General features: G+C 42.5%; 2 protein-coding genes across 2 annotated transcripts; one reads left to right on the forward strand and one right to left on the reverse strand.

Moving 5' to 3' along the window:
* The first annotated feature begins 32,747 nt into the window (after positions 1 to 32,747).
* On the forward strand, positions 32,748 to 242,344 carry RP1 (RP1 axonemal microtubule associated). Its single transcript, XM_055124422.1, has 29 exons — positions 32,748 to 33,368; positions 35,518 to 35,677; positions 58,831 to 58,994; positions 60,467 to 60,553; positions 64,250 to 64,382; positions 65,872 to 66,023; positions 69,733 to 69,811; positions 71,545 to 71,620; positions 75,793 to 75,869; positions 75,971 to 76,002; positions 76,164 to 76,293; positions 87,453 to 87,556; positions 90,256 to 90,432; positions 92,566 to 92,778; positions 99,012 to 99,189; positions 107,671 to 107,799; positions 115,858 to 116,057; positions 118,119 to 118,205; positions 125,842 to 125,974; positions 127,637 to 127,788; positions 131,591 to 131,745; positions 147,797 to 147,855; positions 148,169 to 148,213; positions 160,993 to 161,156; positions 200,937 to 201,156; positions 220,362 to 220,516; positions 224,431 to 224,509; positions 237,055 to 237,136; positions 241,983 to 242,344. The coding sequence occupies exons 1-29, from the start codon at positions 32,748 to 32,750 to the stop codon at positions 242,086 to 242,088; spliced, it is 4,149 nt and encodes a 1,382-aa protein (XP_054980397.1). The 3' UTR covers positions 242,089 to 242,344.
* Positions 242,345 to 249,901: 7,557 nt separating this feature from the next.
* LOC101550299 (cytochrome c oxidase assembly protein COX20, mitochondrial-like) lies at positions 249,902 to 250,374 on the reverse strand. Its single transcript, XM_055128422.1, has one exon. The coding sequence runs from the start codon at positions 250,367 to 250,369 to the stop codon at positions 250,010 to 250,012; it is 360 nt and encodes a 119-aa protein (XP_054984397.1). The 5' UTR covers positions 250,370 to 250,374; the 3' UTR covers positions 249,902 to 250,009.
* Between the last annotated feature and the right edge of the window lie 37,984 nt (positions 250,375 to 288,358).

Here is a 288,358-nt window from a genome sequence, read left to right on the forward strand (position 1 = left end):
GTCTCCAACACTGTCTGCTCTGTGTTCCGGGGTCCCTGACGTGTGAGCCCCGCTCAGAGGACGGGCCTGGGGGTGCAGAAGGTCTGGAGAGCAGGAAGCCAAGGCTGCGTCCTCTGCTCCCCCTCCCTTTGCTGCCCTGTGAGGTGGGGCGGGGTCTTGCACACGTGTAGCAGAGGATCACACTTCACCCTTAGGGCTGCTTGGGTCCAGTGGCACAGAGTGACCTCACGGCTCGGGCTTGCTTTTCTCCAGACCCACGTCCCCGTGGCCCGGTCCATCTGACTTCAAAGGAGAAGAGCTTTCATAAGGGTTTTCAAAGAACACTTTAACTTTGCCCTTTGCTTTTTAAATGAGGTTGTTTTGCTAATCGGGCTGTAAGGCAGCAGCCGGAATTCTCTCTCAGGACTGAGTCGGTCTTGGTGCATTTTACGTGTTCGCTCCCGTGACCCTTATTCTCTTGGGTTTTTAGAGTTAGGGGGGAAATCGTGCATAATGACGGCTACTCGATTTCTCTCTCCTGAGGGGTTCTGTCTGGAAGGTGGGCGGGAGGGGGCCCCTTCCTGGGTCAGCAAGCAGGGGAGGGTTTCGGCTTGGAGGAGGCAGGACGCTAGTCTCGCTTCAAAGGGGTTTGAGAGAGTGACAAATCCCCGTCCAGCTGGGCCTGGAAACAGAACATCCCTCTACCTGCGCCTGCTGGCCTTGTGGGAAAGCCCCGGCCCCGACCTTCTGGGTGGACAGGAAACACTTACTCTGTCTAGGACCTCACTCCGCATGAGAGCCAGGAAGGAGGGAGTGGGAGCCGGAGGGTCCCTCCCGAGGTTCCCATCACAGCCGTGCAGGTACTGGAATTCCCCCGGCTGTGCTGGGCCGGGCATTATATGCGGGAACAAACAGCGGCAGATTTGTCGGTTTATTTCACTCAGGAAGGAAAGGGGAGAAAGGAATCGGGAGTGACTCAAAGGTGACGTGCTTGAGAAGTCTGGGAGCAGAACAGAGCTGTAAACTGTGAAAGGAGGACTTTCAGTGGTGCTGGGCTCGATTAAACTAATAATTGTTTTATTGAGTCATCGTGATGTTTCTGAGAGGTAATTCTTAGGAGACTTCTTGCCCAACCTTTCCGTGGGCTGGGACCTACAGAATCACAGTTACGAAGATGTTCATGATTGAGGGTTGGTCATACAGGGTCCCAGCACCCGTCCCTTCTCAGAGCACGTTTCCCGTGGCAAATAGTCATCTTGCTAGCCAGCTCTGCATGTCCACCATGTGTTCCATCGGCTTTGAGCCAGATCTGAACGCTGGTGAGAAGGAAGGACGTCTAAGGCGGCGGGAACTGGCGAAGGCCTCACAGCATTTCCACTCGCTCTCCACTGGTGTCTCAGCTGTTTCCTAGGAGGCTTCTCTGAGTCTCCCGGTGGGCTGATGGCTACACAGTGAAGGTTGCTAGGGATAAAAACACAAGTGTAGCTGGGAAGGACGACTGAGTAATTGAGTAATTGAGTAATTGAGCTCGGGGTGGGGAAAGAGCAGGTCTGAAATGTGTCCCCCTCCAGCGCCAGTGACGAGCAGTAACTGTGGTGATGGTGAGCGCAGCGCACGTCAGAGCTGGTCCTCCGACAGTCAGTGGCAAGCGGGACTCCGGCCAGGTGCCAGCTGAGTTATCACAGCGTTTAGGACAGCACAGCCAGCAACACTTGCTGCAGAAGGAGGTCGGGGATCAACCTACAGTCTAGGGTGAACAGTGGTGCTGAATTTTAAAGACTCTTTTATGTCGGGCTACGTACTCATGAGTGTACTTACATGTGATTCTGTAAGACTGTTACTATATTATTATTAATGTCAATATTTTGCTTTTTGGGTCACACTGGTGATGCACAGGGGTTCCTCCTGGCTCTGCACTCAGGAATTACCCCTGGCGGTGCTCAGGGGACCATATGGGATGCTGGGAATCGAACCCGGGTCAGCCACGTGCAAGGCAAACGCCCTACCTGCTGTGCTATCGCTTTGGCCCAAGACTGTTACTATTATCTTTACTATCATCATCATTATTATTATTGGTTTGGGGACCATACCCAGTGTTGCTCAGGGATTATTCCTGGCTCTTTGCTCAGGGATTGTGCCGGTGATGCTGTTAGGTGGGCCACAGGGAGGGAAGCTGGGCCTGCAGCCTGCTTGACAAGCACTTCACCCGTCTACTGTCTCTCTGGTCCCGAGAAGTGATCATTGTTAAAAGAGAGGTTTGCTGTTGCATTTATTTGGGGAATGTGGTTGAACACGTACCACAACACGACACCAGACATTCTTCACACAGATCCACAAGGGAACTTTCTCTTACATGTCAATGCAAGTAAACAAACTCGACTTACCCTTAGTTCCTGTTTATTAAACTCTTTTATGCAGCATAAATTCTGTAAACATTACTCTTTGGGCTGATTACTAAAAAAATCCAATGGCAAATGTGTGTGTCATGTAGAGCAACAAGAAAGAATTTTAAAATCTGGATCTAGAGCTCACCTTGTTATATTTTAATTTTATTTTTCTTTGCTGTTCTGATTTTACCAATTGATTCTCCTTTTTCTTATTTTAATCTTCTATCATATCTGTCTCTTTTTTTAAAGAATATTTTTATTTTATTGAGTCATGGTGAAAAAAATACAAAGCTTTCAGGTTTAAGTCTCAGTCATATAATGATTAAATCCCCATCCGTTCACCAGTGCACATGTTCCACCACCAAGAACCCCAATATACCCCCCTCCCCCCCCACCTAAGTAGCTAATGATCTTCACTTTGTTCTCTCTATACTTTGAATACATTCAACATTTCAATAGAGAACTCACTATTATTGTTTGGAAATTTCCCCCAACAATCAGCCCTGCTGAAAAGCCATCATTTAATAATTTCTTTTCATTGCTGAGATGTAGACTCTATGGCCGTGCGGTTTTGGGTTTCTGACATTTTAACTCAGTTCACAGTCTAGATGCATTTCTGTAAGCCCCTCTGGGTGCCAAAGTGGGTTAGAAGACCTCTCGGATCATAGTCCTTAGAAGCAGAGGGTCCGTCCGTCTCTTTTTTAATTCTTTTTGGGTCACGCCCGGCAATGCACAGGGGCTACTCCTGGCTCTGCACTCGGGAATTACTCCTGGTGGTGCTTAGGGGACCATATGGGATGCTGGGAATCGAACCTGGGTCGGCCTCGTGCAAGGCAAATGCCCTCCCTGCTGTGCTGTCACTCCAGCCCCCTCTTTTTCAATTCTTAACTTTCATGATGTACCTAACATTTACTCGGGCAGTTCCTCCAGTAGGCTTAAACCACCAGGTGAAAAGCAGCTTTCCGGAACAACGTTCGCATTTTATTTCTGACCACCCAGATGCATACATCTATAAGCCTCAGTTATTCTAGGTACTTTTTTGATATCAAGGATAGCAAGTCCCAATTTACTTGCGCTGCAGCTAAACCGAAGTATCCCCAAAAGGTAAATATTCCAAAGATCAACTTTGAAGCAAAATCTAAAAAAAAACCCAACCCCTGCCCCCCCCCCCCAAAGAAAAACCACCAACCCTCGTGATGAGAGGAAAGACGAGAATGCCTGATTAATTAATTGATCTAATGCCTGATTAATTGTGTGTGTGTGTGGGGGGGGGTAGTGTGGCCCTGGGAGACGGGGCGGCCAGTGGTGCTGTCTGCGCGCGGGCGGAAGGCGCTGCTCTCCGGCCCCACCCGGGCTGGCTCTGCGCGTGGCACAGGACGGCTGGCGCCTCACCAAGTGCCTGCTGTCGCCCGGGCAATGCGGGGACGCCACGGGGCCAGGAAGCCAGCTGCGCTGCCCGGGCGGGGCCACAGTCTCGGGCTGCACACAGCGTCACGCAGGGTGCGGGGTCGTCCTGTCTCCAGGCCTCTGGGATAGGACTTTCTGGAGCACTGGAGGAGTTCCTGCTGCGCTTTGGAAACTACAGGTGAAGTCTGGTTTCCTCTCCTTCCTTCCCTCTGTGTTGGAATGGAAACAGCTGTACTTGTGTCTTTTCAAATTAATGCTTTGTATTTGGGGGATTGATACCCAACAGTGAACTAGCTGGGTCACACCCGGTGATGCACAGGGGTTCCTCCTGGCTCTGCACTCAGGAATGACTCCTGGCGGTGCTCGGGGGACTATATGGGATGCTGGGAATCGAACCCCGGTCTGCCCGGTGCAAGGCAAACACCCTACCTGCTATGCTATCGCTCCATCCCTCAAGGAGGCTATTTTTAAAAATGCACCATCAGTCCTTTGACAATATTTCAAAATAATACTATTTGAAAATAATATTAAAGATAATATATTCATAAATAACAAAGCCATTTTATTTATAAATAATATTATTTATTTTTTGTTTAAATAAAAATGTTGATTAAAGAAATTTCTTGAAAACTTAAGTAATAATATTGTTTATAAATACTATTATTTAAAATTTTTATGTGGCATCCGGGTACTCTCAAAGAAGTTATTTAGATAATGCACCTCCAGCCCTGTAACAATAGGTAGCTTTGGTTTCTATTGACTTTGTTGAGTATCTTAGAATCATTTCATAGCAACCTAACATACAAACCAAACAATACCCTTAGAAACTTGTAAACGTAGTGAAGACCCAGGCATTGCCACAGCTGAAGAGTGTTTGCAGTACAAGGAAGTGCCAGAGGAGTTTGAGAGGTCTGAACTAACAGGTGAAATTATCTTCAAACAGCATCAGAGAGGGTCCGCTTATAAAAGCAGAGCAGCAGCTTTCAACCGATTCAGTTGACATACTGGGTAAGCTTTGGCCGGTGGATCACATTATTCCAATTTGATTCACTTATATCACTAAGTGAATGATATAAGATATAAGATATACTTAGATGATTCACTTATGTGGGGCTGGAGCAATAGTACAGTGATTAGGGCATTTGCCTTGTGCACGGCCACCCGGGTTCGATTCCTCCGTCCCTCTCGGAGAGCCTGGCAAGCTACCGAGAGTATCACGCCCGCATGGCAGAGCCTGGCAAGCTACCCGTGGAGTATTGATATGCCAAAAACTGTAATAACAAGTCTCACAATGGAGACATTACTGGTGCTGGCTCGAGCAAATCGATGAACAATGGGATGACAGTGACAGTGACAGTGACTCACTCAGACCCTCAGCAAAGAGAAGAGGACAAGTATTATCAGAACACTGGCCTGAGTAAGTACAAGGGTTGGTCAGGGCCCTGCCTTTGCACATGACTTTTGATTTTGGCCTAAAACTGAACAAAAGAACAACAAATGTTTTTAGAACATTCTGTAAATAAGCTTCTATTTAATGTAGTGAAAGTGTTATTTAAATAACTATACATCCCAATGACACGAATAATAATATGATATTCATAATAACTATGCACAAATAATGCAAATATACTAACATAGGAACTAAAATAATTTTTGCCTATTTTGATACGGCGTTTCACTTTTTAAATGACATGACTGGGGCATTGATCTGAACATCACCCGTCAGAAGAAAAGACTGCATGTACAGAAGGCCCCTGAGATTGGCAGTCAGGTGAATGCATGGTACTCTAACTTGTCTAGGGAAAGATGAGCGCCTAATAGCTAATTGTAAGAAAGTTAAAAGAAATCTTTCTAAAAATCTCAGCAGCCCCTCTGTTACCCACATAACTCAAAATTTGCTATTTTGAATTTCTACAGTTTATGTGTGAAATTAGTGAATATGTGTGTCACATTTTTGCACCCATGAAGACAACGGAGACACTTTAATGGCTGCTTTTTCTTAAACAGTTCTATTATTCACACCCGAGTTACGTGATAGTTCAGAGAGAAGATCCCCAAAGAGAATACTGAAATTACAACCTGTGCCTACTCTAAAGAAGCCAGTCAGTGGGATAAGTTAAAATAATCATTTCAAGTTAATCAGGGTTGCTGAAGTATCACTATACACATGTCAATGTTATCGGAAATATAATATTAAGAAAAGCCTGTAAAAGCACATTTATAGTAAATAAATGCTAGATGGATGGTATCTTCTCTAACTCAGGAAAGCAGATTTCCAAAGGCCTTTGGTGGTTCCCAAGAGAGTTTTGTGCAAGGAACGTGGGTCCCGTCTGGTGCATTTGCCCTGTGAGGCTGATGCTGGCCAACAGGGCAGGCCACGGTGAAGGCCCAAGTCCTCTGTCACACAGTGTGCCCCTGAGCAATTCAGGTCTCCTGCCCTTCTGTTTTTTTCCTTTTTGGGTCACACCCGGCGATGCACAGGGGTTACTCCTGGCTCTGCACTCAGGAATTACTCCTGGCGGTGCTCAGGGGACCGTATGGGATGCTGGGAATCGAACCCGGGTCGGCCTCGTGCAAGGCAAACCCCCTCCCCGCTGTGCTATCACTCCAGCCCTGGTCTCCTGCCCTTCTTAAGGCGTTACACCCTCATGTGAGTCCTTTAAGGCTTCCGAGAATGAAAGAGAAGAAAATGAAATCTACTGAAACACAAAAATTGGGTCTTCCTCTCAAGCTCCCGAGCAGAAGAGTTAGTTTTTGGGTTGGCTCTGGCTGCAATGCATCTCTCTCAGGCCGTGAGGGGATGGAACTCAACTAAGAGTAGGGTGGGGGGTAGGTTCTGGGCCCCATGCACTGGAAAGCTGGATTCTGGAAACAGTGTTCTGAGAAAGAGCTAGAGGGCATGCCAGCATCAGCTGCCTGTTTGGACCTCCAATTCCACAGATGAGATGCCAATAAAATGCTTCTTTGTAGGGTTGTATGCTATTAAGAGCCCAGCACTTTCTTTTTTCTTTTTTGGGTCACACGTGGCAATGCACAGGGGTTACTCCTGGCTCTACACTCAGGAATTACTCCTGGCGGTGCTCGGGGGACCATATGGCATGCTGGGAATTGAACCGGGTCAGCCTCGTGCAAGGCAAATGCCCTACCCGCTGTGCTATTGATCCACGCCCCCAGCACATTTTTAATGTACTGTAAGTGTCAGAATTTTGTTTATTATTATTGTTATTGACACTGCATCTTCATGGATGGTTTATAAGTCCACACATGGGTGTATGAAGTGGAAGAGACAGGGATGTACTAATACAGGCACTGCCTGTCAGCTGTTTCATTAGACATCTCCCTCTGACTTACGTCACTGACATGACACATGCCAATTCCATCCACATTGCAGCCAACTGGATGTCTTCACCTTTCCTTAGAGCCACGTAGCATTCCATATGTAGAATATATATGGAAGTTGTGTAGAAATACCACAAATTCTTTTTTTTTTTTCTTTCTTTTTTTTTTTTTAATTTATTTGTTTTTAATTAGAGAATCACCGTGAGGGTACAGTTACAGATTTATACACTTTTGTGCTTATACTTCCCTCACACAAAGTTTGGGAACCCATCCCTTCACCAGTGCCCATTCTCCACCACCCGTAAACCCAGTGTCCCTCCCACCCTCCCCAATCCCATCTCCCCCCCACCCCACCCTGCCACTGTGGCAAGGCATTCCCTTCTGTTTTCTCTCTCTAATTAGCTGTTGTGGTTTGCAATAAAGGTGTTGAGTGGCCGCTGTGCTCAGTCTCTAGCCCTCATTCAGCCCGCAACTCCCTTCCCCCACATGGCCTTCGACTACAATGTAGTTGGTGATCGCTTCTCTGAGTTGACCTTTCCCCGGAACGTGAGGCCAGCCTCGAAGCCATGGAGTCAACCTCCTGGTACTTATTTCTACAGTTCTTGGGTGTTAGTCTCCCACTCTGTTATTCTATATACCATAGATGAGTGCAATCTTTCTATGTCTGTCTCTCTCTTTCTGACTCATTTCACTCAGCATGAAACTTTTCATGCCCATCCACTTAACTACAAAATTCTTGACTTCCTTTTTTCTAACAGCTGCATAGTATTCCATTGTATAGATGTACCAAAGTTTCCTCAACCAGTCATCCGTTCTGGGGCATTCGGGTTTTTTCCAGATTCTGGCTATTGTAAACAGTGCTGCGATGAACATACATGTGCAGATGTTGTTTCGATTGTACTTTTTTGCCTCTCTGGGATATATTCCCAGCAGTGGTATTGCTGGGTCAAATGGGAATTCAATATCTAATTTTTTGAGAGTCGTCCAAATTGTTTTCCAGAAGGGCTGAACCAGTCGGCATTCCCACCAGCAGTGAAGAAGGGTCCCTTTCTCCCCACATCCTCTCCAACAGCGGTTGCTTTTGTTCTTTTGGATGTGTGCTAGTCTCTGTGGTGAAAATACCACAAATTCTTGACCCACTCATCTGTAGTTTGGCATTTGGTATATTTCTATATCCTGGATATTTCCATATACTTGGCTTTCTCAGTTGGGTCAGTTACTTTTCTCAGATTTAAGCTGTGATTTTATAATCTGAGGTTGACTCAGGAGAGCTGCAAAGGGCAAAAACTAAAAGAGCCACTTCCACCAAGTCTCAGAATTTAAATATGTCAAATCTGCCCTAGATTGCACATTGGCCACTTTTTGTTCGCTTTTATAGATTTTAAAAAATTGAGACCATAATAGTTCACAGGAGCACATGTGTGTTTTCCGGTTATGATATTACTAGTCCCACCACCAAAGTGTTCATATCCCTCCACAACTGTGCACTTTTGTTGTTATAGTTGTTTCGGGTCCACATCTAGTGGTACTCAGGACTTATTCCTGGCTCTCAGCTCTGGGAGCACTCCTGGAAGGCCTCAGGGGACCATATTCAGTGCTGGGATTCTAACCAGTATTGGCTGCATGCAAGGCAAGTGACTTACCTCTCTGGTTTATTTTTGTTTTTTAAAAATTAGAAATATACTCATCTGTTTTTCATATTTTAGTTTTGTGCAGACAAAATGTTCTGATAGCAGCACCTACCGTGTGCCAAATATTTGATTAAAAAAATCCCGCCCTTTCTCCATCTCCCCCAATGCTAACTCTCTCTCTCTCTCTCTCTCTCTCTCACACACACACACACACACACACACACATCACACAAACACACAAATGCACGCATGTATGCACTCACATGGTCACACATGTATGTACACAGAAGGGAAAAGATAGTTTGGCCTTTTGGACAATGACTGAACTAGTGAAGAAAATACAAACAGGTCATACTAACACAAATATCTCTTCAAATGACTTAACAGAAAGGTCATAGAGAAGGCTGAAATTCTGTGCAATGTTGTCAAATTCATGACTTTCCTGTGTATTCTTCTCCTACAGAGCGATTTCCCCCTTGAAGTAAGGGTTAGCTTCCCATTGACTACTGCTAAGATCATTATATTGAAAATAATTATCTCAAAATCCCTAGGAATATTTCTTTTCTCCATCTAATATGTGTCAAAAGTAAAATTCTGAATACCTGCGTACCTATATTTTACTTTACTTTCACACTGGGTGAAATGCTTGTGGCCTTAAGAAGCTCTGAATTCTCTTGTAAAAATAAAAACACTTGTATTTTCCCAACAGGCATTTAATTCAGAGACTGAAAAATCTTACTTAGATTTTAATGCCCATATTAAACTTGCCTTTTTACAAGAACATAATGAAAGTTCTGGGCACATTTTGCCACATTTCTTGATTAGAGGTTTTAGCTGATGAATAACAGTAGCACATTCTATGATGAAGAAAAGTTTGACAAATTATGTTCAATATGCATTTACATAGAAAGGGACAAAAATAATTACCTGTGTTGAAGAGATTTTCCTTTAAGTTTTTTTTTTTTTGGTCACACCTGGCGATGCACAGGGGTTACTCCTGGCTCTGCACTCAGGTATCACCTCTGGCGGTGCTCAGGGGACCCTATGGGATGCTGGGAATCGAACCCGGGTTGGCCACGTGCAAGGCAAATGCCCTACCCGCTGTGCTATTGCTCCAGCCCCAGAGATTTTCCTTTAATGTTGGTCTCTGGAGAATGAAAATCCGAGTGTCCCTTGAGCTCAGGGATTTAAGAATTCAAGTCCACCGTGAGAAGACCAGAGAGCATCAGGATGGGCCAACTGGCCGCAGGCATTACCCATGCACTGGCCAGCTCCGTCTCCCCACCCTTGTTGTGTTCACTCTGCTATGGCTGGGGACGTGACCGAGGGACCATGAGCCATTAAGCCACATCTCATGGCAGGAAAGAGAAAGAAGGGCGTGAAAAGGGACCCCCCTTTTTTTTATCCAGGAGTCTTTCTGGGAGAAACATGTGCCACACAACGGCTTCCACTTCCGTGGCCAGAGTTCTGTTAGCAGTGGCTGATGGCCAAAGCGGAGACGAGGACACGTAGGTGGCAGGAAAAAGGAAGCCAGAGGGGCCGGAGCGTCAGTACGTCGGGGAAGGTGTTTTCCTTGCCCGCTCCAATCTGGGCTCCATCTTCAGCATCCCATGTGGTCCCCCAAGTACACCAGGGGGGATTCCTGAGTGCAGAACCAGGAGTAACCCCTGAGCATCCCTGGGTGTGACCCCAAACAAGAACAAGAACAACAACAAGAACCCAGGTCCTTTTATTGAAAAGAAGGAAGGAATGGGCTTTGAAACACAGCTCTCGGTCTCTGCTCTTCTAAAATACTTGGATTGAAATAAATTGCCATTGCAGCTGTGTCGCCAGTTTCTATTTGTCACAGTGGGACTGGAGAGAGAGAGAACACGGGCCTGAGTTCGGTTCGGGTTCCCCTGGACTCACTGTGGATCAGAACAGGAAAACTCCTTTGACTTTTATTTCCCTCAGGAAGTAGCATATGGACATGAAAACTGTGACATAAATACTTTCAAGTTTCAAGACAAAATCCAGATATCCTGGCGGCTAATGAGAATGGTCTGGAAAACGCTCCCTTCCCGAGAGAGAGAGAGAGAGAGAGAGAGAGAGAGAGAGAGAGAGAGAGAGAGAGAGAGAGAGAGAGAGAGAGAGAGAGAGAGAGAGAGAGAGAGAGAGGAGCTGGGAGGGAAGCCGGTGGAGGTGTGTTTCTTCGTGCTCTAGAAATCACTGACATGCACCACGGCTCTGCTGCGTGGCCGAGGTGGGCAGTAGTGCAACACTCAACAGCCCTCAGCCCCGTCCCGTAGCCGGGAACACAGAGTCCATTCTTTCCCAGTGTGGGGAGTGAGGGGAAAGGCCAATATACAGGGCTTTCATTTGGTGACCAGCACAGATTAAATGACCAACAGATATTGAGTGAAATTATCACTGATGCAGGAAGCGGAACAGAAGTCTTAAGAGTGGTGTGGGAAATATGGTGCTTCCCGTACCTTGGTACTTGGGCCGCCCACTTCGGGGAGAGCACTGCAGCACAGTCTAGCACTGCCATCCCATTGCTCTTCGATTTGCTTGAGCGGGCGCCAGTAACGTCTCCATTGTGAGTCTTGTTACTGTTTTTGGCATATCGAATACGCCACAGGGAGCTTGTCAGGCTTTGCTGTGTGGGCGGGATACTCTCGGTAGCTTTCTGGGCTCTCCGAGAGGGACAGAGGAATCGAACCCAGGTTGGCTGTGTGCAAAGCAAATGCCCTACCCGCTGTGATATTGCTCCAGTCCAATAAAACAATAAAAAAAATTAAAAATAAAGTTTCACCGACTTAAGATGGTGAAGCTGAGGGGAGAGAGGGAAGCTAATATGACAATATTAACCTGGACTGAATATTGTCATGGTTCATCAGACCCAATGGTTATTCTGTGTTCTGGGCATGTCCCTCTTTCTGTAACATCTGGAGGAATCATCAAACTGTTCTTTGCTATTTCCAAATAAATATGGAACTCACAGAGCCTACCTTTTTTTTTTTTTGGGTCACACCTGGCGTTGCACAGGGGTCACTCCTGGCTCTGCACTCAGGAATCACTCCTGGGGTGCTCAGGGGACCCTATGGGATGCTGGGAATCGAACCCGGGTCACCCGCATGCAAGGCAAACACCCTCCCCGCTGTGCTATTGCTCCAGCCCCGAGCCTACCTTCTTGCAGGAACCTAGTGACCACAAGCGATCAATCGATGGGAAGGAAAGCTGGCTCTGGAGCCTAAATCAAACCATGCGTGTTTATTCATCATCTGTTCCCACTCTGCTGCATTCAGTAGAAAACCATGCGTGAGGACCACCCGCAACCTGCATACCACGGACGCCTGCAGGCGCCTCATGCTGTGAGTCTTACAGCAAAGGTGTTTTTTGGAGCTGGTGCTCCTCCCCTATGAACAGTGCTCCGGACAGTGTACGGGTGGCCAGTCATGCTCTCTGGGCTGGCATCGCTACACAAACAGGATCATGGGTCACGCTCTCTCCTTCATTTGCCAGCCCTGCGCCCGCCCCTCCTGCCTGTGTAGTGTCCGTCCTCCCTTCGGAGGGGAACCTCCCGTCTTGTGCTGGCCCTACCTGGAGACGCTTTGGCCGCCCTCACGGGTGCCTCTCTCTGCATGAGCCTCACCTGCTCGAGATGCCCCCCCAACCCATGGCCCAGTCTAAGCCACGAGTCTGGGTTCCCCGCATCCTCCCTGGGGGGATGGCTTCTTTGGCGCTGATCTTCCTTAGAGATTGTAAGTCTGGTCCCGGGGCTGTACCTGACCGCGGGTGGGTCTGTGCCGGTGTCTGCCACAGGGCCCGGCTGAAGCACTCCCTGGGTGCCTGCTGAGGATGGTGGCTCCTCCCTCTCACCCACAGCAGGAAGGTGCCAGGGCCAGGGCCTCTGAGCCTTCCACTTTCCCACGAGACCACGGGTGTCAGGCCAGAGGGTGGGGAGATCCCGTGACCGCCTGGCACTAGTTTCCTAGGTGAAGTTCTTAGGTACTTATTTCCTGAGGTTAAGTACCACCCATGGGATGCTTCAGACCAGTTTATGCTGCTTTATCGTTCTGGAGGAGGGAAGCCCAAGAGGAAGACCTCAGGAAGGAGGGTGTCTTCGAGGGCTCCAAGGGAGAAATCTGTTTCTTGCCTCTCCCATTTTCTGCTCTTTGCTGGGACTCTTGGTGTTGCTTGGCGTGTGGGAGCAGTAGCTAGATCTCTGGCCTTCCGGGTGGTATTTGAACACTGGAGCCATGTCAGCGTTCAAATCTCCCCCTTGATTATGAGGAGACCAGACAGACTGGATTAGGGTCCACCCTACTGGCTCATTTCAGCAGGGTCACCTGTGAATCTGCTGCTTCCAGATAAGACAGCAGGTCCGGTGTTAGCCCCCTCTCTCCGCCCGTCTTCCCTAGGTGCGTCCACAGCGTCATACACAGTGGCGAAGTTACTAATGAATTCTTTCTCAGTTGAAGGATGAGGCCACTTAGCATCATTTTGGGAACTTGAGAGTAGTGTTACTTCCCCAATTCTTGTCTTATTTGTTGGCGTTTGGGAGCAAGAACCAGAAGACAGAGGGAAGCGGGGGTTAGACATTTGAAGGATGACCTCCAGGAATAATGGAGCTGGTCTGCGACATTTGGAGAATTCTCTTCCCGTGGTATTTCAGACTGACACCGGCTGCATATCCACCGAGGAGCGCTGTCACAGGACTTCATTTATTCTCAAGGATCAATAAACAATTATTGAGAGAAAGTGACTTTGTCAACAATTTAATTAAAGGCACCCAACCTTTGAAAAGAGCAGAAATTCAACTTTTGCCTCGTCTGAGCTCTGCGGCCCCAGGCAAGTGGCTCAATTGCCCGGGCCTCCTTGCGCAATCTATCAAGCTGGGCATTAGTTAGGTAACCTCGAAAGACACTGCTGGCTGGAAACTCCTCGGGTTATGTGGAACTTACATACCGAAAGCAGGAACGCCTTCTCAGCAACTGGCTATGAAATACAAAAAGAAATAGGTTGTTGAGGCACCTTTCCTCTTCATTACCCTCAGCTGACAGCAAGGGTTCTTGCCCCAGGATGGAAGGAAGAGGCTTGGATCCCATTTCACTCATTTCCCTCTATTTAATGTTGACATCCACACGTGATATTCACACAGAGAGGCTCTTGCCTGCACGCCTGGCTGTATTCCCAGAGGCCCCTTGGAGGGGATGGGCTCCAGCTTCCCTCCCCACCCCGAGCAGAGCTCCCGGCAGCCGAAGACCACTGGAACCTAGCTATAGCCATGCTCGAGGCCCCTCTCCACACGTTCGGACAGCCCTCACGCATGAAGGTACGGGCAGAGGAACCCAAGTGTGTGTAATCTCATCAACGGCCAACATCCAGAGACTTAAAAGCAAGCTCCCAGAAGCTTTGGGAGGGCCGAGGCGAGAGAGACTTCTAAGATCTCAGGGAAAGGACAAATAAGAGGTTACTGAGCCCGCTCGAGAAATCGACGATTAACGGTATTTCGTGATCGTGATCGTGATTCACACGTGATGGACCCGAACACAGGACACGTATCACCTGGCAGACAGCAGGATGACCCACCTCGGGAGTTCCTGCTGGGCTGTGGGCGTCAGAATTTGCATGGGTTGGAAGTGTCACTTTCATCCTCAAAATAACCCCTTTTCCAAGGATTTATTTTTAGAGGTGTTTGATAACATATTTAAGAACTGAATCAGTTTTAGCTACTTGCAACCGGCACCACTAAGCCTCTAGGGCATACACACCCACTCTTTATAATTTGGGCACAAAATCTGCTGCTAATAATAGTGTCTTTACCATAGAGATTCGTAGGTGCCATGCCCTCCTATTGTACGGCCTGTTAAAGCACTCAGTGTATCTTGATTGCTTGTCTTTATTTTGTCCTAAAACTCTGACCCTTGATTGTGGGAAGGATATAAAATACACCAGATGTTTTAATCGTGTTTGGATAAGTCAGTCGTCACCTTCCTTTTATCCAAAGGGAGGGAGGCCCGGCATCAAGAGGGCAGGCATAGCCTTGATTTTCCAGCCCGTCTTTCCAAAGCAAACAGAAGAGATTTGTAAAAGGCAGTTCACGCAATTGGGTGAGCTGCATGGGCATTAAGGCTTAAGGACGCAATCTTCATCACCATGGAGAGAGAGGGCCAAGTGGCCAGTTTGCCGCCTTAAGAGAAAGAAAACTGATTAAAATGAGTTTCGGGTTTGAGAGGCGTGTGGATTTTAATGCAAAGCTAGGGGCACACAGGCTCCATGCCAGAAAACCTGCCCTCAACTGGAAGAAAACTTGCAGTGATGAGGGGATGATAAAAATCACATGGTGTGTGATTTGGATCACGAGGCAAGGAGTGGATTGGGAGAAACACGGTAAGAGGCATCGTCCAAAGCTTTCCTGACGTGTTGAAGTGTGTGCTATGTGTTCAGTAGGTGTTGTGCGTACGTGACATCACTGGCGGAAAGAAAAAGCTGTGAGATTGGAACATCTCTGCTCTATCAAGTTGAGGCAGGGAGGGGCTCGTCTGGTTCATCCACTTAGGAGACAGTTGATGCGGACTCCAGTGTCAAAGCAAACCCTGAGCTCATTCTGCGCACGCGGGTGCCTGTGATTGGGAATTTGACTTGGACAAACACTGCTTCCATGTCAGTTTTTTGGTCTGAGGAGGAGATGGATGCAAAGGCCTTCACCTGGCACTGATTCGTACAGCTCCAGGCATGGAGCTAGTTCGGTCGGGGTTGGGTTGCTGGGAGCAGCCCGCTGAGGACACAGCAAGCACACTCAAGGCTCAAGGGGAACAGAAGGGCCACAAGCCACTCTGGGCTCACAGGCTCTGTAGCCTCAGGAGGGACAGACGCTGCTCTGTAAAAACTCTCCCAACAGAATCCACAGCGTTGTTTCCAGGCTCAGTGTGAAGAGGAAGGAGGAGCCTAGAGGGCAGGGAGGGTTTCCAGGCAGACGCTTGGGTGGGGACAGGACTCCAAGCCAAGGGAAGGAGCAGCGGGGAAAGGCAGGAAGCAGGAACCCTTTCTGGAGGGAAGCCCAGGGCAGACAGCGGGAGTCACAGCCCTCAGTCTGGAGACTGAGTCCAGGGATTGAAACTTGGTCTCACAGCAACCTTAGACGCCTCCGGCTTCAACCAGTCTCTGAAGTTTGATTTGAAATTTGCGTCCATATGTAGGTTTCAGTAACCTATTGCTGCACAAGGAACCCTTCCAGAGACAAATTGGAAATGATTATTTTTTTTTCTAGTTTTCCATTGGGTACAGTTTTCCATTGTGTATATGCACAATATCTTGATCCATTCATTTGTTGTTGGACATTTAGACTGTTTCCATATCCTGGCCATTGTACTAAGAATTGCAATGACTCTAGCTATGCATGTATCCTTTTGAATTAATGTTTTTGTATTTGGGGGATAGATACCAAGAGGTAGGATAGCCTGGGCCGAATGGAATCCCCAGTCTTACGGTTTTTTGAAAAGTCTCAGTGTTCTTTTCCATAGAGACTGGGTCAGGTGGTAGTCCTACCAGCAAGGGGTGAGGTGGCAACAGAACTTTTATCTAGAACCGTATTTACTGTTTGGGGGTCTCATCTGGTATTGCTGGCCTCCTTCTTGGTTAAGCCTACTCATAGCTCAGAGGGGTAGGATGCATCCCTTGCATTTGTGAAGCAAAATTTGATCCCCAGGACAGTAGCGCCCCTGTCCTCAGCATGCTGGCTATGCCCTGTGGCTGCCCCACTGCCCGGCCACACAGCGCTGACTCACCAGGTCCAATCACCTAGCTATCAGGATGGCACTGCCAGGCCAACTGTTGCTGGGAGTGGCTCCCAGGGACCCAACCACTGTTGGGGAGACTCTCTCACAAAGTCTGCTTTCTGGGCAACAGCAGGATCTAGCAGCTCACCCATCAATAGTCACCCTGAAAGAGAACGTTTTCCACACATCTACCAGGAAACTCCCGTTGCTGTCAAATGCAGGACTAATGCAGACATGACAGCTGCCAGTTGGACTCTATGTAAATGAGACTTTTCTCATATGTGAAGTTGTCGAACTCTGGGCTCTGTTCAAGACCAATAAGTTCTCCAGTTTTGCATGAACCAAGGCAGTGCACACATAATGGTCACCGAGGGAATCTTGTGAGAGCAATTCCTTCACTCCAAGTCTTGCGGTGACTTGAATCTAAGCATCTTGAATGGGCTGTGCTCTAGCATAACAAAGTTCCTGAGACAGAGAAAAGCAAAAAAAGTGTCTGGAAAGAGCAATGCACTTGATATCTGGGAACAGGAATGGTCCGTGTCCATAGCACCAAGATGAATTGGTGAAACAGCAATTCTTTTTCACCCCGAGCATGGGGACCGAGAGAAAGAGATACCACTTTCTCCATCACTCTTCACTGCTTTGCACGTTTCTACGTGTGATTTTCCAAGTGAGTAATGCTGCTAATCAGCCTGCAGCAGCTGCTCACTTAACGACTTCACCAGCAGCCAGGAAGTATGACTTACTTCTGCATTACTTAATGGCCACTTAGCGACATTGGGTACTTTCTCTTGCTTTGAACTCATTCTTTAGAGATATGCTGGCTATCAGAAAACTCATAACAGCCACGGGTAAAAAATGATGCCATCTGGGTCACAATGAAGAGATTTGCACCTGCAGGGGCCCATGTTAATTTGAAGCTGGAGTTAATGGATGATCTTTGTGACAGACACTAAGCATTACGGTCAGATCCTAAACTTCAGGGTAGTGTTAGAAGTTTGGAAATAAAAACAAGAGGACGTTTTTATTTATTTATTTTAGGGCAAGCTTTGGTCTCTTTCCATTTCCATCCGGAAATCCATGGGCTTTGTTCCCGAGCTAAGACTCCCTACAGAAACGGTCAGATGGGTGTGTTTGAGGCCTCCCTACTACTGTCTCCCTGTCCTGGGTATGATACTGTTGGTGTTCTTACAGCCCAAGCCTACATGAGGTTGACATTTCTGAAAACTTGGCTTACTTAAATTGGGCAGAACATAATTTATGTTGTTTATCACAATGCTGTTAATTCTAGCTGCTCTATTTGCATTTCTATAATTTATAATATGAAACCAAGCTTCTTTAAATAAGAGAAAACTAGCTGAGTGTATGAGAAACATTATTTGCTTAATTTTGGTGTAAAAATGACTATTTTCTATGACCTTCATTTGAAGAGTGTCTTTTAAATAAAAGTATCTGATAGCATGGCTTCACAGAATGATTGTCTATGTTCTTTTGTCCTGATAATCAGAGGAAAGACACCAGCATTTGTTAGGCATAAGACACTCTGCTACAAAAGTTATTTCATCTCTTCTCAGCTAGTTTTCTCTGTGCAGATCTCTGCAACTTGGGTGGAGCTGGAGGTAGAATGTCAGGATATACAGTTAAGTGAGGAACAGAAGGACAAACACCAGGTGGCCTTATTTATTTACTGTATACAGAATACCAGAACATGGGAGTGCAAGGTATTAAGGGGGGCACGTTATCCTGGCCCTGTAGAATTTGGAATAGGAGGGAAAAAATAGGGAGAGACGGCCGGCAGGTACCAGGGCAGGGCCAGAGGCACAGCAGTGAGGTACAGGTGCGTGCTGACCACACAGAGTCCAGAGCACTGCAAACAGAAGAGCCAAATTATAACAGCTCAGAAGGAGACAGGCTGCTCAGCGGGACAGCGGTGGGGGGGAGGTCTCACCAGTAATGGAATTGGTGTCGGGCTTTTATACCCCTGAAACTCTACTATGAAAAACTTTGTAAGTGGTGGTGCCTTAAATGAAAAAAAAAAAAAAAGATGGGTGTGTGTAACTTCAAGGACTGCCGATCTAATCAACAGAACTTGTGTCTGGGGACTGAAATCAGAGCCCAAAGTGTCCAGATTCCCACTTTGCCTTGTCTCAGTAGAAACACAGCTGCAAATCAGTGCTCCAGACAAGCGTCTTTAGTGATTCTCCACACCTCCCTGCGAGAGAGCGAGAGAGCGGAGCACCCTGATGATGAGTCTGAGCGAGAAAGCCGAGCGCCCGGATGACGAGTCGACTCAGCATGTTAGCCCTGAAAGGCCCAGGAGCTGGAATGCGGGCTGGGCTCTGAGTCTGCAGAGCAGGGAGTGTAAGACTCTGCAGCTGCCACGACCCCAGTGGTGAGATCTGCTCCCCGCTCCCCTCGGCGGACGGAAGCTGCTGTGTGTTGTGGCATTTGTCAGCCTACATGTTGTGGCACTTAGGATTTACTGAGTCAGTTGCACCAATGAGTCTTTCTAAAATCGGGTTTGTCTGTTGGGGGAGCTACACCCAGCTCTGCTCAGGGCTCACTCCCGACACTGGGCTCAGGGCTCACTCCTGGTAGGACTCGGGGACAGACAGGGTGTCGGGGGTCATCCCTGGACGGACAGCATGCAAGCCCTTAGCCCCTGGATGGTCTCTTTACCCCCTCTCTCCTTACACCAGTGAGTCTTGGTATTCCTCTTCAGATGAGAACCAGGAAGACATTCTAAGTCCTTTTCCTTAAAAGACCTGGTCCTAGATACGTTTCTTTCCCCTCCAGATTCTGTCTGCTCACTTCCAAGTTAGAGCAGCTGGGGTTTCTCTCCTCTACCCCAAGTCCTGGTATTCCATGGCCTCTGGAGTGAGGACCCGGTTTTTGGGCTACATCTACCATTACTTCCCCTTAGACCTCACTTTCATGCATGAAATACAAATCTTGTTTCTAGGACCCTTAGAAATGGACTGTGAATCAGATTATGATGTTTTATCCAATTCACCCCCATTTCCTTTTGGGATTGGGGCTCACCTTCGATTTCAACTTTGAGGATTTAGACCAGGCTCTAAGACTCTTCAACAAAGGTGCTGTAGTAAAGGCAGAAAATGCAGGAGTTTGACCCAGAGGGACTCGACTGAAGTGTTGGTTCCAACAGGTATTCAACTGGCCCTGGACAGACTCAGTTTCTTCAACTGTGGGAGAGATGAGTGGCTGTAGCTGTTGTACAGCCATGGGAGAGCACAGTCGGTACATACAGGCGCCTGGTGTAATGCCCGGAGTGGACCAACCACTCAGAAACTGCTAATTATTGTTATGTCTTTTAACAATAGCTGGACTGTGAAGTAAAACACAGTGTAGACATTGACAGGCCTTCTGTGACATCTGGAATACCGCAGTCCAAGATACTAGCATCTGCGTTCTCATGAACCGTACAGAATACCCATCTTGGTTTTGATGAGATCTGACTTTAGTCATTTTATTCGTGTGTGTGTGTGTGTGTGTGTGTGTGTGTGTGTGTGTGTGTGTGTATGCAGGGGTGGCAATTGCCTTACAAGCAGTGCTCAGGGGATTTGGCGCCCACTCTCAGAGACAGCTGGTCGACCAGCCAAGTAGGTCAGTGCTAGAACTCGATGATGCAGAGTTGCCTGGGCCGTCTTAGCTACGTTAGAGGCAGGCCTTTCGAGGGTGGACACTTCTCCCTCCAGCGTTGCATCTGGACACCGGGCCTAGGAAGACTAAGAAACCCTTAGGGACCTATTAGAAAGCTGAAAATTTAGGTGGTGAACAACGTCTGTTTGATAGCAAACTGGGTTTACAGCCAATCAAGGTCCTGAGGTCCAGACTCTGGGATGATCTGAAACTGAACTGGACAAACCCTTGAGGATGGGCCACGAGCACCCGGGACATGAGCCAGTGGCCGGAGGACTCTTTCTGGGCCTAATTTCCAGCGTCTGTGGAAAGGTCTTTCTCTGTGTATTATGATCTAATATATTCTTTATTTCCTTTTCTGCCTTCGTGGCATTTGTTTCCTCAGATACATTTATAGATTCTCCTTAGAAGGCTTAAAATGACAACAGAAAAGCCATTTCAAAGACTAAGTTTAGTCCGTTTTAAATCCCGTCTTGCAAATTTCTCCTCCTACGAAGCGAAGCTGCCCCGGCACGCTGCTCCCTTATGTCGACTCCTATTTTTGAACCGCATTTATAGCAGAGTCCGGCCCCTTAGATAAGGAATTTAACATCCACTGACAGGTCAACTTGTGACTTTACGCTGCGAATTGAGATACATCTGCAAGTTTAATTAATGTTGTTTTGGTCTTGGGGCTTAGCTGTTCAGACCCCTCACCTCAGTACCGCCAGCACGGCTGACCTTGCCCCCACTTCCCCTCCAGACCGGGTCTTCTTGCTGCCCCCAAGTCCCACCCAGGACCCTCACCCAACCCCAGACACGCACTGCCACCACCACCCTTTTTCTCCTTCCCTGGCACTTGGGTTTCTGCAATCTAGGGTCAGTGTCTTGCCTACCTGTGGGCCTTTCATTCCCCTGTCACATTATTATTCTCCAGGGAGAATTTCGCTCGCTCAGCCCTAGGGTTTACTGTCTGGCTTTAGCTGTCATCTTCCCCTCCTCAGCAAGTTAACTGGTAAGCACTCACAAATCCAGCTAATCCCAAGGCCATCTGGTGCCCGCTGCCACCGCCTGCCTGTGCAGAGAGATTACAGCGGGTGGGTGGAGGGCGGAAAACTCAGCCTGGGGCTATGTCACACTTGCTGTCACCTCACTTTCAGTTCTCACTTTTTGGGTTTGCTTTTAGGCCTCATCTGGTGATGCTCAGGGGTTACTCCTGCTTCTGCACTCGGGAATTACTCCCGGCAGACTCTGGGGACCATATTGGATGCCTGGGATGAAACCCAGGTCGGCTGCTTGCAGGGCGCATGCTCTACCCACTTGGGCCCCTCGGTTTGCCTTTTTGTTGGCGGGACCATCTTCATGCAGGGAGTTAGCTCAGGTCAAGGGGTGTACGTATTTGTATTTGTGTATGTGTGTGTGCGCGCGCACATGGGTGTGGTGGGATGGGGTGTGAGAGTGCCTCAGCGGTCTTTCTCTCCCAGGAAGGGGAGAAGAAGCAGATCTACAGTCAAGCTGACAGGGTAGAGGTTTGGGAATACCTGCATGTAGACATGCAGAGTCATGCAGAGACACACAGAGACATGCAGAGATATGCTGAGGCATTCAGAGAGATGCAGAGGCATGCAGAGACATGCAGAGACATGCAGAGGCATGCAGAGACTTGCAGAGGCATGTGGGGACATGCAGAGACATGCAAAGAAATGCCAAGAGATGCAGAGACGTTCAGAGAGATGCAGAGGCATGTAGAGACATGTACAGCCATGCAGATACATGCATAGGCATGCAGAGACATACAGAGACATGCATAGGCATGCAGAGACATGCAGAGGCATGCAGGGACATGAAGAGACATGCAGAGGCATTCAAAGACATGTATAGGCATGCAGAGAAATGTAGAGGCATGCAGAGAAATGCAGAGACATGTAGAGACATGCAGAGACATGCATAGATAAACTGAGGCATTTAGAGAGATGCAGAGACATGCAGAGGCATGCAGAGAAATGCAGAGACATGCAGGGACATGCAGAGGTATGCAGAGACATGCACAGGCATGCAGAGGCATGCAGAGGCATGTATAGAGATGCAGAGAGATGCAGAGGCATGCAGAGAGATTCAGAGACATGTAGAGGCATAAAGAGGCATGTAGAGAGATGAAGAGAAATGCAGAGAGATTCATAGACATACAGAGGCATGCAGAGAGATGCAGAGGCATGCAGAGAGATGCAGAGGCATGCAGAGAGATGCAGAGGCATGCAGAGACATGCAGAGAGATGCAGAAGCATGCAGAGAGATGCAGAGAGATGCAGAGGCATGCAGAGAGATGCAGAGGCATGCAGAGACATGCAGAGGCATGCAGAGAGATGCAGAGGCATGCAGAGACATGCAGAGAGATGCAGAAGCATGCAGAGGCATGCAGAAGCATGCAGGCATGCAGGGATGGATGACTCATCGCAGCAGAGACCACTTCCAAGTAGCCACGGCCAGCGTGCCGGGGCTCTCTGGGTCTCAGCTGAGCGCAGGGCTGCGACCACTGGCAGGGCCTGGCCCGTTCGGGAAGGCCATCTGCTGCCTGTTGGTTTTTCTGCCCTCGCAGGTGTTCAGCCTTTTGCTAGAAACCTTTTCTTTGCTGGATTGCCCTCACTTGGGAAAGCCGAGCGAGATAATGATGATATTTCTCAATTTATTTAATGAGAAATGAGTCAAAGTGTTCACAAAAATAAAGATTAAGTATGCCTTTCAATCTTTTTTATTTTATGAATAAAATTCTTAAGTTTAAATTTGCTCCTTTCCTATAATTATGCCTGCCTAGTTCTTTTCTTTTTTCTTTTTGAATTTGGGCCACATCCAGTAGTGCCCAGGGCTTCCTCCTGACTCTGTGCTTGGGGTCACTCCTGGTGGGGCTCGGGAGACCGTCTGGGGTGCTGGGACCCAACCCAACCCCAGGGTCTGCTGTGCTCTACCCTCTGTGCTCTCTCCTCAAGAACGACCTTCTAAAAGGAAAACGAAGACTTCACTTAAGACCTTGACCAAAGCGCAATTCTATGTTTATATATTTATTATCCCTTTCCTCAGCTACAAAGAATTAAGAAATGCCAGAATTTCTAGACAAATAATAGGTTACTAAAAAAACTGCAATTATTATAGAAGTTGTTTGAGATACCCATGCTAAGAATTTTTAGTTTTGTTTTTAAATTATATGTTTTATAATGAGTTAACAGTGCCCTATTCAAGATTAAAGGTATTTTTTGATAGGAAAGTTCTGATGATAGCTTTAGTGGTAAAGAATAGAATAAAATTATGATTTGGAGACACTAAGTATCTTCTTTTTAAACGTGAAATTATCAAGTCAGTTTAAAAGTATTTCAGGGTCCCCCCCAGCCCCCACACATCAGTAACCTCTGTCTACCGTACGATAAACAGTCACTCCTGTACAGTGTACTTTTAGTTAAGAACGTCTTTTTCCTCTGGGCAAGAAGGATGCTACTTATAAACCCAGTTTTTGTTCTTAATTAAAAAATAAGTTGAAGCATCACAATTTACAACAGTATAAATCTTTTAGGCAAGCAACGCTCTGTACCATACCCAACACCTGAGTGCCAACACGTCTGTGCCAAGACCCTGCCATTATTGTCCCTAAGTCCCTTTCATCTGCACCCCTTAAACCCTCTTGGCAGACTCAACTCTCTGGCAGAATCCCAGGGTGGTTTGTTTTCATTGGCCAGAGTGTCTTCCCTTTTCTTTGTTTCTTTATATGTGACATAAGAGTGAGATCACCCAGTGTTTATCTTTCTCTTTGTCCCTGACTTCAATCACCATGACGTCCTCCAGTTCCATCCAAGTTGCAGCAAAATGCAAGATTTCATCCTTTCTCACAGCTGAGTACTATTCCATTGTGGATATATTACAATTGCTTTATTTCTCACCTGTTCATGCAAGGCAAATGCCCTGCTTTCTCACAGCTGAGTACTATTCCATTGTGGATATATTACAATTGCTTTATTTCTCACCTGTTCATGCAAGGCAAATGCCCTGCCCTCTGTACTATTGCTCCAGCTCCTTTCATAAGAATTTTTACCAGTAACTATATTACTATACTACTAATAGTAGTATAGTTATTGGTACAAGCGATAGCACAGCAGGTAGGGCGTTTGCCTTGTACGCGGCTGACCCGGGTTTGATTCCTCTGTCCTTCTCAGAGAGCCCAGCAAGCTATGGAGAGTATTCCGCCCACACGGCAGAGCCTGGCAAGTTACCCGTGGCGTATTCAATATTCAATATGCCAAAAACAGTAACAAGTCTCACAATGGAGACTTTACTGGTGCCCGCTTGAGAAAATCAATGAATAGTGGCACGACAGTGATACAGTGCTACTCACCTGTTTGTGGGAAAGGATTGTTTTTCCAGGTCTTGGCTACTGTTAATAGCTCTGCAATAAATATCGGTGTGCAAATAGTTTCACAAATTAATAGTTTTGTATTCTTGGGATGGATACTAAGGAGTGGAATAGTTGGTTAGTGAAGGTTTTAAATCCACAACTTCATCTAGTTGTGTGGACAGGATTAAATTTTCCAGTGCCACCTCTTCACATCAATTAAAAAAAGTATGCATCTAAATATTTCCTTGAAAAATAGGAGCCAAGAGGACTGGTCAGTGTTGGAATCTGCCACAAGTGTTTGGGTGACAGAGGGTAGGTAAGATAGAGGAGGGACCAGTATGACAGTAATAGTTGGAAATGATCACGCTGGACAAGAACTGAGTGTTGAAATCAGGTAAAGGATATACATGATAATCTTTCCATATTGCAAACTACAATGCCCAAATGTGGGGTGGGGGGAGCGGGAGAGAGAGAGACAGAGAGAGACACAGAGAGAGACAGAGAGAGACAGAGAGAAGGAAAGTTCTTGCCATAGAAGCAGTCTCAGGGGAGGGGGAGTTGGGGTGAGAGAAAAGCTGGGAAATGTACACTGGTGACTGGTGTAGGGCTGGGTGTTGGGAGACTGTGTGACTGAAACCCAATCATGACCAGCTTTGTAAGGGTCTATGTCAGGGTGATTCAATAAAAATATTAAAAAAATTTCCTCGAAGCAGTGTGCTAAGGACATACCATGAGACATTTACTTAAGTCACTCTTTCTACGGGATGTTTTCAATAATTGATTTGAAATTTTAAGAACCTTATCAATCGAGGGGAAAAACTTTAAATCTATTGTCTACTTATGTGATTATTCTAAGTGGAATCTTTGCTTTATTGTTAAGTCAAAATATTTAAGAATAATTATTTTGGGTATTGGTTTAATTGTATAATTAGCTTAATTATACAATTACAGAATTACTTCAATTTCTTTCACCAATAATGAAAGTATTGTTTTCTAAAACAGTGAAATCAAATATATTCCTTTATATTATTTTGAATCCCTCAAGGGAAGAGGTGAATTGTCCCTAATGGATTTGCTTGATTATCAATAACAGGATAGAGAAGTCCATTTCTTTGGCCAGGCCTGGGACTCTCAAGAGTCACTCCCAGTGGTGGGTGACACTCAGGTGACCAGAAGATCTGGCGATGGAAACTTGGGCTCCTGCAAGTCACGCTTATATTCAGCCCAGGAGCTATCTCTGCAGCTTAAGAAACCCACTTTTTGAGGATTCTTATTTTTGTAATTACGTATAGAAGTCTGACCAAGTCATTAGAACTTAAAAACTCTAACAACTTAATGCATGCATTCGTCAAACACTAAGAATGAAAACATAAATATTGTATGGCTTATGAAGTTTCCAGAATATACAGAATTCTCCTTCAATAGCACTTTTCTTCGTAAGACTGCAACGGAAAATCCAGAAGTTTATTATTATTCTCCTCTGCATTAATTAGTGTCATTTGAATTTTAATTCTATTTAGATCAGTTTCATCTGATCAGTGACTGTTAGAAATAGGCAATTGCATTGTGGTTGGAAGCCTATTTTTAGTCTGACTATAACCCAACTATATTTAGATCTGGACTATATTACAGCTAGAGATCTATGCTTTCTATTTTGTGCACTTAATTATATGAACAATAATATCCACTCTTTCATAGTTCAACTCAGTGATCCCAAGACACAAATTACCTTGTCTACTTGAATTTTTCTAATTTCTCTCTCTTGTTTTGATCTTCCATATTCATAATGACTTTTTGAATAGCACTATCAAAATATCTTTCTAGGATCTCAAACTAGGCATGCTAAAAATGGAAAGGACTTATCCAACTGCTGACTTGACATTCTCTTTTTTCACATTGTCTATTATTGTTCATGACACCACAATTTAGCCAGGCTTGAAAAATTTAGTTAACTGCTCAAATGAGGCATAGTAAGTGTTCAATAAAGGCAAAATTTTCTACAATCCTTCTTTGTCCCTCTTGCTTTATACAACTTTTGCCGAACTGTGTTCTATCCTGAATTCTGCTACTCCTCTCGTTGCTTTTCATAACCAACCACATTGCTAAGCCAATCTACCTCTGAAAATTTGGGGAAATAATTCCATTTTTTTTCTATTTCTGTTCTTATTACTCTAAGCCAGGCCTGATACCTCTGAGCCTATCTAGTTATAGAGTCAACAACACGATTTCTGTCACCTCTTATTTCTCTAAATCATCTGCCATAGCAGTGCCCGGGATATGTTTTATGCTTGGTGGCATCACTTCCTTGTCTCCATATCTTCAGCACGTTATTAGCTCTATAGAATGCACTTAAAAATCCTTAGTGTGGCATTTTTCATCCTCTACAATATGGTCTCATCGTGCGTCTTGGCGCCAACATGGAGAGCAGCATCCCACAGTGCTGAAGAGGCTTTACTGTAAACTAACTGTGTCCCTTGGTAACTTTTTATTTTCTCAGCCCTGTATTTCTATCCAAGAAGCAAGGATAACAACAGCATTTACTGCATAGAAAATGATAGGATTTTTATAACACATTATACACGAGGCCTAGCATAAAGAAATTCATCAGTCCATTAGCACTGTAGCACTGTAGCACTGTAGCACTGTCGTCCTGTTGTTTATCAATTTTCTCGAGCAGGCACTGTAGTACTGTCATCCCCTTGTTCATCAATTTGCTCGAGTAGGCCAGTAATGTCTCCATTGTGAGACTTGTTGTTATTGTTTTTGGCATATCGAATACGCCACAGGGAGCTTGCCAGGCTCTGCCGTGCGGGTGGGATACTCTTGGTAGCTTGCCGGGTTCTCCGAGAGGGAAGGAGAAATTGAACCCTGGTCGGCCACATGCAAGGCAAACACTCTACCCACTGTGCTATCGCTCCAGCCCATCAGTCCATTACTAATTATTAATCAGTACCATGGCCACCATGATGACAGCTTCTACTATTACTATCACCACCACCAGTACTACTGCTCCAACTACTACGGCACTTTGACATTGCTGATGAGTAGAGGAGTTGATGTTTATTCACAGAAGCTGGTTTCAGTTCAGTGTTACTTGGTAAGTTTTAGAAATGAAGGGCTGGAGTGATAGTACAGTGGGTAGGTGGCTGACCTGGATTCAATCCTCAGCATCCTATATAGTTCCCTAGGCCCTATCAAAGTGATCCCGGAGTGCAGAACCAGGAGTAAGCCCAGAACACAGCTCAAAGAGTGATAAAATTTCAGTCTCAGCCTTTGGAAGCATAGCAACACCCCTTTCTCTTTAGTAAGAGACTTGTGGCTATCTGGGAGAGAAGCTCTCTAGAATTGGAAAAGTACTTTCTCTGAGAATTATACCAGGAATGCAAGAAAATGTAAGGTCAACTCAAAATCTGGAAGATTCCAGAAGTGGGAGCATGTTGGGATCTGGTTTGTTTCTGGTTGTGGTCCTCGTAGGGTGAATTTAGACTGACGGCTAGCATCAGCTTGGATTAAATTAATTGGCTGTACTCAATCCCTCAGAGGATATACCAAGAATAAATTCTAAGATATTAGTTTGTCTGCACAGAACGAGCTGACTACTTATCCAGTGACATTTATGTGAATATCCAAACAATTAAAATATCTTTTTCTTTATGTGGAAGCTTTCAAGTTCTGGTGAGTACAAAACTATTGGAGACCTTTATTTGAAAATGATATGTCTAGCTAGTTGTACTTTCTGTCTACATTACCTATTTGTATCCTATCTTGTACCTCTGGAAAAAGAATATCGCTAGTAATTATATTTTACTTAGAATCACTAGAAACCCTCATAAGTTTATATTTAATTAGGAGGGAACTTTAGTATGAGGAAAGAAAAAATTATATGTATAAGATAACTTCTTTTTTGTTACAAAGACACAATTTACTCACTCAAGAAATTTGTGCAGTAAATTACAGAAGAAGGAATCTGTTTCAACAATTCAACAATATTTGAATTCAACAATAATTCCACTGCCACAGGAAATAATTTTGTCCTTTTTAATGAATCCCCTCATCCCACTCCAGAATCATGGATAATATTTGAGATAAAATAATTTTTCTTGCAACATCAAATCTGTTAGGTGCCACAGAATTAACATTGTGTGTATATAAGTTTTCTTATTTTATTCTCTACCTTATTCTTTCTTTGAATTGTGTGTATTGCTACTACGGGGTCAAAAATGAAAATATAATTAGTGAAATGGTGTGCCTATACATGATGGCTTGGAAATCTCACTTTTCTTTTTGTCAAACAAGAGATGGAGAGAAGGCTCAGTCCTTTAGCAGGGGCAACTGTCTGTTTAGTTCTAAGTAGCCCAGACTTCTAATGCTGGCGACCCACATAGGCAGAGACGGGTCGAACCACAGCAGAGACTAGGGAAGCCAAGGGTTCTGGAAACGCGCTTCCATGAGTGTCAGAGGGGGAAGGGCAGTGCCGGCTGACCTCACTCGAGTGGCACACAGAGACACAGAGCCAGGGAATAAGCAGCACTGAGAGATGCCAAACTCTTAATCCGGACGACGAGCCCGCGGCTTCCAGCAGTGGGGACCGTGTAGGGCAGTGCAGGGTGGGCAAGAAGGAATATGGGGATGCTGGCGGCTTTGGTGGTGGTGAGGCGTGTCACTGTCCATGGGGCCCCTAGAGATAACAGCACTCTAAAGTTGTGACCTGAACTGCAATAGGGATTTTCCTTCCTCGTTTCAATTTATTTATTTATTTGGTGTTTGGGGCGCATCCAGCAGGACTTAGGGCTTCCTCCTGGCCCTGTTCTCAGGGACCGCCTCTGGAGGGGCTGGGGGCTGCTGGGGATTGAACCCAGGCTGGCTGCAGGCAAGGCAAACACCCTGCCCGGGCTGCGATCACTTGGCGCTTCACTGTTCCTCGTCAGAGAATCTGCTTTGGTCCTGGGGCTTCTCACCACGGTCTCTCTGCTTCTGACGCCTCCCCTTGGAGGACTTTGGTCTCCAGATGAAGTCTCTTCCTGCCCTCCCCCGCCTCCATGTCGCCAGGCCCTGGGACACACCTTCCTCTCTATGATTCCTCAGTTGTGCTACTGAATGATTGTGATTTCCATGGAGGATACAGAGAGGCATATAGTGGAGTCAAGGCAAAGATCGACCCACTTCCCCTGGAAGGGATGTGGCCTGCACCCTCTTTCCTGATACAGTTACTGATCTTAGTGAGGCACAAACGTCCTTTTATTCAATGCTGAAACTGAATCTTTACCAACACACACACACACACACACACACACACCACACCACACACACACACACCACACAGACACACACACATACACACACACCACACCACACACACACACACCACACAGACACAGACACACACACACAGACACACACAGACACACACAGACAACTCAGCTTCCTCCAGGGCCTGTAAGGAGCATGCAGAGATCCTCACGAACTTCTCATATTGTTTTGTTGTCACAATCGCCTAATCGGGTGCATCTCCCAGAGGCAGGTAGTTGTTCTGCAGACGTTTCTCCACGGCTGGGCTCCAGCGTGTGACCCCTTCCTGCAGGAAGCTAGAAACTAGAGCTCAGTGGTGGCAGCGGTGAGGCCGGGACTATGAGGTCGCCTCTTCTCCTCAACCCTTCTTACCTCCCAGCTGCTTCCTCCTGGCTCAGCATCAAATCTTCCTCCTCCTTAGATCCCACCTTATCCCCTCCCAAAACAACTCCCTCAGCATAGCTGCTCACCGCCTCCCCATGTCTGTTCCAGAACAGCCGTCAGAGAGAGAGAGAGCAAGCACAGAACCACCGAAATAAAAAGCTTCACAATGCATTTACTTAGAGATGAATATAATTTCCCAAGTTAGGTAGAAAAATGTGTATTTAAAACTATTCAGGGGCTGGGAATTGTGTCTTTAAAACTATTCACAGGCTCAGCAACAGAGCACTTGCCCTACATAGGTGAGGCCCGGGGTTTGACCCCAGCACCTCAGCCAGACCAACCCCCCCACCAAACACAAAACAAAAAACCCAAAACCAACAGTAAAAGCTCAAAACCTAAGAACAAACAGAAAATCTATTCACACAAGATGTTTTCAAATAAATATGTGAGAGAGCCTGTTTTTAAACAGTAGGATCTGAAAGTTCTTTATTTAAATATCGAATTAACTCATCCCCCTTACGGTTGGAAAGGGCGTGGGGATTAAGCAGCTTTTCCAAGGTCAGACCATAGTTCCGGTCAGTGGCGGCTGAGCCGAGATGGCTGTCCTGCTTGCTCTGTTGCAGACGGGCTCCCAGCTCCTGGGGAGGCTTCAGTCCGGTAATTACTTTCAACCACTAGGGGAGGAAGAAGGGAAGACATACTTCCAGGGTGATCTCTGAATGCATTTTCCTAAGTTATACATAAAGACTTTCCACTCAGATAGGAGATAGATGAAGAATTTCAGCTAACAGCTTGCAGACAGCTAAGTGGGTGATTTGGGCTGGATTTATCGCTGACTTATGCTGACAAACGTGCCTTTTTCTCCTCTGTAATAGAAGGATGGCATCTCTCTAGTTTGCTCAGCCTTGTTCCAAGGCTGCAGGGCACTCTTAATCTGCCAACAGGCACTAATAACTACGTGGATTTAAAGCAATGGAGTAGCCACGATATACTCCACGGGCAGACGAGCCCACAGAAGCCTGCCACGGGCCACTCAGCTGTCCGTCTCCGGGAAATGAAAGAGGGAAACTCCGGGATTGCAGGAAATGGCTCTTAAAATCCCTTCCTGAAGATTTTGTTTAAATCAGGAGAAGAAGGACGGGGCCTAAAGCACATGCCACGTGTGTGGCTGACCCGGTGGTCCTTCAAGCAGTGCCGAGTGTGGCATCCTGAATACCACCGGGTGGCCACATTATCCACTGCCCCCATAGGGCACTCCTGCCCCGATTCCTCAGCCCCCTGCCTTAAACTACAGGGTCAGTGGGCCAAGAATCACCAGGAGGGCAGCTGAGGGCCCCCAGCCTCCACCCTCCTCTAAATCACTCTGGGAGAATGGCTCAGATGTCACCATTTTTGGCAGCTCAGAACAATGTCATTCATTCAGCTTTTGCATAAAGCAGCATTTCCCAAAGTAGTATGTGAAAAGATTTATCTGTGACGCAAACATCTTTCACTCTTAATACAGTCCTTATTTAAGGATCGATATGACACCATCCTTCTAGAATTAACACTGGGAAACTGTGAGAGATGAACTCTTTGGTACCATTCAAGAGACACTGAATTATAACTTTTTTCTTTTAATCTTTTTTGGGTCACACCCCGTGCTTTTCAGGAGTTACTCCTGGCTGTGCACTCAGGAAATACTCCTGGTGGTGCTTCAGGGACCATATATGGGATGCCAGAGATGGAACCTGGGCCAGCCACGTGCAAGGCAAACGCCTTCCCTACTGTCCTGTACCTCTGGCCCTGAGGTTTAACTTTTTGTATCCTCACCCCCCTACTCTGTGCTGGACAGTACCTGCAAAATGACACTCACTCATTGATAATCCTCCTTTCTTGTGAACTGATTTCTGATGGTTCCTTTTTGTTTGTTTTGTTTTGTGGCTGCTCTTAGTGGTGCTCAGGGCTTCCCCCTGGCAGTGCCCGGGATACGCCTTACCCTCTGCTCTCTCTCTGGCCTCTCAGGTTGGGCTTCTTTAGTTATGTCAATTTTGGCAATGAGAAAGGTCCACTAATTTAGTTCTGCTCCCAGAATGTCTCATACTGGGCGGTGTGTACCACAAGAATTCCTTTTGTCTGGATTGCAAGTGTGTCCGTGTGTAAACAGATGGCACAGTGAATCTGTTTCACAAATTGACTTTGAATGACCATTTTTCAATGATAAATACAGAACTATAAAACCCAGCGATAATGCTTGTGCAGTCTTCCAAGGCAAGTGTATATATGAATATACACATGAACTTATTGGTAGGGGCGCTTATTTGTGTCCTTTGAGTATCATCTCTGAATTGTAAGTAGCCTTACTGAACTTCTGCCTGTATTCTTCCCTGCAGTTCCCTTAAAACTAATTTTCCAAACAGGCCGTTATAAAGGAAGCATGAAATTCTGGGAGTCACTAGAACGTCACACTGGACTGACTTGCATAAACGTTTCCATTTTATTTTGAAAAAAAAAAAAGGATAATCAATGTTTTTAATTGAATCTAATTGTTTTTTGGGTGAGTTACCCGGAAATGAACGCTCTTCCTCCCTGCAGGTCCTGCAGAATGAGCGACGCCCCTCGCCGGGGCCGGTCTGTGCTCGGCCGCCTTCCCTCAGACGGGCCGGTCCCCGCCCTGCGCGCGCCTGGGGTCGCGCAGCCCGTGGTGGCCAAGCGGATCCGCGTCTACAAGAGCGGGGACCCGCACTTCGGCGGGGTCTGGGTGGTGGTCAATCCGCGCTCCGTGAAGACGTTCGACGCGCTGCTGGACAGCCTGTCCGGGAAAGTGCCGCTGGCCTTCGGGGTGCGCAGCGTCAGCACCCCGCGCGGCCGGCACGGCATCACGCGCCTGGACCAGCTGCGGGACGGCGCGTCCTACCTGTGCTCGCCCGGCCGCCAGGCGCGGCCCCCCGCCGCCCCCGGCCCCGCCGCCCCCGGCCCCGCGCGCCCCCCGCGCCCCCCGCCCCGCGCGCCCCCCGCCGGCCCGCCGCGCGCCCCGCCGCGCCTGCTGGTCTTCAGGAACGGGGACCCCCGCACCCGGCACGCCGTGCTCCTGTGCCGCAGGGCCACGCGGACCTTCGAGGCCCTGCTGCAGCACCTGACGGACGTCGTGCAGTACCCGGTGGCCAGGCTGTACGCCACGGACGGCAGGAAGGTCCGGCGGGGCGCAGGGGCGGGCGCTGGGCGCGGGAGGGGGCCCTGCTGCGTGCTGGGTGCAGGGGTGCCAGGCGGGGAGGGCCTGGGCGCAGGGGTGCCGGGCAGGGGAGGGCGTGTGTGTTTGTGCGTGCCAGGCAGCCTGTGTGCGCGTGTGCATGCGAGCTTGCTAAAGCACGTGTGTGTGCATGTGTGTCAAGGATGAGTGCGTGTGTGCCAGTGAGTGTGTGTGTGCCAGCGGTCATGTGTTCTACAGTGTGCGCATGTCACGGAGGTGAGAGCACGTGTGTGCATGTGTGGTAGCACGTATGTGTCACATGCACGCTGGTGGGTGTGTGCGCACACGTGTCAGTGGGTGTGCGTGTGCGCGCGTGTGCGTGCGTGCTCTGCTCCCTCTTGCTCAGGTGTGGGCCTTCCTGGTGGAGGCCAGGGCACTAGGACATGCCGGTTTCTTCCCCCTCCCAGTCTGAGCACTCAGCATCTCTGAGGAGAGGGGCAGGGCCAGGGTAGCTACTAGAAGGCGCACTTCTGCCGTGGTGTGTCTGTCACACCGGCACACCAGCACAGTCACAGGGTTCCCCTGTTGGCTCCAGGTGGACGTTAGCCACAGCTGAGCCCTGTGTGGGTTCAGGGCCTCCCCCCGAGCGTGCACGATAAGAAGAGGAAGTGTCTGCAGGGAGCTAGTGCTCAGTCCTCCAGGGTGCGAGGGAAGGGAGCTGGACCTGGACTGCAGCGTCCAGGGGCTGGGGAGGTAAGACTGACCCTCAGTGGGGGCAGAGAGAGAGAGAGAGAGAGAGAGAGAGAGAGAGAGAGAGAGACAGACAGACAGACAGACAGACAGAGACAGAGAGACAGACAGGGACAGACAGGGAAAGACAGGGAAAGAGACAAGAGAGAGAGACAGAGAGGGAGAGAGGGAGTCAGAGATATAGGGAGGGAGAGAAGGAGAAAGGGAGGGAGGGAAAAGGAGAGAAGGGAGGGATGGAGAGGGAGAGAGACAGACAGAGACAGACAGAGAAAGAGACAAGAGAGACAGAGGGGAGGGAGGAAGTGGGAGAGATAAACTGTCAGAGAGTGGGGGAGGGAGAGGGAGAGACAGAGAACAGAGAAAGACAGTGAGAGGGAGGGAGAGAGGGAGAGAGAGAGGGAGAAGGAGAGAGATGGAGGGAGGGAAGGAGGTGGAGAGGTAGGGGAGAGGGAGAGAAAAGAGACAAGAGAGACAGAGAGGGAGGGAAGGAGAGGAAGAGAGAGAAAGAGACAGAGAACAGAGAGAGACAGAGAAGGAGGGAGAGAGTGGGAGAGAGGGAGAGAGGAGGGAAGAAGAGGGAGAGAGAGAAAGAGACAGAGAACAGAGAGAGACAGAGAGGAGGGAGAGAGGGAGGGAGAGAGGGAGAGAGGGAGAGAGGAGGGAAGGAGAGAGAGAGACAGAGAACAGAGAGAGACAGAGAGAAGGAGGGAGAGAGTGGGAGAGGGAGAGAGGAGGGAAGGAGAGGGAGAGAGAGAAAAAGAGACAGAGAACAGAGAGACAGAGAGGAGGGAGGGAGAGAGGGAGAGGGGAGGGGAGAGGGGGGCAGGCCTGCTCAGGGTTGCCTCCGCTGCCTCGGAATGTGTCTCCCCGCCTCTCTGTGCTCTGCCTGAATCAGCTGGGTTAATCCTGGAGGCCCGGAGCAGGGGAGCAGTGGGGGAGCAGTGAGGCTCTGGGGAGGGAGTGAGCCCGAGACCAGCAGGGAGAGAGGTGTCCCTGAAAGAATCTGAGTCTCGGGGAAGAGCGGGCTGGGTCAGTTCCAGGAACCGCACAGCCGAGGGTCCTGGACACAGCAACTCTGACGTGGACAGTGGCAGGAGTCAAGCTGGGCGCCTCCTTAGGGCCTCTCAGGAGTGCTGGGGACGAGTCCATGGCACGGGGCCCACCCAGGGTTCTAAAGACTCTGCCTCCACCCCCTTGCGGGCTCTCCCGAGGGGTTGTTAGCTGGGAGGAAGTGGGACTCGGCCCAGTGCGGTGGACTCCAGGTGTCTGCCCAGCCCTGCTGCTGGCTCCCCTGTGCCTGTCGAGCCCAGAGTCCCCGAGGCGTCACCGAGTTCTGAAACTGTCCCTGGGAAGAGGCAGACTTCCCATTCCTTCCCTTCCTCCCGAACCCTGTTCTCTCCAGGTTCCCAGCCTGCAGGCCGTGCTCCTGAGCTCCGGGGCTGTGGTGGCAGCCGGCAGGGAACCCTTTAAACCAGCCAACTACGACGCCCAGAAGTACCTGCTCCCACTCGGGGTCGCGCCCCGGGCGTTTTCCAGGAGGAATGCCAGGCCCGAACAGAAGAGTAAGTCCCTTTGTCCCGGTTCACTTCTACAGAAAGAAAATGCCCTGCTCAAACGACCACTTTCTTCACCGTACAAGAGAAAACGGGGGTGGGGGGTGGGGTGGGGTGAGGTGGGGGGGATTTAAAGCATCCCCAACGGAAACTAGTCAGATTATAGCTGAGAAGAGTCTCACGCACGATCTGGTCACATCTAAAGCTCAGAGCACATGTTTCCATTGATGCGCTTTGAAAAAAAAAATCGCACATACTAATTGCTTTAAAAATAAAGGCGCCTCCATTTCTTGATTGGAGATGAATTTTATGAAATATGCAAAAGTGACATCGCTGGTAGCTGCAAGTACTATTTTCTCTAAATAGTACTTGCAGGAGTACAGCTGAGCTCAGCAGGTTTGTGGAAGGACTTGAAAAATAAAAGTATCTACATGAATACGCCTTTTTCCAAAGTTATTCCTATGAAAATCCCAGGTCCTTTGATTTATTTAGTTTTTTTTTTAGAAAAAACTACCTCACTACCCAGCCACTGCCACGCTCCAGGCCGCTTTCCGGACCTCGCGATACAGCATAGGACACTTAATACCCATTTTCCATAATTTTCACACCATATTTGATGGGCTTCAATTATGGTATGAACCATGGGAATACCTGTAAGGGCGATTAGAGGCTGCCCTAAAAGCCTCCATCCTGCTCGGAGAGCCCGGCAAGCTACCAAGAGTTCCCTGCCCGAGAGGCAGAGCCTGGCAAGCTTCGTGGCATATTAGATATGCCAAAAACAGTAACAACAATGGGCCTCATTCGCCTGACACCCAGGGAGCCCCCAGTAGGGCAGCATTTTCAGAAAGGGCTCACATGCTTTGCATGCAGGAGGCCCCGGGTGAGATTTCTGGCATTGCCTGGTTTTCCCCAAGCACTGCCCCGGCTGACCTCCAGGTGTGACCCAAACCTCAACTTCATGTAGCCAGTCATCTAAGCACATGACTTCTTGGGAAATGTTGCACAGTGAGTTGCAATCTTTTGGGTAGGAGGAGAATGCCGTGATGCCCAGGTTAGACGATACATTTCCTGGGAATTCAGGGGTCCCAGGAGGTGAGCTCTGTGATCAAGTATTGATTAGCATTTGTACCTGAATTTCAGTTTTTGTTCTATTTAGATAAAAAAATAATATGTTTTTTAGTGGTAATTCCTCTATTTAACGCAAAAGTGGGCAAAACTCATCTATTTATAGTTGTTGTTTATTCAATGATAATAGATAACGTTAATTTTTGTAACTTGTAGGCAGTTGTGTCAAATATCTACTACACATGCAGTGCAGTTCTACCGCAGTCACTGTTCTATAGTAATTTTGTTGGTTGTGTCTGACAGAAGATTCTGAGTATAATTTCCTTTTTATATCTTCAGAGAACTTTAGGGTTTTGTTTTGTGAGTAAAATTTAAAAAATTGTGAGTTTAAACTTGACATTTAGGTTACACTTTTGATAAAAGCACTTTTGATAAGATATAAAACTATTTCTAGGCTTATACATGAACATAAACTCCTCATAGGAATTTGATAGCGCTTAAGAAGTCCAAGTACTCTGATTATCTCTGGAAACACATTAGATATTGGACCTACATTAGCGCATTCTCTCTAGTGCCTTATCTTAAAGGGGCTGATTGTATAAGGTTGATGTTAATTATAATCATTTCTTGATTAAGCTAACATTTTAAATAATTAGAAGAATACTTTTGCTCCATGCTATTGATGTGTCTTTTGGCCATGCCTAGGAAAATAATAGTATAAATTTGCTTTGGGTGAGTAGCAATACTCATTTAGATTCCAAACAAAGTAAAACAACAAAAAGTCTTTTAATTTTTGTTGAAATTATTAGCCATTTCTACTGTATACCTTGCTTAGTAAATTGCCTAATAAACGCATAAATTAAAATTCCATGACTCTCCTCATTGAAGTAGATTTTTAAATTCTATTTTAAGAGTAATTTGTAGAAATGTATCAAGTCCTACACAGAATTCAATACAGAGTAGACAGAAATATATTAGTACATTTTATTACTAAGTGTAGAAAATAAGGAATTTGTATACTAATTATTTTTACTTTTTCTCTTTGCTGCATCTCCTATTGGATATTTATAATTTTCTATCTTCCACGCCGTGTTTCATTATGGGATATCTTTCATTCTTAAAATCTGAAAGTGAGCACATGTGTGTCCTCAAGCTCAAAGCCCCAGGCTTTCTCTGTTTCTTCCGACAAAATGAATAATAATGATGGCTGCTCAGATCATTCTTTTGCTTCCGAAAATTATTTGGCTTTACAAAAAGAAGATTCTCAGAATTTATTGATAGGTCCTTCTGAAGATGATATTGAGAAATCAGTTATTTTTAATCAAGATGGCACTATGACAGTTGAGATGAAAGTTCGATTCAAAATAAAAGAGGAAGAAACCATAAAATGGACAACCACTGTCAGTAGGGCCGGACTTGCTAATAATGATGAAAAGAGTGAGATAAATAGTTTTCCAGGAAGAGCAGGTGATGGATCGTCTGGTTTTGAGATTGCAGCCTGCTCCTTGTCTGCAGTTGTTTCGCCTCTGGAGAAAGGCGATAATCAAGCGAGCAGTTTGACAGAGGAGACGAAGATTCAGGTGGCCGATCAAGAGGCTGCCGTGTGCAATTCTGCTAGCTGGGAGAATGCTGCTGCAGATGCAGACGCGATCCAGGGAGCTGAGGACCCAGCAAAGTGCTTTTATAGGCCTCCTACTCCTGCGCCCAGGAGAGTGAAACCCAAGGAGCCTGTGATAGGGAGTGTGACCGTAGTCTCGGAAACGGAAGTTCAAGAGAAAATGATCAGACAGGGGCAAGGAGAAGAGAAATCGGAGTACCACATGTTCACACATTCTTGCAGCAAGATGTCATCAGTATCTAGCAAACCAGTGCTTGTTCAGATCCATGGCAATGAGCAGCTGCAGCCAACCTTCGGAAGGAAACGGAAAAGTGGCCGGCTCCAGTCACGCACGGTAAGTGCTGGAGTTATGGGAAGGAGCCAGGAGCTGTTAGAGCTGTCCCATTTGAAGCACTGTCCACTGGATATACCAGAAAACCCAGCAGCGGAGGAAGGCCTGGTTGCTGGTATGACATCAGACTACCCGAGTTGTCTCAAAGACTTCCAAACTTACGGTAATGGTGATGATATACTCAATCCTGTTTTGGCAGATGCAACTCATTCTTCAAGTGACAGTTCTGGAGTTGACAAAACAACTTCTGAAACCCCAGGTCCAGTAGGGTTCTCTGCCGTCACCTCAACAGTAGGCAGACTGATTCATGAATTTGAGCAGTGTAGTTTAACAACACTTCCAAAAAGTGAAAAGCAAATTTCATCCTCTGTTACCAAACAAACAAACATGAGACATCTGCAACAAATGAAAAGGTCCAACTACTGGAATAGGAAAATTGCATGCAAAGAAGTCCCCAGTAAAAGTGACAGAATAAACAAAGGAGGTAGAAACACTCAAGGTACGGCACTGACCGAGTCATATAGTGCCTTTAAAGGGGAGACACTTTGTGAAGAAGATTTTCATTCAAGTGATATGGTAATCGAATCGAATGGTTTTTGTTCCCAAAATAATCCCAATACTGTGAATTCCAAGAATTTTCATAAAAAAGTGTTAGATACTCTGCAAACCCCCAAGATGCAAGGACTTCTAGCCAAAAGGAAATCTAGGCAAGTCAATAAAATAAGCTTAAGAGGATCTCCAAAAATAGAAATTGGTCAAAAAGATAAAGTGTTTCCTTGTAAAGAATTGAGATATTGCAAAAATGCATTTGAAAATAAAAAATTATTTTGTGCTTTAAGCTTTCTTGAGCATAAACCAAATGTGTTTTGTGGGCCGCAGGCTCAAGCGGACGTGCCTCCTCGGTATTCTTGGGGAATGGCAAAGAAGAGCTTAGTTTCAAAAGTGAGTGACTCCCACATAACTCTTAAAAGCCAGAAAAAACAGAAAGGGGATAAGTTAAAATCAGCTACCACTGCAAAAAAACAATATGCTGCATCTAGGTCAAATTCTTTAGCTTCAGACCGAGCTCTTTATCCTGAGGATACGGCCCATCACTCAGTCCAAAATTATATACAGAGATGGTTGCAGAACATAGATCCACATTCATCCTTACAACTGCAAAACTCAGCTCCAGTGTACAGAAAGGAAAGGAGTGTAGCAACGTGTCGCAGTGGTTTCTCAGAAAATAATTCCCACACAAGTTCTAGGAAAGGAAAGCAATTTGTCATGGAAAGTAAAAGCCAGAGAACTAAAACTGCCAGGTTGGTACGAAGCAATCCAGGAGAAGAGATAGGTAGATCTTTGGATAAAGGTAACAGTGGAGAGCTTGCTCTTCTTGCTGAAGAGCTCTGTGCAAGCCAAGTTGGATCTCTGACGGAGGCTGACCTGCCTTCCCTGCGTCAACCCTGGCTTTGGTCACAGTCAGTTCTTGATGATCACAGTACGGGAAGTAAAGTGTCTGGTGCAAAGTCAAGACCAGTGGTGAACCTTTATCAAGAAACAAACCGAGCTACAAAAGGACCAAGTGTGGAGGCGGCTACCCAAGTTGATCTCCTTGAAGGAGGTGCTCCCAGAGAACTCAGATCAGCCCTACTGCCCCAACAACTGCAAGTTGCAGTTCCTGACGGTCACAGGACTCAAAGTGGAATTGTTCAACTGCTTGGTTCATTTGCAGACGTTTCCTTCCCTTCTCCACTGTGTAGTCCATCCACTAACGTCCTTCTAGCTTGGCTCCTGGTGCTAAAACTGAGGGGAAGTATGAACTGCGTCGGTAAAGGCAGTGCTCACCTGACTGCCGATAGGATGTCGGAAATACTGGCTCTGTTAGAGGTTCTCAAGCACATTGCTGTCACGGAGGAAGCCGATGACTTGAAGGCTGCTGTTGCCAAGTTAGTGGAGTCAACCACAGATCACTTGGGACTCACTGAGAAAGAACAGGACGTGGCTCAGACAGACCTTTCTGAAAATTGTTCAGCATCCAACATGTCGGAAGTTACAGAGTGCACTGGAAATGAAGAAGCACAGAACATCTCTCTAGATGACTATGACTCTGCCTGTGAGGGGTGTGCCCTTCAAGGCTATAATTCAGACGTAACTTGTTCTCCTGGTGTGATGGACAGTACTAACATAATTTCTTCTCCCAAAGAGACACAGCATCCTAGGGACATTTCCCCGCCTAATGATGGCTATACCACGCATCAGGCCTCCACAAACAAGGCTGATTTTGCAGGAGAGCTTTGTTTACTTCCTGATGCTGGGACTTCCCAGAAGGACTCTGAAGGAAGCCATAGTGCTAAGGCATTTTGCCCAGGGGGTGAGATCCATAGTCCCACCAAAGACTGCAACACCATCAACATTTTAAATTTTGGAGAAAACACATATCTAGATAATTTGGAACTGACTCAGGAGTTAGAAAGAGATGATGAGATTCAGAAAGATCTAAGTATCTTGGAAAACTGTCAGTGTAGACATGGCATTAGCACAGTGCTCTCCCATGAAAATACCAGTAATTTCAGTCGCTGTGACTTCTCCCTTAAGGCCACTGAGCCAGAATCTGATAAGGAATATAGTTTTGAAAGTGAATTTCAAAACTGTTCATTAAAGAAATTCTGGGATAAAAATGCATGTATGTCCTTTGATAAGGAACAGTCAACGAACTCTGAAGAACCAGGTTCCATAACTAACAGGCTGACATCAAGTGAAAGAAAGGACATTCCACAGTGGGACTCTTCTGAAGAATTAGAAAACCAGGATAGTGATATATTACACAATATAAGGGAATATGTAAGAGAGCAAGTCACCGAAGAATCAGCCCATCATGAGTTAGAGGCTGGTAAGAGTTTGGAATTGATGGAAATCCCTAGTAGGAACATGGCAGAAGAAATACGGAATGGTGCCATGTATGGAGCACTTAGCAGGAGGCTAGCAACACCACCATCCTTAATGTTTTGCTATGATTCTAAGCAAAATACCAAAAAACAGCTTATTGAAGGACGAACTAAAATGAAATTGAAAATGTTGGGGGGAACCATGGAAATTGGAAGCCATTCAGAGTCCTCTCTAGATTTTGCAACATGCTTCAAAACCCCAGTGAATCCTGATTGGTTAGTCTATAGACAAGACAACGAGAATGAACAGCCATATAAAACGTTCAGTGATGGCCCCAAAGACCTTAGTGGAGTGATTACTCAGGAGAAAGAATACAGCAAAGGATTTGTTAAAAAGACAATAGAAAAACTCTATGGTAAAGCAGATGTTATGAAACCATCTTTGTTTTCGGGGTCGCTACACAGAGCTCAGGTTTATCCATATAATTCTCTGGAATTTCCGTGTGCTGAGAAAGTCAGCCTTTATGATTCTGAAGGCCAGTCATTTGACTCTTCTTTACAGATACCAGGCAGTTCATCGATGTTGCAGAAATCCCAGAGAGAAAGACAAGTTACATGTGATTTTAACGATGAAAGAGCCAGTTGTGGGAGAGACATAGTAGAACATAGTGCAAAACAGGGTAATAATCACAGACGTTCACGTGGCACAGAAGAAGGGGTACTGATTGACAGAGGCAAGTGGCTCCTGAAAGAAAATCATTTGCTAAGACTATCGTCTGAAAATTCCGGCCTGTGTGGCAACGCAGATACGGCATCAATGGACACACTGGCTGATCATACCAGCAATGAGGCGCCCTACTCACATTTTGGAAATTTAATTCCAGGCCCAAGCATGGCTGAACAGTCTTCAGAACTGGAAGAGCTCATTCAACCTCGGGAATCAAAATGTCATTACTTTAACATGCCTCCTTACAGTGACTCCGAGACCTCTCACCAGGATTCGACCGGCATTCACAGTAAATCATTTGCTGAGGAGAGAATACCAAATGACTGTGTTGAGGGAAGGGGTGAGCACAGACCGGGAAGGGTGTGTACAACAGTGACTCATATCTTAACTTCTGGCAACAAGGTCCATCCAGTGTCTGATAACACTGTTAAAAACCAACCGGTACCTGGTAATAATGTACTTCCGGGTGCATTTCAGGAAGGCGATTCTTTGGATAAACTCTACGCTATTTGTGGTCAACATTGCCCAATATTAACTGTTATTATCCAACCTATAAATGAGGAAGAAAGGGGATTTGCCTATGGTAAAGTATCAGATATTGAAAATTCCCTGGGTTTCCACTTATGGATGAAAATAGGTCCATATTTATCAAAGTCAAATGAAAATATGTTTAGAGATGAGGATAATAAAGCAAGTAGGAGAAAATCATTTATTGATAATCATATTAGCAACATGTTTGATTGGCTTTATTTCAATAACACATTTAATTTGATGGCTAAAAGGAAGAAGTTCAAGAGAATTACCTTCTTGGAGTTAGAGGAAGAAAATAATTTGAAGAGATTTTGGTCATATTTAAAGAATAAGTTTTGTGTGAATTTCTTGGACACAACACTGTTTGCTGTGGATGACGTGAATTCAATGCACATCAACAAATCAGGCTCCAGTTGTCAGGGAAATGAAATATTTGAAGTGGTTGATGAGAATAACAACATATTAAATAACAAATTGCAGAGCTCTGGAACAAATCTCAACCAAGTTGTAAGGGGAAATATTAGCTATCATTTCTTCTTTGAGATGCTTGATCAAGGCTTCCTATTTTGTCAAGTTGAGATATCAGTGGATATGCGGAACACAAATATGTTAAAATATTTTATATATTTTAGGATGAAAATCTTTCATCTGGGAAGAGGAAAACCAATGAAACATCATCAGTCTTGAAAACATTATTGTGAAAGAAGATTTATAATCTCAATATTAGCACACTCTTTCTTTCTTTCTTTCTTTCTTTCTTTCTTTCTTTCTTTCTTTCTTTCTTTCTTTTTTTTTTTTGCTTTTTGGGTCACACCTGGCAATGCACAGGAGTTACTCCTGGCTCTGCACTCAGGAATTACTCCTGGCGGTGCTCAGGGGACCATATGGGATGCTGGGAATCGAACCCGGGTCAGCCGCATGCAAGGCAAATACCCTACCCACTGTGCTATCGCTCAAGCCCCTAGCACACTCTTTCTTATATCAGTACATTACAGCCCCCCCGTAATAGTACGATAAAGCACAAGGAATAGATATGGACCTGATAATTTGTGAGAATTTCCTACTTCTTCAAAATGAGATTACCCAGAGAGATTTCTCTTAGATTATTTAATTTGATATACGTAATTCTTCTGTTTTTAATTTTTCTAATTTACACAGTTTCCATTATTTCCCAGGTATGTTTGTATTTTGTTTTCTGAACATATATAGCATTCTGGATCAATAATTTTTCTCATGGGTCAACATAAATGTCCTAAGTACAAAAGTATATATATTATGTGCACATATATTTGTGTAATGAGTTCAGAGAAGAATGCATATTGACTACATTGTTGAACAAATGAGACAGACTCATGTGAACTTTATTAATTTGGTAAAGGTATAGATGTGACATGTCCATTGTACTCTTGTAAGTTTCCAGTGCCCAATATTGAATCTTATTTACTTAGAATATATGTGAAATGAATTTGAAAGTATCTTCACAGGACAGGATTCACCAGTTTCCTCATGATTAGAAATAGATACTCCATTACAAATACATCTACCTCTTTGATACTTTGCCTACAAATTGTAATTTTATAAGTATTAGTAAAATATCAGGAAATTTCAATAGGTCCAAAAATGTAATAATTTAGGGTATTCTCTGAGAATTACATCTATGGGAGCTTGAATTTTATAATTTGTAAAATTAAAGATAAAGGTGATTTTAAAATTCTCAAAATTGAAATAGTTTGGTGTGAAGAGTAACTTGACAGATATCTTTCTACTTTCACCTGCATAGTATAGGTTAGAATTAAATATGAGTAAAAACATTGTGCCTAGAATTATAAGTACATTTGGTTAAACCGTGAACTATAAATTGTGTATTTTGAATTTTCCTGGGGCACTTTGACTGGAATTAAGATACTTTGTATCATGGTATAGAATCAATTTTTATAAAACATTGAAATCTTGTATGTTGACTGGAACTGACTCAATGCATGGTGAAGAAGTCTTCTTGGAGTCCTTGTACATATGAGAGACTTTGTAAGACAAAATGGGTATTGAGGACCTATGTATAATCACTGTCACTGTCACTGTCATCCCGTTGCTCATCAATTTGCTTGAGTGGGCAGCAGTAACGTCTCCATTGTGAGAGTTGTTGTTCCTGTTTTTGGCATATCAAATATGCCACGGGTAGCTTGCAGGCTCTGCTGTGTGGGCGGGATACTCTTGATAGCTTGCTGGGCTCTCTGAGAGGAACAGAGGAAGCAAACCCGGGTCGACCGTATGCAAGGCAAATACCCTACCCACTGGGCCATTGCTCCAGTCCTAATGTAATTAATACATTAAAAATGATGAGCTGCTATTTATTTCACCGGATGAAGACTACCTCTATGTATAGAATGTTTGTTCATCCTGAGTAATGCGGTCTTCTAATTGAACTATGAAAATGATCAAGTTCACGTTAACGCCTGTGACTAGCAGTGACAAATTTTGGCAAAATGAAAGGGCTAAAACTGTGAAGAAACAGTAAAGAGAGTAGTTAGTGTGAATTAATGCTCATGTGAATTCATCCTGTGCCCCGTAGGACCAGGACTATGGTTGTTTGGGAGTTTTACTTGATCTTTGTTATTCACGGAGACTGGGTTACGGATCAGAGACCTCCAAGCAGGGAGGCAGAGTCCTTCGGCGGTGCAGAGCAGGTGCTGTGTGAAGATTTGGGCTGTATCCTTCGTGTCGATAATCAGTGCTGCAGGTGATGCTGGAGAAAAGAGATGGGGAGTAGCAGTGATGCAGGGCCCTGTAACAGACTTATTTAAAATGAATACAGAGGGGCCAGAGCGATAGCACAGCGGGGAGGGCGTTTGCCTTGCATGTGGCTGACCCAGGTTCAATCCCCGGCATCCCATATGGTACCCCAAGCACCGCCAGGAGTAATTCCTGAGTGCAGAGCCAGGAGTAGCCCCTGAGCATCGCTGGGTGTGACCCAAAAAGCAAAAAAAAAAAAAAAAAAAAAAGAGAAAAAAAAGTAAATAAATAAAATGAATATGTGATGAATATGTGTGCATTGAGTTCTGGGTCTGGGAACAATCTCCTGTTCATGTGTGTATACCATGTTACCTGGAACCTGGTAAATAAATACCTTGGGAATGTGTTCATTGATAAGAGCTGAAGGCCGTTGTTTTTACCTTGTTAACTTCAGACCTACAGATATGAAAATGCTTTCAAAGATATTCGGGATAGACCTGTTTCTGATGTTTACGGGTCAGTATTTTCATCGTCTATAAAAACGTCTGTGAAATGATTTTTTTCTTTCAAAGGACTTCTGCCTGCCCCCTAATGAGGCTTCCATCAAAAAAAAAAGTTAAACGAAACTTAGAAGAATAAACGAAACTTTAGAGTTTAGGATTTTTAGGAGTGTTATCCAGACCCTGACGTTTGCTTTAGGAATGACAGAGAAGCGCTGGACTGCCCTACTCAGGGACCTCTCCGAGGACCACGCAGACTTGGGGGGGGGGTCGGTGGTGGGGGGAGTCGGAGGCTGCAGTTCCTGTGTGCGCCACCAGATGTCAGCTGTGCCATGCCTTGTCAGAAGCTCGGCTGCCCTGGGAAAGGTGTGTCCAAAGACAGGGAACTGGACAGTGAGATCTGGGAGTGTCTCTGGGCTTCTTGCGGCAAGCTGAGGGCCCAGTTGCGTGGTTGTCTTACAAATCCCCAACCCAGAAGGAACTGCAGTGCTCAGAACGGAAGGACAGCTCTTGGGCTAGTTGGAGTTTGCAGTGTGTTGTTGAAAACCTGTGATGGACAATTGAGAAAATGAACAGCCAGCAGGAGAAGTGTGTGGACTCGGCACACGCAGACCTCAGCATGCGTTTTACCAAGCAAACTTAAAGGAGTGGAGGAGGCGGAAGCTTCTCGTCTGGACGCTGCTTTCCGAGTTTTGCATTGATCTTAACTCCTCACAAGCGTTTTGCCAGGTTCGTGTGAACCATGGAAATCAACAACTGTTTTGTCTGTTTCCTTCCAACCCTTTCCGTGACTATACTGCCTTGTCTTGGTTTATTAGAAAAACCTGGGAAGCGTGGAAAAAAAACAGTGTTGTGGTTTATCCAGGAACATTAAAACACTGCTGTTACTTTTGATCAATTATACATGGTTTATTTCAGCCTCAGTGTGAATTTTTGTAAGACAAAAAAATGTGAATTTTGTTTTAAAAATACATTGTTAGTAGCAAGGATCGACGGTTGAGAGAAGAGGAGGGGTATGACGAGAAATGACAACAGTCAGGAATCAGCAGTGATCCCAATATACAAAACTCAGTTTGGGGCAGGTGGCAGCAACTCATTATTCAGGGGGTGGGGGGGCTGGGGGGCTAGAGGCTTCCAAGCAGTTTTTAGGGGCCTTGGGGGCCATTCTTGGTGATTCTCAGCCAACCTGGCTGGATGGGTCCGTGCGTGGGCTACGGGCATCCTGTGCAGTGACAGGGAGGGCTTCCTTGCTGCCCGAGGCCGTGCACCAGTGAGCATGCACGCCCTCTGGAACCTGGGGTGAGACGTCTCTTCCTGACATGGAGCTAAACTGGGGAATTTGGACTACTACTTGTGGACTCTGTGCTGCATATTGGCCCCAGATAGTGCTTGGGGGATTAGCACAGGGTCAGCCACACGCCAGGCCAGTTCCTCAACCCCTTTCTTACCTAGCTGGGCACTGCCACCAACATATCTTGGATAGAAACGAAGTAAGTGAACCATGTGTTTCGCTTACACTCAGGTGTCAAAACCTTGGCACAGAACTCAGTTTCCTTGCCTCGGACGGGGGCCCTCACTTGAAGGTTTTTAGAGGAGCTAAAAGATTGTGACATGATCTGAGATGACAATTGTTAAGCTTTGGCATTTAGCTCGGTGTGTAGTGCTGGATATCTGCTTTGTTTGCTCTGGGGCCACACTCCGTGGTGCTCAGGGCTTACTCCTGGCTCTGCACTCAGGCATCAGTCCTGGTAGGATGCTGTGGAATGGTCTGTACAAAATGTTGTGATAAACCCGGGGTGACCACGTGCAAGGTAAGTACCCTACTGCCGTGTTACTGCTCCGGGCCAACAGTGCTGAATATCTTTCAGCTAATAATTCTTAAATGGGAAGTTTATTACATGCACTCCCATGAGGAAATGTGGAAAAGATGGTAGCCCCCAAAGTAATGACCACCTTTCCATAGGAGTTCTGTCTCCAAGTGTCAGCACCCAGCCCTGCACACTGAGGAGGTCGGGAATGGGTGGGGGCAGGAGGAAATGAGCTACTAGGCAGACGATGAAAAGTGCTTCAATCTCTCCCCACATGTCTGCTAAAAACTTAATCGGTTTAAATAACCAGCTACATTTACTACTCTTGAAGAAGTTGGTGTTTCCCCTCTGTGTTTGGTTCCCAGTACTGGGAAAAAACCCCCCCAAACCAACACCTCCAAACCCATCTCCTCCACAGGCAGGGAGGTAGCTGGAAGTTTGGGGTATGTACTTTGTGTGCATTTGTGGGAGCCCCCCAGGTCCAACTTTCCCTTTCTTCTGCCCCTCCTCTACCAAGCACCGTGGGGTGTGATCCCCAAATGAAAACGTCCCCCCAAAGTTGGTGTTCTTCTAATCAAGCAGGTAGATGTGTAGATTTATGGGATGCTCAGATACTCGAAAGAACTGTAATTTCAACCCTATTCTTAAGCTCCTTTGCCAAGATGACTAATACTTTGAATACTTTGAACCCTACTTAGCACCAACTACTTTGCTGGATGCTTTATAGGTGTCTTAGCGTTCAAAATACTCCCTTGGGTGGTTATTATTACAGCAGTATCTTCCCTGGTGGGAGGAGGCCAAAGCCTGGAACTGTGTTTTATAGCATTCAAGAATTTTCTTGGGTCGTTTCAAGGAGCTCCACTTTGAACATATAAAGGCTTTATTTTCCAAGGACTTATAATAGCACTGTAGCGCTGTCATCCCGTTGTTCACCAATTTGCTTGAGCGGGCACCAGTAATGTCTTCATTGTGAGAGTTGTTGTTACTGTATTTGGCATATCGAATACGCCATGGGGAGCTTGCCAGGCTCTGCCGTGAGGCCGGGATACTCTCGGTAGCTGAGAGGGATGGAGGAATTGGTCAGCCACGTGCAAGGCAAATGTCTTACCCACTGTGCTATCACTCCAGTCACTTATAAATGGAATATAAGTGATATGCATTCTCCAGAGGGATGGAGAAATCGAACCCAGATCGGCCGCATGCAAGGCAAATGCGCTACCTGCTGTGCTTAGCTATTATAAAATATTTGTAGATAGCAAAATACAATATTCCTAAAATAACTTTTAAAATTAAAAACAAACTCAACAAGGATAGTCTTAATATGTTTGATGGTTTAAGGTAGTCCTATTGTTCTGAATGTAAACAATATTCAACATAGATTTTTAACTGCACTATGGTGGCTGAGTTTAAGAAATGGAATTATTTATAAAGGACATTACATTTTCTTCACCAGCATTGGAGCTGCTTAGCATACCCTACTTTAAGTGAGCTCAGAAGCCTTATATTAGCCTACAAGTTAGGCAAAAATATTCTAACACAAAGATATTTGACAATAAAGTGTTGACCACCTTATAAAGTTATTGAATACTATATTGCATGTGAAGAAAACAGAATTGATGTATGGGTTCTCATTAACTTACTCAGTTAAAAGCACACTGGCCTTACAGAATGTCTGAAGTGTTGAACTGAAATTAATAGTGGGCTGGTGGCCATGCTGAAGTGATGGTGTTTTCTTGATCACCGTATGGCTGGTCGAGAGCTGAGACTTCCTGCCCTAGTTGTCCTGTGTATGTCAGCCTGGGGAAAGATCCAAGTGCAGAACTTGAAGCACAGTTCCACAGAATGCATATCACTTATATTCCATTTATAAGTGACTGGAGTGATAGCACAGTGGGTAGGGCATTTGCCTTGCACGTGGCTGACCAATTCCTCCACCCCTCTCAGCTACTGAGAGTATCCCGCCCGCGAGGCAGAGCCTGGCAAGCTACCTGTGGCGTATTCGATATGCCAAAAACAGGAACAAATCTCATAATGGAGACGTTATTGGTGCCCGCTCGAGCAAATCGATGAGCAACGGGACGACAGTGCAACAGTGCTATATTCCATTGTGATGTCCAAAAGCTGTTAAGAGGAACTAAGTTGTGTGTCTGTATAAATGTCACCTTTGTCCTTAGGTATATTTCTGACATATCTATCTATATTTCTATATATTTGTGTATACTGATGCTTACTTTTCAATTTGTGTGGAGGTTAGTATAATAGAAAAACAACAAAGATGGTGGCCTATAAATCACTGAATTGCTTTTCCTCTTGAGAATAATGTTAGCTTTTACAAGTCTTTTTATCTTATTGAGATACAATGACATATAACATTGTATAAGGCATACAATGTGGTGACTTGGTTCACCTGTATTTCGGAGTGTAAGGTTTATTAATTCTTCACCTCAGATAATTATTCTTTTGTTGTTATTGTATGAGAATGAAAGTGCAACTTGATTAGTGACTCCACATGTGCAAACCAGATAATTGTTGACTGTAGTCAACCATCCATTTATGAGATTCTTATACATACTCATTTTGCAACAGAAAATTGGTGTCCTTTGATTAACATATTCTTATTTTGGCTCATCTCTTAACCCCTGGCAACCATTTCTACTTTTTATTCTTATGAGCTTAATGATTTAATATTTCACATATAAGTAAAATCATAATACTTGTCTTTTTGATTTATTTTCCTTAACTCAATGCTCTCAAGATCCATCCAATTTTTCTCTATCTCTCATTTTTTGACTTTTTGGGTCACAATGCACCTCGGTCAAGGGATCACTTGGGTCATCTGGCTGGTGCTCAGTGACTATTAGGGCTACACTGATAAGCAGTTGGAGGACTCTGGGTTGTACCTCATCGTGAGGGAACATGCAGTGCTCCGGGTGAAGCTAGTTTGTGGTATGCAAGGCATGAGTCTTTAATTCCTACATCATCTCTTGGACTTTCTGTCAGTCTTTGAAATGTTAAAATTCTCCTGTGTATGTAGCGATAGTGCTCTATAGTTTTGATTTCCATTTCCCTAATAACTGTGATGTTTGCTATTCATAAGTTTTAGGATCTATTTTTTTGTTAGATGTTTGCAGTCCTGGGGTGGTAAGAATTCTTTAAGTATTTTAGGTATAAAATATTTGGATGTACGTTTTGCACATATTTTCTCCTGGTCTATGGCTTGTATCTTTATTTTCTTACTGGTGAAACTTTCATTGAGAAACTTTTTAATTAAGATAAACCTGAATTTATTTTTTTTAAAGTTATGTCTCTCAAGACATATCTAATTTATCTGCCTAGTTCAATGACATGTTTTTCTCTTACAATTTATCTGGCGAATTTCATCAATTTTGATTTTTGGGTGAAGTCTGTTTGATTCAATTAAAGTTAAATTTTTATACGATGGGAGCTAAGAATCTAGGTTAATTTTAGTTCATATGGGAATACATTTTTTTAACCGTTCTTTAAAAAATATTATTATTTCCCTATTAGATGACTTTGAATTTAGAAAGTCTGTTGAGGAAAATCAGTCAACCATGTATGTGTGGGAGCTCTGTTCTCTTTATTACATTGATCTTTCTGTCTATTTGTATGCCAAAACACACTGTATTGATTGCTGGACCTTTATAGTAAGCCTTGAAATCAGACAGTGTGAATTTTCCCAACTTTGTTCTCTTTCACAATTGGCTGGTCTATGTTCTGTTGTTTCCTTCTTCATTCGACTCTGTAGTGTTGGTGACGGCCCAACTACCTGCCTTGGAATTTCTCCCTTGTGGTAGGTGAAATAGCTTTAGGATTCACATTTCTTGGTGAAAACAGAGATCACCGGAAGAGGCAGGTGGCAGGGCTGTTTTGCTTAGAGGCAGCCTGTACAAGAGTCACCAAGAACCACACCTATGGGTCCTGCCTGTTGGTCAAGCAGTCTGAGACTCTCAAATTGGCACTTGGCTACTTCACAAGTCAGAGATCAGAAAAAAAAATCCAGGCTTTTCTGGCACGGTTTGAGAAATAGTTCTCTTCCATTAGTTGTTTATTTCCTATTACTCAGAAGTTATTTATTTTATGGCTACTTCTGATTTCATGCAATCAATCTTTCTCAAACAATAGGAGTTGAGATTGAGTATTATGCATGTTGCCATGCTTGGAACAGGATTTTCAATGGTTTTTATTTGTGATTCTCATGTCTGGTGAGCACCCACCAATATAAATGTCCTTATTGACACTGTCCTAAAGCAGTGGCCACATAATTCTTGGGAGGCTAATCTTTCTTTACTCTCATTTCTTTTCATTGCTGCATATGTGAATTGTGATCACTCAGGCATGCATAGAAACAGGTGCTATAAGTCTCATCTTGTGCTTCAAGAATGCTTAAGCACTTTATTCTTTGCAATTTACAAAGTTAGCATCAGCAGTTAACTTACGTTTCTTTTGAATGCTTGCCTATTAAAAATGAACACTTATTCCAAGACCAAAATGCATTCACCGCATTTCAATATTGTTCAAAGCTTTAAGCATCAAAACTTTTAGTCTGAGGTATAATCTACATATAATCATCTGAAAGATCACAAAATTTCTTTTTGTGATGTTTTCATATAATCTAAATCAGGTATGATCGAGCCACAGGCTATGATTCATCTTGAACCAAAATTTCTCTCCATCCATAAAGCTGTTAAACTGCAAACAGGTTTTCTGCTTCTAAAAGGCCGTGGTGAGACAGGCAAAGAATAGACATTTCCATCCCAAAAGGGAGAAATTAGAAGGAGAAAAGCAAAGCAAGCCCCATGCAATTCTGAAGCACTGCAGGGAGTCTTAGATTGCAGGGGCCGGAGAACAATCCTGGAGAACAATCCTGGGGACACTCTTGCTCTCTGTACCTTCCGGAGACAGCAACTTCTCGGGACAGGGCTGCCCGTCCTCTCTCCCAGGCTGCCAGGTGTGTGGACCCACACTTTTGACTTTCTGGTTGTTTCTTTACATTTTCTCCAGTATTAGACCCTTTCATCTGATGAATTCAAATTATTTGAAAGTGTTGGTGTTTTGTGAATGTCTGGGCATCCACAATTTTAAAGAAAATAATTCTCCAGAGATTCTTACTGAATAATATCTCGGCTCCTCTTGGCTTTTGCTGAGTGGGATGTTTGGATCCAGAGTTGTCTGTCTAAGCCATTTAGCAGAAACTACACATTCCTTCCACGCCATGGCCCTATTTCCAGGCCCTGAGAGATACATGGACAGCTTGAGAATTTTCTGAACTATCAAGTGCTGTTTTTTTTTCTTGTCTAACAACTCCTCCCTCAACTTACCTCTTTCCTCTTGAAATTTATCAAAAGCTCAAAAGATAAACCAGTTCACACCTTGACTTTGATTGGAAATCTCCCAATGAAACATCTGCTTCATCACTTACAAGTTCCTTTCCACACCGAGACACAGCAAGGTGTAATTCAGCCCAATTCCCTGTCATAAATGGGTAATTAATTTTGCCAAATGCTTTTTGGGGGGTATCTGCTTGAAATGATCACATGTTATTCTATTCAGTTAATATGATGCATCACATTGATTTTTTTTTAAATTTAAAAAATAACAAAAATGCTTGCCTGGCCTAAACCTAAAGCTGTATGTGGTTAGCCTGATTTCATAATATGTCATTGAAGATATTTTCATTGATGTTCATGAGGGTCATGACTCTTTAGTTTTCCTATTCTACCTTTGTATGATCTGTTGTCAGGATATTGATTATCTTATGCAGTGAGTTGGGAAGTATCCGAAAGGATTTATGTAAGGTTGAATTTTTTTTTTTTAAGTTTGGTAGACAATTCACCATTTGCGGCAACAATTATTGGTAAAAGAGTTTTAACTCTAATAAAAAATTTAAGAATATACATGATATTAAAACTTTCTATGTATTTTTACCAATTAGAGCCCGGCAAGCTACCAAGAGTATTCAGCCCGAATGGCAGAGCCTGGCAAAGTCCCCATGGTGTATTTGATATGCCAAAAACAGTAACAAGTCTCACAATGGAGACGTTACTGGTGCCCACTCAAGCAAATCAATGAACGACAGGATGACAGTGATAGTGACAGTGATGGAGATTTAAATCTTTTATCAAACTACTTGTCAACTTCTTGCAGCCTATTTTTTTTTAATAATTTATTTATTTTTAATTAGAGAATCACCGTGAGGGTACAGTTACAGATTTATACACTTTTGTGCTTATACTTCCCTCATACAAAGTTCGGGAACCCATTCCTTCACCAGTGCCCATTCTCCACCACCCGTAAACCCAGCGTCCCTCCCACCCTCCCCAATCCCATCTGCCCCCCAACCCACCCTGCCACTGTGGCAGGGCATTCCCTTCTGTTCTCTCTCTCTAATTAGCTGTTGTGGTTTGCAATAAAGGTGTTGAGTGGCCGCTGTGCTCAGTCTCTAGCCCTCATTCAGCCCGCAACTCCCTTCCCCCACATGGCCTTCGACTACAATGTAGTTGGTGATCGCTTCTCTGAGTTGCCCTTTCCCCGGAACGTGAGGCCAGCCTCGAAGCCATGGGGTCAACCTCCTGGTACTTATTTCTACAGTTCTTGGGTATTAGTCTCCCACTCTGATATTCTATATACCATAGATGAGTGCAGTCTTTCTATGTCTGTCTCTCTCTTTCTGACTCATTTCACTCAGCATGAAACTTTTCATGCCCATCCACTTAACTACAAAATTCTTGACTTCCTTTTTTCTAACAGCTGCATAGTATTCCATTGTATAGATGTACCAAAGTTTCCTCAACCAGTCATCCGTTTTGGGGCATTAGGGTTTTTTCCAGATTCTGGCTATTGTAAACAGTGCTTGCAGCCTATTTTTTTTCTCTAATCCTTTCACTCTCCCCTGCAGCCCAGCCTTTCTTTCATGTTCTGTTTAGATATTGAGAATGTTTAAATATTGAGAAGGTCTCAAACGTTGCTTACACCACGTTTTCCTACTTCCACGATATTGAACTAGCTGGGCTAAGTGCCTTAACAATTCCCAAAATCTAGCTCATTATTCCCTTTGTTTCTGTTTTATAACAATTATGTCACAAGGTATTGTACCTTTTTTGTTAAATTTCTACAGATTACTTTTTTGCTTGCTTTTTAAAAAAATAAACTTTGGGGGTAACAAGTTCTATTAGTTTTATTTGCCTGGCCTCATGTGATTAAAAAATTACATTAAAATATTTTAGATATGTTATTTAGATATATATTTTACTACCTTATCTATTGCTCTCTTAGATATATATTACTACTGTTTAAGATTGCAAATTAAAAGAGAACGAAGACAATTATTTTTCCATGACACTGGGTAGCTAGTAGTGACTGAATGACATATATTGACTGATTATAAGTTATAAACTAGAAGATGAATTTTAGTTCATATGTTAGATTTTTAAAGGAGTTTTTAAAACATCCCTTCCCAAGGTCAAGACTTTAATGATTTAAAGAGATGCGAAAACCAAAGGTATCATATTTCATTATTTTCATTTATTTCTACTCCTATACTTTTCATTATTCTCCATTTTACTTGTTGGAAAATGCAATTTCTTTTCCTATTGATTTGGTCCTTGTACATTTAGCAAATATTGATTTTCTCCTGGACTCTTCTACTTCATTTTGAAGAAAGCAAAAGTTGGGGTGCTTTATTTCATTTTATTCAAACAAGCAGTAATGTACTAGTAATTCTACAGAAAATCACCTGAGCTCTGTAGTTTGTGATGGCGACTTAACTGCTCTGCCTTTGTTAAAAACAGACTCTCATCCTTCTTTAATTCTCTAAAATGATTTATATTTACCGACAGTCAAACGAGGTGATTTGGTAGCCCCTCATAGATTTTTGCCATGTGAGACAAATAAGATAGAATTTCTTGCTTTAGTGCTAATTAAAAAACACACTAATTTAACTTGTATTTATTGAACAATAAGAAGACTTTAAATCTAAAATTTGCACAGTGAAGGTGAACTGGGAGTGATGTCATCCCTGGGCCACAGCAGGTGTTCCTGACTACACTTCCCATCTCAAGAAGAGGGAACAACTATTCAAACGAAGGAAGTGGCTAGAGAGAACAGTGCGGGGGCTGCAGTGCTCACTGCCTCAGAGAGAGGAAGACAGATGCGCTAGACTGGGAAGCAAACCTTCACCACCCTGGCGGGCCCTGGGTCCCTGTAAGAATTGGAAAAATCGGTGCTGGAGCGATAGTACAGTGGGTCGGGCGTCTGCCTTGCATGTGGCCAACCTGAGTTCAATAGGAACCCTATAGGGCACCCTGAGCCTACCAGGAGTGATCCCTGAGCACAAGACCAGGAGCACCCCCTGTGCACAGCTGGGGGTGGCCCCTCTAAGACAAACAAAAGAATGGGAGAAATATAAAACAATTTCAGTTTCAGATTGCATGAGTTCATAAACAAAAGAAAAGAATCATGAGAGACTCACCCGAAATCTAGGGATGGCACCGTAGCCAACAAGAATGTTTATTCAAACAAAAACGAGACCAACGCTGGCACGGATGTGAAGACAAAGGAGGGAGTAACTGTGAATTCTTGGGATCATAAACTGTGCAACCTGGAGGGTCGCCAAAAGTGTTAAAACTTCATCTACCTTGTGATCCAGAAATTCCACTTTTTAGGATCTATCCGGAAATGAAAACTGTAAATTGAAAAAAAAGCACCACATCTGCTCACCAGTGTTCAAAGCGGCGTTATTTATAACAGTCAAATAAGGAACAACTTAAGCATCCCACGGAGATGAGTGAGTAAAGAAGTGATAGTGTATATGAAAAATGGGAATTTAGGGATTGGTGAAGCAAGCAGGCTGCCAGCAGGCTGCCTCCCCCTCCCTGCGCCCCCAACCCCCATGACCTACCCTGGTTTGATCCCATCACCCCAGTCCTTGTGGGAGTGACCCTTGAGTGCAGAGCCCAAGGAAACCCCGAGCACAGCTAGATGTGAACACCCCCAAACCAAACAAAACCAAACAAAAAATGGATGTCATTCAGCTATTAAAAATAAAATTTCAGGGGGCTGGAGTGATAGCACAGTGGGTAGGGCGTTTGCCTTGCACGCAGCCGACCTGGGTTCGATTCCCAGCATCCCATATGGTCCCTCGAGCACCGCCAGGAGTAATTCCTGAGTGTAGAGCCAGGAGTAACCGCTGTGCATTGCCGGGTGTGACCCAAAAACCAAAAAAAAAAAAAAAAAATCCTACTTTTCAACAGCATGCATGATCTTTAAGGAATTATTCCACAAGTTGAATAAGAGAAGCACTGTCTGATCTTACAATACTGTAAAACAAAAACAAAAGCAAATCCACAGAAAAGAGATTAGTTTTGTGGTTGACTAACGGGAAGATTCTGGGACAGTAATTTAGCAAAGGGAGTCAGAAGGTGACAGATTTCAGCCATAGGGTCTATCAGTACTGGAAATTGAGCATAAACATGGTGACTGGCTAACACTGATGTCTAGTATATAAGAAAGTTAAAAAAATAAATCCCGAAAGTTCTCTCAAAATGATAATTTTCATTTCCCCAGCTCCTTTTCTCTATTTTTAGCAATGTAAGAAGATGAATAGTAACTGACTCTATGGTATAATCATTTCACAGAAGATGTATATCAAATAGGTATCCTGTATACATATGTATACATGCTGTATCTCTTCAACTGATAGATGTCAATTGTTTCTCAATAAAACTGAAAAAGAGGAGAATAATTTGTACTTCAAGTTTGTGCACATGAAAATCAGCTTTAAAAGTAGGAAATTCAACCTATAGTTCTGAATTGTACTGACTCATATTCTTAGTATGACTTTGAGTATGTTTCCTAATTGCTTAATACTTCACTTTTCTTATTGATCAGCTCTTGGGATCTAGTCCAAAGAAACCTGGCAAAACGATCCCCAGAGATCATATTATATGACTACCCCTGTGCTATAATGTTTAGTTTCCCTCTGTACATCATGAACCATATGCTTGCTAACAAGTCTTTAATTCTTCTGAGAGATACAAAACTTACTGAACATTTATGGAAGCTACTACATCTATTAATCAGTAATGATAGATAGTTCAGATTCTGGGGCTGGAGCTATAGTACAGTGGGCGGGGCACGTGCCGTGTATGCAGCCCACCTGTGTTAGGTCTCCAGCATACAGGAGTAATTCATCCAGCATCCCCCGAGCACCTCCGGGAGTAATTACTGAGTGTAGAGCCAGGAGTAACCTCTGAGCATTGCTGGGTGTGACCTAAAAAATAATAGATATGCCAGATTTCTTTAATATGTATGATTACAATTTGGAATACTTACATAAATCACCACATAATCTTTTATGTTGGAAAACACCTGAACTTGAAGAATCTTAAAATGTGTAATTCTGCAGGCACATATTATGTGGCATATATGAGTGCTGGAGATTTATCAAAATTCTTGATGTTTAAATGTAAGTATGTAGGAGATGCTTAGATGTAAGTATGTAGGAGATGCTTAGGTGTAAGTATGTAGGAGGTGCTTAGGTGTAAGTATGTAGGAAGTTTCTTGGAGTTCAGCAATGACAAGCCTTGAGAGGATGATGATATTACTTGAGCCTTATTATTAGAGCCCTTCTTAACGGCAGAGAGATAGCCAAGCACACGTGCTGAGCATATGCCTTGCATGTGGGGAGCCTGGGTGGGAACCCTACAACCTTGTGGCTTCGTACATCTCACCAGGAGAAACCTTTGAGCACTGCTGGTATGTCCCCAGAATAAATAAAACCCGTCTAAGAAATTCTCATAGTTAAAAAGAGCATAGTAATTTTGTGTTAAACAGCAAGTGCAAATTCTGTGTCACAGCATTTTTCTGGAGGAGTCGTGGAAGCTTTGTCTGTCGTGAACGCTGCCATCCTGATTGTCGGAGTTCGAGAAGTCAGTTGCTGATACCGTGTGTTACTTTTGCTTCTGCAGGTGGCGGCTGGAAAGTTACCATCCTCACTAGTGACTTGCCCAACGCAGGTACCAGCTCTCAGATTTATATTGTGCTGTACGGACAGCATAGGAGCTCGGCTCCCATATATCTCTACGGGACAGACGGGGTGCAGTTCCAGAGTGGCCGTGAAGACAGTTTCGCTGTAAGGAATAAAACCGAGTGACCTATGAATTTAAGTGAATTGTTGTAACAACAATGGGTTGTTCCTTAAGAAGGAAGATAGGAATATAACATACTGAACTAGGTATTTTTTAATACCACGTGTGCTGTGTGTGCATGTGTGTGTGGGTTTGTGTGATACACTCAGCAGTACTCAGGGATCATTCTTAGTGATGCACAGAAATCAGATCCAGGTTGGCTGCCTGCATTTGTGTGTGTGTGTGTGTGTGTGTGTGTGTGTGTGTTTCATAGTTTGCTTGATTTTATTTTGGTTTGGGGGCCACATATGGCATTGCTCAAGGATTACTGCTGGCGCTGTGCTTGGGAATGACCCCTGACAGTGTTTGGGGCACCATAGGCAGTGCTAGGGGTGAAATCAGGTTTGGTTGTGTTTACGGTAAGTGTCTTAACCCCTGGTTATCTCTGGTCCCATGTGATGGAAATGTACCTTGGTATATTCATTGGGAAAAGGACATTTCCCTTTTACTTCCCTTTTTGTTTAGTCTTTGGATTTATTAGGTCTGAATCTCTAAAGCATTTGTTCTCACAGTAATTTCAAGTGCAGTCGTTAGATGCCCAATTGAAACAATTTTCTCCTTTAAGTACATAGAAATTTTATGAAACTCCGGCTAAAATTCTTCTCTGTGCTCAGCTTTTATTGTATCCTCTCTGCTTTTGTATGTAATTTTTTTCTCATTGATTTTAGAGTTATGGTTTAATATTCCTAGCATTTTTTGACAAATAGGCTGCTTTAATAGATTGTTTAATTTACATGCATTTATGGATTTTGCAGTTTTTTTATTCAGTGTGATGTCTAGTTTTACTCTTGGTAGAAAATATTTGTTATATAATTTCATTAATTTCCAAAACTTGTTTTGTGACATAACATATGGTATATCTTGTAGAATGTTCCTTGTGCACTTGAGAAAAGTGTGCATTAGGCTGTTATTGAGTGGAATGTTCTAAAAATAGCTGCTGGATCTAGTTGGTATATAATGTTGTTAAGTCCTCTATTTCCTTATTGATCTTCGTCTCGTTGTTCTATGCATTATTCAAACTGAGGCATTAAAGTTTCCAACTATTATTGTAGACTGCCTATTTCTCTCTACTTGTTTCTATAAATTTTTGCATTGTGCATTTTTGTTATTTATTATTAGGTATATATATTTGTATAGTTCTTTTTAATGTATATTATTCATTTATGTTATTTCATTAATAACAAAAATCCATTAATGTTCAACTCCCTTAATATTGGGTCCGTGGGATGTGATGAACCTACTCACATCTCCTTTAGCAACATGGACTTGACTCTGCTTGATCTTCAGAAATAAATGTCTATAATTCTTCAATATTCTTGAATTGACCATCTTATTAATATATAGTAGCATAATGTGGGCTCTCTTAAGTGAACTTTGTAAAATTCCATTAAGACACACCCTCTTGGTTGCTTTCCAGATCACAGTGGGAGACCTTGGCACTCTTTCTAAGATTCGTATTGGTCATACCAACTCTGGGCCTTCCCCTTCGTGGCATTGTAAGGAGGTAAGACATGCCGATGTGCTCATCCTCTGCAGAACCATCTGCTAATTCTATTCAGAAACCAAACCTGGAGGGATAGTTTCATGTTTACTGTGAGTTAATGGAACACGCCGGGACCAGTTTTTTGTGTGTTTCTGAAATAAACAGTATTGTATTATCTTACTAATAGTTCAATTCTGATGAATTAAATGACGAGAATAAAATTAATTCCTAATTAACTGAGGGAAGCAATTTAATAAAATAATCTTGTCCCCTCTTTGCAAAGAAAAAAACACTTGGGGCTCTGGATAAACTCACATTCCTTCTTGATATGATGCCACTACTGATTGTTAAGGTGAGCAGATAGAAATCTGCTTCAGAGCGTGAACCAGTGAAATATTAATACACTTGGCTAGACTGCTGATCCCAAACTTAGGCTGCTCATGACAGCATGATAAAAACTCGGAGGGACTTTCAGGAATAATTTTCTTTCCTTTTTGGTTTGGACCACACCTGGCGTTGCTCAGGGATAGCTCCTGGCCCTGTGCTCAGGGAGCACCCCTTGTGGTGCTCAGGGGACTGTAGGCACTGCCATTGGTCTAACTGGGGCTGGTCCCATGCCAGGCAAGCGCCTTAGTGCCTGCATTATCACTCTTTCCCAGGAACAAAACATTTTACACTGATTAGAGTTAAAAATTTTACACTAGTTAGAATTTTTTTTCTTTTTGGGTCACACCCGGTGATGCACAGGGATTACTCCTGGCTCTGCGCTCAGGAATTATGCCTGGCGGTGCTCAGCGGACCATATGGGATCCTGGGAATCGAACCCGGGTTGTCTGCTGCAAGGCAAACGCCCTCCCCGCTGTGCTATCGCTCCAGCCCCTGATTAGAAGTCCTTACTTTGATTTAAAGATTCAATAGATGAAAATTTTTACTTCCTGCCATGGTTGTCCACAAATTGCAGATCTTTAGTGTTGGAAGTCACATAGGTTAACATCTGTTTTTGTGTATGGTGTCTTCTGATATTTTGATATAAAAAGCTGTTGGGTCTTTCAGCTGCTTTTCAAAAATGTGAATATTATCTATTTAAATGCCTCATTTTCTTCTCAAACCTGTCTTCAGTTTTATAATATGTCAGAAACAAAATCAATGAAAAATTTATGGAAGACAATTAATTCCTTAAGAATAAGTTTTTTTAGGGTCAAAGAAACAGTAGAGGAGAAAGATACTTGTTTGCACAGTGCTGACCCAGGTTTGATCTCTGGCACGGCATATGTTCAGGGGTGATCCCTTAGCACAGAGCCAAGAGCAAGCCCTGAGCACAGCCAGGTGGGGTACAGGAACCAAAGGAAAAACAAACAGAAAGAATTTTTTAATTCCATCAGCAGAAATGCATATTTGTCAGTAATGCTATATTTTTACATGAAAGTGGCAGAGGATACTGTTGCAAAACAGCAGACAAAACTTAGTTTATAAAAATGCAGAATGTAGAAGTGAGAAATAAAAATTCAGAGTAAACACCTGGATTCTGAAAGAAAGACTCTAATCTTTTATTTCTTATGGAGCTTTTGAAGTATGGTATCAGATTGATCCTGACGTGATCGTATATAATAACAGCTTTGATTTTTTTCTTAGGAAGATAAATGAATTTGCAAAAACCATTAATCCTTCTGCAATCGCATCTGATGGATAAACAATCACCAGCATTATATTTGTGTTAATGGTCAAGCAATTGGGTAGATTACATAATACTGAAAAGTAAAATTATGAAAGGAGGCTGAAGGTTCCTATTGCCTTTTTATCTGTGGCCCCATTCTCTTAGTGATAGGAATTGTCTGTGGAGGGCTGCCCTCACCTGTTGATGCCACGATTGGTGACGACATGCTGCTGAGTTCCACTGTGGCACAGCTCCCTGAACTGTTTGGGAACCACGCCACAGTGCTCAGAGAGTTACACCATGCCAGGGAATTGAACCCCGGGCCTGATGTGTGCAAGGCAAACACTCCAGTCCTCCCAGCTCTCGCCTTCACCACAGAAACCCCAGCTCAATTCAAAGCTTTTTTTTCCCTGAGCATCTTAAACACTTTCATAATTTACCCATTTGGCCAAATTGAGATGCTAGATAATGGGTTGGAAATTTTCTGTTCAACTCCCGTAATACAGTTTTGAAGTTGGAAATTTAAAACGATAACTAAGTCAATTTGTGACTCTAACATCAAGGGCATTGAATAAAAACACTTGAGTCCATTTTAGCAACATAATGCAACTTCCATTCAGCTCACAAAATGGTCACATTGTTTATAGGACCTTAATCTTCAGCCTTTCGGTTAATTTGGAGAAGATTACCAAAGCAAAAGTTCTTATGTTGATTTATTTTGTATATCTTAAATGATCTGCCTTGGGCTTTAATTAAAATAATCAAATCAAATAGTGATGGCAATAAAAGCAGTCTTGAAAAAAACATTTCTGTGTGTTTCTCAGAGAACCTTTCTAAAAGTGTTATTTCTTCAGAATCACATTTGATACACATTTATGAATGCAAATTTGTGTCCCATACAAGTCTTGCAAAAATCAGTAAGTTTAGGATCTGAAAATATGCCTTAATAATAGCATTATCTTCTCAAACTGATTCTAAAGTTTAAAGTTTAAATTAAATTGTTAAATTTAAATTGTGGCACTTTAAAGAGAATAATTTTATTTTTACTAGTAAAATAAGACTTCAATGAATACTGTTACTTTGAAAAGACTTATAGTAGCTTATTCATGAAAGACAAGTTTAGAATCTGAAATCATAACTTGAGCCTTTAAAAAAATTTTTTTTTTTGGGGGGGCGCCACCTGGCAGGATTGCTCAAGGCCTACTCCTGGCTCTGTGCTCAGGGATCACTCCTGGTGGGGCTTGGGGAAACTATATGTGGAGCCAGGGATCGAGCTGGGGTCAGCCAGGTGCAAGGCCCCTATACCACCTCTCTGGCCCAGAATGTCTACTTCTTACTGGTTATTTAAATTCATTTGCTCCTACCAGAATTTATTACCATCTTTTTTTTACATTAGGACAAATGGATTAGATATAATATCTTATAGCAGGTGCCCAAATACATAATTAATTGTTCAGATTTCATTCATCACTAAGGATCCAAGAAGGAAGTATGTCAGTTTGAATCTTAGTGAATGAAATATAAGCTCATTCTAATATTTTATAAAATCTCATTAGAGAAAAAAAGCACTTGGGGTTTGGAATCGGGAAGTAATTGATTAAAAATACAAACATCTTGGGGCTGGAGTGACAGCACAGCGGGGAGGGTGTTTGCCTTGCACAAGGCCAACCTGGGTTCGATTCCCAGCATCCCATAGTGTCCCCCAAGCACCATCAGGAGTAATTCCTGAGTGCAGAGCCAGTAGTAACTCATGTGCATCGCTGGGTGTGACCCAAAAAGCAACAAACAAACAAACAAAACAAACAAAAAAATCTCTAAGTATGAAAATAGTAACAACACTGAAAGTTTGGGAAGAAATTGTGTGTTTAGTAGTTAAAAACAGAAATAAGAGAAATAATTCAAATGAGGACATGGAAAAAACAATCATCACTTTTAAATAAAATTCAATGTCTGACTTTAAAAAGTAATTTTTTTCTGAGCTCCTTAAGTTTGCTGTAAAACTCATTTTATTCCTCGATAAGGCATTCTTATAACTGGTTCACGTAATTATTTCTGTCATGTAGATACAAATGTGCAACAAGAGTTCTGGAAAGCAGTTTTATATTCCTGTGCAGAGATGGTTTGCACGAGACCAGGAGGATGGAGAAACCTGCCGAGAATTTCCCATTTTAAATAAGGGAAAACCTGCCCTTCCAGGTACAAGCCCAGCTCCACATTTCACAGGCGAATGGTATTGCATTAAGCGCCAACTTACAGGGAACTTGACAAACTCGCATTGATGAAATTGATAAACGAATTGTGACTGATCACTTCTCTCTCGGGGGCGCCGCTGGCAGTGCTCAGGCCTTACTCCTGGTTCTGTACTCCAGAACCACTCCTGGCGCTGCTATGGGCCAGCACGGAGTGCCGGGGATTGACCCAGGTTGGTCATGTGCAAGGCAACGCCCTACTCACTGGACAATTTCTCTGCCCGGGGATGCTCTTTTCTTACCATGCTCTTATCTCTCGGGCATGACAGCTAAATCTAAATATTTTTTAGTTGTTCATGACATAAGGAATATGTAGTGTCAATAGTTAGTTTTTAGGAGGTTTGACTGAAATGCCTCAAAGTTGATTTCCCTTTATTATCTTTTCCTATGCGAGTTCATATTTTCCCTGGTCTTCCAATTATAAATAATTGGTCTTCCAATTATAAATAATTTTTGATGATGTTTTGGATAGGTTGAGATCCTCCACCCAGATTTTCCATTTCCCAGTAGCTAGGTGGTTAAACCCAGGGACTGCCCCCGGCACCGTGTAATCCCATCCACGGCCAGCATCCAGAGACTTAAAAGCAAGCCGGGAGTGCGAAGCTGCAAACCTTATATCTTATATCCTACTTCTCCTCTGGGAGAACCTGGCAAACTTCCGGGAGTTTCCTGCCCACATGGGAGAGCCTCGAAAGGTCCCCATGGTGTGTTAATATGCCCAAACCAGTAACAATGCTGGGTCTCATTCTCCTGACCCTGAAAGAGCCTCCAATGCAGCATCGTTGGGAAGGATGAGGAAAGAGAGGCTGCTAAAATCTCAGGGCTAGGACGAATGGAGACGTTACTAAGACCGCTCAAGAAATTCGACAATCAATGGGATGATGATGATGATGATATTCTGGATACTTTTATTTTTGAATTCTTGATAGTGTTTCCCTTTGATGTTCATGGATCTTGGTCTCTTTTTAAGCACCTTGTGTCTGAGCTCCTGTCAGGGTCAGACACATTGGGTCTAAATTGGAAAACACCAGAGGATGAAAGATAGTATTCTCACTGCAGTTCTTTCATTTGTACTTTTGGGGCCATACTCAGCAGTGCTCAGGGCTTACTCTGGGCTCTGTGCTCAGGGATCACTTCGGTCACATGCAAGATGCCTGATCTCCTGTCCAGCCTCTCTGGCCCTTACTGTCCTTTCTTTGTACTTTAGATTTTCATTTTCTTTCACAGCCCTAAGTTATGATTTACTTGTTAGCATCTTCATGTAGTTACTCCATTCATTCTTTCAAGATTTTAAAACTATATTTGGTGGGAGAGATTGGGTGAGGGAGGGTATTGTACATCTTACCTGGAACTGCAACTCTTGGTTAGACATGTATAGTTCCTCTATCATATTTATAAGGCAGGCACTATTAAACTTGTTTTCCTCTTGTTACCAGTGATAGTATATGAAGTGCGTGTGACAACTGGTGACCTTTGGAATGCTGGAATAGCAGCAAATGTGTATATTTCTGTCTATGGAGAAAAGGGAGATACAGGATGCAGACAACTGCTTAAATCAAAGAACTCCTTGAAATTTTTAAGGGGACAAGTAAGTAAAAGTCCTTTGTTTCTTTTAAAGTATGGTAAAAAAATAATACGTGAGGATTGCCATCTGAGTTTCTTAAGAGCATAGTTTAATAGTATTGAATTTATTCACATTGTTGTGCAGGGTTACTCCAGAAGATAATCATCTTTACAAAACTGAAACTCTGAAACAGAAGTTCCCAACCAAATTATCAGAAAAAGAAAAGTAACCTGCCTCTTGGCCCTGGAATCTTTCTCCTTCTCCTCCTTCTTCTTCCTCTTCTTCCTCCTCCTCCTCCTCTTCTTCTTCTTCTTCTTCTTCCTCTTCTTCCTCCTCCTCCTCTTCTTCTTCTTCTTCTTCCTCCTCCTCCTCTTCTTCTTCTATTCTTCTTCTTCTTCTTCTTCTTCTTCTTCTTCTTCTTCTTCTTCTTCTTCTTCTTCCTCTTCTTCCTCCTCCTCCTCCTCTTCTTCTTCTTCTTCTTCTTCCTCCTCCTCCTCCTCCTCCTCCTCCTCCTCCTCCTCCTCCTCCTCCTCTTCTTCTTCTTCTTCTTCTTCTTCTTCTTCTTCTTCTTCTTCTTCTTCTTCTTCTTCTTCTTCTTCTTCTTCTTCTTCTTCTTCTTCTTCTTCTTCTTCTTCTTCTTCTTCTTCTTCTTCTTCTTCTTCTTCTTTCTCCTCCTCCTCCTCCTTCTTTTCTTTTTAGGTCACACCCAGAGATGCTCAGGGATTACTCCTGGCTCTGCACTCAGGAATTATTCCTGGCGGTGCTCAGGGGACCATATGGGATGTCAGGAATTTTATCTGGGTCAGTCATGTACAGGCAAATGTCCTACCCGCTGTGCTATTGCTCCAGCCCTATTTCTCTCTATACATCTTTTTATTTTCCTATTCATCTGCTGATGGACACTCTAAAAAAATTCCTGGGTATTATGAATAATGTGGCTGTGAATATGGGTGTGCAAATGTTTCTTTGATTCCTTCCTTCAATTAAGTTGTCTTACTATTTAGTCACAAATGAGGTTGCTGTTTTTATGGCATACTGTGTTTTTTAATAGTGATTCTATCATTTTACAATGTCATTAACAATGTACAAGTCTTCTATTTTCTTCATGTCCTTGTCAACCTTTGTTACTTTTTGTTTCATGACAGTAATCATTCCTAAGGAGAGTGTGGTGGTATCTCATTGTGGTTTTGCTTTACGTATTTTTGTTTGTCTCAGAGTCACACCTGGTGGTGGTCAGGGCTTAACTTTGCTCTGCACTCAGGGATCATGCCCGGTGGGCTTCAGGGACCATATGTAGTTGTTGGGGATTGGATCCAGTGAACCCCCTTATCTTGATGGTGTGCAAGGCAAGTGCCCTACCGGCTCTGCTCTCTCTCTGGTCCTTAAAGTTCTAATTTTTGATACAGTACTCTTCGTTTCTCTTTCTGCTCTTGGTTTAATATCCAAGACATTATTGCCAAATCCAGTGTTCTTAAATCTTTTTCCCTGTGATTTCTGTTAGGACATTTAATTTTGAATGTTTAATGTATGCTGATATAATTTTTGTATGAACAATAAGAGTTCATTTTTATTTTATTTTATTTTGCATGTGGATGTTTGAAGACTGTCCTTTCCTGATTATTACCAATTAGCAAGTTGTTAATAATCTAACCAATTATGAGGATCTACTACTTAGTTCCCAATTTTAGAATATGTGATTTGGTTTTGTTTAGAATATCTGGTTTAGTTTAATTTAGAATATCTGGCTCCTTGATTTGTGCACTTAGTTTGTTTATTTGACTTTTTAAATTCATTTGAATTTTTAGTCAAAGCATTAGTAGACATACACATCTTTCTTAGCAATGCTTTTGTTATGTCCTGTTAATTTTTGGGTTGAATATTTTTGAATATTATCCTTTCAGGAAAATTTAGTAGCAATGAATCCCCTTATCTTTTTATTTTATTCTTATTAAAGTGTTGCTTTAGTTTTGGAGGGTAGTTACAGCTGATACATAATTTTTATTGATCGGATTTTCTTTTTTCACTCTGAATATAAGAATTCATTGCTTGCATGATGCCTACTCAGAAATCTCATAAATTTATAGAAGCTCACAAGGACATTGCAAGTTACTTTTCTCAACTTATATTGTCCAGTGCTGAAACTGAATATATTCTTTCACTCTGACTAATATTAATATGTAAATATAATTTTTTCAACTAAATGAAACAAAATCTCTATATTTTAGCAATGGCGGCTTTTTAATGAGACAAATATCTTTAAATGAATAAGTCAGGATATTTTTACCACACACACCCTTATTTTTCTTAGTCTTCTTTACATAAATTATAATAACCCATTTTTCCTGCCAGTCTTTTCTATATTTGCATAAGAACTCCATCCAATGACAATGGGATGACAATGCTACTTGTTATCTTGTCCCAAGCAGTATCTTTTGTTAGTGCTAATGTTTGTTATAGTTAATAAGATCTACTTATATAGAGAGGCAATGGTTATAAACAAACGTAATTTTGTCACATGTCTGAGGAATTTTAATCTTGCTTCAATGACTTAACCTTCTTCTTTGCATATGATACTTTTCTTGCAGAGTGACTTTTAAGGATAAAATAAAATATACTGGAAAATACTCAAAACGCATAAGATGTTATGCAAATACAAAGCTTTTTTAAGACTAATTTTGACTTTTATTCCACAACATATTATTACAGCATTTGAACTTGTAGCATTTAGTTTATGTTTTCCTAAGGGAATGCCATCTTTTCAATTTACCCATATTTTAAATATACAATGCTTTGGAGCAGAAAACAAACTAAAACAAAAGAGAAAATAAGTTTTTTTTTGCAGCCGTGCATTAGGACTTTAAAGAAATGTTTTAAGTTTCTGAAATTTTTGTATTAGTATATTTTTGTTCCTTTTTTTGTTGTTGTTGTTTTGCTCTTTTGCTCTACCTGGCAATGTTCAGGAGGTACTCCTGGCTCTGTACTCGGGAACTAGTCCTGGAGGTGCTCAGGGGACCATATAGGATGCTGCGGAACCAACTTGGGTCAGCCGCGTGTAAGGCGCCCTACCCACTATCCCATCTCTGCAGCCCCTTGCATTAGTATCTTAAAATTATTTTAAAACGTGTTTGTGAATGATTTATAAATATTGCTAAAACAGAGTCATCCCTAGGTACATAGGGGTTGGTCGCATTAAAATGAATTGAAAATTTGGTGTATTTTATTTTTTATAGGATTCTCTTAAAAATTGGATTACTGTGGGATACGCATCTACAAAGTCGTGCATGCTTGTGTTTCAGTCATACAATGTTCCAACGCCCATCCCATCACCAGTGCGCATTTCCTGCCACCAATGTCCACAGTTTCCCTTCGGCCTGCCCCCATCCCCTGTCCTCACTATGAAATCCACTATGGCAGATTTCTCCTTTCTTCCACCTCTCTATCTCATTTTACTTTTTGGTGTACATTTTCACCGTTAATTTATACTGTTATTATTTGAAAAAATTGCCCATTGAGCATCCCAAATTTATGTTTTGGTACTGAAAAATTAGCAACAAAAATGTAACATTTATTTTAATAATAATGTTATTAAAACAATAATATTATTGTTTTACTATACCTAATTTGCATAGGTTTTGTATTGATTGATAATTTTTTCACATTCATTCTTACTGTCTTAAAAATAAGACTTTCAGTTCAGAATAAGTGTACTTTTTTTTTTCTTTTTTTGCTATAGACTGACACCTTCTCCCTGGAAACTGTGTACCTTGGAACTTTGTATAAGATTGTCATAGGTCATGATGGACTTGGCCCAGGTAAGTGTCTGGGGCTTCAATCTGATTTCAGTCTACTCAGGGGACATCCAATGCAATCCTAGAAAACAATTTATTAAACATCATAGTAAATTCAACTTTAAGCACTGACTATTTAAAATTGAAATATTACATACTCCTTATATAGCATCTTTTTATTCTTTAGAATGACATAGACTCATCTGTTTGCTGTGACTAGAATACTAGGAAGAGTGATGCATAAAGAACACTAGAAAGAGTGATGCATAAAAAATTGTAGAAGTGTGGGGTTTGTCTGCTGAGATACAATGTAGCATTCCAACATTTGATTTTTCCTCTCAGTTGTCAGTTTATTTTATAGAGTCAGCTCCAATTCATGCAAAATTCCAAGCCAACTGTATTGTTATTCTAGAGAGAGCCAAGTGACTCTGATACATGTTTGTCAGAGCTCTGAAAGAATACTAAAAGGATGCACTAGCATCCTCTGGCCAGCTCTTATATCTGACACCAATCCCATCATGAATATGGACTTCCCTTCACCAATGGACATTGTTAATTTTCATTAAGTTGTTACATCCTCATAAAGTTTCTCTGTAAAAATTATATTTTCCCTTGAAGGAGACAATGAGACAAATGATTCTTATAGTCTATTTCTATTAGAATTTAAGAATTAAGTGAGGGAAAACAGCCTTAAGGGTGATATTCAGGCCAGATAGGACTGTGAGTGGAAAGACATAGGTTTTAATCTGGCAGTGATTATTCTCAGTGTAACTCTTGACTTATCAATATTGTGTAGGATCTTATTAACATTTTCATTCTTGGTGTATAGAGATAGCACAGTGGGTAGGCAATTGCCTTGCACACAGCCGGCCATGTCTTATGCCCAGCTCTCCATATGGTGCCCTGAACAGTGCAAGGAGTGACCCCTGAGTGCAGAGCCAGGAATTCACCCTGAGCACTACAAAGTGTGGCCATCCCGCCCCCAAATATTAAAACTAAAAAACAGTTTTTGAGGTGTTTTCTAGGATGACCAACCATTTTGGTTTGCTTGCTACTGATTTTAACACTAAAAATCCTGTATTCTGGGAAACCGTTTGTGCAGGTTCAACAGGAACATTTATCCTGTTAAGTTGCCTGTCCAGTGCCAATAAGATGCATATTTGATGCAAATTTGAATTTTAATAGTTTCCTACATGTATATTTTGGAAATAGAGTGTTGCTCATCCATGTGATTCTTTGGAAGATGCTAGGTTGGGGTTATAAGTACAGTTCATGAAATCAAAAGCAATTGCACTTCAGTTCTATTTTCAGCTATTTGGAAAATAATACTGAAGTAGATCTGGTAAAACAGACGCCTTCAAGGGAGCTGTGCTTTTACCACACATTTAAAATTCTTTCAAGGCTTCTTACGGTTTTCTTCTGTTCTTCCTTTTTATTTAAAAAATTTATCATTTTTATTGGTTTTGGGGCCCCCAGGGGGGTGCGCAGGACAAACTCCCAGCTCTGCTTTCAGACAGCACCCCTGCGGGTTGGGGGGACACCTGGGGTGCAAGGACCTGTGTCAACTGTGCAAGGCAAACACCCCACCCCACTGTCCCACTGTGCTGGTCCATCTCTTCTTATTTGGAGAATTAAAACTTAAAGAATCAAACATCCACAGGTGAATGTGGAAGGTCGTGCGTGCTTTTTGGAAGGCTAGTTAACACCTGAGTCATACGTGGTCACAGAGTGTTTTTCTTTCTGACATTCATGTCTAGGAAATGGCTGGTTTCTTGAGGATGTCGTGATTGTGGATCCCACAACAAACCATGAATATGCTTTCTTCTGTCACAGGTTTGTTGCCTTTTTGGCCACACAAATTCATTTTATATTCTTTATTTTTTCCTTTATTATTTATTTATTTTCTAAATTTTTTATTAGTGAATCACCGTGAGGTGAATACAGTTACAAGCTTATTACCTTTCCTGTTTGCATTTCAGTCATACAGTGATTGTTTACCCATCCCTCCACCAGTGCCCATTCTCCTCCACCAATGTTCCCAGTATCTCCTTTAATTTGAAACCTGGGCCTAGGCAGGAATTCTATGCTTGAGGATTTCTGTTCAGTTCTAGAGTTTCCATTAATCATATCCAAAAGTCCATAAATAGCTTTAACAATTAGTGATATATATATATATATATATTAAGTCTCAGTCATGTAATGATTAAACCCCCATCCCTTCACCAATGCACATGTTCTACCACCAAGAACCCCAATATACCCCCCTCCCACCTCCCCACCTGAGTAGCTAATGATCTTCACTTCATTCTCTCTATACTTTGAATACATTCAATATTTCAATAGAGAACTCACTATTATTATTTGGAACTTTCCCCCAACAATCAGGCCTGCTGAAAAGGCATCATTTAATAATTTGTTTTCCATTGCTGAGAATGAAGATTCTATGAGCTTCTGGATTTCTGATATTTTAGCTCAGTTCGCAGTCTAGATGCATTTCTGTAAGAAGCCGCTCTGGGTGCCAAAATGGGTTAGAAGACCTGTCGGATCATAGTCTTTAGGAGCAGAGGGTCCGTTACGCATGCGCGGCAGCTCCGGATCTTGTCTGGGCGGAGAGCGTGCCCGTAACCCCCCCCATCCCATGATTGCCTACGAGCCACGTCACTGCAAACTCACACCTCTGGGTTGGGAGTCTTAGGAGGTGGCTCTCTCCACGTGGGTGTTGCCGTCGCCGCCATCTTCCGTGCAGAAAGACAGGGTAGAGAGGGAAAATCCCTCCCCAGGCGGCACGGGGTTGTAGCACAGTTCACAGTCCAGATGCATTTCTGTAATATATTCTTTATTTAAAAAAATCAATTTATTGGGGCTGGAGCGATAGCACAGCGGGGAGGGCATTTGCCTTGCACGCAGCTGACCCGGGTTCGATTCCCAGTAACCCATATGTTCCCTGAGCACCACCAGGGGTGTTTCCTGAGTGCAGAGCCAGGAGTAACCCCTGTGCATTGCCAGGTGTGACCCAAAAACAAAACAAAAATTTATTTATTGAATCACCATGAGAACAGTTACAAAGCTTTCGGGTTTAAGTCTTAGTCATACAATGATGAAACACTCGTCCCTTCACCAGTGCACATTTTCCACTACCAAAAGCCCCAGTACTGCCCCATCTCACACCCTCCCCCCACCTGTGTGGCAGATGATTTCCACATTACTCTCTCTCTACTTTGACTGCATTCAATATTTCAGCATCAGACCCACCTACTGTTTGGGATTTCCTCCCAACTCTCAGACCTGCCGAAAAGGCAACATTAGACAATTTGTTTTCTATTGCTGATTATGAATAGTATACGATGTTGTGCAGCCGTTATTGCGGCCACACGATTTGGGGATTCTGAAATTTTAATAATTAAATCTGGAGGGATTTCTGCCAAAGACTGCTGGGTTCCGAGATTCGAGATTCGTTCTTGTGCCTCTGGGATCATGGCCGTTAAGCAGCTTAATCGGAAGCCAGAGGGGCAGTTCGTGGGTGGTGACTCGCGGTCTCAGTGGGGCTGGGGAGGACCAGGGCTGGCTCCACCCCCATCCCATGAGGCCCCATGTGTCTCATCACTGCTGACCCATACCTGACTGTCCAATGGCCTCTGGAAGATGGGGACCTGGGACACTAGGGGGAATGGGTGGAGGGACGGCACCTTTTCCCACCTGGGGCAGCCTGGCGCCAGTGACCTAATGCGAGGTCTGGATGCGTTTCTGCCAAAAGCCGCTGTGTTCTGAGATTTGTATGTGTGTCTCTGGGATCATGGCCGCTAAGTCTTGTGTTATATATATATATAACAGATTATATATAAAAGATTATATATAATCTTTTAGGAGCAGAGGTCCGTTACGCACGTGCAACAGCTCCGGATCTTGTCTGGGCGGAGAGCGTGCCGGTAACACCCCCCCCCCCATCCCGGGGCAAGGGGGAAAAAGAAAAGTTATATATATAACAGATTATATATAAAAGATTATATATATAATCTTTTTTGCTTTTTGGGTCACATTCAGCGATGCTCAGGGGTTCCTCCTGGCTCATGCACTCAGGAATTACTCCTGGTGGTGCCCAGGGGACCATATGGGATGCTGAAAATTGAACCCTGGTTGGCCACGTGCAAGGCAAACGACCTACCCGCTGTGCTATGTCTCCAGTTCCTCATGTTATATTCTTAATCAGCTCCAGATTCATGTATTTCAACAACAGCGTAGCTTCCTGAAATATTCCTATTATTTTATGTTTTTGTTGGTAAGTTTTGTAAACATTACTTTTACGGGTTGCTCGTATTTTGAAGAAACACAAACATTACTTTTAGGGGTTGCTCCTATTTTATCAACACACCTAGTGACATAATTTAAAGTTTTTTTTTTATTTTTTATTTTTTTATTTATTTTTAAAAAAATTTTATTGAATCATCATGTGGAGGGTTACATAGTTCTCAGGATTATGTCAGTTATACAATACTCAAACACCCTTCCCTTCACCAGTGCCCATCTTCCATCACCAACCCCCCCAGTATACCTGCCGCCCCCTCCCACCTCCCCAGTCCCCACCCTTGTAAGTGATAAGTTTCACTTCGTTTACGCCTTATCTCGATTACATTCCATGTTTCAACACACAACTCACTACCGTTGTTGGGGTTTCCCCCAAAAAAGAAAAAGACAGTCCTATTGCCAAGGAGGCATTTGATAGTTCTCCACTGCTAAGAATATAGAGATATTAAGTCCTGCTGTTTGTTACATAACTTTTCTTTTTCCCCCTTGCCCCGTGCCACCGAGTTCACGCCTGTTTAGTAATCGTCATGCTGCCTGACAAGGGAAAAAAACCCGAAAACCGAAAAGGATGGTTATTTCCCGTCATCAGCAGGCGTGGGGCTCTGGCTTAGTTGATAGACTAGTAGAGTGTCTGCAAGCAGTTTCTGGAACCGAAGGTCTTTCGCTGGTATCGGCTCCGGCTCAAGATTCCACCAGCGTCCCACTGTTCCATGTACATAATTTTTCCCCTTATATCCCATTCCCACGCCACCAGGTCTGTTTGCTTAATGGACATCACACTATGTTTGACACCACGCCGCGTTTCTTCCCGAGAAAGAAGGATATTTCTTCTCAGCTGGCGTGGGGATATAGCTTAGTTCAGTCTAGAGAGATGGCTACCACTTTGATTGCCTTCAATATTTCAGCAACAGACTTACTATTCTTGTTAGGATCTCCCACAAAAGTCCGACCCATTAAAATGGAACCATTACATATTGCTGATGCTAAGATGTTTTGGGTTTCTGTATAAAGTCCAGGGAAAGTACAACCAGAAATAACATCACTACAAACTTTTACCCTTTTATGGTGCTCATAAGATGGAGAAACCTAGAGAGAGGCTCGGTGTCTCCATTTTGCACTCAGAAAGCTGCGGCCCCTGCGCTGTGCTCGGGAGGAAGGAGTTGAGAGAGAGAGGTTAAAAGAATTGGGGGATGCCCGGTTCCCACTGTTTCAGCCCGCCGTGGGGTCTCCGATCACGTGCGGGAATTAGTTCAGTGGGCTGCTTGGAGTCCAAGGGCGCTTCCTTGGGCTCTTCCATCATGCTCTCTCCGCGGCAGGGTCCAAAAGATTTAAAGTTTTTTTAAAAACATGTTTTAGAGTATTTCATCTTGTTTGTTGATTTATTTATTTTTGCTTAATTTTGCCACAACCAGCTTACTCCTAGCTCTGTGCTCAGGGATTACTCCTGGCATTGCTTGGGCCACCAGCTGTGGTATCCTGGATCAAACTTGGGTTGTCCTCATGCTAGGCAAATGCCCTACCTACTGTATTTCCAGCCTCTTCTCATGGTTATTTCAAATCTTACCCTTTTCCCATTTTTTTTAAAATTCGGGTTACCTATGCCTTTCCCCAATTCCAGTTATCTATTACTTATGATTTGAGTAGTAAATTGCTAATTGTTTACACCAACCCAGAACATATTCCATGCGATTTTTCTCCCACAGATGGCTGGATCAGGGGGAAGATGATGGTAAAATCGCCAGAGAACTATATGCCAGGGACAACGGTATTATCTATGCAAGTGAGTGTCACGAATGGGGTACTTGGAAGTCCTATTTTATGATGATTAGGGAAAACATGGTATGAATGAAATTAATGTTTCCTTCTTCTCTATTTCCTCAGAGCAGAAGTTAGAAGTTAGTAGGAAAGAAACAGTAAGTTTTCACTTTTGTTCTACCATTGTTTCTTGCAGGGTAATGCATCAAATAGCTATTTGAAGTACTGAAACAAATACTGAAGTTTGGTAAGGGAGGGTGATTTTTCAAGTGACATTTCTCTGTCTCCTCTTATGGTTCTTGTTTGCTTTTCTGTGTAGTGGGCTGCAGAAGGCTGGAAGTTTGCAAAGGGAAACTCACTTCAGTTCTACAACAGACTCACCCGAGGCTTTGTCCGTCTGCATCCAGATGGCACGGTTGATGCGACTGGAGAAAAGACAGACAAATATGGTAAAAGTTTATGGGCAAAGTACATGGTGCTATGGCAGCTTTGGGAGTCGGAAGGAGACATGTTTACAGATCCAGTTTAATTTTCCGGCATTTTTGTTGTCGTGGTCTGGGAATCAAATCCAGGGCCTTACCTGTGCAAGGCAATGAGTTCTCCCTTATACCTGTGGCAGGTTAAGGTCTGTCCTTATATCAGTGGCAGTATAAAATTCTTCCTTATACCAGTGGTTGGTTAAGATTCTTCCTTATGCCAATCTAAAATATTGGTACCATGATACAATATGCTTTAAGTATAAGAAAGCTATCGATTTCAGAAACGTACCCCAAGGAAAGAATTTATGTTTAGTATTACTTAATTGGAGACTAAAATGTATAAAATTGTGATTGACTGCTTCTAAAAAGTTGTTGCTTTCAAAGTTAAGTTTTTCTTACTATCTACTGCCCATTCTGTTTATAATGCTGATCAATAATTTGAGGGCCTCAAAAACAGCCAAGTCCTCACTGATTATATTTATTATATTTCCAAATATGGTCATAAAAATATTCTTCCATTGTTAAATCAGATACTTTGAAATATCTAATGTTTACCCAACTTACACAAACCAGACAGCACTGAGTTGAAGACCAATACTGTTTCTTTCACACCAAAAATGAAGCAACTTCTTCCTTGGCTCCCCAAGGCCCAATAGTACAATATCATAAAGCAAAGACCCAGTGAAAATTGGTTTGCTAAAGAAAGAGGATGGGGGGGGAGAGAGAGAGAGACAGATAGACAGACAGACAGAGACAGAGAGAGAGACAGAGAAGGAGAGAGAGAGAGAACCCTTAGTATGGTAGAATTGGAATGCTTTTTTCAGATCAAGGAGTAAACGTATGGATAATTGTTTTCCAGCACCTAATCACAGTGAGGTTATAATGGGAGCTTGCCACTCCTGTATCAACAAGTGAAGTTGAGCTCTTGACCTCACCACACCAGCATTTTCTACATGTTTTGTCTACTAGAAAGCAGATGAAACCACATTACAACTTCCAAGATGTGCCATTTTACCTTTGCCCAGAGTGATCCTTGGGAGCTAGAACTCCATGCGGGAGGAAGTCCAGCGGGCTACTCCGAGGGCCACCAAATAGAAAGTCTCATCGACCAAGTTAACTGAAGAGTATAGAGAAAATCTTAGCCTCAGGTTTTTCTAGCACCTTAATATACTAGTCCTGTAATACATAAAGCAGAATGAGCAATTTTTAAAAAGATGTAAGATAGAATGAGTAATTCTCCTTACCATAATTGACATTTTTCAACAGGAGGTCTTTTATGTGTGATAATTACTTGCAGCATTATTTCCAATGTTATGCTCAGTGGCCCATAAATTCACACTCATGAATCAGTTTTCACATGCTTCGAAAGTGTTGTGATGAATAAATCTGACCTGTAGACTCCTTTTCAGGAAAATATTTCAAGAACATCTTTCTGAGCTATATTGGTTTTTAATTTTCACTCTGCAGAACAGTGTTGTTTTTTATTACCCTGTGCCAATCCTTCTAATTAGCTACCAAGCTGATGATAAATTTAGCTACTTCCATACTCAGAGAATTAGGAACCCTCATTTCTCTGAGAACTACTGAACCATTTCTTGAATATTGAACTTAAAAGCTGACTTGCAGCATGAGAAGATCTGAGAGGCTTGGGGGAACGTCATTTAATGATCAGAAGCCCTCAGCTATTAAAAATAATACTATTCCAACATTTACAATGACTTGCACAAACAAGTCCTCTTGTTCTAGGGTGGGAATCTAGCTGAAGCTACTCAGTTGTAAACACCAACCTTCTAGTGGCTATTTCACTTCGGGGTAAGCTTCACAAAATCTCCATTCCCCAAATTTTCACACAGCTGTCTTATTTTATATTAGTATTATTTAAGGGGACTGGAGCGATAGCACAGTGGGTAGGGCGTTTGCCTTGCACGCAGCCGACCTGGGTTCGATTCCTCCGTCCCTCTTGGAGAGCCTGGCAAGCTACCGAGAGTATCCTGCCCGAATAGCAGAGCCTGGCAAGCTACCTGTGGTATATTCGATATGCCAAAAACAGTAACAACAAGTCTCACGATGGAGACATACTAGTGCCCGCTCGAGCAAATCGATGAACAACAGAATGACAGTGCTACAGTGCATTATTTAAGGGGAGAAAATTGATGACCTCATTTCATGCTTACTTGGCTTATATTATCAAATGTGAATGTTTGTATTGAGTCCCTGACTGTCACGTAACATCTGTACCCGAGGGCAGGGCCAAGAGGGCCTACAGGATTAACACACAGAATGCAGAGAAACGGAACAAAGGATCACGCAGGGTCCTGGCTGAGAGAACTCTCAGGAGAAGTCAGCACTTCAGGGAGACTCAACTCTGGAAAGCAGCTGGTTCAAGATGCTGTAACCGTTCAGTTAAAGATGCTTCTCTAAGTGGGGGAAAGGGGAGAAACAGAGTTTGCTCTGAGAAGAGGGATGGCAGGTCTGGGACCTGAGAGAAAACTCCCACCTAATGTGGGAACCTCTCCAGTGCAGAAGACTCACAGGACATGGTTTGTATCAGGACTTGCTGACCTGACAGACTTGGTCCTAGCTGCACAGCATGGGCACACTCTGGCTTTGGGGAGCATCATTCCCAAGCTGAACACAGCCAGGATGTGGCCGAGCAGTTTGACTTCTCACAGAGTTCACTTCTGCTTAGGAGCTTACGAACTGTAGACTCTCAGGCCTTAAGTTCAACCACGACGGGTGCAAGCACACTGGCCCAGGCCTGGAGTAGTCACTGTGGAGTGAGCACTGCCCAGATTCATTTCCACCCAGCAGTGGGGTGGAGGGGGTGTCTCAGACACAGCACCACCCCTAGAGACTCACCGTCTCTCCCCCTGTCCCCCCAAGCTCACAGACTCAGCTCTGCCCAAACAGGCCCATTTGTCAGATAATCCACAGGATTGTACTGGCAGCTAGATAGAGCCGAAGACAGTTCTCCCAAAGTGTGATCACCAGATGTATGCTCCAACCTAAACTGGAGAAAACCCAGTTCAAAGGGTCTGACTAGGCGTATTTTGGTGCCTTTACCCGAAGCCACAGCGACTAGGAGCTGTCCGTAAATGACACGGAGAGCGCCCAGCTGAGCCAGGGCTGAGGCCGGCTGGGAGAAAACAAGGGAAAGCTGCCATCGTGGACGCGCATCTAGCAGCCGAGACTCAGAGGAGAGCCCTGTCCACCCGGCTGTGGCTCTGCGTGGACTTTCTGAAACTGGTTTCAAATATACTACAAAGCTACAGTGCTCAAAATTGTGATGAAGTGGAGTAAAGCCAGACTCCTGGACTGATGGAACAGAATGGAGAGGCCAGAGATAAACCTTCAGGTTTCAGACGGTTAATCTACGACAAAGGAGTTAGTGCGGCAAGGAAAGCCTCTGCCACAGGTGGAGGAGAACCAGTACCAGATGACCCAACTCATCCGTGGAATATGGAGAGAAAAGGGATCGACTTCAGGGAACAGTGACAATCCCTCTGGCTGGGTTATACGCTGAAGCAGTGAAGAGTGGTGGAAGATGCAGATGGGGCTGGAAGTGATGTAAGGACAGAGGTAAAAGGTCACAGGCACCTGTGGTGTGCAGTAATTTTGTACATGGACAGTCTAAACTTTGGCACAATGACAGTAAAGACAAAAGATGTTCTAGAATGACATTGATTTGAAAAGATATACGCACACCTGTGTTCATGACAGCACTCAGTAAATATCCAGGATATGCAAATGACCCAAATGTTCAATGCCAGGTGAATGGGCAAGCTAAGCTGTTGTGTACCTACACAATAAAGCACTGTGTCATACGAAGAGAGCGAATCTTGCAGTTTGCTGCATCTGGATGCAATGAAAGCATTATGTCAAGTGAAATAAGTCAGCGCGAGAAGGACAACTACTGGATGACCTCATTCTTTTGTGTTAGATAGAGAAACAATACAAGAGAATAGACTGTATCTAATGATGATAAGCCCTTAACCTTTGATCCCAAACTGAAATTACAAAGCAGTGGACAGGTGGTGGAGGTGGGGGGGTGGGGCAGGAAACTAGAAGTGACTTAAAGGAAGGTGAAAGGTCTTGGTCAATTTAGTGGTGGGAAAGATATTGTAACCATGTATATCAATATCATAAAAATAAACATTACTGCAACCATCTTATCTAATCACTGCATCACTGTTATCCCGTTGTTCATAGATTTACTCGAGTGGGTGCCAGTAATGTCTCTGTTCATCCCAGCCTTGAGAGTTTAGCAGCCTCTCCTTACTCATCTTTCCCTATGATTGGAGGCACTTTCAGGATCAGGGGAATGAGACCTGTCATTGTTACTGTTTTTGGCATATCGAATACGCCACGGGGAGCTTGCCAGGCTCTGCCATGTGGGCAGGATACTCTCAGTAGCTTGCCAGGCTCTCCTAGAGGTATATATCTATATATCTATATCTATATATTTCCCTCTATGATTTGTTGCCTACTGTCAGAAATCTTATCTAAACTATGATAAATATTAGAAAATTCTAGAATAAAAATGCACCCATATTAGCACCTGTTTTTGCAATCTGGAAAATATGGAGAGAATCTTAACTTTTGTAGGAAATGGTGAAGAAGGAAAATCACCACATTCCTTTGCATAATTTTGGCTGGCGTAGGCCACAGAGGAACGTCTCATTCCGCATCGCCCTTGTGGGCGAGGGCCCAGGAGGCTGTAAATCCACTCTGGTCCTCTGTGTGTCCTTCCTGCCTGGACTCACAGAAACCTGCCGGCTGAGCTGAAGCTGCTGTTGCTTAGGAACTGCACATCCGCAGGATGCACGGCGTCTTCTTCCAGTTGGCCCTGGGATGAATAACAGCTCTGAAGTCGCTGGGTCATCAGGAGGGACTGTAGGAAGGCATAGCAGAGTACCCGTGATCACCAGCGACTCAATCCCCTAATTTCTCTTGAACCTGGGGCATGGGTTCTCAGGTTTTCATAATTTCACTTCAAGCACAGATGGAAATTGTAAGCAGGTTCTCCATGGCCCCTCCATATGGCCGCCCGGGGAAAAGCCAGGCTTGCCCCTCTCAGGCGTTCCATGGCAGGGGCTGCTGACAGGCTGTCGTCGCAGGATGCTGTCCTAGCAGGCACATGCAGGACCCACTATTTCCGACCTCTCCGTGGTTGGATGGCAAGTGGCAATCCCAGCCAAGGCACGCCTCAGGTTTGGCCGTCAGAGCTCCTGGGACGTTTAAAATTTCAGACAGTGACCGAGAGAAACATTCGGGGTTTTGCTCTCAAATCAAATTCTGATTATTTCATAGGTTCAAAAGAAATCCAGGAGCGAATTTTTGATAAAATTGCATTAAATCCACATATTAACTTTGATCAATATCTTCATGGTATTTAACGTTTTTCTGGAGGACTTTGTTAGAAAAATGAACAGATAGGTCAGGAATCAGGGATATGATTTCAATATTTTTTTCTGTTGCTAAGGTAAAATGTTGGTAATTGGCGTTATCGATATTCTGATTTTGTAATTATTATTATTATTTTTTTGGCTTTGGGTCACACCCAGCGGTGCTTGGGGTTCACTGCTGTTTCGCACCCAGGGATCACTTCTGGTGATACTCAGGGGATCGACTCCATAGAGTGCCAGAGATGGGCCTTGGGTCAGCTGAAGGCAAGCACAGTATGTCACAGAGGAACAGATTGTAGTATTAATACCAACTGTACTGTCGCTCTGGCCCATGACTTTGCCAATTAATTCCAAAAGTAATTAATTTAATATCATGAATCTGTTGTTTAAGAGTTATATATTTGAATAGGTGTTTATAAATGCTACTTCTCATACCACATACAAAATTGATTAAGAAAAAAAGGTCTAGATCACTGATAAATGAAAAAATCTTTTTTTTTTTTTTTAACCTATGGAGTGAATTGGAAGTACTGGCTTTATACCTGAACTGAGAGCACGTGCTAAGTCTCCTGGCTGGGATGTTGATTGGGCTCTGTTCTGGGAACTGCCCCCGCACCAAGTAACAACAGAGGCTCAAGAGAAAGAACCTGACTGAATTTAGAGATGAGCTTAGCGGCACTGTGTCTCTACGGCTGGCTGGGTCAGAAGAGATGAGTAGACTCCTTAAAATCTCCTTTTAAAAAAAGTTAAGTATGAGTAGATACATGAATAGTAAGTTTTAAAATTTAGGTTACAATGGAACATGTTCCTTGTACATAATATTAAATGGAATGAATGATCGAACCCCTTTACTGACGGAATTGGAACCAGAAATCCTATATTTAAATTTTTGTAGGAGGAAATACTCTTCTGTTCTCTTGTGTTCCAGTATTGAAGGATTTCAAAGTAGCTGACAGTAAGGGGCTAGCCCGGATGAAGCTCCACGGTGAGGGAGGGGTTCAGTTTCTAGCACTGCAAGAAATAAATGAATAAACAAATTAGCTGTAGATTAATTTGTAGATAGTAGATTAACAGAGGGAATAGAAGGGTTTAAACAGATGTAGTCAGTGATAAGACCATGCATAGCCAGAGGTTAAAAAGTATGTTAATGTAACAACTACAGTATGTGAGGATTTGAGAGCTGCAGTGAGAAAGTGTGGAAATTTCTACGGAGTTTCCGGCAAAGCGGGGGCGGGGAAACAGCGGCTGGGGCCTGGGGAGTGTCCACTTAAATTTAGACAAAGTTCATGCGGTTATTGGTTGGCTGGATGTTTTCAGTTTAAAGTAAAACTCTCATTCTCTTGAGAGATCTCTTCCCCTTATGTTGAAATTTTTCTCCAAATTGTGCTTTGTGGAATTCCAATGGCACAAGGAAGCTTCTTTATAATGGCATGTTTTTCAGCACATGTTTCAGATTTAAATTTCCTGGAGATATCACTGACTTGATTATGATTTTAATTTTTATTTATTTATTTATTTACTTTAAATGTAGGCGTTAGCACTGTTGCATTGTCCTCCTGTTGTTCATCAATTTGAGAGAGGGCGCCAATAACGTCTCCGTTGTGAGAGTTGTTACTGTTTTTGGCATATCGAATACACCACGGGGAGCTTGCCAGGCTCTGCCGTGTGGGCAGGAGGCTCTCGGATGCTCTCTGGGCTCTCTGAGAGGGATGGAGGAATCGAACCTGGGTCTGCTATGTGCAAGGCAAACGTCCTATTGCTATTTATTCAGCCATTGATTAATCTGATTGAATTGGGCATGAACTCCACTTGATTATGATTTTAATAGGCAGATCTTGGAACAAAGACATACTATATTCCAGCACCAGTTCCACCACTGAGGTGTCCAGCAACCAAGAGTGGACAATGTGTGTATACAGATACGTGGACACAGAGGTGGTCCACTTATCTGTATATCACTGTCACTGTCATCCCATTGCTCATTGATTTGTTTGAGCGGGCACCAGTAACGTCTCTCATTGAGAGACTTATTGTTGCTGTTTTTGGCATATCCAATGCGCACGGGTAGCTTGCCAGGCTCTGCCGTGAGGGCTTGATACTCTTGGTAGCTTGCCGGGCTCTCTGAGAGGGGCAGAGGAATCGAACTTGGGTTGGCTGTGTGAAAGGCGAACGCCCAACCGCTGTGCTATCACTCCACAGTGAAATGCTAAGATTATTTTTAATTAAAGCTCACTATATTATGCTTCCAAATCAAGGATATGCTGTATGGTATCAAACTTCTCAAAGTAGAAACCTTCATTTTTTAATTTTAGTAATAAGAATTTATGCATTCAGCACGTATTTATAAAATGCTTACTGTCGATGAGACAATGCCTCAGGCATGGTACTAACAACTGCAAACAAATAAAGCGCCATCCCCTTATGGAATTATATTTGATATTCTTAGTAAACTTTAGAGAACTTATATACAAAATAAATATATGTTTATATAATTTTCTGACTATGATTGATTTCTTACCAAAAAACTGATAGAACAATGCATTTTCAAGTTTATGGATATAGATTTGATACTTAAGAAATAATTAAGTGAATGGGAAGATTAAAACAATGGTGACCATTAGTAAGTCTGCAAATTTTCCATCATTAACTCATTAGTTCACACAATTAGTGGATCAATGGAGTTGATGCAATCAATTAATGAACAACAGTCTTTTAAGAATTCTTGCATGGATTTTACTCTATTGAGGAAACAGAGACAAATTTATATAAAATAGTTTGCACAGGAACTGGAGAGATAGTACAGTGGGTAGAGCACTTGCCTTGCATGTGGCCTCCTGGATTCTATCTCTGTAACCACAAGCGTTTCCTTGAGGTCATCAGGAATGACCCCCAGCACAGAGCCAAGAGTGAGCCCTGAGCGCCACTAGGTGTAGCTCAAAAACAAAACAAAACAGCAATATAAAATAATAATGTGCACAAAGTTAGTTAATGAATCAATTTCAGAATCAATGATTCCTCCTTGATTTTTTTCTGATTTTAATAAACCACTCATATTTATAATTTCCAGGATTATTTGTAAGCACTCATCAACGTGATTTAATTTTATGAAGATTCTTAATTTTTTTCATGAGAATTGATTTTATTAAATACATAAAATTGAATTTGAGATTAGGCAGAATATCTTCTTTGTGAAGTAGCCTGCCAAATTAATACTAGGTCTTTCATCTTCGGAAATAGGAATGAAAGTTAATATAGCCATTTAAATATACAATGAAATCCTATTAAATTTTTGAGCAGTATAGTTAACCTCTTTAATAGACCTTATTTTTACTTCTAAGAATTGCCTTTGTGGTTAATAGGAATAAAAATGTAAAGGTACGATTTATTCACTGTCTGTTAACGCTCTATGGATGTAGTTATATGTAACCGTATGTAGTAGTCTTTGTGGCGCTATATAGCACAGCAGATAAGTCCTTGTCTTGCACTGACAGACCCTGCTTTCATCCCCAGGACTGCATATTGTTTCATGAGCAATGTCAGGAGTGATTCCAGAGCACAGAGCTAAGAATAACCCTGTATGGGTGTAGCCTAACAGCTAAAAAAAACCCCCCGAGTATTTTGAGCACTGTTGCACTGTCATCCCGTTGCTCATCGATTTGCTCGAGCAGGCACCAGTAACGTCTCGATTGTGAGACTTGTTACTGTTTTTGGCATATTGAATATGCCACGGGTAGCTTGCCAGGCTCTGCTGTGTGGGCGGGATACTCTCGGTAGCTTGCCAGGCTCTCTGAGAGGGGCGGAGGAATTGAACCTGGGTCGGCCACGTGCAAGGCAAATGTGCTTTTGCTTACCCTACCCGCTGTGCTATTGCTCCAGTCTCAATATTTTGAAAGTAAGACAAAGTGTTTTTAATGGCATAGTTATAATTTTTCTCTTTCATTATTGCTATTGTTATTAATCTCATATTAAGCCTCACTTATGAATTAGACTTGGGCATAGGTATATAGTAGATAGCATAGATATACAGTCACCTGTATATCTATATATAAATATATAGAGCCAGGAGTAAGTCGGGTGTGGCCAACAAAACAAAACAAGATAATGTGTATTTTTTATTATAGAAGCATTTATTTTAGGTTTTATGCATGTATAGGCACAACATACAGAAGCAAACCTCATCATCGCATCAGGAGAGGAAATAGCTGATGCTTAAAGAATAACCCAGTTTAAAATCATCTTATTTCAATATATTCCTTGGGATAAACAAAAATACTTCTTCCTTTACCCATCAAGATGATCCGGCTTGGGCTCTGTGAACTAAACTAATATAAAATCAATTGACAAAAAAAAAACCCAGCAAGGTTTTTAATTCATGCTTTGGGCTCTAGAAATACTCAAAGCGCTGGAGCACTTGCAAGCATGTGGAGGTCAGTGGTAGGATCCCACCATCACACGGTCTCGCCCGGCCCCAGTCCTGAGCACCTCATGGCTGGGAGTGACTCCTGGGAACTGTGAGCAGTGCTCTGTACACACACCAGGAGAGAACCCAGTGACGAATAAATTAGAGGGGATTCCAGTCGAAAGCTCACATGGCATTTCAACACGTATAACCTGGAAGAGAAGTGACAAGACAGAAGGGAAGGACCTAGAGGCTTTATGGGTGGCAAACTGTCGGGAGTAGCAAGGGGGGTGTGCTGGGTGAGTGCGAGTGAGGAGAAATGAGTGTGTAAGTGCGTTGTCAGGCTCTGGCGACCTGTCTCCAGGGGCATCTATCTTCTCCCGTTAGGTCTTCCTGCTGAGGAAGTGGCTGGGCTCTGCGCTTCCTGGAGAAATTCGAGCCTAGAAGGAGGGGAGAGTTAGGGACTTCATCCTCTCTCTGCTTTCTTCTCAGCTGCCTTCGGCAATGTAATCCTCCTGCCAGAAAACGGCACATTTAGTGGTAGTTAGGTCTGAACCCTGTCAATATTATGCATCTGCTCGAAGGGCACAACTGTGGTGTGGAGTTTCAGCAATAGCGCATCACCTGGCTTGGATTCAGAAGAAACGGTAGCATTGGCGTCTTCGCAATCACGTTCCCTGCAGCAACTACTTTGATTCCTAAAATGTTTATAATAGTTTTCCTCATTTGGGGGCCTCATATTAAATAATGCATACGAGATGTGTTTGTTATCTTTTGTCTTTGGTTCGACTCATCCTTGAGAATCACCTGTTTGTAGAAGGCAAAATGATCTTCATGTTTGGCTACACAAATAGATTCCTGAAAATTCATGGGTTGTCAGTGTTAGCTAGGAAATTTCTATGGTTGGTGGGTTCATGCTCTATGATGTAAAAAAAAAATACTACGAAGCAGAACAGGGTGTATGAAAGCAGTGTTTGTCCTCTAAGCCAAGGAGGAGGCAAACACCCAAATGAGAGATGTTGGAAAGAGGCAAGGCAGATTTTTCAAAATAACCCTTATTGAAAATCTTTTGGACCTACTCTTGGCTCTGTGCTTTAGGTGACGCCCAGTGGGGCTCAGGGATTTGGTGGGGGGGACAGCAGACAGGTCAACTGCTTTAACTTCTCTTCTCTCTCTCTGGCCCTGACATTTTACTTTCTGGCTAATTAAAAACATTTAACTGAGAGAAATCATGAAATATACTGTTAGGAGATTTGAGTGCATAATTGAATAAGAAGAGATGTTTTAAAAATGAATGACTTGTTAATACTTAACGTGTTTTCCAGGCCTCTTTGATGTTATTTTCCACAAGGGAGATATATGTATTTTTCAAAGTCATGAGATAAGGCACCTTTCACTTGCTCTTGACAATGGCTCTGTCACTGGAATGGTACGTAGTAACTTTTATAGTTGTCATACATGTGTGTATATATATACACCCTGGTATTGAGTTTTATGGGGGAATGCATTTTTTGCATTGGGTTTTTTTTTCGTACATAGGCAGTTTATTTAGCATTTTGTTTTGTCTTAACATCAGTCTGCAGAAGCAGAGGCAATATGATCCTAACACATTTATCCCCAAAAGTGTCTCTAATATGATTTTTTTTTTAGTGGAATCACCATGAGATCCAGTTACAAAACTTTCATGTTTCAGGGGCTGGAGTGATAGCACAACAGGTAGGGTGTTTGCCTTGCATGCGGCCGACCCGGGTTCAATTCCCAGCATCCCATATGGTCCCCTGAGCACAGCCAGGGGTAATTCCTGAGTGCAGAGCCAGGAGTTACCCCTGAGCATCGCTGGGTGTGACCCAAAAAGGAAAAAAAAACAAACAAAAAAACCCCCCAAAAAACCTTTCATGTTTCAGTTCCAGGCATACAAGGATCGCACACCCATCCCTCCCCCAGTGGGCACTTTCCACCACCATTGTCCCCAGTATCTCACCCCCGACTCCCTCCCCGGCCCTCCCTCTGCCTCTATGGCAGACATTTGCATCGGGTACTTTATCTGATTATTGTCGCTTTCTTTAGATTTTATTTTCACTTTTTTAGATTTAAGGTTTTGCTCACTATTTTTTGAAATCATAGTGCATAAATTGCCCTCGCTTTTTTGTTGGTTCTGGCCACTCCTGGTGGTGCCGGGGCTTACTCCTGACTCTTCAGGGATCACTCATGGCTGGTTTGAGGGGATGGCCTAGGGGGGTGCCAGGGATTGAACCCGGGTTGGCTTGTGCAAGCACCGCTCGCTGTATGCTCTGTTACTGCTCCATTCTCTGAGGTCTGAAAGTTAATAAGAAGAAGATAGGCCAAAAGTTAACAACAAACCACCCTTCTGGAGATGCTCAAACTTTAACGAGATTTTTATTTATTTATTTATTTCTGTGTCTGGGCCATACTTGGTGATGCGCAGGGCTTCCTCCTGGCTCTGAGATCAATGATCACTGCTGACAGGCTCAGAGGACCGTATGGGGTGCTGGGCACCCGGCCCGGGTTGGCTGCATGCCAGAGAGGCCCTTACCTGCTGAACTCTGGCTCTGACAGCTTCCCGAACCCTTAAGAGGAGGCACTCTGACTTCAGGAGCCATACTGTTAAAGGGAAAAAGCACACATTGCACCCAACTATGCTTTGTATTGCTTTCTCAGCTTAAAAGTTCCCTCCAGGTTGACTTCAGGCTTCCTGTAACTGTTATGAGACCTGAGGTTATTCAGAAGACTTGCACCCAGGGCCTGAGTCTCACTTAGTTGCCGATGGCCGGCTGATGGATTCATCAAATGTCATGGCTTCTGTCATGGCTTCGCAGAGTACAGAGCTTTGCTGTTTACCTGCTGTTGGCGACCTCCTGGCCTTGCCTAAATCATTCCAGAGGCTCCTGGTGTCCATTCACCTGGGCCCTAAGAGACAGGATGAGACTTGACACAGTACCTGGTCTCCAGGGAGTATTTGGGTTCTAGAAAACAGAACTAGTGAAACTTATAAGTAAATTTTAACCTTTAGTCTCAAATAATCCTGAATTGGGACGATCTGTCTGAAATGGAAAACAAACAGCAATTAAGCGCAGATTAGCAGTGCATTAAATTATCCTGCCCCCGGAAGAATTTTCCCCAGCGGTCTACCCTGGGTTCTATGAAATGCAGGAAAGAGTCCTTGGAACAGAACAGCGTAGATCAAGCCTGGGTATCAACGCAACCGAATTGTAAAGGTCTGGAATTGCGTGGGGCCACCCGGACACTTTTGGTCCATTATTCTCTATAACTATAAGAGCAGAGAGTCTCTTGCCCGCACGCCTGGCTGTCTTCCCCGGGGCCCCTCGGAGGGGATGGGCTCCAGCTTCCCTCCCCACCCCGAGCAGAGCTCACGGAGGCCGAAGACCACCGGAACCTAGATGCAGCAATGCTGGAGGCCCCTCTCCACACGTTTGGTCAGGCCTCACACATGAAGGTACCGGCAGAGGAACCCAGGTGTGTCTAATTCCATCAGTGGCCAACATCCAGAGAGAGACTTAAAAGCAAGCTCCCAGAAACGATATCTTTAGCCTACTTCTCCCTCTGGGAGAAACTGGCAATCTTCCGAGAGTTTCCTGCCCACATGGGACAGCCTTGCAAGCTCCCCATGGTGTATTCATATGCTAAATTCAGTAACAAGCTGGATCTCATTCCCCTGACCCTGAAGAGCCCCCAGTGCAACATCCTTAGGAGGGCCGAGTCAAGATAGACTTCTAAGATCTCAGGGAAAGGGCGAACGGAGAGGTTACTGAGCCCGCCCGAGAAATCGGTGATTAATGGGATTTTGTGATTTCTGTGATTGTGAATAGGGTCTAGAGAGACAGTCCAGTGGGGAGAGTGTTTGCCTTGAAGGTGGTAGTCGTGGGTTCTGCGCTTGCACCCCTATGGTCCTGCACCCCTTTCGGTCCTCTGGCACCCGCAGGGGTGACCCCAGAGTCAGTCATTGCCTGGGCACAGAGGGAACGGCCCCCAAGCAAACAAAAATCACTCCCTGTCGCTAATTGAGATGAGATGAGACGGGAGCTTTCGAGCGGCGTGGCGGTCGCTTCCTCGCTCAGTGCTGTGGTCTCTGCCCTGGTCCTGCCCTAGGCTGCCGGTGTACCCTGCACGGAGCTGCGCGTGCTGCACCAGCCCCACCGCGGGGCCATCCTGGAGTCTGCTCGGGCCCCTGGGCATGCCGTCATTTTCGATCGCCAGGGCAGAAGAGCTGGTGAATCTTCAGGGGGCTACGCAGACCTTTCCAAAGAATTTGTGGTTTTTGTCAAGGTAAGCAGGCGACAGTTGCGGAAGTTTTTCTTACTAAACAACTTCCTCCAGCTGTGCTGAGAAAAAATCACTTCCACCGACTGGTAATGAAGAATGCACCCTCTTCCCACTCGCTGGCTTTGGTGCCTCTTCTCATCTGTTCTTTGTTTTTTCTTTTCGGGTCACACCCGGCAATGCACAGGGATTACTCCTGGCTCTGCTCTCAGAAATTACTCCCAGTGGGATGCTGGGGATCGAACCCGGGTGGGCCACGTGCAAGGCAAATGCCCTCCCTGCTGTGCTATTGCTCCAACCCCAAGATGGGAATTTTCTTAATAAAGACGTAGAGAATTTTGGGTCAGAGAAATAGTACAGGTTAAGGCGTTAGTCTTGCAAGAAGCAGGCTGAGTCTTTGATCTCCCACAATGAATAACAACCCCCCACGCCCCCCCCAGTCCCCAAACCCAGCAGCGAGCCCTGAGCCCAGGGTAAGTCCTGAGCAGAGTGGGGTGTGGGTTCCCATCCCAATCAAACAAAAAGAAGGCAGGAGAACCTAACACTTGGATATCCAGGAGAGGTACATATTTAACTTTTCTAACAATTAGAATGCTTATACAACCTCGGTATGCACATCTAATTAATTCACATTGCTAATACTTCTTTTCTTGTTGTGTGGGTTTTTGGATTAATCTTTAAAAAATTATCACCAGATTATCAGATGAATGTAATGCTTATCATTATTAGTAAGAGTTTTACCATTAAAGCCTAAAATTAATGATCACAAGGTAAGTCAGATATTGTTTTCTAGAGTTTATATTTTTGACTTTGTAAGCCCCTTGTCCACTGTTCTGTCTCTCTGGCCCCCCTAATGTTTGGCTTTCAGACATGACTTATAGCTAAATTTGACTCTTCTTGGGGAGGGACTCCCAAATAGTGCTCAGGGGCCTAGAGGCCCCTCTCATTGTGCTTGGCTCATGGAGTGGGGGGGGCCAGTGCTGGAGTCTGAAGTGCCTGGGCGGGAGGGGTGTGTAAAGGACCAGGGGAGTCCTGTGCAGGCAGAGTGCAAACCTGTTTCTGTGCTCTCACCCCTGCTCCAAAAGCTGAGTCGACTGACAGCTTCCGAGTGTCAGCTTTCTGTTTTATATCCCCTCATGTCCTCTTCCTCCTCCCTGACCTAGTCTCTGATTGCCTCAGTTATGCTCTCTATGTCCATTGGTTTGCGTTTGAATTTTGTTCTTTCATCAGCTTATATGCTTTTATAGTGACCCTAGGGTCAAATCATCCAATAGCTAACTTTTTCCAAGTTCTGACTTTACTTCGCATTAATTCACTCAAGCTCTTTCCGTTTTGTTACAAATGACAAAATTTTTATCTTTTTTTTTTAAAAAAGTAGTAGAATTTATTTTATTGTATCTATTTATGTGTTTGTTTGGGGGCCACACCCAGAGATGTTCAGGGGTTACTGCTGGCTGTGCACTCAGGAATCACTCCTGGACGTGCTCAGAGACTATTTAGGATGCTGAGAATTGAACCTGGGTCAAGCTGATTGCAAGGCAAATGTACCCTCTCTGCTGTACTATCTCTGGAGCCCCCCAATTTTATCTTTTAAAAAAATGTGACCAACTAGTAATCCATTGTGTAAATGTACCACCTCTTTTTATCCAATTATCTTTCGATAGTCATTTCAGCGGCTTCCACATCCTATCGTGAATAGCAAACATTACACTTAGCTTAACATTGTATGCTATTGTTTGTATTTCTCGAGCATCCAGTGGTAATCAGGGTTTACTGTAGCCCGTGCTCCATTACCACTCCTGGTAGGACTTAGGGGACCGTAGGAAGTTCCGGGGAACAAACCTGGCTTGGCCCTACACCGTCCCTGCTATGCTGTCATTGCATTCCCCACTCATGCGTATATTTAACTAATGCTCTAGAGTGCCCAACAAGTTCATGAACTTTTAAAACACACTATTTTTATTCTGATTTTATTTGTATCAAAGTTATTGTAAATCTCTTAAGAGAAGTACTTGTATTTGTGTCTTAAAAATCTTGTTTAGCATCCAGTGTCAAGCATTGTACTTCAATAATAATGACTGACATAAATATGATGAACCAAAAATATCATTTAACTCTATTCTGTGTTTTCCTTTGAAGGGTATATTTCTCAACAGTGCAGTGATCCTACTGGCTACAAACCTAAGCCAGGCTCTGTGTCTTCAGTCTGATGGGTCCTGCACTGGAGTGGGAAGTCGATCTGAAAATTCATACTGGAAAGTGCATAAAATCAGCTCTGGGGTTTGCATGTTTGAAAGTCTGAAACAGGCACGGATGTACCTGAGGATTAAGGACGGCCAGTGTGACGGAAAGGTAAGCAGCTGCTCACAGCTGTGTGTTTATATTCATGACACATTTCCTGCTCTTCATGAGGCTGGTCCCCAAATCACACATCGAGGCGCTGTGAGGATCAAGACTCTAGAACAATCTTTCTCAAAGTGGGCAGAGCAGCTCCCCACCTTGTCGACGGGGCCTTGGGAATAATCCAGGAGAAGGTAGTAACTTCACATACTATTGAGGAGCGCTTTCTGTTTCTTCACTTAATGAATAGATTTCCAAAGGAGTTCCAAGTAATTTTTTTTCCTACAAAGGGGAAAATAGATCAAATATACATTTGGGAAACTTCTCTATATTTTTGAGTCCAGCTCAGTATTATTTCCTCAGTAATATTGCTTTTTTTGGTGTCTGAATTTCCACCATGAAATCCCTTAACTTTGAGTGTGAAACTCACTTAAAAAAAATCTAAATAGTAAGTGTCATAGACATAGTACAGGGGTTTACTGCTTATTTGGAAGGGAGGGTTTTGGGTCACACCCAGCAGTACTCAGGGCTTACTCCAGGATCAGTACTCAGGGAACACTGCTGGTGGTGCTTGGGGGACCACACGGGATGCTTGTGAAAGGTTGCCCTATCCGCTGTGCTATTAACTCCTTCCATGCAATTAGGCCTGATTCTCTCTCCAGAGCTCCCTGAGCCTTGCAGGTACAGCCCAGAGATGCCCACGCACTCCTGGGGATCCCTGGAACATGATTAGGATAGAGCAGGCTTTTTCTGGCACTGCACGCCCCAAGCAGGACGCACCCTTGGGCTCTACCGATGACACGTTCGTCTGGTGGCTGAGAGTCAGAAGGAGGTACCCTTGGTCTCCTGAGCACCAGTTACAATCCCCCACCACCAAAAATGGAAAAAAAATCTTCACGGTTCCATAATATACTGAGTGTTAGGAGAGGATGTGGAAGACAACTGACAACATCCTTTATGCATTTGTAATTATACTGATTGAGTGCGTAGAAGATCACACATTTAATTGCCTGTTAATACTCTGTTTCTTGTTGACTGAAACTGTTATTATACTGTAGCTCATTGGTAAGCTGAGAGGTGCTCCCTCTCTGCCGTTCATCCTCTCCAGTATGACCTCTGGCTCTAGGGAAAAGCCTGGTGAGTGTCTGGGGGTGGCTCAGACCCTCCGTGGCTCTCTGAGTCTCTGAATTTGCTGTAGACTAACGAGGCTGAGATTGGTGAGTTCCACTAATGTTTCGGTATAGGAAAGTTAAGCGTATTTTCACACGCATTTAATACACACTCATGACTTGAAGTCATGGCCCTGCAAAGATGCCTCGCTTAATTTCCGTATGTGAAAAGGCAGATACGGCTCCACACTGAGCTGTGCCCGGGAGACCCTCAATGCCCCATTGCTGCTCAGGTCTCTGTCCAGTTCCTAGAACTGAACCAGACACTGTCTCCTTGGGATAGGCTCAAGTCATTTTATATGCATCACACTCCTTGTTCATGACTGGCTCAGAGCATCTTACAGACATCTCACTCCCTTTCCAGAACTGGCTACCTATCTCCTCCTCACCCACTTTCCAGAATGAGCTCATCTGTAGAAAGCAGAAATATCCCCCCTAAATAATCCAGGGACACACAATAAAAGATTCCTCCAAAATGTGCTAAGAGGGTCTCTCTCATTGGTGGTCTCTACTGTGTTGTCTGAACAGTGTACTCGCTCCTAGTAAACTTTGCTTCCTTCCACCTAAACCATCCTGCTGTCCTGGAAAAATCTTTTATCACCCAGCGTTTGGGCCTATGTGGGTGCAGGATGAGTCCTGTCCCTTCATACCATCTTGAAGTGCTTGGTGAAGTGGATGATGTTAAGTCTCAAGGAAGGGGAGAAACATGCTTCAGAGACGTAACAAAATACTTTCGGTCTTTCAACTGTTAGGGGCATTGAGATGAAATATAAGCAACATAACTCCTCAGGCCAGGTAGAAAGTATGATGTATAATGCTCAGTCATTCCATAAAGTAAAAGTTTCATGCTCTCAACGCACACCAAAATACACAAATTTTTCTCCTCTGGCTTGTGTAGGAATAATCAGAGCTTTGAGAAGGATGGTGTGTTACCCTGTGGCACCTGGTTCGGGGTATGTGTGTTTGAAGTTTGTGAGAGTGGGGAGGCATAGATAAGTGTCATTGCAAATTGGGAGTCGCCCGATATTGGTAATTTGCCTCCAACAAATGTACTTATCGCTTTCTATTTAGCTGTTTCATGCTCAAGTTGAGCAGTCATTTTCATACTCTCTGCAGCCTTTTTTATCCCATGGCAATCTCTGAGGCTCTCTCTGTCTCTTCCATTTTCCATTCCACAATGTGCAGCTTAAAGATAAACTAAGCAAATTTTCTCTACAGATGTGTGGGAAAATCTTACATTTTTCTGCCCTATAGTAGATAATCTTGCTTTCTTCTTCCTATGTACTCTTGGGTCACCTAGTCGTGTATGATTAGATTGAGAGTAGCCATTGACATTCAAGTGAAAGAATTTGGTGAGCACAAGAAGATAGACAGAAATTTACCAAATACGAAAGAGGAGACTTATGCAGCCCCAGAAGAATTATTGGCATAATCAGTCTCTAGCAAAAGAGCTGAATGTAAACCCAGAAAAGGAATTTTCTCACTGTCCGATAGACAGAGCCAAACCTGAGTCAGCCCATGGCATGTGGTCAAAGGTTCCTGATAAGGAGGTGGGGACACTGGGCTGCTCCGTGAGGGGACAGAGTCTGCATAGCTGGGGAGTAGTCTTCTTCAGAATATCTCCTACAGCTGGTTTTCTGGTGGCGAGACAGTAGAGTGAATGTGCCTTGATCTAGAAGGGACCCAGGCGAAATGAGCTAATGGCTCCCCTTGGATAATTGTGGAAAGATTGGTCAGGGTTGAGGGATTTCTGAATTTAAAGCTTTTCTCCTTCAGCGTGGTCCAGATGGGTCCCTACGCTAGTTTTTCAACAGGATAGCGTCCTTGGCTGTGGTTTCCTACACCTGCTACCCAGTGAGGTCAGTGAAGACTTCCTTCATGCATCTGCTCTGTCGCTTGTTTTGTGCATATCGGACTGATGTAATTAGCCAGGGCTGGAGGACGCTGAGGGCACCTCCTCCTGGTGCCAACCATGAAAACAGTTGCCGTTTAATCTTGACTCTGATATGTTAGCTGCGACGAGCCTCCACAGGACTCAAAAGCGTCAGACTTTTACTACTTCCATTTTAGGGTTTTATTTTATTTTATTTTATTGTTTTATTTACCACGGGTTTAGAGGATGTGGTGATTTGGTTGTGTGATTGAAATTCTTCTGAAATTTGGTTAGTGTGTCTTTATAAATCAAAGTGCATCTGCTTTCATGACTTGGAAGAAATAGCACTGATACGTGGTGATCAAACATATCGTTTGCATTTTCACGGTCTGATCATGAAGTGCCAGACTGGATGAACATCTTGGAAGCAGAATGGTAGCAATCAACTCTTGTTGTCCTCTGGATTCTTAAGAGCGACACTCTGAAGAGCTGGGGAAGGACCGAGGGCGGCAGAACTACTGTTTGAATCACTTACCAGGCCCGAGAATGGTCTTAATTACCCTGGTTTGCATGTGTTAAGAGCTTTGGTGGGTCTCTTTACAACCTCCACAGGTATTTAAGACACATTGAAAGGTAAGTGGCAGCACTTGCTCACGTTACTATAGCTTAAAAGGCACAACAGTGCCTCAGTCCTGGTAGCTAGACAACAAATGCTTATTTTATAAATGGAATTGAGCGGAAGAACGCATTAATGTTTCTAATGTGCCTGCCATTGTATATTTGAAAATGTTTCTTATAAGCAAGTACATTTACATTTAAATCAAGTGATGCCGATCCGATAACAAATGTTTCTATTTCTGTTACCATAAAATTGTATGCTGTAGGAGTAAATCAGTTTAATAGATTTTGATGTTATAGAGATTTGAGTTAGCAACAAACAGCATGTAGTTCACTCGGGAGAATTGTAAGGTTGTTAATTTAAAGAAGAAAAATAAGCTTCAGAAAACAACATGGGTGGAACTCATCACGAACCAAGAATAAAAAGCAAAAACAAACATGCAGGATTTGTAGAAAACACAAACTAAAGCGTGATCAATAGCCATACAAGCAAGACTCTCATTTGTTGGTAGAAATTTAGTTTATAGAAACTAGAAAGGTGTATGGCAAAAGGAAAATTTCTCTTCTCCCTCTGGGTTCTTTAGCTGGTAGCACACACACACACACACACACACACACACACACACACACACACACACACAAAGTAGACATTGTGAAGGAGTGGCCCAGGACAGACCACAGAACTCTTTTTACAGGAGCCCGCATTGCAGAATAACTTGTTTTTCTGCCCCTGAGCAAGGAATTCAAATACAGGTGCCCCAGGTTGCAAGAAGGGTGGTGGTCAGACCAGATAACCAGATTCCTCACAAGACCCATGTCACAAGACCCATGACTGCCCCCAAAACCGGGACATTCCTGCACATTGACGCAAATGCTGATCTCTAAAACTACAGGCTAAGGAGTGATGTCCTTCTAAATGGATTGGTTAGGAAAATATGTATCATTGCAAATCTATTGGCTATGAAATGCGCGGGCTCTGCTGCAACGGCTGGTGAAGGCCTATATAAGATCTCCTTTGGAGAAGCTCGGGGCCTTGCCTCGCACATGGGACTTGCGTGTTGCTGTGTGCGTGTGCACGACCCTGGCTAGCCAGCTTAATAAACTACCCGCTTGCTGATTGCATTCCTGTGTGGTCCTTGTTGGTGGTCGGAGAGAGGGGGACAAGAAGAGGCATAGAACTCCAACAGTCTGGGGCTCTCTCCCTGACCACCCTAGTATAGATGACCCCCAAGTACCGCAACAACAGGAAATAAAAGTAAAGACAAAAATACATCAGATGCGCTGGAAGCATATGTGAGCCCTTTTGTGTAGATTTTCCCATGAACAGCTGTCTTTGGAGACTGCAGTGAGTGTGGCTGAGCTTTGTTCTCCTAGATAATTAAGAGAGCGCTTAAATGCCTAAAAGGTGACTGGCTTGCGATTGAAATTGAAAGAGCCCCATCTGGGCACTTGTTTCTGTGCATTGACTCATCATGTTGTGTGTTGTCCCTCAGCTTTCGTTTATGCTCATATCCCCCAACTTCCATTCCCATTTTGCAACTTTTAAAAAATTAATTCAGCTTTTTTCCCCCCCAGTAAGTTCTTTCCGATTCTCCTGAGCTTACTTATTGCCTTCTTTTCTTCCCAAATAGGAGGGACCTATTGGTCATAGAAATTATTTGTACATTGTTTATATATATTATTTTGCATTTTAATTTGTACATATTATTTGTACAAATATGAAGGATCCTATTGGTCATACATATTAATTTGTGTGTGATGGTATCCTCTATGTAGCCATATGCAAATCAAAGCCAGAGTTTTATTGTGACCGTAATAGAAGATAATAGTTTCTTAATTTCTTTATAGAGAAAGGGGAAGAGAGAAAGAGAGAGCAGACACTTGGTTCTTATCAACAAGGTCCTATTTAAGGGTAGATAATTATAAAATCAACCTGTACAAGTAAAATAATAGTTTTTGTTGGAAAATTTAATTTACTCTCATAGGAATTATTTTCTAGAAATACTAACTCTAATTAGGAAAATTTACAGCAACAAAATATGAAAAATTATATATTAGATGATAAGTTTTTTAAAAAAGAAATGATGTTGAACATCTGAGATGATATAGATCTCTCCTGGTACTTAATTCTACAATTATTTATTAGTCTGAATTATTTGTATGACCTCTATTTACTGGTGAAATTTTGCTATAAGAAAGGTGAATTGGTTTGACCATAAATAGGCATATGGTAAAAACAATTCCCTTTTTACCTGAATTTTAGGGTGTTTTTCTAAAGGAAGATTTCACATTTCAGTAGTCTTTATTCCCCAGTACAGGTAGAAAGCTTTGAAATGAAGTATAGCATGTTCTGTGTTCCCTTTCTTTCCACTGTTCTGTCTCCAAGGGTTTCATAAAGGCCTATACCCTTGTTTCAGCGAATCATAAAGTCTCTTCCTGGAACAGGGTTAAAATATGCAGTTTATAAAAAATGTTCTATATCTGTGGAAGGATTTGTAAACAAGCAAAAATAAGTTTTCTTGATGTGACTGGCTTTAAACTCTGCCCTTTGTTTACTCATATTAACAAACTCACTTTGGTTGTAGGGTACCGGAGATGCCGACTGCCACTTTAAAATTAAGAAGAATTTAGAAGATGCATCTGTAAGTCTGGAATCCGTGAGGAGCCCAGGGTTGTTTGTTGGACTTCAATCTGATGGAAAGACAAAGCCGGTTGTTTATACTAAGGACGGGAATGTTTTCTTTTTTCCACAAGTCATCAAATGTACGTTTACTTAGAAATACTTTCATTTTAGTTTGCTTTAGTGAAGGTTTGTGTGAAATGTCTGATCACTTCATGGCATTTTTAGCAGACCAATCTATGTTAATCTTTTTTTGCTATTGCTATTGTAGAGGCGATGGAACACAGGAATGGGACCCCCAACGTGACCACTTCTTTCCAATTCTCAGATATTTCATATTAGGTATAGAGTTATATCTGCAATTAGCTCCCTCCGTAGTGTTAAAAATGGTGTGTGTTCATTCATGTGTATGTGTACGCATTTGTGTGTAAATTTCTTGGTTGTGGATAGGTATAGATATATGTATTTTGTTAATTGAAGAAATATCCATTTACATGGGGAGCACTTGAGGCTGACACTCTCAATTTCAATGCCATTACTTTCTCCTCCTCCCCCAATTTTTCTTGAGGCATATTTACAATATTGTGAGTAGGTTTGTGTATGTAATATTGTAATATCACACCCTTCACCAGAGTGTCAGTGTCCCTCTCCCACTGTACCAAGGTCCCCTCCTGTCCATGGTCTGACTCCCAAATTCTGTAGCCCCTGGGCATGTGTTAGTCACTTACTGTGTTTCTTTACATCCCACCTGTAAGAGAGATTGTGCTGTGACGGTCCCTCTCCTGACTGACTGCATGGCACTCTCCAAATCCATCCATGCAGGAGCAAATTGCAGCATTTCACCTTTTCGGATAGCTAAGTAGTATTCCATTGTGCATATATACCATAATTTCTTTTAAAAATTAATGAACTTATTTAATAAAATTATCATTTTGTTATTGTTGTTGAGGTACAAAGTTTACAATAATTACAGTTGCTGCTTCATATTTGCTGAATAGCATACCCAACACTTCCCCATTGTTTCTTCCCCATTCCATCCCCTCAATGCTTATGATATAAAAGGATACTGAAAAAAATTAATACATATGGGATTTGAATTTAAAAAAGTAATTGGAATAAAAATGAATGGATAAGACAGAAATGTGTAGATTTTTGAATCTGGTTTCTCTTACATCTAAGTTCTAGCCTTTAGCAAACTTCAATAAGGATTCAAGGACTTTAACAGTTTAAGCTTAGAATACATTTTTCCCACACACAAAGTCAATGATACAACTCTATTATGTTCTTAAATCATCCCAAATTCAATTTACTATGCAATTTTTGCATGATAAAGTATCACAGATTTTTGGTTAATGAAAATCTACAAGATTTTCTTATTTAATAGATGAATAAAATATGTTGGACTCTTCTTTTATCTTCTTTATTAGTCTTTGCTTTATACTGATACAAATAGTATCCGATCGAATATCACATATATACAATGTCTAGTATATCATATTCTGCACAAGATCATTTAAAGTAAGAACCAAAGAACTTGTTTACCACGATGGTACACCTGATCCTGTTCTTTGTGCTATCTGCATTGATACCTTTCTAGCCTTTAGTTTCCACACTCAGAATTCTGTACTTGTTGGATGAGTCGACCTTAACTCCTTGCCACTATTCCCTCTACCCACTGTTTTTTCTCAGGCTGGCAAGTGACATCCAGCTCAACAAAATGGGTGTGCCATTTGTTTCTGGAGCTCTGAAGGGAAACAGCTGACTGAAAGAAAGCAGAAAGATCCAGGGTTGAGTAGATGAAAAGATCACAAGAAATAGTTATAGACAGAAATCATACTGGAAGGCAAAGGGATGGAGGAAGGCTAATACAAAGGAAGGAGGGATGAAGAGAAGGTGAGAAAAACGAGATAGCAATAATTAGAAAGGATCCATGTAGGAGAAAGAACAATCTGTGTCAATAATGACAGACGGATGATGGAAGGCCGTGTTTATTAACCTAGGGCACTAGTACCAGTAGAACTAGAGGACATTAGATCACTTTTTGGGGCTCTGTATGTGCTCTATTATAGAGCAGGAATGATTTGAATTTTTTCTCCATTTGTAAGCTGTAAGATTCTAGTTAAGACAACTGATACTGGACAGATTTGGTTTCTGTGTCTGGTGTAATCAGGATCATAAGGAATACCGTCCATATCTACCAATAAGACCTGAGTAGAGAGTAAATATAGGTGGAAATTCTTGATGCAGCAATAAAAACTAACTTTTGTGGAAAATTATTTCTTGCCAGAAACTATAAAGCATATGTTCTATCATTTAATTTTATTTGGAATAGATATTTTAAGTTTTAAGTATTTTAAGATTGTTTTAACCTTGATTATAGCACAGTGGGTAGGGCGTGTGCCTTGTACTTGGCTGACGCGGGTTCGATTCCTCTGCCCCTCTTGGAGACCCTGGCAAGCTACCGAGAGTATCCTGCCCACCTGGCAGAGCCTGGCAAGCTACCGGTGGCATATTCGATATGCCAAAAATAGTAACAACAAATCTCACAATGGAGACGTTACTGGTGCCTGCTCGAGCAAATCGATGAACAACGGGATGACAGTGCTACAGTGCTACCCTGATTATTTAACAGTGTTTTTTAAGAAAAGAATATTCCCAGGCTGAGGAAACAGTACATTGGGTAGGGCACTTGCCTTGCAAACACGTGGCAAACCCAGGTTCAATCCCAGACACTGTATCTGGTACTCTGGGCCCCATAAGGAATGAGCCCTGAGCACTGCCAGGTTTGGCCCCTAAACCAAAACTGAGCAAAACAGAACTGAAAAAGAATATCCCCAGTTATTATGAAGTAGCTCGTAGCCAATAGAGCTTGGGCTGATTTTTCTGATCCTAAGTTTGTTAAACTGTCAATTGACATTTATGATATATTTATATATATTTGATTTTATTGTGCAAAGAGCACATGTAATTCTAGAAAATTTTGAAGATATGCTCCTCCAGAAGGTTAAAAGTAGTGCAAAGCAAGTGCTGTGCCCACTATATTATTATTTTTGGCCCTGGACCTGTATCCATATATTTATATGTATAGAATTTATCCAATCCATAACTTCAATCACTTAGCAATACACATGTACTAACATAGTATTTTTATTATGTTAACAATATAAATATAATTATTTATACTATAATTTCTAGTAAACTGTATTGATGTATTTACCATAAATTATTTAACCAGTCCCTAATGTTGGATATTTTACTGTTTATTATTGAAAATAAAGGTTGGATGACAGTTCGTCTGTACACATACACCCACACACATATATTTCCTCACTGGATTGAAATTGCTTTTTGGCACAAAATACAGAAATGAAATTATTCTCCAATTAGATAATGATAGACTTTTAAATTTCAGTCTTCCATTATCATTCTATCAGTATCAGAAATAAGAAGTGTGTTTTTGCACTAGTCATCAGCCCTGTGGGAAATAACACAGAGTCCTTTTTGTCCTTGTTTTATAAAATTTTTTCTCACTCTGACTTTGTGCTATCAGGCATTATGCTTATATATTATGAGTCATCCTTAGGACTGTCAAATGCAAACTCCTGTGTTTAGCAAGCTCTTTCTACTTGGATTAATCCATGAAGACAATTATGGCATTATCTTCTGTAAGTTAAGCATTTTTGAAAATTCCAGTGAATACTAGACATTAATTGCAATGATCTCTATTTCGATTAAAAACAACAAATGAAATCATATGAGAACAATAGTTCTCAAATAGAAGTAAAAAAAATGAGGTCAACAGGCATTTCCAGTGCTTCCCAGAGCCTCAAAGCTAACTACACATGGATCATTCCTGAGAATAGACCACATGCTGTGACATAAAAGTGTCAATTAAGTCATGAATATAAAAAGCGTATCAAGCATCTTTTTAGATCACAATGGAATAACATTAGAAATTAAACACAAAGAGAGCTGGGAAAATGCAAATATATAGAAACTAAACAACATGTTATTGAGGAAATCAAAAGGAAATTAAAAAAATTCTGTAAAACAGATGAGAATGAAGGCATGAGTAATAAGAACATATGAAACACAACAAAAGCAATATCAAAAGGGTAGTTCATAGAAATATAGGCTTACAACAGGAAATAAGAAAAAGTTTAGACAAGCAATATAACCGCACACTTTAATGAATTGGAAAAAAAAATCAGATGAAACCCCAAATCAGAGAAAGGGAAAATAATAAAAATGAGAGCATAAATAAATAAGACAATGCAGAAGATCAATAGCCAAGTGCTTGTTCTTTGAGAAAATGAACAAGATTGACAAACCCTCAGCTAGATTCATAAAAAAAATAGAAACCTCAATAAACAGGATTAGAAATGAAAGGCAAGAAAGTACAAAAGATACCACAGAAATACAGATGATCATAAGTAACTACTTTTCTGAGGAACTTCATGTCACCAAATTAGAGAACTTAGGAAACTTTGGAGAATGTTTAGAATCATACAAAACTTGGAATTGGGAAATTGTAAGCACGATATTGAAACAATCAATGGTATGTCTCCAAATAAAGTCTCAGTGAGTTAACTAGTCAACCCTACCAAATGTCCAGAGATGATGAATCACCTCACACCTCTGAGCATGGCTTACATTAAAAAACATATATATTAAGAACAAATTCTAATGTGCGTGAAGAAAAAAAGAAGTCCTTATTCGCTGTTTGACTGAAAACTGGGTAGTCTCTATGGGAAATGGTCAGGAGATTTCTCAAAAATTAAATACAGAGAGATGGGTAGGGTTCTTGCTTTGCATTTTGTCATGATGGATTTGATCCTGAACATGGCAAATGGTTCTCTGAACACCACAAGGAATGACCCTGAGCACAGAGCCAGGGATTAGCCCTGAGCCAGCTTGGTATGATGTCAAAACCAAAAAAAAAATATAATACAATTTAGATATTGTAGCACTGCATTGTAGCACGGTCATCCCGTTGTTCATCGATTTGCTCGAGCGGGCACCCGTAACGTCTCCATTGTGAGACTTGTTGCTGCTGTTTTTGGCATATGGAATATACCACAGGGGGCTTGCCAGGCTCTACCGTGCGGGCGGAATTCTCTCGGTAGCTTACCGGGCTCTCCAAGAGGGATGGAGGAATCGAACCCGGGTCTGCCACATACAAGGCAAAACGTCCTACCCGCTGTGCTATTGCTCCAGTCCAGTCTAATTGCTAATTGAAAATTTAGATATTAATACATATAGTGCAGCAGGTCGGGTGCCTTGCATGCAGCTGACCCGGGTTCGAGCCCTCCATCTCTTTCGGAGAGCCCAGCAAACTACTGAGAGTATCCTGCCTGAATGGCAGAGCCTGGCAAGCTCACCGTGGCGTAATTTGATATGCCAAAAACAGTAACAACAAGTCTCACAATGGAGACGTTACTGGTGCCCACTCGAGGAGATGGATGAACAACGGGACGACAGTGCTACAATACAATTTAGATAAGTTGCAATCAGCTAACTAATTATGTTCACTATTAACAGTTATTCAATAAAAATAATTCTGTTATATTTTATAGTAAAATAAAAGGATACAAGTTACAAAAAATGCTATTATTAACAAAATACATATACACGTGTATGTATGTGTGTGTGTGTGTGTGTGTGTGTGTGTGTGTGAGTGTGTGTGTGTGTACACTCAGGAGACTTCTTTTGTGCTAAAAGGAAAAAAATGAGGTTGGAGGAACGGAATGGGGTTAAGGCCTTGCATGCGGCTGTCTCAGTTCAATCCCCAGTACTTCGTAAGGTCCCTGAGCACTGTCAGGAGTGGTTCCTGAGCCAAGAGCCAGGAGTTAGTGCTGAGCACTGCTGGTGTGGCCCAGGGTGGATCCACCAACCCTCCTCTGCACCCCAATCCAGCCAAAATAGAAATGAGACCTCAAGTTTTGCTGCGTGAATGGAATTAGAGTGTCATGTTGAGTAAAATTAATCAGAAGGATAAGGGTAATTACACTGGGTGATCTCATTCATATGTGGTTCCTAAGGAAATCAAGGAAGCGGCTTGGGATCTCCAACAAAAACGAACCCTTGACTGTGACCCAGACTGAGGTTACCAGATAGGGTATGTGTGGATGTGGCAGTAGAGTGGGGAGAGTATTGTATCTTTCGGAGGTGTGGTATTGGTAGCATTGTATCTCTGAAGTGTACAAACACTTGCACTCTTGACAATCAAAGTTAGCTAACTAAACACAAGTTTACAGAATAATGCAAGACTTTCAATATTTAAATTAAGAAATCATGTCTACAGGGATTGTTTCTTAAGAACATGTTTCAAAGAATTCTGTATCTTCAAATAAAGTGACACAATGTGTCTAAAAATGCTTATTATTATTTCCAATCTGTAGAAGTCACTATTGCCTCCTTGCATTGATGTACTGTTATAGCCCAATATGTTATGGAAGGCTCATTAGGTATCTTGTTAATGTATGAGAATTCAGCAAAACAGATGAGTTATAGACAGGAAGGGGTAAAAATGTCTTTCTTGTAGATTCAGTAGAAATGAATCTACAAGAATAGAGTTAAATTAATAATGGCAAAGCTCTCATGTTACAGGAAATGCTAAATCTAAACATATATTTAGGATCTATTTGAATTTAGTGTAGATTAGATCTATATTTGGTATATAATTTGTATATTTTTGTGTAACATATAATAACAAAGCTGTATCTTATGCATTGATTTATTCTTATGGCATGAAGACCATTTATTTTCTCTTTGTAAGTCTTGCATTTCTCTCTTACTTGTAAATATGTGGGCACATAATTATGGGTTACTTATTGAATCACAATAAAATGCACCATAAATTAGAGGTTTTTCCCTCTACCAGTTGTCTATTTACCCTCACTGGACATATTTCTAGTTATTTCTGATCTCCCCTTTAAAATTTTAAAGTGTCTTTTTTGGAATAAATTCCCAGTGTCTTTATTGGAATAATTTCCACATTGTGTGGAAAATAATAAACTGTATGGGGAAATGTTTTTTATAGAGTTTGCTTTTTAAAAACATATTGCTGACTGAAATTACATCTTATAATACTTGCAGGCTATTCATGGGACAGGCTATTCAGACACCAATATTGTATAGTTTTTCCTACCACACCATCTCCTTGGTACTGCTAATTCTATTATCTGCACTTGTATGGTCATAAAAAGTATGTTACCATGTTTTAAAAAGTATTGTTTGCAGTTGTGCTATGAAGAACTAGTTGTCATTTTATTTACTTTTAATTTTACTTAAATTTTTGTTTTGATTTTGGGGCCGTAGCCAGGGTGCTCAGGTCTAACTCCTGGCTCTGTGCCCAAGGATTACTCCCGGGCGCTTGAGGGACCATATGCAGTGGCAGGAATTGGATTTGGATTTACCATTGCCAAGGCAAGAGCTTTCTCTGCTGTATGATCTTCAGCCCAGCAGTTGATACTGTATCATGCATAATCAGAAATCTAGCGCTTAAAAGTTACTACTTGAGTCATGTTTTAGCAGTGTTAAAGTTGATGATATTAATATTCTATTTTACTGTAGCCCACCAACACCAAAATACCTATGGCCATCTGTAAAAAACACTAAGAAAGAAGCTACAAATAAACACAGAGGAATGGGAGCACTGTAATGGGAGTAACCCAATAAACCTAAACTACCTGAGGCTATGTAATCCTACAGCTATCCACCACTGTCCCTATGTCATTTTTTTTATAGAGTCCCTAAAATCTGACAATCACTGTAGCACTGTGGCACTGTCCTCCTGTTGTTCATTGATTTGCTCTAGCGGGCACCAGTAACGTCTCCATTGTGAGACTTGTTACTATTTTTGGCATGTTGAATACGCCACGGGGAGTTCACCAGGCTCTGCTGTGCAGGTGGGATACTCTCGGTAGCTTGCTGGGTCTCTGAGAGGGACGGAGGAATTGAATCTGGGTTGTCCGTGTGCAAGGCAAACACCCTACCCACTGACAATCGTAGTGAATAAATTATTATTTCTTTAAAAGGCTATACTGTATCTTATCCTTAATAACAAAATGCAAACTAATTAAAAATAGTTAAATAGCATTCATGAAAATACTGTAGAAACAGTCTACCAAGGTTGGAGACATCAGTTTCTGAATGACACCAGAACAGTTTTATGCTCAAGAAGAGACAGAAAAATAGTAAATGCTTTCTTCATTTTTAGGTCTTTTCCTTTTATTCTCATATTTCAGTAGGGCAACGTGTAGTGTTTCTTGATACTTTATTCAGTTCCCTTATTATGAAGAAAAAAATGAAAAATCAAATCCTATTTAAGATCTGCCAAAAACATTTTGGGTAAGTTGTTTGATTCATACTGTGGCATTAAATTACTGCTTATATTTACAAAGCAATGGACAGATTTTGTAGGAAGAGTACTCATGTGTGTTTAGTATGCTGCTAAGAATAAAACTTCACTTAGGCATTGAACTTAAAAAGAATTGATTTAGTCACTGAAATTAAAACAATAGCAAGGCATAAACTTGCATAACTGAGCATATGGCGAGTTTCTGAGAAGAAACAAATGACTTTTGAGAGGATGATTTCTTTAAAAGAAATCTTAATTTCAGTTGGCAGAGAAAACCCAATGGGTATGTCTGCATCAGCTAACCAAGAGCTAGAAAAGACCCACGAACTGAAAAACCAGCAAGAAATGCCACTAGAAGCAGAGACCAAAGACCCCGTGCTTTCAACTGCAAGTAAGCACCAACTTTTTGTCTTCTTTTGATGTCTGCCTCTACTGCTTCTTTCTATTATTTTTATGATAGAGGTTTCATGATGCCTTGTGAACTTGGGTTTAAGTGCTCATCTTACTTTATTTTAAGAAAATTCCAAAATAGAGATCGTACTATTAGTGCCAAGACTTATGACATATTCCTTAAATTCAATTTAGAACCTCATGGATCAAGGAATGTGATCGATTTCTTGACACAAACATGTACATGCGTGCATACATATATTGATGTCTTAGCATGTTATGGTTCAGCTTTATATGGTAAAGGACACATTTATTTTGAAATGCATTCTTTTTTTTTTTTTTGCTTTTTGGATCACACCCAGCAATGCTCAGGGGTTACTCCTGGCTTTGCACTCAGGAATTACTCCTGGCAGTGCTTGGGGGACCATATGGGATGCGGGGGATCGAACCCAGGTCGGGCCGCGTGCAAGGCAAACGCCCTACCTGCTGTGCTATCGCTCCGGCCCCTGAAATGCATTCTTAAATATTCTATTTAAGATCACTGTCATCCCGTTGCTCATTGATTTGTTTGAGTGGGCACCAGTAACGTCTCTCATTGAGAGACTTATTGTTACTGTTTTTGGCATATCCAAGATCCAATACGCACGGGTAGCTTGCCAGGCTCTGCCGTGCGGGCTTGATACTCTCAGTAGCTTGCCGGGCTCTCCGAGAGGGGCGGAGTAATCGAACTAGGGTCGGCCGCGTGAAAGGTGAAAGCCCTACCGCTGTGCTATCGCTCAGCCCTGTAATCTTAAATGTAATGTTTATTTCGGAACAATGATTATAAAAATATTAAATAATGGCTTTGTATTAGTCCATTGCTATAATATTTCATGAGGAACTGCAGAGTAGAACCATGGAGGTACTTGCTTTGCATGCAGCCGAACTGGGTAATCCCCAGTGCCATATCGGGCCCCCAAGTCTCTCAGGAGTGAGCCCTCAGCGCCAGGGGTATAGCCGGGTACTGCGGAGTCTGACTCAAAACCAAAAAAAGTTTATAATAAATTTATGAGTAGTAGCAAATTTGCATCAAAGCCCAAACAACAACAATAACAACAACAATTATCTCTGTTTCTACATTATAGTAATGGAGACATAAATTATGCTAGAGGCCAGAGGTTTCAAAGTTTAGTTTCTATATCTATAGGTCTCATCTTTCTCTTGCTCTAAGGTATAGTGCCTTCCATCTATCTGAGTGGGGAGGATAGTGAATGATATTTGACACATTTCATCATTTGGATTTAGTCATATTTGGGTAAATAAAATCGTGGGCCCATATCCAAACAATATCTTTAAAGAGCCATCTTGAGAGATAGATACATTGTAATGTTGCCTTTGAAAGGGCGTTACTGAAAATTAGTTTATTGAGCGTGCTCACTTTTCTTTCAGAGAGTAACAGAAAATAAATATCTCTTTCTGGCAACTCTATGAAACTGTCACATCAGCTAATGGGAAGGACAATTAGCCCTTCGTTTTGCTATACTAAATTAAGCCCAGTGTTGTCTTTCTGTGGCATGTCATGAATCCACAGAGGAGTGTGACAAATTACACTTCATGAGACATGAGAAATATACGCGTAGTTAAAGTTTTTCATGAAAGCATAATTTAATTTTGGTCAAGATGGCCTTTTCAAGCAAAATTTGACTAGCTGGAAATAGCATGCTAGCAGAAATCTCCAGCTTCCTTTATGAGTAGCAAAATGCATAAGAGAAGAGAACATAAAATGAAATTCTGTTGGTATAGAGTAAAGCATTTGAAAATGTTACCTAACATGTTTGCTTTCTCCTTTAACGCAGTGCATTGTGATCGCCATGTTACCATAGCAAGCACCTCTACATACACCGCCTAATTTTCATTTTTTTGTGATAGAGCTAATTTATATTTGTCCTCTCAGCAAATTTTATGTTTGATGCAGTATTGTCACCTACAGTCATTACACTGTGCATTACTTTTAATTAATTTTAACTTTTTTACTACTTGCAAGCTGGTATACCCTTAAACATCTCCCCTGCACCCCCTCACTTCTTATCCCCATGTTCTCCCCTTTGGCCCTTGGCAACAACTCTTTTCTATTTTTCACCATTTGGACTTCTAAAAATATTCCATATATAAATCCATATCATGTAATATATGTTTTTATCTGCATTATCTCATGCACCGTCCTCAAATTTCAATCCCATTGTACCAAATGTCAAGAGTTTTCATTTTCATGGCTGAATAAAATTTGCACTTTCTAATTCAAATTTGGTGGCTGATTATTCTGTTGTACACTTACATTAGGGTGGGGCAATAGCACAGTGGGTAGGACATTTGCTTGCATTTGGCAGACCTGGGTTCGATTCCTCTGTCCCTCTCAGAGAGCCTGGCAAGCTACCGAGAGTATCTCGCCTGAATGGTAGAGCCCGGCAAGCTCCCCATGGCGTATTCAGTATGACAAAAACAGGAACAAGTCTCACAATGGAGACGTCACTGGTGCCCGCTTGAGCAAATCGATGAGCAATGGGACAACAGTGCTACAGTGCTAACACTTACATTACACTGTCTGTATCCATTCATCTGTTGATGGCAATTCGTTTTTTTCATATCTTGACTATTGGGAATAAGGTTGCAGTAAATCCAAGAGTGAACAAATCTCACTGAAAGGCTGTCTTTATAGCCAGAAGGGGAAAGCTGGATCATATGGTGGCTCTATTTCTTTCTTCCTTTTTAGAAATTCTGCATTGCTTTCTTTGGTGGCTAACCCTATTTGCATGCCGTGTGCATCTCACAGAGATCCCTTTGCTCTGCCTCCTCTCCAGCTCTTGTCTTTTTTGTTGAGTATAATCATTTCTACAGCTGTGACTTGATAACTTACTGGTTGTGATTTGCATTTCTCCTGGTGGCGATTAGGAAGTTTGAGGACCTTCTCCTGTATTTGTATGTCGTCTGTATGTTTTATTTGGAATATTGTTTATTCAGCTTGCTTTTCTGTTTTTAAAATTAAATTACTTTGTTGTTATTTAATTGTATGAGCACTGGCCATTGAGTGGTAGGAGTATATCATTATTAACTTGAAGGAGTGTCTGAATACATGCATATATTTTGGATATTAACCCCTTTTGTGACTTTATTGTTTAATTTTGAGGGGTCAGAACCTAAGTTTTCAGTTAGGTAATAGCAGACTAAGTAATTTTTAAACATGACAAATTGGGCTTCAGAGTTGTTAGAGCAGGGTAAGGTGCTGGCCTTGCATGCGCCAGATCTGGGCTTGATTCCTGACGCCCCATATGGGCCTCGAGCTCCCAGGCCTGATCCTTGAGCACAGAGCCAGGAGTAAGCCCTGAGCACTGCTGACTGTGCCTGCACCTTAAATCAACAAACTAATACATTCATGAATAAAACAAGAATAGCCAAGTTAATTTTGCAGAAATAGATATTCTTATATTGCATGAGACACAGAAAACATATTTTAACGTATTTTTCATGGTTTTATAGTTTTTTAAATTAGGCTTAGATAATAACCATTGTCTACTGTGCTGTCAAATATGGGACATTTTACAGTCTTGCTTTATACTGAAACTTTTAAATTATAGTGATAAATCAGGTGATATGTTTATAGAAGTGCTATCTTGTGTGGTTCTAGGGTACAAAGTTACTGCACCTTCATTATCACCAAGTTCCTAGTCATTTGAGTAAATTTAGACACTATTGATTTTATTTAAGGAAACCCCCAAATTTTCTGCCAATTAATTCATGTTCTCTCAAATAATCTCCTCATTTAGAATATTTTAAACTGCAAATAAATAAAAAACAACTAGTTTGATGGCTCTCAAATTGATAAATTTATGATCTTAGGCTAATGGAGTGCGGTTCATTTCCAGAAGATCATTGCATTAGATGGAAGTCATATTTAATTGATAACAGCACAAACTTAAAAGTGTTCTGTCGTATGGATTAGACTATATTAAGCAATCAATAGTTGTAACATGAGGGCATCTGACAATGTGTTATGTTTATGTAAATGTTAGAGCAAAGAGAGGCTTTTGAAACTACAACTTATTTATGGAATAAATCGAACAAAAAATATAATATACCTGTTGTTGTCCTTTAAATTAAAACAAACTAACAATGGGCTCTTGACCTTATTCTAGACGTTTTGTTGTTGCCTATTGTCACTTTGTTAATTGTTCTGTGTTAATTGTTCCTGTTCCTCACAGTCCTGGCTGTTTCAGATCACGCTTCAGAATTTGGGTTGACTCGTATTCCCCTGCATGTGGCAGTTAGACCAGTTCTCTCCAGCTTGTCCAATGGCCTTCATGGTCCTACTGTGTCTCTCTGCTCATACAGACAGCACATCTTGTAGTTTCTTAGTTAACTGCTTATCCCCAGGTGCTTGCCATTCTTCCAGCCTGCCTGCTACTTCAGTCCTTTGTACATGCTAGACAAATGGGTTCCTTGTATTTGGAATGCAGTTCTCTTCCTCTCTCTGGAAAATTCTGTTGCATACTTGGACACTGAAAAGTATGAGGTTTCCTCTATGAAGCTTTATCTGTTCACAACTTAGCAATAGTACAGTTGGTAAGGCACATAGCTTACATGCCCCTGAAATGAGTTCACTGTCATCCCGTTGCTCATCGATTTGTTCGAGTGGGCACCAGTAACGTCTCTCACTGAGAGACATTGTTACTGTTTTTGGCATATCTAATACACCATGGGTAGCTTGCCAGGCTCTGCTATGCGGGTGAGATACTCTCGGTAGCTTGCTGGGCTCTCTGAGAGGGGCGGAGGAATAGAACACAGGTCGGCCGCGTCAAAGGCCAACGCCCTACCGCTGTGCTAATCATAGTTAATCACTTTTATAGTTAACTCCTCTGCTACATCTGAAGCTCACAGTATTTCATTTGTTTTCTCTGAATTTTTCTGCAGGTTTGAAAACCAAATAGGTTCATATAAATATATAAATTTGTCACTCTAAAGATACAGTGTGTCTTTGCAAAGTAAGACATCATTTATCACTGTATCACTTGTCATCCCGTTGATCTTTGATTTGCTCAAGCGGTGCCAGTAACGTCTTCATTCGTCCCTGTCTCGTGCTAGTGTAGCCCAATGATACCTGCCTGCTCCAGGAACAGGAAGAGCCTCAAACCGTTCGTTCAGGATTTTGACAAAGAAGTCTGACCATCTCGTAGGGGGCAGCCACCTGGTCTTTTGACGTCCCGTGGAACTCAGTCGGTAACAGCTCTAGTCCAGCGGTCGTCTCTGAATTGCATTACGTGTCCGGCCCATCTGATTTTTTTATGCCTTGGCAAACGAGACAGCGTCCCTGATTCTTGACTGTTGACGGAGGTCTGAACTCCGGATTCCTTCTCTCACTTGAGTGAAATGTGATACTCCAAGCATGGCTCTTTCGATTCCTCTTTGGGATACCCGAATATCGTTCTCATCCAGTTTGCCTAGGGCCCAGGTCTCTGAGGCGAAGACATCATTTATATTTAAAGATTTAGCTCTATACCATTATTATAGAGAGCTATGAACTTCATACCATGCCCATTAAACAGTTTTCTTAAATACTCTTTTAGATGACTGAAAGTTAGAAGATACTAACCAAATTGTTAGCATTCAGAAAGTATTTTCTGATCTTGCTCACTGGCAGTCACAGATGCGCTCCTGAGCTTCTCTGCAGTTTCCCTTCATGATTGTCCTCTTGCCTACCATCTAAAGAAATTTCTTTATGGTTTTCCTCTTGCCTATTGTTTGAAGAAATTCGAAGTGCATTTTTGAAATCCCTGACTATGGTTGGGTAGAAATGACATCAGATATTACCAAAAATACTCACTTTTTGCAAATTACATTGCTCATAAAATCTTATTGGGTCAATTTTGTGCTCTCCTTCTTATAACAAATATTGACATTATATCAAGAATGATGTGGGATTAAATCTTGCTGTGCTGGAGATTAAAAACATATTTTTACAGCTTGCAATATTGCTTAGCCTCCAAGTCTTTGCTAGTCCACGTGCTTCATAGGGGGTGATACTTCACGAGACCACAGTGGGGATGAGGTCCTGGTAACACAGTGGTGAGTATTAAGTACTTAGGAAGATGGGTAGCATGGTATGAGATCCTCTGTCTTGGTACACAGGACACCTCTCCATCCAGAGGATTTATAATGAAACATTCTATCATTTAATTATTCCACACATTGGTTTGCCGCTGCTTCTCCCCCATCTTAAGAAACACTGATTCGATTACTTTGTGGGATGACAAATGTACATGAAGTGTTCAACTGAGAGCCTAGCATATACAAGGGGCTTAATAGATAGTTATTATTGTCAACACATTTAAAAGAAAAAAATCTTGTTTCAATTACCCAAAACAGTAAAGCAGAAGCAACTTAAAAAAATAAATGTCAGGTGCCAAATAGTACAGAAAGCTTCCTTTGCAAGCATCTGACTCTGGTTTGATCCCTGGCACTGAATATAATCCCCAGAGCATCACCAGAAGTGATCCCTGAGCACAGAGCCAGGAGAGATCCCTGCCCTGAGCACTGCATGTTTGACCTAACAAAACAAAACAAAACAAAAAGCAAAAAGAGTGTCAGAGGCTGAAGAGATAATACAGTGGGTAGCGGCGTTCCAGGTAACATACTACAGCTTGGATGAGTGATAGAATGGGCGGTTCTGTGCTGAGGTTTCTCAGAAAGCTACCTGGCATATTAAGGAGAGAAGATTTTCTTAATTTGCCACTTTTCTATCATATTTAAAAAACCTGTTTTAATTCCACCTTTTCCCCATTATTTTGTTTAAGGAATGCAGGAAGGTTGCTTTCTGGAAAACCTCAGCACAGAACTGCATATTCCATCTTCTGTCCAACATATTCCATCTTCTGTCCAACATATTCCATCTTCTGTCCATCATGCGGTCTTGCCTTGCACAGAGCTGACAGGGAAACCCGACTGGTTTTCTGAACCTAACCGGAAGTGATCCCTGGATTCAGAGTCAGGAGCAAGCCCCAAGTTGGCCTGATGTGACCCAGAAACAAAAGCAAAACAAACAAAAGGAATGTTAATTCTTAGCATTTAATTATTTGCATTATATTTATTCTAAAAACTATTCTTTGTAGCAGAAAGTAACTCATTAAATGTGGGGTTTGTTGTCATCTTTGTTGAAGTTTTATTGAGCAAAACATAGATGTTACCTTAGGATTGCCTGTAGTTTCAAGTTGCAGAACTGAAGGTAGGACATGTCTCGATTTCCTTTAAACCATTTAGCATGAGAAAATTGATCTCATTACCCAAGACCGGAAACACTCCTGAAGAATCAATGAGTCACTGACAGCCAAGGCAGAGTGCTTTGGGACGCGCTCGTCACACACGCCCCAGTGGCTCAGAGGAGGCAGCTGACGGAAAGGAAAGCCGAGAAGACAGCAGCATAGGGAGGGAACTTACGTCACTTGCAACTCTTCTGAACAAGAAGGAATTAGTGGGGATTGCGTTTGATGGAAAGTGGCTGTCATAAAAACAATTGTGCTGTCATACACTAGTTTGCACCACAGGAACTTGTGACGCTGTAGCTTTAGTACCACAGCCTTTAGGTTGCCTTATCCCAGCTGGATCATTTCCAGAAATATTTCAGAAAATCTTCTCTCTTTAATTTGCCATTTTCCTATCCTATTTGAAGAACTTGTTTTCATTCCACTTTTCTTTGATTATCTGGGAGGCAGGTGGGTCACTTTCTGAACACCCTCGGCCAGCACTGCAAATTCCATCACCCATCCATCCTGTGGTATTGAGCGAGAGATTGCTCAGCATTTCAGAAGTGTATTGTTCTCCTTTAATTTACTTCAGGATTTCCTTTCCCTTGGCCAGAACCTTGCCGTGAGGAGACAAGCACAAATCAACTCCCCAGCGCTGTGGCAGGTTCAGCCTTCCCGCCTCGCCCTACCCCCCTGCTTTGATGCCCTTGAGCTGCATATGACAGAGATTTCTGTCAACTTGATGCTGCATCTGATCTGTCACGGAAGTCTTTTTTCTGGTTCCACAGAAGAAATCAGGATTTCACAGAACAGCGAGACTTTCCTGTCAGAAGATGAGTGGAAAGTGTTAGTGCTGACAGGGAACACAGGGACGAGAGCCAATGTCACCCTTTGGGTGTATGGAGATGAAGGTGTCGCTGGACCAATCAGTCTTAGCCAGGATGACCCCGAGAAGCTCTTCCTTGCGCAGCATCAGGATGAATTTCGGGTAAATAATATCGGCAGTTGTATTGTGCTTTGTGCATTTTCAAAGCAATTTTTATGAGTTTGTGAGTACATGTATGCATGCATCCAGGCATTGTACAAGATAAAAATAGGGTGTTTTAGAATCCCTATCAATTATCCTAGTGCTAATCAAAGGAAATATTTTTTCTCATCTTACATAAGCAAGAAATATTGTAGAAGAGAATTGCTTTCCATAAAGACAATTTGTTTTGGGTCATTGATCTGAAACTAGCTCCATAAACCATTCATCTCAGTTCAAATTATATCCAGATTATAAACCAGTTAGAAATTCATCTGGCAAAGAAAACCCTTCTAAATTTTTGCATAAAATTTTATATTTTAGCTGCTCAACTCAGTAGTATGGGTGTGAAATAATTTTCTTGGCATATTTAGAGGCTGTGTTCTGCCTGTGCCCATTCAAATCTCTCTCTTTCTCACCTAAAGAATATGCAGTAGTGTCATTCTGAGTATCACAAGTTCCATTTCCTGGGTCCTCCAGGCCTTGGACAAATTTTGATGAGACGAATTACATTTCATTTTACTAATTCACTCCACCCCACAGGATAAAAGCAATAGGGTTCTTGGTGCAATCGTAAATAGTAGTTATCCTCTCTGGAGAAAATTCCTGTGCACCCCAAGGCTAGGTAAAAAATAGAGCTATTGAGGCCAACATGAGTCATCAAGAAACTAAGGCTATTTACAGCTACAGACCAAGAAAGAAATCATGCCCACGTGGTTTCTAAAGCTTCAAACTTGAGACTCTTGTACTGTTTTTGTAGCAACTGAGCATTTAGTAAAGAAAAGCAGATACATAATCCTAAAGAAGTACCTCTACTTGATGCAGTCATGCTTTTAGAACTTCAAATGATTGTTTTGAATCTGATTGTTTAGAATTCAGAATGCTTTTTGATGAGGTTAGATCTAGGGGTCACTCCCACCAAAGTGTACTATTACCCCTACTGTGAGTTTCTGGTATGTGTGTTTGTGACTGGTAAAAGCTGTCAATAATTTCCTGGGAAAATTTATCCAGGTCCAATCTTGGAAAAAAATAATCTAGGTTCTCAGTCTTCATTGCACATCCCAATTGTCTGGGATGTTAAAAATGATGGGTGCCTAGTTCCATCTCCAGTGATTCTGGTTAGTCTTATCTTGGGTGGAGTGTGGGTATTGGCCTTTTAGACTTTCCCCCAGGTGGTATGCAAATGCGGCCAAGGTTGAAAATCACAGTGATAACAATAGACTGCAAAACAGGTAAGCAGGATGTAAGCTCTAGCTACCAGTTGGGATCAAAGTGAGTCCAAATGCCACCTGAACCAACACATAATTTTGGGTATTCCAAAACTAAGTTTACATACTCTGTGTGCACATTTATTTGTCTCCTTTCAGCTTTTTTTTCTTTTTTGGGTCACCATTAATATTCAGGGTTTACTCCTGGCTCTGCACTCAGGAATTACTCCTGGCAGAACTCAGAAGACCATATGGGATGCCAGGGATAGAACCCAGGTCAGCCACATGCAAGGCAAATATTCTGCCTGCTATACTATCGCACTGGCCCCTCCTTTATGTTTGGAATATCTATATTTTAGCCTATGAATCAAATAAGAAAATTTTCAGACTAGAAGGAAGGTCTGTACTTACCAACACTTTTCATCCTTAGGTTTGCAGAAAGAGCTATATTTAGTTTTGATGAAAATCTCTTTTCTTTCCCTTAAAATAAAACCTTGTCTTTCTGTCATTGGAATTTACCATAGAAGACCTTGGCTTCTCGTGCATAATGTGTGGCTGTTTGAAAACTGAACATATGTATGTTCTTTGTCCTACTCTGCATCTGACTTCTGCATCATTTTCGTCAGGACTTATGAGACTTCTGTCTCATCCTCTGTTTGTGGAGCCCGCCCATGGTGTGTTGAGAGGGTGGCACCTCTGGAGTTTCACAGATCCTTTCCACTACTCAGAGCACGAGAGAGTATTTCAGAAGATGGAAAATATTTTTAAACCTGCTTCATTGAAAATTTTCTAACTTTGTCCTTTGCGTTTTATTCAGGTTGAGCTAAGGAACATCGGAACAATATATAAGATAAGGATTGGACACGATGGATCTAGCGAACAGCCTGAATGGTGCTTACAGAGGGTAAAGCTTTTTATTTTGTACTGAATAGTTGTTCTATGATGGAAACAATTAAGCAGGTTTTTTAAAACAATGAGAAGAAGATTATTTTTCTAATTGCTTATTATAAATAAAGCTTACAGAAGTTTTGCACGTGTCTCTGAACAAGTAGGCTATATCCTTGTGAGGGTCTATGCTTTTCTGTGGCATCTTCATTGCCACATTCACAAAGCCAGTCTGCACTTGTGAGGAGATACTCTGTTCTCATAAATTTACCCACCAACTTCAGCACTCATTGGTAATTAACCGAATCAATTATTCCTATGCTGGATGCCAAACCATGATTTTCTAATTCTATCATTGCTTCTTAGACGTGACCTGCTCTAGGCAAGGTACAATTCTCCTCTTCCCTCTGTTTAGGATTATTGATTATAACAATATGAACTTGATAGATTTTGATTTTGTTTGATGCATTTAATTGGGGTTTACCATAACTTATCTTAATACTAAAATTATCCTAGATTTGGCCAATGGGAGCAGTTTATGTAACATTCTATGAAAATCATACCCCTCTAGTTTCTTTCTTCTTGGCACAAAAATATGTTTCCAGCATGGCAAATGCTCCTTTCCCCCAGTACCAGATTGGGCTGCTTTTTTTCTATTTTTTTAAAAATTTTATTGTTGCCAGACAACAGCAACAACAACAATACATCAAGATCCTCCGAGAACTGTATTGTGGATTCACCACCAGGATCTCACCATTCTACAAGAAAGTGATCATTGACGTAAAGAGAGGGGTTCGGCAGGGTGATACCATTTCACTGAAACTCTTCAGTGCCACCCTCGAGAATGTCATGTGATGACTGGAATGGGAAGGAATGGGAGTGAAGGTAGATGATCGGCAACTATACCACCTCCGATTAATGGATGATATCGTTCTCATAACATCAAACATTAGCCAAGCGGCACAGCTGGCTGACTTCTACCACGAGTGTGGAAAGGTTGGACTGCAGCTGAACCTCAACAAAATGATGTTCATGAAAAACAAACCTGTCCCTGATGCTCCATTTGCTCTCAATGGAACGAACATCTCCAAATGCAGCAGCTATGTGTACCTGGGTCGAAAACTCAACATGAGGAATGACTTGGCACCAGAACTGTGCAGGAGGAAGAGAGCAGCATGGAACACCTTCAAGAGCGTCGAAGAAGTGGTTAAGAGGACGAAGGACCTCGGACTTCGGTACATCTTTTCAATTCCACTGTTCTTCCTGCACTAACTTATGCTTCAGAGATCTGGGCCCTATGCAAACAGGATAAGAATGCTATTAGGGTATCCCAAAGAGGAATCGAAAGAGCTATGCTTGGAGTATCACGTCTCACTCAAGTGAGAGAAGGAATCCGGAGTTCAGACCCTTGTCGATGGTCAAGAATCAGGGATGCCGTCTCATTTGCCAAGACATCAAAAATCAGATGGGCCGGACATGTAATGCGATTCAGAGATGACCGCTGGACTAGAGCTATTACCGACTGGATTCCACAGGGCATCAAAAGACTGTGTGGCCGCCCACCAACGAGATGGTCAGACTTCTTCGTCAAAACCATGAATGAACGGTTTGAGGCTCTTCCTGTTCCTGGAGTGAGCAGATATCTTTGGGCTACTCTAGCACGTGACAGGGACAAATGGAGACGTAACTGGCGCTTGCTTGAGCAAGTCGAAGATCAACGGGAAGACAAGTGATACAAGTGATACTGAATTTTATTGAATCACCGTGAGATAGTTACAAGCGTTCATGTTTGGGTTACAATCACACAATGATCAAACACCCATCCCTCCCCCAGTGCACATTCCCCACCACCCATATCCCCGGTATACCCCCCTTTCCCACCCTCCCCCTGCCTCCATAGCAGACAATATTCTGAGCGGGCTGTTTCTTAAGGAGCTCTGCTTTATGGGTAAAGGTGCTTAGAATCTCATGTTTGTATAAGACACACAGAGAATTGATTCTTGGTGACACTATCCTGTAAAGCAATGAGACTTCTGTTCCTTTTCTGGAGTTTGTGAAACATACCAATACAGGGTTCTGGGATGTTCTCTGGTAAAGAAGTCTGTTAAGTAGCATGTCCAAGTGAAGCTCTTCAGAGGACCAGATTTTTCAGGAAAATTTATTTGCATTTCTAGAAATCAGTAGCACTGTCGTCCCGTTGTTCATCAGTTTGTTCTAGTGGGCACCAGTAATGTCTCCATTGTGAGGCTTGTTGTTGCTGTTTTTGGCATATCAAATACGCCATGAGGAGCTTGCCAGGCTCTACTGTGCAGAAGGGATACTCTCGGTAGCTTGCCGGCTCTCTGAGAGACAGAGGGATCAAACCCGGGTGGGCCGTATGCAAGGCAAACGCCCTACCTGCTATGTTATCACTCCAGCCCTACATAGGTACAGGTTGCATAATCCATTATTCATTGAAAACCACAATCAAAATGTTGTTTGAAATCAACACTAGAAATACTAGAAATCAATACTGTGCATTATTAGAGAGCTTGAGGCATTTGAAGAATGGAAGAAATACAACCAGGAGGTAGAAGCAGCAGCAGCAGCAGCAGATACCAGCGTCGTTGCTTGGGTCTGATCAGTGGACAGGTGGGGGAAATCCTCTCTAGGAGAAGCCGGTGTGGAGGCCATGGTGTGTGTTTGTGGTCAGCACTGGGAGAGGGCAGGGGTGCTCTCAGGGGAGCGAGAGATCTTAGAAGGGGGCTTAGGTACCGAGAGGATCTCTCAGCACTTGCAGTGGGGATTTCTATGTTCTAAAGAACAGCAACTGCGACGGGGTCTTATGCCAATCAGAGCCTGTCTCATCACCCTCCTTGGATGGGAATTCTGTGCTGTTTGCAAAGCAGGTGGGCTCTAGAAAGCTAAAGACTTGAGTGTCTGGGCTAGTTTGGAAAATTTGTAATAAAAATATCATTGGTTTACTTCTAGTTATAAAATTTGAGTTTGCTACTACTGAGCCTTTGGGATAATCGGTCTCAACAGCAATAAAAATATTAATAATCTGGGGGCTGATATACAGAAGGCATTTTTTTACTCAATTGTACAAGTTTTCCACGTGGCAGCAGTTGGGAATAAAACATTGGGAAGTATGACATATTTGCACTAAAATCCAATCAAAGTTAACAATATATAAGGTTTCATAATGTGTGATTTTAAAAAATGACTAGCAAATGTGTTAATACACTCTGTTGAGTTCTCCTGATTTATAGAGATTTCTGAAAGTGTTGACCAATATGAGTTTGCAAGAAAACGTTTTCAATCTAGGAACTTCTAGGTGAATCTTTGAGGTGTATAATGGTATAGTTAAGAAAATCTGATTAACCAATGGGCTGGAGCCATAGCACATTTGCCTTTTTAGCACATTTGCACAAAAGCACATAGGGCGTTTGCCTTGCATGCAGCCGACCCGGGTTTGATTCCTCCACCCCTCTCAGAGAGCTTGGCAAGCTACCCGTGGCGTATTCGATATGCCAAAAACATTAACAACAAGTCTGACAATGGAGACGTTACTGGTGCCTGCTCAAGCAAATCGATGAGCAACAGGATGACAGTGATACCGTGACAGTGATTAATCATTACAATTATACAAAATTAGAATAGACCAGTTTCTGCTTTCAATCTGGAAGAAAAAAGCATAATCAAGTAACAGCAAACAGGATGAGAGAGCAGTTGAATCATCCAACTGTCCAAACCCTAAAAGCAGTAGGCTTCAAGTAAGAAAGTTACATCTGTACCCTAGGAAAGTGGGGAGGTTTAGTGGAAAAGGAAGGTCTTGGGTGAAAAGATGAGGAAGGGTTGAGCAAGAGGAAGTGGTGAGAATAAAGTACTTTAGAGTGGCACTTTTAATTATCAGTGTCATATATGGAGCATCAAGAAATATTGCATAGACATATGTGAAATATTTGCAAAGCCAAAGGAGTTTACTTGTGTTTTAATATTGTTTTAAAAGCCTAGAGCTGAAACTGGAGAGATAGTACAGTGGGTAGGGCATTTGCCTTCCATGTGCTTTGGTTCGATCCCCGGCATCCCATATGGTCTCTGAGCACTGACAGGAGTAATTACTGAGTGCAGAGCCAGGAACAAGCACTGAGCATCTCTGGTTTGTGATCCAAAACCTAAAAACAATGAAAAAAGCCTAGAATTTACCGGCCACAGCTGCTTGATCTTGCTTAAGTAGGGTCAGGGATAAACATGTTGACGTAGTGATACTTCATTGCCCTGCACTCTTACTCAGACATGTGGAGACAATTTTATGTACATGACTACCATCTTCTGTCTGACAATTAAATTTCAGTCATCATTTTTTCTCAGTATTTCATAATTATGCTGGGAGTTTATCCTTGCACAATATAAAGTTTTATTTATCTACAGGTGTTTGAATCATTTAGTACTTTTTATCTGGTGTATGTTTTCTGATTAATGTGCCCCCACCATTTTGGGGCCATAGCTGCCTGTGTTCAGGATTACTCCTGGTTCTGTGCTCAGGAACCACTCCTGGTGGTACTTGGGGATCCATATGTGGTGCTGGGAATTGAACTCAGGTCAGCAGCACCCAGGGCAAATGCCCCACTTGCTGTACTTTCTCTTCATCCCAGTATTCCTCTTTTAGCCCACTTTCTTACTAGAGTCTTACTAGAGTGTCAAAATAACTGTCTTTTAGTCAGGAACCAAGATGACGTTGCTTTTGCATTTCAGCATGTCTGGGTGGGAAAGGCGGCAAAGACCTCTCTCTCCCTGTGGGATTTTGGTCCTATGATCAATAGCGGCACCACAGCATAAAAGCATTCACAGTCGTTCTCAGATTCAAAGAATTTCCCCAGGAAATGCTACTCTATCCACTATGTGAGAGAGGCTCTGCCGGAAGTCTGAGCACGCCAACCTGACCAAAAGGGGGTCTTATTTGGACACACTCAGGGACTTGTGTGCACAGCCCTGACTCAATCCCTGCCATAACTTATCCCTTGTCCCTGGAATCACTGGAGCATTCCCAGGGGATCCCAAGCACCACCAGCATGGCCCAAGTGGTCCCTGGGACCTCAGGGCCCAAAGCCCAGGCCACTGGCCTCACACTGAACGCAGGACTGTGGCCATGCGCTGCCACGCTACCCGGAGGGCTTCTGAGCATCACCCGGGATTCCTCTTCCTCACAAAAACGACTTGTTTTCAGAGTCTAATCTACAACCGGGGCTGGAGCGATAGCCCAGCGGGTAGGGCGTTTGCCTTGCACGTGGAAGACCCGGGTTCGATTCCTCCGCCCCTCTCGGAGAGCCTGGCAAGCTACCGAGAGTATATTGCTCAAAAAGCAGAACCTGGAAGCTAACCATGGAGTATTTGATATGCCAAAAAACAGTAACAAGTCTCACAATGGAGACATTACTGGTGCCCATTCGAGCAATTCGATGAACAACGGGATGACAGTGACAGTGACATGTATATAATGACTTGCACACTATCAATTTAGCTACTTGGTTGATATTTCTTAAACTAATTTAGGAATTTAAGGTTTCTGGGAAACCAAGAATGAATTTCTAAGAAAATGTTTTCTTGGGAAATAACTAATAGCTGCTGTCTAGATCAAAGGGGGTGCCCAGCAAATTAGCTTATGAACTAATTTAACATTCAGGCATTCCTACGGTTGTTTCTGTCTAGTTAGAAAATTAAGTCAAGATTGTATGTGATAATGACACTGCTATTCCTTAAGCATTTCATTTGTTTAAAATATGAGAGTATGTCAATAAAAATGGTTAAGGAATAGCAGTGTTATTATCATGTATAATACCTGAATAGAAAGTTCATAAGCCCATTTTCTGGGCACCCCCTGTTTCCTGTACTTCTCTCAAAGAAAGGTTTGGATTTAATCACTTGTATCACTTGTAGTCCCGTTGATCTTTGATTTGCTCGAGTGGGCGCCAGCAACGTCTCCATTTGTCCCTGTCTCGAGCTAGTGCAGCCCAATGATATCTGCTCGCTCCAGGAACAGGAAGAGCCTCAAACTGTTCATTTTGGGATTTGATGAAGAAATCTTATTAAATACTAAAATGGATTTAATACCATTTCTGTTTTCCCCTCCTTCGTCAGACTGATGCTTTTTTATGGTGCTCTCACTTGGCATCTAGTAAAGCCAGAACTTTGAGTCCTTCTGTACAGATGAGAAGGACAGCAGACCTGCTCCAAGCTGAGGAGGCAGAGTTTGTAATGAGAACGCCACTTCTCCATCATGCGCAAAGGCTACCTCTTGTGGACTGAGCAAGAGCAGAGGTCTGTCATCACGAGGGTCAATTTTTCTCTGTTTTTCTCTATTAAAAAACAGGGCTCAGCAGTACTTGCCCTGATTGTCACAAGTTGTGAACATCAGGAAAAATTAAATAAAGCATGAACAAGTCCTTCTCTCCCCACTCTAGTCTTCGGTCCCTCTGAGTTGATGGTGTTGCACCTACCAGAATTTTTCCATTTTTTCCTTGATTGGTAATTTTTTTCCCTCCAAGCTCCAACCCCTCTGAAATTCTCTAGTGACTCTATCTAGATCCTGGACTTTGTCTTTTTCTCCATTTTATTGTCATCACTCTAGTCTACACGGCTAGGTTTTCTCTTTGGTTTACTGCAAGTTTTCCAAATAGCTCTGCAGCTCTTTTTGTCCCCTGATATTAAGTCTCCAAAGAGCAGCCTGAGTGATCCATTGAAAATAGTGACTTGATCCTCTCTTCCTCCCTTTATCTAGCTCCACCTCGTTCACCTCTTTGACCTCTTCCCAAACTGCTCTGCCCTTGTGCATTATGTCCCACTGACAATGATATTCTAGTCTTAGATGGATTTCACCACAATCTAAAGTATTCCCCCAAATGATCTCAGTTGCAGAAATAAACTTGGTTTATTTCCCTTATAGTGTGTTGCTTATTTGATATTTTTATTTCTGTTGGGTATCTATCCATTAGGAATTGAGAAGTAAGATAACAGAAACATAATACAAATCCAACTACAAGAATAGTGGTAGATGTTGGATAACGTTTTTGTGGAACAGATAATTGGTATAACATGCTTTGGTTACTTGGCAAATAATTATAGCATATATGAAATAGTTTGTAAATTAAAAGTACAAAATTAAAGACCACACCCCCTTACCTGGTGCTTAGGGAGTAGGGGGTAATCTGCAAGGCTTTTCTAGGGGTTCCCCCCAAGCTGACCCACGTGAGCTTTTCCCTAGGTGAGAGTCCTTTGCTAGGGTGGTTGCCAAGGGGTTGGAAATGGGATTGGTTGATGGTATTCTTTGGAATTTCTTTCGTTGGCATTTTTTCCTGTTGGAACTTCTCTCAGATGGGGGGTCCAGTCTTCTCTAGGTCTGTTGGCACCAGATAAAAAGTCTTATAAGACCTTAGTTCCTGTGTCCCCAAGGGGTTTTTCTGCAGCCTTGAGGCTATTGGCTCCATTACTGCCTAGGAATTCCACTGCCGTGGGGGCCCTTCTCTGTCTGGCTGCCGACATCACTACTAAGCAAGGGAGCTACCATTTCTGCTAACCAGCTCGGGACATGCATGTTAGCCGAGACAGGTATACAACATGTGCTGTAAAATCTCTGAAAAACTGGAAATCTTTGTCATTGTTTCTTCTTTTCTCAGGTGACCCTGCAACATATGAGGAGCAAGAAGACCCTAGATTTTGTGGCCAATGTGTGCTTATCTCGGACCCGAGCAGACGGGGACATTGTGTGTGAGCTTCCCGTGGTCAACGGAAGACAAGCCATATTTCCATGTGAGTTGTTAGTCTTCGCTGCTGAACATTGAAGATGCCATTTTCTGTTTTCTTTTTTTAAATATTTATTTATTTAAATTGAGTCACCGTGAGAACAGTTACAGGGCTTTTAGGATCGAGTCTCAGTCATACTATGCTCAAACACCCATCCCTTCACCAGTGCACATGTTCCACCACCAATAACCCCAGCAGACCCCCCCTCCCATTCCCCCTCTGCCTGTGTCAGATGATTTTCACTTTACTCTTTCCTTACTTTGATTACACTCAATTTTCGACAGGAAACTCACTATCATTATTTGGGGTTTTCCTCCAACAGTCAGACCTGTCGGAATGGCATCATTAGATTGTATGTTTTCTATTGTTGGTAACAAAGAGCATATGATGTTGCACGGTCGTGAAATCGGCCACCCGGATTTGGAATTCTGGTATTAAGTCCAGAGATATTTCTGCCAGCAGCTGCTGCATTCCGAGATTGGTTTGTGTGGCGCTGGGGTCATGGCTGTTCAGGAGCGGAGGAGCTGCCCATGGGCGACGCTCGGGGTCTCATTTGGGCAGGAGGCAGGGCCGGTTCTGCCTCCCCCATCTGAAAGTTCCTCATGCATCCCGTCCCATCACTGCAAACTCCTACCTCTCTGTACAACTGGTTCTGAATGGTGGTGGTCGCCATGCTGTCCAGGGGGAAAAAGGCCAAGGGACAGAAACCCTTCCCTTCCCGGGGCTGCACGGGGCCGTAGCCTAGTTCAGTGTCCAGGAGTATATCTGCCAGCAGCCACTGTGTTCTGAGATTGGTTTCTGTGCCTCTGGGATAATTGATGCTCAGGGGTGGCGGAGCCATTCCTGAGCATGTATTTTGTATATCAGGAAAGGTCGCGCGACCACATAAGTGGCCACGCAGTTTGGAGGTTACCCAGTCCCGCATACCAGAGCCGTGTTAGTAGAAGCTCAGTGTCGCCGGGGCTCCATCTGGAGAAGGCGTGCTGGCTGTACCTTCTCCATCTGTGAAGATGCCATTTTCTTATAGCTACCCAAATTTATTCCTAAACCATAGTTATAGAATATTTGTTCTAATTCAAAGAGTTTGATGTCATCATTGGTAAGTGATGTGTTCAGCATCACAGCATGGATCACTAGTGGATTTGGGTTTACCATCATCGCAAAACATGTTGCTGAGTCTTCCATAGTCTCAGGACTAAGGCTACATGGGAGACACTGTCCTGATAGAGCTTCATCCAGCCAGGCCAGCACTTCATGTCATCATCTCTCTTTTGATATCATTCCTCATCAAACTTTACATTGTCTCAAATTTGAAGCATCATGCAAAATAGCATTGTCATCTTTGCTACTACTAAAACATACAGTACAACTTTTCCACCTGTCTAATACAAAATCACGTCTTTTAAAATTGTTTCGTGTTTCTTAAAACCCTGTAAGCCCTCTGGGCATTTGCTTATGACTGAAAAACACCCATTTATAATAAAATCAAAACCCAAAAGGTGAAAACTATCTCTATAGCTATAGAAAGCTTAAGTTTCGGTCAGTTCTCACATGTGTTTTGTTCCTTTGTTTTCGTGGTTTTCTTTCCTGACCCCTGGTTCTGGTTCTGCTGGTCTGGATTCCAAAGTGATGGATTTCCTCTGGCTTCTCTCTCCTTTGCTTTGCCAGTGGTGAGATACCAAGTGGATGTCCATACTGGGCAACTGAAGCAAGCAGAAACGGAGTCTGAGGTTTTCCTGTGTCTCTGTGGGGAGAGAGGAGATTCCGGCCTCAGACTGCTGTACCGATCTGACATGCCTGTAAAATTTCAAAGAGGACAGGTGAGTTTGCCCAATGACTTAGCAATCTCTCTGCAGGGGGTTGCACAAGGTGGTTGGAAATTTATTTATTTATTTATTTATTTATTTTAAAATTTATTTATGAGGATGGCACACCTTGAGGTGCTCAGAGGGTTAGTACTCTAGGGTTAGTTCTTAAGGGTCGCAACCAGCATTGTGGGAGGAATCACGTGACGCTATGTCGGTGCCTCCTGCATGGCGAACTTCTGCCCCAGACCTTTGCACTTCCTCTCCAGGCTCCAGAATAAGAACCAAAAAGTATTTGTCACCTTTGGACTCTTTACTAGGGCATCTTTTCCTTATTTTTTTAAACTTATTTACGTTGACTTATGATATTGTGGAAATTCAGGAGTTGAGCTTTACATTTGAATATGCGTGCAATTCTCAATACGCACACCACCCAAACCCCAAGCTTTTTTTAAAAATCTTTAGCACATTTTGCTGTCTCAATTCTTCACATAATTTGTTTAGGAATTGTTCTTGAAAGAAAAATGATCCACACTACATAGCAATGAATAAACGAACAAAGAAAAGTACATGAAAATTAGTGATAGTGTAAGAGAACAAAAAAACGAGTTGAGGTGGTGTCAGGGGAAAATATATACGGATACACTCTGTTGGGGAAAGTACAAAGGTACAAAGCATTGTTTTATAAAGTGAGGCCAGACTCCCTGTTTCATATAGTAACACAATAGAGCTTCTTTAAAATATCTTTAGCCAGCCAAATGTGTTATTTTCACACCTAAAAGTCACCCTTTGATCCCGTTGCTCATCGATTTGTTCGAGTGGGCACCAGTAACGTCTCTCATTGAGAGACTTATTGTTACTGTTTCTGGCATATCCAATTCGCACGGGTAGCTTGCCAGGCTCTGCCGAGCAGGCTTGATACTCTCGGTGGCTTGCCGGGCTTTCTGAGAGGGGCGGAGGAATCGAACTCGGGTCGGCCTCGTGAAAGGCGAACGCCCAACCGCTGTGCTATCGCTCCAGCCCCACACCTAAAAGTACTCACTATTTTCCTCTTGTTCTTTATATATAAATGTCTTCCTAGGAACTAAATGTTTGAGGTGTTCCAATGCAACATAATGATCCCAGTTAATTTTTTAATGTTTTATGAAGCATGCAGAAAGTGTTATATCAGACTTTAAATTGAAGAATAAGAATTATATAAGAAATATATATATATCATTTTTCTAAATATCTTTTTCTTCTGTCATTCCCTTTGTTGTTGGATTCACATCCTGGGTTTTGGTGCTCTATAAAGATCTCATTTTTGGTTGCAGTTCGCACCAAGGGGAACAACCCTTGTGGTGCCGGGAACAACCCCAGTAGTGACTTGAGGTCTCAGCCAGCTCTGTGGAAAGCAACAGGGTCAAACTCACAGGATATATATATATATATATATATATATATATATATATATATATATTTAAATAAAATTTCTAAATCAGATTGAGAGTGCAATTTCTCAAGCACTTTTTTTTCAGTTTACAGACTATTTTGAAACATCTACCATCTTAAAGATTACCTACGGGCTTTTTGGGTTGTTGTTACCACTGTGGATTATGCAAGCTTTCGTGAGAACAAAGAGGGAATAGTAGACTTGTTTCAAAACAAAATTATGTCTAACTTTTGCTGTCATAAGCAAATTACTAATTTTGAACAGAAACAAAATTCCAGACAGAGGTATCACTAATATGATGCCAAGTGATCAGTGACAGTTTCCCTGTAAGAATCCTCCTTGATTCCCTTCAGTCCCATACTCTGACCGCAGCCCTTTGTGACACCTGGTGAAACTGTCATTTCTCCTGAATTGGCTGCCAGTGTGCAGAACTGTGTGAAGTCACTCGCTGAGATTTCACAAGTCATCTTCATGATTACGCTTTCTTCAGCCACCACTGCACACAGCATGTACTAGAGTGTTGGAGGGTGTGCTGTGCACAGATTTAAACGGGGTAGGAAGTACCATTGCAATCAGTGTATGAATAAGAGAAAAATGTGGACCTAGGGGTTCTTTTGAAGTTTAGAGTCAGAAATATAAAAGTGCTTCTCTTCCCTGGTTCATTTTAGATTCCACGTTTTCTGCTGTTTTCCTCAATACACCAAATATCATAAAATGCTGAAAGATTTCAAGTCTTGAAGTCAAGAAACGGGACAGTCTCTTCTAGGACCAGAATTTCTTCTAGGACAGCAGCCACTCTTGCACTACTAGGCACTGAGGGTTGGTTGTTAGTTTCTCCAGGAGGCATTCAGGGGTATAGTCAGTTGGTAGCAGCATGCCAAATAGACATGGTTTAATTGTATTTCAAAAATTTTCTTTAAGCATTTGGCCAAGGCGATAGTTGAGCAGGCAAGGCGCTTCCCTTGTAGGAGAATGACTTGGGTTTGATTCCTGGCACCACATACGGTCCCCGGAGCCCTGCCAGGAGTGATCCCTGAGTGCAGAGCCAGGAGTAAGCACTCAGAGGGCAGGGGCACATGCCTTGCCCAGCCACGGTCGGAGGTCATGCCAATTCCTGGCTTTTCATTGCATCCCCGGAACACTGCTAAGAGTGACTGCTGAGTGCAGAGCCAGGAGGAACCTTCAGCTTTGCTGGGTGTGCCCACAACTCCCCCCCCCCGAAAAAAAATTCCAACCGATATGCAAAATTCATAACTTCATCTTTTCTAATAGCTGGGCTCACTGGTGGTGGAGAATGGACACTGGTGGAGGGATGGGTGCTTGAACATTGTGTGAGGGAAACACAAGTATGAAAATGTGTAAATCTGTTACTGTACCCTCATGGTGATTCACTAATTAAAATATAAAAAAAATAAAAAGAGAGGTCAAAATAAATAAATAAATAAATAAATATAGTAAAAGAAAAAAATCCAACTGATCCAGTCTATTTTCCATCTGAAAAGGATGTCTCCAAACTGCACTGCAAGTGGTAGTTCAGACAGGCAACAGGAAATACACCCAATGCAGTATTTGCATTTTATTATCAGGAAGGTAGCCAGGGTTCACAATTGTTTTTAATTCCTGGGCACATAGAGAGTTAATGAGATTTGTCAGCCCCTCTGTGGGAAATTTAAAGATATTTGTTCTTAGCGACACCGTGAAAAAGTTTCACATGAAGAAGTTCTTTTGGTCCAACTATGGTAGCTTTTATTTTGAGTTCCACACCTCTCTGGGAATGTCACGATGTGAATAAACGACTCTGTTTAGTAAATGAAGATTGATAAATGAAGATTCTACGATGGTCTTTCACGATAAACCCAGGAATATGCTGTATACTATATATAGAGGATGACATGATACAGAAGGGTTTGGAGGAAGGGAGGGAAGAAGGCAGGTGGAAAGGTTAAGAGAGAAAGAATTTGTCCCTGCACGCCTCCCAGTTTCTCGGCGTCCATAGACACGAAGTGTTCTGCGTGTGAGGTCATTCTGCTGTTGGCCTGATGAGTTAATGAACTGCAGGCAGAGTGAGACTCCAAGCAGGAGGAAAGCACAGACGGAAACCTCTGTTAACTCAGGGTTCGTTTATTTATAGCACCGGGTAGTACACAAGTGGAGAAAACAAAGAAGGAGAAGAAAAGCGCGGCTAGAAATACATGTTAATAGACACAAATCATTTGTTCCCCCCTCCCATCCCCCCGTTACCCTTTCAGCTCTTAAGGACGGTGCATTTTCTCTTGGAGGGCCTGACGCTGCTTCTGACAGCTATTGGCCCATTCCCGTGGCCTGCACTTGTGTGTGAGACTCAGAGATGTTTGCATCACCCCCCCAACAACTCTCCCGTTTCAGAAGGACACATTTCACATCGAAGCCGTGTCGCTGGGGAAACTGCGGAAGGTGCGGCTGCGCTGTGAGGCGGCAGACGGAGCCCAGTACTGGCACTGCCAGAAGGTCGTCGTGCGGGAGCCCGGCCTGGCAGCGGAGTCCGTCTTCCCGTGCCAGAGGTAACCAGCCCCCCACCGTATGGATCTGTGCGTGTGCGTGTGAGTGTGTGTGCACGCGGACCTCTGTGTCATTCACCCCGTGTCCTGTGGTACAGCACTCCCTGATTCAGTCAGCACTGAGCTAACCATTGTAGCACTGTCATCCCATGGCTCATCGATTTGCTCTAGCGGGCACCAGTAACATCTCCATTGTGAGACTTGTTGTTACTGTTTTGGTTTATTGAATACACCACAGGGTGCTTGCCAGGCTCTGCCATGTGGGTGGGATACTCTTGGTAGCTTGCTGGGCTTTCTGAGAGGGGTGGAGGAATTGAACCCGGGTTGGCCATGTGCAAGGCAAATGCCTTGCCCACTGTGCTATTGCTCCAGTCCCAACCATTGTAAGGAAATCTTATGTAATTACTTGTTATTTCAATTCTATATGCCCCAAGAGGACCATCAACGTGAGGAATTGCTGCATAGATTGTGATAATTACTAGAACGCAGTGTTGTAATCCTTTCTAAACCAGGAGAAATTGGGAGAGAGTTCTCCTGCTAGGACACGAGAGAGAGAAGCTAGCAGAGCAGGGTCTCGCCGAGCCTCATAGGGTGAGTTCAAAGGGAGACTTCCTTCTTTTCAGACCTGGTTCCACTGCGTCGAGGGTTTTCTCTCCCTTCCTTCATGTCCTGACATCAGAAAATTGACATCTTAGATTTTTTTTCTAACTTATTGAGTCATTGTGAGACTCAAAATCGTTTCTGACTGAGTTTCAGTTGTAGAATGTTTGAGCACCCGTTCGTTCACCCATTTGTTCACTGGTTTCTGATTCCCTCCCCGTGTCCCCAGTCTCCCTCCTGTCCCCTTGGGCTTGCATCTATAGCAGATGCTTTTCCTTTGAGGCACTGTGTTTTGCAGCAGTGTTACCGAAGGGTACCACGAATATTACTTTACCTCCTTTCAGTGCCCAGTTCTTGTTCAGAGTGACCATTTCCCTCTGCCATTGTCATATTGGTCCCTGCTCTGTCCTAACTGCCCTCCTCACCTGGTGGCAAGCTTCCCCCTAAGGACCACTCCTCCCTGGACACAGAATGATCGAACTCATGGGAGGGATATATTGACAACCTTTTAAAGCAAAAGTCTCATTCCTGCAGGATCTCAGTTGTCAGCTGACGTGTATTGCTGCTTGGGTTTCAGTGCAGTAGAGAGGATTGATTCCAGGCCCACGGACAGGTTTGAATAACAGGTTTCTACAGAAAAACTCAACCCGCTGTAGACTTGAGAGTAATCAATCTGGGGTTCCATTTTGAAATTCCAAATCTTCATTGTGGGGGATAACCCCACAGCTTGCTTCCAATGATCAATAACAAATGAGTGGATTGAAATGATAAGTAAACAGAGAGGCATTGGGAAATTTAAGGATGTGGGTTTGAAAAATGCCAAAACCCAATGACCACATTTTTTTTTTTCTTTTTGGGTCATACCCGGCGATGCACAATGGTTACTCCTGGCTCTGCACTCAGGAATTACTCCTGGTGGTGCTCAGGGGACCATATGGGATGCTGGGAATCAAACCCAGGTCGGCCGCGTGCAAGGCAAACGCCCTACCTGCTGTGCTATCACTCTAGTCCCCAATGACCACTTTTATAATAAGTGGCAAAAAATAGTAAAAACACTAGAAGTTAATTTCTAAGAATTTCAAACCCCAAAGCAGACTGTGACCGACAGGGGGCAAGGGAATCTCTGTGGCCCTCCTTCCTGTTGCCCATGCAGCCATGAGACTCCAACTGTTCTTTTCAGAGCACCTCTGCATGCATTTCTTTTCAGTTACCTCCTCCCCACCACAGAGTCCTGGTTTGTCAAGCTGAGGTGCTTACCGGGGTCTTCCAGTTGACTTCTTTCTCTTTTCCCATCCCACCTGCTCAGCACGTCTAGGAAAACCCCACCCTGGTATTGACAAATCGTATTCCCATTACTGCTCATCTTGTCCTCATTTTGTTTTTCTTTGTTCTAGTTTGAACTTTATCCTGTAATATTTTCTTGTCTTATTTTGCCTTAAAAGTTTTCGAGGAAAAAATTTCTGTGTTTCAAAAGCATCTTATTAAAAATTTTTTTTCAGTCATACCCAGTGATGCTCAGGGCTTATTCCCAGCTCTGTGCTCAGGGGGTCCTGGGGAGGGCTTGGGGGACCATATGTGGTGCCCGGGATGGAACTCTGGTTGGCCGTGTGCAAGGAAAGTGCCCTACCTGCTGTACTACGTCTCTGGCCCTTTTCTTTCCTTTTGTTTTTTTTTGCGGGTGCCTATTCAGTAGCAGTTAGGGGGACAGAGGTCACTACAGAGGAAAGTTGCTTACGTGGAGAGCCTGGCAGTTTGGTGCTCAGGCTGGGAGATCAGAGTCACCAGATCACACCCAAAGGGAATGAGGAAGAGAGCATTTTGTGCCAGGTATCACTCTATTTTTTTTCTGACTCAGTTTATTCATTTATTTAAAAAATTTTTTTTAGTGAATCACCGTGAGGTACTGTTACAGACTTACAAATTTTCATGCTTACATTTCAGTCATATAATGATTGAGTACCCATCCCTCCACCAGTGCCCATTCTCTACCACCAATGGTCCCAGTATCCCTCCTTTAATCCCCGCCTCCCCCACCCCACCCCACCTCTGAGGCAGGGCATTCCCTTCTACTCTCTCTCTCCTTTTGGGTGTTGTGGTTTGCAATAGAGGTATTGAGTGGCCATCATGTTCGGTCTGTAGTCTACCTTCAGCACACATCTCCCACCCCGAGCGGTCCCTTCAAGCACCCTTTACTTGGCGGTCCCTTCTCTATCTGAGCTGCCTTTTCTGGGATCACTCTGGAGGAAGACATGGACTCCAACTTTTGGGGCTCTTTCTCCAGCCCCTAGATCACTGTTTTAATAGAGTCATCTCTCTGTTCAAAAATCTTTATAAATCCATATTGTCCAAGAAGAAACAACCAGTACCACATCAACGATAAAAAACAAAAACAAAAGCAAAAACACTTTATCCCGTTCTAATCTAAGAATTTATACTATTTAGCACTCTTTTTAAAAAAATTATTTGGTGTATATGTACTTTATTTTATTTATTTATTTAGTTTTTGCTTTTTCGGTCACACCCGGCAATGCACAGGAGTTACTCCTGGCTCTGCACTCAGGAATTACTCCTGGAGACCATTTGGGATGCTGGGGATTGAACCCAGCTCTGTTGCAAGCAAAAGAAAACGCCCTACCCACAGAACTATCGCTCCAGCCCCAGCCATTTTTCTTTTCCCATTTAATTTTTTGTTACCATCGTTTCTGAGATATTACAGAAATGCATCAGTGGTCACCAACCGACCGTGTTCTGTGGGGAGTTTGCTTCCGCTGACTGTTGAGATGAGCTATTCTCTAGTCTGGAGTGTTTTTCCTTCCTCGACTCTCAGGACCATACTCTTGCCCAGCTCGCAGTTCTCTTTTGTCTGAGCTATTCCAGCTGTCTGTTAGTCTGAGCTCGTTGGCCACACTGGAGACGGTGACTGTCTCCTACCAACGTTCACTTAGAATTTAGCATAACGGACAACTTAGGGGGAAGGGCAGCAGCTGCATTATTCCCCAGATGGGAGGATTGAGGGCTGATTTCATCTAGTTTTTCCTACATTGTGGTATACCTAGTGATGGTAACTCAATGGTTTTTGTAGAGTGAACCTGCTAGGGTGGAACTTTGATCGCTGTCATGTGCTTCGTGCCTCTGTAGACTCAACACGCCGCGCATGCTGCTCCCGATGTCACTTCCCCATGGCTCCCTCCCTTCCCTAGGACTCTTCCACGACTCTGCTTTGTTAGGAAGGGAAAGTGACTGCAGTGCTTCATTCAGTTTTAGTGGATTATAATTACAATATTTTAAATCAGAAAATATGTTAAACAACCCAAAGTAATAGAAGAGTCATGCACATATGACACGTGCTAATAGTTTGTCTCCTGCAAGTCCCAGAGAAATGATTATCAATACTTCTTTAGACAAAACTGTGAAGAACTCAGACTGCAAAGACTCTCCATCTCTGCAGCGACGGAGGTGAAGCAGCCCTTACTCTCTCCCTTCTTCAGCCAAAAGAGGGAGTAAAGCACTACAGGTCGCTTTTTTCACTGCATAAAGACCATTCACGAGTTACGTCTGTGTCCCAAGAGCCTTCTTTCTGTGTGGAAGTCAAGGACAGCCCTGTCTCAGGCAGATGCTGTTCTAGAAAGCTACATTGATTCGGGAGGAATCCCGAGGCAGCTCTGAGCAGCTGAGAGGGTGGGAATTTCTGGTTTGCTCTCAGACCAGGCGTGAGAACTGGCCAAGGGGGATGGAGAGGATGAATAATGTTTTCTGGGGTGTGGACAGCAAAAATATTCAGGTGAATGTACCAGGAAAAGGTAATTTCAGATCTGGAGACGGTGGGTTAGGCATTTGCACGTGGTTGACTGGGTTTGAACTCAGACACCATGTATGGTCCCCTGATCCCTCCTGGGAGTGATTACTAAGCACAGAGCCAGAAGTAAATCCTGAGCACTGCTGGGTGTTTCCCCGAGCCAAAATCAATCAATGAATAGAAATCTTTAAGCTTCAGTCATGTTCCTTGCTACTTCTTCAAGGTACAGGCATTTATCTAATTAGGGCAGAGACGACCAAGTGTTTGGCTATTTTTTTTTTTTTTTAAATTTTTATTAAATCACCATGTGGAAAGTTACAAAGTTCTCAGGTTTATATGTCAGTTATACAATATTCAAACACCCATCCCTTCACCAGTGCCCATATTCCACCACCAGAAACCCCAGTATACCCCCCGCCCCCACCCCCTACCCCCTACCCCCTACTGTATAACTAATGAATTTCACTTCGTTTTTTCTTTACCTTGATTACATTCCATAATTCAACACAAAACTCACTATAGTTGACATAACTCTCTCTCTCTCTCTTTTTTTTTCTCTTTTTCCTTTTCCCTTTTTTTTTTTTTTTCTTTTTCCCCCTCATCCCCCTTCCTGCGCCTCATAGTATGGTGTACGCCACGCCACGTCGGCCAGCGTGGGGCTTTTGCTTAGTTCACAGTCCAGAGGTGGCTGCTACATTAAAAACCTTCAATATTTTCAACAAAAACTTACTGTTATTATTTGGAGTTTCCCCCCAAGTCAGACCTGTTCAAATGGAACCAATTCACATTGCTGACAATTATAAATGTTAAGTCGCGCGGACGCTGCCGCGTCCGCGCGGTTTTGGGTTTCTGTATAAAGTCCAGGGAGAATTCTGCCAGAAATTACATAGCCCAGCTCACAGTCCCAGTGCATTGCTGTAAGAAGTCTCTGAATTCAAAGTCTTTAGGCGCAGAGGGTCCGATTCGCGCTCAGCAGCTCCGGGTTTATCTGGGCCGAGGGCGTGCCGGTTACGCCCCCTTCCCATGAGTTCCTGGGAGCCCCCAAAGTAAAATCCGAATACCTGTGGGTCTGGAATCAGAAGATGGCGCCTGCCACATGGTGCCGCCAGCCCGCCGCTTTCCATGCAGGAAGACAGGGTGGGGGGGGAAAAAAAATCCACCCCCAGCAGCACCGAGTTGTAGCCCAGTTTGGTGTCCCAATGCATTGCTCTCAGGTGCTGCGCTGGATGCCCGAATGTGTTACATCTTTGGAGTCAAAGTCTTTAAGCGCCGCAGAGGGTCCGATTCGCGCTCAGCAGCTCCGGGTTTATCTGGGCCGAGCTTGGCTATTTTTTTTAAGAGGAAAGTATTTCATAAACAGAAAGCATAACTATGGGGACAGAATACTTTTGTACATCACAGATTCTTCCTAAGAGGATTTTCATACCCCCTTCTCCAATTGAACACCCACACCCTTATGGTTATATCTTATTTCTATACTAACGGTTTTATTTTCCTGTCGTTTTGAACATTCAGTATAGATAGCATACACAGCCATGAATTTCTATCACTTACACGCAAAGCATCTATCCGATATTTGAAATAAGCAAAATTTGCATTTGAATCAAGGCAAAACATTCAGCCAACAATGACTTGAAGGCAATGTTATTATTTGCAATTTATACTTGTTTCCTAGAACTGCCATCACAAATGACCACATATTGGTGACTTGAAACAGCAGAAATACACTTTCTCACAATTGTGAAGGCTGGAAGTCTGGAAGCCAGGCTTTTGAGAAGGATCTTTGCGTCGTGTCTCCTGCCCCTGGTGGGTGGGTGACTGCCGTGGTCTGCAGCCACAGTGCTAGCTGCTGCCACAATCTTACTCTTCCTGTTTGCAGCCGCAGCCCTTAAGTGTTGTTTATTGTCGTGTGACTGCTTTCTCTTTGTGCATGGGTCTGTGTCCCTTCTCTACAGTTCTTTTTCAGTTTGTCACCTTTCTTTCTATAAGGGCGCTCATCCTTAGACTAGGACCCACCCTTTTCTAATGTGCCTTCCTCTTAGGTTAATTATTGCTGTGGAATCCAAATATCATCATATCAGAGGTCCTAAGAGGGCATAAACTTGGACGAAACACTGTTCAATCCAGTACTTTATTTGATTAGATCCCACAAAGCATTGACCAGCATCAAATTGGAGAACTCTAGGCATTTCTAGATGTTCCCACAGACATTGCAGGATTGACCTCAATAATGGAATCCTTCAGCAGAGACATCTATGTCTGTGCAGACAGTGCCATTGATGAAGATCTTGATCTGTTTGGCCCAGGGGACCCTTGGTTTGAGGGTGGCTGGTAGCAAAGTCCTCCATGCTGGAGATGGAAAGTCTCAGAGACCCCTTCCCGATCCCCAACAGGAAAGTGCTGTTGATGTGGGCCTGCAGAGCCCGTTCTTTGAAATGAGTCTCACCTAGGGCAACTCTAAATGGCGCAGATGCCGGAACAGAAAAGCGAAACATGAGGAAACGCTGCAGCAAGTGCCATCTTGCTTGGCTGTCAAGGTGAGCACGGGAGCTGCTGTGTCTTCTCCCACCCGGCTGTTGGCTGGTGATGAGTGGCCTGGTGTACGGGCAGGCGTGATGTGGCTCAGCGTTCTGTCGAGTTAGCATTGCAACGGACACGTTGGGGGTACTCCAGCTTCATTGCCAATTCACGTTCCTTACTGTTCTCCTTTTTAGAGAAAGGCTGAGCTGATTTCTCTTGTGTAAACAGGATAAAAATGTCCAGACTGATCTCCGTTATGAGTAGACAGGCCACCAACTGATCCGGGATGATGTTGGTGGTGAAATGCCACCTCCTTTTCGGGACCCTGCTTATCACTTCATACTCCTCATTGCCTTCTTCCTGATCGCTGTAAAGAGGGTCATTGCTCTGCTAAAGCATTTGTGACCCTGTCAGGATGTAAGGCAAGACAGGCCTGGCATGCTGGCATGACTCTGGGGCCATCTGTAGCAGCCGCAGCAAACCTCAGGCACACACTTCGAAGGTGGCCAGGCCTGAAATCTGGTTCTTCTGCCTCTCAGCTTTGTTCTCAGCTGGTGGATGTGACATCATCAAGGTCCCCAGAGGATCCATCCGAGAGCCTCCCTGCAAGGGCCTGGACTCAGCTGGGGGCCCCCTGAGGTGTTACTGAGGAATGAGCATGCATTCTGTCACCTCTGGAAGAAAGCCTCTTCTGAGTTCAGTTGGTGAACTATTACTTCCCCTACAACAAAGTACTCGTGCCATGACACAGCACTTACAGTCCTCAGTTATAGTGTCGTGTCTCTGCCTTGACCCTCTTTTCTCTTCAATGCTCAACAGGTGTTCCTCAGATGACACTGATAACGTCTCTTTGCCCCTGAAGTCCCCATCCTAGATCCTGGGGAGGTCCTGGTCATGTCTTCAATTCAGTCAAACTGGAGGTCAAAACCCTAAAGAAATCATGTCAAACGAGGGAGTTAGAATTAGAATATGGGATGTAGATGTTTTCAATATATCTAGCCTCACTAATGTATGCACAAACAAAATGATCACATAGTATACATATTTAATTGCTAATTAATCCTATACCAAAGTGATCCTTAGAATTAGCCTAGGAATGTGAAAAATGACTACTGTCCATCTTGTAGAAGTTCTTATGTAAATATAGGTTGTCCCAGGATATCAGAATCTTGAGAAGTGTGGCTGACCCATCAAACAAGGCTCCTCTGCCTTTGCTCGCAAGGAGGGAGTTTTCTCTGTCTCTGTCTCTGTCTCTGTGGCATCAAGGGTGGGTGGGGCTGCATCTCGATGCCAGAAAGTCATAAGCAGAAGCGAGGCCAGTGTTCACCTTCCTGCCCTCCCATCATCGTTACTCACAAAGCATTTTCCTCACTTCATGGCCTCTGCCTGCTCTTGTGGTTCTTCAGCAATTTTACACATGAAGGTTCATGCTTGTAGGAGGTTGCAATCAAGGCCCGTCTGTGTTCTTAACTTAGAGCCAAACATAGTTGTTGCTCAGGAAGTGTGTGCTAAATCGGTGAATGTGTGAATCAATCAAAATCAAATTCTTCTACAAAGCAGGACTGAGATTAATATGGCTTGTCCTAGTGGCAGGAAATGTAATATGGGGTCTTCTATCTAAATGGCACCCTTCTTTTGCATCCCTACCATGGTAGAGACCTTTGCCCACTTGACCATGTGGGAAAATATTAGTTTGTGGTGTCAGGTTTAGAATAAATTCATGCCATTTCCCTTTAAAACTTCCTCCCACTGTCTTCCACCTGTGCCCAGTAAAGTATGTGTTTCTCCCTTCCCAGGAAATTCTCTGGAGAAACCCTCTTTGATCACACAAGCCTTGGTCCATATTTTGTCCTTTCTTCTCCTTATTGGAATTCTTCTAATTAAAGTACAGGACAAAGTTATCCTTGCCATGAAGCTTTTTCTGATTTCCAACCAGAAGTGAGCTCATCTTTACAGACTTTTAAGCTCTCCAATTCTTTTGGTTAAAATTCTAAGTAATACCACACATTGCAGTCCACTGAGTAAATGAGGTCATCTTATATGCTAGATGAAAGCCTCTTAGGGATAGTAAGTCTCAAACATTTGATTTTATTGACTCTTGTATCAAGTAAGGACTTGATCAATAAGTAAAGGAAGGAAGAAGGACAGAATGAATGCCAGGAACCAGGGCCAGAAGGTGGGGCTGGGAGGGGAGGGAAGAAGAGAAGGGCCAATGGAAATTAATTGGAAAATTTGGAAGATGTCTTTGATATCACTGAGTCATTACATGAGTTCTTTCCTGAACATAATTCTTCCTTCTATTCAATTACAATTATTTAAATATTTGCATATTTTAAAAATACTTCAGCCTATGTACCAATGGTTTTATTTCCTTTTCTAGGGCAAAGGGAAAATGTTATAGATAGGAAAGGATGTTGGAATTTTTATCAAGTACAGAAATATAAAATACTATTTTTAAAGAGAGACGAGAATAATAAAAATTATCATGAGACAGTGAGCAATCATTTAACTTCACTGACTTTTTTTCCCTAAAAGAGGCCACTATTAATCATTCCTTGCTATTCTGAGCATGTATTTGTGCTGCTGTAGATTTCAGTGCTCTTCTTTGTCATCTGTGCCATTCCTTGGTTGGAGAGTGACAAGTTGTGATGGTGGGAAACTGACAGAATGAGGCCCAGGGATGAATCTTGCCCATTTTTTTGCAATGAGGGTGGAGACATAGAGGCTTCTTACGAGCATTTAGTAGTTCTTTTGTCATTTTCCATGTGAATGAGTGGTTGCCACATTTAAAATGTATTTCAGACAAAAATGTAATCCTGTCCTCCCTTTAATGCCCCCTTTCCCACCCAAAAGAACCAAAATATTTTAGAGCCACATGCTCAAATACATCTATGTTTGTCTAACGCACAAAGACTTAGATACATTATTTCTTCATTTGTATTTTCTAATTATCCCATGAATAGGAACTACTGGTGATTTGAAACTATTGCTTAGCTGGTGGCTGCATAATATATTAGTAAAAAAAAGGTATTTCCATTTGCCTTGCATTCCATTCCTTTAATACCTTTATGCCTTTCTTAAACAATATTATTCAACTAGTTGTATCTATTCACTGACTTTGAAGCATTCTCTGTTCTAATCCAAGTAAAAACAATAACAACAATAAAATCATGCACAGTACTCAATGACGAGTTTCTTTTGCAGCATATTCTGGGATAGAAGTTGAAAGATGGGTGTGAAAGTGTCTTGGCAGATTAACAGATACAGAGGAAAATGTGCCTGTGTTCAAATATGTCTCCTATGGAGCAATTAGAACCTGTTTATTATTTAGAAATGATTCGTGAGTAAAGATCTGATAGCAATATAAAGCTATTTAAAAAATACTATAGAATATTATGTACACTGAGAATTAACTCAATTTATTAATTTTTTCATTTTGAGGCCACACCCTGCTGTTCTCAGGGATTAGCTCTGGGCTCAGGCCTGGCTCCTGGAGGGCTCAGGGGCTATAGGATGTTTTGGGGATCGAACCCCGGCCGGCTGCTCCAGCCAATGTTTCACTCATGTTGAATAGTCATGCCTGTTTGTCCAATGTTCTATTTGTAATCCAGAATAACTTCTGAGATCTTCAAAGTAAGTAACAGCCCGCTGGGTATTACTAAACCTACCAGTGTACTTATAAGTATATTTTATTAAGCAGTAGTTAAATATTAAAAGTAACAAGAAAAATGATATGTTCCTCTTGGATTTCCCTCTTAGTCTTTGAAGCTGTATGCTGTTAACAACTATATTATATATGTAAATATGTTATAGATAGTCCACCCCAAAGCAAAGAACTCATATAATGATCTATGTATTGCAACTAAGGTAGTGGACTGAACTTGTGCAAAAAAAAAGCATTTAGAGACATTTCTTTTACCAAAAATGTATGATATGTCAAATAGAAAGGAACATCTTAAAATAAAAACGAAATCTTAAGGGGAAATACTTTCAAATGTCACTATTGGAAAGTAGGTCAAATTGAAATGCTTACTTTACTTTCTTGTTCCCGTGGAATAGAAGCCAGAGGCCCAGAGAGGTAGCAGAGGGGTTGAGGTACTGTCCTTGCACATGAACCATCCAAGTTTGATCCCTAGCACCCCATACGGTCCCCTGAACGCTATCAGGAGTGATGCCTGAGCATGAGCCAGGAACAAGCCCTGAACAAGCCGGTGGAATCTTAAAAACAACAGCAATAACAAAAAAGCCCAAGACTCAAAACAGAATCTATTTAATATCTTGGATACAGTAAAAGAAATATTCAAAAGAATGTAAATGAAAAATTAGGACAACATGACTCATTTTCCAAATATATTTGGAACTCCTAAAGCTTCCTGGGTCTGGCACACTTCTCAGCTTGGGGAAATTTCTGGCTGTCATTTCTTTAGGTAAGAAATCTGCCCCTTACCTTCTTTTCTTCTGGTATCTCTGTGTTGTGAAAGTTGTTTCTTTTGATGCCATTTCTGCCATTACTTCTATTATAGTTTTTAGTCTTTTTCTTTTGCCCATTTCTTTTTTTTTTTGGTTTTTGGGTCACACCTGGCGATGCACAGGGGTTACTCCTGGCTCTGCACTCAGGAATTACTCCTGGCGGTGCTCAGGGGACCATATGGGATGCTGGGATTTGAACCTGGGTCAGCCGCATGCAAGGCAAACGCCCTACCCGCTATGCTATCACTACAGCACCCCATTTCTTTTTTTTGAGTAGTTTTAATTCCTTTATTTTTGAATGCATTGATTCAACTTTTTGGCTATTTCCGTTCTGTCACTCAGCTCCTCTTTCGTGTCTTTGTCATTAAAACGCTGTATTTGTTAGCTATATGATTGTTTTGGGTTTTTTTTTTCTTTTTGAGTCACACCTGGCGATGCACAGGGATTACTCCTGGCTCATGCACTCAGGAATTACTCCTGGCGGTGCTCAGGGGACCATATGGGATGCTGGGAATCGAACCCGGGTCGGCCAAGTGCAAGGCAAACGACCTACCCGCTGTGCTATCGCTCCAGCCCCGATTGTTTTGGGTTTTTAATCAAAATTTCTCCCACACATTCTTTGTTGATGCTCTCTTCTAATAACGTGCTCCTTTCCAAGAGTAACTTTAACTCTTCTTTGAAGTCTTCGTCAGGGAGACTGCATCACTCTTTTGTAGTGGGCATTCTTGCCCGGCTGTCTTACTGATCTGCGGGCACAGGTGAGTCCCTCCCTCTCCTCATTACGTGTTTATCCCCTGGAAACTGGGACTCTGTTTCAGCAGGTCTGTGTGGTGATCAGGTGACAAGGTTGCCAGTGACAAGCGGCTATCAGGTTTTCATGGAGAATTTGGGGTAGGCTGGGGAACTCATGCACGCGGGTTTACGAGGCGCCGGGGCCTCAGGTCCAGCTGGTGGTCGCGTTGTCTCTAGGACTGCCAAGGAGTCTCGCCACTCCAACGCCAGCTAGAGAAGCACAAGAGGTGTTTTCCTTCTATCCATAGACTGTTTACAAATCTATAGAAATTATCTTCGGTATCCAGTTCTCAAATATTTCTGAGCCTTTTAGTGCCATGTTCTTGCTTTAGTATATCATCATCATCATCATCATCATCCCATTGATTATCGAATTTCTCGAACGGTCTCAGTAACGTCTCCATTCGTTCTAGCCCTGAGATTCTAGAAGCCTCTCTTTACTCGTCCCTTCCAATGGTGCCACATTGGAGGCTCTTTCGGGGTCAGGGGAATGAGACCCATCATAGTTACTGGTTTTGGCATATGAGTACACCATGGGGCAGGAAACTCTCAGTAGCTTGCCAGGTTCTCCCAGAGAGAGAACTAGGCTATAAGATATTGCATGGCCGCAAAGCGGTCGCGTGCTTCTGGGAGCTTAGTTTTAGAGTCATAAAATATGTATATATGTATATATTATATAATGTTCTGAAAATTGAAAAAACCGTAAGTCCCTCCAGAGACTCTCTATGAGTTAACTAAGTGAGAAGACTATCTTGTGATTTAGAAAATTTGTTAATTGGTCAGTTAGTAAGCCTTTGTTGCTTTCAGTCATTAGAAATTCCCTAGAGATAATATTTAAAAGGACAACTGAGACAGTGATTTCCTCAAACTCAAAAATGAGGGGCCTAATGATAGCATAGTGGGTAGGGAACTTGCTCTGCACACAGTACACCGGCACTGGATTCTTTTGATTCTCAGCATTCTCCCTGGTTCTCTGGGCCCACCCAAGGGTGATTCCTGAGCACAGAGCCAGGAGAACCACCCTGAGCACCACTGAATGTGGCCCCTAAAACAAACAAAGAACTCAAAAAAGAAACAAAGCTAGACCTTACAATCTACAAAATGACCCGAGAGTCATTGACTCACTTTGTATTTTTAAGTGGTCTCTTGACCAAAATCTCAGTTTTTCTGTCTGTAGATTAAATCCTTCTGGGATGCTCTTATCTCCCATATGTTTGGCTCACATCTAATTTTGAGATACAAAGTATCACTTAACCTTAACTACGAAGTACTAGGAGGTCTCAATTTACAGTGCCATTTTATCACATTTTAGTCACCATTTTGAAAGAACATCAGATTGACTGACCTGGGTTCAGACATGCCTCTATACATCAGTCAGCTAGAATGAGAGTCAAGACCTCAGGTACAAACATTGCTACACAAGCCTGAAATAAAAGGGAAGTGACAATAATCCAAAAATATTTTTTGTGATGGCAGTTATGCACAAGGTATTGTTTTTGGCAATAGTGAAATACATGAGCAATAATAAAATACACTAGCCACTTATAACATGTCAGATATATTAATAAACTTACTTTGGGGGGATTAAGCGAGCCTAAATATATTTTTATTTTATTAATTCTTTTATTGAATTACTGTTAGATGCAGAGTTACGCAGCTGATCATGGTTGGGTTTCAGTAATACAGTGTTCCAACACCCACCCCTCCACCAGTGCACATTTCCCACCACCAATGTCCCCAGTTTCCCTCCCACTGTCATGGCAGGCACTTTCCTACTGTTTGTCTGTCTGTCTGTCTGCTTCTCCTTTTCGAGGCATTATGGTTTGCAATACAGGTACTGAGGGGCTATTCTTTATTCTTTCATATCAAAGAAACATTGTAGATATCTATTTACTGCAAAATGGGATGCACAGACCCAAATGAAACAATATTGAATAATTAGGAAAGAGGTAAGTATGAAGTCTAGAGGAGGGAAAATACGGAGGGACGATACAGCAGGTAGGAAACTGGGTGTCTCAGAGCCGTTAGAGAACGGAGATCTGAACAGTCCCGTGAACTGAGTGCTCACTGCTCACTGACACTCAGCCACTGGTGTCAGCTGGTGACCGCAAAGCCAGTGGGCAGAGTGAGCGGCAGAGCTCAGCCTCCGTGCTCCCTGGCATGCTCGTCCAGGCGTGGGACCCACTCCTTGCTATCTTTGGGACCAGCAAACGGGATCTCAGCTCTGGAACACTGCCAGTGTCCTCTCTCCCTCTGGGACCTTCCTCGCCTCTCCCGAACATCTTCCAAACATCCGCTTACCATTCCGTCTTCTATAGCGAAGTGTTCAAGTCTCGCCCCTTCACTGAACTTTGCTCTTCATCCCCTCTTCTTCCCATTCTTGCCGATGGCCGTTAATCTGTCCTCATCTAAATCTGCATCTCCACACCATTGACGCTTGGTCCCGTCTTTACATATCCATTTCCTGCTATGCTCCGAGTGCCTTCAGTTCAGGCTTCTGGTCTCTGTTTTTCCCCCTTCATCCCCAGAAAGTGCCCTGACCCAGGACTTTCTGTGGTTATTGAATAGATCATGGAGAAAATGCAAGTATGTCTAAATGAGGAATAATAATAACTTTGATTATTGTGATATAAGTAGTACTTATGTACCAATTAATCACTGTATCACTATCACTGTCATCCTGTTGTTCATCGATTTACTTGAGCAGGCGCCAGTAATGTCTCCATTTGTCCCAGCCCTGAGATTTTAGCAGCCTCTCCTTACCCATTTTTCCTAATGATTGGAGGCTCTTTTCAGGGTCAGGGGAATGAGACCTGTTATTGTTACTGTATTTGGCATATTGAATATGCCACGGGGAGCTTGCCAGGCTCTGCAGTGTGGGCAGGATGCTCTCGGTAGCTTGCTGGGCTCTCTGAGAGGCATATATATATATTTTTCTTCATGATGATGTGTCGCGTGGCTGCTAAGTGGCCGAGCAGTCCAGGATTATGTTCAGTCATGCGTGAGGTTCGGCCTGAGAGTGTGGAAAGCGGCTTGGAGCGTGGAGGTGGTGGGGTAGTGGAGGTCGGCTGCCAGGGCTGGGTCCCTTGGGGTGGGGAGGGCTCTCACCTGCCCGCCCCCTGCTGGGGTAACCCTGGTGCAGAGTCCAGTGGTATGGTTGTGGTTATGGGGGCCACATTTTATTTTATATTTTTATAAAATAAAAATAAAATAAAATACTAATTAATAACACATAAAATATTTTTACATAACCATTCCTTTCAGCTTCACAACATCTCTGGGAAGAAGGGAATTTAGAAAAGGACTCTAAGTCAGAGGGAGCAAGAGTAGAGAGACATATGAGCAATGACATTGGTTTGCTAAATTTAGTCCAGGTATTTCTGCAACAAAGATGTTGTATCACAGGAGTTGGAAAGCTGCCGGTTGGAATTACTCAGGTCTTTTAATTAATCATGTTGTTAAAGGATGTGTGGATATTGGCAGGATTTAATTTAGTGGGTCAAATTCCCCTCGAGCCTTGGGGCAGGACATGTTATCAAGGGCAGTGCAGGCATCAGACGCAAAGCGTTTGCTTGTGTTGCAGCTCAGTATGGGGCTATTCCAGTGGCTCCAAAGATGCATATTACAATGTCATTGTTTGAGAATTGACAAACTGGAAAGGTGGCTAGTTAGCATACTAGCTTAGCAGTTTGTATATTCTTGAAGCCACCGTTCTGATGTCATTCTTACCGTAATGTGGAGTGCACAGAAGATTGGAATGCACTTGACATTCTAAAAGCTATTTTTATAGTTATCATTTAACTTGCAGAATTAATGCAGAATCAAGCTTAATGTAAAAATTACCAAAAAAATAATTTTCCCCCTTTCTTTCCTCAGATGGCTTCCCTTTATGTCTGAGGGCATAATTCATTCAGAAATTGAACTTTATCCTCAAGGTGAGAATCACTGAGAACATATGAAGACAGTACAAGATAATTTTGGTTCAACTGGACATCAAGGAACATTCTCCATTTTTCCCCAGAATGTTCCCTTTGATTAACTTTCACATTGGATTTATAGTTGCTCCTCACATTGAAAATAAATGCATATATAAAGATATATCTTGGCAATGGTGTTTATCCTACTCTAAGTTAAGATCAACCTAAAGATTTGCTATGAAAGAGTTAAATTCACACTTCTTTTTTTCTCCCACTTATAATGTCATCAGACTGATCTATTATTAACTGCACTTCACTTTTATTTTTGCAGAAATGCAAATAAATCATCAACCTAAAATACAAGAGGAAGCAAATGGTAAATGTTGTTACCACTTTTCATCTTTTGCTCATCTAAAATCTTTCTTCTTTTTCAATATTACCTTTCTTGAAAAATTTATAGCAAGCATATCTTTGTTGAGCTAATGTTAATTGAGAATAATTGACATGACTATAGGACCATACATCTAATTTTAATTAAGTTTGTAAAGAAACTAACATGAGCAATATTAGTCTCACATATGTTTTTACATACATGTTTTTCTCTTCAGTAAGTATTTGGGGATGGAATCATTTTTTCAAATGATTAATTTTTATCAACTGTAGTATTTAATAAACTAAATACTGATAATTACATACTGATATCTCAGTTTTCTTTTTAAGTTCAGACTAGCTTTTTGCATTAGATTGTCTTCCAATCAATATGTAACTTTGTTATTAATATTTTATATTCTAAAGTGGAACTGAATAAATGAATAAATTTAGATGACTAATTATATACCAGTGAACAAACGTTTATGTTTTTTAAAAAACGTTTTACTGTATGACTCAATTTGAAATTAGACAAGGGTTAATTAATGCTAACATTATTACATACATAAAATTCTATGCTGACGACATCTGCAAAGCTGCAAACACTTCATGTCCACTCCAACCCCCTTAAACTAGCTTTTGCATTTACCGAAATTAGAAACTATATTTTTCGCTTCTATTTTAAATTCTTCTGTTTTTTGTAGCGCTGGACATGAAAGCCAGGGCCTCCCACATGCAAGGCCAGTGCTCTACCCCTGAGCTATATCCCTGAGCTAATTTAATTTTATATATTTTCTTATAAAGTAAAAAAAAGTAAATGCTTAAAGGAAAGTAAATGTATGTGTCAGGCTGTAAATATGGGTCTAATTTTACTAATGACTGAGGAACTCAGTAATTTTAATAAGCCTTTAAAGGTTTGTGACTTACAATATATCTGTAATTAATTTTTTTCTCTTTGGGTCACACTCAGCGAGGCTTAGGGGTTACTCCTGGCTCTGCACTCAGGAATTACTTCTGGTGGTGCTCAGGGGACCATATGGGATGCTGGGAATCAAACCCGGGTCAGCCGCATGCAAGGCAAATGCCCTACCTGTTGTGCTACTGCTCCAGCCCCACATATCCATAATTAATATGGCAAATTACCCATTATTTCCAGAACTTGGTGAGGTATATATGAATAATATATATAATACAGTCTGATAGTTCTAAGGTGAAGATTTTAATTAAGGATGAATAAATTTTCAGTCCTAAGTTGATAACAACCATTATAATGAGGGCTTTATGTAGATACTGGTGGGATATACTCTACCAATGTAATTTTGATAAAAATATTATGAAATATTTCATAATTATTTATTTTTGACTTATTTTTAAAAACTCATTAAAATATCTTTAATTTTATTATATATCTAGATTAATCACAGATCTTTATCATGAAATATTGTCATTATTTGCGATTGTTCCTCTTTCTTTTAACTTCATTTTTAAATTCTAAAGAATGTGATATAATAAACTTTCTTTAGATATATTTTGAATGATCTGTAATGACAGCCATATTTTATGTGAGTAGTGACATAATTTTCCTTGTCCTAAATGTTATTTACGTGTCTGGAAGAAAAGCAGTAATGGTAACATTTAGAGTGAACACTGATAGTATTACTATGAATGGTTTAAATATTTCAGATATATTAATTTATTTAATTCACACGGTAACCATGAGGTAGATGGCATCATTACTCTGTTTCTTCAGGCAATGAAATGGAGAGGCAAATTTTTTTTTGAACTTGCCTGAAGTCACATAAGTGGTCCCACACATGTTTAAATCCTGAATTCAAATGGTTGAGAATGTGTATGAATGTCTTCTATGTCTTTGGATTTATTTTGTTGCATTATTTTTCTGACTTTCTAAGTGCCTTAATCTTTAGCTTTCAATCGTATTGTAGATCCAGCTGAAAGTATCTTTAAGCATTGGGGGGTTTTATTCTTGTTACTCCTCTTATTTATCTTTCATAAAGTACCCGGAACCTTTGTGGAAATACATTTGGTTTATTGCGATGAAATTATAGTTGCCATTATTATTATTTTTCATCAGTGGGAAGTTTTTATTTCCTTGAGAAGAAAATGTCACGTGAAAGTTATTTTTTCTCTAAATTCTCCACACTTGCATGTCTTATTGGAACTTGGTTTCAAAAATATTCCAGAAAATGGTTCAGAAACGTTCGAGACCTCCTTAAGTCAGAGAGTTAGGAGAGGAAAGAACTGGTGTGGAGTTAGCTCAGCCATCCTTAGGGGCTGCCTCCCCTCTAAAACACAGCTTCTGACAGGGACTCAGGCCTTCCTAATTTAAGGGACTTGGAAATTCTTGAAACAGTTTCTTGCCTGTTTATGGCCAATGCCAACCCCGTCGGATCGTTACTAGCCACCTGGTGGATTGCCTTGGGTCAGAGTTTCAGGTAAGCATCTGTGATTTTTGAGGCTGACGTGTCCTGGCTTCCTGCATTAGTCCCAGCGCAGTCTGGAACTGGGGTGCCACGTACCGAGGGTCTGAAAGGGATGAGAGAGTCCATGCACGGGGAAGGAAGAGGAAGTTTTCTCAGCAGAGGCCAGATGCTTGCTGGGACTTTCGTTTCCAGAAAAACTCCTCAAGGATTTTCCAGGTGGGGGTAGAGTGTCTGCCTTGCACATGGCTGACCTGGGTTCGATCCCTGGCATCCGGAGCACCACAAGGAGTAGTGAGTAGGGCAGAGCCAGGAGTAACCCCTGAGCTTTGCTAGGTGTGACACTCCCCCTCCCCGCAAAAAAAGAAGAAAAAACGAAGGATTTTCCAGAAAAGCAGGGAGGGAGTGGGTGTAATGGCTCCCACCCACTTTAACTTTCGTCACCTTGTTTCCTAATATCAACCTAGTCATCTGTGCCGCATTAGTTCTAGAACATTCATTCACACTTTCCCTGGTTGAGACAGTGCCTATAATTCACATGCTAGTGGGATAGAATAGACTAGATACTTAGTAATACTGAGTTGAGCTTCCTCAGAGTTCCCAACAGCTACGCAGAAACACTGGTGCAGGGAAGTTGACCCTGGAGGTGGGGTTGGTGTTGAAGTATTATATGCCTAAAAATCAACTGTCGGTAACTTTGCAAATCATAGTTCTTTAATAAAAACAAAGAAGAAAAAAGAAATATTGCCACAAAGAAACTACTCTTAACTAATTTGCGTTTAGAGACTGGATATTACCAAATGTCCACAGGAGGCAAAAATCTACCCTCCTCCGACTTTGGTTGAGAACTCCTGACCTAGAGAATAGTGGCCAGGGCAAACTCTGTGCCTCGGTTTCTTTACTATAAGATCAAAAACAGTAATAGAAACCACTGGGTAGTAATGAAGATTCTGTCACTGTCACTGTCACTGTCATCCTGTTGCTTACTGATTTGCTCGAGTGGGCACCAGTAACATCTGCATTGTGAGACTTATTGTTACTGTATTTGGCATATCAAATACGCCACGGATAGCTTGCCAGGCTCTGCCGTGCGGGCAAGATACTCTCGGTAGCTTGCCGGGCTCTCTGAGAGGGGCGGAGTAATCGAACCTGGGTCGGCTGCATGCAAGGCAAATGCCTTACCGCTGTATATATAAAGCACCCTGGCTATTTTAAGGGGGGATTTGGGCCATACCCAGTGGTTCTTAGGGGCTACTCTGGCTCTATGCTTGGGAGTTGCTTGTTGGTTGTGGTATGGCTCTGAGGATTGAACCTGGCGTCAGTCACACACAAAGGAAGCAACTCAAACTCTGTACTCTCTCTCTGGCCCTAAAGCACCTCAAAGAAAGCCTGGTACACACGGTATATCCAGTGAAAGTTCAGTTTTATCATTTTTATCTTCTTTTTTGGAAACTACATCTAGCAGCACTTGGGGCTACTCAGGAACAGTGCTCAGGGGTCGAGTCCTGTATGCTCAGGAGGATGTATATTGCCTAGGATAGAATTTGGGTTTCCTACATGCAAAGCTTATGATCAGCTGTTTCTCTGATTTTAATGTTCATTTCTAAACATTATTATTTTCTCTGGTGATGATAAAATTCATCACGAGTCTTGAGTTTCTGTGGGAGTTCTAGGCATCGCTAGGCTGGTTCTTCTCTCGAGCCCTGTAAAAATAATACCCTTTACCCATCCGTAGAAACAAAAAGTAGAAACAAAAAGTACTACACAGAATTGAAGAAATTCCAAGAGACTCATCCTAAAGCAATAGCAACACAAAATACTGAACAGATTAATTTCTCTTAGTGGTTTGTGGTTGTTTTATGAATTCAAAGAGGAAGGGAAAAAAGAGCATTTTAAAAAACCATTTGTTCTAGAAAGCATAACTATTTCTAATTCTGCATTAAATTTATTCCATCTCCTGTTAGCCAGAATATAATTTCTCCTTTGCCTTATGTGTATAATAGGATTAATGATATTTGTCTCTTGGAAGAACAAAAATATTGGTGAAATGCTCAAAATTAAAAAAAAATCTCATGATCCTCTTATGAGGTTTTATTTTGAAATCCTTGTGAGTTTATACCTAGAATTATTTGAAGATAAAATTATCAAAAATTCTAACAATGCAGCAAATTATTTTATTTACAGTGTCTTCGATAAATCTCATTGAAATATGTTTACATGCCTTCAAAATGTGGGTATAAGGTCAATGTTATTTCTACTATGTTTCTGTTATTAATAAGGTCAATATTATGTCTACTATCTTTGAGCTGGGCTAGAGCGATAGCACAGCGGTTGGGTTTTTTGCCTTTCATGTGGCCAACCCATGTTCGATTCCTCCGCCCCTCTTGGAGAGCCCAGCAAGCTACGAGAGTATTGCGCCCGCACGGCAGAGCCTGGCAAGCTACCTGTGCGTATTGGATATGCCAAAAACAGTAACAATAAGTTTCTCAATGAGAGACATTACTGGTGCCCACTCGAACAAATCGATGAGCAATGGGAAGACAGTGACAGTGATCTTTGTGCTATTAATAAGATTGATTATTAGACAAATAACAGTGTCCTTGAGCTTTGTAAAAAAAACACCTTATCAAAAGAACTCTTCCTTTTCATGATATAAGGATATATTTTACTGAAAAAATGGTACATTCTACTGAAATATTAACAATACCTTATTTTTTTCCTGCACATATGTAGACATCCTTTTCAAAATGCACCTTCATTCATTTAGGAAAGGTTACTGTAAACCAAGATTATAGCATATATTGTGACCACAGAATACAGGTATGTGTTTTGGGCCATACCAGGCCAAGCTCAGGGCTTACTCCTCCTGAGCACAGACCCAGGAGTAAGCCCTGAGCAAGGCCAGATGTGGCTTCATGCCCTCCAAAACAAAAGCAAATCGAGCAGCATTTATAAGCCGGGTGCCTCTGGAGGAGGGGCTGGAGGGGGACAGAGAGAGGAACTTACCTCATGCCTAAGAGCTGCAAGTGCTCTCGAATCCCTCACAGACCTGGAGATGGACTCGCTCTAGTTACAGGAAAGGATGCTCTGAAGGTGCCTTTAGAGGTGCTCACTTTCAAGCTGGACGTGGGCACCTGAATCTGAAAGCCAGACTCCCACCTGGGGAGACTGAGGGTGGAGAGAATCGTGGAAGAGAGATCTTTCTGACAGACTCAGGCAAAGACCTGGAATGGGAAGGAGCCTTCGTGGAGAGTGGGAGGGCAGTGACGGAGCGTGTCTGTGTGAGAAAGGGCTTCCCGGGACAGAGGCGGTGCTGAGGGATTGTGGGCAGCCCGCATCAGGCCAGGAGACACGGGGAGCCGGGCACATCACAGGCACACCACGGGCATGTGAGTACAGACCTATGGCAACAGTATCCACACAGATCCACCGATGGAGACACTTGCTTTGGTTCTGACCTCTTCAAGGCGCCCAGGACATGTGAAAGGAAGGAATGTAGAGACGCACCACCTAGATTCTGGGGATACCCTAGAGGGCTCTGGGACACCCAAGGATCTGCCAGACTCAGGTGCCTAACGGAAGGAATCTTAGACTTACAGATTCTCCAGTTAAGAGTAGAACAAACATTTCACGTCTCCATAAATACCTGTCTCCACCCACTTATCTTCAGTACTGTGTGTGTGTGAGGGGGCTGGGCAGCATGCATTATCTTTGGGTTTCCCATTCTTCCTGGTTCTCCTATGCTCTCCCTTCTTCATCTTCTTTTTAAAAAAATTTTTTTTATTAGTGAATCACTGTGAGGTACAGTTACAGACTTACAAACTTTCGTGCTTGTGTTTCAGTCATACAATGGTCAAGTGCCCATCCCTCCACCAGTGCCCATTTTCCACCACCAGTGGTCCCAGCATCCCTCCCACCACCCCCACCCCGTCCTCCCCCCACCCCACCCCGCCTCTGTGGCAGGGCATTCCCCGACCTTCCTTCTAAGGTGACCATCACCAGTCTGTGCTTACTCTCCGCTGGGCCATCAGGCAAAGCTTGTCTTTCCCCAAGTTTTCACTGTGCATCATGGTGATTTTCGACTTTGTGATCTTCCCTCAGTATGCTCAACTAGCAATCACAGTGTAAAAACCTAACTGACATGAATTTCTTTAGGCATTCGCATTCAGTGGGCCCGGATACAGCAGATGCTTCTATAGTCAAGAGCGGGGTCAATTTTCATAGCTAAACAGAGTCAGCTACCTATGCATTCTCTATGGATTATTGTCGAAAGCCGGGAGGATTGCAGGGGTTTTTGTGGAGGGGAGGATTTGAGCTACATTCGGAGCTGCTCAGGGGCTACTCCTGGCTCTGCACTCTGACCTCTGCCCAGTGGGGATTGGGAGCAGAGAATAAGACTGACACTTAATCAGAAAAACACACAGGGACTGTCCGAGCCGCAGGGCCACTGGACGAGTATGAGAGAGTCATAGCTGAGGCAATCTGCAGGTGCCTTAAATGTGACGCCATGACAGCTTCCTGTTCTGTTGCCACCTGTGTTATCCTCCACATCTCAAAGACCCAAAACTGTTTCATTCTATTCTTCCCTGGGCTCATTTTTTTTGCTTGCAATTATATCCTAAAAGACTTTTGCCTAGGGGACCTCGGTCTTTTTTTGTTTGTTTGTTAGGGAGATGATTTCCCACATAATATAAGGTAAGGTAAAGGTCAAATGTTAAACCAAACAAGGGCTATTGAACTTTTACTAGCCAGAAGGACTTAGTTTAACAGAAATAGCAATAGCGCAGCGGGTAGGGCGTTCATCTTGCATGCGGCAGACCTGGGTTCGATTCCTCTGCCCCTCTCGGAGAGCCCAGCAAGCTACCGAGAGTATCCCGCCCGCATAGCAGAGCCTGGCAAGCTCCTCATGGTGTATTTGATATGCCAAAAACAGTAAGGACAAGTCTCACTATGGAGACGTTACTGGCGCCCGCTCGAGCAAATCGATGAACAACGGGATGACAGTGACAATGAACTTACTTGTGCCTTCTGAAACTAAACGCTCAGTTAGAGAAAGCTTTGGACCAGAAAAGGTTAATATCTACTTAACCTGCCACCCATTTCTTCCCTATACCTGGGAAATGAAGGTGCAAAACATGAATGGTATGTATTAGTGAAAATATAATAGAAAAATCATTCTCGGGCTGTGTGTGTGGGTGCCCCTAATGAAGCACTTTGCGGGGGGCTGTGGGACCACTCCCTGGCAGTGCTGCTGTGCCAACCAGCCCAGACAGTGTGGTGCAGGGCTGCCAGTGCTGGAGTGCGTGAGGAACCAGGGACCGTCAGGGTGAAGCATCCACTAGGACCCCACGTGCGCAAGGCATGCACCCCAAACCATTGCATTCTCTCCTGAGCCCCAATATATGTGACGGCACTTGCCTGTCACATATTTTCAAGTTGCTGCTCCACTTTTTTTGTCACACATGAAACTCCCCAAAATGCAGTTCCTGGAAACATTATCACTGTATCACTGCCATCCCATTGATCATCGATTTGCTTAAGCGGACGCCAGAAATGTCTCCATTCGCCCTAGCCCTGATATTTAAGCAGCCTCTTTACTCGTTATTCCGAGTGGTGCACATTGGAGACTCTTTCAGGGTCAGGGGAATGAGACTTATCATTGTTACTGTATTGGCATATCGAATATGCCACAGAAAGCTTGCCAGGCTCTGCCATGCAGGCAGAATGCTCGCAGTAGCTTGCCAGGCTCTCTGAAAAGAACTAGGCTATAAGAGGTTGCACGGCCACAAATGTGGCCATGCGCTTTTGGGAGCATTGTTTTATAGTCTCTGGTCTTTACTAAGACCATCCAAAATTTACAGGAAAAATAGAATGGCACTCTTGGGTTAGATAATAAAAAGACATTCTTAATACTACTGAAATATCTGAGGCAGGCCACATTTCTTCTGGATTAATATTATACGTGCTCACTATCTGCAACAGAACCCTCCATATGGAGATATTCAAGTCACTTCCCGTACATTATCAAAATAGCCTGGAACAGTGATTAGTTATTATCGTTCTTCTCTCAGGAGGTTGCCACGGGCCACTTAGGTGACGTTTCCCTGGACTCTCTAGTGATGTTCGTCAGTTGGTTCTGAACTTGTAGACAATTAAAGATAGGACTGGGCTGGGGTTCCAAGAAACTTCTCCACGCTGTCAGCTCTCGAGGCTGAGGCAGCGGGAGGGACTTGCACGGGCTTCTGGTGGGCCTTGGGTTTCCACAGCCTGGCTCTCGGGTCAGGTAAGGAACGCCCCGAGAAATGGTGCCATAGCAGACCTGGGCTGACCCGGACAGGGCTGTGTCAGAAACCTGGACTGGGCTTACTGCATTGTGGTGTTGGAGGACAGTGCGGACTCAAAGGAGGCGAGGGCAAACAGACTTTGCTCATTTATTTTTATTTTTATTTTTTATTTTTGGGTCTCCTGAGAAGTCAGAAAACCTGGAACTCTTCTGGAAATTCCTGGCCCAGTCAGGTTGGAAGATCAGGCGCATTCAGGGCTGGTGGAGGTGGCACTCCTTGGGTCCGAGATGCTGTGGGTGGTCCTGGAGGTGCGAGGGGCTTCCAGGGCTGTGCCCAGCAGGGCTCCGGGGCCAGTGCTGTGTCACAGCTTTTCAGGGTCAGGGGCAAGCTAAGCACGTTCCCTGGCTCCTGCACCCTCTCGTTTCCTCTAGAGCAGAAAAGCCATCACTTTTCGAAAGAGCGTGTGGGTGGAGAGATATCAGTGAGGCCATCTTTAAATAAGGCAAATCTGGCACAGCAAAGTCGCTCTGTCTGTTCAGGCTGCCTTGTGAAATAGACCTGATATTTATGGATTAGTGGAGGCAAAACTGAAAAGTGTGACATAAGCTGGGAACTCAATGGGGTTTAATAGCTTTCCCCGCTTTGCTTAAGTCGGAGCCAGCGTGTGTCCTAGTGCAGCCTGCAGGGGCTGATTCTGAGTCACATCCGTTATCTAGGGCAGGAGGCAGCGGACTTTTACACTCCAGAGCCAGATGCTGAGCTACACCTTTTAAGCCTTGCTGCTCGCAGGGTATTTGCTGCGACTCTTCACCTGGCGGTTGTGGCTTGCGAACATCTGAAGCGAAAACATAAAATTTTGTGTTTTAAAATTTTAAATCCAGGGAGATAGTAGACCAGTGATCTCTGTTTGAAAAAGTCCTGCTACGGGAAAAAAAAAGGAAACTTTTTGTGAAAACTACATACTGAGGCTTGTTCTTTATCTGTGTTGAAACATTTAAAAGTTAACAAGATAGGGGCCGGAGTGACTAGAGATGAATAAAATTTTAATTACAAAAACATGGGGCTGGAGCGATAGCACAGCGAGGAGGGCATTTGCCTTGCACGCGTCCGACCCGGGTTCGATTCCCAGCATCCCATAGGGTCCCCTGAGCACTGCCAGGGGTGAATCCTGAGTGCAGAGCCAAGAGTAACCCCTGTGCATCGCCGGGTGTGACCCAAAAAGCAAAAAAAAATTTTTTAATTACAAAAACATGCCAATATTTAGGGTGGATTTGTCTAGTGACCCATGATTTGTCGGCCCTCTCCATATAAAGAGTGTTTTGCCTGTAAGCCATTTGCTAGCGGTCCACTAGCAAATGGTATTAGTTAAGATCTATAAATTCTGCCTATTCGAATTTGATAATTTGACTCACGCGGTTTCTTAGGGAACTGTTGGATGTAGCTCACAGTCCTTGTACCTGGTTGGATTTGGATCACAGTGCTTGCACCTAGTATGAACTCTTAATATATGGAAATAAACTAGCAAACATATTGATTGGCTCCTGTGAGCACCATTTCCTTCAGTTCAAGATTTACTAATTAATCGCATATGTACTGGTTGCATTAGCAGCCAAAAAAGATAAAAGAGGGAGCATATATTTCAAATCCAAATTCCAGCAAATTATTTTGCTCACAAAAGTAAAAATTTTTATTTAAAACTTCTATCTAGCTGTTGTAGAATATACTTAGATGACTTTTTTGTTTGTTTCTTAATTTGGGGGCACCCCTGGTGGTGGTTAGGGCGTACTCCTGGCTTTGCACTCAGGCATCACTCCTGGCAGGCTTGAGGTAGCGGATGGGGGACTGGGGATCAGGCTGGTTGCATGTAGGCAAACGCCCCAGATGCCGTACTACCGCTCCGGCCCCTGTCTGGTCAACACTTAAATGTTTCAATACAGATGAAGAATAAGCCTCGGTATGTAGTTTCCACAAAAAGGTTTCTTTTTTCTGTAGCAGAACTTTTCCAAACAGAGGTCACTACTATAGTCACTGTCACTGTCATCCCGTTGCTCATCGATTTGCTGGAGCGGGCACCAGTAACGTCTCTCAGTGAGAGACTTATTATTATTGTTTTTGGCATATCCAATATGCCACAGGTAGCTTGCCAGGCTCTGCGATGCGGGCAGGGTTCTCTCAGTAGCTTGCCGGGCTCTCTGAGAGGGGCTGAGGAATTGAACCCGGGTCGACCACATGAAAGGCGAATGCCCTGCCACTGTGCTATTGCTCCAGCCCACTAATATAGTATCTCCCCAAATTTAAATTTGAGGGCTGACAAAAGTAATGAAATGGACGGTTCAAGGTAGATTGTCAACAGTGAATTATTGCATGGTCAACAGGCTTTAAAAAAGTCTTTTAGGGACTGGAGCCATAGCAAAGGAGTACGGTGACTGCCTTGCATGTGGCTGACAACAACAGCAACAATACAACAAAAGATAAAAAAACCCTTTCAAAATGCTGGTGAGTATAAGATAAATATTTAGACTTCAATTACTAGACATTCTTGCTGTTCCTTTGGGAGTTTTGGGATCATAGAAGTGATTTTCCGAAAGAGTTAACAGGTGACAGTAACTTTGTGACTCCGGGCTGAAGATGCCAGCTGCAGGAGAGAGAAAAGAGAAACATAAAGACAGAATGTCTGATCTCATTTCTTTTTATTCTTCAGCAAAGTGAAATACACCCTGAAAATTGCAGAAAAAAGCTTGTGATTGTGACACATATAACAAGCAATACAGGGCTATAAACATATTTTTAGCTCTGATAAAAATGAACTGTTTCTCAGACAGTGGAAAGTTTAATCATAAACACAGAGTCTTCCTTGTTGTCATCTGCAAATACATGTTTGGCTCTTTTTGTGTGTGTTAGAATGTTGGTTCTTCTTTGAGGTCAAGTGATCTTTTAAAAAATTATCTTCTAGAAAATATTGCATGATATCTGTGTGCTATCCAATGGCAGAAAAGAAGGTTATTTTCCCCGTCCCCACCTCCACTGGAAAATCACTGAAGACATTTCACCAGTTGTTCCGTCCTTGGCTCCTAGTGCGGTGACACGCTAATTCTGAGTGCATGTACAAGGATGTATGTAGATCAGTGGCTCGTTTATCTGTCTCTATTATAGTAAGATTTTAAAGCCCATGCACACCTAAATTCTTCTCTATGTCTCCAAGAAAATGTGATATAAAATCCCAGGGCAGTCCTTGATGACAGAAAAAGAGGTTAGGATAAGATAGAAAAGAAGATCTAAACCATGGAATGGTGGGCCAGAGAGATGGTGCAAGGATAACTTGCCTTTCGTGCAGCTATACTCCCTGCAACCCTGGTTTGAATCCAGGCACCATACACGACCCCCTAAATGCCGCCTGATCTCTCCCAAGCAGAGAGCCAGGAACAGCCCCTGTGCTCTACCCAGGTGTGGCATGACTGCCAAGAAATAAATAATTTTAAAAACTGGAATGAAATTCTTTAATTCCTTGAGTGGTTCATCAGAGCACAAGAGGGAGGTTTCCTGTAAGAATATCCTGAAAGTTTCTTTGATACGCATCCAGGTTTCTATTTGTATGTTAAAAAAGTATGTTTCTTGCTTTCTCACCTAAAAAGAAGTTGCTAGCGGGTAGAAGCAGGGAATGTGCCCTCTGTGAATGCTATTCCTCTGGCATTTTGTGTAGAGGTTTCCTTTCAGGCTTAGCGAATGTGTTGTGATGTCAAATTTACTCGAGGAACATTTAATTAAAGTGGCTAGAGATATTAGAAAATGTCCACACAGACACATAAACTTCATATGGTGTATATATGTGGAGTTAAAGAGAAACCTCTTTGAGGAGGAGTTACTGAGAGATCAGGCGTTCTGAGCTGTGGCAGGTCGTTATCCTATTTTTTTAAATCTAAAAAAAAAAAAGACAAGACAGTATGTGCATTGGGGACCTTTGAAAATAACAAAAATTGCGTTTTTGGCCAGCTCGCCATCTGGGGTTAAGTAAGTGGTACTGAGTCCTGGCTCTCTGGGTCATAGCGTTCCTTTTTCCTTTGCAGAAGGAGATTGGAGGGTGACTCTTCTCACTGGAGATTACGAGGACGCGGGCACCACAGCGACAGTATCCCTTTACGTCTATGGAGAAACGGGATGCTCAGGCCCCATTATTTTGGGGTCTGGAAAGTACCAGCTGTTTACCCCCAACGCCGCAGATATTTTCAAGGTGAGGCCTATACTTACCGATCGCTTGCTGGGGTCTCCTAGGAAGTACCAGCATAACACGCTGGAATTTTGGTTGTTCGCTTCGGCACTACATTTGCTTTCCATTTTCTTGGTAATCATGAATCTTTTATCCTTAGAGCTTTGGGAACCAGGACTAATAACAGAAAATATATGCTTGATGGGGGCAGGGCCTTTCCCACTTTATTTGCATAAGGGCAACCTGTGATGTATAGTTTGTAATGTTTAAAAATTAGAATAGAGGGGCCAGAGCAATGATACAGCGGGAGGACATTTGCCTTATATGCAGCCGACCCGGATTCAATATCCAGCATCCCATTTGGTCCCCCAAGCACCTCCAGGGGTAATTCCTGAGTGTAAAGCCAGGAGTAACCCCTGAGCATCTCTGGGTGTGACCCAAAAAGCCAAAGAACAAACAAACAAACAAACAAACAAACAAACAAACAAAACCCTAAATATTAGAGTAGAAAAGTTCATCCCTAAATTGCCATCAAGAGTCGAAATATTTTTTTGAGTTTTGTTTGGGAAGTGATATTTCCAGAATATTTGGGGAGGCTTCAGAGTATTTGGGGGAGGAGGGTCTGCTAAGCATTCCTGAGGAGACCTTGTCCCCTCTACAGGAGTCTCGGCCACAAGGCCCAGGAGGTCTTGCTTAGACTCTGGTGTTGCTCAGACTCTGCCGTGTTGGGGATTCGAAGGTCACCTCAAGGTATCTGGGCCCCTGGGGTCTCTGCCCTGCAGTGCCTGAGGAAATGTGTGCAACGAGGGATCAAGCCAGATAGATCAATGCATCTATCTTGGGAGCGTTTCTCTGTCCCTCAGTTTGGAATGTTTTCTTTCTAGCACTTATCCACACCTCTGAATTATCATGCTGGGATACTGCACACAGTATCAGAAAGGTAATGAAGCCCAATGGCGCCACATAGTTGGCTGATTGGCTACAGCTCAAACGGAGAAGTTGGTTGGCTACAATTCAAATTCTGATTTTGCCTCTTCCTAGCATGGTGACCTAGACAAGTTGCTTGAGTAATGTATGCATTAATAACCCATATGTGAAAGCATTCTCAAGAGGATTTAATAAATAAATCCATGTAGAGTTGTTAGTGTAGTGAGTGGAATGTTTGAATAATGAGTGCTATTTATATTTTGGTGCATAAATAATTTTGTAATCTCTTATTTATGCAGGGGGCTCTAAGTGTTCTTAATGATGATTTTTACTGATTAAAATATTGAATATATGAAACTTACCATAGGCAAATCAAATACTTGGTCATTACCGGACATTAAAATCTCTTTGGGGACTTTGCTATTGTAAGTACTATTTATGAACATGAACATATTTCTGGCCTAGTTTCTTTCTTTTTTCACTATGCCAGAAGTCTTGCTCTCTCCTGTTTAACCTTTATATTTTGCTCTATTTTACAGAATTTTCTCTCTCCCCATTAAATCTATTTGTGCTTCTGATCTCTATAATTTGACAAAGAGCAATAAGATCTGACATGATGTAAATATGACTTTGGACCTAAAATATGTGACGTGTCCAAGTGAGACTAGCCAAGTGATGTCATTGAAACCTTGGCGATCTCGCTGTTGTCAGATTGTGGAAACTTTCACTTACATAAGTGGTTCATGTCGTATAGGTAGCAATGTGGGACAACTGTAATATTCTTCAGACTCACTCATAGGTCTTCAGGGACATGAGCTTGGAAGATGGTACAGCTAGCAGGAGGATTCTAGCTTGGAAAGAGAGCTCAGGATGTCGGGATACTTTTGGTAAAGCTTTTCTATAGCTGTGCAGAGAGAGCTCTAGAAGGACTCTGAAGTGTGTTTATCTCATGCTGAAAACTATGAAACCTCATCCTTTGACCAAGGCAAAGATGAAAGCGGTGTCCGGTATAGCAGACAGCTTGAAGGAAGGAAGCAGAGTTGAGCTCTCACCACAGACGTGGGACCTCGCTTAGCTGCTAGCTCTGCTGTTTTATCCATGAACTGATGTTGACGAGACGCTTGTGACTATGTCTTGAAAGCCAGAAAGTTTAATGAAAATGACTTTGCTGAAAATGGTTGAATTTTTGCTGTCTTCTCTCAGGGCATTCATTTTTGAATGTGTGATCATTACCACCTTGGGCGGGGGGGGGGGGGGGGGGCGGAGGGCACCACAAAGGCAGCCCCCGGCTGCCAGGGCTATTGTTTACTTCCAAACCTGCCCAGAGAGTTGCCAAGGTTTTTATTACGTTTTTGCAAATTGAAATACTAAATACTACTCCCCATTATTTGGGAGAAGAGAGTGGTTAAACTGTTCACCCCTACAAAGTACTTTCCTGCTTCTGGTTTACTATTGTATACAGTCAGTTAATTTTGTAGATGAATAAGTTTAATATTTGTTTGCACTCACAGGACACTTGCACAATCATTTTTATGTAATTTTAGGTGCAGAAATTGAATTTCACCGTGCATTTTTTCCTTTTAAGAAATAATTTATATCAGCAGGAGCTACAGCACCCATATTTGAGCTCTGAGTCTCATCTTTTCTATCTAAATAATATGCATAAACTACGTAACATTTCTGAGCTTTAATTTTCTCACTTGTAAAATGGGGACAACTATATTTGATGATTTATCATGTTTACTGAAAGAGTCGAAAATGGAAATATTTTATGTAAAGCATCCACATTCTTGTCTTTCTAGTCCTGCGGCACGGACACGTTAGTGTTCTAAGAGGTGGGGTTTATGATGTCTTGGGGGGTGAATGGACCAGGGGGACAGCTGGACGTTGGCAGCAAGGGGGAAGTTCTGTGTGGAAATTTGTCTGGAGGTGGGCGTGGGGGAGCGGAGGGGGCGAGGCCAGTGAGCCGAGGCAGGGCAGGGAGAGCGTCACGCACACAAGAGCGTCTCTCTGGGCCTCTGCACCCTGGTTAGGGCTGAGATGCTCTTGGAAGCCTGTGTGTGTTGGCCAGTGGGGAAATGGTGCCAGAATGCTGTCTTCATTCGACACACTTTCTGCAACCTTTCCCTTTAAATCTTCGTTCTCCTTCTTCTTTTATTATTTTCTTCCCCTCCCTCCTTCCTTCCTTCCTTCCTTCCTTCCTTCCTTCCTTCCTTCCTTCCTTCCTTCCTTCCTTCCTTCCTTCCTTCCTTCCTTCCTTCCTTCCTTCCTTCCTCACTTAGCTGCTAGCTCTGCTATTTTATCCCTCCCTCCCTCCCTCCCTCCCTCCCTCCATCCCTCCCTCCCTCCCTCCCTCCCTCCCTCCCTCCCTCGGGGAACCAAATTCAACTTTACAATATACAAGCTGAGCACTCTACCAGTGAGCCGCATCCCCTGTACCCTACTTGTTTCCTACTAAAAATTCATGTATAAAAATTTAGTGTCCAAATGTAGATGTCACTTAAAAAAAAAAAACTTCTATTTCACGGCTGAGGAAAAAAACCCAATTGTCCACAGGAAAGTCCACTGTCTCAAAGGACACTGCAAATGCTGCAGATCCCCAGTGACCAAACAGAATCATCTTTCACAAATTAATTGGCTCATTTATTTATTAAAAGAGGAGAAGGGGCAGAGAGATTAACCAGGCAGTGCCTGTAACACGAGAGGCCTGCGTTTGACTCCGGTTACAGCCTGGTCCCTAGCAGCCCTGGGTGCTCGGCTGGAAACTGCACCATCCAGTCCGGGGACTGAGTCTTGTCAGGAAAGATGCTCAGACCTCTGAACACGGTTGGGAGGATCCCCAGGAAAGAAGAAAAGGAGAGAAGGAAGGAAAGAAGGAAGGAAGGAAGGAAGGAAGGAAGGAAGGAAGGAAGGAAGGAAGGAAGGAAGGGAGGGAGGGAGGGAGGGAAAGAGGGGAGGGAGGAAGGGAGGAAGGAAGGGAAAGAGGGGAGGGAAGGAGGGAGGGAGGGAGGGAGGAAGGAAGGGAGGGAAAAAGTTACAAAAAGTATGTTGAATGAAGACAGTATTCTGGCACCATTTCCCCACTGGCTAATACACACAAGTTTTCAAGAACATCTCAACTCTAACCACGGTGACCCAGAGAGATGCTCCTGTGTGTGTGACGCTCACAGGAAGGAGGGAAGGAAGGAAGGAAAGAAGGAAGGAAGGAAGGAAGGAAGGAAGGAAGGAAGGAAGGAAGGAAGGAAGGAAGGAAAGAAGGGAGGGAGGAAGAAAGGGAGGAAGGAAGGAAGATAGGAAGGAAGGAAGGAAGGAAGAAAGGAAAGGAGGGAGGAAGGAAGGAAGTGAGGGAGGGAGGAAGAAAGGAAGTAAGAGAGGGAGGGAGGGAGGAAGGAAGGAAGGAAGGGAGGAAGAAAGGAAGGAAGAGAGGGAGGGAGGAAGGAAGGAAGAAAGGAAGGAAGAAAGGGAGAGAGGGAGGAAGGAAGGGAGGAGGGAGGGAGGAAGGAAGAGAAGGAGGGAGAGAAATGAAGAGAAAAGAAAGATAAAGAGGAATGAATGAAAGAAAGGAAAAGGAGAATGAAAAGGAGAAGGAAAAAAACAGTAGAATTGTCATGGTAAAAATATAAAAAACGATAGGAACCAAAACACCCCAAAAAAGAACTGTTTAAAAATAAAAACGGGGGGCTGGAGTGATAGCACAGCGGGTAGGGCGTTTGCCTTGCACGCGGCCGACCCGGGTTCGAATCCCAGCATCCCATATGGTCCCCTGAGCACCGCCAGGGGTGATTCCTGAGTGCATGAGCCAGGAGTGACCCCTGTGCATCGCTGGGTGTGACCCAAAAAAAGCAAAAAAAAAAATAAATAAAAACGGTGCTGGAGATCAAGTACAGCAGATACACTGCTTGCATTGCTCATGGAAGTCTTGGGTTTAATCCCTGGCTCTGCATAATGTCCTCTGAGGCCCCCCCCAGGAATTCAGCCTGAGCACAGAGCTAGGAGTCAGCCTCAAGCAGCCAGGTGTTGCTCCCACACAAACATCAAAGTGAAATAACTACAGGAAGCAAATGACCACTCTACAGAAGAACTGAATCTTCTCAAAAGGAATAAGCATTAAAAACAAAAATTATTATTGGCAGATATCAATTGCTATTTATTGGAGGACTACCAAAATATTAAAGTATGTTTTCAATTAATTGAAAGAGAAACTAGTGAAAAGATAAAATGTATTTTTTTGCTTTTTTGGGGGGGGTCACATCGGGCAATGCTCAGGGGTTACTGCTGGTGGTGCTCGGGGGACCATATGGAATGCTGGGAATCGAACCCGGATCAGCCACATGCAAGGCAAATGCCTACCTGCTGTACTCTCCAGCCCCGATAAAATGAATTGTTACTTGAACATTTTAATTATCAAAATGTATACAGGAACCTTTCTTTATCTTTTGGTTGACATTTAAGTTAGTAAAAATAAATTATAAAGTTGTTCATATTCTGGATTCACAACATTACATCAACTTGATATATGTTTCTTACTTTTAGCCTCATCTTCTCTTACTATATACAACCTTAGTGTGTATGATATATTTTGTAAATCTATTTTTCTATTGGACTTGGGTAGCTAAAGCTATTAATATTTTACATACAATTATTATATTCAGTAGTCAGATTTGCTTTTTCTGCATTAGCAGGATCTCTAAATAATAGGATTATGAAAATGAATATTTCAAAATTGTTATTCATTTAGATGTTTTTAAAAATACAAACTCAGCAAGACGTTAATAGTGTTATTTGTTATCATAAAGTAAAGCAAAATATGAAATAAGAAACTACAAAGTGGTTCATTTCAGAGCTATGTAAAATTAATAATAACTTCTAATTTTAATAAAAAGTTAAATAAGTCTCATGCTATACCATATATATTTATTCAATATTTTATGAAGAAATTCTTTGCAAGATAATATGCCAACAATTTTAGTCTATTTAAGGTGTATATATATATATTTTGATTTGGAAGATCTTTTAATTGATTTGGAAGATCTTTTAATTAATTAATTAATTAATTAATTAATTTTGGTGTGGGAAGGGTCACACCCAGCAGTGCTCAGCGGTTAGTCCTGGCTCTGCACTTAGGAATTACTCCTGGCGGTGGAACTGGTAACCATACAGGGTGCCAGGATCAACTCTGGTCGGTGGAGTGCAAGGCAAATGCCCTCTGATGCATAGATATTTAATGCATACGTGTCTTTATAATTAAAGTAGGTCTCTTATCGAAATGTTTCTTACAGTTTAGTTACAGTTTAGTTTAATCTATCACTTTTTTCTCTTCTGACAATCACTGTCCTCTGACGACATTTGCACCGGCTCCATGTAAAGTGACCGTTACATTTAGGGAACTAAAGTCTGTCATTTACTTTTTGCTTTATATTCCTCCCGTTATTTTTTCTTCCCTTTCTTCTTGCTTTTGGCTTTTCTGGATCTAATCGAACTTTTAAGATGAATCCTCTAAATGTGTTGCATCTGAGTCTTGATTTTATTAAAGCTTTGTCCCTTCAGAGTAAGGCTTTTCCCCTTGCTTTTCAAAACATGGTTTTCTTGTCTTTCTTCCCCCCAGGACTTGTAATTTTTAAAGAATTAAGTTGGGTATGTTAAATAGAACAGGAGGCACCTAGGCAGAATCTGTTTGTGCCAAGAGAACTGCGCACCTTCCTCGAGCTTCATTTATTCAGAAGTGTTTTTGCAAATGTCACCAGCAGCGGGACTGGAGAAAAGCCTATTGTTCCACTCAGCGTGTCACACGTCCATCTTCCTCCACTAATACCTTTGCTTCGGATGCAGCCTAATTTGTCCCACTGTTCGCTCTCTCTTGAGTGACTGGAGTTTCCTATTCACAAGGGGCTTTGTCAGTCCCACGTCTCCAGGCTGAATTCTGCTGTTCTTTTTTTTCTGAGGGCTTGTGAGTGCTTTGGGGAAGGGTTGGGCTGTCTTCTGGGTCTCCTGCCGGGAGCCTCCCTTTTGCTCAGGCACTGAGAATCTGAGTGCCTGGCTAGGGCGTTCCCAAGCGTTGCTGCTGTTCTCCAGATACGAGGTGCATCAGCACGTTTCTGCTCGTGGGCCAAAGTCAAGCTACTTCATCCTTCCCCCTTTTCCTTGCATTTCAAAAGCAGTAACTGTCCACAGCATCCTCAGGTGCGTATTTAACTGCTCCTTCCTTTGAAGATGAGATCTTCTGGCAAAGGGGATAGGAGAAGTCAGTGTGGGCAGAGGGCTGTGGCAAATGTCCTCTCTTCCCTTCACCATCACTGGGAGGGAATCCTCCTGAACGATTTCCCTAATTTTTTTCTGCACAACTCTAGAGCATTCCTGACGAAAAGTTTTGTAAGAAGACACATAATCTTCTGACAGCTCACGTTTAGCCTTCAGCAATTTGTTGGAAGTTTCTAGGTGAATTAATTGCCTGTCTTGCATGAGATCTGTTGGCATCTGTCCCAGATAAGCAACCCGTTAGGCCTTGCTTTCTCCCTGCAAAATCTGTCTCTCCAGATTTGGGGTTAATTTACATCTTGGAAACTTGATCTGCAGAAAATTCCTAACTTTGAGTTTGTAAAAGTTTTCTTTGCTCTGAAGGGAAAGGATGACACCCCAGCTCTCTGCATCCCTAAATTCAAGCTAAGAATATCTATATGAGTAGGCAGGTTTATTTATTGCCTTTTTATTAAGAGTTTGATTTTGTAAGCCATTGTCACTGTAAAGCTAACAGTGAAATTTTAAATGCTCATTAAGCCATTGGACAAATAACCTACTCTTTAGAAACTTAAATTTGCAATGGTCCATTTTCTCTGAGGTTGGAGAAAGAGAAATAAAAGTTATATTCAAGAAAGAATTTCTAAATCATAACAGTACACTATGCTTTCTCTGACAATCTTAAAACAATTGGGAAATTTTCTGCATATCCTGATTTAGATAAGATTCTTGAATAAGAAAATATGCTTGATATTTTATTGGGTCTACCATCTGGTTCACTGCTAGGTATCTAGCCAAAGAACACAGAAATAATTAACTGAAAAAATATTTGCCTGTCATATACTTTGCAACACTATTTACAATACCCACGGTTTGGAAAACAAAACAAGTATGTAATGAAAGATAATTGGAAAAAGGAGTCAGTCTGTATGTACCATGGAATGCTCCTAGGCTGTAGAAGGTATGGAATTAGACCATTTATCACAACCCGGATGGAGTTGGAGGGGCTGTCAAGTTGACTGAAACAATTTGGGAGAAAGGAAAGTAATGGATGCTCTCACTCGGATTTAGGATGTAGAGAAGCAAAGCAAGGGGCCAGGAGAAACTCTGGGAGACCTAATCGGGACTCAGACAGTGGGGCTGAGAGGACCTGGGAGGCAGGGGAGAGAAGACGTCGCAGCACAGAAGAGGAGCAATGAACGGAGATGAGAGTTGTTGGTACTTTTGTGGTGTAGTAACATATATATTGAAAAGGAGAAATTGTTCTTCTAAAATACACACCCTTAAAAAAATAAAATAAAATACACACCCTCATGAAAAATAACAATGCCTCAACACAAAGGAAATCATTCGACATTTAAAAGCAACGATTTTAATACTTAGAACAAGAGCAAAGTGAGAACTGTATCCAAATGTCAATTTGTAGAAGAAAACTCAGAAAACCCCAATCAAAGGAAGGACAGGAAAAAAATCTCAACAAGAATTTTAAAATCCAGTTTCTCAAAGAGCATTTTAAGAATGTCTAATTGTTTTTTTCTTTCTGAGCATGGGATCTTCTAAGGGTATTGTTTATTTTGTTGTAGTTAAGCAGATGCAATATTTGTAACACTGTGCTGAAACCTCTGACAAGGGTAGAACTATAAAATAAAAAACAATCGCACTGAAGAGAAAGGATATATACTCACGATACAGGTAGCTTACCATAAATTTTTTGAGTTAGTTACCCCATCAACAGTGTAGATAAAAATGTTACAGGTACTTAGAGGAAGAATCTATGGCTTTCTCCTGGGACTGGCTAACGCAAACTCTTTCATGGATGTGGATAAGTGGGCCTTTCAGCTGGGAACAGGATGTTCTAGAAGTGTCCTTGTGTAAGAGCCAGGTAGTTTGCTAAGCTCAGGGAGAAAAGAACTTTTTCAGTCTTTAGAATCACAGCTCTTCACCCAGGTTTCCTTTGTACTCCTCAAATCAGTAGCAATTATATCTGTACTGAGTATGGCCTATATTTTCTTTTCCTTTTTTCCTTCTTTTTGGGTCACACCTGGCGATGCACAGGGGTTCCTCCTAGCTCTGCACTCAGGAATTACCCTTGGCGGTGCTCAGGGGACCATATGGGATGCTGGGATTCGAACCCAGGTTGGTCGTGTGCAAAGCCCTACCCGCTGTGCTATTGCTCCAGCCCCCCTATATTTTCTTAAACTTGTTCTGCTACCAAGACTGCAAACAATTATAGCAAAATAAAAGCTCACTGGCAACTCTGGTTTATATTTTAGCATAATTAGAGCCCAGTTCTCAATTCAATTTTAAATATTACTTTGGGAATCTGATAGATGAAGAGGATTCTCTGCAAATTTGGTCTTCACTGACTCATGGAGAAGATCAGAGAGAGACACGGACACAATTTTGGGAGCATTGAAAGACTAAATTGGATATTGTGGGGCAACACGAGAAAGAGTGGGTGGCTGCTGCCCTGCTTCACAGGAGATGGTCCGGAGTCGGCCAAGGACCCAGAGCATCATTTGAGCTCCTGTACAAGGACCTGATGTTCTATGGGACGTGCTGAAGGTTAAAGAGGTACAAAAACTACTTGTCAAAGGATAGATCTATATTATGCCCTCCTTCAAATGCTGCGTAGGGAAAGATGTTGGAAAGTTCCTTAAAATGATAATTTTCTTTGTATTAATGATAGATAAATATTGGGCACTCAAAAAATTTTGTATTATCTGGATTATAGTTTTGAAAATTTTTAAACATATTTAGCTGTGTTTGGGACACACCCAGCAGTGCTCAGGGCTTACTCCTGGCACTGTGCTCAGGGATCACTCCTGGTGGGGTTCAGGAGACCATGGAGGGTGTAGGGGATCAAACCTAGGTTGGCCCCATGCAAGGCAAGCACTGTGCCATTGCTCTGGCCCAGATAATTTTTATTTTATTTATTTTATTTATTTATTTATTTATTTTTGGCTTTTTTGGGTCACACCTGGCAATGCACAGGGGCCACTCCTGGCTCTGCACTCAGGAATTACCCCTGGCGGTGCTCAGGGGACCATATGGGATGCTGGGAATCGAACCCGGGTCGGCCACGTGCAAGGCAAACACCCTACCCGCTGTGCTATCTCTCCAGCCCCAGATAATTTTTATTTTTATTTAGTTATAATTTTTGGTTTTATAACATGATTTTCTCTACTAAGACCTTTTAAATATCTTCTATTATTTCAATAAATGAATTTATATACTAATTGAATATCTGCTTGGCTATTTATTACTACCATTAAGATGTCTTTCAAACTAAATATATGTATTACAGCAGAATTTTGTTTTCTTGACATCCTTCACTAAATTTGAATATTGGCTCCAGAAATGGATAGATAAATTAGTACTTTCAGCCTTTTCATTGATATAGAAGTTAAAAAAAAAACAAGAAGTAAAGTGAAAATTGTTTTATCTAACTTCACACACACAAAAATAAGTCAGCTGAATAACTACATATTAAAGGCACTTAAAAATAACAAGTAACTTTCTAGAGCAGAACACACAGGTCTACAAGTGTTCATTGGTGAGTTCATTCAAACATTTAATTACAGAACTATGCCAATTCTCTCCAGCCTTTTTTAGAGAGGAGGAGGAGACAAAGTACTTCCTGACTAAGTAAGTCAGCATTACCTTCATTCCAAAGCCAAACAAGACATCACAAGAAATGAAAACTTCATCCCAATATTGCTGATGAGCATAAAAGGCAAAAATTCTGAGTAAAATATTAGCAAATTTAATCCAACAATCTATTAAAAGGTAAAAATACTATGATCAGCTGGAATTTACCCCAGATACAGAATGCCGATTCAACATTCAAAAATCAATTTGTGTAGGGACCTGGGAGGCAGTGAACAGGGGTGGAATGCACGTTCGGTGGCATGAGTGAGGCTCTGAGTTCGCTCCCTGGGATCACATGGCCCTTAGCACGGCCACACACAGCCCAGATGGCTCTGCGCACCACAGCTCTGGCTCACACAGGGAGTCAGCAGGTTTCTACTCCATCTGGACATTTCGGAGAGCGGACTTGGGTTCCTGGCACCAACATGGAGGTTCCAACCAAACCACCCAAACAAATGGGCAAAGAATCCGTTTCTGTCATCCAGTCCATCAGCAGACTGATGATTCAAATTACATGAATCATCCCAGGACATGTAAGACTTTTCTTTCTTTTCTTTTTATTTTTTTTGAGTCACTGTGAGATACACTTATGAAGCTTTCATGTTTGAGTTTCAGTCATGCAATGATCGAACATCCGCCCCTCCACCAGTGCACATTTTCCACCACCAATGTCCCCAGTATTCCTACCCCTTCCCCGCCTCCCCCTGCCTCTATGGCAGACAAGTTCCCTCTTACTTTCTCCCTACTTAAGGGCATTATGGTTTGCAATACAGACACTGAGAAATTATCACATTTGGTCCATTATCTACTTCCAGCACACATCTCCCATCCCGAGCGACCCCTCCAACCATCACTGACTCAGTGATCCCTTCTCTATCCCGGCCACCTTCTCCCCCAGCTCATGAGGCAGGCTGCCAACTATGGCGCAATCTTCCTGGCCCTGTCTCTACTGTCCATGGGTGTTAAAGACTTCTTTTAGGAATAAAGGCTGTTGACCCCCTAAAACACACATCGTTGATATTCCTACTTATTAGGAACAGAGAAGGTCTTCTTTGACTTGCTGGACATGATCTACTAAAGTCATAGAGCAAACATCAAATTTAATGATGAAAAACTTAAAACTTTCCCAGTGAGATAAGGTAGAAACAAACAAGAATATCTTGCTTCAATACTGCTTTTCAACAGTGTTTTGGAAGTTTTGACTAAGATGCAACTGAAATAAAATAAAATAATGGCATATAGATTGATAATGAAGAAATAAACCTATCTTTGATGATAAATTGAAAAAATTGATGATAACTCGTCTGATGATTTTTTTGTTGATGTTTTTTATTGATTTTTTGTGTTTGTTGATGATAATTTGTTTGATGATAAATTGTCTATGATTTGATTATCTTGTTATAAAAATTAGAAAAATGTAAATAATAGGTAGTTATAGCAAGGCGGGCAAGATACAAGATTAATGTACAACACTCAATTGCTTAATGACATGTCAACAGTATAAAAGTAGAATCTGAAAACACACTCAACAGTGCTCCCCAATAGAATAAAGAAGGATGAATCTAGTCCCATGTATCAGATCTAGCTGAGGAACTATCCTCCCCTCCCACCCGCTTGCTCCCAGAGGCCCCAAAGCTACGCCCCCTCCCACAGCTGCTGACAGGTAGATTCACCCGCTGGCTTTGCTCTGCCGAGTCATGATTAATTCTCTGAGGAGACGCAAGCCAAGCAGCTAAGATTCATGGACTCACTGGTCCCCACGACTGCAAACCCCAGGGCGCGTTGAGGAGGCAGGCGGGCTGAGTACCTGCCATGCTGAAGACACCCAGCTACAGGCACTCTCCTCTGCCGAAGCTACGTCAAGGGCTTCATTTCAGCGCTTCACTAATATTCTCTACAGAGATGCCAAACCGAGAGCAATTTCACGTACTTTGGTGCCCAGGGTGAGAACTGTGGTGTCTTCTCTGAGTGGGGGGGGGGACAGCCTTTCTCCTTCTGCTTCTGGAAGCCCTGGCAGTCATGCCCACCATGTCAACTCATTGGCCCCGACCATAGATCCTTGAGGTGTCTGAAGCACCTGACACGGCCAAAATTCTCATTACTGAAATTCCCACAGGAACACACCGAATTACATGGGAAAGTAACATAGAAGCCAACTAAACTCAACACACACACAAATCACAACATAGGAGACACAACTAGCAACACATGGCAGTAAATTCTGAGCCAAGGACTTAACCTCATCACGAGACACAGTAGTTTTCACATAAAATTGATTTTTATACTTATCAATTTAATATTGACGCTTTGTTATCTAATCCATTTCAACTCTAGGACTGCATCAATAGTTGTGGATTTTGTCTACAACAAAATTAATTTAAAAATAAAAAAAATGAGATGCCATACAAAATATATAAAAATTCATTTTCTCTGATAGAGAACTTAGTAAACAGAAATGACATGTTTTGGGGTAGAAATGTTCAATATTGTCATGATTTAAGTTTGTCCCTTCTTGGTCTGTGTATTTCATGTAATCTTGATTTTAAAAAATTGAGATTGTTTGGGGTGGGGAGATAGTACAGCAGGTCAGGTGCTTGCCTGTGTGTGACAGGCTCCAGTTTGATCCTTGACATTCTTATGGTCCCCCAAGCCTGCCAGGAGTAATCCCTGGATGTTGAACCAGCAGTAAATCGTGAGTACTACTGAATGCAACCACAAAGCAAAAAATTAAATAATATAACAAAACAAACAGAAAAAATCTCCTAAAGTTCTGTTAATATTAACAAGCTGACTCCAATTCTGACATAAAAAAACAAAGGATCCAGGGTATCCAGCACAATATCAGAGATTAGAGGAAGGCCATCTCCTGTACTCAACAGCTGCTGCAAAGCTGTGGTAGACAGCGTGGTATTGGCAGAAGAATCATCAAACAAATTAATGGAGAAGAATCGAGAATGCGGATATAGATCCACATAAACAGTCCAGTGATCCTTGTTAAAGAAGTCAAGGCTGTAAAGTAAGATATGAATTCTCAATAAATGCTTTTGAAATAATTGGACATCCACATCCAAAAAATAAAAAGTGAATTTGGAACACACCTTACCTTTCTCACAAAAATTAACTCAAAATAAATGATAATCCTAAATGCAAAACACAGAAGTTGAAAGTTCTCGGAAGTAACACAGGGAAAGCCTACATGACTTTACCTCTGCTGCTGACTTTTTCCACGTGCACGCAAAAGGCTTAAGCCGTAAAAGAAATATTGAACCAAGAGAATGAGGATAAAAGCTAAAAATTGGAAGAAAATATTAGCAAATGGCAATCTCATGGAAGAATTTTTTTTGAAAATAAACCCCAAACTCAAAAAATCGATAATGATTAAAAATGGCCAAAGTCCTGAATAGACACCTCACCAAGGATACATAGATGAAAGGTGCAGAGACGTCCACGTGATGTGCCATCAGAGAGATGTAAATGAGAATAACAGAGGTGACACTACACACCAGCCAGAATGGCAGGGCCCAGAACTAACGGTAGCAAACGGTGCTGAGGAGGGGGCAGCAAGAACTCTTACTCAGGGATAAGAAAATGGTCCAGCCATTGTGGAAGACAGCTTGGCAGCTTCTTACATCACTACACATACTTTACCATATGCTTCATCATTTGCATTCTTAGTATTTACCCAAAGAAACCGAAAACTTCTGTGCACACAAAAATTTGCACGTGTATGTTTATAGCACTTTATTCATAATTGTCAAAACTTAGAAGCAACTTAAAAGCCTTTTGGTAGGTGAATGGTTGTACACCCAATTATTGGAACATTATTCAGTACTTAAAAAAAAAAACTCCTGGCATGTAGGAGTCTTAAATGAATTTTACTGAATGAATCTAATGGGGATAGAGCTACATATGTCATAATTCCACCAGCACAAAGTTTTGGTGAAGGCCAAGCTATAGCGATTGTCAGGGGGTGGGTGGTGAGGAGGAAGGAAGAGCAGGGACAATTCTAGGGCAGGGAAATGTCCTTTGGGCGACTTCACAATGATGGATCCACATTCTGATGCGTTTGTGCAAACTCTCAGCGTACATAACAGCAGGCTGAACTGTCATGTGCACTGTGGGCCTTGGGGGAGTATGATGAGTTTATGGGGATGGCAGGAACATCACTCAGCCGAGGAATGCTGGTTTGGGGAGGGTCTGTGGTGGGAGCACACAGGGAAATCTTTCTCCTTTCCGCCCACAATGCTGTGAACCTTCAACCGTATGGATGAAAATAAAAACAAACTAGTGGTATAATTTTTATTCATAACGTGAATTCTCTTAAGTTAGAAGGCCTTACCTACTGTCCTTAGACCCTGTGAAACTATGGCAAGTTGAATTTTACCCCCAAACTGCCAAACTTCATACAACCGGACTATACAAGTACGTTAAACATTGTGTGTTTTGTTAATATATTAGTTATGATATTTGTTAATGGTACCAGCTGTGTATTCATGTGGCACAGCCTTACAGGATATATGTTGAGAGTTGAAAGACAAATCCTGACTCTTCTGAGTGTAGACCAATCTTAACTTCTATAGAATATTTCTGACGCAAATAAAAAGAAAGTAGTATTTTTGTCTTGATTTTTCTAAACCTAGTTTTAATTGAAGATCTGAATGTATATATACATATATGTATATGTGTTATGTGTTGTGTGTGTATGTATTTTCCCAATGAATCATACACCTTTTTTTTTTAAGTAAATAGATTTTATTTAGAGGTTTCTGAGGGAAGGAGGAAGGGATAAGTGGGAGAGAGAACAGTAAGAATAACGTGCTCAAAAGAGAACCCAGGCTTCTCCAAGGGTGGAGAGAGCTCTACACACATCCCAGCACTGGACACGAAAGCATGAAAGTACACATTTCAAGAGAGGAGATGTGGGCAACACATGTGCTCGGGCACCGCATGTGCTCAGCCACGTGGGTGCAAGCAGCACATGGGCTCAGGCAGCGTATGTGCCACACCTTTTTTTGTTTGTTTGTTTGATTTTTGGGTCACACCTGGCAATGCACAGGGGTTATTCCTGGCTCTGCACTCAGGAATTACTCCTGGCAGTGCTCAGGGGACCATATGGGATGCTGGGAATTGAACCGGGTCAGCCGCGTGCAAGGCAAATGCACAACCTGCTGTACTATTGCTCCAGCCCCAACCATGCACCTTTTATCTCAGGTAAATCTCATTAAACACACACAGAGTCAGTTCTCTCTGTGAGGTTACCTGACTATTTCTTAGTACAGAACTCTGCTTTTTGGCAAACTGTCTGACACTGAATTTTAGGTTTAAATTTTCAGAGTTCTCATTTTTTCACCCTAAGTTTATTTCATGAACATAATTTAAAAAATTCTGCACTTTGTTATATGTGTGCTTTAGAAGTTCAGAATGTTTGTTACAATTAATTTGGTGAGTTTTTGATTACAAAGCAGAATATTACTATCATAGAAATAGATATTAGCTCATGTATTATCCAGTATTTCATTCTCTGATTATTACTGAATATATTGTCACCAACAATGGATTAGGAGAATGTTTTGTATTTTGAAGGAAGACCAAATCCTTTTCATCCTGAAACAATACTATTGCTTAGGTCACTGAATGCTGATTTATGTGATGACCCAAATACACTGGAGTGTCACAATTAAAGCTACCTTAAGCACTAAAGTCTGTTTTGCCTCAGAATTAACTGCATCCCTCAGCTGCCAAGAGACTAAAGGGAGATACATTTGCAACCAGAGAGTTGACATCTGCCTGAGCCTTGAATAAATCTTATTTAATACTAAAGTTGATCACTTCTAATGGCGAATTCCTTCTCATCTTTGGAGAATGCTTGGTTGTGTCATGGATTGTAACACTTACTTGGTTATTATAAATCAGGTTCCCATACTCAGGATTCTTAAATCGAGAAGGCATGTGGAAAACTCTATGTCCTTCATTGTTCTATTGGGACTATCGTTTTTTCCCTAACAGCATTGTCGTTTGTAGTTAAAAATTGCATTATTCTAAGAATGCTCTCAAATGAGAGAGCAGGTCTAAGGCTGTGGCCCCCAAGTATTCCGGGTATAGGCCATGTTTTTTAAACACATCAGCAGCAGCACCAAAGAATAGCCCTCAACACTCATACTTCATTCTACCTACAACTTCAATACACGGAAGTTTGTGTGTTCTGTCTGCTAGTATCATCTGTCCTACCAAAGAAATGATAAATACCACTTGGAATGCTTTTGAAAACAATGATTGATCCATGAATCTAAAAGCGCTAGTTATGGAACATACTTAAATAGTTAAATATTGATCCAATGATTATAGTCTGCTATTTGAGCTTCATTACTTAAAGGTCATCTACTTCTTCCTGTCTTTATTTCTAAACTCTGGACAATAGCATTGGCTTCTTTTGTTGCTTTCACCAGGAAAGGAATGTAGGTCTATTCAAGATCAAGATTCTTTATATTACCTTGGAGCTATTTCTAAAGCTTAGATGTTCTAAAGTTTACCTGTCAACAATACCTTAAATTGTCGTAAACATACAACACTTTTCTTTGCTTGTTTTTGGGACAATGCCCTACAGTGCTCAAGGCCTACTCCTAAGTCCATCTTAGGTCTGGGGTTGCTCTTTGTGGGACTGAACTCGGGTCTCATGCAGATAAATAAGTGCTCCAGTCCATTACAATACTTCAGTCCCAAATAATCATATTCTGACTCATAGATTCTCTTTCTTCATTCTGCAATGAAAAACTTGAATTAGAATCAGTGAGAGTTATATCATTATCTCCAAAGAAGCCCAATTCTTGCAGATGGTTAAAATAACTTGATCAGATAGTATCAACAATAGGGACTTGGAGGAAGATATAAAGTCTACCAATGGCACTTGGATGATGTAAAGGAAGGATTAATGTAGCATGTAAATAGCAGAAAATTATGTTCAGAAAAGCCTTAAATTAAACCAGGTATCACTCTATCATTATCATCCTGTTGCTCATCGATTTGCTCTAGCGGGCACCAGTAACGTCTCCATTGAGAGACTTGTTGTTACTGTTTTTGGCATATCAAATACACCACAGGTAGCTCGCCAGGCTCTGTGGTGTGGGCGGGATACTCTTGGTAGCTTGCCAGGCTCTCCAAGAGGGGCAGAGGAATCGAACCTGGGTGGGCTGTGTGCAAGGCAAACGCCCTCCCTGCTGTGCTATCACGCCAGCCCAAATTAAACCATATTCCCTATGTTTGTAGCAACCTTATGCCAGAAATATACTGTAAATAAAGAACTGTTTCTTTCACAGTCATTGTATTGAAGTATACACATTGATTAGTGACTGGATTAGAGAAGAATCGGTGCTCTTGCCTAGTGCTAACTGTCCAAGTTTCTACCTTCATGTCAAGAACAATAAGCATGATATTGCTGTGATTAGGTCGATGCTGAAAATTAAGCAGCAACTTCAGCTGTATTACTGAAGGTAGGAATAAAATAACGTCATTTGCCATGCAGTGTGATAGGGAGAGCATTTTCTTCAGAATTGCAGTGTGAAAGGGAAAGCAGAAAAACGGTTGACAGTATTCCAGTTGGCTAATGGTAGCATTCTAATAAGTCAATACTGCTGAAAGTTCAGTGTGAAAGCTTGTCTGGAAGTGAAATGAATCAATGGAAGTGCAGACCAATGAACACAGTCATCATTTTAAACAGAATGCACATATGTGTTTGGAGCACATATGAGTAACCTTTCAAAATAATGCACACATCTGAACATATGCTCCAGTGAGAGCATTAAAATCACTGCCATGGTTTTACAAAATAAGTAAACATAATTTACATTTGGCACAAGCGTGAACTTGTAATTATCATGGAATGAAAAATACAAAGTGACATTTTGAAATGAGTTGCATGCTTATGTCTGCTTCTCATGAAGAGTGGGAAGAAAGGTGATTGTTTTGATCTCAGCACGCAGGTTCAAATTCCAAATGTTCAGAAAGCAATTTTTACTTCCATTCCCTTGCATAAAATAGCTGATAATTTTTAAAAATATATTCTTAAGACTCTACCTCTTTTTATTGTTATAATTTTTATTGTTATAGTCTTATAACATTATAACATTGTTATAATGTTATAAAATATATAACTTATATAAATATATAAAATATATAACTTTTCTCTTATTGTTATAATTATTATTAAATGCAATTGCCAAATTGTTCTTCCCAAAGAACATTTCTTTCTAAACTAGTACTTGAGAGACATAAAGTCTCTTTCATAACTTACCACATATTGAATTATTTTTCCTCCTATTGGAAAGCAGCGGGAAAATAAATTGACCGTTAACTATGGTTCCCAAGTAAATACCACCAAGATCTGTGCGTTCTTTTCTCAGAAAGATAAATTTTTTGTTATTGCAGAAAATGAAAAATATAATGCTTGCACTGTTCCTGTAGAAAATCCCCGTTCAAACATGTGCTGTCTTACTATTTAACGTTATTACTGGAGAAGCTACGAGAGTATCTCGCCCGCATGGCAGAGCCTGGCAAGCTCCCCATGGCGTATTCGATATGCCAAAAACAGTAACAACAAGTCTCACAGTGGAGACGTTACTGGTGCCCGCTTGAGCAAATCAGTGAACAAGGGGACGACAGTGCTCCAGTGCTACGGGAGAAGAGAGAGGACTGTCCAGCGGGGTGTAGAAGAAGCACAATATCACTCTGGCTAATTGTTAGAAAAGTGGGTGCCGGGGCTGCAGTGATAGCACAGTGGGGAGGGCGTTTGCCTTGCACGAGGCTGACCCGGGTTTGATTCCGAGCATCCCATATGGTCACCCGAGCATCACCATGGGTAATTCCTGAGTGCAGAGCCAGGAGTAACCCCTGTGCATCGTCAGGTGTGACCCAAAAACCAAAAAAAAAAAAAGAAGTGGGTGCCGGGCAGGGCTGCTGCGTGAGATGCCCAGGCAGAGGGTTAGAGCCACAGGGATCTGTTCAGCTCAGTGAACAATGACCGGTTCCAGTTGCTTATAAGCAACTGAAATGCATTTTCCTAGAGGCTGGAAACCCAGAGTCATTAGGAAAGTCTAACTGGGTCCCAGTAAGGGTCCCCCCGCCCCCACTGGCAGATAACTGACCGCTCACTTCCTCGGTGGTTGGAAGAAGAGGACACCAGCCCCTCTCAGGATATCGTCCTTGTTCATGTGAACTAATTCCGAAGCCATCGTGTCAGAATTTCAGTATAGGAATTGGTGATGATGAGGGCTACGACCACTACTGGAAATGCAGTTCTGTAGGGAGAGCATTGAATGAGCATTGATCGAATTATCTCTGATTTTTTTTTTTTTGTAGCTTAAAATTGCTCTGTTCTTTGCTTGTTTCAAAATACCCCAAATTCAAAACAGCTTAGAGATGGGAGAAGCCCTCTGATAATGACATACTATTTATGTTTTATGTTAATTTTATGTTATTTCTGTTAATCTATCCCCTTTGCTTTGTGGCGATGTAAGGTTGTCCTGCTTTCTTTGCCATTCTTATAGCTTCTGACCTAAGCCAGAGAGTCGGCTGTGATTTCTGCTGCATCCTCAGAGGAACTCTTGCTACATTTTTCTAGTAACGGATTCCTCAGAAATCCAGCATTATCATCAATACCGCTTGTAATTTTAAGCACTAAATGTGACATATCTTGACACTCTACACTGCTTTAAGTCAACATTTTCTGTAGCTTCACAGCCTGCTCTTATAGGGACGTTACATCTTATATTTTGTTGTTCGTGGTGTTTTTTGGGGGGACATGCTTGGGGTTTACACCTGATTCTATGCTCAGGGATCACTGCTGGCAGAACTCAGGGTATACATATGTAATACTGGGCATTGCAACAGGCCGACTGCATGCAAGGCAAGCACTTTATCCTCTGCATTATCTCTCTAGTCCCCCTGACACTTCAAGATTTGAATCCATGTCTGCACTATATGCTCCCTAAAGAAAAGGAACACATGTGGTCTGTGATTGCTGATATCCCAACACTCAGCACTGGCCCTCAAATACAAGTGAAGTAGGTAAATCCAGTGTTACTTTTAAGAACATATTTCAGAGTTTAGATATATTCAGCCATTTAAAAATTATGACTTTTAGTCAGATCAAAATGGATTAAAGACCTCAACATTAGACCACAAACCATAAGGTACATTGAAGACAAGGTCGGCAAAACCCTCCACGATATTGAAGATAAAGGTATCTTCAAAGGTGACACGGAACTAAGCAATCTAGTAAAAACAGAGATAAACAAATGGGACTACATTAAACTAAAAAGCTTCTGCACCGCAAGAGATACAGTGACCAGAATACAAAGACTATCCACAGAATGGGAAAGGATATTTACACAATACCCATCAGATAAGGGGTTGATATCAATGGTATATAAAGCACTGGTTGAACTCTACAAGAAGAAAACATCCAACCCCATCAAAAAATGGGGCGAAGAAATGAACAGAAACTTTACCAAGGAAGAAATACGAATGGCCAAAAGGCACATGAAAAAGTGCTCTGCATCACTAATGATCAGAGAGATGCAGATCAAAACAACCATGAAATACCACCTCACACCACAGAGACTGGCACACATCCAAAAGAACAAAAGCAACCGCTGTTGGAGAGGATGTGGGGAGAAAGGGACCCTTCTACACTGCTGGTGGGAATGCCGGCTAGTTCAGCCCTTTTGGAAAACAGTATGGACGATTCTCAGAAAACTAGAGGTTGAGCTCCCATTTGACCCAGCAATACCACTGCTGGGAATATATCCCAGAGAATCAAAAAAGTACAATCGAAACAACATCTGCACATGTATGTTCATCGCAGCACTGTTTACAATAGCCAGAATCTGGAAAAAACCCGAATGCCCCAAAACGGATGACTGGTTGAGGAAACTTTGGTACATCTATACAATGGAATACTATGCAGCTGTCAGAAAAAAGGAAGTCAAGAATTTTGTAGTTAAGTGGATGGGCATGAAAAGTTTCATGCTGAGTGAAATGAGTCAGAAAGAGAGAGACAGACATAGAAAGACTGCACTCATCTATGGTATATAGAATATCAGAGTGGGAGACTAATACCCAAGAACTGTAGAAATAAGTACCAGGAGGTTGACCCCATGGCTTCGCGGCTGGCCTCACGTTCCAGGGAAAGGGCAACTCAGAGAAGCGATCACCAACTACATTGTAGTTGAAGGCCATGTGGGGGAAGGGAGTTGCGGGCTGAATGAGGGCTAGAGACTGAGCACAGCGGCCACTCAACACCTTTATTGCAAACCACAACAGCTAAATAGAGAGAGAGAACAGAAGGGAATGCCCTGCCACAGTGGCAGGGTGGGGTGGGGGGGAGATGGGAGTGGGGAGGGTGGGAGGGACGCCGGGTTTACGGGTGGTGGAGAATGGGCACTGGTGAAGGGATGGGTTCCCGAACTTTGTATGAGGGAAGTATAAGCACAAAAGTGTATAAATCTGTAACTGTACCCTCACGGTGATTCTCTAATTAAAAATAAATAAATTATAAAAAAAAATAAAAATTATGACTTTTAAACTTATTTAAATTTATTTTTTTATTGCTGTTGCTGTTTCAGGATGACCATGTTGCTACGCTACATCTGATAACAGGGTTCATCATCTCTCCATCATTAGGTTCCCTCTCACTCCCATCATCCACCCACCCCAGCCCCCAACTTGGCAAACTTATCTGTTAGAAAAAATGTATGACCCATATTCTCACTTATTCCTCCTCCCTCTCCCAATTCAGCTATGGTAATATCAGTTTCTTGAACTCTGGTGATAATTCATTCTTACTAGTACACTTGACTAACAGGTCATTTATTTGCTATCGGTGTTTCTGTGCCACAAGTTAGAAGAGATAGTACAGCAGGAAGGTCGCCTGCATGCAGTGGGATCCCTAGCACCCAATGGACCCCTGCATCTCCTGAGTGAGCCCCGAGCTAAGAGCCAGACGTGTCCCCTCCCCCACAATGCTAGATCAACACTTTTTTTTTTTGTGAGAATATTATTGGACGTAATTGTAAGATGGTGCTAAGCAGGAAGCGAGTCCAACTCTGTGCAACCTGCAGGCCAGGAAAGTGAGTCCCAGCTCAAGCACGAAAATAAAGACTCGGTGAACTCAGTTACAGCTGCATCACCTCTAATAGTTTCTTAAGTCCAATAAACGGTAGGGAGCCAAACCAACGTGTAAGTCGGAAGATTTCAAAATTTGGCTCACCACCTTCTTTTTATTAAAAAATAAATCTAACTAAAAGTCCTTAAAATCTACCTCTTTAGGTGAGCTCACGGAAAATGTTCATCAGCCCTCATTGTCCCTGAGACTGTCTGTCATGAGTTCTGTGCTCCTCCCACCTCCAGGGGGCACTATTGCTCATTATGGAAAATGCTGAGTTTCGTGATTCACATAAAATATTTTCCCTTTCTTGTAACCGGACAGAGAGTCAGAATTGGCAGCAACCTCACATATCCAGAGCTCAGTTTAGTCACACAGATGTGACAAGACTGAATTTCATGCACAGCTCACCACAGTATCTGAGGTGTGTCTCTACACAACGCTGCTGTGAGTGCTTTTCTCTGTAGATTTCTGTAGCCTTTTTCTTCCTGAGAAAACAGTTTCTGACCCACGACAGTGTGGCAGCTTCTTTACTCCTTCATGTCCTATTTCGTGTCAGCATACCTGTGCTTTCCTGTTTAAGTGTGCTATGTGGTGGCAGTTACAAAGCTGTGAAACGAGGCCCTGGGACAGATGTAAAGGTGCAGTAGAGTGGACCCCACCGTCCACTAACACCTGTAGGAAAATGGGGAAGAGCCTTCCTCTCACCAAATGTAGGATATTTGCACTTATAGTTTTTATTTTGCTTAAGCATTTGCTCTTACTAATGAAACAATAGTTCCTTGGCGTGTTCTAGGATATGAAGGAGCTAGCTCTTCCCAGGCAGATGTCTTCACACACACCACGCTTCCTGTTGGTCAGGCTGTGCCTCAGGGGGCAGAACTCGGAGGAGTAAGAAGAAGGAAACGAGGAACTCCTGGAGGTCTGCATGATCCAATCAGGCTTGTTTGTTTGGGATTTGGTTTGTCTTATTTTCTCATGTGGACCAGCTTATCTCTCAGGGAGTGCTCTGTGGGTAGGAACGACAAGCTCAGAGAATCTACTTGTCAAGAGTTAAGATTTCTTCCAGGGTTTGAGACTTAGTGGCCATAAATGTTAGGGGGAATCTCTCTGAAATCCAATTTCTTCTTTTGCAAAATGGGAGAGTTCCGTGTATTGCATAGAGTACAGGCAGATTTATAACAACGTGTGGGATGTTTGGCAGGAAAATCTCTTTCTTTCAACGAACAACAGTTTTTGTTTGTGTCACGGTTATTAGACCAGCCAAACACTTGAATCTTTTCTTGATATTGGTGTTAAGATCAATTTACTCTTGTTTTTGGGTAGGGGGCAACGTTTGGTTGGTGTGTTATACGCGGGTTTAGGGTTTCACATTCACAGAGAGACCAATTTCACACTTGAGAATGCAAAAGGCAAAGGATTTTTTTTTCTTTTCAGGATCACACCCGGTGATGTCCAGGGGTTACTCCTGGCTCTGCACTCAGGAATTACTCCTGGTGGTGCTCTGGGGACCATATGGGGTGCTGGGGATTGAACCCGGGCCGGCTGCATGCAAGGCAAATGCCCTACCCGCTGTGCTATCACTCCAGCCCCAAGACAAAGGATCTTTATTGCTAGCTCGATCCAGGGTCCGAGTCAAGGACCCCCGACTCCCAGTTCCAGGAGGCCATTTATGTATGATTTGGTTACAATAAGCATTGCAACATCAGTTGCATAACAGTTTTTCCAAGCACTAACAGGAGTTTCCCCATATGGCTGAGGTTTAGGGTATGTGGCTATTTGATTGGTCCCACCTACCTGCCGGGCTTAGGGACTTTCTACCCAGAGTGTGACTGGTTGCCCCAGCTGGTGGTTTCGCGCGGTTTGGGGAGTGTGATCTCTGCTGAAGCCGGGCCGTCCTCTGGGAAATGGAAACTTGGGCCTAGTTGACTTTTCAGCCTGCCTGAGGCCTGTCATGGCGGCACTTCTGCCCTCACAGGCAGAGCTCGGGAAGAGCGCAGGGCCCTGCCCCGCTCCCTGCCAGCTCTATTTGGGCTCTATTTGGGCTCTATTTCTCAAGGCCAAATTTGTTAGCACTGGAAGGCACGAGTGTTAAACCCAGTACTGCTCTGTGCACTGCGTGGTACCAGGGATCACACTCAGGGCCCTGCACACACTAGCCATCACTTCTACCATCTCAAGCCCCAAGATTGGATTCGTTTAAATAATAATAATAAAAAAAACCCTCTGCAACATGTTTTTCACCACGTAAAATTCACAGGTACAAAGGAAAAAAAATCTGATGGTTTGGAGGCGATTTTCAGGCAACTACAGTTCACATTCAGAGTGATAGCACAGTGGGTTGGGCGTTTGCCTTGCACTCGGCCGACCCGGGATCGATTCCTCCATCCCTCTCGGAGAGCCTGGCAAGCTACCAAGAGTACCCTGCCCGCCTGGCAGAGCCTGGCAAGCTACCCCTGGCGTATTCAATATGCCAAAAACGGTAACAACAAGTCTGACAATGGAGATGTTACTGGTGCCCGCTTGAGCAAATCGATGAACAATGGGACTGCAGTGCTAAAAAAATCCCCTCAAAGCTCTTTTTGTTATAATTTGGAAATAAGTAGACTTATTTCTCCAAGCAAATCATGGGTCACTAAGATTAAAAAATACCACATCAGCCTAGAATGAAGGAGCAACCAACATAACTCCAAGGTTCAAAAGCCCCCAAACAATATGTCCTTGAAATAACTCAGAGAAACTGTGCAGCCCCTTGGAAGTGGTTCAGACTCTAGGACTGTGTGGTGTGTGTGGGGTCCTGGAGTGTGGTGGCGCTTTCTCTCTCCGGTGGGAATCAGCTGCGTGATTAGGTGATCAGGAGAACATAGAAAACCCGGTACATCCAGAGTTCATGAGTCAACTCTGTGGCAAACAGACCCTGTCACAGGACCCTGCTGGGGGAGGCCGAGACTGGGATTCAGTGTCCTGTTTCGGCTGCCCAAACAAGGCCCCTCTGGCTATTGTGTGCTGAGTACTCTCTCAGGTGTGCTGGTACTTAACATTCTTTCACTGGGCGGAATTTTACCTTTGTCAAGCAGTCGTGCGCTCAGGCTGTGTCTGCTGCTCTGTTTCCCTGGAAGGCCTCGCTGCTGGTTACACAGTGAGAGTGCCCCTGGGTCCACTGAAAGCAGAGGGAATTCTGCCTAGGAAAGAACCTCAGCATCTGGTCCAGCCTCTTATTTTGTAGCTCAGGTAGTTTTACAAGCACGGAGAGCTCCCTTCTCCGCGGATTCTACCACCACAGAATTCAATCTTTCGTGACTGAGTTGTTTTTATAATTCAGGTGGTTAATAGAATATTTTCAAAATATTGTACGGCATACGTGTTGAGTGTCTCCAAGACTTTGAAAAACTTTTTATTTAGATGTTTAAATTGTCCGAAAACACTCTCTTTTGGAGGCAAAAGATATGTTATTTATTTTTATTATGTTGATGGCTTTATTAGTACATACATATAATGAAATATCAAATTTGTACATTAAATATGTGAAGATTTTACTGTATCAGTTATACCTCAAAACTTAAAATCAGAAATCATTTTCATACTCTTTATTAAATTAAATAAAAAGATATTTCATAAGCTATTATGTAACTTTGCTCCATCAAAGGAAAATATTCACTGTTAATATACTAACTTATGTATATATTCAATATGCACCTACTGTACTCAAGACAATGAACTTGATAACAATACCCTTAATGAAAGATATAAGTATGGAGGTGTATTACAAGAGAAGTCTGGGATTTTCTTTAAGGTCCGAGAGGATTCATTTGTAGAACTCTTAATGACATATAGATAGTGTTGATAGCATTGAAAGTTACTTTTCAGCCATTTAAGTCTTGGAACATTTTTACAGCTAAAAATATGTGTGTGTGTGTATTAGAGAGAGAGAGAGAGAGACAGAAAGAGATAGAGAGAATAAAGATTAACAGTTCCAACATTTTAATATTTAAAAAAACAGAAGTCTTCGTTGCAGTTCTATTTGTCAATGTTTTTTTCAGAAAAAGAGTGCATATTTGGCTCAGTTATATCTAATTTTAGTAATGGGAATTAGCGTATGTCTAGACATGCAAATTTTGTCTTTGATTCTAGTGGTATTATTACTTTGCAAATTTCAATACAACATGAATATGAACCTGAAGCCCAGTGATCTATCCCAATTTGACCATAACACAGTCTGAGTATTATAGATTTCCTGTCTGCCAGCTTTGTGATGGCTGTTAAGTCTAACTCTGTCTGTCACAGGTGTAAATATGAAACCATGGGGGATTTAGCTTATAAGAAAAGGTATATTCTTAAAAATAAAATCTCCACTTTCCACTTATAAACAGTTCCAATGAGAGAAGGGGTTAGCATTTAATAAAGACGCCGAGGCTGCTGGGAGATTTACTTTATGAGCTAAATTTTTGAAAGATTTGTTCTAACCTGCACAAGGAGCAAATTAAGATCACATCAAAAAGAGCAGAGGAATCATTCAAAAGGGATATTCATAAAGAGAAATCCTTGCAAAACTGGAAACGTGTTAAAAGGTAATGGTTATTAAAAGGAAGGAGGAAAGAAGAGTTTAAGGGTTAGATTCCTTGTTTGGGGCAAATGGATAATGGGAACAAAGTCCAGGAAAAATAGTACAAGCACTGTAGTAGGACTAGACTTCAACAAGGTTCGCCCAAAGTATTGGGGATCTCTTTAAGTGAAGGGTACACCCAGTGTGCCCATTCAGGGCATCTCCGTCCAGACTCCTCTAACCTCTGTTTCATTTGAACGCCCTAATGAAGGACACAATCTTTTGTGAGCCAGAATGACACTTGGGGTTTTCTTTTTTTAACTTTATTTAAACTCCACGGTTTGCAAAATTGTTCATAACACAGTGGTTACAGGCATTCAGTGTTCGGACATCAAGTGTACCCCCTTTTCTCCACCGTGTCCCCATTTTCCCAACCCCTACTCCACACATGCTTAGCACTTAGCACTTAGCACTGTAGCACTACAATGCTACACTGCTGTCCCGTTGTTCATCGATTTGCTCAAGCGGGCACCAGTAACGTCTCCATTGTGAGACTTGTTGTTACTGTTTTGGGCATATCGAATACTCCACGGGGAGCTTGCCAGGCTCTGCTGTGCGGGTGGGATACTCTCAGTAGCTTGCCAGGCTCTCCGAGAGGGACGGAGAAATTGAACCCGGGTTGGCCGCATGCAAGGCAAATGCCCTACCTGCTGTGTTGGGTATTAGTCTTGTAGAATTTGTAGTTGTCACCCTAAGATCTGTAGAACTGAGTTGACTTGAGCCTGGTATGTGGGTGTGGCTACCTGGGTTTCTGGAAGTCCAGAGGAGTGGGAGAAGGTTGTTCTGACTCAGAGATGACACCAGAATTCTCAGCCTGAAAACCGATGCACCTGGAGTTCTCATCACTGTGGCCTTCTGTGGAGATTAGTTGAGAAGCTGTGGGGTTGGGCCATTGGCGTGGTGGCATCTGTGAGGGTGCATGCTGCTGTGTGGGACTTCGGGGGGGGGCTCCGCTCACTCCCTTTCCACGGGTGCACCAGAATTTTCAGTCAGGTGACGGGTGCACCCATGCGTTTTAGCAGAGTGGCTTATATCTGGCCAGAGAATTAGTCATGAAACCGAAGAGCAGGGCTGATGGATGGACCTACATCATGACAGGTGTGGGACGTCAACACTTGAGTACTTTAAATGAACTTTGGCTTTCACTTTTACCCTCTTTGAGTCTCCTTTTGCAGAGTAGTCGGGCAAATCCTTTAAAGGTACAAACCAGACCATGCTCTCCCCAGTCATGGCCCTACCTGTGATGGAGGCCAAGGGAGAGTATTTTCCCCTCTCCCTCCTGGTCCCTCTCCCATTCTTTCTCCTCTGCCAGGACAGTCTGGAGAACTTCTGCTTCTGTTTCATACACACCAAACCCATTCTCACTTTAGGGTCTTCAAAAGATGATGCTAGCTGTCACTGTTTTCTCCCATAAAGTCTATCAGCTGAATATGTTTCTGTTATTCAGATCTCAGTCTGAACATCACCTTCTTAGAGAATTGTTACCTTGGACATTCAATCCAGATGTCACCCATTTGGTCTTGGTACAATACATTCTTGATGTGCCTATCACACGTCATTGGCATCTTTCTCATTTCTGTCATTTGTGTCTCCTCTTGCATTCTTGTTCAGTCAATAATATACATCACAAAGGTAAGTCCCCAAATTCTAAAGTAGTGTCTTTTAGAGTCTAGTAGGCTCTGGATAAAAGTTCGCGGATGAAGATTGAGTAAATCAATGGAAGAATGATTAAGAGCTGGTGGCTTCAAAGAAAAAGGAGGTGTAGTCACATAAGGATTAGTTTATTGGGCATGTTTGCATGTTTTAGGAAGAGGTGAGGTCAGTGTAGGACTTTGCTTAGGTTTGGGAGAACAGACTGATGGGGAGTGTTTGCGTCTGTCAGGAGCCAGAGAACAGCGGGAATGGAAAGAAACTTGCAGGGCAGTGAGTAGTGCGGAATGAACCGAAACAGTGGAGTTCTGCTAATGGCAGAAACATTTGAAAACTACACCAAATCTTGGGCTACTCTGTGGAAAAGAAATGTATTGTAAAATAATTATGTAAAATAAAACTATGTTTAATATAGAAGGAATGACTGCAGTTAATATTCCACGCAATTTACACAGGATTCATATTGTTGTTGCTGTTAACTGACTCTAGAATACCTTATTAGTTCATCTGTTAATTTTACTGATATTGGCACAGATACAAAGCAAAAGATTTATCTCTAAAAATAATATGCACTCTTCGCTTTAATTTCATATAGGCTCGGGCTGTGCTATTATAAAGTTCTACTATAGAGAAGCACATAATTAGCATAGATCCATTTTATTTTCAAGAAAATATGGAAGTGCTTTCAGAATTGAAATATACTGATATTCCTCACATAATTTGTTTTTCCTGCTGTAAAAGTTCAGCAACTTAAAGGCTCATGAACAGCTTTCTACAAAATAAGAAAAACTAAAGCATATAAAATCAAAAGTGCTTGTCATTTTAAACATTTAAATATGTTAATAACACTGTGTTAATAACAATAGTTAAATCACTTTCTCATCCCAGGGTCATCTCGAGCTGCCCTGCTTAAAATAAACTTGATTGACAGTTTTGAACTGAGTGTGCACTAGAGGGCTGAATCCTTAATTTACATGCTTCACATGCAACCTTGGGCCAACTCCTTTAGCTCAATTTCCTCAACTGTGAAATGGATTCAATAAACAGTGTCTTTGCAAAATTGCAAATTGTAGTTGAAATGAGTCTTTTGCTAATCATGGCCTGTTCTGACAGGACATTGCCTGTCCTCTCTCTTCTATCTACCCCCAAGAAATGCTATTTTCTAAAAAAAAATCCAGGGAATTTATTTCAGCTGAAACTTTTTGTTCTGAGGGAAATCAAGCTCCAAACAAACTCGTGAAGATTCAGTGAATGGAATAATATCTTGACCCAGAGCGTGGAGACTGAGAGCCAGGCTCCCGAGCGGAAGGAGGGCTGAGCGAAGCTGAGTCCATTTAGCATGGCTTGAGGGGAGCTGGCCGGAACTGGAGCGTGTGGGATCTGCCCTACACGGGTTCTCTTATGGCAAGGTATAAGCTCTCTGGAGAAAAACCAGCTACCAAGCCCTTCCTTGAAGGATGGTTTTAGGAGCTAATTATTGTTTGCTCTGTTTCCTCTTCAAATAAGGGGACGTTGGTTGCAGGTTGTGAGGACGAAGGAGGGAAGCCCCCAGGGGGAGAGAAGTCTGCAGGCACCAAAGCTTCTGGCATCCAACATCACAGAGAAGAGGGAGGGACAGTCCTCCGAGGGGAACGCTGCTTCTGTCTGTCCAGAACACTTCTTACGACTTGTATCACTTGTCATCCCATTGATCTTCAATTTGCTTGAGGGGGGCGCCAGTAATGTCTCCATTCATCCTTGTCACATGCTAGTGTAGCCCAGTGGTATCTGCTCGCTCCAGGAACAAGAGCCTCAAACTGTTTATTCAGGGTATTGGTGAAGAAGTCTGACCGTCTTGTTGGTGGGTGACCACGTGGTCTTTTAACTTCCTATGGACTCCAGTCTGCAACAGCTCTAGTCCAGTGGTCATCTCTGAATCGCGTTACATGTCTGGCCCATCTGATTTTTCGACACCTTGGCAAAGGAGACACCATCCCTGATTCTTGATCGTCGACGGAGGTTGGAACTCCGGGTTCCTTCTCTCACTTGAGTGAAACGTGATACTCCTAGCATAGGATACCTGAATAGTGTTCTCGTCCTGTTTGCACAGGGCTCAGATCTCTGAGGCATATGTTAGTGCAGGAAGAACAGTGGAGTTATAGAGATGTGCCTGGAGCCAGAGGTTCTTTGTCCTCTTAACAACTTCTTCGACGCTCTTGAAGGCGTCCTACACTGCTCTCTTCCTCCTGCTCAGTTCTGGTGCGAAGTCGTTCCTCATGTTGAGTTCTTGACCCAGGTACACATAGCTGCTGCATTTGGAGATATTCGTTCCGTTGAGAGCAAATGGAATGTCAGGGACTAGTTCATTTTTTGTGAACATTGTCTTGGTGAGAATCAACTGCAGCCCGACCTTTCCACACTTGTGGTCGAAGTCGGCCAGCAATTGTGCCACTTAGCTAATGTTTGGTCTTATGAGAACGATGTCACCAGCAAAGCAGAGATGGAGTAGTTGCCGACTGTCTATCTTCACTCCCATTCCTTCCCATTCCAGTCCTCGCATGACATTCTCGAGGGTGGCACTGAAGAGTTTCGGTGAAATAGTATCACCCTGCCGAACCCCTCTCTTTATGTCAATGATCACTTCCTTGTAGAATGGTGAGATCCTGGTGGTGAATCTGAAATACAGCTCGAGTAGGATCTTGATATACTGAGTTTGAATGCTCTCTTTGGCTAGGGCTTCGATGACTGCTTTAGTCTCAACAGAATCAAAAGCCTTTAAATCAACCATCTCTCTTGGAGAGCCAGCAAACTACGGAGAATATCCTGCCCGCATGGCAGAGCCTGGCAAGCTACCTGTGGTGTATTTGATATGCCCAAAACAGTAACAACAATGGGCCTCATTCCCCTGACACTGAAAGAGGCCCCAATATGGCAGTGTTAAGAAGGACACTGGGTATCTTTGTGAAAATAAAGAAGTTATGGTCGGTCTCTAAGGAGATACAGAGCTGTCTTCATTAGGAGAAAATAAACCAAGTCAGAGCAGGAAGGAGATGGAGTAGAAGTAGAAATGACTTAAAAACAACAAAAGGAGCAGCAGAATTAAAATTTATACTTAATCACACCAGTGAGACATAATACAGCCGAATATTGGATCAGTGATGTGCAGGATACCAGGGACATCTTCTGGGGAGCAGCAGAGAGAGTGGGACATGGAGGAGGGAGGGAGAGAGAGAGAGAGCAAGGAGAGAGAGGAGGGAGAGAGAAAAGAGGAGAGAAATAGAGCTGAGAAGGCAAGGGAGAGGCTCGAGAACAAAAAGACAACGTGAGCTTTCAGAATAAGATTTTAAAGAAAACACATGAAAGGTGATATAGTATGATGGAATGCAAGCTTTAATTTATAGAGAAACGTTATAAATAAGGGGGCCTATCAAATTCTATACAAACCAGTTAAAAGACACCTAAGTCCGGAAACATTTTGTCTGCTTCTTTTGTCAATGACCCTGCAGGTGTCTGGCCAAAGGAGATGCTCCCTAACAATATAAATAACTTTACACCCAGTGAGTATTTCCACTGATTTCAATTGACTTATATTCTCTGAGAAACCCCACTGAGCCTGGCTTCAGTTCCATGTGCTGGGACTGTGCAGTGAAAACCCATTTGGTCATTTCCAAATTCCGCTTTCTCACGCACAGGAAGGAGGGCACAAAGATTCATCTTTTAAATTGGTTGTGAGTATGATCCTGTCAGTGCAATGGCCTCAAGAATTGATGGAATCTTATACACTAAGAAAAAAGAGGGAAAGCAACGCATTGGGGTCACTGTCATCCCATTGCTCATCGATTTGCTCGAGCAGGCACCAGTAACGTCTCCATTGTGAGACTTATTGTTACTGTTTTTGGCATGTTGAATATGCCACGGGTAGCTTGCCAGGCTCTGCTGTGAAGGCAAGATATTCTCGGTAGCTTGCTGGGCTCTCCGAGAGGGGCGGAGGAATTGAACTCGGGTCTGCCTCGTGCAAGGCGAACGCCCTTCCGCTGTGCTTTGGCCCCAGCCCACGCATTGGGGTAAAATGGAAAAATCAGTCACATGTTAATTCTGACTTTGAAATGATGCACGTTCTTGTCTTTGAGCACTAACTGTCCCGACAGCTGCAGCCCATAAGTATTACCCTATGTGCGTACTCACTGCTTTTGCTGGTAAGAGGAACCAGGCTATGTGGTTCGAAATGTATTCCATGTCTTCAAGCAGCCATACCCTGGATTGGTCTGGACTATGCTTTTATCGTCTTTCACTGTTGCTAGCTTCAAAAATGCCAAGGGTGGTGGTGAAGGACAAGGGGGGAAGTTTAAAGAGGCCTGAGTTGGCTGAGCAGGAATCACCACTTTCAGAATAGCAATAATAATCATAAGAGTTAATTGAAACATGTTGAGACTATGAGCTGTCATGAATTAGTAATGATATTCAAAAGAGAAAAGTGAATGTAAAATGCAAAAAATGTGATGGTAATACAGAGTATATATAATGGTATATGTTTAGTTATTTACTGATTTTAATAACAATGGAGAGTTAATAAATGGGATTCTATAAAGCCTTGTGCCATTAAAATTTTTAATAAATTCATCCCCCCAAAAGATGTAAACAATCTGAAAAATACAGCAGAAAAAAAATGCCAAGGGAGAAGTATATTTGACTAGAATAAGGTTATCTTCAATGTGCCTGCCAAAATTTTGGACAATTTTGATGTCATTTAGGACAGCATACGTTTATTACCTGGGACATAAAAGGAAAAAAATCATCAATGTTTAATTTAAATGATGAGCAAATTTCCTCACTTCTAGGTTTTGAATTGTTTATATATTCTGGAGATGCAAATGTATTTAAATTCAAACAGCATATTTATTTTATAAGTATCTTGACTATATGAATAGTTTTTAAATTTTAATTATGTATTTGTTTATCAGTGCAAAATATTTATTTTTGTCTGTGTGGGGAAGAAATGAAAAAATGCAGAGAATCGTGAGCAATTGTACTTCAGGGAAATCGTCGGTGCTACACCGAAATGAGGCAGGGGTCCCACATGTCTGGGCCCTTTTGGCATTTACAGCAACCAACAGAAGCAGGGAGGCGGAACAGTGTGATTCAAAATGGTGAATTAGCCCAATGCCCGAGAGAAGTGGTAACTAAAGCAGACAAAATCTCTCATTTCCAGGAGATGGAACTCTAGATGACCTTGCTAATTAGAACAAAATGCTGGGAAGAACGTGCTTAAAATTTCTTTTCTCTTTTCATTTTTACTTTTGGCCCCTACCTGGCAGTGCTCAGAACTTACTCCTGACTCTGCACTCATGGATCATTCCTGTCAGGGCTCAGGGAGCTGTAAGGGTACTGGGACTGCACCCAAGTTGACCGTGTGCAAGGCAAGTGCCCTACCTGCTGTTCTATTGTCCCAGCTCCACAGACTATTTTTATTTAATATACATATATATCCACAAGAAGTTGCAAAAATGGTACAGAGGCATCCCAAGTACTCGTCACCCAGTTTATCCATTTTTTTCATCTTACATGGTTCAGTTCATATCGAATCATGACTTGACATCGGGGCCATCTGATGTATAGTTATATGTCATTTCTTTTTATACCTATAGATTTGTATCACGCCACCATGATGAGAATACAGAGGTGTTCGTCCTGCCACCCCCAATTATTCTTTATCCCTGTTTCTGTCCCTTTGGAGGCGTGGCCCCTCCCCACTGGTGCTTTCTACAACCGGCCTCGTGTCTTTGTCTTAAAAGTGGGTCTAATTAACCTATGACACTATTTCATTTTAGGTCTGATATTTAATAATTGTCTACTTCTCAAAGTGATCAATACAATAATTCTACTTGACTGATCATCTTATAGAGTTAAATTATTTTCTTGTGTTATGAAACTAGTATCATCTTCCATGATGATAACATTGGAGAACACGAACATATACATATAGGAATATATATGTTTATGCCTATTATTGGCTTATAATATTATGGAATTTATTATATTATATTATACTATTATACTATTCTTTATTCTTTATTACTAATTATGTTCACAATCACAGGATTGTTCCCACACATGGTTACTCAGCACCACTGGGTGCCTTTCTAGACAACCCACATGTGCAGCCCCGGTAATGCCCTGCCCTGTCACGCAAGGCCCCTGCAGCACTGCAGCCCCGGGGCACGGCCAGTCCAGTGGGCAAGAATCTCTGGGAAGAGTCACCAGAGCTCCTAAGCACAAACTGGAGGGCCCACCTAAAAATAAATAAATAAATGTACATTATATATATCACAAATCACGAATCACAAAATCCCGTTAATCACCGATTTCTCGGGTGAGCTCAGTAACATCTCATTTCGTCCTTTCCCTGAGATCTTAGAAGTCCATCTCGACTCGGCCCTCCTAACGATGTTGCACTGGGGGCTCTTCAGGGTCAGGGGAATGGGATCCAGCTTGTTACTGGATTTAGCATTTGAATACACCATGGGAAGCTTGCAAGGCTGTCCCATGTGGGCAGGAAACTCTCAGAAGCTTGCCAGTTTCTCCCAGAGGGAGAAGTAGGCTACAAGATATCATCTGGGAGCTTGCTTTTAAGTCTCTAGATGTTGGCCGTTGATGGGATTACACACACCTGGGTTTCTCTGCTGGTACCTTCATGTGTGAGGCCTGTCCGAATGTGTGGAGAGGGGCCTCCAACATGGCTGTAGCTAGGTTCCAGTGGTCTTCAGCCGCTGGGAACTCTGTTCGGGGTGGGGAGGGAAGCTGGAGCCCATCCCCTTCGAGGGGCCCCGGGGAAGAGAGCCAGGTGTGCGGGCAAGAGACTCTCCTAAAATATATATATATATATATATATATATATATATAACATTATATATATGTTATACATATATATTAAGAAGATATATGTTACCTTCTTAATAACTACCAAAATATATTTACAGATAAAATAATGTGCTGTATTGATTCCCTTCAACACAATATAACAAAAGGATAAGTAGATGGGGATAATATTCAATATGCTAATACTTTCTATTCTTGTATATGTTTAAAATTCTCTATTATACAAGGCAACTCAGTAGTCATAAAGAACTGTGATGATTTCTAAAAGTTGGTTTCTAAAAATTAAATCAACAATGAGGTTTTTATTTCTATAAAACAGTTATAAACAGTTTAAAATTGAAGACAGTCAGAAGGGCCAGTGCTAGTCTAGCAGGCTGGGCATCATTCTTTCATCTGAGGACCTGGCACTACATATGTTTTCCCGAGCATCACCGGAAGTGGCCCCTGAGCTCAGAGCCAGAAGTAAGCCCTGAGCACTGCTGTAGATCTCCTTAGCGATTTCAAACTTACAACTGGATATTATTATCCATAAGTCACATGCTGTACGTCACATCCCCATGTCTTAACTTTCGATCCTGTTCATCTGTTTCTACCCTGGCAATCAGCATTCTATTTTCTGTACATATGAATTTAGGTTTTTAAAAACTTTGTTATATCCTACATATTAGAAGACCTTGGTGATGTGATCATCTTTCTCTGTCAGGCTTATTTCATTCAACATATTGTACTCCAAGTCCATAAATGGTATTACAAAGGGCAGAGTATTTTTTTTTGATGGCTGAAAAATATACTGCTGTATGTGTATGTATAAGCATATACCATCCACAACTTCATGCACTCACGACTTCTTTATTTATCATCCACTTGTGGGCCTTAGCATGCTTTCATATGTTGGCTATTGTAAATAACGCTTTACTAAATAGGTTCGAGTGTGTCTTTTGTTTGGGGGGCAAACAGCAATGTGCGGTGCTTACTTCTGGTTCTGCGCTCAGGGGGCCCTTCTGGTGGTGCTTGGAAACCATATGTAGCGCCAGGGATCGGAGCCATGTCATCAGATGCAAGACTAATGCCCGACCTGCTGTGCTGTAGCTCACGCCCTTCTCTTTGTCTTCAGTTTTGACCATTTCTTATAATGTAGCTGTAGATGTGTTGTGTCTAAGAGAGGAGATACACTTATGGCTCTTCATCATGAACAGGTGCACCAACTGATGCTATGATAGTGTTCATGTGGTGACATGAAGTTTAAATAAATGGGGAAATTTCTGCCGCTTATACTACCAGAAAGGGTGGAAGAAATTTCAAACTCAGATCTGATTTCAAAAATGGGACTTTGGCTCAGTTTAGCCTTAGCATGAATATAGGAGTGTGGTCTCTGTTTTTTGTTCCTTCCCTCACTGTGACATGAAGCTTTGTTGGAATCCACTCGCCACTCCAGTGTGCCGAGACTCTGTCCAGCAGGACGCTCGCTGCTTTGTGTCAGACATAGGACGAAGGATCCAACAACTCAACTCGACGTTGTTGACTTCTCTTTGTAGGACCCACCAAATCCAAGGGTGTTTTGACATTACTTACGTAGAAAATTTGCTACCATTAGAGCATCCCCCGGTCCTAGGAACAATGCCTCTGCTTTCATAGAAAGAAGAGGCAGGTGACCTTCCTAAGCTGTAAGGCAGCACCTTCCTGTGGGGATGCCGCATCAGCCAAGCTGTGGGGAGAAGACCAGATATTCTCACGATGACATTGTAGCAGATGCGATCTATGCATGCTAGCATAGGAAAACCAGCCTCATCTGAGCAAGTGGGCCTAATCAAAATCGCACGAGTCCCCGGGAACGAGCACATTCTCTTGTTGGTAGCTGAGGTAAAGCCAGAATACCCAGTAGGTCAGAAGGGTTGGATGTGCATTTGGCTTAGAGGTGAAGGAAGAGTCTTTACCCCAAAGGCCCCGGTTGTGCCCCGTGGTGGCCCTGCCCGGCCGTCAGCGAGCCTGGAAGCAGAATCCTCCAGAGGCGAGCGCAGCCTGACCAGGCTACACTCCGGCGTGAGAGGCCTGTGCAGAGAGCAATGAGAGGAGGCATGAAACCGGCGGCTAGAAATTGGCTTTGTTTTAATTTGCTAGATTTGTGTTCATTTATTATGGCAGCAGTGGAAAAGTAATGTAGCATATAATTGCTACTTAAAAAACAGAACCACAGTTAGACATCTTCCAAATAAAAAGTATTACTCTTGGGGCCGGAGAGATAGAGCAGCGGGTAAGGCACTGGCCTTGCACACGGCTGACGCAGGTTCCAGCCCCGGCACCCCATGTGGCCCTCTGCCACCTGCCACCTGCCAGGAGGGATCCCTGAACGCTGAGCCAGGAGTAAGTCCTCTCTCTCCCTCTCCCTCTCCCCCCGCCGCCCCCCCGCCATGTATAACTTTCTGAATAGTGAATGAGACTTTAGAGTATTTACTTTGTCAGGTAAGTAGGTGTGTAGTGAGGTGCAAAGGAGTATAGGAGTATAAGGCAGAATTAGTTGTTAATCATATTACGGATATGCAGCAAAAATGTGTCTAATGCAACTTCACTCCCTCCCTCCCTCCCTCCCTCCCTCCCTCCCTCCCTCCCTCCCTCCCTTCCTTCCTTCCTTCCTTCCTTCCTTCCTTCCTTCCTTCCTTCCTTCCTTCCTTCCTTCCTTCCTTCCTTCCTTCCTCCCTTCCTTCCTCCCTTCCTCTCCTTCTTTTATTTTTGTGTCACACCTGACAGTGCTCAGGGCTCACTCCTTATTCTGTGCTCAGAGATAGTCCTAGCACTACTTGGAGGTCCGTACATGATACTGAGAGTTGAACCCAGTGCAAGGCAGGAACATTGAGTTCTGTATTATCCCTGAGGCTCTGTCACTCTATATCAAGCTATCTGGTTAGTCCTCACTTAACTTCGTAAGTGTATATGACTTCTTGCATCAGGTTTCCAATTTACAAAAGATAATTATAGACACCAGAAAATCTGACTTCTAATTCTTCAGGTATACCTACTGGGTATATAGCATAAATTGGTACTTAAAATAAAACATTACTGGGGGCTGGAGCAATAGCACAGAGGGTAGGGTGTTTGCCTTGCACATGGCCGACCTGGGTTTGATTCCCAGCGTCCCATGTGGTCCCCTGAGCACTGCCGGGAGTGATTCCTGAGTGCAGAGCCAGGAGCAGCCCCTGTGTGTGACCCAAAAAGAAAAACAAACAAACAAACAAACAAAAAAACACCATTATCTTGCAATATAATAAAAGAGTTGTTTAAAGAAAAAATATAATGAAAGTTGGATTTGATCTATTGGTTTGTCTATTCTCTGCACTCAGAAAAATTTTTTTGCTTTTTTTTTTTTGGGTCACACCCAGTGATGCTCAGGGGTTACTCCTGGCTCTGCACTCAGGAATTACTCCTGACAGTGCTTGGGGGACCATATGGGATGCCAAGGATTGAACCTGGGTTGGCCGTGTGCAAGGCAAGTACCCTACCCGCTGTACTATTGCTCTGGCTCCTGTTTGCCTATTCTCAACTGCTTCCTGCTTCACCATATGTAGCAGGATTTCAGGTATTATGAGTTGCAAGAGTTTGAGGTATTATGAGAAATTAATAGTGAGCTAGAGAAAAGGTAGATATTGAATTCAAAAATAGAATAATAATTGTAATTTGAAAAAATTAAATCAGAGATTAGTGACTTATTTCCCCCTTTTCTTTTGCGTTACAGGTTAATCTTAAGGATGTCGGTGAAATCTATAAAATACGAATTGGACATGACAATAGTGGGCGGGACCCCAGGTGGTATCTGGAAGAAATTCGACTAGAAAATATAGTCACAAATGAGCTGTTTTATTTCCCTGTTAATTCCTGGATAGCTGAAAGTGAAAATGATGGTGATATATGGAAAGAAATGCCCATTGTGAGAACCCACAAGGCGCCTTTGCCAGGTATGAATTCATTAGTGACTTTGGTAGAGATTCTAAAATGAGTGAGAGCATCTTGGGAGGCAGCTCAAAGGCTGCAGTGCTCACGTTGCTTGCATGAGTTCAGTCTCTGGTCTGCACCGCCTCTTCCCTTAGAATCCTCTCAGGTGGTTCTGGCGGGAGCCAGTCCCACTGGGTCTCATCTCAGCAGGCCTGAGCACTGAACCATCTGGCCGAGCGTCCAAGTGTCACTGAGCATCCCCCTGGGCTCCCCTTGCTCTGTTGGGAGGCGCTTCCCAAATTTAAATTAGTTGAGATGATTTAGAACCGAGGTTCATCGTACGGTAAAGAACCAACAGCCAAGTGTCTAATGCTCAGTGGGCCATATATTCTTTCAAAAACTGCTCAGTTTTGCCTGTACGTGAGTAGCTTCTGCAGATCATAAACAAACTGGTGGTATGGCGGCATTTCAATACAAATTCATTAATTAGACTCTGCTATCAAAATTCCATATGAATTGCATTTCCCCCAAGACATATTGTTCTGTTCTGAATATTTTCTTAGCTCCTAAGTGGTTCAAAAGCAATTACTGGCAGAAGTGGTTGACTCTTGAGAGTGGAAGTGTATATACAAGGGAACATACATGTACATGCATGTTCTGCTATGTGGTGTGCCTTTGCTCTGGGTATGCTATGTTGTCAGTGCTAACAAACATGGATGTAACAACACTTGAATTTCATGAGTTGTTTTGTCATGTTTATTAAGAATTAACTCACACATCACCTTAAAATTTTCTTCATCCATTTCTTTCTCTATCTCTGTTAAGTATCCAACCTATTTTTTTTCACTGCTGTAGGGAAAATACTTTCCCCCAAAATACCGATGGTCTCTGTTCCAAATGACATACGTCTGTGGTGTGTGAGTGTGCATGTGTGTTTGGGTACATATGTGCACGTGTGTGTTTTCTGGGTTCTCAATACCTCTGTGACGAATTTGGTCCTTTCGTTCTTCATCTAAAGAGAAAGATTCTTAGCTGCTCTGGAAGCTGACACTCTGTGCTAGTCTTGGTTTAACAATATTTATTTGCTGCATCCTGAGCCAGTCACTTAGCCTTTCTCTGTACAATGGTCTCATCTATCAAACAGGGATAAAAATATGTGCCGATCATAATGCTGAAAGATACAATAACTAATACCAGTATCCCGGAAGCCAAAATCCTGAAAGTGTTCAGTCCTCAAAGTCCCAAATCCCTAAGATATATATAGGAGTGTCGGAGTTTTGTGATTTTTAAACTTTTAGGATCTTGACTTTTTTGAGGGAGTGTTGGGGCACACTCTGCGGTGCTCAGGGCTGACTCCTGACCGAACATGATGGCCACCTAACGCCTCTATTGCAGAGTACAGCACCCAACAGGAGAGAGAACAAAAGGGAATGCCCTGCTGCAGAGGCAGGGGGGTGGTAGGGGGGAATGGGGTGGGGGTGGTGGGATGGATACTGGGATCATTGGTGGAGGAGAATGGGCACTGGTGGAGGGATGGGTGAACGATCACTGTATGACTGAAATGCAAACATGAAAGTTCATAAGTTTGCAACTGTACCTCACAGTGATTCACTAATAATTTTTTTTAAAAAAAGAATCCTACCTCTTTGGTGCTCCTCTGTCTTAGGTGGGTCACTGGTGTGGCTTCAGGAGATGTGTTCTTTTTCTTCGGAATTGTTCAGTTCTGTGTTCGCCTTTATTTCTGTGTTTGGGGGAGTATTCTGACTGGAATAGGCTCGTGGACCACCGGCCTAGTGTGACGGGCAGAGCCAGGACGTCCTCTTCAGAATTAGCTCATGGTGGCTGAGCTCTGAGTCCGAAATGCCGGGAGTGGGAAAAGTAACTGCCGCCACCCGGCGGCCACCCGGTGGCCACGCCCACCTGCAGCCTTACCTGTGGGGTAAGCAAAGCGGCAGGTGGCCTCAGTGCCAGCGCGGGGTTGGAGCTCACTTCTGGTGCTCCTGGGCTGGTGGGGTTTCTCCTCTTCACTGACTTCTTGCTCTTGTTCTTCTTAATCTTCTTTCCCTGTTGTTTGTGAGCCACTGCAGCAGTGCTCAGGACTGATTCGTGGCTCTGTGCTCAGGGATCACACCTGGCAGTGCTCAGGAGACCGCATGTAGTGAAGGGGATCAGCTCCAGGCTGGTTTAGTGCAAGGCAAGGGCACTATTCATTGCCCTGTTTCTCCAGCCACTCTTTACCAACTTCTTATTGATTAGTTTATGTTCCCGTCACGGCGGAGCCTGGCACGCTGCCCGTGGCGTATTCGATATGCCAAAACAAATTTTTCAATGGTCATGACAAACTAATCCCCCCGCCCCTTTCCCACAAGGGACATTTGCTTGTGCAATGGAAAAATCATTAAAATAAGAAGATAGAAGTAATAAAAATAAGAGGATAGAAGTAATAGCACCTTCATGTTTAGGAATTATGACAGACCCAAACTCAAGGCACAGCCTTGCTGCCGAGTTTCATGTCCGGGAAGCATTCCTGGGGAGACCAGGAGGCTCGTGTCTCCATTCCTGTGACACTCAGGAAACCACAGAAAATTAAAACCCCCGGATTTATGCTTCTTTGGTTTGGGCTTGAAAGGCGATATAAAGAGGGACTAACCTTCAAAGCTTGGGAATTATCCGTCCATTTGTCTAAACATCTGAAGGTGGCCACAGGAAGACTCTCAAAACGTTGTGGAGGAACATTTTAAAAAGAATTACACTGGGGCTGGATCGATAGCACAGCGGGGAGGGTGTTTTCCTTGAACGAGGCCGACCCTGGTTCGATTCTGAGCATCCCATATGGTCACCTGAGCATCACCATGGGTAGTTCCTGAGTGTAAAACCAGGAGCAACTCCTGAGCACAGCTGGGTGTGAGCCAAAAAGCAAATAAATAAATAAATAAAAATAAAAAGAATTACATTATTAATACTTGGGCTGCCAGGCTGAAAGGGCCTGGTCCTTCTTCTTCTTCTTCTTTTTTTTTTTTTTTTTGCTTTTTGGGTCACACCGGCAATGCACAGGGGTTACCTTCTGGCTTTGCACTCAGGAGTTACTCCTGGCGGTGCTCAGGGGACCATATGGGATGCTGGGATTCGAACTTGAGTCGGCTGCGTGCAAAGCAAATGCCCTCCCCGCTGTGCTATCTCCCCAGCCCCCAGGGAGATGAGTCTTGGGGCTGCAACAACAGGAAAATTTTTTGATTATAAGTTCTATCAAGTGCACAGAAAGTGTCTTCAGAGGTTTATTCCAAATAAATAAGCATGTAAGAAGTATGAAACAATCCTAATTAGAAATATCCATCCATTAGACTTTACTGAGAAAATACGAGTCTTTCTGAACCATCTGGATGGGGACAGCACGTTTTGGATACCAACGGCTTGACTGTTTCAAAGGTTTCAGAAACAAACCGACGTTCTTGAATTCCGTTGTCTCTGCCACCATGCCCGTGTGCCCAGGGAAACTTTGGGCTTCAGAGCAAGATAGACGCTTGGTGACTTCCCTGAGAAGAGGCTGGTCTCCATCTCTGGCCCCCTGAGGCACAGTCCTGTCACCGTGAAACAGGGCACAGAACACCTGTCGCTCGAGTGGTCACCAGTGGACTCAATGGCCAGGCCAGGACAGTTTTTAGAGAGAAGAAAGGAAAGTGGGGGTCACTACCCGGGATAGAGGACATCCTCAAGCCTGCTCCCAGCACCCAGGTGAAAGAGGGTCCCGAGGGATGAGCCCACAGCTTCATTCATTTAGCTAAGTCTTTGCCTTGAACCTCACTCCCGCTTCCTTCACAGAAGACTCACACGAAGGGCACCTCAGAACGGGACACGGTGGCTCTCAACCCAGCCCCTGAACGTCTCCACGTCTCTGCTCTGCTTTCAATCCTCCAAACTTTTCCCAGTTTGCCTGAGTAAAAGCCCAAACCCTTTCATCTCCGGCGAGGCGTGCCTGCACGCCAGCCTTGGGGCGCCCAGAAGGCCGTGGGCGGGTCAGCAGCCTGGTCCCTTGGGCTCACCAGAGCCCCCATCTGCTCTGCTGGGGCCTCGCCTTCGTCTGCTCTGTGAGGGCCTCTCAGGGCTCTTCCTGCTGGCCTGCTCTGACTCGAGAACTACACTTCCTTCCCACAGAAGCCCTGCCGTGCCTTGGACTGGAGTGTTGGATCCGAATTTCAGACCCAGTCGCAGAGAGACCGAAACCTCACACAATAATGCAAAAGCAAAGGAACTTTATTGCTAGCCCGAGCCAGGGTCCAAGTTTCATCCAACGCAGCGGAGTCTTGACGAGGACCCCGACTCCAAATACAAGCGGTTTATGTAGTGTTTGGAGTTTCAAAGTCAAGCAAGCACTGTGATAACAGGGATCAGGCAACAATTCAACAGTGGTTTCCAATCACCTTCAGTAACAGTAACAGTTGTGATCACATAGCCTTCCCATTCCTTGCGGTTAGCAAAAGATCATTTCTGGGGCATTAGAACTGAGGCATAGTGATTGACTGAGCCCATTCATTGGGCCAGGAACTTCCCGGGTGGGTTCAGGTCGGCCAGCTACACATTGTTTCATTGCTGGGAAACTGAGTCAGTTTCGGTCCCAGGAACTGCACCTAAGGCCCACCTGATTTTTCTCATTTCTGCCCCCTTTCACGGCGTTGGTTGTGCCCTGAGAGGGGCTGCTCCCAAGAGGGACTCAGCCAGCCCTGGGACCACCTGCAGTGGTTCTCGCTGCCTGGGGAGAGGGGCCCAACGGCGCTGCCCAGGAGTTCCAGCCTCTGCCCAGACGCCCCCAGCCCCCGGATTCTGCCTTTCCGGCAGTCAGATGAACATCGTCACCCACGACTCCACATGCAGAGTCAGCCCCAGTGCTGCTCAGTCTAACGCCCAACGTCCTTGACCATCTGTCTCTGACGCGGCGTTTCTTTGGGCAGTTTGTATCAACGTGATCACACTGCCAGGAGTGCCGAGGAGGCTTGACTCTCGGTGGCCTGAGAGAAAGTACTAGAACAGTTCGTGAATTGAGTCAAACTATAGATGGAGCTGAGGGGTCTGTGGCAGGGAGGGAAGCTCAGCCCTGCTGCCTACGGGCCATCCCCAGTCTCGGGGCGGACACTCACTCTCCTGAGGTCGTGTGGGCAGCACGGGGCACTCCGCCGCACGGCAGGTGCCCATGTGCAGAGCTGAGGACGGGAGCAAACACACGGCATGAGGAAGCCCCCGGGTAGAAGCTCCCTTTGCTTTTTTTTCTGATTCGGACAGAGTTCAGGAAACATCAGCTGCAACCTCCATTCCCTGAAAATATTGTGTGCATTTTGGCCGGGGCGAGGCTGACCCGCAAAACCTTAGAGAGCTTTCCCGAAATTCTGATGATCCGCATGATGTGCTAATGCCGTCGAAGCGGGCAGAGGGCAGTGTGTCTCCAGGTGGGGAAGGGGCTGCAAGGTCGGGTGCCATGGCCATTTGACAGCGGGACGGCTCTGTCACATTCTGCATGCACACACGTGTCCATCTGCCTGCCACTGTTGCAGAGGCATGTGATTCCAGAGAAGGTCCCAAGGCGATTCATAACGAGAATTCGAACCATATGCCCTGAGAGCAGGAGGGAATTCTGCCACATTAGGGAAAGAACCGGGAGACTGGGGTTTTTATATGACGACGTAGTTGATAAACAGAGCGTGTCTTTGTAGCAAATGAGAACTCCGACGGTGGGACTAAAGAGAGTGACGCTACCGGATCACTCAACACCAACAGACGAGGGCCATTTACTTATTCATCTATTTTATTACTTTTGTTAAAATTAAAACGACTGCATTTTAGGTAACACGGTTACAAAAATGCTAACATTTATGGTTTCCTTTTATTCTTTTTAAAATACATTTTCATTTAATTAAAGAAACTGTGGTTTACAAAGCTATCTATAGCCGAGTTTTAGGAATATACTATTTCAACACCAACCCCACCACCAGCGTCAACTTCCCTCCACCAGTGTTCCCAGGTTCCCTCCCCGCCTCGACCCTCACCCTGTTCTCTGCCTGTCATCCTGACAGGCACATTACCAAGTTCCAGTGTGCAGCTTAGATCTCAAGTTTCCAGAGCTGTTGAGTCTGTGTTTTGGGTCTCTGGTACCCCACCCACCGGGATCACCAGTACAGTTGACGCCTGTTCACCCACTGCTTCCTGCTCTCTTCTCTCCCCCTGCGTTTGTTTCTATCCCTGTCTTCTCTCTAAACACCAGGGTCAAGGGCGATCTAGCACCACCCTTTTTACTACAATACATTTATTTATGATTTTCTTCAAAAAAAAACCATTGACTTAAATTTTTTAAGTTAAAAAATTTAAAATATACCCTCATTTATGGTACTATCCATGGCAGGGTTTCATGCAGAAAACATCCCTCCACCACATCTTCCACCAGATTGTTTGCTCCCCCCGACGATTGTCCCAGTGCTGTCCTGCCCCTCTCTGTACTACCCCTCCCCACCCCCTGCCATAGTAAACTAACAACCACTTCTCAGTTTCTGCTGTTTGCAGGCATTTGTTACCAAGTTACTATGTTTTGTTTGTTTGTTTTTAATATCCTACACATGTGGGAGATAATTCTGATCTATTCCTCCCTCTCATCCCTTCATTGATTATGGTACTCTCTGGATCCAGAGTTATCCATGTAGCAGCAAATTGCATGATTTTCTCTTTTCTTGTATCTGAATATGATTCCACCGTGTACACGAATCACAGTTTCTCTCTCCAGTCATCTGTTCTTGAACATGAGGGTTGTTCCTAGATTTTAGCATTTGTGAATGGTGCTGCAATGAACATAAAAGTGAAAATATCTTTTCTGGATTTAGTTTTTGGGCCCTTAGAGTTGATACCAAGAAGTGGGTAATATGGGTCGTATGGAAACTCAATTTCTAGTTTTCTTCTTTCCCTTTTGTTTCTTTGCATGTAGAAAAGCTGTGGATTTTGTGCATTGATTTTTGCCACTGTACTGCACAAGTTAATTGTTTCTAGGAGGTTCTTTTGTAGAGTCTTTGGGTCTTTAGTAGAGTTTGGCACCTTATTTTCCATCTGAGGAGCATTCGAAATCTCTCTCATACTTAATTGCTGTGGCATGGACCTCAGCACTCTATTGAATAGTGGGAGTGGGTGCTGAGGTCAGAGAGAAGGCTTTCCACTTTCCACCAAGGAGTATAACGCATGTCCTGGGCTCGTGTAAGATGGCTTTAACTATCTTAAGTAAAGTTCCTTCAACTGTCATTTTATTGGGAGTTTTTAATTATGAGTTGTTGTTGATTTTTGTCAAATGCTTATTTTGCGTCTTTTGATATGACCATATGACTTTTGTTTTTCCTTACATGGATATGCTATACTACATTGATTGACTTGAGCATATTAAACCATCCTTGCATCCACAAGGTAAATCTACTTGGTCCTAGTGAATGATCTTTTGTTGCACTGCTGAATTTGGTTTGCTAATGTTTTGTTGAGAATCCTTGCATATATGTTTATCAGGAATATAGGAGTGATAGCACAGCAAGTAAGGCTTTTGCCTTGCATGCAGCCAACCCGGGTTAGATTCCTCCATCCCTCTCAGAGAGCCTGGAAAGCTACCAAGGGTATGCTACCCATGGTGTATTCAATATGGCAAAAACAATAACAACAAGTCTCACAATGGAGACGTTATTGGTGCCTGCTCAAGCAAATTGATGAACAATGGGACGATAGTGCTACAATGCTATAGTTTTCTTATCGTTTTGGTTATATTTCTGTCTGCTTGTGGTACTAGGGTAATGTTGGCCACATAAAAGCTATTTGGGGGTATTCCTGTTTCTTCAGCTGAGAGAAACATTGGCAATAGCTATTCTTTCAAGGTCTGGAAGAGCTCAAGTGTGAATCCATTTGGGAATGGGTTTTTGTTTTGGGAAAGACTTTTGATTACTGTTTTGTTTCCCTTGAAAGTAATTGGCCCATTGAGGGGATCTGTTCCTGTTGATTAAAACTTGGGAGTTTACAGGAATCCAAAAATGTACCCATTTCTTCTAGGATCTCGAGATCTGTGACATCATGACCTTCAAAGTAATCCCTGGTGACCACTGGATAACACTGGAGTCTGGTGTGGAATCCCTTTCCCTTCTGACTTGTGTAGAGTTTTCTCCTTTTCTCTGTGAGCTGTGCTAGTGATTTCTCAATCTCACTTGTTTCCTCAGAGAACCAGCTCTCAGGGCTGGAGACAATATAGTGGGTTAAGCACTGGCCTTGCTCATAGCCAAGCCAGGCTCAAAACCTGACAGCCCATCTGGCCCCCCAAGCCCAACCAGAAGTGCCCCCTGAGTGCTGAGCCAGGACTAAGGCCTGAGCACCACCAGGTGTGGCCCCCAAAAAACAAACATTCCAGTTCTTGGCTTCGTGATCTTTTGAATTGTTTTTCCATTTTATTAATTTCTGCTCTAAGCTTTTCTTGTTCTTGCTTTGTTTGGGGGCCATGCCTCGAGGACCCAAAGTTTTGTGTGATTATGAGATTTATCTTGTCATTTCAAGAAGCTCCCTGAATGTTTCTCGCAAAGCTAGTTTTAAGACTGAAGTTCTTAAGTCATCGCTTGTTCCTGAATTTTTGTATTTTTCCTTCCAAACTGAATGATAATCTAGCTGAATAAGTGTTCTTGGTGGGGTGTTCTTTTTGCTTAGCTTTAGAAAATAACCTGTATTCCATTAGTCTCTTTTGACTTGTGAATTTTGTTTAATAGATCTGCTGTGAGTCTTGTGGGAGTTCCTTTGTATATGAACTTCTTCTTTGATCTTGCTCCTTGCAATATTCTGTCTCTGTCTTGGCTTCTGTTATTTTGATTATGATGTGTCCTGTATTTTTTACATCCCTTTGGCTGGGATCTTTCAGGCTTCTTGACTCTGGGCATGGACTCCTTAGCTCTTGGAAAATTTTACCTGTGACATTTTTGGACTAGAGATTTTTCATCAAAATCTCTTTTCTGTTTTTCAGACCTCCAGTGATTCTTAGATTATTCCTCCTGAACTCATTCCATAGTTCTCTGGTGTGCTGTTAATTTATTTTCAGACTTTCCCCCATCTTCTGTCGGTTTCCAGAGGTTTCTTACATCCCATCTTGGACTTCACTCATTTCCTTCTTCAGCTATTATTACTGTTGAGACCTTACTTTCATTGAGTTTTTTAAAAAAAATTATATTCCATACTCTTCATTTCTATCACTTCTGGTTGTATTTTTAAAAATTTCTGCTCTCATTTTTTGGGGGGATACTTGTACTATTTTTAAAAAACTTATTAAACATTCATAACACGGTGTCCCTAAAGTCTTTTTCTGAGAGGTTATAGAGTGTTTTTGCTCTGGTAGAACCTTCTGGGCCTTTATCTTTACTCTTTGGCGCTGGTCAGCTTTTGCACAGTTTCCCCATTGTGTCTATAATTCTTTGGGGAAATGTGTTTTAGGTCACTCGCATGAGAGCACTCTTACTCTTTCAGCAGCTGGAGGCAGTGAAGGGGAGCGAGGGTTATAGATGCCCCTGGTGGCATTGGTGTCTTCGGTATGAAGCTTTAAAGAAAATAAGTCTTGGTTCAGTATTCCCGGTGAAAGGTGAAGTCAGGGCTGCATCTGGTACCCTTTGTTAATCGAATGAGCTGCAGAAGCTTCTGGAAAGAAGCTGGCAGACCACCTGGCAACTGGAACTCCTCTGGAGCAGGAGGTCACATTCACGGTTCTGATGCACAACGTAACTGTGTCCTCACCACACAACCAAGTGCTCAAGACCTTTCCTGCTGTCCTGAGGTCACCTGCCCCTTCTCCCCTCAACCATTCTCATGCCAAGGCCAAGAGCTTGTCAGCATTCAACAGAGTCTTCCTTGGTTCAGTAGACCTTGGCTTGTTTCTCTGTTTTTCACAGAGGTGTGAGGTTATCCAGTACTTGTCCTTCTCTCTCTGTGACCTATTTTGCTCTCATGATGCCCTCCAATTCCATCCAGGTCATAACAAACGGCAGGGTCTCACCTTTTCTTATATCTGTGTAAAATTCTATTGTATATTACATCACGACTTCTTTTCCCACTCCTCTGTCGTTGGAGACTTGGGTTATTTCCATATTCTGGTGGTCATGTTTAGTGCTATAAGAAGTGTAGTGTGCAAACCTCTTTTCAAGTTAATGTTTTGTGCTGTTGAGGGAACATGCAGATGTCAAGAAGCAGAGTCACTGTGTCCTAGGGAAGCTCTAGTCTTTCTTCTTAAAAGTCTGTATACTCTTTTCCATGGAGACTGAATCACAGCAATCCTGGTTTCCAGTGTTCACCTTAGGCCTTTCTCACCTGTGTGACGTAAATTCTCACTGTCTCTTCAACTAGCATTTCTCTGATAACAATTGAGGATGGACATTTTTATTCACAAACTGACTGGACATTCATATGTCTCCTTTGGGGATGTGTCTGTTGGTCTCCTGAGGGGGCATTAAGAATGAGCTCATTTGGAGATCTTTCTAGTACATTGTGGCAAGCCTTAGCAAGATTAGTTGCTGCTTCTCTTCTTCAAACACTCCATGGACTGATGGATTATGCGCCTTGGATAGGGTACGAGTTTGGAGAGCCACATTCACTGGCAAATGTGGATCTAAATCTAGAAGACAGGGGCTGGAGCAATAGCACAGCGGGTAGGGCATTTGCCTTGCACGCGGCCGATCCGGGTTCGATTCCCAGCATCCCATATGGTCCCCTGAGCATCGCCAGGGGTAATTCCTGAGTGCAGAGCCAGGAGTAACCCCTGTGCATCGCTGGGTGTGGTCCAAAAAAAAAAATCTAGAAGACAAAGCTCTTGGACACAGGCTGCTTGGAAGCTAAAGTAAAGAGGAATAAAAGGGAGTCAGGAGCACAAGGAGTCTGTAAGGAAACTCAGTTTGGGGTGTGAAGAAGACACGACACTTTGCTCAGTGGTTTTTTTTTTAATTTCAAAGATATTCTTTGCTTTATTAAGTGATTCATGAATGAGGCAGCATCCCATAACAAAATAGAAAGGTGGTAAAGACTTAAGCAAAAACATAAAGCTTTTACAGTCTGAGAAGATGGTCGGAACAAACAAACAAAAATGCTGTCAAAGTCGTCTTCCCTGGGAGAAGATCCAGGGTTCATATGTGGATCTCAGAGTGACGACCAGGAGCATCTACGTTGACGGCTCCGAAATTCGACTAAAGCAGCCAGAGAAATAATAGAGTGGAGAAAGTGCTTGCATTGCAAAGAGGCTGCAAAGGGTTGCCCGAACCCCACCAGGAGTGATTCCCGAGCATCACGAGTGTCGCCCAAAAACAAAATAAAGAAAAAGCAAAAATTTCACTTGGGGAGAGGCGGAACTACGGTCAGGTTAGGAATGAAATTCTGATAAAGGTCGGCCCCAGCTCCGGAGCTCCGTGAGGTTCCTCAGTGCTTCTGGTCTGGGAGGGGAGAATCCGCAGTCACGTGAGGGGTAATCGCCTCTGCCCCTCCCTCCTGCAGTAAGACCAGCTCCCAGAGAGCCCCAAGTCACTGACCTCAGATTCCCTTCTCAGGCCCAGCCTCGGGTGTCTGCAGCTCGTAGGACTCAGCTCTGACGTGGGCTCCCTGGTGGCAGGGGTCAGGGGCCCTCAGCCGGGGCAGGCATCAGCATCATCACTGAGATTTCACGTGTCTTACTCCTGCTCTGCAGGAACTGACTGACTCATAGAGATTTGGCTCCCCCAACGTCCTGGCCTCCCCTGCGGGGTCTGCAATCTATGCCGTCCTCATTCATTCAAAAAAAATTTTCGTTTTTCACATCTGTGATTTCTGTGTTATTTTATCTTCACCGAGGCATTGTGGTTTATAAACTTTACACGTTCTGTCCACGCCACTTAAGCCCTTAGAGTGCCCACACCCCTCCCCCAAAGCCCCAGTGGTCAGCCCCCTGCACCCGTCCCTTCCCCTAGACTCAGGACCGTGGACTGACCCTCCAGTTGTGTAGCCATGGGCCATCTGTTGCCCTGTCACTGTGTATCATTTATTTCCATGTATGACAGGGCTCATGGGTATCTTTCCCTTTCCTTCTAACTCACTTCATTAGCACGACACCCTCTAGTTCCGTCCATGTGGTGTGACTTCCATGACTGTCCGCTTCCTTACAGTGTCCAAATACACCACAACTTCTTGATCCATTCATGCACAGTTAATATTGGGGTTGTTCCCGTATCTCAGTTACTGTGCGCAGCACTGCTATGAGCAGAGGTGTGCATAGACCCTCTTGAATTAATGTTTTTGTGTTTCGAGGGTAGACACCGAGAAGTGGTGTCGCTAGTCACATGGTACTTTTAGTCTTACTCTTGCCCACTGTTCCGTGGCTCTGGTGTCGGCTCTGAACCTTTTCCAGTTCTGCGCAGACCCCGGGCCTGGGGCCGTAGACTTCCAGAAGGACAGACATGTGCAGTGATACAGGTGACAAGTTGTGTGTTGATAAGCCCAGTTGAGCTGCATGGAATATTCGGCTGGTGTTTGACTGTCCCGCAGGGGATCCCCCACCCTTGCTCTGTTCTGCCGGGTCTTCTGGGCACAGCTGGCTTCTGCCCTCTGAGCTGATGCTGAGGGAAACACACCACCCACTGAGGCTCTGGCTTCCTCCCGCCAAACTCTTAGTTTAGTTTTTATAAGGCATTGGGAAACATTTTTTTAAATTTATTTTTTAAAAAATATTTTGTTATTAAATTTCTGTGAGATACCAAAGCTGTTCATGATTGGGTTTCACTCATACAGTGTTCCAGCACCCGTCCCTCCGCCAGGGCACATTACCCAGCACCAACGGCCCCAGTTCCCTCCCCCACCCCTCCCCCACCCTGCCTCAATGGCAAACTCTTTCCTTCTCTCCCTCTTTCTCTCTGCCTCCCTCTCTCTCCCTCTCTCTTTGCTTCTCTCTCTCCCCCCTCTCTGCCTTTCTCTGCCTCCCTTTCACTTTGCCTCTCCCTCTCTCTCCCTCTCTCTCCTTCTCTCCCCCCTCTCTTTTTCCCTCTCTCCCTCTCTCTCCTTCTCTCTCTCTCTCCTTCTCTCTCTCTCTCTCCTTCTTTCTCTCTCTGTGTCTCCCCCTCTCTCCTTTTGGGCATTATGGTTTGCAATACAGACACTGAGAGGTTTAGTTTAAAAGTTCAAAAAGTTTTTCCTGAGTGGGAAGTTGTGTTTGGTTCTTTATTTATGCCCCCTCCACACCCATGTTTGTTGAATAACATTGAATATGTTGAATAACTAAGAAAGTGCATGTCCCCATGAGAAGTGCATGCCTTTCTCAAGCTTGCGATCCCAAGAGTGTGTATAGGTACACAGCTCTATGTTTCTAGCAGCCATCACAGACCTGAGTCCAAGGTCTCCTGCGTGAGGGACATCCTAGGAGTACTACATGGAGGGGCTGGTGCTTAGTGTTTATGCTGACAAGTTATTGTTAACAAATGCTGGGCGCACATTCTGACCGACAGTGTTTGAAATATGCCCTGTAGGTAAAACTTTTGAAAGACTTAGATGTCACTAATGAGATGAGCCTGAATCTCATTACATGGGCCACACACTGATAAGCCCGAAGAATGCTGAGTTCTGACAGTGACTCATGTACTGATATTCCCCGAGAAATGGGGAAATTGTTAAAATGACAATCTAGTTAAGCAATAGGAGGGCAGTGTTGAAGGTGATGTTACGAGCCCAAGTGGGAAGCGATTTCCCCCACATGGTGAGAATGCACCGTGAAGCTTTCAAATGAATTGGATGAGAGCTGCGGTAAATGGGAAGACAGGCACTTTATTCTGTGCTTGTGGCAGACTTCGAGTGAGCAAAGCTTTCTGAGCAGCTGAATCTGCTGACTATCAGAAAGCAACATCTAGCATAATCTTTAGTAAAAAGAACACTCAGATCTTTTGGCAGAAATGCTCAACATATATGGATGATCCAACTCTTTGAGATACTTTTAACTAAATGAGGCTGATGGAAACATTAACAACTCAAATTTGGTGCTTTAAGGGTGCTTTTGCAGTGGCAATGACTGATTCATCATAATTTTCTTTGAATCCTCTTGAAGTCTTCCATTCTGTGTGGTGATCACCCATTCTTATCTGGGGGGTGGGACAGTAGCTCCTAATATGTCATTGGGAGTCCTGGGGTCCCTCCTAGCTACTCTTAGTCAGCCAGCTGGAGACTCAATGCAACGGCCGAAGGATGCATTGCTGCCCAGGTCTTATGCCGGGGGGTGGGCAGATTTACCCAAAGATGCCTGGGAACCATGTGGTAATGGGTATTAACCCAGGGCTGGGCTTATGCCAGGGGCGTGCCTTAACCCCTGTACTGTCTCCTTGATCCCACCCATCCCTATATCTTTCATGTATTTGAGCTAATTTTGAGTTCTTTTCGAACTCACGTTTCAGACTTAGCATTGGGCTTCCTTAGTTCACCTCCTTCCACCTGGAGGGTAAATGATCATCAAACTTTTAAATTTTGTTAGTCTTTGTTTTGACAACATGATATCAATCTATTAGCTAGAATATGGAATTCTGCCTCGAAGGCAGGTATGTTAAACCTTGACTGACTTCCATACCAAGGAGAGGGACTAAGAATTTTCTGTGCTCTTCACCTGTTAGGACTCTATTTAAAGCACATCTTGAGACTGCATCTGAGAAATGCATTAACTAGGCATTCTTTAAATTATCTCTTCCTCTTGAGTTAGAGGAGAATTTTATATTGCCTTCAGGACTAATGAAAAGGTTTGGTGAATACACTGGCATGGACTTTGCTTTTTTTTTTAAAAAAAAATCCACCTGTCACAAAGCTATAGCAATTTCATAGCGAATCTGGTTACTACAATGAGAGCAGAGTCAATATACAGATTCCACCAAATTGTGTGTGTGTTTTTTGTCAGTGGAATCATATGGCTGAGTTAATATTATGATCTAATTTATGGCTTATCTTTCTGTTGTTTGAGAATAAACTGTAATGCTCAACTATATAACCACTTTTATTTATATTTTCATGGCAAGTTAGGACTTTCTGTGTTTCAGTGTGCATATAATTAAATTTATTCACAACACCTAGAAACAGTGCTGAGAAATGCTTGAGGTGGTGCAGGTAACTAGCAAAGGTTTTGTATAAAGCATTAACATGTACAGCTCTTCTAGAATGTTTTTTCTCCCCTCACCACCCTCCTTCCCTCCCTCTCTTTTCCCCTCTCTTGCTCCCTCCCTCCCTCCCTCCCCTCCTCTTCTCCCACCTTCCTTCCTTCCTTTCTTCCTTCCTTCCTTCCTTCCTTCCTTCCTTCCTTCCTTCCTTCCTTCCTTCCTTCCTTCCTTCCTTCCTTCCTTCCTTCCTTCCTTCCTCCCTCCCTCCCACCCTCCCTTCCTCCCTCCTTCCTTTCCTTCCTTCCATTTTCCCTTCTTCCCTTCTTCCCTCCCTCCCTCCCTCCCTCCCTCCCTCCCTTCCTTCCTTCCTTCCTTCCTTCCTTCCTTCCTTCCTTCCTTCCTTCCTTCCTTCCTTCCTTCCTTCCTTCCTTCCTTCCTTCCTTCATCCCTCCTTCCCTCCCTCCTTCCTTTCTTTCCCTCCCTCTTCCTTCCTTTCTCCCTTTATCCCTTCCTTCCTTCCTTCCTTCCTTCCTTCCTTCCTTCCTTCCTTCCTTCCTTCCTTCCTTCCTTCCTTCCTTCCTCCCTCCCTCCTTCCCTCCCTCCTTCCTTTCTTTCCCTCCCTCTTCCTTCCTTTCTCCCTTTATCCCTTCCTCACTTTCTTCCTTCCTTTCTGCTGCACCCAGTGGTACTCAGGACTTCCTGGCTCTGAGCACAGTAATCTCTCCCAGTGGGGCTTGGGGGACCATTTAGGACACTGGGGACTAAACCCAGGTCTGCTGCGTGCAAGGAGAGCACTCTACTTGCTGCACTATTTCTTCTCCCACTTCCACTTTATTATCTGATAAACCCAGCTCCAGTTGAAAATGTCTTAAGCTGAAGCCTCAGGAGCTACTGATGGCTTGGAACCCAAGTTTTCCATGCAGAAATCTGGTCTGGGTCCCTGCACTCCTCAGTCCTCTGAGGTTCCCAGGAGAGGCTCCTGAGCACTGTGTCTGGCCCCACCTCAAACTGAAGATGCACTGAGTACCCTTACCTTAGTGAATGATGGAACTGACCCCAGTATGCCTTAAACAGGCTCATGTTACTCACAGTAGCTTGCAGTGGAGCAACAACAGTTTATTTTATATTTATTAATTAATGATTTCATGGTGCCACAGCTACGGTGCTCGAGGATCACTCCTGACTCTGTGCTTGGGGTCACTCCCAGCAACGCCTAGAGGGTGAGGTGGTGACAGAGATTGAAGCAGGCCCCCTCCTCCCCACAAGCACGAGGCTGTTGAGCTTTGTTTCTGGACCTCTTTTATAACATTGCTGAATGTCCCGTGTAGTTTACTGAATACTAAAACGAAAGTATAAAACAGAATGCTTGAGGGCCAGAGGGAGACAACTGCAGGTAGGCATTGGCGCTGCGTGTGGCCAACCCTAGTTCCATCCCTGGCACCTCAGAGGATTCCCCGAGCCCTGCACAAGTGGTCCCTGAATGCAGAGCCAGGAGGAAGTCCCGGGTACAGCCAGGTGCGAGCCCTCCTGCCTCCCCCACCAAAAAAGCAGAATTCTCCAATTCAAATTTTCCACTTTACATTTTATTGGATATGTATCCTTTTCACATCATCAAAAAGTTGAAAAAACAATAAACTAAGCTATAATAAATTGGAAACTATCTGTTCAGTGGTAATGAGAGTATTGAGGGCTACTTTTTATGTTATGAATATGTTATATCTTCTAAACAATTTTGGATACATACATTTTTTAAAAAATCTTGAGTATAAATTTATAATTATTATTTTGGTTCTGGGGACATACACTGCAGTACCCAAGGGCTAATTATGGCCTCATTACTTTTTAGGAATCCATTGTTATCTTTACATGGAAGTTTTCTTCATTGTATTTTATTTTACTTTATGGGCAAGCTACTGAGAATATCCCACCCACACGGCAGAGCCTGGCAAGCTCCCAGTGTCGTATTCGATATGCCAAAAACAGTAACAACAAGTCTCACAATGGAGATGTTACTCGTGCCCGCTCGAGCAAATAAATGAACAATGGGACGACAGTGCTACAGTGTTACTACATTTTATTTATTAGCTTATTTGCAGTGCCAAAAACTAACCATAGGCACTTATACAAGGCAAGTTCCTGACTATTGGGCTATATTCATGGCTTCGATTTATTATTATTATTATTATTATTATTATTATTATTATTATTATTCTGGTGGTCTTCGGCCGCCAGGAGCTCTGCTTGGGGTGGGGAGGGAAGCTGGAGCCTAGCACTGGAACCTAGCTGCAGCCATGCTGAAGGCTTCTCTCTACACATTCGGACAGGCCTCATGCATGAAGGTACCGGCAGAGGAACCCAGGTGTGTGTAATTCCATCAACGCTCAACATCCAGAGACTTAAAAGCAAGCTCTCAGAAGTGATATCTTTAGCTTACCTCTCCCTCTAGGAGAAACTGGCAATCTTCTGAGAGTTTCCTGCGCACATGGGACAGCCTTGCAAGCTTCCCATGGTGCATTCATATGCAAAATCCAGTAACAAGCTGGATCTCATTCCTCTGACCCTGAAGAGCCCCCAGTGCAACATCATTAGGAAGGCCGAGTCAAAATAGACTTCTAAGATCTCAGGGAAAGGACAAAATGAGATGTTACTGAGCCCGCCCGAGAAATCGGTGATAAACGGGATATTGTGATTGTGATTGTGATTATTATTATTATTTTGCTTTTTGGGTCACACCCAGCGATGCACAGGGTACTCCTGAGTACTCCTGGTACTCAGGAATTACTCCTGGTGGTGCTCAGGGGACCATATGGGATGCTGGGAATCGAACCTGAGTCGGCCGCATGCAAGGCAAATGCCCAACCCACTGTGCTATCACTCCAGGCCCCCCAATATGTTATTTTTATATTTTAATATTAAAAACTTATTTAAAATTTGAGATCAAGTTCCTTCTCCAAGTAAAATTAAGAAAACTTTTCAGAAAAGTGATTTATGCTTTCTCTGTAAAATTTTTCAGTCATTAGTTGTCCGTATACTTGTTTTCACAAAGAATTCTGGCATCATATTGGATGAACTTCAGGTCAGAAAGTTACACAGGCAATGTGACTAGATATTTATAATTTAAAAGATTTCTCTGAGTTTCTGAAATTAACATGACATGTTCTAATTTTCTGCTTAAGTTCAGCTGTGTTTCACTCTGGGGTATTTCAGAATATGTGAGACTGTGCAAAGAAATGGATTTATCTTCTCTGCTTACACAGTTTCCAATATACCACATTTGTCTTCTTAAAGGTCAGGCATGATAGGAACAGGCGATGTTTCTCACTTACCTTGTTTTCTTACTTGTTGAATTTTCATGTCTGAGTTCTTTGGAAAATGTTAATGTGAATTTCTATAAATGTAACTGTTCAATTGCACAATCTGATTTATAAAGAGTTCCAAGTTCTTGGAATAAAAAGTACTCCCTGGATCCAAGATATTATTCATATTAGGAGTATCAGTAAGAGCAATCTCTTTTTCTAATTAGTAACTTCTACCAATGACTCAGAAATCACCTTAATTCTGAAGTTAAATATAGTAGATTATAATTTGCTGGTATCTCACTGTGCTCCTTTTTAAAAAAATCTATATGTGCCTTATATATAAATTTGCATCTCTCCAGGATCTTTGTATCTTCGCTCTCTAGAGATCTATTAAAAATATCTGTGATTGGACTAGTAATCTTCATGAAGTAATAGCTTCAGTGGTCAACTGTGATTAAAGAGTCAAACTTTAGGGGGAAAATTGCCCTTTCATCTAATTAAGAAAGAAGAGAGCTTATTCTTTTTCTTTTCAAATACAACTTCTCATAATAACTGTGCAAGTGTAGTAGTTAATTGAAGTCCATAATTGCTAACTCTATTTTGAAAGAGTAGTTCTGGGAATAGCTAAAGTCTACATAAGAGGAGTAAACATAAAATATATTTGATCAGGGGCACATATAAAAATGACCATAGCCAAGTTCCATAAAGCAACGCATGTCAAGAAGCTGAAGCCAAATCTGGTTCCCTTCTAGTGTATTGAAGTACATTCAAAGCTGTCATAAAATTGAGGATAATAATGTCATATGTCTGACATTTCAGTGGTGGTTTACAATATCTACATGCACACTGGCAGGAAGCCGGGTGCAGAGACGGAATCTAATGTATTTATCAACCTCATCGGCACCAGAGGAGATTCAGGGAATCGAAAGCTTCATCAATCAAAAAATAACAAAGTCAAGTTTCGGTGTGGTCAGGTAATGGAAAGATCTTTATTGATTCTTGTCCACTATCCCTCCTATATTTTCACTAAAAACCAAACCAAAGAGCATAAAGTCCCCAGATGTGCACCTGATCCCAATTAGGATGTAAAGGGAAAGGGATTCATTGCTTGGGATGCATCCCTTTATTCTGGAGTTGAGCGTAGGTGGGTCTTATCCAGGTAGACTATAATCATAGGTTTCAGGTTTTTAATTCTATAGAGAGTTAACAACAACAGCAAGAACCAGTCAAGGTTCTACTTCCGGCAAGAGAAACCTTCTGGTCATAAATAGCTGACAATGAGAAATCTTTGGTAGCATCTTTTAAATTGGTTTTAAAGTTATTCTGAGCTTCCAAAGGAGAACTTGAGAGCCCAAGACCCTGCAAAGAAGGGAACCTGGTAATTCTGCACTGCATGCCTCTTGTCAGTGAAGCAGAAAGCCAAGCAGAAAGTGGCAGAAGAGAGACGGAGATAGTGTGCAGAGACATACAAGCTCTCACGAGGCTGGGGTTTAGTCCGAGAGACCCTCACAGCCCTTCTCGCGACTCCCCACATTGAAGGTGGGAGCTTGGTGCAGTTCCTCTCAAGCCGGAGCCGGGTGGGTCCCACGGGTCATTAACAGCCAGTCCATCCCGTGACGCTCTGTGAAGGAGGGTAGAGCTCCAGGACAGAGGAAGGACACTCTTTCTAGACTCACTGCTGTAAGAGTTCCTCTCGAACCCCAGACGACCGGCGAGACACAAATAGCAACAGTGGCTCAACCCGCTTGGAAAAGGGATCACGTGTCCCAGAACCAAGGACATAGGGGGTCCTTGCGGCCATCAGGCTCACCCACTCGAACCCATCCTACAGTCGCTTCTTCAGTGCTGGCCATAATAAACCTCAACTGAAAAATGGCAAAATACTATTGAAGAATATTAAAAGATGAAGATAACAGTGATTATTTTCCTAAATTGGGGACTCAATATTATGAAGTTCTTACTTCTCTCCTATTTATCTTTACTTTGATGTAATATCATCAATGTAGACCAATTCAATGCTTTACCAATCAAAATCCCAGAAATATTTTAATGAAAATTTTCCATTTTGATATTTCTTCTGGAAACATAGAGTCAAATTCCTCCCAAATAAGCTTGAATACTATTGGAAAAAAAAACAAAGCTGGAGGGCTTAAACTACCAAGTACCAAGACATTTCAAAGCTAAGGTAATTAAGATCAATAATTTGTCTGAGGCAAGACTAATAAATAAAAGTGAGAAAATAGAACCAGAAAAAAACATAAATCTTTGTATTAGTTTCAAAAACTGATATTTTTAAAATAATTTCTGAAAATCAAATGAATATCAAATAGGAAAAAATTAGAAATTGTAAACTTTATTTTGTGTGAAATCTTAAAATCAGGTCAATGCAAATATTGTACAAGGTAAAACAACAAAATATCTAGAATATATAAGACAATCTTCATGAATTTGGACTATATTAATATTTTTAAATATTTTTAGTCATGGTTAAACATCGAAAATGTGGAAATCACTCTCAGCCATTTTGAAGTATATAATCTAGTGGCATGAATGCATTCAGACTGCAAAGCATTCCCTCCATCAAACTCCAGAAATGTCTTTGTCTTGCATAACTGAACTCTATGTCCGTGAAATAATAATTCCTTCCTTCACCCGCTTTCCTTGGCCCAGATCCTAGTAATCCTCATTTTCCTCTTTATTTTATGACTCAGACTCCCTGAAGAATCCTAAGTGTTGGCTTTTTACTACTGGTGATTTCACTTAGCAGGATGTTTTTACTATCCATTCATGTCCATCCTGTCTGCAAATTTGCTATTAAAAAAGACTGAATAGAATTTCATTGTATATCCCATATTCTGTTTATTGGCACATCTATTCATTATAAATGCAGCCCAGGTGGCCTCTGTCTTTTGGTTAATGATGCTGCTATGATATGAATATGGGCATCCAAATATAGATTTATATTTTAAAAACAAATATAACAAACAGACAGGAGATGATATAGTGGTTAAGATGCATGCCTAGCAGGGCTCCCTAAACATCAGCAGGTGTGGCCCTAGAGGCCCCAGTACAGATCACTGGTAAGTTCCCATCCCCAACCCCCAAACACCACTTAGGAACCCACCCCCCTTCACCCCAAAATAAAAAGAAAATATGAAATATAAGAAAAAATTTATACATTATACCATCCTGTGGACTGGAGCGATAGCATAGTGGGTGGGGCATTTGCCTTGCACGCAGCCGACCCAGGTTCGATTCCTCTGTCCCTCTCGGAGAGCCCGGCAAACTACGGAGAGTGTCTCACCTGCACGGCAGAGCCTAGCAAGCTACCCATGGCGTATTCGATATGCCCCAAACAGTAACAACAAGTCTCACAATGGAGACATTACTCATGCCCGCTCGAGCAAATTGATGAACAATGGGACGACAGTGCTGCAGTGCAGTGCTACCATCCTTATATTAAAAGCTCTGTTCCTTAACAAAATGAACAGAGTAAAAAGGTAAACAGAGTAAACAGAGTCACACAACAGAGGAATTAGAAAAAGGTAAAACATATGTGAGCCAAGAACTTGTTTCTAATCTCCACATAGAATACATGAAAATCAAAATAAAAAGACAGACAACACCATTTAAAATATAAGCATGACATTTGAATATGTACTTCAACATGAGAAAGTACGACCAAACAGTAGACGTGGAAAGTGGTTCCGACTTTGCCAGCAAGCAGGACAACACAATGGAAATTGTAGCGAAATGTCTCTGTGAGCAATTAGATAACTAAGCGTATAAAGGAATGGTGACATAAGCACTGTTTAGCCCGTGGAGACCCCTGATCTTTTGCACCACCAGTTAGTCAGCTACCATTTCAGTGATTTCTGCTCTAAGTCTTATTATTTTATTCCTTTTCCTTCTTTCTGCCTGCTCTTACTTCCCTATGCTGGTCTTTTTTTTTTTCAATTTTGTTTTGTTGGTGTTACTCAGGGCTTACTCTTGGCTCTGTGCTCAGGGATCCTTGTAGCAGTGCTCTGGGGGACCATAGGGGGTGCTGGGGGATGAACCCAGGTCGGCCTTGTGCAAGGCAAACACCCGCTGTACTATCACTCCTAAACCTTATAGTTTAATATATAGATTATTCAGAAGCGAGAACTACTAAGAAGCACGTAGCAATGGCTATCTGCAGACAGCATGCATTCTGGTCGCCGACAGTCTGGGTTTGAGCCCTGGCTTGGCCACTCACCAGCTGATAAACTGTGGCTTGTAGGTAATTTGAATATCTTACGGTATTGAAAGTAAGAAAATGAATCTTGCTTATTTTATGGATCCTTATGAGTGTTAAATGTGTGAATACAGAAAAAACAGAATACATGAAATACATAAAAAGGATGGGCTATACTAGCTAATATTATTACTAGTAGTTGTAGATTTAATGCTTAAGTATTAAAAAATCTCAGGATGGAGACATAGAACAGGAGGGATGGGCTTCAATTGGGCTTTCATATACTGACTGGGCTCCAATCCCTGGCATCATGTATAGTCCCACAGGGGCATATCATGAGTGATTCATGAGCACAAAACCAGGAGTCATCCTTTAGCACTCCTTGGTGTGGCAGAGAAACAAAGAAAATGGCTGTGAAGAGTAAGAATTTTATATCTTGAATTTGTGAGAGCTTTGTACAAAAAAATAGTAAGTACTATGCTGTGCAATTATAAAATAACAACTTTCATACTATTGAAAAGCAGTAGTTGGTGGTCTTTATAGTAGAAATAATAATAAGGAAGTAACAATAGCAGTAAAATGATTTAGTAATATTATAATAATGTGGTGGTGTTTTTTCCTAGAGAAACGAAATGTCATAATTATCCTTCAATTTACTTATTCACGGTATAGGTTGATATATTTTCCATTGAAGCTGTAACTCTTGGAAAATTGAAGAAAGCTCTAATAAGCCATGATGGAACTGGTCCAGGTATGATTTATCTTTTTTTTAAAATTTTTTATTACAGAATCACTGTTATGTACAGTTACAAACTTATGAACGTTTGTGTTTGCATTTCACTCATACAGTGGAGATTTATCTTTTCGGTAGGAAGCTTGTTTTGCAAATTTATTAAAAATGTCATAATATAATGCTGGGTCTCATTCCCCTGGCCCTGAAAGAGCCTCCAATATGGCATCATTGAAAAGGACGAGTAAAGAGAGGCTTCTAAAATCTCAGGGCTAAGATGAATGGAGACATTACTGAGACCACTCGAGAAATTGGATGATCAACAGGATGATGATGATGATGATGATGATGAAGATGAAGATGATGATGATTAAAAATGTCATAAACATAGGTGAAAGAAAATGTAAATGCACAGGTCATGGGAAGCTAAGAAAAATTGAAAGAATTCAGCTGTACAAACAAAAATCGACAAAAGTCCAGGAAGTTCCCCAACTGTATTAGAACTTTTTAATCTGCATGAAGAAAAGAATTTAGAACTGTTAGTGAAAGTCCAAGGAATCAAGACATCGAGCCGAGGTGGGTCAAAGAGAAAGAGTGTATATACATGGTCCAGGAGTTCAACTCTGGGACCTGAACGAAGGGTCCACTCTGCCTCTAAGTCTTCAAATGTGGAAGCAAGCCAGCAAGCAAGCGAGTTTACACAGCAAAATTGTAGTTAAGTTGACCAGGTTATTAAGACAAAGGATTCTGCGTAGAAATAAGTGCTCTGTGTTGGCTGTCTCAGGCTGCTGCTCTGAGCCTCTCTGTGCTTGCAATCCATCACCACCTTCCTCCACAGCCCTCGGTGCCCGTGAATTTCCACCAGTTTCCCTCACAGAACAACAATCATATCTATCTGTATTAATCTGACTGAGACATTTAAAAAGAGAATCAATATGTCTGGAGAGATTGATGAAAAAACAAAAGAACTCAATCAAGTAGAAATAAAGGAGCTGAAGTCTCAACAGCAGAATGGATCAAACTGAAAATTGTGATAGTGGCCTTGAAGATATACAGCTCCTGAACCTATCACACACCAAGAAACAATCTGAATGTCCATAAATTCACAAAAATGGAAATCATATCAAGTATCTTTTCAGATCGCAATACCATGGAGGTATTATAACATTTGGAAACTTGACGACCAAACGGTTACATAATCATTCGGTCAAATAAGAAATCAAAGAAATGGGAAATCCTTCCTAGTGGTTTCTATAAAGCCGATATTACCATCAATGCAAAAGCAGAAAAATATAGTACCAAAAAATAAAATTGCAGAACAACATCTCTGATGAACATTTATACAAAGATCCTCAAAAAATCCCAGTGCAGCTGGTGGCCCCACAGGCAACCTGCGTGGGGTGGAGAGAGACGGCCGCTTTCTCCCGATCTGCCTCTGCCACCCAGGGCTGACTGGGAAGGGGAGACTCCTAAAGTCTGCGCTGAGGCCCTGTGCGGCACGGGCCAGAGCCCGCCAGCCCCACCAGATGGGCATCAAGCCACACCTGCTGTCCCTTGATCTCAGCACGAGGCTTAATTCCCAGCACCCAGTTTCTCAGGGAGCCCTGGAGCAGTAGGCTGCACTCCGCAGGAGAGCAAAGCCTTGCCCAGGCCTTACAGGTCTTTTTCCTTCTCACAGAAGTGAAATAAAGACACGTTTTATTTGGAGGTTTTTGTGGAAGGGGAGGAGGGAGGGAGAGAGAGAGAGAGAGAGAGAGAGAGAGAGAGAGAGAGAGAGAGAGAGAGAGAGAGGGAGAGAGAGAGAGAGAGAGGGAGAGAGAGAGAGAGAGGGAGAGAGAGAGAGAGAATACACTCAAGAAAGAGAACACGGACTTTTCCAAGGACAGACAGAGTCCAAATACACATCTCAAGAGGGAAGATGAAGGCAACACATATGCTTGGGCACCACGGGCTCCACCTGTGCTCAGCCATGTGGGCACAAGCAGCACATGGGCTCTGACAGCATATATGTGCACTTAGTTTGTTCAAGAGTATTTTATACAGTTTCTCCAACCTGCCCCATGTAGGGCTTTCTAGCTATGTAGGAGTCCGCTGCTAGGGCTTTGCCAAGGGGGTAGAGTTGGGAGTGGTTAATGATCTGTGAAGTTCCTTTTCTTAACCTTTGTTCCTGCTGGAGCTTTTCTCAATTGGAAGGGAGGGTGTCCAGGCTTCCCTGGGTATGTGGACATGAGGTGAAATCTTAGACTCCTGAGCTCACTGGTCTCGTTGTAGCCTTGTGGCTACTGACATAATTACTTCCTAGGAATTCCGTCAGCATGGGGCTCTTCTCCATCTACCTGCCTACGTCACTAATAAACTGAATCCACACTCAAATCAATAAATGTAATATACCATCACTGTATCACTGTATCACTGTCACCCCCTTGCTCATGGATTTGCTCGAGCGGGCACTAGTAATGTCTCCATTGTGAGACTTGCTATTACTGTTTTTGTCATATCAAATACGCCACGGGTAGCTTGCCAGGCTCTGTCGTACGGGCGGGATACTCTTGGTAGCTTGCCAGGCTCTCTGAGAGGGATGGAGGAACCAAACCAGGGTTGGAAGCATGCAAGGCAAATGCCCTACCTACTGTGCTATCGCTCCAGCCCGTAATATACCATATAGAGGAAAAAGAAAGATAAAGATCATATAATCAGCAGGGATGTCACTCTGCAGTGAAAGATCTATGGGAAAGTTTGGACACGATTTGACCATTCATGATCAATTCCCTTCACAAAATAAGAATAGAAAAGATGTACCTCAAGATGGGCATGGCCATTTACAGCAAACCCACAGCCAACACCATCCTCACAGGTGGAACAGAGAAGCCTTCCCACTGAGGGCAGGCGCAAAGCAGGGATTTCCACATTCTCCAACTACATTCATATAGTTTTGGAAGTGAAACTCCTCACCACAGCTATTCGGAAGTAAAAGAAATCAAAGGGATTTAAATTGGAAAAGAAGTTAAACTATCACTATCTGCTCTAGAGTACACGATTATATACATCGAAAACCCTAAACACTCCACTAGAAATACATAGATACAATAATTCAGTACAATAAAGTAGCAGTCTACAAAATCAATACGCAAAAATCAGTTCATTTATATATGGAAATAATGAACTAGAAAAGAAAAATAGAAAAGATAACTCTATTAAAATGTATCTAAACATAAGATACTTAAAAATCTACTTAACAATGGATGTTAAAGATTTAAACATTGAAAATGTTGATTCACTATTGAAAGAAGTATGTGAGGACTTTAGGAAATTTATTTATTTATTTATTTATTTATTTATTTATTTATTTATTTAGCCTTTTGGGTCACACTCAGTGATGCTCAGGGATTATTTCTAGCTCTGCACTCAGGGATTACTCCCAGCGGTGCTCAGGGTACCCTATGGGATGCTGGGGATCCAATCCGGGTCGGCCGCATGCAAGGCAAACGCCCTACCCGCTGTGCTCCAGTCCCCAGACTTCAGGAAATTAAAAAAAAAATGTGTGCATAGGTTTAAAAAAAGTAACACTGTCAAAATGACCATCCTATCCAAAGCATTATAAAGAGAACATTCTATGAAACTTTGTATGGAATCATAAAGCTCCCTGAATAGCTTGAGCTATTCTGAGGGGGAAAAAATAGGACAGGAGAACTACATTTCCTGACTTTAAATTATATTATAGTTGTAGTAATCAAAGAGTTTCTGTTTTCACTGGGGATTGGTAAAAGGAGCCCTCCTTTACTGTTGGTGAAAATATTATCTGTTTCAGTCTCAATGGAAAACAGTTTAGAGGATTCTCCAAAGGAGTAACGATAGAAACTTCCAGATGACACAGTGATTCCACTTCCCGGTATCTGCCCTGAAAACACTAAAACACTATTTTTAAAAGACACATGTATACCTGTGTTCATTGCAGTGTCCAGCACAATAGCCCAAATATGGAAACGATCTGAGTGCCCAAGGACAGAGAAAAGAGTATATGGTAGACACAGTGGGATACTATGTAGCTCTAAGGAATGATAAAATTGTCCCATTCCCTGAAATGTAGGTGGATCTGAAAGTTTACATGAAATAAGTCAGAGGGAGAAGGACAAATACCAGGAGATGTCCCTCATTTAAATATAGGGACAATGCAAAGGAAAAGAAATAAAAAAGAGATGACCTTGGTTTTGGATTACAAAATAGTTTGCTGAGCACTGCTGGGATGAGTGGATGAAAGTGAAGACTGGACTGGTGATTGTGTGGAGACAATGGTGAAAGTTTGTGAGGACTTTGGTGGAGGTAGCACTGTAGCACTGTCATCCTGTTGTTCGTCAATTTGCTCAAGTGGGTGCCAGTAACATCTCCATTGTGAGACTTTTTATTACTGTTTTTGGCATATCAAATACACCACGGGGAGCTTGCCAGGCTCTGCTGTGTGGGTGGGATACTCTTGGTAGCTTGCCGGGCTCTCCGAGAGGGACGGAGGAATTGAACCCGGTCAGCTGTGTGCAAGGCAAACGCCCTACCCACTGTGCTATGGTGGAGGTGGATACAATAATTTTGTATCTCATACTATACACTCAGTAAGCCCTGAGCACTGCCGGTGTGGCCCCAAGCCCAGAAGAAAAAAAATACAATCTATAATATTTGCTCTATGCATTACTCTTTGGTTTTGTTTTATGTATTTCTCTTTTCTTTGGTGGGGAGGAGGGGAGACAGAACCAGAAATTTAATCTAGGGCTTTCTAAGTGCAAGGCAAGTGCTGTGCCACTGAGCTACATCACACTGTGTTGATTCCAGTTCCAACATCTAGAAGAATCTGAAAACCAAAAATATTTCATGATTGAAAAAATTCCATTGAGTAGAAGAATCTGGTGTGGAGGAATGAGAAATTACACGCAGCAGATATCTCGTGAGCTTTGCTAAAGGTGTATGAATAAGTTAATGGCTGATGCCTTGGTTTAGGGACAGTTACGTCATTTTTTTTTTCAACTTGGAAATCCATGTTTAATCCAAATTGGATTAAACTGGGCTCCTGCCGACAGTCCAGTCCTTTGAGCCATTTTCCCAGGCCTCTGATATATTTTCTAAAACGGGTACAGCCCCTGGGTTTTAATTAAGGACTATGAAGCTATATTAGTATCTTTGGATTGCACATTTGTGCTAGACACTTTTTTTCCCCTTTGGCTTTTTTGGGTCACACCTGTGATCCTCAGGGATTACTCCTGGCTCTGCACTCAGGATTTGCTCCTGGCAGTGCTCAGGGGACCATCTGGGATGCCAGAAATCAGACCCTACCCACTGTACTATCACTTAAAGACATTTTAGGGACTCAATGTAAATCTCTCAGAAGAGACCACAGAACAATACACCGTAGGCATGCTGCCCGAGCCCTGGCCAGGCTGTTTCATTCGGGGCAACCCAGAGGGGGTAGGTGAGACCCCCCCCCAACCAAAGGACCCAGCCCTGGCAGCTGAAAACCTCCAGAACTCAGCCACTGCCATGGTCATGGCCACTCTCCACATGCTCAGACAAGCCTCACTCACGAGTGCATCCTGGATCAAACAGCTGCGCGACATCTCATACTGTACATCACCAATAGACCAGGAGTATCACGCCACATTTGATTGGGAAGGTAACCAATCTCAGGGAGCCATGTATTTATACATACATATATGTGTATATATATATGTACGCACACAAGGCTCAACCTTAAATAGCACGTTACCAACCTCTTATAGAACGGTTTAGTGGCTCCTGGGTGAAATACAACAATCTTCACACACTTTCCTCGAAGAAACCTTTCTGGTCTCATTTTTAGCAGATTATTCATACAAACAATACAAAATAAGTTATTTCAGTTCTGCTTGGGGAACCGGGTTCGGGGTTCGGGATGGGCATGTGGTGCGAAGGTGGAATGGCGGTGGGATTGGTGTTCGAATATTAAATGTAATCAAATATCATGCACAACTTTATAAAATAAAATAAAAAAAATACTTTTTCGGGGCCTGAGAATAGTACCGCGTATAAGGTATTTGCCTTGCCTGCATATGATCCAGGTTCGATCTCTGGAACTACATATTATCCCCCAAACTGGCCTGGAGTAAGCCCTGAGCACAGAGCCAGGAGTAAGCCCTAAACACCTCTGTAGGTAGCCTCAAAACAAACCAAAAATTAAAAAAAGACATTTTAATCCTTGCCCTCAGTGAATTCAGTAGAATTAGAAAGATCGAAAACAGCTGACGGCACTTGCCTTGCATGAGGCCTCTCACTGCATAGGGTTCAGCTCTCTCACTGCATAGGGTCCCTTGAGCACACCAGGAATTATCCCTGAGCACAGGGACAGGAGTAAGTCCTGAGTACCAGCAGGTGTGCCCAAGCCTCCCCAGGAAAGGAAATAGAAACAATGCATTTTGTCATTATGTTCATAGATATAGGCACAACCTATTTTAAGTATAGCCATAGAGCAGCCAATCATCCAGTAATGTTTTGCTCAACGTCTTTCCATTATAACATCCAAAAAAAAAAAAAGCCGGGCCAACATGGAACAAAGCACAAAGTTTTTTTTTTAAATAAATTATTTATTTTTAATTAGTGAATCGCCGTGAGGGTACAGCTACAGATTTATACATTTTTGTGCTCATGTTTTCCCCATACAAAGTTCAAGAACCCATCCCTTCACCAGTGCCCATTCTCTACCACCAGTAAACCCAACATCCTTCCCACCCTCCCCAGTCCCGTCTCCCCCCACCCCACACTGCCACTATGGCAAGGTATTCCCTTTTGATCTCTCTCTCTGATTAGGTGTTGTGGTTTGCAATAAAGGTGTTGAGTGGCGATTGTGTTCAGTCTCTAGTCTACATTTGGCACGCATCACCCTTCCCCCGCATGACTTCCGACCACATTTTACTTGGTGTTCCCTTCTCTGAGTTGCCCAGAATGAGAGACCAGCCTCCAAGCCATGGAGACAACCTCCTGGTACTTATTTCTACTAATCTTGGGTGTTAGTCTTATAGTCTATTATTCTATGCTCCACAGATGAGTGCAATCTTTCTATGTCTGTCTCTCTCTTTCTGACTCATTTCACTTAGCATACTTTCCATGCTGATCCACTTATATGCAAACATCATGACCTCATTTTTTTCTAACAGCTGCATAGTATTCCATTGTATAGATGTACCAGAGTTTCTTCAACCAGTCATCTGTTCTAGGGCACTCGGGTTTTTTCCAGATTCAAAAGCACAAAGTTTTAACACTATTGAACTTTCTACTTTTCCACAATGGCGATAAGCAAGAAATGAGGGATTCAGAGTCATTATATACTTGAGATGATAATCCTTAAGTAGAATAGAATGTTACACCCTACTATATAGTCTAAACTGACCTGGCTCTGATTTACCCATACAAAATGAGAGAACAACATAATAGACTTCTAGAATAGTTATTAAAATATCTGATTTCTAGTCCTAATACCTATGTCATTTAATATATATTTACAGAAGGTAGGGCATTTGCCTTGAATGCAGTCAACCCAGGTTCGATTCCTCTGTCCCTCTCGGAGAGCCCGGCAAGCTACTAAGAGTATCCCGCCCGCATGGCAGAGCCTGGCAAGCTACCTGTGGCATATTCGATATGCCAAACACAGTAACAACAAGTCTCACAATAGAGACATTACTGGTGCCCACTTGAACAAATTGATGAGCAACGGAATGACAGTGATACAGTGATACAATAATATATTATAAATCATGGCAGAGCCTGGCAAGCTACCCATGGCATACTCGGTATGCCAAAAACAGTAACAATGACGGTCTTCATTCCCCTGACCCTGAAAGAGCCTCCAACATGCCATCGGGTTACACTAGCACACGACAGGGACTAATGGAGATGATACTGGTGGCCCGCTTGAGCAAATCAATGAACAATGGGATGACAGTGATACAGTGATACCATACACTTTAACATTATTATAACCATCTTACCTAAGCTGCAGCAAACTTTTAAAAATAGAATTAAAATTAAAGTATTGATGCTTGCTTGAATACAGTTGCATCTGTGAATGTCTAATTGCAAATAAAATTAACAGAAATATTCGACAGAATTCAGAATTTACAGCAAAAATTGTAAATTAGATGTCTACAAATTATTTTCGACCAAACCTTCTAGACCCATTTCAGATGATTAAGTGGTTTCTCTGAAATAAGCTATGACTTTTTTTCTGAAGGGCATTCTGATTCATGTAGTCCCCTGACTATTTAAAAATACTGCGTTCTGATGTCAGGGTTCTTTGCAGTATTCCAAGCACATCGCTGGAGGCTGTGCATTCAAATGTTAACTAGACACAGGCCCCTTTTCTCACTGGCAGGGCCTCGTGGAGGCAGACAATTAGAAAATAAGCTAATATCTCAGATAGGTAGTCTGAACATGAGTGTCCTTACACCTTATGCAAAAATGCCTAGTCTAGTCCAAAAGAGCGTAATGTCCTTCCTCAAGAAAAGATGAAAGCACATGTAGAAGAAAGTTTGGGGGTGGGGTGTAGTTGGAAGATAGGCTGAATGTTGGACTAGGTTATGTTGAAACATTTGAGAACTGTGAGGCTATTCTCTAATCTACGTGGTGTTCAGCTCTTTGGAACTTAGTTAAGGAAAACTGAAAGCAAATAGTAAAATGGGATTTCACTACGTTTTACTAAATCCTTTTCAATAATCTGTACTTTTTTACTGAAGAAAAAATAATTAATGTGAAAACCAGAAGAGATGGTGACTGTTATTTTCTCTCTTTATTTTTGCACATTTGTATCCTATATAGTTTGATAACCCAATTTGAGCCTAGAACATAACTAAACCCAGTGATTCTTTAACCTCTGTTTACCTTGTTTACATACTCACCCAAAATAACACTCCTGAATATTTTATTTATCATTTATTTAAAAAATACTCTTGCTTCTAAAAAGAAGTCTTGCTAATTAATAGATATTCCTGAAAATACACTTGATCACTTTAATGATCTTTATTTGCATTCTCTGGTTTTTAGAAAGAGTTGGTATTCTTTTATTTTTTTTTAATCATCAATTGAATCTCCTCTTCTATAGAAATACACATATGTGACTACAATATGTAGAATAAAGGCAAAGAACAGCTAATCAAATGCTTTCAAAAAGGTGCTTAAGATACAAGCTTACTTCACATTCAGGCAATGGTCTTAATGTGAACCTTTGGGGTGGCTCTGCCACAACCAATACTCAACAATCCATATGCTTCATTCATCTTATTACACAGTCACCAAGATCGTGACCTCTCTGAGAACTCACATGGAAAGGGGGTCAATCCTCAGCAACACGTCTTTAAGTCCATGAAGTGCAAACCACACTTAGGCCTCTGTTATCTGCTGAGAAAGCAGGTGATGCAGTTATCTATAGCTGCAAAGATTCCCAGGGAATATGAGGCCCTCCCTGGGTTGCAATGATTTATGAAGGAGAGGACAATTAGCAGTTAGCTCTATAATTTTTTTCCAGTTGATGGTACTCTCTAATAAACTTAAGTTCTTAATTTGAATGTAGTTAGATTTTTAACAGTGTGTTAAATTTTGTATCTTAAGAAGGACTTCTCCTTTGCACTCATCTGTGGAATATAAAGTAACAGAATAAGAGAATAACACTCTAGAACAGTAGAGATAAGGACCAAGAGGTTTGCCTCGGGGCTTGGAAGCCAGCCTCACATGCTGGGTGGGGTGGGGGGGGGAAAGACAGCTGGGATAGAGAAGGGAACACCAAGTAAAGGGTGTTTGGAGGACCCGCTCTGGTTGGGAGATGCATGCCAAATGTAGACTATAGATCGAACACAGTGGCCACTCGATGCCTCTACTGCAAATGTAACACCCAAATGGAGAGAGAACAGAGAGAGAACAGAGGTGGGTGGGGGGATGGGGTGATGGGTGGTGGGAGGGATGCTGGGACCATTGATGGTGGAAAATGGGCAACGGTGGAGGGATGGGCACTCGATCACTCTATGACTGAAATGCAAGCATGAAAGTTTGTAAGTCTATTGTTGTACCTCACAGTGATTCACTAATATTTTTTTTAAAGAGACTTTCTCTAGCAGAGAAGGAAAGGAATCAAGAGTAAGAAGAAGAGAAAGGAAAGTAGTGGGATAACAGGGCTCTGGGCTTCAGATCTGTTGGTGAATGGGGGAGGGGAACAGCCATAGACCCAAAGCACAGAATAACAGCACTGAGGACACGAGATCTAAGCTGTAATGTACCTTTCGAGATGGCAGGCAGGGTAGGGCAGGGTGGGGTTGGAATATGGAAACATTGTGGGAAAAAGTTGATACTAGTGGTGATGGAATTAATGTTGAAATATTATATGCCTAAAACTCAACAATCAATGACTTTGTACATCACAGTTCTTTTATTACATTTAAAATTATGCAAACACCAAAAAAAATTGAAAAAAGACTATGATAAAACAATTTTAAAATGGAAAAAAAGAGAGAGCTTTCTCTACTCTTAGAGTCTTCTGATAGATGACAAGAAGATAGGTGGGTATGTATGCATATATATTCATGTATCTTTATGTATACGGGAATAGAAAATTATTTCTCTAAGTGTTAGACATTTACTCTATTTGTATGTGATTGTTATAGATGACATGAGGATAGAATCAGCTGTCACCTTCTTCCGCTACTAACTGCGTTACTAATGTTACTTACTCTTTTATTAAGAGTTTGCCTTCATCAGAACAAGACAGCCCTTGCTTTGAATAATTTGCTAATGCAAAAATTTTAGAGTTAGTTAGATAATACTAGTTTAAATAAACAATGTGGTCAAGGTTGCTGCAATTTGTTAGTTATAATGGAAAAAATGCAGACTTCATTGATAGCTCTTCAGCACACAAATGACTGCATCATAAGCCACAGAGACATCTTGATGAGGGAACAATGACCACTTTCTGTAATGTTTGTCGAGAGTGCCTCACTGCCCATCTGTTACATAGTTCATGCACAGACAGAAAACCCTGTCCTGATTCCTTGCCTCCTGTTAATAAACCAATGTAGCATCTTATGTAAATGTGTTACTCAAAGATAAAAGTGCATCAATAACAAATAAATAAGAGATAATGCCAGAAGTGAAGTTTTAAACAAATATCAAGGGACTTACAGAAGAACTCTTTGACCATGGGACTGTTAACAAAGGCATTCTTTGGGAGACGTCACATAAGTATCCAAGAGCCTTAGTGAAGAGGTCTGAGTCCACAGAAGAGGAAGTGGTTGTGACAAAAAGAAGGAACATCGCAGAGGCGTGATGCTGGGGAACTCTCCACATTAATGCAACTCCAGGAAATACTTGATGAGAGTAAAAACAAAGAAGATAAGACCCTGGAAACTTATCAAACTTAGAGTTTGAGGATTTACTAAGACATAGGAAAAAAGGCTTGCTTTTATTATTTATTTATTTATTTATGGTTTTGGGCCACACCTGGCTGTGCTCAGGGCTGACTTCTGGCTCTGTGCTTAGGGATCACAGAGCTTGGCAAGGCTTGCAGAATCCTATAGGATGTCAGGGATCAAACCCAGGGCAGCTATGTGCAAGGCAAGTGCCTCACCCACTAAACCGTCTCTCTGGCCCCTAAGGTGCTTGCTTTGAATTGCAAACTGTAGGATAACTTTGGTTTGCCCTCTCTCCCTTGCCGCAGAGAGCTTAGAGTTCTGGAGTTACACCATTTACAGTGCTCCTGAGGCACTCTCATTCCTCTGTGTTTGTCTTTAACCTCTTTTTCCTTAATTGTGTTGACAAATGCAAAGGGTAAGCCGGCTTTTCAGTTTTCACCATTAGGAATGATGGGGTCCTTGACGGAGAGCGGTGGGTACACTGGTGAGGGCTGTGGTGTTGGAATTATGTGCACAGGAAACCATTCTTAACAGTACTATAACTCACAGAACCTCAATCAATAAAAAAAATCAGTTTAAAAGAAAAGAGCGAAGGGTTAATTCCCCTCCCACAGCACTGCTGTGTGTGCTCCTGGTGCTGCCAAGGTCAGCTGTGCAAGAAGCTAGCTGTGCCCTTGGTCATGAACACCTGCCTATCCAAGTAATGCCAGAGCTGCGAACCTGGTCTCAACCCCCCCACCCGTCTGAGCCATGCCAGGTGTGCTCCTATCCTTTTGTTTTCTCTCTTGAGAGAATTATCATTAACTGTGTTATCTTTGCAGTGTGATCTCAGGGTATCAATCCTCTGTAACAGTGCCCTGAAATGCATTTGTATGGATTTATTATTGACCTTTAAGTGATTTCCAAATAATGAAACAAAGCTTGTGTCCCTGATAGGGAATCTTTATTCCTCTGCTTCTACCACTCTGAGTTATGAGGTCAGCCCTCTCCTGGGCTTTCATCTTTCCAGGGGTGTAAATGGGTTGTGCAGATCTTTGTACCCAGATTGCCTGACAAGTGCTTTTATAAAGAACGTTTGACAAGTCTCTGAATGAAATCACAATACTCGGCTATTTTATGCTAAAGAGTCTAGGTGATCTCCTTTGTCCGTTGACACAGGTAATGGATGGTTTCTGGAGAGCATCATTGTTAAGTCTGAAGAGGAAGGTGACAGTCAAGTTGTGCTGTTCCCCTGCCACAGGTGTGCTGCTCCTTACTCCACGTGAGCCAAAATCACAATCCCTGTGTCCAGCTCTTTTTTAAATAAGTTTATTGAATCACCGTGAGACAGTTACAAGGTTTCAAGTTTGAGTTACAATCACACAGTGATCAAACACCCATCCCTCCACCAGTGCACATCCCCCACCACCAATATCCCGGGTATACCCCCCCCTTTCCCATCCTCCCCCTGCCTCTATGGCAGACTATATTCCCCATTCTCTCTCTCTACTTTTGGGCATCATGGCTTGCAACACAAACACTGAGAGGTCATCATGTTTGGTCCATTATCTACTTTCAGCATACATCTCCCATCCCAACTGATTCCTCCAGCCATCATTTTCTTAGTGATCCCTTCTCTATTCCATCTGCCTTCTCCCCTGTGTCCAGGTCTTTTCAGCTAGGTCATAAGCCTGTCTTGTGCTATCAGGCCAAATCATTCCCTTCTTTAAAATCAGAGCAGATCTTCATCTCCCAGAAATTTTGTTCCAACACTAAAATCTCCTTTATTTGTAACGCTTAATACTTTTTCTCTTCCAGGATAAGCATGGTGAAATGGAAAGAAAACTGGGCTAATATTTAGGTCAGAGATTCTTGAAACTACCTGTTAGCTTGAGGGGAAATATTTTTTCCAATGTCTCTGAGGTTCTATTTCCTCATATGTTAAGCAGGGAAAAAAAACTGTTTCTCAGAGTTGATTTGAATCATTTAGAATCAAATGCAGTTATGTGTGTGAACTGTGATTGCTGAAGGAATTTTAAAGGCAGTGTAGATGCAATATGAAGAGGGTGTCTGTGCTGCAGAGGCAACTCCTCAGTTCATTAGCCATTCATGAGTGAATCTTAAATTCTGTTGTCAAAATTTATGATGAGAATGATTGAATGACACCTCCAGACTTCATACAGATTTTATCAATAAAATAGCAACTACACCTTGGTCAAAAGATACTATAAGTAAAAAGTATAAAATTAATTTGCATAGTTAAATCTGAGATTTTTTTTCAGTTATTGTACAATTAGGAATTTGCCACCTTCCATGTTGAAAAAGAACACAAACAAGTGAGGTTGCTGTTAACGTAGGACAGTTTATACTGCAAGGGTTTAGCAAGTGTATCCATAAGACCGAACATTAGGGGTCTAAGAGTCACGGTGGAGACCTTTGTGTGAGTTCAGGTGCTGAGTGTAGCTGTGTTCACAGACTCTGAATTATGCACTGTTATTCACTTATCTGCTGATTTATGCTGAAGCATTGTGTATCCACACCGTGTCCACACTATGCCAAGTCCTGGATATGTAGATCACTGTATCACTGTCATCCCATTGCTCATCGATTTGCTGGAGCAGGTATCAGTAATGTCTCCATTGTGAGTCTTGTTGTTACTGTCTTTGGCACATGGAATACACCATGGGGAGCTTGCCAGGCTCCGCCGCACAGGCAAGATACTCTCAGTAGCTTGCAGGACTCTCCGAGAGGGATGGAGGAATCAAACCTGGGTTGGCTGCGTGCAAGGCAGATGCCCTACCTGCTGTGCATCCCTCCCGAAGCTGCAAGCTCGGTCAAAGAGGACAGCCTTCCGGAATAGAGAAGGACCGGTCTTCGGTCGAGGGTATACGAGTAGGTGCGCTGCCCTGCCAGAACCTCCAAACAAGCTCTCAAGGATATGTAGATGTGAAACACAAAGCGCTGGGTGGATGTGCTATCTCAAGGAGCCCCACCCGGTGATATGCTACGGAGAGAGGAAATGGTACTAAATGAAACTGGGTGTGCCTTGAGCTCAGTGAGTGGCATCAGTCTTCTAAGGAAATCACCCTCACACGTGTACTGAAACACGAGTGGGGTGAATTTTACCTTACAGTAGTTTAATCCTAGAAAGCATCCATTCTTTTGAAACTTTCTAAAGAGCTGTGTTTGGTATGAAAAATAATGAAGCAAACTTTCTTTTCTTTCCTTTTTAAAAAATTTTTTATTAGTGAATCACCGTGAGGTACAGTTACAAACCCATGAACTTTTGTGTTTGCATTTCAGTCATATAGTGATTGTTTAGCCATCCCTCCGCCAGTGCCCATTCTCCTCCACCAATGATCCCAGTATCCCTCCCACCACTCCCACCCCATACCCCACCACCCCACCCTGCCTCTGCATCAGGGCATTCCCTTTTGTTCTCTCTCCTTTTGGGTGTTGTGGTTTGCAATACAGGTACTGAGTGGCCTTCATGTTTGGTCTATAGTTTACTTTCAGCACACATCTTTCAACCCGAATAGGACCTCCAAACATCCTTGACTTGGTGTTCCCTTTTCTATCTGAGCTGCCTTTTCCCCCAGTATGTGAGGCCGTTTTCCAAGCCATGGAGCAGACCTCCTGATCCTTATCTCTACTACTCTTGGGTGTTGATCTCCCATTCTGTTACTTTATATTCCACAGATGAGTGCAATCTTTCTATGTCTGTCCCTCTCTTTCTGACTCATTTCACTTAACATGATACTTTCCATGTTGATCCACTTATATGCAAAGTTCATGACTTCATCTTTTCTAACAGCTGCATAGTATTCCATTGTATAGATGTACCAAAGTTTCTTTAACCAGTCATCTGTTCTCGGGCACTCGGTTTTTTTCCCAATTTTGGCTATTGTAAACAGTGCTGCGATAAACATACAAGGAAGCACACTTTTTCTCATTTGTCTCATTTCTTTCACTGTATACAAATTTAAAATGCCTGTGGATCATCATTATTTCCATTTTGCGACTTTCAAACTCTGAGAAGAGATCTGGTGGATTTATTTTTGTAAGAAATCCTCTGATGCATTCACGGGGAATAAAAGCAGCAGAGATTGAAGTTTTTCAGAACTGGATTTCGGTTTTAGCCCCTTCCCTCAGAGTCTTAGGAGCCTCCGTTTATTCTTATAACAAATGGCAAGAATGGCATCTCTTTCCTAGGGTTGTTTGAGTGTGTTAACAATGGACAAAATGTACCTAAAAAGGTCTTGGAATTATTGGAGACTCTTTAATGATAAATGTTATTGTGGAAGACAAGCAGCTTTCAATCAAAGAAATCTTCCTACCTCCTGTGGTGAAAGAAGCAAGGGACCTCTCCGGACCCTCTCTTAGGAGACACTAATCTTTCCTGAGCACACCACCCTCATGATGTTCATGTCACAAATAATTTCAACACATGGATTTTATGGGGAGACACACGTTCCATCACCACAGTACTGTACATCTCAGGCTTTGTTTAGATTGATTTTATGCATGTAAATAATGAAAACCCACCCAAGGCCATTCTGAAGGTCAAATTGTATTTATTCAACAATTAATAAATCAGACAGCTTACCTATCAAGGTCCAAAGTACTTCAAAAGCTGTTTGAAATGAAATACTTTTACAGCCAAAGAGAGAATAAGATGAAGAGGGAATAATTTTAGGTTTAGGGAACTTACCTATGGTGAGTGGAAAGAGGTCAGTGACAAAATCATTTCCTTTGATAAATGGGAACAATTTTATTAGGACAGGCCAGGAAATTCCTTGTATTTGAGGGGGATATTGAAGCCGCAGTATCAACAGGGGTCTTGAAACCTGCTTTGGTTCAGCAGAAAGTCTTGGAGCGACAAATGTTCCCATTTGGTCCTTGACTCTGTTTTTTAACATATGTAGATAAAGATCATCCTTTGAATTTGCTAAAATGAAGAATATTAAAATTAATGTCATGGGCCAGAGTGATAATACACGTGGAGAGGGCACTTGCCTTGTAGATGACCCATCTGGGTTCAAGCCCTGATACCCCATATGGTCCCCAGAGCCTTCCAGGAGTGATCCCTGAACACAGAGATAGGCGTGAACCCTAAACACCACCTGCCTGGTGTGGCCAAAAAAAAATTAGATTAAAAAAATCACTGTCACTGTCACTGTCATCCCATTGCTCATCGATTTGTTCAAGCAGGCACCAGTAACACCTTTCATTATGAGATTTATTGTTGGTGTTTTTTGGCATATCCAATACACCACGGGTAGCTTGCCAGGCTCTGCCATGCGGGCTTGATACTCTCAGTAGCTGGCCGGGCTCTCTGAGAGGGGTGGAAGAATTGAACACAGGTCGGCCACGTGAAAGGCGAACGCCCTACTGCTGTGCTATCACTCCAGCCCTTAAAAAAATTAATGTCATTTTCCCCTTTTTGTTAGTATATGGTAGGTGTCATAGTTACCTTACAAAGTACTCTAGGTGCTGAAGAGAGCACAGCGATGAAGGCTCTTGCCTCACACACAGTTGGCCCAGTGTGACCTCTGGTACGTGCTACGGTTCCCTGAACACTATCAGGAGTGATCCTTGACTCAGAGCCAGGAGTAAGCCCTTAACATTACCAGGTTTGCCTCCCTCCAAAAAATCAAAACAAAACAAAACCCAAAAACCCCAAATCCCAAATGAATGATTTTCTAGAGCCTGAAGTTTAACCTCTAGTACACATGTACCAGTCACATGAAAGCAAACACAAAAACAAATACAAAATCAAAAACAACTGTGAATAAGGAAATTCCAAATAAAGAATATCTGCTATTTAAACTACACTAGAATATTTCTAATGTTATTATAGAATGTTGACATCTATGTGAACTTGAAACGACAGTTAATCAAATGTGTGTTGGTGCTGCACTCCTAAAGATAATTCAGTATGGCTTAAAATCTACAAGCTAGAATACTTTTAAACAAACAAAAAAACATTTTTTGAGTTTTTCCCTGAAGGCCTATTCACATGTTTTCTCTGTGCTATTTCCTGTTATACATAACATGTCTTCTTTAAATACTCACACCTATTGTTACGTCCCCTCTTTCCATGGCAGATGGCTGGATGAGTACCAAGATGATGGCAAGACCGAGAGGGTACTGCTCCCAGAAAATACTCCAGCATCAGCCCCTCAGGAAGAGTCTAGCTCTGTGTCCTCCTGAAGGGATCAACTTGTCACTGCACTGTGCCTGCAAACCTTTGCACCTGTGGCAGCATCTTGTGTCCTCCCTGTGCTGGACCAAACCTGGAAGAATCAGATGGTGTTGGATGAATATATTGCTTTGAGAACTTCAAAGGTTGGGTGAAACAGCAGCCAGCAATTATCCAAGACCAGGTTACAGTATCTGCACAGATTGCTCCTTCTTGCTCTTCTCATTTCTTCTTTCAGAGAATCTGATACCTGCTAAGTGTACTGAAATGAAGTAATTAGTGTGGGACATCATAGGGTTTAATAAAGATGACACATTACTATTCAAAATATACTAATTTTAAAATGGGACCATTCCATGATAATGGGATGCTTCTCCACATTAAGTTGTAATACGAAGAAGGAAATATCAGAAGAAAACAGTTAATCTGATTAAACTTGTGTTCCCAGGAACTTCACCCATGCTGACCGTGTCTTTTGTAAGCTGTCGACTGAGGTTCTGGGCGACAACAGCACAAAGTTGTGCAGGGAATGTGTGGTGCCCTCCAGCTACTCCTTCCTCCTGTGATCTTCTCATGCTTAGCATCTCAGTGTCACTAGCAGTTTCTGCCGATGCTTCAGACTGGCACCGGAGATAAGTCAATTTGTGTGAGAAGGAGAAGCTATCACATGTCAAGTACAGCAAAGAGACCTCTTCTTGAATTTCAGTTCCACCAACATAAAATGGACACTGCCATCCTCTAAGTCCTGCAGAAGAGCGACTACAACTTGAAGAGGCTTGGGTGAAGTCTTGGAATGAAATTCCAAGGAGAGGAGCATAGAAGACCAACGAACTCCTTCTCCAAATATACCAACAACTTGTTGTCTCATGATTGTTTCCACTTCTTTTAAGATGTTTCCATGAAACTATATAGAAGGTTTCACTTAAATATTGTCCAATACCTGAGTGACTTTCTTCTTATGCAGGTCTCTGTTTTATCATTATAGACTGAATATTTTCTTCTTCAAACTGTCTTTAAGTCAGGTTATTTGAGTGGAGGAAATCAGACTCCTCCTAAACCATATTTCATAACATCACTGATCTAATACTTCATCACATATTTTCCCTTAAACACATTAAAATGAATCTATATCAAACAAGAAAGTTGGTCTCCATGCTACTTGAAATTACCTTCAGAGATCCAGTGGGCCTGACATAAAATAATCACTAAGTAAAGATGAAATAAATAGAATCTCTTGTTATCATGGGTCACTTTTCACCAGCTCATGACTAAGATGAACCCAGTTCTTAAAAGTAGTACATTTTGCATCTGAGTTTGAAAATAAACTAGAAACAGAACTCAGTGATCTGTAGTCAGAATTATTTTCTAGACCATGCTAGGTGCCAGAATCGTCAGTATGGATATATTTCACTCCGGATATGGGAAAACTCGGAGAATCGCCTCTCTCATCTGTGGTGATTATTATTGCATGGCTCCCATTGTTAATGTAAAAGCGGATACTGGAACATCCTATTATGATGCAAGTGTTTGTTAGCGATCTCCTGATTTTCACATACATCAGGCACTGGTGATAAACTGGCAAATAGCACAGCTGCTTTCCTTCCCTCCGCAGGGACTTATGCCCCGGTGGGGACCTGGGCAGACAATCCATGATTGAACATTGAGCAGTGCCGCATGCTGCTAAATTACAAGCCTTTTGGAGGTAGAGATCATTTTGTGTTCCTCTTCATGTATTTAGTTTTTGGCAAGCTGCCTGCCTCATAGTAAGTGCTCTGTGTCTATTAAAGGCATGAATCATCCCTGCCTTACAATGCACCTCTTAAATGATTAAAATATTAAATTGTACCTGATTCTGCTCATATTTGGTATGGAATAAATACTCGCAAAAAATTGCACTCAGTTCCTCTATTTTTACAAGCTTCTACAACAGTATATTTCAACTCTAAATATAAGCTTGCCTTCCCGTTTCCTCCAAACAGACTTGAGCTGAATATTCTCCCGTTTTACTCTGACATATTTACTCCTTCTTTTGACAGGGGAGATAGTGTAAATAATCCATTTTGTGTGGATTTCTGTTACTTCATTATCCTGGGACTCTTTTTTCTTAAGCATGGTCCATATTCTAGAACTAGGTCAATCTGACCCCTTTACATAATGGCTGCTGTTCTCTGAGAACTGGAAAGCAGAGATGAGAGCCCAGATGTCTTTCTGAGTTTGCTGAGGAGGTCCAGAGAGTTGACTTTCTACAGAACACTAAGAAGGCCCAAAGACTCCTAAAGTCAAGGAGAGGTGGGGAAAAAGTGCTTTTGTTTTGTGAATGAAAACCATTAAACCAAAAACCTCCGGTGTGTATACCTTGTAAACCTGGGGATGAGCCTGATGCTAAAACAAGGCCCAGCAACAGAATGAAACTTATTTGTGGAGAATTCCAACTTCTGGCTGGAACCCAGTGTCAGTTGGTGTTTGCTGCATCTTAAGAAACAACAATGGGGCTGGAGCGATAGCACAGCGGGTAGGGCGTTTGCCTTGCACGCGGCCAACCCGGGTTCGAATCCCAGCATCCCATATGGTCCCCTGAGCACCGCCAGGGGTGATTCCTGAGTGCAGAGCCAGGAGTAACCCCTGTGCATCGCCGGGTGTGACCCAAAAAGCAAAAAAAAAAAAAAAAGAAACAACAACAAGGAGTGAAGAGCACTTTCGTGTGATAGACAAACTATTTCCACTAGCAAATTATAGTAATGGTGCAATGATGCTATGGATGGTCTTCTGATTCTAAGGCGTTTTAATGAAATATCCTGTGCAAACTTAGATGATATTTAAGGCGGTACAACATCTTTGTGCCTTAGAGAAGCAAATTTGCTGTTGTTAAATGAGGAGAAAGTCTTTTCCAGAAAGCTCATCAGGGTTAGGTGTGTTCTACAGGCTGATAATGCTTTTCCACAACTTCATTTAAAGTTACTTTTGCCATACAGAGATGCCTCTGGAACCCAACCATTTACAATCTAGAAATTTACATTTACAATCATGGCCATGTGAGTTCTCATGATATTCAAAATGAGCAATGGAAAATAAATTATCTAGCGTCTGCCCCTGGCAGGTAGGCTTGAATGGTGGTGGGAAATTTTGAGCAAAATATAATGCTCAAAATTAGAGAGAGAGAGAATATTGGGGAAATTATCTGCCACAGAGGCAGGGTGAGGACTGGATTTTAGGGGTGGGGGGATACTGGGGACATCAATGGTGGAAAATGTGCATTGGTGGAGGGATGGGTGTTCCATCATTGTACAGCTGAATCTTAAACATGAAAGCTTTGTAACTCTATCTCACGGTGATACAATACAATAAAAAGGTAAATAAAATAAAATAAAGTTACTTTTGCAAAGAAGTACTGTATAGTGGACCTTTCCTCATGCCAAAATATTTAAAGTGGAGATTCATTTAAATCCTCTCAGGAAGTAGAATAAAATATTTTACACCATGCTCCTAAATTCTGAATTAATCTTGATTCAGTAGCAGAAAAAGTTCAAAGTCCTCCAATATCACATCAACTTTCATGTGTGATTTCAGTGCCTCCGTGAGGTGAGAACTACTATGTTTCTCCATATGCAAAGCCATCGTTCTGAGACTAACATGAATTTCGAGCTTAGCCGAATCAACTGATTGAGATATCGCGAACATCATTAGTTAACTGCTTATTTGTGTTGTCTCATTTGCTTCGAAGCTTCTTCCCTCCCTTTTAGAGGACACCTGCTCATTTCGGACACTTGAAGTCCTTATCACCAGTGTGGATAACTCCCCCATGATTTCATATCACACTACCCCCCCTTCTAACTTAAATGCTTACTTCCAGATGGGAGATGTGTGCTGAAAGTAGATAAAGGACCAAACATGATAGCCTCTCAGTATCTACATTGCAAACCACAGTGCCCCCAAGTAGAGAGAGAGTAAGAAGGAAATTGTCTGCCACAGAGGCAGGGATTGAGATGGAGGGGGAGGGTGGCAGGAGGGACACTGGGGACATTGTTGGTGGAAAATTTGCACTGGGGGTGGGATGGGTGTTTGATCATTGTATGACAGAAACTTAATCATGAAAGCTTTGTAACTGTATTTCACAGTAATTTAATTAAAAAACACTCATTTCCATAAGTATCAAAGTTCACAAACTCAGAAGTATGAAAAATGATCTTCTTTTTCTTTTTGTATACCAGCTTTAAGTTTGGATCCAAGTCTCCATACTCAGACTTGGTAGGAAATTCCAGAGTAGTCGTGTCCTCTTTGCTCATGGGACCACCACATCCTACAGACTTATGTTCTGTTTGCAGTGGGAGGGAAACGCTTCTCCTCCTGACAACCCATTATGTCTGCTAACCGTGCTCTCTCTATGATTTTAGGTCACATGTGAACTGAAAAAATGTTGGCAAGATCTCAGTTCCCTCCTCTGCATCTCTCTCGCGAAAAGTTTGCATCTCTTCGAGGGGCAAAGGGGACACGTGTCATAGGAACCCCACTGCTCCGGAGTTCACCAGTCTTTCTGGTAAAGGAATTATCTTCTCCTTACCCTGTTGCTTTTTCAAAACTCCCTCTTTCTTTCTCTCTTTATATCAGCACAATCAACACACGCCCTCTTTAGACCTTTCGGGTGTTCTAGAAAACAGAGTTTTGTTCCTGATGTGAACATGCTAACCGCAGAGAGGAGAATACGTCCCCTCTGCCCTTACTCAAATTAACAAAGAGAATGAAGCTTGTACTCTCCAATCTCAAGGAAAGCAAGAGGCAGTGAAAACACAGAGATGCTCCAAGATGTGGCACATCCCGCCTGCATCAATAGATCCAGAGTATCTGTGGGTCTGCATGCTTCGAATCTTAGAAAGTGCCAAGAAAGACTCCCAGAAGGCGCATAGCTCCCCATGAAGCCCAAAGCTGTATTCTTGATTTGTAACTCCAGTCACCTGCTTGGAGTTTGGCAGGAAAAGAGGAGGGCTAAGGGAAGGCAGACGCTCCGTGGAAGAGTTAAGTCAGGAATGTTCTCTTTGTTAAGCCTTAAAGAATCCCCACAAATAGCTTGTCAAGGAAAATGGACAGTGCACGGTGGAAGCAAAGTTAAGCCATAAACAGAAAGAAACAGACTAACAGTAGCAGAAATAATAGAGAGCAGAGCAAGATCTGCAAAGCCTTTGGATATTGGAATTGTCAACAGATATTTAAAAATCTATCATACTATGTTTTTAATAACTAAAGGCTTGAAAATATATCTTTTGGTTTGGTTTTATAAATTTATCTATCAGATTGAAAACACCACCACGTAAGGCTTATAGGAATTTTAAAGTGCTTAAACAGTGAAACTAAGTATTTTGGTTTAATAGCAAACTGAAGAGCTGAAGAGAATTTATTAACTGTAATATAAATAGGTCAGTAGGAATTTTCTAGAATGTCTTTGGGAAAGAAAAAGAGTTGTTATGTCTGAAAGGGATGCTAAGAGACTGAGAATAAAACGATAAATTCTAATCTGTTTCATCAAGTTTCAAGAAGAACTTATAAATGATGTAAAATAGTGTTTGAGGAGATAATGGTGGAGAATTTTACAAAAGTGTTGAAAATATCATTTTAAGGGTCTGAAGTGATAGAACTGTGTGTAAAGTGCTTGCCTTGCAACCCTAAAACCACAAATGGTCCTCTGATGCCTGCCAGGAGTGATCTCTGAGCACACAGCCAGGAATAAGCCAGGTGTGGCCCCCCAGTAAAATAAAAACTCACTTCACAAATATGTCAGTTCCTAAAGTAATCAACAAACCTCAAACAGTACATGCTAAAAAAAATAGCCCACTTGCTAGAGCTAATATAATAACAAGTGTCTAATATCTAAAACATACAGACTAACAAGGAGCTTGAACAAAATCCTAGTTCACTTAAAAAAAATTTTTTTTTATTAATGAATCACCGTGAGACAAAGTTACAGACTTCCAGGTTTTCATGCTTACGTTTCAGTCCTACAATGATCGAGTGCCCATCCCTCCACCAGTGCCCATGTTCCACCACCAATGGTCCCAGCATCCCTCCCACCACCCCCACCCTGTCCCCTTCACCCCACCCTGCCTCTGTGGCAGAGCACCTAGTTCACTTTCAAAGAAGTTACATAATTTTCTAGTCGGGAAACACATACCCCCAAAATTCGGTAAAAAACAATGTATTTTCAAATACATGACACACAAATTGTGAGAGTTTTCCCTAGTCTCTCACTAAATATCAATTTCAGAGGGAAAGAAAGCGATTCCAGGTGGAAGAATTGAGATACAAGAAGGAATGACATTCATAGAAAGCGATAAATATGTAGGAAAGATAAAACAAGACATCAATTGAATCCATGTTATAACAGGAAGCAACAAATAATACAGAGTTTTTCAGTTGAAAAGAAAAGTGAGACACTATTCTAACGCCCTTATAGTGTCTATAAGGAAAATAAAGAGATTTGATTAAATATGCATATTTGAGTTTCTGGTGCAGCCAGTAGAAGAAGTATTTTCAAGCAAGCAAAGTGAGATGAAAAGACTTAATCCCCCAGGAAACTACTCTCATTTACGTGCCCCTGCATGAGGTGCTAGCTAACTGACCACACGTGGTTTCTGTTATGGGGCTTGCCTGCCTTCTTCTTCAGAGCCTTCCGGCTCTATCTCATTCCTTAGCTCAAAATAGAAACCCTCTTTTTTCTTCTGTTTACTTTAGAATTTGCAAATTTACATCTATGCAGAATCTCCATATAAATGGACTTCAGTTAATTCTTTCCTCCTCAATCAGTAGGCTGTACCATACAGTCTAAGTGTGTAGGCTATGGGTTCAAGTAATTATACTCCATAACATTCACAGAGAATGTTATATAAAATTATACTCCATATAATTGTACTCCAAGAATAAAATTATACTCCATAATATTCACATGATAATGAATTTTTCTATTAATGCTTTACTCAGAATATATAGAATCAGCACATGATTGCAATATTAAATTAGCATTTAATTTACAATATGGCTGCAAATAACATGATGTAAAATTAAACAATCACAAATTAAGATGGATGACACTGGAAGATCTAAATGCATACCTATATTAATATTTTAAGACACTAAGTAGAAAAAATCATAAAATAGTTAAAGGACATTGCTTAAAAAGAACCTAAACAGAAAAGTATAAAATCTATTACTAACCAATACTTAATGAATGTTGGAAATACATTGACTATCACAAATATTGAGAATGTGTTGTTCTATAAAATAGAAGTAAAACAAATGAACTTCAGATATGTTAAATAACAAATTAATTTTATAACAATTGATTGAAGGAGCTAGAAAACACAAATATGTCACTGTCACTGTCATCCTGTTGTTCATCGATTAGCTCAAGCAGGCACCAGTAATGTCTCCACTGTGAGACTTACTGTTACTGTTTTTGGCATATCAAATATGCAACGGGTAGTTTGCCAGGCTCTGCCATGCAGGGGAGATACTCTTGGTAGTTTGCCAGGCTCTCCAAGAGAGGCGGAGGAATTGAACCCGGGTTGGCCGTGTGCAAGGCAAACGCCCTCCTCGCTGTGCTATGCTCCAGCCCTGAAACATAAATATATAAGAATAATTCCATTAATATAATTTTCAAAAACAAGTAGGCATTTTACATATAGTATTTAATTGCATATGTGAATTGGACTGTTTTCCAAAAGTCTAGAAATGGTTGCCAAGAATTAATCAGAAAGACGGTGATGTTTTCGAGTGGAGCCTCAGACCAGGAAGATTCCAGACATCTGGCAGTTGGTTGGTTTTTTTTTTTAATTTATAGTCTATTTGCTTTATTGAGAACTTTATTATGGCACAAAAATTCTGTATTGTTGTTTGCAAGCTCTTCATGATGATGAACTTGAATGAATTGTATATGGGTTTTCTTACTTAGCTGCTGCTGTTTTTGTCAGTTGGTTTTCTTTTGGGATCAAGGTGGGTACTCTCATATAAAATCTTCTTTTTAATTCCTTCTCTGGCAATTCTTTCCTGAATTTTTTGCTTTCCATAATTATACCTACAGTGGAACCAGCATCCTAAAGTAACCAAGATAAATCCTCCTAATCCAATATCACATGATCTTTTAATTCTACTAGTTAACAAAAAGTGTCCAAGGCCAGTCACAACAGATCCAAGTGAACCATATAATAATGAATCCCGTGCACAGGGCGTGTTTTCAACATCTAAAATTCCTAGTAGCTTAAAGGGCTTTCCCTTCCCGGGTTCGCCCGGCTCCTGCACGGCGGCCATGGGCACGAGTCTGGCAGTTGGTTTTTTTAAGATGGTTACAGGGAATTGATGTCCTAATTCTCTGTATCATTTATACTTGCTTTTGTGGCAACTGATAACAAGCATAAACTCATCCTGCGAACCAACGTTAGCTGTGTAAGTCAGTGCCATCAAATGCAGTCACAATCTTGTACAATAATTATGACTATACATTTCTAGAACCTTCTCATCCTTCCCAACAAATTTACCCTTCATAAAAAATACCTCCTCTTTGCCCTCTTCCCACTAGATCTTAGAATCCTCTAGTCCCCTTTGTGTCTTTATGACTTTGCCTCTTCTTGACATACAAAAAATTATTTAAAACTAAAAGTTATCTCTAACAAAGAAAGATAGTAGAGGATAAAAGGATGAAAAGAGTACAGTCCTTTTTATGCTACTTGGTTGTTCCTATCATTGAATATAATCACTTGCATCACTTGTCATCCTGCTGTTCGTCAATTTGTCCAAGCAGGTGCCAGTAATGTCTCCATTCATCCCTGTCTCCAGCTAGTGTAGCCCAATGGCGTCTGCTCACTCCAGGAACATGAAGAGCCTCAAACTGTTCACTCAGGGTCTTGACAAAGAAATCTGACCATCTTGTAGGTGGGCAGCCACGAAATCTTTTGGCATTCTGTGAAATCCAGTCGGTAACAGCTCTAGTCCAGCAGTCTTCTCTAAATCGCATTATGTTTGGCCCATCTGTTTTTCGATGCCTTGGCAAATGAGACAGTGTCCATGATTCTTGATCATCAACAGAGGTTGGAACTCCGGATTCCTTCTCTCACTTGAGTGAAACGTGATATTCCAAGCAGAGCTTTTTCGATTCCTCTTTGGAATACCTGAATAGCGTTCTCATGCTGTTTGCGTAGGGCCCAAGTCTCTGAGGCTTATGTTAGTGCCTAAGAATGGTGGAATCGAAAAGATGTGCCTGGAGCTAGAGGCTTTTCGTCCTCTTAACCACTTCTTCAACACTCTTAAAAGCGTTCCATGCTGCTTTCTTCTTCTTGCACTGCATTTTTGAAATGTTCATTCCGTTAAGGGCAAATGGAACATCAGGAATTAGTCTGTTTCTCATGAACATTGTCTTCGTGAGGTTCAGCTGCAGTCAGACCTTTCCACACTCACGGTCAAAGTCGGCCAGCATTCGTGCCGCTTGGTTGATATTTAGTGTTATGAGAACGATGTCATCAGACAAGTGGAGGTTGTGTAGTTGCTGACCGTCTATCTTCACTCCCATTCCTTCCCATTCCAGTCATCGCATGATGTTTTTGAGGATGGCACTGAAGAGTTTCGGTGAAATGCTATCACCCTGCCGAACCCCTCTCTTTATGTTGATGATCACTTCTTTGTAGAATGGTGAGATCCTGGTGGTGAATCTGTAATACAGCTCGCAGAGGATCCTGATGTATCTGATGTATTGAGTATAAACACCCTGTTTGGCTAGGGCTTTGATGTCATAAGTCTCAACAGAATTGAAGGCCTTCTTTAAATCAATGAATGTTAGACAGAGCGGCATCTTGAACTCTTGAAATCTCAATGAGCTTGATCACCATGTGGATATGGTCGATCATGCTGAATCCTTTTCAGAACAGGGCTTGCTCACATGGTTGTCCTTAATCTAGTGTTCTGCCATTCCTATTCAGGATGACTCAAGTGAATAACTTGTAGATAACGGACAACAGGCAGATTGGGCAATAGTTGCTGATGTCGTGGATGTCTCCCTTCTTGTACAATAGGACGGTTCTGCTGGTTTTCCATTGGGATGGAAACTTGCATTCAGACAGGTAGCATGTGAAGAGCCGAGTCAGTGTATTGATGAGTACTGGTGGCAGATTCTTCAGGTGTTCAGGTCTGATCTTGTCTGGACCAGGTGCTGCACACTTCTTTACCAACAAAATGTCATGTCAGATTTCGGAAGGGAGAACGCTGGGAATGACATATCCATCCTGTGGAATTCGGTATGTGGGCAGGTGGATGTGGCTATCAAAGAGAAGTCACCAATAACCTTTCCCATTGCCTTTCTGGAAGATGTGATAGATCCATCAGGACATCGGAGGGCAGTCATCTTGGTCTTATAGTTGGCGAAGGACAGGCGAGCCTTGCGAATACTTTTCCCAGCTTCTGCCACATTGGCCAACACTGCTGCTCTTCTCTCTTTGAGGTCTTCCTTTATCTCTTCTCTGAACAGCTTTGCAAGCTCGGACGTTAGCTTGTGATTACCTGAGGCTCATGCCAGACCATGTTGGTGAATGAGCTTGAGAGTTTCCTAAGACAGGCTACTTTTTGTGGCTTTCTCTCTCTCTGCATTCCTTTCACAGTCATGGAGGTGCTGAACCAGTCCGTTGGTGAATCCAATGACGTTGTACTTAATCTTCTGCTCTTGCACTATCGGGTCCTCGATGGATGCTTCCGATGCCAGCATATATGTGTTAAAAGTGAAGACAGTCATTTTAGTCCTTCTTCGTTTTGGCAGCCTAGTTCGGCCCTGAGATTTTATCAGCCTCTCCTTGTTCATCCTTCTTAACGCTGCTGTATTAGGGGCTCTTCCAGGGTCAGGGGAATGAGGCCCATGGTGCTTACTGGTTTGGGCATATCAAATACACCATGGGTAGCTTGCCAGGCTCTGCTGTGCGAGCAGGATACTCTCAGTAGTTTGCCGGGCTCTCCAAGAGGGATAGAGGCTTTTATGGCAGCCTCCAATCCCCATTGAATGTAATAGAAACAAAATTAAGAATAAAGAGTTACACGAGTGTTTGTTTATGTTATTGCTGGACAAAGTTACTTCACAGCACCACAGTGTCTTCAAGCCTCCGGTCCTGTCCCGATGCCACCTCAGCCAACTCCCCCAATCTCCTTTTACTTTTCCTGGTGCCTAGAAGTCCTTCCTGCTGGAGCTGCTCTCTAACAGACTTCCCGTTCTTCACACCCCTCCCACCCCTCCACCTCCCACTCCTTTAACTCCGGCATCTGAGACAGGCTGGCAGAGTCATTGATCTGGAGCGGAAGCTTGTTCTTTTACATGACTTTGCCTGATGATATGAGGACGTAAACAAAACCCACTTAAAAATATTTTATTTCGTTAAAGAACTGTGATTTCAAAGTCATTGGTAGTTGAATTTTAGGCATAGAATATTTCAACATTAATCCCACCGCCAGTGTCAGCTTCCCCCAGCAGTGTTCCCAGATTCCCTCCCCACCCCCAACCCCCACCCCGTCCCCCTCCTGCATCTCGACAGGCTCAGTACAAAGTTGCAGTAGTTAGCTGCAGCTTCGATTCCTGTTTCCAGGGCTTTTGATTCTGGTTTTGGACACGCAGCTCTCTCACCCTCCCAGAAGACCAGGGTAACTGAAACCTAAAGCCTTGTCCCGTCTCCCCATTGCTCCCCATTGTCTTCTTCTTCTCACCTTGGTTTATTTTCTTCTCTGTCCTTCTCCTCTCTGAACACCGAAGTCAAGAGTGATCTAGGTACCCCCCCCCCGCCTTAACTACAACCATTTAAACAGGAAAACCCAAGTCTGCTTACTCAGGACTCGCTGTAGCAGAAGTGGCTATCTTGCCTTTGATTAGACACTTGTTGAGTCGGGCAGAAGTGTGGAGACGCTCTAGCCCTACCAGGTAGGGAAAGGAGGGCTTTACACGTACCCAGCTGCTCACTGTTGGCTTGAGCTGGGCTCAAAGAAAGTGTTCTTTGACATGAGGAGCATTTATTTTGCTATTTCTGACTGATTCTGAATTGCAAGAAGGGAAAAATTTAGGAGAACTTAATTATTGATGAAATCTTGGACATTGGTAGCTGCTTTTAACTAAGCTGTGGCTTGGCCCCTGAGCAGCTTGTGTCCAAGTTCAATGGTTGGCCAGAGTGATGGTACAGTGGTTAGGGCCTTTGCCTCGAATGTGGCCAGTCCACATTCAATCCCTACTACCCCAGATAGTCCCCTGAGTGCCCAGTGATCCCTGAGTGCACAACCAAGAGAAGCCCTGAGCACTGCAGGGTGTAGCACCCAAACCAAGAGAAATTAAACAACGAAAAGTTCTATTGTCACAGAGACAATGTGACAATAAACACGGTCTTTTACACGCGTTTATTCAGCCTCTCGATAAGAACTCTCTGATTGGGTTTGGGCTCCTTTGTATTTCAGAGGCTTCCTTTTTATTTCATTCCTCAAGCTTTGTTTCTATCCCAACACGAAGGAAAAGAATGTGAAAGAAATAAAGCTCAATACTCAATAGCACACAGTGACAGATTCTTTCCCTTGGATTGCAAAACTTATTAGCAAATGGGGATGGGAGAGGCCACCACATTACAGGTGACATGGGAGACACTGGCAATAAGTCAAAGGCTCTGATGGTGGGGGACAGCCATCAATACCGTGAACATCAGCATTGCTGTAACCACCTACAATAATAGTCAAAGTTCAACACTCTGTGAGACTCCACAAAAATAAATACATAGAATTATTTGTCCAGAGTCACAGGTTCAAACCCATCAGATCTTGTTGCTAATTGCCAGCGGTTATTGTTTTGCTTTAAATCATGAAATGATCGGTTAATGCTTCGTCATTTCTAAGTATGGTTGTTCAGGGATGATGCATGAAGAGATTTTGGTAATTTCTTTTGCATTCCATCTTCTGCCTTTGAAAAGAGTCTTCAATAATGGCCGAGTAAAAGGTTTTTATTTTTTTTTCCCGGAGTGATTCTGATCAAGATGTCATTTCCAACCCAGCCTAGAGAAAAGCCAGTGGGGAAACTGATTGAATTGCAGAGCACTGGACCCCTGGCAGATGCAGGCAGCAGACTTCCTGCAGAACTTCACTGGTTTACTCTTTGGTGGGCAGGAAAGAGCCTGTGATCCTAAGAGGGCAAAGGCTCCTGGACTGTCATCTGTGTCCCCTTGGGTTGGAAACTCCATCACCACAATTCCAGTTAGTGGGACTGAGTTTGACACATCACTCACCCATTTTATAACTCTTACTCCTGACAGGGTGTGCACATGCGCATTTGTGCTTCCTGGGGTGGGAAATCCCATAACCCTAAGGATTTCCCCTTCACACCTGTTATTTATTTTTTAATTGAATCACCCTGAGCTACAGTTACAAAACTTTCATGTCTGAGTTTCAGTCATACACTGGTCTAACACCCATCCCTCCACAAGTGCACATTCTCCACCCCCCATGTCCCCAGTATCCGTCTTCCCCATCCTATTCCTCCCCGTACCCCCATGGAAGACAATTTCCCTCTTACTCTCTCTCTCCTTTTGGCATTATAGTTTGCAATACAGGTACTAAGAGGCCATCATGTTTGGCCCTTTACCTACTTTCAGCGCACATCTCCCATCCTGAATGATCCCTCCAACCATCATTGACTCAGTGATCCCTTCTCCATCCCAGCTGCCTTCTCCCCCCGCTCATGAGTCAGGCTTCCAAGTGTGGAGCAATCTTCCTGGCCCTTGCCATTGACCCCTGTTTCATCTTTGACACCACTGCTGAGTGTGGGGACAAGGAAAAACAGGCATCACTCAGACTGTGTCGCTTTTGGCCTTAAATTTCTTGCCTAATATCCTGAACCCAGAACCGATATGAAGAATAAGTTTTCCAAACAGATGAAGCTCAAGAAATTAAAGACCGCAAATGCCTAACCACAAATGCATATGACATTTCACGGTTAATCAGGTGAAACGTGTAGCCATGTCAATTTTACCGTATCACCGGAAATAGCTTTTGCTTTAAATTTCTTGAAGTATGGCAGCGCAAAGAGGCAGGAAAAGATTCAGAATGTGGCAGAGAGTAGGTCACCTGCTTCTTCCAGAGTTGTTCTTGACTAGCTGCTAATTAAAATTCCCCTCCAGATACTTCCAGCAAGGTTCCACACATGTTAAACAGAATGAAACCCAGTTGTCAGTGTCTGGTTATCAGTGCATAGATACACGATGACATCAGGTATGTGGTCAAGTCCAGTCTTTACCTCCATGAAGAGCTCTTTGAGGCAAGGCCAGGCATCACTAATTCTCCTGAACCTAAACTGGGAGCAGCCTCTAGGACATATTTATTGTTGCTGTTATTTATAACAGTCAAGATATGGGAACAACTCTAGTGCCTAACTATGCACAGTGGACAAAAATGAGGTATGTATCCCTAATATAATACTGCTCAGCTGTGAGGGAACATGAAAGCCTGCCATTTGCAATAACATGAGCAGTGCTGGGGAAGGTGATGTTAAATGAAACAAGTCAGAAGGAAAAAAACAAACACTGGACGCTTTCATTCATATATGGTGTACACGGAATCAAAGCAAAGAAACAAACACAGACATTCTGACTCAGGAGCTGAGGTTATCAGAGGTGAAGGGCAGGGAGCAGGAGGGCTCTGATGTCTTTGGTGAAGGCGCGTTGGTTCTTTGGTGGTGGCATGAGACAGTAGCGTCTTTTTGAAGAGGTCTGGGATTGTGTTCTTCAAACACACGGGATCCTGTAAGGCAATACTATCTAAGCTGAAAAGCAGAAAATGTAGAGTGATTCAAGAGACACAGGCTTGGTTTCTGTAAGTTAACAGAAATGCAGAACAATTGTGGATAGTGAAAAAAGCTCAAAAGTATTTAAGTAATTTAAGCCATGTCAACTCTACTGTGATGTCATCATCAACATATGGTGCTAAATGACATTGCTCGAAGCAAAAGTGATACTTAACATAGTGGATATTGAGTACAGGTGGTTTAAGGCTTAATTTCTATTTCTTAAAGGGTATATTAAAGAACTCATAGCCATCAACATAAAGCTATTAAATGCTGTATCAAGTAGAAGTACTATAATCTGTGAAACTGCTTTTTAAACACTTTCTCTAAGTTCTTACCATTTCCTAAAGTTCTATTTTTTAAGTAATTTAACATTTAAAAAATGCTTTAGATTGTCCTTGCAATTCAAATTACTCCAGTGTTTTCATGTGTTTGCTGATTAAAAACAATGTTAATATTGATATTTCAGGAATATCGTGTTATTACATCCCACCAACCATCCTACCAGTCTCCCTCCACCATTGTCACCAAGACCCCCATGAATTCAGTGCTGCAAGCTGACTCTCAGGTTCTATTATCAGGGGCCGTTGTTTATTCTCTTACTAGACGTCCTTTGAGCCCATATATGAGAGGGATCATTTGATAGTTGCCTTCTTTTTAACTCCCTTCATTGACATGATCCTTCCACCTTCATCCATTTTGTAGTGAAAATATTTCATTTTATCTTTTTCTTCTTTCTTTCCTTTCCTGTAAAAAACTAAGGCACGCCAACGGGCGTGTGTGCACTCTCGGGCTCTCCGGGCGGCTCTGTCTCACCGCCCTCGTTCAGTGCTCTGGAACCGCTGTGTGTATGGGCTGGATTGGGACGGCCGTTGGCCAAGGACAGGTAAAGTTAGAACGAGGACCAAGCTGGTTGCTGATTAGTTACCGTTTATTCAATCTTCCATCTTTCTCATCTCCCGCACTCCCAGCTCTGGCCTCTCTCTGGATCTGCTGCATCCTCTCTGGATTCTCTCCTCTCTCCTCCCTCTTTCTCTCTCCCCCTTACCCCTAGGTTACACACAGCCAGGTCGCAAAATCAACAAAAGAAAGCCCTTCCTGAGGGCAGGGCACTCCAAAGCCTTTCCTGACTCTTAGGGTTTTTTTCTTTCCTTAGTCCAAACACTTATTAACATCTTAATACTAGTTATTTTTGTATGGACATAGCAAGAGATACATTGAGGCTTGCAAGGCAGCTCTCCTGGCAACATCTTGCCACAGACTCAGACCACAGCACTCAGGCCAGATTAATCACTCCTCACCCCAGCAGGGTCCGAATCTAGTTATCACTGTTTGGATCATGACAACATTTGTCCATGATCAAGCTCTTAACTTATAGTTAAGCATTAGGCACTTTGGCCAGGCCCATCTCAATGCCAGGGTAGCACACAACTCACCGCTTGCCCTGGGTCCGTTCTCGTCCCTCGTCGGGACCCTGCTTTTGGGGGTGCTAGGAAGTAAGGGCAGCTGAGGCTTAGGTTGAGAGAACAGATGCCCAGGAGGAAAATATCATGTAGAGTCAAATGACATAACGTTACAAAAGCATAGCACTTGCTAAGTCTTCCTGTGTCCATACAAAAAGGACATTGCTCTGAATAAACTATGCAAAGGACTCAAGGAGAAGAGAAAAACATTATTTACAAGTCAACAGAAAACTAAGAAAGAAGCTACAAATAAGCAAAGAGGAATGGGAGCACTGTAACGGGAATAACCCAAAAAACCTAAGCTACCTGAGGCTATGTTATCCTACACTTTTCTGGTTTTTTTTTTTGAGGGGGTCACACCTACTTGGGCTCAAGGCTTGATCCTGGCTCTATTTCCAGGGATCAGTCTTGGAAGGCTAGAAGGCTCAGGGGATTGTCTGGGGTGCCTACATTTGAATCTCAGTTAGCTATGTGCAAGGAAAACACCTTAACATCTTTAAAATCTTTTTGGTCCCCGCATTTTTCTTTAAAACTAAGCAGTCTTTCTCTGTGTACCACAGCTTCTTTGTACACTCGTCTGTTCTTGGGTGTTTAGGTTGTTTACAGATCTTTTATTTCCTTTTAATTAAAATTTTAAAAATTGAATCACCAAGAGATAAAGTTACAAGAGTATTCATGATTGAATTTCTGTCATACAGTGTTCCAACACCCATCCCTTCACCAGTGAAGGGAAATGCACATTTCCCATCACCAATGTCCCCACTTTTCCTCCTGCTAATCCCTTCACCCTGTCCCCACAGCCTGTCTCTATAGCAGACACCTCTCTCTTACATTCTCTCTCTCTCTCTCTCTCTCTCTCTCTCTCTCTCTCTCTCTCTCTCTCTCCCCACACCTCATATTTTCATTGTAGGCACTGTGGTTTGCAATATCATCTCATAACCAAAAAGAACGACATTAGTGCTGGCATGAATGCGGAGAGAAAAGGTCTCTCATTCACTGCTGGTGGAAATGCTGATCGGTCCAGCCTTTCTAGAAAATGACAAGGACATTCTTCAAAAACTAGAAATTGAGTTTCCCTATGGCCTGGCAATACTTGTATACCTAGAAACATAGCATAGTGGCCCAAAATCACAACCTAGAAAAACCATCTGCACTCTTGTGTTCATTGCAGCATTAACTATTTTTTAAGGCACTGTGATTTACAATGTTGTTCATAGTTGAGTTTCAAGTATACAGTGTTCAAATGCCAATCCTTTCACCACCGGGGTGCTTTTCCATCCAACAGTGTCTCCAGGTTCCTTCCCATGTTCGGTCTGCTTCCTTGATGGACACATTTTTAAGTTTGGTTGTTGTAGTTTGAATCTTATGTTCTCAGTTTAGCTGGTTCTGTGGTTCAGACATATACATAGGCTACATCTCTATATTGCCAGTGTGCCCACGTGTGCCCTACTCTCTGCCTGTGACTTCCAGTGCAGCAATGAATAAGAGACTGTGAATATCTTTTGGAATGTTTTTGTGCTCTTGGGGTAGATGTAAAGAAGTAAAACAGCTGTAGCACTGTCGTCCCATTGTTCATCGATTATGCTCGAGCGGGCACCAGTAACGTCTCCATTGTGAGACTTGTTACTATTTTTGGCATATTGAATACGCCACAGGGAGCTTACCAGGCTCTGCCGTGGTACTCTCAGTAGCTTTCCGGGCTCTCCAAGAGGGATGGAGGAATTGATCCCAGGTCGGCCGCATGTAAGGCAAATGCCCTACCCGTTGTGCTATCACTCCAGTCTGTCCTAAGGAAATGAAATTATTAATTTTTTTAGATATCTTAGCTTCTACAGGGGTTGAAGCTAATGCCATCTCCACAAACAGTGGAATAGGGTTCATTTTTCACCACATTCCAAAGCAGCACTGATTTTACCAGTTTTTTTTGATGCATGCCATTCTTATCAGTGTGTAGTGGTAACTTATTGTCATTTTGATTAGTATTTATCCAATATAAGTGATGAAGAGTGTGCCTTTATCCATCCACTTACTGTATATCTACTTTAAATAAGAGCCCATTCAACTCCTTTTCTCATTTTTTGAGGGGGTTTTTGTTTTATTGTTATAAAATTTAATGAGTACTTCATGAGTCTTTCATATTAGTCCTTTGTCAAATATGTAAGGAACAAATATTTTCTTCCACTTGATAGGGTGTCTTTTTATGCTAGTCATTATTTCCTTCACCATGGAGAGTTCTTTTCTTCAAGACAGTGTCCTTGTTTCCTTTTGCTTCTGTTTCCTTTGCCAATGTCATTGACTCATTGAGGATGCCTCTGAAGTTGATTTCATGAAGAGTTCTGCCTACATTTTGTTTATTTCTCTACTTTTTGGCCATACCTAGCTCTATTCAAGACTTACTCCTGCTTCCACACTCAGGGACTGCTTGCAGGAAGAGGGTGGGAGTGGGTGCTGCATATGGGGTAATGGGAATTGAACCCAGGGGCTGTTGCATACACCCTACCTGCTATACTATAGCTCTGGGCCCATCTACCTACATTTTGAAAAAAAATTTTTTTTTTAATTAGTGAATCACCATGAGGTACAGTTACAGGCTTACAGACTTTCATGCTTGCATTTCAGTCATACAATGATCCAGTACCCATCCCTCCACCAGTGCCCATTTTCCACCACCAATGATCCCAACATCCCTCCCATCACCACCCCCGCCCCCCTACTGCCTACATTTTCATGCCACGTTTTATGGAGTTGGATCTAATATTAAGACTTTTAATCCATTTCTAACTAACTTCGTATATGATTTCAGAGACAGGTCTGGATTCCTTCCTTCCTTCCTTCCTTCCTTCCTTCCTTCCTTCCTTCCTTCCTTCCTTCCTTCCTTCCTTCCTTCCCTCCCTCCCTCCCTCCCTCCCTCCCTCCCTCCCTCCCTCCCTCCCTCCCTCCTTCTTTCTTTCTTTCTTTCTTTCTTTCTTTCTTTCTTTCTTTCTTTCTTTCTTTCTTTCTTTCTTTCTTTCTTTCTTTCTTTCTTTCTTTCTTTCTTTCTTTCTTTCTTTCTTTCTTTCTTCCTTCCTTTCTTCCTTCTTTCTCTTAAAAGAGGCTAACCAGTTATCCTAATACCAGTTGTTGAATAAGATTTTCTTTCTCCAGTCCTACATCTAGCTCCTTTGATTTTGTCAAAGATTAACTGACCGGATATCTAAGGGTTGGTCTTTGGATTCTTAGTTCTTTTCATTGATCTGAGAGTCTGATTTTATTCCAGTACCACACAGTTTTGATTACAATAGCTTTATAGTAAGCAGAGGAGGGAGAAGAGAAAACTTTGAGCAGGAATCAACAATACATAAACAAGATTAAAAAAAATAAACAAAACATCAAGAAATCATGAATGGGTTTCTCAATAAAATTAACAATATCAACAAATTCTTAGCTAAATTCAAATAAAAAAAGAAGAAAAATTCTAATAAATTGGACCGGAAATGAAAGGACAAAAGATTTATTAAATTTATTTATTTATTAAATAAAACAATTATCACAGGCTCCCTGACGCTGCTCTAAGTCCCTGAGGAGCTGTGAGCCCAGCGGCTACCATGGTCTCCTGGCTGGAGGGTACCTGGGAGGAGGGCGGGCTGAGCCCCCATCCTGACGCAGCCCTGGGGACACAATCCATAGCTGCTACACCCAGGGCCCAGTTCTGCTTCGCCGTGAATACCCTCTGCAGAGACTCTGAACCCAACCACTCCGGGTGCGCGCTGGTTTCTGCACTGAGAACTCTGGGGTCTTCTCCGAGTGGGGCGGGGGTCCACCCCCAGCCCCCAGAACTCCATGGCAGCCACGCCCACTTCCCTCACCTGCTGCCTTGTCAACTCATGGCCCAGTTCTAAGAGATGCAGAAGTTCTGTATTGATAGCCGCTCCAGTGGCCTGCAGCACCTCCAAAGTACACAGACTGACGCTCCCGCACCAGCGCACCCAAGTGGGACAGTGACATAGGAACCGACCCACCTGGACGAGCAAAAAAGCCATCACACATAAAGCTCAGGAGCAGCCAACAGCTTAGTTAAACGTCACCCAAGGGTGTAACTGCCCCGTGGTAAGACAGAAAAATTTTCACAAACTTTCTTTCACTGAAGTATTTTTGACAATTTCGTTAGTCTTTAATTGTAACAAGCAGTCTAAAATAAATAATCGTGTGCCTGCTAACGGGACATGCTTGGGGGTGGTTGGGAAAATGGGGAGGGAATGTCACTCTCCTGGTGGGATTGTTGTTGGGAAATTTAAAGCCATAGGAGCTGTATTATTAACAACTTGGTAAATCACAGTGTTTACATTTTTAAAAAAAAATAATTGCAGAGGGGACTGGAGTGATAGCATAGTAGGTAAGGTGTTTGCTTTGCATGTGGCCCACCCAGGTTCGAATCCCAGCATCCCATATGGTCCCCTGAGTGCAGAGCCAGGAGTGACCCCTGTGAATCACTGGGTGTGACCCAAAAAAGAAAAAAAATTATCACAGAAATTAAAAAAATTATTATGAAAATTCTATCAACAACTTTATGTCACAGAACTGGAAAATCTTGAAGAAATGAACACATATTTCCATAGCATATACCACAATTTGTTTATCCATTATCCATAGTTTGACATTTAAGCAGCTTTCATATCTGGAATATTATATTAAGAGCTGTAATGAAGATAGGCATGCATATATCTTTTGAATTAAAGTTTTGTATCTTGGAAGCAACCCAAATGTCTAGCAACAGATGAATGGATAAATAAAGTGTGGCGTATATACACAATGGATTTATTCAGCCACAAGGAAAAATTTAGTCATGCAGTTTGCAGAAACTTGGCTGGAATTTGAAGCTATTGTGCTGAGCAAAATAAGCCAGTCAGAAGGACAATTACAGGATGGTCTCACACATCTGCGGTATATGCAGAAGGAAACCAATGGTAAACATAATATCAATCAATAATAAATCCTGCACCCTGGATTAAAGACCTAAGAATGCCAGGTCGAGGAGGTGTGGGAAGAATCTATTAGCTTGATTGGAAGTAGCACGGGAGAATAAGTGGAGTTGTTAGAGACACAGTGGCAGTGGCTAAGGGAGGTGACAGGCTGCACTGAAGCCATACCTGCCCATCAGCAACTTGTGAGAGGATGGGTGGGGGAAGGAAGGTCAGACAGTGGTGATTTGGGCACAGGTGGAGGGTCATTGGAACTTTTGTGACCATGTTTATGTGACCATCTTTGTACATCGATACTATAAAATTAACAACATTATTTGTTACCTAAGCTATATTTTAAAAATGGATATATATTTTGAATCTTATGAGAAAGTTCCCTTTTTTGGGGGGGTTACATTCAGTGATGCTCAGAGGTTACACCTGGCTCTACTCTCAGGAATCCTACTGGTGATGCGGGGATCACCCCCAGGTCGGTCATGCACGAGGCAAATGCCCTATCTGCTCTACTATCACTCTGGCCCCCAATTTTTGGAATCTTATAACCGCTGGAGACTAAAGGGAAAGCAGAACACTTGTGCCGATTAATTACTAACATGGAAATAGAAACTCTTATCAAAAGTCTTCCCCCAAGCAAAGGCACAGGCTCAGATGGATTCACTAGTGAGTTCTTCCACACCTTCAAAGATGAAAAGAAATCATACTTTCCAGCTTTCTAGACTCTTCTAGAAAATTGAAGAAATAATCCTCCCAAGCAGTTTCACTAGGCAGATATTGCGTGATGTCAGGAGCAGAGACGCCATTCCAAAAAACAATTACAGACCAGTATCCCACATGACATAGATGTAACGATCCTCAAAATTCTTAGCAATCACTACGGTGTTTGCCTTTCACGCGGCTGACCCAGGTTCGATTCCTCCGCCCCTCTCGGAGAGCCCAGCAAGCTACTGAGAGTATTGTGCTCAAGCGGCAGAGCCTGGCAAGCTACCTGTGGCATATTGGATATGCCAAAAACAGTAACAATAAATCTCACAATGAGAGATGTTACTGGTGCCCACTCAAACAAATCGATGAGCAACGGGATGACAGTGACCCTGAGAGTTCATTAATAGCATCATACACTATGATCAAGGGATAAAGGAATGGTTCAGTAGACACTGTCAATTAATGTGATATATCACATTTTTTGATGCACTGCTTGAGTACAAGGAAATATAAAAATCATATAAGCATACCAAAAAATACAGAGAAAGCATTAGACAAGATTCTAACATCTTTATCAGAAAAACTCTCAACAAAATCGGTATAGAATGAACTTTTCTATATAATAAAGGCCCACAGCTAAAATTATACTCTATGGAGAAAAAACTTTCAATCTTTCCTCTAAGATCAGGTACAAGACAAAGATGTCCACTCTTACCACTTTTATTTGACATAGTTTTGGGAGTCTTGACCATGAAAATTAGGCAAGAAAGAGATATTAAAAGGATTTAAATTGTAAAAGACGATAAACTGTTATCATTAATAGATGACATATTATACATAGAAAACCCTAAAGATTATGCCAAAAAAATCCTCCCAGAAACAATAAACATATGCAGTTAGGTGGTAGAATATAAAATTAAACAGAAGCCCATTGCGTTTCAATATGCAAGCAATGATCTTGGAAAGAATGAAAATCATATTCACAAGAGTCCCCCGCTAAGACATACTTAGTAACTGAGAATCAAGTTAGCACAGGAGGTGAGGTAGCCCGAGAGATGGATCGCAGATAGGGTGCTTGCATTGCACATGGCCAACCCAGATTTGATCCCTGACATCCCATATGGTCCCTAGCATCTTGAGTCATTCCCGAGCACAAAGCCAGGAGTAACCCTTGAGCATCACTGGGTGTGCCCTCCCCCCACCCAATGAACTAAAAACAAAGGAGGTAAAAGATTTACACGTAAAGATCATGACTTGCTATTGAAAGAAATAGAAGACACATGGGTGGGAGGGACAGTACAGCAGGTAGGGCACTTGCCTTGCAGGCGACCCTTCTGGGTTTGATCCCTGGCATCCCATATGGTCCCTAGAGCACTGCCAAGGGTAATTCCTGAGTGCAGAGCCAGGAGTAACCCCTGAGCAACACAGGATGTGGCCCCCAAACCAACTAAATAAACACATTAAATTAAAATTTTTTTAAAAAGAAGACAAACATATTTGCCATAAAATTGAAGGATTAACATTGTTGATAATCTAACCGAACTACTATACAAGTTCAGTGCAGTGCCCGTAAAAATTCCCAGAGCATTTTTCAGGGACACAGGCTGAATTATTGACTATTTTATATGGTTGTGGTAAAATTGATAGAAAATTATAAAACTCCCTGAAGAGCTGAAGCAATACTGAGGAAAAGAGAATGGGTGACTTCTCTCTCTCTGACATTAAGTGGTACAGCTTCCCTGATTTCAGTGCGCTAATGGTTAAACTAACTACAGTTCATTTCTATTGCTTATATAATCTCAACAAACTGACTCTTTTAATTTAAAGGCTACTTTTAAAATAGAATTTTTAATTAATGTTAGAGGACATGTATAGTTATTTTGAGTTTTATAGTTCAAAAATCATCTTTGTAATTAGAAAAGTATCTTCTGCTTACAATTAGTCATGGCCAAGATTACCAGTCATACTGTTAACTATATATTTTAAATAAAAATATTGCCCCTGATGACTAAAATTCTCCAAGTCTGAGTCCCTATAGTGTATGGAGTTTTGTGGAGTTTTTTGTTTTGTTTTAGTTTTTGAATTTTGAGCCACAACCAGGAGTGCTCAGGGCTTACATCTGGTTTTGGGCCAGGGAATTCTCTTGGCAATGCTCAGGTGAAGACCCATGGTGCTGGAGACAGATCTACCTGGGTCAGCTATATAAAGAGAAGCATCTTTCCTGCTATTCTGTCACTCCTGCTCAGTGGATGGTTTTTTTGGGTAGTGAGAGCTGTGGTTGGGCTTGATTACCAGCTGGACCACTTAGCACTTGAGTGACACAGGGCCAAGATGTCCAAGTTACATCATCTGGGAAGTAGCAATAATTAATAGTGATTGGGTAGAGTAAGGAAGAGCTTGAAATAGGAACTCAAAAAAAAAAGCAACTATTCTGAGCATATTATACATTAAGCATGGGAAACTTTTTCCTGAGAGGATATTTTTCTCAATCATAGTGAATTAGATGATTGTCAGAGTGAAATTTCCAGAATACATTAATATATTTGAAGCAATGCAGGGTCCAATGCAAGAATACAGTGAGCCTTGCAGACACAATTTCTAGGTTCTTGTTTTTTTTTTCTCTTTTTAAGGGGCATGCTCAGGGCTTACTTCTGGCTTTGCATTCAGGAATTACTACTGGCAGTGCTTGGGGGACCATATGGGATGCCGGGATGAAAACCACATTGGCCAATGCACGGCAAGCACCCCACAAACTGTACTACCTCTCTAGTCTCTCCTCCTTACCCTGCGCTATCTCCAATTTTTAAAGTTGCAGGGACGTCTGTGGATTTGTATGCCTCATTCATTTATTGGGGGGATTTGGAAGAGTTGGAGGGTGTTATCTTTTCTTCAATTGAGGTTTAATTGACATGTGACAATGATTCAACATCTGCAGATGTCAGGACGTAATCACCATTGTGAGTCAAACCACTCACCACTGGTCCCCACATACAGTTACAAATTTTGCTCTTGCTGTGAGCTTTTTCAATGCCAGCTTTCAAATACGCAATAATCTATTATTAATCATGATATAGGCATTACATTATACATTATCCCCCAAGACTTACATTATAACTGCAAGTTTGTTCCTCTTAACCTTTTGTCCATTTTTGTGGCTCTTGAAAATAATAAACAGATGTTTAATCTAAATCATCTGTAGATATGCCAGCAACCATATGTCTACTAAAACAATAACAAAACTATAGTATCTTATATTAAAAATATAAATTATATCATTTGCAGGCTTCATCAAATAAATTTGATTAGGATGGCATTAATTTAAAATCATTGTAATAAAAAGAGGCATTTTGAAGAAATGGAATTTCACTCCTGTTCCAGAATCCATACCTGTTTGAACATTATCCTTTCACACCTAGACTGTTTCTACATTTGCACTACAGAGAGCTCCAACGACAAGAACCCGAAGTCCATCTCAGCCTAGAACAGGTCAGAGAAGTACACAGACCCTGAGCATACTGTTGCCTGCTGCTGAATATTTGAGAAGAAACAAGGAATTTTGAAAGATCATAGAACACCTATGCAGAGAATGGTGATGCTAAAATGTGAATTACAGGACATAATCTGTAGCAAAGGAGGAATATTTTTTAGTCATTAACTTCAATTTTCTTTCTTTTTTTATTGAGTCACTGTGAGATACAGTTACAAAGCATTAATGTTTGAGTTTCAGTCATACAATGACCGAACGCCCATCCCTCCACCAGTGCACATTTTCCACCACCAATGTCCCCAGTAACCCCTCCATCCCAACCATCCCCCTGCCTCTATTGCAGACAATTTCCCCCATTCTCTCTCTATTTGGGGGCATTATGGTTTGCAGTATAGCTACTGGTCCTTTATAGCTACTGGTCCTTTTTCCAGCACACATCTCCTATCCCGAGTGATCCCTCCAACCTTCATTGACTTAGTGATCCCTTCTCTATTCCAGCTGCCTTCTCCCCCAGCTCATGAGGCAGGCTTTCAACTAAGGAGCAATATTCTTGGCCCTTGTGTCTACTGTCCTTCAGTGTCAGTCTCATATTATGTTATTTCATATTCCACAAATGAGTGCAGTCATTATATGTCTGTCCCTCTTTCTGACTTATTTCACTAAGTATAATACTCTCTGTGACCATCCACTTATAAGCAAATTACATGAATTCATCTTAAGGATGAAAATTTAAATCAATAAATTTAAGTTAAAGACATATTTTATTTTGAACATGTCAGAAATTTGCTACAAAATCTATTGATTTGATATAATTTCTGTACACTACTATGCAGAAAACACTGTTTTCCTGAGTCATCAAAAGTTATATGACATAGATTGATGATATTATTTTGTTTTGTAAACTCACTTTCATTTAACTTGATAGAATCGAGTTTCTGTTGTAATGACCAATATCTCAGTTAATAGCGATGAGGCATATTTGCACTTAACGTGAAAAAAAATTCTAGTTCATTATAAAAGACGATTTAATTGGTCTGAGCAACGTTGTCTCAAACATTTAAACCATTTAAAAAATCGCCTTTATTAAGGTGTAGTACACATAATACGCAACTACCATATCATTTCACTCTTCACATTCTTGGAGGTATTTTCCAGTCCTGTAGAGAATTCGCACGTGTCCTATACCCAATCCTCCCCTGGCCTCTTTCACTACCAACATCTCCCATCCTGATGCATTTGTTACAGGTGAACCCACAGTAATGTATTGGTACCACCCAAAGTGCATACTAAGAGTAGCTGGAGCAATAATACTGCTAAGGCACTTACTCTGGATGTGGCCAATCTGGATAGGTTCTATCCCTGCAATGCCTTATGGTCCCCTGAACCCAACCCAGAGTAATCTCTGAGTTCAGAGCTGGGAATAATCCCCAAACCACAGCCAAGTATGTCCCACAAGTAAAATAAATAAATAAGAAATAAAGGAAAAAAGAAAGTAAAGCAACCAAAATATTAAAGGTAAGGGTAATTTTATCCAGAATATTTTGAGTATAATAGTTTAGTTTTGGGATATAGATTTCCATTAGATCGCCCTTCTCTTCTGGAGCAATAGTGCAGCTGGTAGGACATTTGCCTTGCATGCAGCCTACCCGGGTTTGATTCCTCTGTCCCTCTCAGAGAGCCTGGCTAGCTACTGAGAGTATCCTGCCCACACAGCAGAGCCTGGCAAGCTACCTGTGGCATATTCGATACGCCAAAAACAGTAACAACCTCACAACGGAGATGTTACTGGTGCCCGCTTGAGCAAATAGATGAACAATGGGACAACAGTGCTACAGTGCTAGAGTGAGCCCTTTTCTTCAGTAAGTTCTACCTGGTGTTCAGTGGTGAGTTCACTCCGCTGCCACTAGAGCTATGGATGCATTGTAAACAATTGGGTATTGAGTGATCTTCCTTAATTAGAAATTTTAATATTCCAAATTAAGGATACATAAAAGTTTTAATTACACCTTTAACTAGAAAAGTTAGCTTGTGAATCTATTTTAAATTCTTGTGTGATATTTCTGACCTTAATCTGTCTTCAACTTTGCTTACTCTCTTATGGAAAAATATATTGTTATGCTTGAAATTCCTTGATGCTGAAAAATATTTTAGAGCATTTGTACCATCAAGCAGATATGGATTGGTCCATTTGCTCCATTAAGATAGTTGTAGAATGTAGAAGCTCAATAATGTAAGAGATCCCATGTTTATGGTTAAAGAGAAGGAATCTGTGGAGTTTCCGTTTCATCAGCCAGCCGGGGAAATGTCATTCTTCTTGGAGTTGCCAGTGAATTCCTTGGAAGTCACTAAGATATACTTTCTTTGTATATTGTTGAAACCCAATATAAATAAATAAATAAATAAATAAATAAGGATTGTTTATGAAAAGGTTGGGTGTGCTTTGAAGTCTGGCAGGTTACATGCCTTCAGCTCATTTTAAATATTAAATCAGCACTGTACTTGTTTGTGTGTGTGTGTGTGTGTGTGTGTGTGTGTGTGTGTGTGAGAGCATCAGTGTTACATTAGTAGCGCATTGATCCACTACTTTACAGAGCAGATGGTCAACACCATAGCATATCCTTGGCCTTCCTTCAGCATCTCTGTGTCATCCATTTGGAGCTGTGCTGTGCCTCACCCCATGGCTTCCATCTGTTCACTCATCAGCCGCCATTTCTAATGTCATCTGCTCACAAAAGAACTTGCTGGAGGGTTTCTCCCTGTCCCCTCTTCCCCATTCAATAGCTTCTCTTTTAGTGAATTAGAATCTGTCTAATATCCCTCACCTTTTCTTTTATTTTTGGTGTGATGCCTAGTGATGCTCACAGGTTACTCCTACTCCTGGCTCTGTGCTCAGGTGGTGAGTGGGGAGCACTGCCATCACTCCTGCTGGTGCTTAAGGGACCAAGTGAGATGTTGGGATTGAACCTGCATCAGCTGTGTGGAAGGCAAGCATCCTACCCGCTGCACTCTCTCTCTTGCCCAATAGCCACAATTTTTATTCTTCTAGGTAGTTAAGGGATAGTTTCTTTTGAAACCCATTGGGCCTTCATTGACCTTATCTTTAAAATTATTTGCATTGACCATTTTCATAATTCTTTTGCAGAGTGAAATCTTTAGGAAGGTCTGTTCTAGACATCATGAAAGGCTGCCCTTCAAAAGATTAAACAATAGGTGGTTAGCAAATTAGAACTGATCAGAACACATAACAGTCATCCACCCAGCTGCCGTATCTTTACCTTTAAATTGTGTCTTTGAACTGACCCTAATATTTTGTCAAGAAGAAGAAGGTTGAGGAGGAGGAAGAGAAAAAAGAGGGAAAAGAGTAGGAGGAGGAGGAGGAGGTGGAGGAGGAGGAGGAGGAGGAGGAGGAGGAGGAGGAGATAGCCAAATCTATCCAGGACTAGAATGATAACATAATATTTTCTAGTAGGGCCCTCATCCTGAAGGCCCTGCCACTGTGTTTTCTCCTGTGGTTCTCCACCCTTCCCCAGTTAACTCCTACACCAAATATGAAGGTCAGAGTCTTCCCTGATGGTAATTCAGTCTCATCTATTGTGGCCACAGAGCATTTACTATTCTGGGAGAAGCATAAAAAGTTGAAGTTCAAGGATCTTGACCCCGAGCAACTGTTACCTCAAAACCTGCCTACTCAGTTGTCTTTCAGCTCATTCCCAAGCACAGAGTGGTGTAACTTCAAATAGGACAAAGTTTTCTCTTGCAGTGTTGAATTTATAAAACGGCTATGGGTTTATGGTATGATTCCCATAGATGTATAAAACTGGAGAATTTCAGAAGGGATGGCAGCCATTAATATAATGATTCTCCTAGTCCTCTGGTCAGAGATGTCTGCTTCAGTTGTGCACTATCAAATCATCTTCAGTTGGAGAAAACTCAGAAAATTGATCTTTCATTTCTTTTGTCTTCATAGTGTGGGGCTTACTGCATAGTTTTACTTTCGTAAGTAATTTCACTGACCAGTTAGAAATACAATGTCATACTTATGTCAGAAGGAACGGTGGGATGGGGTGGGGAGGGATACTGGGGACATTGGTGGTGGAGAATGTAGTCTGGTGGAGGGATGGGTGTTCCATCATTCTATCATTTCTATCCTTAATGAAACGCAATCATGAAAGTTTTGTAATTGTAGCTCATGGTGATTCAATAAAAAATTATAGAAGAGATACATTTCATTCTTTTTTATATAAGCTCTTGCCTGAAAATTATGATCGTAAACTATTCATTTTCTATAAATCAAAACATTACTTCCTGAATGAATAGTGATGTTTTATCAATTTTACAGTTGTATTCAATACTCAAAACAGTGGGGAACAACACTAAGAAGCTGATGTTTCATAGAAAGCATCCTTGTTAGTAAGAAAGGAACATAAATGCTACATTGTCACTAGCATATTGTATGCCTTTATAAAGATTTCAGGGGAATGAGAGCACTCACTTCCAAAAGGAAAGTAGGATACTCAGCAGACTGTCTTTAATTGGGAGACAATAACAGTGCTATCTTCAATAGAACTTAGTTAATTCAGAAGGGAATCAAATTGCTGACATGACAATATAGAGTATATGATTATGATAGTAGCAATTAAGAGAAATAAGAAATTGAAACTTTTGGAAGCTTGATTTGATATAAAATTTTTATAAGTTCTGAGTGTTATGGAGGAAAAACTATAGCCAAGAAATGAAGATTGAGAAAAATATATCAAAAGGCCCAAACTCAGATGAGTTTACCCAAAATAGTAAAGTATTAAAAATGTTTATTGAAGAACGTCTTAAAATTAATGAGTAGGAGGGAAGCTGGGTTGCAAATGTGTCTCTGTTTTATATGTATGCAGTGCAAATTGCCAGAGGAAAGCTGTGACTTCGGGAGGCAAAGTTATAAAAAGCCATCTTGACTGTGAGCCAAATAATAGGCTATTGCAAAATATTGTATCAAGTATCTCCCAGATAGTATGTACTGTAGGTATACACGGCATGTATTGTGCATGGCAAGGTCAAATGCCAGGAAGATTTTGCTGTTCAAAACCCCTTTTATTTGCAAGAACAAGAAGTCAGGGGTACTGTTAGCTTGCAAGATGTTCTCTACCATGAGTGGGTTGATGCAAAATTTATTTTCTTCCTAAACTAAGAGTGCAAAGACATATAAAAAAAGAGTAAAAAGAGTTATGTGATACTGATATGTAGATTTAGAATAGAATCTAACACTAGGCAAAAACAAGGATATCAACGGGGGTCCTGGAGAAAGCGTGCTAATCAATCCAGGAGAAGAATGTGTAATTCCCTTGAAAACCATATTTGTCTTATTAAAAAGATGACGGTCATCAACGAAAATAGAAATCATCCATTCTGAGAATCTTTTCATTTATACCTGTGGGGAAAGTGGGAGATTCCTCCTTCCACTCTAGGTTTTCGTACAGTGGCAAACAAACAAATTAACATCATCTAGGAAGACAAGAGAAAAATACAAGGAAAACAAAAGAGGGAGACCAATTCCTGGGTATCTTTGCCAAAAGGATCACCTCCAGCCAGTTTTCAGAGACACTGCACTGAAATGATCCTGATGCCAGAGACATGTTTTGGGATTGGCAGATTTTTGTTTTTCCTACGTTCCCATGAATGTCACAGTCCCCACTGTTTTTCCAGTACGAATTTAAATAGTCACTCTGTTATTTTATACTTTATAAAATTTCTTAATTTTATAAATAAATTTTTATGAATTTGTGATACCAACTTTTCTGGTAACAGTACTCCTACTAACAAAATCTATTTGCTCCAATGAGAGCACGCTCTCCAGTTAGTTTCCAACGTGTTGTCTGAACTCCAGAAATCCCCTTCACTGTGCGTTGGTTCACTCTTCCTCACAACCAGAGCAGATTGGCTAGGCAGATTGAAGCAATGGAAAAAACACCTACCTCGTTCTTTGTCAGGGAACGATTATTCTTCCTACAGCTGGTCCAAATAATGGTGACATGAATAATGTTTTGATTGATACCAGCTCTCTAACTTAATATTCAAGTGGCCTTAGTAAATAATTTTATGCTCTCATAAAAATGTGAGTCCAGTTCTCTGGGGTCCTGGCAAGAAAGGATTGAGGTAATGTATACGAAATTGCTCTTAAATGTGAAAATATTAATGCTGGTAGTAAACTTAATAATGGCCTTATAATTTTTGACCTTCTTCTGTGCTTAGGTGCCTCTCTCTGGCATAGTTAATGACAGTGGTAGAGGGTTGTTAGATGCTTCATAACTGTTCCCCTTTTGAGCATAAACTATTGTTAACATTTGTTTTACTATACTCTTGACAGAAAACTTTCATAACTTCAAAGAGTTGGGCTGCATACCAGATTCAATAAATTAAAATACTTTATTTGTATTAGAATTATAAGAATAAGTTATCTACACATTGATGTCTACTGCTGTTATGTGACCATCACTGCGGGCTCACCATGGACAAGTTGGAGTAATCTGAATCTCCCTGCATTCTAGAAATTCTTGAATTTACCCCCCCCAGTAATAGGTTAATAATGAAATAGAACTCCCTTTCTCTCTCTATATATGTATATTGTGTGTATATATGTAACTATATGCTTCAGATGAATGTTCAATTGACAATAATAAATTTGTGAAGTATTCAATATAGAATCATTCAAAATTATAAAATCACAGAATTAAACTGTTTAATGACAGTATAAAAGTGATCAAGTGAAAATCTAAACATTGTCATCAAAACTTCAATGACACTACTGAAATTTCTGGTCTTGAGATTGCAGAATTATAGATGGTGTTAGGATATATTTCGTGATTCCATATCTTCCCTACAGAAGATTGAATGAAAAGAGGACAACTTAGTGAAGAGCAATTTATTAAAACATTATTAAAACTTGACCACTTTTTGACTGCATGGCCAGACTCTTTGATATATGGATGTAATAGGCTCATCGCTGCTATTCTCCAGATCCTCTCTGTAAACGTGTTGGGAATGAGCTGCAGGCAGGATGAGCAACAAGCCAGAGGTACTGAGAGGCTTATTCTCCAGTATTCTCCAGAGGCCCGGAAAGCTACGGGACCACTTAGAGAGTCTGTGGAAGTCCTGAAAGTTGTGTGTCATCTCTACTAATCGGCTCTGCGGTGTTTTCAAAACTTATGATTGTGTCAGAGTATGCTGTAAAGCAGAAACTAAGGCACCTAGGGAACTTTCGGTGCAATGTGTGTGTCCAATTTGTGTCTGAAAATCTGTGCTGCTTTTAAGCTTAGTCTTGCCTTGTTTTCTTCCCTGCATGTAAGATGAAAAGTGTCCAGATGGTATGTTGCATTGATAAGAAACTTAAATATTGTGAATCACTTAATGTCTAACAAATTGGCTTTCTCAGAGCTTTTAATTTAAAAAGAGTCCTTAATTGGATAAATAGTTAAATACATCTCTTCAACAAGTTTCTACAATCTGTCTGCAGACGACACTGCAACAGTGATAATAACTACCAGCAAGGGGAACCACTGGCCTCCGTTCAACTCTCTATAAGTATCATATTAAATAACAATGCTTACAAGCACAAGGAACAGAAAGAACTAAGTGGGGTTTCTTCTCATTAGCTTTAGGAAAACACGCAAAGGCCTCAAGGCGACTCCTGATGGCTGACGACCTTAAGACCTCCATGTCTTGTGTGATTTGAATGGTTTACCAGCTTTGTCACTTCTATTTGTCCATGGATTGAATCAAAGAAAAAAAATGCACTTTTTTTTTTTGCTAAAAATCTTTTATAGTACCCCAATGTTATAAAAAGCAATTCATTCAAGTAGTCCGAAACAATTTAACGTAGTTTATATTAGGTTTCACCAATATTAACCAACCTCAGTCCTCTAGCTGGAAAACTGGCAGTGGTTTTCTTTTTCTTTTGATTTGTTTTTGGACCACATCCAGTGGTGCTCAAGGCTTGCTCCTGGCTCTGAGCTCAGGGATCACTCCAAGTGGGCTTGAGGGACTATACGGGATGCCAGTGAATCGAACTTGGGTCAGTTGTGTGCAAGGCAAGTGCTCTCCAGCCGTGCTGTTCCTCAGGCACTGAGCAGTAGTTTTCTAATAGTAGCTATTAGTGCATAAATTGTTCAACGTTCTTGTTTTGTGTTTTCATTGGCCACACCTGGTGGTGCTGAGGGCTTACTCCCAGTTCTGCACTCAGAATCAGTCCTGGCGGTGCTCAGGGGGCCATCTGGGGTGCTAGGGATTGAACCTGGGTTGTTTCCATGCAAGGCAAGTGCCCTACCTGCTGTGTTATCTCTGCTGTCTCTGATTAGTCTTCCAGATAAAATAGTCCATGCCATTCTTAACTTCAAGTCGCATTCCTTCAAAGCACTCTTTACAGAAATCCATGATAGGCTATAAATCTCTGCTCTCTTGTGTCAGTAGTCTGATATATGTTTTCAAAGGCTTGATGACCACTAAATCAGTATAAAATTTTGTGTTAATATAATTCTAATCAACTCCTATCAACTGCTGAGATATACTACCACAACAAACAGGATTTAACAAGTAATCAATAAATTGATATGTTGGTAGATTTGGGGGATTATGATTGATTAATGTGAAAATACAAAAGAGCCCCAAATTCCTCCTTCGGATGAGGGATTTTATAATGCCTAATTTGAAGGGCTCTTCTGAGGTTCAAATGAAGAATGCTTTCAACTACTTAGCATAGTGTCCGGTGCATAATATGCATACTAAAAACTGAAGCTGTTAATAGAATTGGCCTCTACAATTGCATATGTAGACATAATTGTAATATGTCCACTTTCCTCTGAATTCTGTTAATAAGTTGGAGTGTAAACAACATGTTGGAGACTCGAATCTAAGTCATATATGAGAGTTCACCAATATCAGAAGTATGTCCGCATAAGAAACACACACAAAAAACATGAGGGCATATTAGCTGCAGTTGCTAGACTCTTGATCTCTAAACAGAGATGGGAATCTGCAGAGAGAAAATTTGAAAATATTTATCAATTAGAAACAATAGCACACACAGAGAAAGTACCAGCTAAGCTTTGAAAACAAGCTCTCTTCTGAACCGCTTCGAAAACATAGCACTTTCCAATATTAACGACGTGGCAAAATTTTGTCTTTCTAAAAATTTTATCTCAAAATTCTAAGAGTGTGAGCTTTCAGATATAATCCTATAATGCAGAAATGATAAGGACAGGGAAGTAAATAAATCAAGGGGAAGCATGAGGAGACAGAGGTAATAGGAGTAGGGGTGAGGGGCCTTGGGCTCACCGGTGGTATAGGGGTTTTCTATAAAATCACTGAGACATCATTACCTGAGTCCGAACCCAAACCAAACTGAAAAATGTGCCTGTCGGGAAGGCAGGCTGGGCTGGGTGGGGGTGGAAGGAACGGAGGGACACTGGCAGGGGGAAGGTGACACTGGTGGTGGGACTGGTGCTGGAATATTCTATGTCTGAAATGCTACTATACGTCACTTTATAAATCACTATGCCTTAATGAAGTAAATAAATAATACATAGCAATAAAAAAGGTTAATTTTTGTGTTTATGGGGCTGGAGGCATAGTACAGTGGGTGAGGCACTTGCTTTTCATGCAGCTGATGTGGGTTCAATTTCTAGCTCCCCAGATGGTCCCCTGAGCCCACCAGGAGTGACCCCTGAGCCAGGAGTAAGCCCCCAGCAGTGCCGGGTGTTGCCAAAATCCAAAAGTAAGTAATGTAATTAAATTCCATGTTATATTTTCTTGAACCCTAAATTGAAGATATGTGATTCATTGTAATTCAATGCTGAGTTTACATGTTTTACATGTTTCTAAAATGTATTAAAATTGCTGAATTATGCTATCCATCCAAACTTGAGAAAAATTTTGTAATAATGTTAATAAATGTTACTGTTACTGTTTTTGGTGTATCGAATACACCACGGGTAGCTTGCTAGGCTCTGCCGTGCGGGCTGGGTACTCTCGGTGGCTTGCCAGGCTCTCCTAGAGGGACGGAGGCTTTTAGGGCGGCCTCCAATCGCCCTTAGAGGTGTTCCCATGGTTCACACCATATTTGAACCCTATCAAATATAATGCGGGAATTATGGAAAATGGGTATTAAGTGTTTTATGGTGTGTCGACCATTGGACTAGAGCTGTTACCGACTGGATTCCACAGGACATCAAAAGACCGCGTGGCTGACAACAAAGAGATGGTCAGATTTCTTCATCAAAACCCTGAATGAACAATTTGAGGCTCTTCCTGTTCCTGGAGCGAGCAGATATCATTGGGCTGCACTAGCACTTGACAGGGACAAATGGAGACGTTCCTGGCGCCAGCTCGAGCAAAGTGAAGATCAATGGGAAGACAAGTGACACAAGTGATACAAGTTAATAAACGGTATTGCCAGTACTTTTACTTTAGTGCTCCTCAGCAATGTGGATACAACTAATTTTTAAAATATCGAGAGATTAGAACACCTCAGCACTTAGGTTTTTTCTGTCTTTTAAAAAGTGATCATTATTGTAGGATCTGTATGAACTGGGTAGAAATTGGGCTACATACGAATTGACTTGGACGAGGCATAACAGAGGTGGAAAGTCACTAACTGTTTCATTCTAATAAAGTTGAAATTGTCCCCACCCCCAGTTCATATGTTGATGTCCTATACCTGCTGCCTTAAAATAACTCTAAATCTTGGTGCCTTAATCAATCAGACAAACAAACAAAACGTTAAGTTGAGAAAAAAGAAAGAAGGAACAAAAGGAAAGACGGGACTGCGGTCTGTTGGGCTCCCAGTGACCACTGAGTCCCTTCCAGGGCCGTCTCCTCAGACCCTCCGTTGGATCTAGAAATCACAGCCAAGTTTTCTGCGTGCCGTGGGCGGAGAGATGGGTGGGGCAGTGATGCACACTGGGGGGAAAGGGTGGGACCTGCGCTAGCCCTAAGGCACGAAGACCTCTGTGGCACAGGAGCCGAGAGGGGAGTGGGAAACCTTTAAGATGCAGAATTCCAGGCCCGGAGCAGGGCTGCCTGCCCCGAGAAGCTGCCACGAAACAAAGGTCAGCTAAAAATACCTAAAGAGACCATTCCCGGCCGCTCTCCCCTGGCAACCCCCTAGCAACAGACACGGCGAGGAGACAGTTTGGGAAAACTATATAAAGTAACTTGGAGAGGGAAAGGAGCTCATTTCCCCACGTATCTGCTGAAACGTGGACTGATTATAGGTCCCCCCCCGGGGGTGGGGCAGGGGCCTGCATACCTGCCCCACACGTGACATTTATGGCATGCACACATTTTCCGTCTTGGGAATTCATTGCAGATCTATTTGGGGTCAGTCCTTGGCTCGCTCTACTCTGGAGAAGCCTGTGTTTCTCTCTCTCTCTCTCTCTCTCTCTCTCTCTCTCTCTCTCTCTCTCTCTCTCTCTCTCTCTCTCTCTCTCTCTCTCATTTCTCCCTGGAGGGCACACCCACCCACCCACACCTTATCCATTAATTTATTTTACTGTATGCACCATGATTGGCAACAATGATAATTACAGGGTTTCATGCACGAAACATTCCAACACCTAGTGGCCCAGTCACCAGAGGGTCCCAGTGACCCACCCGTCCCCCCACCCCCACAGTGCTCTGCACCCTGCTAAGACCAGGCCTCAGTCTCTAAAGACACTTGCTGTTTCTTTACTGTTTGTTTATACAGCACAAACGAGGAGGCTCATTCTGTGTTTGTCCCTCTCCTTCCGACTGACCTCACTCAGCGAGGTCGAGTACCTCTTTCTCTTTCCCAAATAAATTTATCTTCACTCCCGAGATTCTTGCCCCTGAGGGAAGGTGATGTTCCCCAAAGCCACTTTCCTCCCCTGCCAGTCTCAGGTCCTCTCTCAAACCTGGGTTCTGTGGCTCCTCCTGAAATTCTTTCCCCAGATGCCTGGGCAAGGTTAGGACCGACTTTCCTATTTTGCAAAGAGCGACCCCTCGCGGCAAGCTGAGTGCGTGGCTCTCAGACAGACTGGCTGGCGGGGGTCATCTTCCACGCTGAGCAGGACAAGCGGCCTTCGGGTGCAGCTAGTGGCTGCTCCTGGTGGCGTGTGGACACCCCCGCTCCCACGTGCTTCCCCGGGTGACAGAGGTGTGTAGAGAAAAGCTGTAGCTCTCCTTGTTATTGGAAATTAGGTTTCCTTCTGACCCACCTGTAAGCTACTAAGACTTAAAATCTAATCCGAGTCACTCCTCGTGCCCCTATGAGTGTATGTGGGCTGAACGCGGGACAGGTAGAGGCTTTGGCAATTGAGGAGGCTTCTAGCTCCCCTGTCAGAGCCTCTGCCGGTCTTCCTCCGTGGGAATCCTGCTGCACTGAGAGGCTAGCGAGGGACAGATGGGGCAGGGTGAGGAATACTGAGATCCCTTAGCGAAGGCACCCCGTGGGGCGGTAGGCAAGGTCACAGGGGGGCCTGGGGGGGCCTGGTAGCCAGCCCCGCTGGATCTCGACACCAGAAGAGAATGATCTCAGCTACTTGTCCCCCATTTTAATGGCCCACGTTCTTGGAGCATAATAAAGAAATGCTCACCCACTCCCCTTTGATTAAAAGGTACAAGGGGAAGCGTGTCAGTCCCTGTCCTAAATCCTGCTTTAGGAGACCCCTTCCACAACCCAGGGGCATCTCTGCCTACTTTCCCTGTCTTTCGGTTTCCCTAATTATTTTATTACACTGAGCCCTTACTGTCCCTTGCTTTCAATTTTGACGGCTTGAGGATAAGAACCTCACCCCCAGCACTCACTACAACATCACTGTGACCTCCAGCACTCACTACATCATCACTGTGGTTGAGGTATGTTGTTGCAACAGCTTGCAAGCAGTGGCGTGCTTAGCTTAGCTTTCAATGGAGCGCCCAAGTCTCCAAAAACGCTGAGTACCGTGAGAGTAGCTCTGTTCAAAATGCCCTGATCCATATCCCAGTGAGCTGAGAGTTCTGGGCTGAGACTCAGAGAGTCGGATGTAGAATCCTGACTTGTTTCTAAGTCACTGCTAACCTGCAAGTCACTGACTTAGAGTCTCGTGCTTAAATTTCTGAAGGGAAAAGAATTTTAAAGGGCCGCAAGCAATAGACATTTTGAACTGTCTTGAAATGATGTATTTAGGAATTGTAGGAAGTGAATGCAAGTCATAATATACAAGAATTCTGCCAAAAAGTCCTCAACCTGCATCTTTTATTCTTAAGGTGCAGTTTTTAAAAATTTAAATCATTAGCCGCAGGATGACCAAACCATTTTGTGATGGTTTAGATACACGAGGACATTTCATGTATAGTTACTAATTTTAACTTTACTGTTCTAGACTAATTCCATTTTGTTCTTAATAACATGCAGTAATTTTGCATGCAGTATTTAATTATCCTGTCTCTAAATAGTGGAAACAAAACTATTGAAATAGAACTGCACTTGTTTTATCTTTTAATTTAATCTGTATCTGACACTTGTTATTACTATTGTTGTTATCACAAGAAATGTGATCCCCTCCCTATTGCTAGGTTAAGTAGTGAGTCACATGTGACAGAATGTAAGCTTATGACTCCAAAGCTCTGTTCTCAAAGCAGGTTAAGAGGCAGCGAGAGAAAGCCCAAGGCACTGCATGGGCTTCAGAGAGTTTATGTTAAGAGATTTGGGTTCAACATGGCAGTTCTTAGGTTCCCCCACATCAGAACAATTCAGTGTTTATTGAAGAATGATGATGAACTTTCTATGGACTAACTTATGAACAACAAATTGGAAGGGGATAAATATGAGGGGGAAAAGAATAAGATATTCCAGGCCAGGTGTTTGCCTTGCTAGAGACTACCCTGGGCTGGTCCCCAACACCCCACATGGTCCACACAGTCCAGCCAGAGTAACCTGAGTGCAGACCCAGGAACAATCCCTAAGGACTACAGGATGTGTCCACAAACAAATCCAAATATTTCAGTCTTCTAGACTTTCCAGATTTTTGTACTTTAAACTGCCTGTATTTTCAGTATTGAGATAGGAAAAACAAAGCTCCAAGGCAAATACTATTTTCATTTTTGTTTTTATTTCAATTAATTTGCTTTGTCTATTTGGTGGCGGATCCTCCCATGAAGGGAATTCCTGGGGTCAGTCCCCATGATACTTGGTCAACTAGTCCAAACGCTCAGTGCTCGAGCACCAGGATACTGCTCAGGGCTGCAGTTTCGGGCCACCAGGTCACACTTGACACTGAGGTGACCCAGTGGTGCTCAGGGCCTTATGGTGCCTGGGTTGGAACCTACTTTGCAAACGCCCTAACTCCCATGCTGTCTTCTTGCTCCTTTTTTATGTTTTAATTTGTAAGTGGTTTCCATGCTGAATTAGTAAATTTGGGGTTGCATAAGTGAATGTGGGTGGAGGGCAGGGGAGGATGACAAAATTTGGTTTTAAAATGGAGTTAGGGGGGCTGGAGCGATAGCACAGTGGGTAGGGTGTTTGCCTTGCACACGGCCGACCCGGGTTCTAATCCCACCATCCCATATGGTCCCCTGAGCACCGCCAGGGGTAATTCCTGAGTGAAGAGCCAGGAATAACCCCTGTGCATCGCCAGGTGTGACCAAAATAATAACAATAATAAAAAAAAATAAAATGGAGTTAGGGGGCTAGAGAGATAATACAGTGGGTAGGGCATTTGCTTGGCACGTGACAGACCCAGGTTTGATCTCCAGCACCACACAGGGTCCCCTGAGCCCCGCCAGGAGTGGTTTCTGAGAAAAGAAGGAGGAATACGTCCTGAGCACTGTTCCCCAAAATGAATTTCTTATCAGTAAATGTTTCATTTGTCTTTATTTTATAAATCCAGGCTTAGATACAAACTTCTCTTGCAAAAAAAAAAAAAAAAGGAATTATGAGTGGGAAAACATATTTTGTGTTTTGACTCAGCCCTGACAGTGCTCAGGGCTTGCTCCCACCTCTGGGCTCAGGGGTCACTCCTCACAATACTTGGGGGACCCTAAATGGTCCAGGGATCAGATCCAACTAGACACATGCAAGGTAAGACCTAGTGCTGTGCAAGCTCTCTGACTGTGAAGAGAAAGTTTAAGAAGCTCTGCTTCAGACTAGTCCAAACATTGAACTATTAAATATACTAAAAATTTCTTTAAAGTAGAATGAGAAGAAATTAAGTTGATTTTCCCAATTACTTTAAAAATGCATTATTCTAAAATGTATTAAAGGGACTCTGAATTAGGTGGTCAATTAGAGTCTTAAAGTCAACTATGATAAAACCATTGAAAAATGAATATTTTTGTTAGATGTTTATGTTTGGTTTGGGGGCCACAGACAGCTGTGCTCTCAGCTTACTACTGGCTCTGCATTGAGGGGTCACATCTGGTTGGTTCAAGGGATCCTAAGGGGGTGGCGGGGATTGGACCACTTTCAGATTCTGCCTACTGTACTATCTCTCCGCCCCCCTCCCCAAAATGACTATTTTTAAAAAACATTTCCCAGTAATTGGATCACGCAATGAGTGAGAAGTACGTTCTCTACCCTCCACAGGAATACTCAGTACTGCGCAGGTTCTACTCAACCCTGGAAAAGTTTGTTGAACAAATAAATTGTCCCCTATCATTGCGTTCTGTGTATGAATATGCACGCAGGGGTGATGACTTCAGGAGAAATCCAGTTTTATTTGCCTGATAGTTACCTTCAATCACTTCACACAGCAATCTAAAAGCCTTGGGGTTTTCCCTGTGCTGACAGTTGAAGTTCTCCCTTTCCGCAACACTGTCTCTCCCCTTCAGAGTTGCTCTGCTTTAATTCCATTTTGCATATTGGATATCAGCGTAGGAAAGTGTTTCAACAGAGGAGGATGATGGACCAGGTGAAAAATTTGAGCGAGTAGCATTTGAATACAAACATTCATGAACACAGAGGCGGGAAGCTGTGCCCGGTAGAGGTTAGCGAATGATGATTGGGCCCTCCCCAGTGTCATTCACACCAGAGAACTGAGAGAGAGTGTGTGATTTCTTGCTAAACAGCAGACAGTAAGCCTGTTTGCACAATTCATCTAGCTTGGGGGGGAAATGGCCTCCTATGTTGAGAGAAATGTGCCACTCTCTAGCCAGGTGGAAGCATTTAGACCAACATGCTTCTCTGTTTTTAGAGTCTAGCTTTCTATTTCAATTGATCAGGGTGAATTTTGAACCCAGTAGCCGGGTTGTGCTCCTGGAGATTGCAAGTAGTAAGGATGTAACACAAGTTACAAAATGCGATTAATTTTGAAACTTGTGTATTTAGTTTTTGCCAGCAACTTATTTTGGACTCTTCTGGTTCTTGGCATTCAGCACCAGCATTTTGGCGGAGATGTTATTTTCTATCAAATGAGGAGCTATTTCCTGTTACTGGCCATGCATATTTTGAAAATCAAAGACTTAATTATTTATCATCTAATGTAAAGAAATAAAAGGGATCATTTGCGCTATTATAATTTCCACCAAAAGAAGATGGTGGGATTAACATCGGACTCAATGTTAGCCATGTTAAATTTTCAGTAAAGTTGCAATAATATCGGATGTATTTTCATTTTAATGGTATTTCTCTTGTCTGGTATATTTCAAGGTAGTCAAGATACAGATATTGTGTTTACTTGTCTGTTATTTTTCAAGTTAGTCATGATACAGATTCTTGTATTTAGAAGTGTATGGCTTTAGAGTCAAGCTTTTTGTTTTTCTATAACCATTTTTAGAAAACGTTTTCCTTTTGGCTACGTGTTCCAAAGGTGGTAATGTAGCAGGTTCAGACACATCCAATCCAATTTAGGATTTCTTCTGATTTAACCCAAAAAGGAAGCTCTGCTTTTTCTCTTCGAGGGTATAGTCACAGAATCGTGTGAACCACGGCGGGGGTCTGTCCTCATGGGACAACCAAACATTTCCTCAGCCACAGTGCCTTTGGTGAGAGGCTCACCGTTCCATGCTCCAAAGAAATGTAGATTCTGGGCTTCCGCCAACTTCAAGCAGAAAGAAGGGAAAATCTGTGACGGAAGTCAGCTGGTCAGCTCCCATTAAGTTTACCCAGAAGCAATATCTTTTGTATGAGTCTGTCTCTTCCCCCACAGCTGAGGCTTACAGCACCTAGCAAACTGAGGGCTCCGGGGAGATTGCAAACAGTTAGCTGGTAGGCCTGAAGTAAAATCAGGCCATCAGAGAAGAACAATATAGATAACTGGCTATCTTTAACACGGCCTGAAGCACTAACTAAAATTAGAAATGACCAATAATCAGCATACCCATAGGTATATCTTCATAGATAATCCACCTTTAGAAATAAACGCCTAAGTAAGCAAACGAAAGAAGATGATAATTGTACCACAGTCATGAACGTGCATGACTAAGCCAACATCCATGTAACTGTATTCTCAGAGCTGGATTCTGGGCATTTTTTAACTAGCAAGAAGCAGCTGCACAGCTTTCTTATTTGCCCCGACGTCAAAGCAGCCAGTCGTGATACTGACCGTTCCAGGTGATGTGGCCCCAAAATAGCTGACAGTTTTGCCAAATTCAACTCAGTTTGTTTTTATTTCTCTTGCTCATTTCTTTCCCTGATTTGACATACTAATTTCATTAGAGCATTAAAGGTGTATTTCCTGAGGAAACATCGTCATGTTTTCAGGAAATAAACAAGCTGTTCCCTGCCTTTCAACCAGATAATTGCTTCCGTGTGAGATTATTTAAAGGAAGGACAAACTTCGGCCTTCTGTTATGTATTACTTGTAACTGGATCAGTAAGTTCTCAAAGATTTCCCTGAAGTTATAATGCCACCAAAAAAAAATACCATTATTTTTACTTGGAACTCAATTTTTTTTTTAAATTTAGCTAGGAGGGAAAATACACAGTTTCCACTTTGAAAGAATGTTTCCATTCGGATCCTAAATGTACCTTTCTAGGACTACCAAAAAATTTCAAGACACGTTCAATAGAACCCAGAAACCCAAAACTTTTTTGTGATTCCTTTCTAATTCTGTGAAAACTATTCAGGCAAATTATTTTAAGCTTATCTCACGAACTTATTTTATGCAATAGTAGTTTTTATTGTAGATATTTAATCTTATAAAATGTTTAATTCCCTGTGCTTTGTTTATGCTAAACATTTTTAAAATAATTTATTTATTTTTTAATTAGTGAGTGTACAGTTACAGATTCACACATTTTTGTGCTTGTTTTTCCCTCATGCAATGTTCGAGAGCCCATCCCTCCACCAGTGTCCATTCTCCACCACTTATGAACCCCGTATCTCTCCCACCCCCCTACCCCATCCCCCCCACCCCACACTGCCTCTGTGGCAGAGCATTCCAATTTGTTCTCTCTCTCCTTTTGGATGTTGTGGTTTGCAATAGGGGTACTGAGTGGCCATCATGTTCAGTCTCTAGTCTACTTTCAGCGTGCATCTCCCTCCCTGCTCGGGATTTCCAATCACGTTTTACTTGGTGTTCCCTTCTCTATCTGGGATGACTTTCCCCCATATGCTAAACATTTAGACATGTGAATACTGTTCTCTGCAACCTCAGAGCTCAGAAGCAGGAGCAGCGAGTGAGGTGTACAGACTGTCCTGCCAGCTGATAGCTTCCAGAGTTGAGTGACTCCCTTGGGATGAGAGAGTCCACTGTCGGGAAAATATTAAATAAATAACCCTAAGAATTACGGTATCTGGTTCCACATGCCAGGAGGTTGGAGGTCACCACTCTGTCCAGTAAAAAATAAATACTACCTTTTTATTTTTTGGTTAATCGAAATAGTCAAAGGAATGCCCTCAGTACCCCTTGGGGCTACCACGGTCTGAACAGAGAAGCACAGCTGCTGAGAGATGGGGCTTGGGAGCTGGGTCCAGTCTGAACTAGTTAAAGCTAAACTGCAGCTGACAAGTGTCAGGAGACGTCCAGCGGATGTCTAAGAGTTAAAACCCTCACGTGGACCTGGCAGTAAGGGGACTTGCATTTTTGTGAGTTTAACTCTGGTGACCAAAGTCTCCTGGTAAACACAGGGGGAACATCTTGGTTCCTGCAGGAAGGAGGCGGGGGAGGGGAACATTTTGCAATGCACTAGATTGTTTTTTCTTCTTATCAAGAATGATCTTCAGGAAAAAATTATTAAGCCAGAGTTCACAGTATAGAGTTTCACAGAGAATGGCATGAAGGCAATGGCCACTCTACGGATCTAGTGAGTATGTTCCACCAACACAGCTCAGGAGAGTGGAGGGACACTTGAGATGCAGGCTAGAAGCACAGGTTCAACTGAAAGGGGAAGCCCGAGCAGAGAGCACTGTGGGACACTCCCCTTCCCCCAGACGGCCCCTCCACGTTACTAAATGCTCATTGACAGCTACTCTGTGTCCGTGGTACATGGGGTTCAGGTCTCAAGGACAACTTAAAGGCACAGGGCAGGTAAAAACATTTTGAAGCGAGGACCAGCAACAAAATTAACATGCAGGGAGATCAGTGTTATCAGACTGGAATTTTCAAACAACTATGATTAATATGTCAGAGGACTTTAATGGATTAAATAAGCAGCATGCAAGAATAGATGGTAAAGTAAGCGGAGAGATAGAAATCCTAAGCAAGAATTAAAAATAAATCCTTGAGATCAAAAGCCCAGTAATAAATAAAAGTGCGTCTTTGTTGAACTTATTAGTACACGAGTGAAGAAATAATCTCTGGGCTGATTGACATGGCAATAGAAACTTCTAAACCCTAAAAACCAAGTTTTTAGAACAAAGAACAAAGACTTTAAAAAGAAAGAGAAAATATCCAAAACAGTGAGGTAATTGCAAAATAATATTTTTATAAAGGGAAAATCAAAAAAGGAAAGAAAGAGAAACTACTGAAAATAACTGATAACTTTCCACCCACAAAATATTGTTAGATATAAAATCATAAAAACATGAAGCACAAAAGCAACAAACAGGATGGATGTAAAAATATTATCAAGTAAATTAAAGTTCAGTTAAAGTAAAACTATGCCAGTGATGTTATTTCTCATCCACAGAAAATCAAAGAGTAAATTCTGAAAAAAGTCACAGACAAAACTTTACCTATAGAGGAAGAAAATCTAACATTGTATCTAGGTTTTAAGGTATCATGCCAATAAGAAGAGCCTGGAGTGAAGTACTGAAAACATTAAAAGAAAAAGTTTACCAACTCTGAGTTATTTATCTTTTAAAAGTGGGGAAGTATAAACAGAACTTTCTCAGATGAGCAATAATAAAAAGTATCTGTTGATCGTGGAACCGCCTTCCAAGAAATTTTAAATGAGGTTTTTTTAGAGACAAGAGTAATAGGACAGAATTAAATTAGTCTTCTCCATAAGAAAAGAAGAGCACTGAAGAAGGAGTATCCTGTTCTTTATTGATCTAACTATCACTATCACTATCATCCCTTTGATCGTCGATTTGCGTGAGTGGGCCCAGTAACGTCTCTATTCGTCCTAGCCCTGAGATTTTAGCAGTGTCTCTTTACTCATCCTTCCCAATGGTGCTTCATTAGAGGCTCTTTCAGGGTCAGGAGAATGAGACCATCATTGTTACTGTATTTGGCATATGAATACACTACTGGGAGCTACAGAAAAGTTTATTCAGATAATAACCGGAGATGTTCAATTATACATGTCATGTACATATATAAGTATACTTACATATGCATGCCATAAAGTGATATAAATAACAGGAAATAGAAATGCAATATGAACAGAAAAAGAGCAAAAAATAGAAAACAGTAAAAAGGTAAGCTTTAATTCAATCACATCAATAATTAATAAAAGTGTCATTGTAGATCAAAACACTATTCAATTAT

The sequence above is a fragment of the Sorex araneus genome, chromosome 2 (assembly GCF_027595985.1).
Source record: "Sorex araneus isolate mSorAra2 chromosome 2, mSorAra2.pri, whole genome shotgun sequence".
Lineage (NCBI taxonomy): Eukaryota > Metazoa > Chordata > Mammalia > Eulipotyphla > Soricidae > Sorex > Sorex araneus.

Coding starts and splice junctions, on each gene's coding strand:
- RP1 (XM_055124422.1), top strand. CDS start 32,748: ATGAACGCTCTTCCTCCCTGCAGGTCCTGCAGAATGAGCGACGCCCCT. Junction 76,294..87,452: donor AGAAAAGACAGACAAATATG/GTAAAAGTTTAT, acceptor CGTGTTTTCCAG/GCCTCTTTGATGTTATTTTC. Junction 107,800..115,857: donor CCCCGTGCTTTCAACTGCAA/GTAAGCACCAAC, acceptor CTGGTTCCACAG/AAGAAATCAGGATTTCACAG.
- LOC101550299 (XM_055128422.1), bottom strand. CDS start 250,369: ATGGCCGCCGTGCAGGAGCCGGGCGAACCCGGGAAGGGAAAGCCCTTT.